The following is a 255168-nucleotide window of genomic DNA, read 5'->3' as shown; positions in this document are numbered from 1 at the left end:
AGACAGACCCCAAGGTACAGGAGTGTTTCCTCTGATGGCAGATGTTGCATGCTAACTGAACAGAAGCAACACGTCAATATTTATGCAAATTATTCGAGAAAATTAGGCAACTCTTTCACGCTTTCTTGTTAAACAGTTTGTAGTTTGTCACAGTGAGATGATTGAAGATCAATGATGTTGGAGAACTTTAAGACCATCCATCTCTCAACATGTTTTTGTGTTAGCAACGGAAACAAAGACAAATCTAACTCATCATTCTCTGTTCTGAAAACATGAAATTAGATATAAAGATAATCTGTGTGTACTTTTAATGATGAACAGTATATCTTCCCAGTGTGTCTTAAACTACTGACAGTATGGTCCTGTCCAGTTAAAAGTGGCCAACTGAATTCATTCATAAATATAAATATATATTTGTAAAGCCCTGTTTCAAGTGAGTTCAGAAAATGTACGTTTGTTTGGTATATATCTTTGTGTTTTTTTCTCAACAACCTCGTCTTCTCATCAATGTGACGATGTCTCTATGGGCTTTATTTCTTTATTTCAGCTCTATGTTGAAGTGACCATTTCTGAAAGAGAAGGAGCTGATCAGACAAAATGACTATCCTACATGAAACATCACGTGTGATTTCATTTTTAGAAGAAAAAAAGGCTGTTAAAATGTTGGGTGGGCAATTTAATTCCATAAATAACATCCCTGAAGCCTGCCTACGTACAAAGTGTTTGCTGTTTAAACTTAGTCCAGTCTCACCTGAATTGATCCCTGAACTACTTCATGCTTCAAAAAATACCAAACTATGGAATCAAATGTCATCTATTTAAGATATCTGACAACATGCATGTAAATCTGTGTGCATGTTTGTGTGTTAGCCCGCCTGCCTCGCCTCCACCAGGCAGCAAAAGCCCTTGTGGTTTGAGACGGTGAAGGGAGGTGAGACGTGAGTAATAACAGTGGCTGATGATGTCACGGACAGCATCCCACCGCCTCAGCTGCCCCCCTGACCCGGCTTTAGGACGGCGGCGGCGGCAGCACACAAGCACCCGTGGGTAACACACGCCAAAGCATATTAGAGGCAGGGAGATGGAGGGAGGCGGGGATGGAACACACAGAACAGAGCTCAAGGGGACAGAGACAGAGACGGAGGGACAAAGAGAGAAGGAGAGAGGAGGGGAGGCTGTCACATGAAAGAGGAGAGAGAAGAAGAAAAGATGTGAGACCTGGCGATGTTTGCCTCTCCACGCTTTTTTTTTTCTTGAGCAGAGTGTCTGGTTGGAGATGATGTTGAACATCACTGCCTCAGGTATCTCTCTCTCTGTCCCTCTCGCGCTCTGTCTTTCTGTCTCTCGCTCTGTCTGTCTGTTTTGAATCCCCTATCATTCAAGTTAAGTTACAAAGCGCGAGTCGGCATGAAAAGTAGAGACGCTCTCTCATCCAATTCTTATTTCCTAATCCTTAGTGAAGATCCCATAAAAGTTCCTAAAAAATGGAACAGTTGGACACAAGTAACCCTTTTTATCTCGTATGACAGTCAGGAAAAACTGTTAATAAACATATATGTACATTATTAACTATTCTTTATAAAGATCTCTTAACAGAAATATTCTAAAAATCAAAACATTTGCCTTGCAACTAAACAAAAAGTCCCATCTAACATCAGTGGCTGCAGCCTCTCTGGTTCTCTTGGAAGCCGAAGCGTCAGAAAAACTCTGATCTGAGATGTGAAACATAGAGCAGCTCTGATCAACATCACATTCTCTGCACTTCACCTAAAGCTTATCAAAATGTTTGATACTTCTTTTTTTTTCATTTTTTTTTTTCAAAACAATACCATACTCTTTTTTTTTATTGATGATGGATATTATCAGTATCAAGTTATATTTATATTATATTTTTCCCGGTAGCTGCTGTTTTAAAAGAAAGAGAGCACTGACTTATTAAGACAGTCTGCAGGAGTTTGCCTGATTTTTTTTTTGCGTAATTTGAAAGAAGAACTAACCAAATAGCGGGTGCCTAGGATTTTTATTTATGTTTCCATGTTATTCAAAAAGGTATCGATATTGTTTGAATATGACTATAATAGTGATAAGTTTAAAAATCTGGTATCAGGAAACCCTACTTCCCATCACTGTTTAGGAGCAGTGGAAAAATTTCATCCGAGCCGTTTTGCACATTTGGTCAGACAAAACAAGTACGTTTCACATTTCATCAGCACCGTCCGTCTCTCTTTATCTCGTCTGTATCAGTGGTCACTCTCTCTCAACTTCACTCACTGTGCTAAATTGCCAAAGGTGAAAACGGCGGTGTGAGTTCAACAAGTGGGAAATGAGCGACAGCGATGTCGTTGGGAACGATTGAGTTCTCTGCTTAAGACTTTATTCTCAGCACAAGTCAGATAAATCATCTCAGGAGGCAGCCGCGACTCCTCTCACCCTGTACGTCCTTTACTCCACTGAGTCCATGATGACTCATTGGATGTGACAGAAGGGTTCATGTGGCACACAGGAATAAAATGGAAACATAACATGATGTATGATCTGCTGGTAGAGAAAATCCACATAGTAAAATGTTATTTACACAGCATACATCCAGATTGTATGACTAAAGATTGAAAATTGATCTCAAACATTTAATTTATCTGTTATTTTATTACATTTAGAAGCAAAAAAAAAGAACAAAAATAAAGATAGTCTGGCCATTAAAAAAAAATCAGTAATCCATGTAGTTCATCATCCAAAACGCTCAAAAATGTTTTGAGTTTTTCTACCAACCCTTCACACGTACGTCAGCTATTTCACAACATCTATACAAATTTTCAGTGCAGCCATATTCTCAAACAGATTGGTAAACGTGTCAGCATGTATTGTGCACACAGGGTCTTTAATTGTTCTTACTGGAAATGATACATGTAAAGTAACTGGATCTTTGTATACCAGGTGAAAGGCAGATAGCTCTTCAACTTAACCCCATTACTTCCAATTATGGAACATGTGCATATGATCATTTCCATCCTTTCAATGTGGTGTACACTTCAGTTCACTGTCTTTTCAATACCCAGTGTTGAATCATGGGGAATCCATAGTCATAGGTATGCTTTTTCAATTCAACATTATTGCTTACAGCCCACAGTATTTTCTCTAAGGCATCACATATCGCACTCGAAGTATCCAAAGCATTCATCATTGAAATCCATCTCAAGAGGGGAGGAACCTTGAGCTGGAGGTGGAGAGTGCCCGTTCACGAGCACTCAGCACACACGTGTTTGTTTTTGCCACTATCACTTCAAAGTCTCTTCAATTCCCACTCCCAAATGGCTCTTGGTTGTTTGATCTCACCGCCGAGAGATGAGCAGATACTCCAAGCCCCGCAATTCTGTTTACAATTTCAAGGGGATACTCCGAGGCAAAAGAATCTCAAATATTTTTTGAGCACAGGCAGAACGTACTGCTCTGGTGTGATACATTTATCAGCAACAAAAAGTTTCTGATTCTCATAATGAATGATGGAATGTAAAGTCAGCAAAACTTGTGGAGCCCCTCGAGGTCCACTTTTACTCATGGTAGAGTCAGTAGCGTTCGTTGCAGCTTGTAAACGCAACATTCAAACTAGGCCCTTCTTTCTGGGAGCAGCGCACCCAAAAGCACACACTCACTGCAGGACGTAGTGCGTACTTTTATTGCTTGTACCTACATGGTAAGCTAGCATAAACTAACGGCCGGTTTCTGGCACCTGCCTGTCCAACAGAAAGCAGGCCAACTCTGCGTCCACGGATAAAAGTTTGCAACTTTTTTGTTTTTGGAAGGAGATTTATCTGCTCGCTGTTTCACCTCCCCATGATGATATTTTCCCCTTTAAACTACGTCCACATCCGTCATATTTACCTGTTTTAATCACATATTATATATGGAGGCCCTTAAGTCATGATTAGTGGCATTACTTTTGTATAAATCTATATAGTATTTTTAAGAAAAAGCTACTGACTCTCTAAAGTAAAAGCTTTAAGAAGCAGCTCATATCCACATGAGGCTTTATTGAAAAGGTAACATCTCCTAGCTGCTACTAAGCCTTTACACTTAGCTAACAAGTGTCCATCTTTCTGCTTTCTTTGTCCAGATCACTTAATAAGTACTTTATCCTGTCAAAACCTTGCTTAAAAATTGACTGCAATTCACAAAATTGTTTTGACCTTTATTCAAAACGTTGTCTGTAATGCTCTTTCTTTCTTTGACCAGTGATCGTGGGCAAGTTTGGACTCTTTTTTTTTTGTCCTGTGTCAGAACACTAAAGTGCTTGTGGGCAGGTACAGTTTAAGAGGAAAATTACAAATAAATTAAAACCAAAACGTACTTTTTGACAATCCTCAATGTAAAACGCTCAGGAGGAGGATATCTTTAATATACATAATACTGCTGCAGTCCATTCTTAGTGCATGTGTAGTTCAATCTCCAAATAATGTTCTCATGTTACTTAAATCTTTTGGGATTTCTCTCCCAGTCTGAATACACGACAGCACAATCTGACAGGATGCAGGCAAACACATGAGCATCACAAATCTTTTTTCAGTTCTGAGGTTTTTTTTCCAACGCGAACCTTCAACCAGAAGCTACCAATTAGAACTGAGACAATAAATGCATTCATCCAACATTTTATTGAATGCAGCTACAACTGCATCGACGATTTGACATTCAAAGTTTCTCTCTCTCTTTCTTGTGTTTGAGATTTTTAAATGTGATTATTTATTCGTTTTTTTTTTTGTTTGGATGATTTTAAAACTCAAAATCTTTTAATGATACACTTTGCAGCAACAAGAGTGTCATCTGGAGCTCACAGTCATTAAAGAAGCTCTTCTTCTGGCCCATTGGCAATCTGAACACGTCGGGTCCTTACAGATTTGGCTGCAAATGTCACCCTTTGACTGGGAGTTGAAGTTGAAAGGTCAGAATTAAAAATCCTCCCCCTCCTGAGATTTCTCATCTTATCATGCTTTGTGACAAGTTGATGTGTTATTTAGCCATTTACTAGGAAAGGCTCATCACTCCCTGTGGCTGTTGCGTGCCCACAGTGGTGGTTGTTTCTGTTGTGAGCTCTGACATCAAGGTTTATTTATTTCCTGTCATGACCCTGTCACCTCTGACATCAGCAGGTTAACTCTCAAACAAAACAGAGAGCCTCCCGTTTGTCAAGAGTGGATTTTTTTTAATATTGTCGGCTCAAATAGATTTACGAGAATGAAAATGAGAGAATGAGGAAGTTTTTCTCTTTGCCACATTTGAAAGAACATTTTGAAGGTCTTCTTTAACGAAATAGAGTCATACATTTCTTCAACCTGTAAAGGCTCTGACGAAGGGTGAAATATTGATACAAGCAGGGGAAAAAAATAGTCTAATTTCATTCCGGCTGTCGAGTAAAACCAGCAGTGATGCAAGAATGCCTCTTTGTCACTGCTGCTCTCCTCTCTCTCTCTCTCTCTGTTCTCTGTCTACCTTGCTTAACCATCCATTTTAACCGTCAATGACCTCAAAGCGCTAAGGTTGGAGCTGTAGAAATGAGTGGTCCTTCCCAAGTGTACAGTTAGTCGCTGTGCTGCTGGTAACACATCATCCTTCAAACCACTACCTCCACCCCTCCTCCTCCTCCTCCTCCTCCTCCTCCTCCTCCTCCTCCTCCTCCTCCTCCTTGCTGTGGTGCGTCACCCCACTCACTCGCTTTCAGTCTCTCCTTCTCTGCTTGGCTTAATATTGATCTGAATTCATTTGTTTCCTATTGATCTGCCACTCCACCCTCTGCCGCATTGAACAAACACAAGGACATACTCACACCCAAACAGACGCAGCACATGCGCGCTTTGCACAGGCCTGTCACAAAAGTACCAAAAAAAAAAAGTAACTTTAAAATTCAACACGTGATTTCAGGGTTAATATGCTAACACTGCAGACGACCACACCTGCTCTTTGTCTCCGAGATTTCAGGAAAACATGGAGGTGTGCAGATGTTTGAGCTCAAGTCCCAGACAAAGCTAACGACATACAAAGAAACCTGGATTCCATATTGATCAGACGCCTCAGTGAGGCGAAAACACGTGTCGTCTGGGGTCGCTACCATCAGGCGACACAATCTCAGCTGCAGCTTATTGCTCGGGTTTGCTGAATTGTACTCAGAGAGTCCTTACTGCAACAGATGAGAGGAAGTCGGAGCTGCTCAGGGATGTGTTTGATCCAAGGTGTTTCGGCTTCCTCTTCTGTAATTGTGTGCATTTTAAAAACTGTTATGATCATCAGTCTGAGTGATCAAACAGGAGTCTGTTATTTTATGGCTACAAGATATAAAGAAGAAAGAGAGATGCTGAAAACCTCTCATGTAATCTGTAGACATGCATTACGCAGAAAGATGTTGCTAAAAATGATTATTCATTTTTAATCAATGCAACAGGATGTGTCGGTAAGAGGGTGGAACTTATTGTACCAGAAAGCAATAAAAAATAATCACAGATCTGTGAATGGATCTGACACTCAAACACTGAACACTCGACAATATATGGAGTGTTGGACAAATGATCAGCGCTCCATTTATTACGTATTTAGTTAGAACAGTTCAAACCTACAGGAGTAGGAATATGGCCACAAGCACTTACATGAATCTTTACCTGTTTTCCTGTAGTGAGGTATCACAGTTAAGGCCAATTATATTTGAATATCTTTATATAATGAGATATAAGATGAATTCAGGAATCCTTCCAATGAAAGAAAATATAGTCATGATGTTATTTGTGGGCTCGCTCTAAAGACGGGTTGTTCAGGTTCGTCTTTGGTAAGCTGTTACAGGCTGAGAAGAAGAAAAAAAACCTTTTCTGCGGCCCCACCAACCACTCCAAATTTTTGGTTTGGTGGCATCAAGTTGCCATGACGCCAGACGGTTTTCCCTGCCCTCTGACCTCTTCCCAGGACATGCTGTGCTCAGTCAGACTGCAGCTCCAGCAGCGGCGTCAGTTCAAAGAGCTTGCGGGGGGGGGGGGGGGGGGGTAAAGAGACGAGGGGGAGATGCTGCGCTTCCTCTCTGTAATATTAGATAAGATACACCACAGGCTACACTCGCTCCTCCTAAGTGGATGCAGGCAGGAACACACGGATCCATACATACGCACATGTGGGAATTAATGAGCGCAACACAGAACACAAAAGCTGCTCCTCAGTGTCTGTTGTCTTTCATTGTGTTGCAGTGTCATAATTATTGCATTTGTTTGGCTGACTGCTGTTTAATTTATGATGGAGGATTGTATTTTCCAGCATTGTTAATGTATTATTCATCACCATTGACTTTAAACTTCTCCGCCGTACATCGTCTTGTTGCTCGCTTTTTTGATTGCACAGTGTTCATTCTCCCCACTTTGTTGATCCGTTTCATTCTCCGTACACAATGTTTTTATGCCTTTCTATTATGCTCTTTGTGCTGATGAGTGCTTCATCTGCACTTAGGGATTGGACCTCTATGATTTAATTATCTGAGTATTCTTTCATGATGGTGTTTTTTGTTGTTGTTGATAAGGGCACGACGAGACTGGTTTGGATATAAGCCCAGATAAGGTTGTGTCTGGGTGGCTGACTTTATTTATTTACGTATCCCAACTTCATGGCTCAATGTGTTTATTGATGTTTCCCTTCCTATCCTGTGGTATGCTAATAATCTGCACGATGCTCTGCTGATTTCAGGAATGCCGTGGTCAACCGTGGACGCTCCCCAGAGAGATGAGAGCCATGGGAAAAACCTCAAGCTAGATCTCAGTTGTGAGGTAAATGCTTTGGCAACATCTTTTTTTTTTTTTCTTTTCTTCCAGCTTATAGTGACAAAGACTCTTTGAATCTGTGTGAAATGAAAGAGAGAGCAAACAGCTTGAGAGATCACAGCTAGAGCTGGAGGACACCAGCTCCAAGTATATAGACAGAGACTTTTTCTTTCTTTTTTTTGTGGCCTTTCTGCTTCTGCTTCCACCTGTTTGTTTTTTAGATTCTCCCATCATGAACTGAATCTAAAATTACAAGATGTTCTGGAGCAAGCTTGTTGTATCTGTATCAATCAAAGAGAGAAGAAGACTAAATCAGAGGCCATCTTTGTTGTTATTCAACATGATTACATATAGAACCTCATGTAACTGCCTTCATGATTGTGTTCCCTTTTCTCTTTGACGAACACATATCAGATAACCATTACCCCCCTTCAGAGTTAAACCATCCATAACGCACAGCTTTATATTATCCAAGATCAGTACATCTTGTTTGTATTGAATTGCAGAACACTTATTGCAGAACAGGATTATTTTTCAAACTTTTTGCTTATTTGTGAATCTGCTCCTTTCTCTTCTTCCTCATTGACACATGTATGCAAGACACACACACACACACACACACACACACACGCTGGCCGACACTACCCAATAGCCATTGACAACAGTGCCCTAGCAACCATTGGGCATCATGCCAAGCCACTGAGGTTGCCTGGTAGTGTGTTCCCATGGTAACGTTTTCTGCCTTTGTAAATAAGGTACGAGGAGAGCAGGAAAAAAAGGGGGGGGGAATGGCACCACAGAATCTCATTCTATCTTAAGAGAGCTAATAATTTCTGGTTTTGTCGAGTAGCAGATACTTATCCTGGCCCTGCACCAAGCAGCCACCCCGGTGAAGTGGTGCATTAGCATCAATGGGGATGTTGGGTCCGAGTCCTCCATACTCAGTGTTGGATGCAGATTTGAGGAGGACAAAGGAGAAGCACTTAATTTCAGTTTTCTTCCCACGTCTCAAAATGAGCAAGGATCCCTCTGCTGCAGCTTGAGGGAAGTTAAACAGGGATGTTGTCATGTCTCTTTTCTTTGCATTTTGTTTATCCAAATACTGTCAAGTTTATTTAGTCTTCATTCTTAATCATTCTCTTTAAAACATGTTAATTAAGAGGCAATATTGTTTACCTGTTATTTCATTAAAGCCTCTGTAGAATCCAGAGGACAAACAGCGGCTTTTGGATGGGAATGTGAGGGCCGCTGTCTGAGGTCTGCATTCCTCTCGTGCTGGCTTTTGCCAGACGATTCATGGCTGCGGCTAACAGTTTATTTGCTGTCACCGGGCAGATTTCGCTCCTCCGTGCCCCTTCATTGTTTGGGTGGTGCCAAAGCCTCCTTGCGTCACTTCTCAAAGACGAGTGGTGAAGAGTCACCTGGAATTTGTCTTTGCTCTTTGTTTTTATCGTCTGCAACAGAGCCTTGTGTTTGTTTGTTCTTTTTAGTTGTAAAGAAAAGGTTTTTGTTTAATTCGAAGATATGTCTTGTTGCAGGGCAGATGTGAGCCAGGCGTCAGCATCCTTTCTCATTACTTATCTCTCCAGGTAGTCGATCTTATCAGGTTTCTTTCATGGTCGCAAACAAATATCGAGATTAACTCACACAATTGTGTTCTTTTTATGTCACATATTCTTCAAATCCTAACATATACCACAGCAAATAAAATCTCAATTTCTTGTAATCTAGAGTTTTGATCCAAATTTGGATATTCTACTCAACACTTCTAAGAATATTGAAAGAACCTAAACATTTATAGAGAGTTTGTTTTAACCAATGAGTCACATTCAGACAGAACCTCAACCTTCTGCTGTGGATATTCTCTCAAAAATCAGAGCTTGATTATTTCAGCACTTATGACTAACAATATGTTATCTCTCAATATTGTCTCAGCTGTTGTTAGGAAAGATTAACACATGCAGATGATCGTGTGTTTTGATAATCCATGCACCCAGAATCATTATGGCATGTGATGATAACAACAGTTTAGATTAAATTAACAAACGGAATTACCGTAAATTCCGTACTATTGAGCGCACCTGGATATAAGCCGCACCGGCTAAAAATAAGTAAATAAATGTATTTGTACATATATAAGCCGCACTTGATTATAAGCCGCAGGTGTCCACGCTATAACAAGAGCTATTTACACAGACGTAGGCTACCGGTAACATCCGCAAATACTGTAGCGTCCGTACGGACGTTAAAGGACGACCAGAGCGTTCAAATAATAACTTTTAATAACCCGATCACTGTCGGCCGTGACCACGCCGTTTACAGCAGAGAGCAAAACCATAACTTGCCGTAACAATCCAACTCTCTCCCCCAGCGTTCTCTCATACAGCCACTCAACACGTTCTCGCTGGTGCATTCACTGACTCTCCACATAATCGGAATTATGAACACATTATCAACTACTGACTTTACAACATGAACCGTTACAATACGAAGCCTAGCCGACGGTGTCTGTAACACGGCTGATGAAAAAGATGACCGTAATATATTTCACAAGAAAAAGTCCATCCATTCACTGCCTCAGAATGACTTCATTACTCACTTCCTCAGTCTCTGTTGTCGCTGTCAGTGTCATCTTAACGTGCAGCAGCTCTGTTAGCTTCTTTGACAGCCAGGTCGATCGCCTTTAACTTGAAAGCTACATCATATGTATTTCTCCGTGTGTTTTCCATCATGAGGGTGCGTGCATGAAGCGCAAAATGACTGATATTAAGATCCGACGTGACGAAGTCAAATGTTTTTGCGGCAGAAGCTCATTGTCCCCCAAGAAAAATCCATGCATTAGCCGCACCGGAGTAGAAGCCGCAGTGCTCGAAGTGTGAGAAAAAAGTAGCGGCTTATAGTCCGGAATTTACGGTACTGCGTCATGTAATTGGAGAGGATAACACAGTGAACAGAAAGTGGCTGTAATGAAATTGTTTAGGACCTAAGCCACTTGTTACTCTTTAAAAAGACACTTTTTTTTTTTTTTTTTTTCACTTCTTGTCCTTCACGTCACGTTTTGTCATAACGTTTGTTCTCACGCTGTTTTCATACGAGAGGAAGTTGTCGTGTAAATGTCTGCTGGTACATTTTCATGCACTGGTGGCATCGCCTGTTTTTCACCACTTTCAGGTCCATTATTATTATGGTAATGTTTCGCCAACCAAAAAAAAAAAAACAACACTTTGGCTGAATATGTTTCATTTGTTTTTTTCACTCCCTCAAGAGGCCGAACTCTAATCACAAAGCTTCACCTGACCCCACACCAGCCGGGGTTCGGGCTCCAGTGCAGGGGGCTTCCCACCAGACTCACATTGGCACACAAACACGCCCAGGCAGATTGGCAAAGAGCTGGCTTTGGCACAACCATGCCGCATTCATGCGTGATCAGACTGCGAATGAGACGGTGAGAGAGGTTTAAAAAGGGGAGGAGCAGAATGAAGGGGATCGAGGAGGGAGACTTAGTTAGAACGAGCAGAGAGGTTGTCTGGAAGAGAAAGTTGTAAAAAAAAGATTTTGAGGTCTGTAATGTTCAACGATGAAGGACAAATAAGAGGCGCGTTGAGAGGCGGGAGGACGGCCAAAGAAAGAAAATGAAGGGTAGGCAGAGGGTGGGCTTTTAACATGGCAGAGGGCAATGGAGAGAGGCGAGGTGAATGGGTTTTGCATTTGGAAGCTGGCCAGTTAAAAAAAAAAAAAAAGAATCTACGTCTCTATTAGACATATGGTGCAACTGAACCTTTGAAGTGAACATGCAGTCAGCTCATTTTTCATATGATGGCGGTTAAATGCCAAACCTGTAGCACAGTATCAAGTTGAGACTGCTGTCAAACGGCTTTAATCCCATTAATGTTTTTAAACAAGCTATTTATCAATGTATCTGCACAATGTAAGTCCCATGAACATGCAGTTATGTTTCTGCCGTGGCTGCATGTTACCTCCTGTGTTTGAACCCTGCCTCGTCAGTGAGACCAGCGTTCGTCTCAGACGTTGAGGTTGTGTTTTTTTGGTGCATTGACCAAGTTGAATCGGAGGCCTGGCAACTCAGCAGCTCTCAAGTAATCAATGAGTCCTTGAGGCACACGGGAGGAGTGTCAAAACACAGCCATTGACTGTTAACAACAGCCAATTTGATGCTTTTGCAGGAGATCACCTCAGCTACATGTCGAATGTGTGGGTGCACGCTGTTATTTACTGAGTATGAGAGACATCGACTGGATAGTGCTGTTACTCTAAATTGTCATCCAATTACTCCCCCATTACATCCTGTTTGTTAAAATGAAACTGCTCTACTTTGCACCATTTTCTACATTAAGTCCCTGATTTAACGGTGTAAATTAGCTTATAATGTTTATAGTGTCCAGGTGTCAGACAACAGATTCTGCTGAAGGGGAAAGTAAAGAAACGCACACAAGCATGACTTTCTGAAGTCTTGTGTGTGTGTGTGTGTGTGTGAGTGTTTTTTTTTTTTCAAGCAGAAAAACTGAAAATTAGTTTGAAACATTAGTTCTTTCTTCATTCATACTTTTCGATATATTCAGCCTGTCCATGACTCAAAGGCATCTACTCAGCTTCTGTCTTTGCCGCTCAGATGAACTCTGTAGGGTGCTACAGATCTGCGGCACTGTTGGCCTTTGTTGACATGGCGACCTGCGTGGAGTGACGTGCTTCTAACTATTGTGACTTTCCTGTTCGCAGCACTTCATAGTATTCAGCCCCCAGACTTTCAGTGTGCCCTGTTAAGCACAAATGATTGTGATTGTTTAATTGTTTGAAAGGAAATTGTTTTTTTTTTTTTTGTTTCTGTTTTTTTCATAAACGAAGTGCAGTTGATATTTCTGTCTTAACACAAGTTGTGTAGAACATCAAAGCAGGAGAGGAGTGTTCGACTTGAACCGTCAGAAGGACGCTGAAGTGAGCTCAGTCGTGCTGAATCGAGTCTTTGAGGAGAAGCAAGACTCCACCGGCTCCACTTGCAGAAATAGGTCAGGCAGACGCCTACAGTGAGCAACTGCAGGTTAACTGCTCGTCTTTGTATTCAGAGACAGTGAAGAGCTGCCTTGGCCTCTGGCGAGGGGGGGGGGGGGCATGGGGGGGGAGGGGGTCTTTTCACTGTGCATATCCACAAGAGGGAGACAAGTCCACCAAAAAAAAATCACTAAGCCAGATCACACCTTCATCGTCAGACTTTACCTCCAGTTTTGTGTCCTCTTTATTTATGTGATTGACTTCTGTTTCAAATATTTGAATCCCTCCGTCTGTATCATGAGATAAGGATTCTGTTTTTAAAAGTTCATTTCAAACATCGCCGTAAAACCAAACGATTGTGTGCGCACGAAACACATCTTCACCCCATACACAGAAATGTGATCTAAAGGAAAATGAGAAGGCAGACAGGCAGACAGGCAGACGTAGACCGCGTGTTGAAGAAGAGGAGGAGACTCCGACGCTGACCCAGCTCCAGTGCTCTGCAGTGTGAGGTAGTTGGTTGTATGGTTTCGCATAATAAACAGCCTGGAGATAACTGTACAACCTTCTAGCTTTCCCTGCGGTGTCACCCAAACTTCCTGCTGGTGCCACCGCCTCTTCGAGAGGTAAGTATGTAAGACCGACCTGAGGGAGGAGTTTTATTCATCAGTTTGAACTCCCTTTATATTCAATATGACAGAGCGACCAGTGCATAGATGTGAGCAAGGTCTTCTCCTTAAAGGGAATTTATACAAGTGAGGGCTCCTTTTTTGGTTCATGTTTCATTCATTCTTTTTTTAAACTCGAACATTTTCAAGCTCCTTTAGATTAAAGGTTAAGTGGACGTCTGCACCAGCGATGGGAAAAGTCACCACAGAGTTCACATCCATTGTTCAGTCTTCAGTAATTTAACATTTCTCCTTCAAATGTAATTTCTGGCCCATAATGAAAATAACAAAGCCACACAAGTGTTTCTTCTGTGTCTTTAAATCCGATAGATCTGAAAGACTAATCAGGTTCGGCTGTCTAGGTCCTGCTAATCCAGGCGTCAATATGCCCACCTTGCTCTGCAGTGCTCTTTGATTTGTTATTTGGTGCAGTCCAATGGGGTATAGAGCCAACTATCAATAGCTGTTTGTATGGCTGCTCGCTTTGCATGCTGGGCACAAAATCACAGAACGGCTTTTCAGACCGTTTCTGCTGGAATAGGAACATCAAACTCGAGAAACAAATATGTTGACGGCTTATATTGTAAATTATTACAAAGCTGCGTCAACGTGTTTAGGTTAAAAATTCATCCGTGTTCTGGGGTTTTCTGCCTGCAGTGCTCCAGCCTCCGATTTTTTGGGGGATATTTTTTTTTCACCGATGCTTCACTTTCTAACAAATCATTTCGTTACATTTTCAAAGCAGCGCCGCATTTGCGTTCATTTCGTTGTCATTAACAGCGCCGTAACACTCTGAGCTCACGCTGGCTGCTCTCTGTAGTCATGGTAGATAATGACAGTGTGCCCAGACGTCAGGATCGCTGTGTCCTGAAGCACACGGCTCTATGTGAACTTGCTTACCGCCTCCTCCTCCCTTTCCTCCTTCTCCTCCCTGCACCCCCACCCCCACCCCATCCCCCCTTGTTTCCCCCCACCCCCCACCCCCCTCTGTCCCCCAGTGTGTCTGGCTAGTGGCTCAGACACTCAGTATCCGCATTGCGTTGCAGTGCTCCAGCAAGGAGGGGAAAAAAAAGAGCATATATCAGCAATCTGCGCCGAGCATTGCTCTTTTCTGGAGGCACACAAAGAAACGACTGCCTGGCTCGTTGCAACTCAAGAGAAAATGCAACCTTCACAATGGAGCCGCTTGTCTGATGATATGTCATGAAACATGGCTGCTTTCTTTATCTCAGTGTGCTTCATACGTTCATACATTTTTGTTTTTCAAAACTGAGAAGCTATTTTCCCACTGATGTCTCCTGAACTCTTTCTTTACGTGATGTTTTATTGCTTCATACCTGCACGTATTTAAAAACGCCTCTTCTTCACTGGAAATGTGTCACAACCCATTTTGAAATCATGTGCGCATGCAGTGTCACATATCGAGTTTGTGTGAAAGTTCAGCTCTGGGATTTCACAACATTTGATTCAGAGGGGCGACAAAGGCGGCCGGATTGATGCGTGATGATGAATCGTGCAGATTGCAGACACTTGTGTTAATGAAATATGAAAGACCGGCGGCAGTGTTGTGGTCAGAACGGCTGGAAGGTTAATCATCTTTACGCTGGCTGTGGTTTTGATCCTCACGCTGTGTAGAATCCACAGCCTCTCTGTGAGTTCCCTTCAAACCCCCCCCCCCCCCCACCCCCACCCCTTCACACACACACACACACACACACACACGCGCACACAGCGGTGAACAGGGACATGCACACCTCGCACACATGCGCCCGCCCTCCCTCCCAAACACAGCGACTCTCTCTTCGCTTCCAGATGCACGAGCTTTAGCAGCACAAGTTCAAACACACGAAATCAAACGTAAGAGTAACAGACACCCGTTTAGAAACACGGCATCGTGTGAACGCAGACTGCAAGACGGGCAAGACAAGACGTCACGCCTGGAAAAATTGTACGGGGTTAGAGAGGGGGAGAGAGAGAGAGAGGGAGAAGGGGAGAGGGAGAGACGAGGAGGGGAGGCTGAAAATGTGAGGAAGAGCTGAGACAGAGCGGGGGGGGGGGGGGGGGGGGGGCGGGGACAGAGATATAGAGAGTGTTCTGGCAAGAGAAGAAGAAAGAGCGATAGCTGGAGATACTGCATGCTTGCATAAGTGTCTCGGTGTGTGTGTGTGTGTGTGTGATGTATGTAGGTGACACAGATTTATAAGAGGAGGGGGTCAGAGATGGAGGCGTTGTTGGTGGTTGTTGGGGGTTGGGGGAAGTAGGGGTGTTGGGTGTTGGTACAGCACTAGATAATGGAATCAATGCAATCCGTGTGCGTATCCACTGTCTGTGTGTGTGTGTGTTTGTGTGTGTGCGTGTGCGTGTATGTGTGTGTGTGTAGCGTACCTGCCTCATAGACACTGTCTGCCCGGACTCTAATCGCCTGGAGAATTAGTGATGTGACTTGGCAGAGGGAAACAGGCACAAAACAGAGCCAGGGACAGCGCCAGAGAGAGGGATAGAAGAAGAGGAGAGACAAAAAAAAAAAAAGAAGAAAAAAAAGAAAAGGGGAGCGAGACATGGAGGGGTAGCGAGAGGGGAATAGCTTTTCTGTTTTCACCGCCACGTACAGCGCTCAGAGAAAGAGGAAGCCTGTGAAGATGGGGCAGGATAGGTTTTATCAAGCGTTATTTTTTTTCATCTTTGGATTAATTGGTGCTTTTTTTTTTTTCCTCCTCCTCCCATTCAAGGGAAATGGATCAATAACTCATCGAAAGAGTGTGTTTTGTGATGTGTGTGTGTGTACGTGTTTTATGTGCATGCACTTGTTGTATGCGTGTGCACATGGACATGAGTACAAACCCGTGTGTGTTCATTTAAGGGAACACCAGGCAGAGACAAATGGTGAGTTCAGAAAGACTTAAACAGGCCGGCTAACAAGCAATTTTGACTGACCACGTCCGCCGCCATCTTCCCTTCATTTTGTGTCCGCCTTCATGTTCATTCTTTCTGACATAGGTTGTTGTTGTTTTTTTTTCACACAAATATATTTCACCTCATCCTGCCTCCGGTTTTTTCGTTCTCCGGTCTTTGTCTCTGGTGCTTTAAAGAGCAGCAGAGGAGCTCATAAAACTGGGACGGAGGTAAATATCTCAAAGCACAGAGACAAAGAGGAAACAAAGAGAGGCAGGCTCATTTCTCACACTTGCAGCAAAAAGACTTCATGTTCTGTGTGCCTTTGTGGAGTCGCATGTTTGTCTTTATGAGCGTGCACCTGGCCTCAGACAGATTGTGATACTTACAGACTGTTTCTGGGTTGCTGGCAGACGATGAAACTGTCGTCTGCACAGACTTACATGTGATGCAGGCAGAGCTTCTCAGCTGTGCACCAGTTTTTTTTTTTCTTCTCATATTCTTCCTGTGTCATCTGCATTGTCAGATTTGTGTGGCATTTATTTAGTCTAGGGAAGAGTAAATCAGAGTTACTCCCCCCCCCCCCCCCCCCCCAGGGCTGAGCATCTTTATCACGGGGGACAGATTGCGTAATCCTACGAGATCACAGGGCCTGTCGGACACATAAGAACACAGTGTAGTCTGCTGCTGCATGCACAGCTGTCTGAATGTTTCATGCATGTACACAAGCAAAGAGTGAAAGTGTGTGTGTGTCTGTGTGTGTGTTAATGAACTCAATGACTGCTCAGTTGGGGCTTAATTCATCTTACAGGAAAAATCTAACTCACACATTCATTTTAAAGAATTTCTTCTGGGTTTGTGCGTCTGTCTTCGAATGCTTTGTCTATCTGTCTGCCAGCAGGGGGCAGATCATTTTTTTAAGTCTTGCTGCACAGACCCGCACTGAAAACAGGCGCTGGCTATGTCAGGAGGATCGACAGAAAAAAGGCGACTTACTCATGAAAGAAATGGATAAGTATCGCGACAAGAGTCGATGACTGCGTGTTGAAGAATGTAACTGTAACTGAACCTTTGTCTTTCTGCAGGATGCGATCCAGACTGTTTGGTGCAGACGTGTCAAGACGCGAGGTTCATTTCGGGCTTCATCCGCAGCGATAAAAAACGACGGTAACCACCCAATATGACACAGGAACTGTCAGACTTTAGAGTCCAAGCCTGCTTCAAATGATAGACTTTGTTTATCAATAAACTTGTACATAAATGAAGATTTAATGTGGACATTTACTCGCATTCCTAACTCGCTTATTTTACAGGTCTACCTGACATTCGTCACAGAAAGATGTCATGGCTTACTGTCATATAAAACATGTTTTTGAGTATTTATTTGTGGAAGAGGCTGACTGACCACAGCTTGCCATCATCAGATGAGCAGTCTCCGTCCGTGTGCTTCATTGTCCCTGAGACCCTTAACCTGTGATGACATAAAGGTCACAGGTGAGGTCCTTGGGAACAAAGTCGTACGCAGCTGCATCTAGAGGACGACCACAAAGAAGCCAATCACAAAACTTTTTTTTTTTTTAACTTTTTTTTTTAAATCACAGATTAACAGATCATTGTGGACCAAAAGGTCTTTTTGGACCGCATGAACTCATCTGCAGAAAATTTCCCCAAACTTTCCGGACTTGATGGAAAGCCAAGAAAAGAGGCCTTGCTTCTATAAAAGGGGGCAGAGCCTTTTGGCCGGCTTTGTGTGCTAAACACTTAACACAGTTCAATAAAAAGACAGCCAAGGTTCATGACCCCGACGTTTGATTCACATGTGTTCACAGACACTGAAAAGACTCGAAATGTGACGCGAAACACACGTTGATGCCTCTTCATCTCTGTATATATTACTCACAGCAACTGAAAACGATTTGATGAGCCTTGATAACACATTTCTTTTGCATTTTCTTTTCTGAACTTATATAATAACTATGAATAAAATGTCAAAAGATAAAACAGTCCTGTTATTTTGTTCCACTGACGACCCTTGTACAAAACCACGTTTTGTTTAATATCTGATTAAAAAGAAAAGCACAATATAGATGCTGAAAACCGATCATATTTGAAAATCAACTTTGAGTATTAATGGTGAGAAAAGATGCTGCTTGTGAATCCATGTGTTCATAAATTATATTCATTTGCATGCAATATGTACGCCTTGTTCTAGATTGACCCAAAATACGGCAATAAAATTTAAAATGGTGAAAAACCTGTTGTGTTTCTTCAGGTTTATAAAATGTAGATGTAGTTACTTAGAAAGACCTCTTTAGTGTGATTATTTTATGAGAAGTGGATATCTTTATGTGCACCAACTCTGAGGTTTTAATGTTAGCGTTAATATAATAATCAACACAATATTAAAGGTCTTCACTGTTGAACTTTACTTTTGAGCATGTTTCAGGAGCATTCAAAGGATGACGTGGTGATTCTCTGACTCTCTATGCTTCTGTCGCTTGGCCGGGCTGTCTCAGTGCTCCCTGGCTCTCGGCCGCGCCGTGTTTGTGCATCCCAGGACAGTTGACATTGATTGTGCAGGAGACAGACTGAGACACATTAGTACCCAGCTCGCTCCTGCCGCTGAAAAACACATTAACTGGCTGCATTGGGAGCCCTGTCTGGTAACCATGGCAAAGCACACAGAGAGAGGGGGTGGGGGGTGGGGGGGGATTTAGACGGGGCAGTGGGTTCAGCAAGCAGTCTCTCGGGTTGTCTTTCTCAAACGCTCCTTTCCTTTCCTCCGGCCATGTCTGTCATTTTCTTTCAGTCTCTCTCTCTCTTTGAACTGACAGCCTCTCTCTCTCTCTCTCTCTCTCTCTCTCTCTCTCTCTCTCTCTCTCTCCGTCTTAAACACTTATGAATGCAATTTGCACTTGTCTTTTTCTTCTTTTGTATTCTTATTCTTATTGATCCTGACCTCATCAATCTACCCTTGTCTCTTACTCCACCCCCTGATCCAACTATCTGTGCAATGTCCTCTGCCTCCGTCTTTATTTCTTTATTCCGCCTTTTTTCTTGCCTTTCCTCTGCAGTTCTTTTCTTCATTGTCAGTAAGGTACTCCTCTGCAAAGCTAAAACAAGGCAAAACATGTTTAAAAAATCAGCTCATACAGATGAATTAGGACAGAGAGACTTTTATAATATTATATTGCTCAAAGTGTATTTTTCTTACAACCCTTTCAGGGTTTGTGTTTTGTGAAAACTGAGATCATCCTGTCGAGCAAGTTTTGTACATTTGTGGATGAAAATAGCTTTTGCTTTTGCTTGGGCTTTGTTCTGAAGTACAAGTCAAAATTTCATGTAATTAAGCATTCTCCCCTGAAAGTTATCTGAAATTGAAATCAGCATTTTCTCAATACTTCTTGTTTTGCTTTTGAAATTTAAAATAAACTATAAGAGGTTTAGCTACATCACTTACCTGTAAATGAAGTCACTGTGGCCTCTAGTGGAAATAACAAGACCATGTTGTACAAAGTGTAGGCCATCAATAGAAGAAGCGGAGAATATGGGACCGTAGAGACTCAATGTTGCCTGCACATTCATACACATTTATTAAGTGTTGAAGAGTTGGTCAATATCACTTGACTTATGAACCAAAATGTTTCTTTTCTTTGAAGTGTGACAGTCTGAGGTAAAACCTTTGGTTTCTCATAGCTTATCATCATCTACACTATTCTTCTCATATGTATGGATATTAGACAGTTTGTGAATTATTTATAGTTGTGGAATAACTTTTCTTTTTCTTTAAATAAGTGTATATGGTATATTTAAATCTCTCTTTGTTCTATTGACTTATAATGTTACTTTTGCTTTGAGTGGCGGGACATCAGTGTCAAGAGTTTTAACAGAATATTTCTAAATGTATTTTTTCTGATCAATAAATTATACATCTTTGATATACTTTGACCCCAGTAAACCGTCACAATGTACTTATTAACACCTCGTAAATTAGTCTGTGGGGGGCGCTGCAGAGCCACTACAGAAAAGCCACACAAATGCCAATAGATTTGAGACTCTTTTAAAAGTAAAATTAAAATATATTTTTATAATTATAAAAATTATAATGTTATGAATTATTTTATAAGAAATAACGTGAATGATTGTATAAACCTTGTGTTGGCATTTTCTACATTACTGTGCATATTAAGAGTGGCAAATGTATTGTTTTTAACCCCGAAAGTTTAAATAATTGAAGTTAAAGTTAATAAACGCGCAATCGACATATGTTAATATTTGACCCATGACTAAAGTTATAATTGTAATAACTAATTATAAAGCAATTTTAATGACAGTAATATGCATGACAAATTAAACAATTTACTTCAACAAGTTTTTTTTAGGACACAATCTTACTTTATATGAGAAGTATATTTGATATATTTGAATATTTGATTGTTACAAGGGTAACAATCAAATATTAGATTACATGGATTACAGATTTGATTACATGAAAAAAAGGATTATCATTCAGCCCAACACATCTAATGGCATTAAAGTTTATTCAACATAACGAGAAGACAATTATCCAGGACAACGTGTAAATTACTCATAAGTGTAAATTAACTCCAGCTGTGTCAAGTATAACCTCTTTCAAAAAAAAATTATAAACATAATATACGATTTAAAAAAGCACATGTTGTATCTACAGACAAAGCTGACGCGCACAATGTGGATTTAAGTAATACATATAAAAATGGTGTGGCTTCACCGTTTGTGTTAGACTTTAAATAAATGAACGGCAGACGGAACCTTAAAAAAAGTAGGCAGCAGTTTCTTTCAGAGCCTCAGAAATGTCACGGACACCCGGATGTGGTCGAAATTTAAACCGCCATCACAACAGCACTTTCCTCACAGCGGTGTGTTTGAAGGATCAACGACATCGGGAACATTTTTGATTAAATAGCCCTAAAAGGCTTCTTCAAGGTGAGCAGAGAAACGTGTTCGTAGCTTTATTAATTCTCCGCTGATAGCTTCCCTTGTCAGCGCCATCGAGCTCGGATATGACTATTACCTGGAAAACAACATGATCCATATTCTGCATTATATATAATCTGTGTGGTGTTCAAATGAGGGAATAAAGAGTTTAGGGTTGTATGCAGTATTTTTAATTATATTTTAGTGTATAGCTAAGAAATAAAAGTAAAGCATGTTAGGATCGGTTTAGTCTTTAGCTTTTTAAAAGACATTTCTTCCCGCGCGGCAACATTTGAATCCAGAACATAGACAGAGCCCTACATTGCCCATCCCATTAATTATAACAAACGTTATGTAAATGTGATTAAAATTATATTTAAATAATGATGAAGAAAATAATGAAAATCACATTTTAAATAATGATAAAAAAAACACCACCTAAACATTGTTTCTTGCTGTTGTTTAAATATTTACTTAAAGTTTAAAACGTTTTTAAATTGCTTTTTAAGGTCAATAAAATAATAATTGATCAGGTGGTATAAATTGGATTACTCAGTAAAGAACAAAAAATAGTGTTTTTGTCGGCCAACCAGACAAACAAACATTTTGTCATCAATAAATAAAAAAACTTTCTTGGATTTATTTGTCATTAAATTTGTAAGACAGGATACAGAAGGACTTTAGAGAAGTGGGGAAGGAGCCTCGGATTGGATTTGAACCTGGTCCGCCCACGTCGAGGACCACAGACTCTTATAGAGGAGCATGAAGCGGCCACGAGGCTACGAGTCTTAATTTTTTATTTATTTTTTTAACACTTTTTAAAAACTCACACAAGACTAGACATCACCAACACATTAGTTTTTAACCGATGAGTGCGTAGTTGCAGATTAATCTATAATAACTACATTATTTTCAAATATTTACAGCTGTCTATGAAACTGTCACTTTGTAAAACATTAATTTTGATCCTCATCCGTTATTTTATAGGAGCAAACCTAACCGAAGCAGTCAGAGTTGATGGGTACAGTATGGAAGAAGAGATAATCAGCGCTGATGCAGAACAAGGAGAAGCTCGGAGCAATGAGGAAGAGTCAGGAACGGACAGATCTGGATTGGAGGAGACTGAAGTGAAGGAGGATGAAGCTGATGAGCCTGAAGCGGAGGATTGTGAGGTGGAGCCTGAAGCAGAGGATCGTGAGGTAGAGCCTGAAGCAGAGGATCGTGAGGTGGAGCCTGAAGCAGAGGATCCTGAAGTGTTGCAAGCAGAAGGAGAGGCTGGAGGTGAATTGTCAAACAGCAGCCCTGCTAAAAGAGGGAGGGGGAAGTCCCAGGGGTCAAAGAAGCTGAAGGTCTCTGTTACAGATGTTACCTTAACAAACCTGGTGTCAGGCATTTCCAATGGTGGGTCCCCACAGCCAAAGAGGGGAAGAGGGCGTCCAAGACTCTCAGACACGAAACAAGCAGAGCTGCAAGAATCAGAAGGTGACCAGACTGATGATCCTGCTACAACCTCTAAGAGTCCAGGGAGGCCGAAAGGATCCAAAAACAAGACGAGTAATGGAAACAGTAATATAACGGACGACTCCCCTAAGAAAAGAGGCAGGCCTAAAAAGAATTTTATCCCTGAGACCACTGCTGGTGAAGTTTTACCCAATGGTGGCTCTAATGTGCCAAAAAAGGGAAGGGGTCGTCCTAAAGGATCCTTTAAACGCAAATTAGAAAATTCGACAGAATGTGAAAAGAATGAAGGGCATTCTGGAGAACCCAGAAAAAGAGGACGACCAAAAGGCTCTCCTAATAAGAAACCCAGACTGAGGTCACTGTTGGGCATGGAGGAAGAGGCTGAAGGAAGCCTGAGCTCTGGCAGAGAGGCAGACGGGAATGACAGTGATTATTCAACACAGGATTTATCTAATGGCAGCGTAAACACTCCTGGTAGAGGGAGGGCAAGACCAAGAAGAAAAAAAGTTCAGGAAAATGGCAGTCAGCTGGTCAAGAGGGGAAGGGGTCGACCTCGAGGCTCTTTAAACAAGAAAGTTAATTGTAAGGTGGGCCGGCCTCCAAAAATACAACTCCTCCCTCCATCACGCAAACCCAAACGCGGTAGACCTAGAAATGGACCAGTGAAAAGGGGACGGCCCAGAAAGTACCCGCTACCGTCACCAGACGAGCAGAAAAAGCCAAAAGTGTGGAAGGTGCTGGGAAGGCCGAGGAAATACCCACGTGTAGATCCTCCCGAGGGGGCTCCACTTAGTCCGAAAAGAAGCCGTGGTCGGCCTCGCAAGTCGGAGTCAAAGAAAGCCGCCCACCTACGCATGAAACCTCCTGCCACTCCTTCAACGCCTCGCAACCCCAAAGACGAAGCTCCAAGAAAAAGGGGCCGCCCGCCGAGCAGTGCAAAGAGTGAAGCTGGGACCCCAAAGAAAAGGGGCCGTCCTAAAAGTTCAATAGTCAACAATGAAACGGTGCTCGACAGTGAACTCCCCAACTGTTTGACAGAAGCAACTTATTCGGCTGCTGTTGAGGAAAAAGAGACAAATGAAAACCTGGAGATTTTGCCCACTGGGAACTCGAGCAGCACAGAAAGTGAAGTTGTAACGGTGAAGAAAAGGGGACGCCCTAAAGGTTCGGGCAAAACGAAAATCAGGAGGGAAACGCAGCTTGACAGCGAGACCCAGAACCTTTCAATAGATGCAGCGGATTCAACTGCTTCCGAGGAAAAGGAGGCGAATGAAAACGCGGAGATGTCGTCCACCGAGGGCGACGCAAAGTCTTCTAGCGCTCCGACGACGCCTGGCAAACCCGTTGACGAAACGCCAAGAAAACGAGGCCGCCCATCGAGCAGTGTGAAAAGGGAAGTTAACCCCGAGAGGAAAAGGGGCCGTCCGAAAGCCTCAGCTAGCAAAAACAAAATAGGAAGTGAAGGTGATTCATCTGCTGTCGGAGAAAAAGAGGTGGATCTAAACATTGAGTTGATGCCGATTGAAGGGGACGATGCTGAAGAAACGCTCGTTGACCAGGACACAGGTGTGGAAGTTAGCAGCCAGGCTTGATGGATCTCGTTTCTTTCTTCTTCTGTTTTTTAAACCTCCGACCAAGACAGCTGGTGTTAGTAGTTACTGTTGAAACATTGCACACGATCCTTCTTAAAATGTTGTCAGTCGGGTCGGCTCGATATCCTGTAGCTCTCCTGTTTTCCTCACTAACTAGTCCATGCAGTTTTGCATTTCAGTTCTTGATCCTTTTTTTTATTCCTAATGTCATCTTGAGTAAGCAGTAATACTAAACTAGCCTGTATAGTTTCTTCAGGTGTAATGTTTGTTTGTTGACCTGTGAAAGTGAAAAGTGAGCCGGAGGAGGACTTGAACATGGGAGAAAAATGAGAGCATTAAAAGAGCAGTGAAACTATGTAGAGCTGAAGTGCTGACATCACTTCTGGCTAGCTTCTGTCCCACCAGCCTTTGTGACACTTTAATTTATCATTTTTGAAGTCTAATTTTCTGAAGATCATCTTGGTTATGAACCTACGACAAATTATAAGCATTGTTTAGCTGTGCGTCTACAACTTAGCTGTTTTAGTTTTTTCCCTTCACATCAAATCTGTAAACAGAGCCTTAAAGGTATTCACTAAAATAAACCAGTAATGCTTATTAACTAAATGGTTTCATTCAAAGGATACCTGTACAACAAGGGGAAAAATACCAAGCCAATCATCGTAAGCATTCTTCAATTTAACGTGACTGTACTATTGCTGAACTTGTGTTGGAGCACTCGTTTGTTTAGGTTGATATTTCCCAGTGGATCATATCTTCATATTTCTTTGAATGTCTCATCAGCTAGTAAAACTCAGCTCACTAAGTCATGCGGCACAGACGGAGCTGAACTTCTGTATCAGATGCCTTCCCGATGCTCACAGTGGCCCTGAAGATTTTCTCCTCCTTTTATCTTTTCTTTGGAGGTACCAGCCGTTTTTTTGTTTTGTTTTGTTTTTAAATGTTTGTGTAGCCGTGAAGCCTTTTATAGGTTTAAACAATTTGGGATTGTGTTACGGTAAAATCAAGGGATTGACTTCATATCCTAAACATTCATGTTCTTGTTTTTTTTTGAGTACCTTGTAAATAAATGTGACTTGTACATCATTATTTCCTTGTTTTTTTAAAGGCTCCTCTGTGTCAAGTCATAAACGAATGTGAAAAGGAAAGTTACGGTTTTGAAATTGTCTGGCTTTTTAAGGTTGTTTTGTTTGATGTGGAACAGGTTGGATGTTGTGTGTTTTGAACAAGAAGTCTATTTGTGAGAAAATTCTCTTGAATTAAAACGTTGATCTTGCTGTTTTATTATCCAGCGTCATTTGATTGAATGTTCCTGAGTCTCCTGAGTTTTTGTTTTTGTTGTATTTTTGAAGGTTTACACGATGTAGGCAAATACACAGACTGTAGCAGCTCCACCCTCGCCCGTCCTGTTTGAGGACTTCTATATTAACACTATGCAACTATTCTATGGCCAAGTCTGTGTTTTGTGACAGATGGATCACCACAGTGCAGGTCTCGATGCAAGGCATGACTTTATTCCAATCTCAAAATACCACTCCAAAATGACTGGCATTTAAAAGGCGTCATATGTATATACATATCCAGTTTTATTCCAGAAGCCAAGAAATTATAAGTGTTACTTCCTATGAAAGCTCCTTTGAAATCATCCTTTGTCATTCTGGAGAATGGAGATTGTACCTTAGATTTGATATTGGGACTTGAACGATTACACATTGGGTAGTGTATGAGAGAGTTAAGATCATATACTAGCATCAGTCATTCAAAACATGGGTTTTAATTATTAAATACGGAATATTAGCTCTTCAGCACAAACACTATTTTAGTTATTTGTTTAGTATAAATCGCATTATAGCTTACATGTGCTATTCATGTTCTAGAAAGGCCTAGTTAGAAAACTTAAAGACGTCAAGGTTGTGCTGAAGTTATGAGAACAACGTAATGAAGTCAAATTGGTCTTAATGCAATGTTTAATATCAGTTCTCATATATTTTCCATTATAGCACTACAGTCGCTTTATTCTTTCAGTATTCATTTTTGTTTACAGCTCGAGTATAGTCGTGTTCTATTATGTGCCATTCAGTATCACTTTATTTAGTATCTGCCTACATAGCTGTATATTTGACATTTACTGCATTATAATTCTGTTTATATATTCAGTCCCATCACTGTCCACTTATACCTTCTTTTGTATCTAACTTTGTCATTTTGTATTTTAATTTTGTACTTACATCTTAGCACTTTATTCTTTTGTTGACACTTTATCTTTGGTTAAACGTTTAGTATAGCTGTACTGTCGTGTATTTACTGCTCTGTGTGCCTTTGAATTGTCGATTTGGCGACAAATAAAGAGTTTTTAATTGTTTCTGATAAAGCTTCCTGTCCTTCGAAATAGTATCAGAGTGATACCTCTTCGTTTTTCCAATGCTCTGTTGCTAAAGAAAGAATTGAGCACCTGGTCATACCTGCCAGGTAGCTTCTGACTCAACCAGCGAGCACTAACTAAACCAGGCCAGTGGTCGCTACTTGTCGGTCATAAAGGACGGGATATCTTTACTGTGATGTGACCGGAATTACACCAACAGGTAGGACATTTGTACCATTAAGACCCCATATGTTTTGTTTCGATGGATAAGCTGAATTTAGCCGTAGACTTCACATACCTCCGAAGTTGTTTAACCAGTAAGTGCGAGTTTCAGCGTCTATCCACATTCCTCCTTCCTGCTGTGAAACAGGCCCAGTCTTCACAAGAACAACTCTGATCATAACAACGAGCTGCTTTAATGAAGTGAACATTGAACAGAAGGCTTTGACTCTTTACCGTTTAGACTAAGCAGGAAGCTGAAAGTTTGTTTTTAACAGTAACTCTAACTAGTTGTGCGGTCTTTAAATACCTGAGGACTGACAGGATGTAAATGAAGGCTGTGTAGACAGAGGAGCAGACTGTTTGTAAACCTGAACATATCTCTCTAAAACTTTAAATTGTTCCGAGTTTCGGGGATTAAAAATATTAAATCTGAATGTTAGGCTACTACTCAAAATTTTACAAAAGGTTAAAGGATACTCAAATCAAGTCATGGTTTATAAGCCTACCTTCCTCCTTTATCACATCTAAACATGAACTTTATTTTGAAGGTGCAGTGGTCATAGACTAGATTTAGGCTCTCTGTAGTTTGAGGCTGCAGGCAAAGTCCAGCCTGTGTTAGGTGTCTTCACAGATCAGGAATGCAGCCATGTTTATATAACTTGTTATTCACTTTCTAGCTGAAATCTATCCTTGTTTTCTGTTAATGATTAGCCTTACAGGTATCACCAGTCAAAGCTTTACTCCGGTTGTCTCTTCTGTCAAAGACGGTTAGTTTTAATAGTTTGTGTAGCCTGGTAGAAAGGGGAGACATTATGAATAAGCATTTCTCGTATCACCTCTGGAGAGTCAAATGATGCCTGATTGGCAGCATATTTATGTTCAAAGACCGTTCAGTCACTGGTTTGAGCATCAGTCATTGTTTAATTACATTTCATTTGTGTACGTCCCAACATGTGAATATCTGTTTTTTCAGTGGAAGATAATGTGTCTTTTAGTCAACTTATTGAGAGACTTACTTACAAAAAAAAAACTGAGGGTGAAATTGAGTATCTTCTTTTGAAACAGAGGCTGCGGATACATTTTTGACTATGGTGATATTCTTTATGCCGAGCGATTTGTCTGGTCCGTGTTTCCACAAACACTATTGAGTCTTGTTTGAGAAACTGAGTTTGTCTTCCTAACAGAATGATGGAGGCCATACTGCATGAACTGCCTTCTCATGGATGTTATTTACTGACTCCTAAACTTATTTGGTCCGAGGGGCAAATCATGTATGAAGTCAACAAACTATCTTTGTCTTCGGGAAAAGGGCTCTGAATGATTTTGCTACATTGTTTTAGTCTGAGCCACGGGGTCATGTTTTTATTTATTTTAATAAGTAATCTATTTATCATTAACTGATCCATCTTTGAGTTTATGAAGTATATACGTAAGTTCATTATTAAACCCAAATACTCAAATTAAACAACATAAAGAACTTCTTTATTCACATGTTTTAAGTGCAGTGTGGCGGATTTTCTTAGAAACACTCGTACAGGACCAACACCCGAACAGACTCAGGCTCTATCTTTACAACATGTCAGCATGTGCACGCCCTGATAAACACTGAGCTTTGATTTATTTTGAGGCTGATTGTTTAAACAAGGTCACAATTTTTTTCCCCCTCTCAGGCCGAGATCGACAAACGCGTCCAAAAATGACTTTAAACTACTGGAAGGAGCTTTGTTAACAGACAGACTCTTGACAGTGCAAACGGTGTTTCCTGAAGAGAGACGGGATTACAATCCAGAATGTCTGGTCAAGGTGGATTGGGCTCAGATTTACCTGAAGAGGGGACACTTACACTGGCTGATCTACAAACAGCAGGCAGTAAAAATCTGCAGGAGAACGGAATTATCAGTGAAAAAAGGGAAATAGATGAGGAAGACGACGACTCAAAGCACGAGGAAGACGAAGATGAAGATGAAGAGATGACCAGCTCTGCTCACCTGGAGCCCAGTACTCTGCCGTGGCCCGGAGACAAAGACAAGTGGCCTCAGACGGATAATGGGGAAGGTGGGTCAGAAAAGAGAGCGTCTGAGCCTGAAGAGAGGGACACGGGGATCAGCAGAGGGAGTCAGGATCTGTCAGAGGAGCACAGTCAGTCAGAGAGCGACGGAAAGAGTAAATCAAAGTGGAGGGAGAGCATGCCGGAGGGAGACAGGTGGAGGGACGAGGAGATTCTGGTGCAGAGGGACGATAAAGGGGACGGCTCTCTGGCGGATGATGAACATGAGGAGGAGGAGGAGGAGGAAGAAGACGACGATGATACAAACTGGAGTCCAGAGAAAGCCGCTCTGGGTTTCACTCCTCATGTCACCATAGTGCGCCCGTCCAGCAAAGAGCTCCCAGAGGAGAGCCGACTCCTCATAGAGAGGGACGAAAAGTACGAGCCACAGATGGATACAGAATCGACCGTGCAGTTTGATCCGGAGTGGACACAACAGGACGACAAGTACTGTGAGTACTTTTGTACTTTTGTTTACAGCAGGACTCCTCATGTCAATGATGCAGATGTACAAATAAACATTTTCTTTTCACAATTAAAAAAAATCACTTTCACTAAGAGTGAAGTGAAGAGGTAACTCCTTAAGAGCCAAGCAGAGACTTTTTATTAACTTTGCACCAGCACGTTCATTATTCTTTAAACTATGAATCAACCTCATCATTTTCTTTCTGGAATCTTTAAAATAGCTATGATCTGTTTGTAACATAAAACCTTCAAACTAATAGTTAGAACGTAGTTTTTATAAGTTGGATGTTACTTCAGGTCACGCGTGTGAATGATACATCATGTTGTAATGGAGCTGGAGTAAGGACGGTTCATGGTGCCTTCATGTGCTCGTTCAAAATGCACCGCTGAAGAGTTTGGACAACAGACTTTTTTTTTTCTTCCAAGAGAACAGTCTGTATGTATTTAAACTCCTGAACACGCACAGCTCTGTATCTGAATGATCAGAAAAATAACTTTATTTGGCTAAATTGATCATAAATGTGATTGGTGTGTGCCATTAACCACATGTTTACTGCAGCACATTTTCACTAAGTAAAGTTAGTCATTTCTTTCACACTTTTCTTTAGACCTGTGTGAGCGCCTGTGCAGTGAGAAACTGAGGCTGGCTCTGGCGACCACAGCTGCTGCCGTACTTTTCCCTCTGCTGGTGTGGGGGGGTTACGCCCTCCTTCCCTTTGACCCCCCGCTGATTGGTAGCCCCCCCCTCAGAGTGGTGTACACCCTGCGCTGCTCCTTCTTCGCCACCATCCCCATCCTGCTCGGTAAGATCTCAGGATGTTCGTGTGTTGAAGTTACTCGTGCGTTGGAACAAATGTTGCAAAAACTCAAATGTGTTACTATGAGCACAATAATCCACAATAATCCACAATAATCCCCGTCACGTCTCTGCAGGTGTGCTGGTGCAGGGTGCGGCCCGGCTGCGATACAGCGCCATGAAGCCCCTCCATCAAAACAAACTGCTGAACAAAGAAGTGGCGGTGCACTGGCACTACGTCAACGAATCCCTTGCACTCTTCTTATTCTTCTTCCTGCAGCTCGCTGTCATGGCAACCTACATCAGCCAAGACCTGGTCAAGTTGATTCCGTTGCTCACCATCATATTTGCTTTTGGAAGGTTTGTGCACTTGTTACGAAAAAGAAGATAATTCAAATAAAGGTTAAAGAGAGAGATGGGTGATTCGGTGGGGTAGAAACCTGACAGATTTATTCATTTGCAGATGTCACACTCTGCAGACGTGACAGAATAGATAAAAACAACAACACAACAGCCGGAGGCCGACAGGAAAATCCCAAAAATCATAGCCTACAACTTCAACAATATTGTCTCTTTCCCTTTAATGCAAAGAAGCATGATTTGATATGAGGTTAAAACAGGAAGAACCTTTGGAACAATACGTTTTGAACTACTGTGGATAATCTGCAAGGCAGAAAAAACAAAAAGAGTTTCCAGTAAACCGTCAACGCAGGTACATCAATGCTTTGAGCCTGACACTTAAACTGTTTACTACTATGCTAACATCTGCTAATCAACGCTAATACAAAGTGCAGCTGAGCTGAACGGCACTTGTGTTATTTATGTGCCTTTAAAAAATGTTAAAGTCCACTTTAGTTAAGTTTCTGCCATGGCTCAACTTGACGCCATCAGTTCTGCTTTTGGTTGCACTTCTGCTCGTCGAGGAAATTAACTGTGGGGGACAACATCCTGTTAACACTTGCTTTCTTTGATGTGAGCGAAACAAACGTGCCAAGAGAACAAACAAGTCGATGTCAGAGTTGAATGTTGCATGTGCAGACAGCACCTGTTGACTTTCTCCATCCTCACTTTCACTTATGATGAGACGAGGACAGAATAGCCGGGCGGAGCGTTTACTTCTAGATAATTGACTTGTTGACGTTTTTTAATTTACATAATATTCTGTGCATGAGTTACTCGCTTCTGTCTCTGTGGTGTTGTCTTTACTTCGGCCTACATTGAAAGTTGCTGAACAAGTGTCCCAGTGAGTTTTTGAATGCAGCCACTTTTTCCTCTTCCAAATAAACTGGTTGAACTGGAAACTGTACCTGTCAGACCAGAAATAGGGTTACCTAACCAAGAGGGCCATTTAAAGCTGTTAAAGACTGAACTAAGACAAGGATGTATTACTTTCTATTTCCTCCTCTTTCCTCTTGTTTTTCTATTTCATTGTTTTTTCCTTTCTATTTCTGTTCTTGTCATTTATTGCCCTTTGTTTGTTTTCTTTGCTGTTCTGTTATCTGTTACCGCTCGAGTTACACAGGATTATAGATTAAGCAAAAACTGAGTAAGGAGCAGGGATGGACACAACAACACAACTGAATTAAACTCTGTTTTTACTGTAGATTTTTAGTTTAGCTTGATGACTGGGGTTACAGTTTCATGTGAATATATTCATATTAACTTGAATGCATACTATTCAAAGGTAATATTATTCACGTTTTTAGATTTACTGAAACAAAGACAGTTCAGGTCTGATATGTTCTATAAATCAGACTTCAGAATGAAGTTTCTGCTATGACTCCTGTTGGCTCTGAATAAACATTTAACAGTCAAACAAGTGATGCATATTATTCAAGAAAAAAAAATCTATTAAACTGATGAGGGTTCAGTGATCTCATTTTTTGTTGAAACATGATGGGGTATAGAACAAGAGATCATGTTGTCATTATTGATACAAAAGAAGATGACTTTAAATCCTCAAAGACTAAAGAGGTCTGAGTTAATCCCTCTTATTTGCTTTTTTCTGCTCTAATGTTATGTTTCCTGTTCTCTGTGCTGCAGGCTTATCTACTGGCTCTGCCTCTCTCTGGGCAGCACCATCCGAGGCCTCGGCTTCGGCTTCTCCTTCTTCCCCATACTGGTCATGTTGGGAGCCAACCTCTACTACGTCTGCTCGTCAGTGGGACAGGGGGCAGTGTTTGATGTAGCCCCGCCCACCACAGCTCCACCTCCCAGGCAGCGGTTTTGGGGTTGAAGGTGACATCAAATGTCGCAAATGTGTTTCAGATCATTACTTAAAAACACTAAGACTGTAGACAACTCCTTTTTTTTTTTTTTTTTTTTTTTGAGTCCTTTTAAGTTATCGCTCAGACGTCAGCTCTTTAACACAACAGCAAAAACTCCTTGAGCAGCTGTTCTGTCTTTATTACAAACTAAGTACAACATCTGTAAGCTTGCCTTGACTGCTGTTTTCGTGTTCTGTTGCAGCTTGGTCATTAATTATAATGACATGCGGCAAAAAAACCAACATATTTTTACAAGCAGTTGCAATCCCCTTGCACGTGTCATAATAAGGAATACTGCATACTTATGTGGAAACTTGTAATTTAAAAGATAAGATCTCTCTTTTTCAGCGCTGTATTATATTAGTAATGTCGAAGGTATCACTCTCCTAGGTGTCCCCAATGTTGAACTGCAGGAAAGCATTTTTTTTTATTTCGCTGCACAAGAGATCAAATTATTATGGACAGTTTGTGTTCTTTGAACATTCCATTTTTTTCTCTTTCTCTAGATGTTTTTTTAATTTCTATTTTATTTAGATTTTATTTTATTTTTTAAGTTTTTATGTTTCATGTTCTTCTGTTTGTTTGGCGGAAGTAATGGTTTGCCACATGTTTTGCAGATCAACCAGTTCTAGGGGAAGCTAGTCACTGCTTATTTTTTTTCCCCTGGGTAAATCAAACTTAAAGATTTTAACGAGGGTTGCTCCTACTGACTTATTTCCCTGTCCATTAAACTGAGATTTAATTTCAGACTTTGTGTGTTTACTCTGCAAATTGTAATGTCGAGTGTGGCTGACATGAGCAGTGCCAGCACCCCCAGCCTTCAGCCCTCCTTACAGGGTAGGGAGTAGAGACACTGTCTGCTCGAGTGGTTGTATGCCAGTTGACCTGTGCTGCTCCTCAAAGAGATGCCACCTGTCCACAGTGCAGGTTTACATCCAGGCAGTAGAGTGGGAGAGCAGGCCCATTTACCAGGGCTTCAGCCTTTGCTATTGGATGTGGGCTGTGTAACAGCCTGGACTTGAAAAGTAACTGCTTCTACGAAGTATGAAGTGCACAGTAAACAGTGACTGTTATCTGTATGATACATTAAATTGAACAGTCTGCATGTGAATCTCCTGGTTTTTTCTTCATATTGAAACCAGCAGAGAGGTCATTACTGTAGAGGAAATGCATGGCAAAACAGTGCAGATTAAAGTGCATAAAGGTTGATTTATATTTTACAAATAATTTATTTGACATTTTTTTTAAGTAAATAATCAAACATAAAAGAGGTTGTGGGTAAATGGTCGAGCTTTAATCTTCCTCTTTGGAAATGATCAGTGAAAAAATAAAGTTTAAAAAGTTTCGAAATGCCAGCAAAGGCTCTTGTCTTCATGTCAACAGAAAAAAATTGTGTGATTGTGGAATCGATTGCGTGTGCTTGAATTATTAAGTTAAGTTATTTTATTTTGAGCTGATCAAATTCAGTTTTGAGTTTCTGTTCAAGGGACCTTTTGTTTGGATGTGATGCAGCAAAATAAAGGCATGACATTTTAAAACTGTCAGAGTGGAGCTCAGGATCCAGTGAGTTGGAAATAAAAACGTTTTAATGTAAACAATCACACATTTTGTTCATGTTGAAAATAGTTTTCTCCTCTTTTTCACATATCAAGAACATTCAAATATATTTTATAACCTGTTGAATGTAGTACTGTTTTTATCTATGATTTAACAGCTGCATCAGTTCCTTTTGTAGTCGCTGTTTCTTTTTACGTTTTGTTTTTTGTGAATGAGCATTTAAAAGCTGTTTAATAAAGATTGGTTGACACATGTACAGTATGGTGTGCAAACTTATGTTTCAGATCCAAATGAAGTGTTGAGAATGCGTTACCCTTATGTTCATTGATTATCTGTCCAGCCAATAAGAATCTTGATAACAGTTCATTTGTCACACAGCTGCCTTCTTTAAGGGCATATTTCATGTTAAAACTAAAATATTCGATGACTTAAGAAGTACCCTTCTTCTTCTTCTTCTCTTTGTTACAGCAGTAAATGCTGCTTTCAAATAACTGTAGTAGGAAACAAAATAATCCATGGCTCTTCGACTTCCGCAATAATGTTGCTTTTTTTAAGGAAAGAAAATGTCTTCAACATTCCCTCAACACTGTTGCGGAACAGGAACAAGACATTCTCCTTGAATGTCCCACTCCCTATGTTCTCGCCTGGTCTTGCATTCACTCGTCACTTGATATCAAACCTTTACATATCTTTATAAACATGTTTCAGCCTGTGCAAGAATTCCAGTAAACCCCTCTGAATGAGCGCTTCACTCCTATAAAAACATGAAGAAACTCAAATGTTTCTGCATCTGTGGTGGGCTTTTCCAGTCACACGATAAACATTCCAACTACAGATAATATGATTATTCTAATCAAAATGAGATTTTAGTAACAAATATTTTCAGGATCTGAACGATGGAAAGCAGTTTTGACACTTGAGAAACATTAAGCCCACAACATTAAATCACTGAAACTTGTTATTTTAACTCCAAAATTCCAAAAGAAAAACAGGACATGGACTTAACTCTCAGTCCAGAATCCAAAACATCATATCTAACTTCTAGAGTGACAACACCGGACCAGTGTGTTTGAGCATTAAGGTGAAGAAGATGGGATTTGGTTGCTATGGTAATAAACTTTTTTACATCTCTTGTTTTTGTTGATTGGCTCACACAGTTGCTTCCTTCTAAGAGATCATCTATATTTAGCCGTCTTATTATCACCAGGAGTGTGAAATGAAGCTTCATTGCACTTGTTTGTAACCGTGACAACCCAGTAGAAGAAGACAAGAAAATCCTTCCAACACCAATCAATGATTTAATTAAATGTTGATGTTTTAAGTGTAGGAATCTAGCTAGAGGCAGATGTTTTTTTTCTCCTTTCTCTTTTTTATATCATGTGACAGGAAAGAAAATAAACAGACTCAAGTTCATTTCACTCAGTTTGTCTATTTAATATATAAAATACGGTAAAACATACGCAAAAAGGGTAAGGTCTCAAGGGACTTGGATACTTTGGTACAACAAACACTTTTTTTGTAAAAGCGGTATAGAATTTTAATAACATATCAGTGCATACTTTGTATATGAAAATATACACAAACTGTATATCATTCTCAAAAAAACAACAAAAAGAAATATTTTCTTTACAACAAAAACCCAAAGCAGACTAGCTCAACACAATATATTAGCTATAAATTTCATCTTTAGTATTTCATATGCTACATTATTCGGAGTTGTTGTCAAACTCACTTGTGATGCATGTCCTTTATCGTTACTGTGTGTAACACAGGTTTTCTTGTTACATGTATCCCATGCATTTACGTGATTCAAATTATTCATGAATAACTAATTTCAGTTGTTTCCCGTTTTTATAAATATATTCTATATCTTAATTAAAATTGCAGCATTTAACTGGTATTTCCTTCATTGCATTTGCTAATACCACAAGAACTGATCGTGCAATTTTCAGCATGTTGTTTAAAAAAAGGAAACCAGTACTATATGTTTATGATAAGGATGAAAATATAACAGAGAGAGAGAGAGAGAGAGAGAGAGAGAGAGAGAGAGAGAGAGAGAGAGAGAGAGAGAGAGAAATCAAAACAGTTAACTAATCTACACAAAATAGCAATAAAATAAAAGCTCCATAATAATATCATCATCATAGTAATAATAGACAATGGAACTGTCACCAGCACAAATTAATCCAAAAATAGTGAGATTCTAAAAAACATTGTACACAACGAGTAACAGGGGTGCAGGTTTCATTTCTCATATAGATTGTCGTGGGACTACACTGCCAGAGAGGACAGAGAATCTTTTTGTACATGAACAAACCTCAATCGGTGTGGTGTCACATTTCAGTCCACCATCAGCGCCAACAAACACAAACACTTTACAAACTAAAGGATTCTTTTGGATAACTTCAATGGAACTGTGTGTGAGGTAAAACAGATCAGCAGCTCTGTCTGAAGGTGGGAACTTTATATGGCTAGATGTTGAAAACAAAATGTTCAACACTGAGTTTTCTTTAAGGACGTTGGAGATAGCTGATACCACTCTTATGACTCGACGGTAGTTTAAGCTAGAGCCAGCAGCCTGTTAGCATAGCTTAGCATCAAAAATGGGAGAAAAAGATTGGAATACCTGTCAAGTAGAAATGGACAATATCTTTGTATGCGTTTTCATTCAGATGCTTTGATGCATGTTTTCAATTTTTCACAAGAAAAACCTGAGACAAAATAGAACATTACATAAAAAACTCATCAAATTATTGCCAGACAGATTTTGCTTCTGGAGAAAACGGAGAAATGTTTGTATATTTCTAAACAGGAACCACCAATAAGTATGATGGTAAATGTATATCATTAATGTGTGACCTTTCACCCTGAAAGATGTGGAATAGAAGTCATGAAAACAACAGATTCTCAATGTTTGCATAACATCACTGGATGGAATAAAATCTTTTAAAATGGACTGAAAGATGACCTGGTAGGTTTAGTTACATTAGGAACAGGCTGACTGGAAAACGCATGTCTTGCTAAGCTAACTTGTATCTGGCTGCATCTTCAAAATCACCGTCAGAAATTAAAGACACGATCCTTTCACTCCATTTCTCTAAAATGTTTCTCAAAACGTTTGTTTACTATTCTTTTATCGGCACGAGAGTCAAATGTTCTCCGACGCGATAAGTGAGAGTGAATGTTCAAATGTTTGCTGGGGATGATCGGCAGAAGGAAAAAACCTGAAGTCCTCCGAGTGAAAAGCTTCCACACTGTCCAAAGAGGGACGGAAAAATGACCTGATCATGAAAAACATCAACACCGCTGTGAAAATATCACACTGAGGTTCTTCGACAGATCTGTGGTGTTGGTGCGAACGCTGGTTTGACTCTGCTGTGACCAATCAGGAGCAACAGGTCAGCTGTGTCCACTTCCTTTACATCACCTTCACTGACTTAAAAGTGAAGGACAGTTTAAGCAGATCGTAAACAGTCTTTCGCGCCATTCTGCACTTTGAGCAGCGTCTCACTGGATTTAAAGGTCAAGCAATCAGGAGAAACGTTTCTATTTGTAGGCTAAAACAACCCGTGTACACACACTCACACACTAACCTGAAATGGTTCCGACAGTTTTTACTAAAGAAACTTACGATTAAACAACAAACACAGCACTTGGTAGCCAATCTCTTGACTTCATTTCTATGTGAAAAAAGGCAAAAATCTGTGTCTGCTTAATGTGAAAAGATCTAACATGATTCTTTAAGCGTCAAAGAAGTGATTCATCTCTTAACTACACTACAAGTGAATGGCAGTGTCCTAATCATTCCATGTTCTCGTGGTTATGGACGACTTGACTTTGATCGTGGGTTTATTATTATTTTTTTTTTAAAAAGTGTGGTACAGTAGGAGAATATGATGACACCACAACCAAGCAGGCCTCCGTGTGTGAGGGACAGAAAGTGCACACACCATCAACACGAGCATAAAATAGGTTTACTGAAACAAGTTCGATCCACTAGCACAGCCTAGTGTGGCGTTTACCCCTGCACATATCAATTTCACACTCATATATGCAAACAGATCCACTGAGAATCAACACATTGCTTGTTTTTAGGGATACCTAGCAAAGTCTATGCAAATATATTCATATGTACATACACGTGGTTTGAAGCTGAAAAGCTATTTTTACTCTGTCGCCAACTGAAGCGGTAGAAATATAGAAAATGTCTTTTTCCTTACACTTTTTCCAAACACGGCAAAGAGCTAAGGAGAGCTAGAGAGAGCTAAAGAGGACATCAAAGCTTTTGTATAAGGAGTGATTTTTATACAAAGTCAGAATTCCTACTTCTGGACAGCTAACAGACCTTCAAAACATTTTTTTTTTTTTAAATACCAACAGATAAAGAACACTTGGACTGAAAAAAACCAAATACGTCCCTACCTCAAAAACAGCCACCAAAGGCTCAAAAAACTCTCGCTATGCATTTCACTGGATGGCATCTACTCCTCTATAATAAGCTGAGTGCTGATTGGCTGGATTTCTGCTGCAACAAATACCAACCCAACTTCCAGAGGAGATGAGAAGAGGACGGGAGGAGGAGCCTCCAGTCTAAAGGAGATAGTGCTGAAGAATTCAAAGAATCAGTTCCTGGTTCTTGTAGTTTTTGAGACAGTGTGAGTGATAATCCGTCTGAGTCCCTGCACACTTCGCAAGAGGCATTTGGCATTTTTTCTTGTTGCAGAGAGGTCGAAATTGGCACTCTGGCAGGGTCCCTCAGATGACCCTGTGTGAGTCTGTTCGCTCAGTGCCAGATTTATCTATGCTCAGCCCTCAGACGTGTCCAGATTAAGTTTAATCCAAAAGTGCAGTTTGGAAGTGACTTAATGGAAGAATGAACGGCACACAATCCAAGCGGCGCTGGGTTTAAAGAGTGAGTCATACAGCAAAAGTCCCATAATGACAACAAGCCACCAATCACACTGCGAACAATGTAGCACAGCTGCGTGTAAATACATGAAGGTTATGCAGAAACCATGTGAAAGATAAGTGTTCTAACAATAAAAATGACTATAAGGGGGGGGGGGGGGGGGGGGGGGAGTCCATTCAATCAACAAGGCTTTAAAAATCTACTGTTCAAGGGATGACCCAGGAAAAAAAAATCCAGCTAAGCATAAAGCTGTCGTCCCTCTCAGAGCGCGATCCCCACAACATTTGTAATTCTTTTCTGTTATTTGGCAAAGCCTTGTAAGTCTGGGTGACGCAGCTGAGCTGTATAATTTGGGACAGAGGCAGATGTGTGATGATAGTGTCACATGGCAGTGGGTGAGGGGGGGGGGGATTGGGCAGTGGGCTTTTAAGGATGAGTGTGGGTGTGTGTGTGTTTGTGGGTGTTTTGAGTGTCACCAAAACCTCAATGAGGGTGCAGAGCCTCTATGTTACCCAGGCGTCCAGTCTCATGCGCTTGATGTTTCCTCCCTCCTGCTCCTGCTCGTTTGACGCCCTGAGGAGCTCGGCTGAGGGGCTAAAGTCGGGCGGGACAGTACGGCTGGCAGGTCCAAGGCTTCCTGAAGCTCCTCCCCCTCCCCCTCCTCCCCCTGCGCTGCCTCCGCCTCCTCCAGTTGCGCCGCTGTCGTCGCGATCGCTCCCTTCGAAGGAGCTGGCGTTGCTGCTCACGCTGTCTGCAGGTGAGCGGCCTGTCGGTGGCTCCAGGCACAGAAGGGAGCCTGGGTACTGCGGCGGTGCGGTCAGGATGGATCCAGCTGTGGTTGAGGACGGCGTGGAGGAAGATGGAGGAGGGCAGGGAGTACTGCGATCCCGACCGGGCGAGACAGGCTCTGACTTGATGCTCACGCTTGAGTTGTTGCTGACGATCGGCATGGCGCCTTGAGATATGTGAGTCACAGGCCTGAGAACGGGGTTACAGAGGACAGAGAGAGGAAGGCAATGAGGGACAGAACGAAGAGGAAAGGCCAGAGACAAACAGACGGATGATTAGCGACTTGACAACAGGCTCATGAGAAGCATTACAAGGCACAGCAACGACAGAAAGCCACACTCCTTTGTTCAAGAATTTAATTCGGAGCCTTCAAAGCAGAAAATGTGTCCCCAAAAGGTCAACAGAACAGCCCAGGAAGCGTGAAATGATTGGTGTGACAAAGTGGCTCGCAGTGAGGCAGCTACCATGTGATGTGTGAACAGAAAATCAACAGAAAAATAATGTCTGGTTAGAGATCGTAGTGGAAACCCGGACTAAGTCTCTTTCCTGTTTGACTGCAGACAGCAGCAGACATGCTTGGGGGGGAGGGGGGGGGGGCAGCCAAAAGCACACAGACACACAGGAAACAGGAAGTGTGATACAGTACCGGCCCAACCACTCATCTCTACCCAAGAGCAGGTTGGACGGAGAGCCAACACTGTGGGGAGAAAACAAAACGTTGGAGCCCAAACCAAAGAGAAGAGGTGGGTCAGAAGGCATGTGTGGAGAAAAGGGTGAAACATTATTGCGAGCAAAGTCTCTCCGACAACAGCAATAATGTTAGTATGTCTCCGTATCAGGAACACAAAGACCCCAATCTGCTGAATATGTGTGTATGGTGTCAGAGTGTGTATGGTGGCCATTAAGGATAAAAGAAGCATGCAGGAGTGAGTGAATGCAAACCGTGTCAAAAGTAGCCGATGATGCTTTCATGGTTTAATTTCTTTCTTTCTATGGCCGCCCTCAGAAGCAAGTGATGAACTCTAGTGAACTCTACTAATATTTTTATGACCAAACGACTAAATTTAATAATGATCTCGCCAGAAAAAACTTTTACGTATTAAAAAAGAAAACTGCGCCAGAATACAAAAAAAAAAAACAGCAATAGAGTAAAGTAAATATGAGTTTTCATTCAGGGGGCAAAGGAAACACACAGCTGTGTGCTTCATCCATGTGTTACATACATGTGACAGAAACAAGTGTAGGTGACTTCAACTAACTAACACTATGTGCAGTCGATGACTTCAACTGATCAGGATGAAATGATCCAAAAATATATTCATCATTCCTCATCAGTAAAATGTCAAAGGTTGATCCAGTTAATCCCTCATCTAATATTTTATCCAATCAATGTTTGCCTCTTAGTTTAGTAACATGTGTTTCATGTAGTTAAATGCAAAGTGGACTACAAACCCCCCCTACAGACAAGGTCAGGACATGTCACACACGCACACACTAGCAGTGGCTGTTCACCTCAGATTTGCAGCCATACTGGACACCTGGCTAGACAGCTCGCTGTTCTGTTTGTCCATGCCCCACATGCTGTGGACGAAAGGAGAGAACACACTTAAAAGATCTGTGTTCATGCTACCAAATACCAAAAAAAAAGAAAAGAAGCTAAAACACGGCAGCCCTGCAAGATCCAGCTCCCACAGCAGCGCTCACTCTGAAACAGTCCACTAATCTGACACAGACGCTTCACTTGAACCTCAAACCAAAAATAAGAACAACATGAACATTTCTGCAAATGGTGTGAACAAAACTCGTGTGATTTTTTGTTTTCGTCATCTATGATTGAGTCAAATCAAGTGAAAACAACGGACGCCACTCTGAGAATCCGCCTCTTTTTCTTTGAGGAAATGTTTTCTTGAATTCTGTCTTTAAAGCTAAATATCATGAATGTCTATGAAGGGTTCGGGCTTCAGTAAGTAGGACAGCACTGAGACACAAAACCAGTGTGTGTGTGTGTGTGTGTGTGTGTGTGTGTGTGTGTGTGTGTTTCTCACAAATGTGAATCGACTTGTAATTTTCATGTATTGTCAAATCTGGGCCTCTTGAGATGTGGCTTCACATGATGTGATGCAGGCTGCAACTTAAAGAGCAACATATCTCTCAGTGGATTGAACATTACTAAGCTTCTTTTTTTTTTTTTTTTTTTAATTTACAGTGTGATTACATACTTACCTTTCACAATAAAAATCCAGCATCATTTCAGAGGTTCTATTGTTTTAGGTCTTTGTACACATTATAGCTTCTAAAACGTTCCCGCCCTTACAGCCACAGTTTGACACTGTCTTTATATCAATGCAGAAAATAAGAGCAGATGATTGTAGCTGAACACTGCAGTGTTCTTAGTTTAGTCTTAGCCATGACACCAGCTCACAGAGACACTAAATAAGGCGGACCTTTAAAAAAAATGATAATTCAGATATTGCAGATTGGTAATTGTAACTAAAAATAGATTTAGATTTTTGTCATGAAACTTTTTCCCTGGTATTGATTTTTTAGTTTTTGAACTAGGCTCCCTCTCTTCTGTTTAAAGAAAGGTTCATGGAGAACTCCTATGGTTTACTGATGCTTGTTATATGAGCAGATGTGATAGATTGTCACCTTGAACAGATCTCTTGCCTTAATAAAAGGCCTTTGAGTAGCCATCAGTACAGCAGCTATTATCAATAGAGGATCTTTGAGGCAGCAGAATTGTTGTTAAAGAGCTTCGGCTCCAGATACAGCAGAAAATATTCAGGTTGATGTTATGAAGCGGCAGAGATGGAGAGATGCTGTGAGAGACCAATTCACCGAAACAAATGTGAATTGCTTGTCGAGAAAGTCATGGTATGGATATCATGCATTCAGACTGGAAGTTTGCCAGTTAAAAAAAGGGTCATCAGTGGACAGATAGTTTTGACACCAGCCTGTTTAGCAGAAATATGTCAGCTGCACCGACACCATCTCCCCCGACACCTGACGTGAGAGGCCGAGATCTTCAGTCAAAAAAGAAGAGACGCAGCGCTGCTTTGAAGATCGATAAAGACTTACACCAAGTTGCTGAGTAATGAAGGATTAAGTTGTTGTTGTTGCTGGGCCTGCTGCTGCTGTTGCTGTGGTTGCTGGGAAACAGCCTGCTGCTGTTGCCATGGGGACACACTGGTTGGCAACAAACCGCCAGGTGACGCCAGAGCGTGGAGAGCAGTGATGTCTGCACTTGTCAGCTGGTACTCTGAGAGGGGACAAAGGAGAGGAATTCCAAAAGTGAATGCTCAAAGTTTCAAGATTTCATCACCTGGAAGATATTTGTTGGTGTTGTTTAAAACCATCTGTTTCAATAAAAGATCTTTGGTGTTCGGTTTACCTGTGTTGTACACTGTGGGCATGGCGGAGAAGGGCAGTCCTTGTGCCAGGAGGCTTGGTGTTGTCACAGAGACCACTGGTGTGGTGAGGCTCTGAGCCACTTGAGCTCCTGCTGCAAGCCGCTGAGCGTTCTGCAGTCAGAGGAACATTGACGGGTTAGTCAGAGCAGAAACATGGGCGCAAACTGCCAGCTCTGCCCTGAAGCTAAGTGACTTATTACATTAACGTGAGATCGTTTCTGACATGCTGGGAATGACGATATGGTTTGATTCATAATGAGGTTCAGAGTGGAGTAAATCTCAGCGACATGTGGATTTACTGTCAGGAGGATTTTGATGACATGCATCAACACAGTTGTTTTTTAAGTGTGTGCTGTATTCAGACGTATTACATTAAAGGCAGATAAATCAGCAGTTAGCTGTATAGACGGGGTTGGAATGCATTTTGTCCTGCAGTTTGTCTTAATTAAAAAAGGAAGAGAGAAGAGATGAAGGGTTGTTAGAGATATTGCAGTTCTTTGCTCAGGACTTTACACTCCAGGGATGTGGATTTATTCTTTCTATTACAACTTCAACATAAATCATTTAATCACAATGTGACCTAATGTAGTGAAAGGCTGCTTTTACTAATTCAGTTTGTATTTGAAAAGCAAAGTCTGTTCTGCTTTTCTCTTCTTAAACCTCGACAGTATTTTCAAATATAAGATCCTCGATCCCAATCATATAGACTGTAGAACAATATTTAGTGCTATTCATTATTTCAGAAATGAATCTGCTCCTAATGACCTTGATTCATTGACTCGAGATTAAAAAATTATAGAAAATGCCATCTCTTATAGACTCAGATCGTCTGAGTACGAGTGCAAATGAATGAAAAAAAAAACCAACACTCCCTTTAAGGTACATTTTGTATTATCCAGATTAAATGTTTGGACATGTGAAAGGACTGTTTGATTTATCATATCCGTGCACAGTTTATTCCTTTTTCAACACTTAACCCTCAGAGGGAACAACAAAGGGTTATTAAAGTCTTTAAACAGTCTCCCATAAAGGAGATCCATTAAGGTTTTTTTACACCAGTTGAAGGTTTACAGCATTTCAGAACAACATGACAAATCCCTGGCTGAGTTGTTCCTGTAGATCTACACGAACACTTGAAGCTATCTGGAACTCTTTCAGATCTTGTTTTGAATTTGACTGGCTGATCTCGTGTTTCTCCAGCGGATGTCACTAAAGGTCTCACAGTGTGATACCTGTGCGCCATATTTTAATGTTTCCATTAGTCATTTTATATTTAAGGCTTAGGGTGCAAACCTGCTGCTTTCTCAGTGTTTGGACATTAAGTCAGACATTCACAAGACAAATATTCAGTGTTTCTCCAACACAGGTGCAGTAAACACACTGTGAGATCTGTGAACTGCTCCAATGAGGTTTGGTTATTATGAAGCCGCTCTGACAGACACAAATCTGTGTCGTAAAACAACACTTTGTAGTCTGGTACAGCTGAATTATATTGCAGATAAAAACAAGCTGACGTCATTTGTTACAGAGGAATAATAAAAAGTCTGCATAAAGAAGCCAATAATTCAGGTCTGGAATTACACTCATGAATTGTGAGACCTTGTGAATGCAGATCATCCAGAGAGGAAACATTGTGCCTGAGTTATGACTGTAGTGTTGAATTTACAGAGAGAGAGAGAGAGAGAGAGAACGAGAGGAGACAGACCGCAGAGACGGCCAGATTCAATTAACTGCCTTTGTGAAGAAGTGAGGCGGGGCGGCCGGGTGAGGGTGATGAAAATGAATCACTCGTCTCTGGAAAATGAGATTCCTGCCCATCAACTTTGAGAGGAAGTGTAAAGAAGGGACTGACAGTGTGCAGCAGAAATCAGCAGCTGTCCCCCCTCTCTCTCTCTCTCTGTCAGAACGTTCAGCCTCGATAAGGAGAGATTTAACAGGATAAAACACTTTCTCAATCTGTTTAATACACCTGCACCTTTTTCCAATTATTTGGGGGAATATCAAAATTTCATATATTATTCCTAATAAATAACCTAAGGACAACTTATTGCTGCAACTGTTACATATTTTTATTGCTGGTTGATTTGCCCAATATTTCAGGGAGTATGGAAGGATTGATTTGTGTTTAGAAAATAGGGATACATACTCTAATTATTTCTTCGAGGCCCCATCGACATATTGAAATAGCTTTTTGGTTCTGACTTACAGCCCAAGTCAAATGTCAAATGACTAAAAGTTGAAAATTAAGTTACTGATCCACACAGTTGTGGCCGAGGGTTAGGGGTTAGGGATTAGAGGTTAGGGTTTAGGGTTTAGGGTTTAGGGGTTAGGGGTTAGGTTTTAGGGGTGAGGGATAGGCAACTAAAGATCCAGGGCCAATTGATTCTCAAATGTTGAATGTTGTATATTTTTGTTGTAAACGTCAGTCATAGCAAATGTGACCCAAATGCCTTTAATGTAATTCCAGTGAGCTTTATATCAACTGTACTTTATTATTTGGTGGAAGGTAACAATGAACCTTTGTGTGAGTGTGAGTGAACAGGGAACATGCTCTGCAGCGCTTCGCACCACAACCTCGTGTGAAAAAAACAAACACCCATGCTCTAAGTGGCATCAAATGATGAAGTTAATGGGCCTGCTGTAAAACTGACAGGATAACTGGTCAATTCCACTGAAACACAGAGCACTTAGTACAGTGAAGGTTATTCTACGTTATCAATGAGAAGAAGATGATTCTATCACTGCAAAAATGCTGCAACAACACAACCATGAGTCCTGAACCACATGCAGTCAGGTTGGGAACCACAGGCTGAATCTCAAGTTATGTCAGTGGAGCAAAACCAAAACAATGACGGGTCTAATGTACAGTGTTGCAACCATGCTAACAATGTCACACAGTTGATAGCTAGCTACCGACTCATGCGAGTGACTGACATGAGGAAAAATCACCTCGTTTACCAACTCCAGCTCATCGTCTGTCTGTGAAGGGCGGTAACAAAGACAATTAAATTCAACTGTCAACTACTGTCAAAGAAAATAGAGTCATTTAAAGTACATCCATGTCGGTCAAAATGTTCTGCTCTTCTCAGACTCATTAGTAGCTGTTAAGTTACTGTTGATAAAACGTCCCTGAACCTGCTTTTTGTTTTCTCTTCAAGCTGTTGACCCGACTCTAATAAAGAGGATACAGAGAGCTTCCAGCAGATATATGCCTCTTTATTCAGTAAGCAGACACAGTTATTAGGGTCAACATCAGCTTCCTGTTGGCGTTGTGTTTCTGGTTATTTGATGACTGTGAGGCCAATGTTCACTTCTTCTTTGAACTTTGTATTGGACTCCACTAACTCCTGAAGAAAACATCAGACTGTTTTTGCTTCATAATGTCCTCCTACTAAAAGCTTCTTTCACAAAGCCAGGCCTAACTCTTCACTTTAAATCTTTGAAAATGCTACAACAAGATCTGGCTAAAACCCATTATCATTCTGCCATGCACACTGTATAATACTTTGAATCAAATCAAATTATTATGAGCCACATTAAGCCAAAGATGCTATATCAGCACCCATTATTTTTTCAGGTATTGGAACAAGTCTTGGTGCACCACTTGTGTACCTTTAAAATACCCTGAAAATGGTCATCTGACCATCTAAAGGATCTATGACAAGCAGACAAACATTATCTGCCAAGGAAGCCAGCGTGGTATGATCAAGAGCTCCAGAACAGCTAACCTGTGGTGACGTCAATGTTTGATTCAAGTCTTTCAGGTCCAACAGGAAATAATGATCTATTGGTTGTGGTTTGCCTACTTTGTCAGACAAGCTAACAAGCTAGCAAGCTAACAAGCTGGGTGCATGTTTAGTTCAAAGGGTAACTAGAAATCTCATCAGTATGTCAGTGGGAGATGGCTGATTTATCCAGGACTTTACGGAGTCTGCCAGAGTCAATAATGAGAAGTAGAACATTGAGAGGAGAGCACAAATCTTGGCTCCAAGGTTTTTTACTAAAAACACAGAAAAGATGCCAGCCTCTCAAAGACTGTTTATCATCATTTCATTCTTGGATTTCATTTGATACATCAATATAAACTCCCAGTGTTTTTGTATAATTTCCATCTCATTCACTGGGCATTGAAGGCTGACTTTGAGATCAAATGAAAATAATTTCTATCTCCTTGCGTCTCCTCACAAAACTTCTGGGTTTCAGGGTCTTGCTTTAGCTAAGATCTTTGTTTTTGTATGTAATCATAGGAATTAAAGCACCACCTTTTTCAATGCTGATGGTTCAAAATGTGAACTTAAAGCACCCAGCGCAGGTTCTGCCTGGTTAAGCTCACCATCTGCCTGAGGCTCTTTCCGCCCTGTGAGGTGATGACTCGGAGGTCTGGCTTGCGGCTGTTGACCATCTGGGGGCTCGGAGGTGGGGGTGGAGACTTGGCCGGAACTACTTTCCCCAGACTGTTGCCGTTGGAAACAGTGAGGAGACCTGGGGAGGCCCTGGCACTGGTGTATCCATTAGCTGCGGGATGACAGAGGTGCGAATGCACAGAAATCGATCAGAAAATCAAACAGGTGAATGCAGACAGCAGGGAACAGAGAGTGTGTGCACTTTAAAGTTGTGTTAAAATAATCCTACAAAAGCTTTCTTTTATCCTATTTTTAGAGGCTCTAATTTAAAGATTTGTCAGCGAAGAAAGAAGAAAGCTTTCAACATCTTGTCATTGAAGACAAATCCATTCCAATAACAGCTAAGACGATGATTTTTGGGTTAGTGATGATTGGACATGATGTCTACAAAAACATGTTCCTTCGTTTTCAAATCTTTCAACGTTTTCTTTGAAATGTCAACATTTGCTCAAATAATAAATCCCACTTTAGAGCCAAAGACTTCAAAATGTCCTACACGCTTTTTACACTTTATATCAAATAAAATGAAGTCTACCACGTCAGCGCAACTTCACAATGATCACAATGTTCAATGCTTTAAATCTGACCACACGTCCATGAGGTAGTGCTGGACATTTGGGTTAATATGTAACATGATAGAGAGAAGAAAAGAGGAAGAAAGCTAATTTCAGGCAAATACTCTACTAATGACACAGAGCATCTTAAAAAGAAGCAACAGGCCAAAACTCAGGAACAGCTATCAGAGTACTCACGGACTGGACTTGGACATCCTCCGTTTGAGTTATTCAGATCGCCTCCGAGGAGAGCACCTTTAAGGAAAAGGATCACATGGACACAACAACGTCAATGGAGAACAAAACAGACAATACAAGCTTCCTGAAAACAAAGAAACCAACTGTACACCTTTTTCTTTTAAATCCGCCAAAATCTGAAAAAAAGGGAGCAATTGAAGTGTTGGAAATTATTGAGAAAAGAAAAACTGATGATAAAATAAAAAGTCCAAAAACCTACAAATAGACGCTGGAGTGTGTTTTTTCCACTGCGAAACAGAAGGTCAACAACACAAGCTTTCAAACTTCTGAATATTTTACTACGACTCATCAGCAGAAGTCCAAAATAGCATTTAGCTTCATCATTTCTACTACTATCATTACTCTGCATACCTGAGTCTTTTTAGTACAGACAAGAGCATGCCATCCTGCATGTGCACCTGTGAGTCTTTCATCTTGAAACATGAGTCCGAAAAGGAAACTGAGACTTTATTTACACTTCATGCAGGCTGAGCAGATCAAATAGCTATCAATGCACAAGAAGCCAAATGTAAATACATCTAAAAAAGGTGCAAATCTGCTCAAACATCCACCGGTGAGAGCAGTTTCAGTTAAACACCATCTTCACTTCAACAGTAAGCTGAAATACTCTCATACACAGGTCTGTGCTCCTAACGCTAACTATACTAGCATCATTGTGGCGAACTTCAGTGGACCGATGAGTTTCATCTTCTCGTAATAAACAGCTTCAAGTGCATAACCAACGCTTCCACCGAGGGTTTTTTGGGGGACTTTTTATTAGCTGTAGTTACATACAGTATAAAGCTGCATTTGAGCTAAAAGTGAAATAAGAGTTACATTAACCTCTAACATGTAACATGAACATTTTCACACACCTCAGATTAGCTCAGTGCAAAAGAATGCACACTACTAAGTCTCTGATCGCAGATTAAGCGCGCGTTTCTGTTTCTGATGATATCTTGTAACGCTCACCTGCACTGGCTGGTCGCTGTGGCAACCCAGGTGACACTGCATTTCTCTGAAGAGTCGGTTGCTGCTGTGGCGACAGGAGGTGGGTATCTGTGAGCGTCGAAGATGTAACATAGGAGGTAGTTACCAGTGCGTTGCCAGGGTTACTGAATTGCAGTGTGCTTTGATTGGACGACTGGACTGTGACAGGCATGGAGAAAGTCTGGGGCTGAGCTGCCGTTTGCTGCAAGGACACAAAATGATTGTTAATATCCATCGTACAGAAAAGAAACAAAAATGCGTCTCTGCTGAATCAAAGACTTGACATGGTTTGTTTTAGATTTTTCTACACTTTTAAATGTGCTTCACTTGTATTCACTTTTTATAAAGCCTGTCTGGTTTTTATTCACTCTGAAGTGTTGTGTGTTTCTGACGTGCACTTTCCCAGGAAGGTGAATACCTTTACTACTCCAAACATTCTTTTCTGAATCTTTCATTTTAAATGATCTAGTGTTCGAGGACACTTTTATGTTTCTTGTCATGTACTAAGAAGTGTAAAGAAGTGTTTATTTATCCCCTGGGATGAACTAACATTTCTTCTTGTCTGTGTGAAAGAAAAAAAAAAAAAAAGTGTGAAACGGGGAGTTCACACCAGAAGCTGTTTCCTGTGAGCCATTTGACAAACAACTCTACAGTCAAAACAGAAGCAGATAAACCCTCATTTAAAATAAAGTCTGTATAAAAAAAAGAAAAGAAGTTATTGTTCTGCAGCTTAGCTGACTTACTCCGTAGCGTTTGAAGAGAACGTCCAGGTCCTCTGTAGTCTTGCGGTACTTGTCATCATTAAGGGGACTTTGGTCGATGGAGTCCTCACCGTCCGGCTCTGGACTGTCACAACCGTTGAAGCCTTTCTTTCTCAAAGTCTGTACAAGAGAATGGAGATGAGTAGGAGGAATCTTTAGGTGATCAAATGTGTGTTTTACCCGAATCCCAATCCATGCCCTGAGATAGATACTGACCTAACACTTAAATTAACATGAATGTTAATAAATGATATACAACTGTAGACTTCTAAACCTGGCAAAACTTAGGATTAACGATGAAGTGAACGAGTGGCTTTTCTTTATCTGTTGTCTACATCATAGGAAGGTGCAGCTTCTGTGACAGAGGCGTCACAATCTGTTAGAGACAAGGTACACGAGGCTTTAAGGGGGCTTGCTGGGATGGATTTACCTCGATGATGTCTGCGTTGGTTCGGCTCTCGTGCGGCTCGTTGTACTCTGTGTATTTGAGCAGAACCTTGTCCATGTCGGTGCTGGCGTACTGAAACAGCTTGTTTGCATGATTAAAGATGATCAGCGCGATCTCGCAGTCGCACAAAACACTCAGCTCGTAGGCTTTCTTCATCAGGCCAAACTTTCTCTTTGTGAACGTCACCTGAGAGAGGACAGGGAGCGGGAGGGGATGGATTGAATAAAAGTGAGCTAACAAACTTTGTATGAGTTTTGCTACACACAAAATAAGGTTCCTGTAGGTCAAACACGTTTTTCCTGTGTAAAACTTCCTCATATCAGTGTTTCTCTTACCTCTCCTTCTTAGGATTAAAACACTTATTTAGATAACAAATAAATAATGAAGATTAAAAATCATGACTCGGGAAAAAAAACAAACAGATGATGGCCTGACATATTCTGAGTGACGCAGAGATGACGTCACATGGACCAAAAACATTTTCAGAAAGTTTTTTCGGTTTGCCGATCTCAGGCTGACAGAACAATGAGAGACAATCAGTGGAGTCAGTTTTTAGCTTCAGTAGTGAAGCCTCATTGTTTTATGACTCATAACTATTTGCACTACAAAGGTTTCACGGTGTCAATCAGTGGGCCTCTGTTGTTGTGCTGAATATCTTAATGTGAACACAATCAAACATTAAAGATTCATTTTCATTATCTAAGTTCTCTGAATGCTGAAGTCAGCACGAAGAGCACACTGTGAAAACAACGACTCTGGTCGGTGTGAATAGTTCTGCGTAGTCAGAGCTGCAGGAGATGGACTTGGTATTCAAACCAAATCAAAAACATCCTCGTGGTTCACATAAACAGAGATAAGAGAGGAAAAACCCTGAATAATATAAATGCACGTTTTTGTCCGACGACTCATCCGACCCAACCAAGAAAACAGAAAGACCTTGGTCCTGGAGGAGAGCATCAGTCCCTGTGAAGGAGCGGCAGAGCTGTGATTATAGATGTATCGCAGATACAAACAGCCAAGTGAAACATTTGACGCGTCTGAGCAAAAGGAAAGTCACTCAGAGAAAAGTTACAACACCATGTCGACTGAAGAAAAAAAAAAACATGGAGGACTGAGAGCTTCAGGCAAATGTCTCTGCAGTGTGATGAAACCAGAATTGAACTTTTCAGTCGTGATACAAAGCGCTTTGTTTGACAGAAGTCACCTCATCCATCCAACAGCTCCACTGCTGTGAAGTGTGGTGGCAGCCTCACACAGCGAGGGCTTGTGAAGAGAAAAAGAAACGACGATTGCAGCTGAAAAAGGCAAATTCCCGTCAACAGCCGGCTTTTGAGTATTTGACACCGCTCACTGCAGAAAATGTGCGTATTTGAACGGTACAGTGAAACAAGGAATTCAACGATGGAGCGCAGAAGAATGAGCAAGAACAAAACCTGAGAGTGATTTCAGTCCATCTTCAATCTGCCTGATGCTGCCAGTGAATAATGAAGATAGTGAACAACGTGAAAATCAAGAGTAAGTCTCTGAGCATTTCATGAGCATGGGGACAATATTTAAAAATCATATCAGTGCTCTCACTCTATGAGTTCTTAGATCGAACTTTATTAAAAAGGTAAAAACCCTTTACTGTGATTTTTATATGAGAGAAATAGGAAAAGGATGATTGGCACATCTCACTGTGCAGACTGTGCAGGTCATTTCTCCATGGAGACATACTTCCTCGTGTTGCTGCATTCAGCGAACAGTTTGCTTTTGGAAATAACACGATGTTCTGTGGGTGCAGAAATCACACACACATTATAAGAAAATCCATCATTAAGGTCACAAACAAATCCCAGAACAGGTGAACTCTTTCTGCAGAGGAAGATCATGTGATCAACCACAGGATGTGATCACACATCCAGAGCGTCGAAAAAAGCAGCTGGTAAGCTCGCTCGTCAACTGCTACACAACAGTTTCTGAAGTTTTTTTTTTTTTTTCTAATTCATCTCAACACAACAGTAAGATAACTTATTTTATTTGATTGACTCTGATTTATTCTTCTTTAAATTTCTTTTAATAGGTTTATAGAATTTAAAATGTTAACCTGAAGCAGAGTGAAAAAACTCGTCAATAAAATAAAAACAAAGAAATGAAAAATGTTTCACGTGTCGAAATCACTTCAAAATAAAGACAACAAAAGACGAAGGCAAAGCATGAAGTTAAGACAGAATGAAAAGATAAGTGGAAACCACAAGAGGTCTATTTATTCCATAGATGTAACTCGTTTGTCTCGTTTCACTTTTTAAAAAACTCTCTCAGACAGCTCGGCTGACGAGTCCAAAGGAATATCAACCTCATGACATCAAACAGTTTGTTACCGTTCCTTTGAGTTGTTTGACTTTGTGTCAACAGTGACGAGTTCCTTTTTCTGTGGTTAAGTTAATGTCGTAACCGTCTATGTGCCAGAAGCTCCTTGCTTCATTTCAAAATAAAAGCAGGTTTGAATTCAAAGGGAAAGTAGATGGCTCTCAGCATAAGACAATACAAACATTCAAAATAAGAGCCTAATAATTTATTTAAAGAGCGAAATAAAATAAATTTAAAATGTGAATAAAAATGTGATTAATCTAAGTCTACACCAATGTTTTCAGTTTTGTGGCAGCCAGCCCTGACCTAAAAAAAAACACATAAAAAGACTCACCTGCTTGTTCCTTTCGTCCGTGATACGCTGAATCTGAATCTTTTTCCTACCCATAATGCTTTGCGGTTGTGGACACAAATGTTGTAGTCAGTCAAGTGTAGAAGCCCCTCTCTGAGGGTGAGAGAGGAAGTGCCGCCTGTGACCTCTTACTTCAGCAACAAAAAAAAAAAAACAGTCACACACAATCCAGCATCCGAGGAAACACGCACACACGCATTTCTCTGACCAGGTGTGTCGAGGTAACTTTTTCCAATCCTCCGACTGACGAATGCAGAGAGCGAAGAGGAGGCGCTGCAGAGATGTGTGAAGAGGAGAAGACCTCAGTTCATGGTTTGTTCCACAGGGACCAAAGTGACAAACTTCCCTGCAGCTGCTGCGCTGGAGGAGGACGTCGCTCCTTTCCTGTGTGAGACACACACACACGTGCACACACACACACGCACACACACACACACACACACACACACACACACACACACACACAACACGCAGGAAACTTGTCAGAGCAGTAAATCAATTAAGATATCTCAAATGAGATTGAAGTACTATAATCCTGTCGTGTAAGAGAATAGAAGTCATCCTCAGATGAACCTAAGACAGAGTGTGACTGTGAGAGAAGGAGGCTGAGGTGAACTTATACATCCAGGAGCACTCTGTACCTGAAAGACGCTCTGTGACGTTCAAAACCAGTCAAAGCGGTTTTTTTTGCTTTTGTTTTTTTTTTTATCACGTCAAGCGCAGAAAGTCTAGCATCAGACGAGCACCAAAAGATGGGCGTTCTGCTTTGATCTCGTGCTCTGAGACTCTTGTTCAGCCGTCACCGAGACCATCAGAGGAAGGGTTTGTCTCGCCTCTTAAATCCTGCTCAAATGCACTTTAGCAGGTCAAGATTCTTTTTTTTTTTTTAGGATATACAGAGTTAAAAAGAACTTGTGAAAATACACACTTTAAAGAAAAAACACTAAATCTTAATAATTTAATTAAAACCACACAATAGACGTAGCTGCTTAAAGTTGAGGTAAATACTTTTTTTTCTATAGAAATTTTAATTTCTAAATCTGGAAATCTTGATGTTGATTCAATGATTTTTTTTGGGGGGGGGGTGGCATTGACAGAATGAGGACACGTTTCAGATAGAAGGTATGTTGGTGTGATTAAAACAACAACAAACATTTGCCGTCTCTGTACAGCAGTTCAGCAGCCATCTTCGTGTGTCAGCCACACTGATCTCCTCCTCGACGTGAGAGGCCCAGAGTAATGAATAAGAAATGACAAATAAAAAGGCTCGGGATGAACGAGAAAGCCTTCAGAGCTGTGCGGCCTCGACACGAGCTCCAGCTACACGTTTACCACTCTCTCTCTCTCTTTATAATGCCAGTGTGCTTTCTCTTCTTCTGCTTGTTTTCAGCAGTTCACACACTTCGCTGTAAACAACGCTCTTAATTAATCAAAACCAACGTATTCTCATTTAATAGTCAAGAGCATTTTCAAGGCACTGTAAGCGGAGACGTGGATTGATAATTAAACGTCTTTATGCCATTCAAAGAAGCTGAAGGTAATGAATACAACACACGCCGTATTCTTCCAGAGGTACAGCTTTAAACAACAACTGTTTAAATCACAACTCTGACTTCAACTCTGAATGAAACCTGCTCAGGTGTGATGCTGATTCTTTTGATTTGGGAGGGCTGCTTTGTAGCATTTAATCAGCACTAAGCCTTTACTTTGACATGGTGTGATAGTCAATCGACCAAAACAGTGCAGAGGGGATTTTAAACGCTTCTATGCTTAACGTCATTTCATATCGAGATCGGATGATACACTCCTGATTTGAAGAGACCACTTTGGGTCTCCGTGAGATTAAAGCAAACATTTCAACTCCTTTCTGCCATTTGATTGAGTCAACAATCCAACAATAAATCAAAAATACATCTGATCGACTGATGATGATGAATTAATGGTTAGCTACAGCCTTGTTCAACTCAGATTTCAGAACAGTGCTGATCAACCAGCCATTCTCACACAGCATACTGCTTTTCCTGTTCGGGGTCACGGGGGGGAGGTGGAGCCCATCCCAGCTGTCGTTGGATGAGAGGCGGGGTTAAACCCTTGACTGTTCACTGGTCTGACACGTAGAGACAGATTTAGGGTCACCATTGGACCGAACATGCATGTGATTGGACGTTAGGAGGAAGCCGGAGAACCCACGAATGCACGAGGAGAACATGTACACGCACAGAGAGGATCTTCTCCGACAGGGATTCGAACCAGGGACCTCCTTTGCTGAGAGGCAACAGAGCTCAACCCGGAGTATCAAGAACTCCTCCTGTCTGAGCAACACCACAAAAAGACTCCTGATATACTGTGATAAGAGTCAAAGGGGAAACCTTACAGTGACACATTCTGAACGTGTTCATCTTTCACATTGTTCAGCTCTATTGGAGTTTTACAATTTAACTGAATGACACATGGCATAATAGGGTTGATTTTATTGGTTTCAGTGTGATTTTTCAATTCCTTAATAATAAGCGAGGAAATGTGAGCAGCTTTCAAAATGAAAACAGCACATTTGGAAGTGAAAATGACACGGTGCTAAGATTGTTCCCGAAGGATAATTCTTCATAGCCTCAAAGCTGCAGTGAACACTGGCAATAAAACACGTGAATAATGAAGCTCGGAGAGAAACTGACAACTAAATAGTTGCAACTATCACAACACGTTCGGTATCTTCAGCTCTGAAACTATTTTTCTTCCCTCCCGGTCTCATACTGAGGCTCAGCCCTGTTGTGTGAAGTTTTCCCTGCAGTCTTGACCCCGTGTGTCCGTGCTTTCCTGTGGGATTGTTGTGAGGCCAGACGGAAAATATGAAAATGCCAGTGGAGAGCACATAGGGGCCTCCACAAACGACATTTCAACACTTCAGAGTGTCCAGCTTGAGAATTAATCAGAAGCTGTAACAAAATCCAGCATATTAAGTTCTTCATTTCATGGCACAGTTAAATGGCGACTTCAGCGTTCAGGCTCTCTGCTGCTTATGAGCGGCGTACACATCGGATAAACGGATAGATATCAGCCCTGACACTGAGCTCAGAGAGGGCGTCGGGTGTTTGACAAATTCACTTTTTTTTTTTTTTTAAATCTTAAATATGAGTGAAAGTTAAAGTGTTTGCACTGTGACCAGTCCAGCTTGGCAGATTGTTTGATTAGCTTTACAAGTAAACTTACTTTACTGGACTTTTGCACAACATGATCCATTCTGAGACGTAACTTTTGATTTATTCATTTTGCATTTTTCAGTGTTTGAAGAAAAAAAGAAAAAGTGTGACAAACGCAGATCACATTTTACTGGAGCAGGTCTTTAAGGTAAGCCTCTTACAATCAACTAACTGTTTAAGCTGTGTGTTACAGCTTCAATTAGCTCTAATTAGGTATGACACAATTTCTCCATATACCTCTTCAAACTGTGGAAATACCCCCTTAACACAAGTGTGTTTGGTTGGGAAACGCTGATTTAGAAGTGGCTCATCATCACTTTATTATTTCACCAATGAAAAGGTTCATTTAGAATCAAAAAAGGCGGAGGTTATTCATACGCCTGTTAGGAGACACTTATCTGTCAACCTGCGATATTTTCTTTGATTAGCCGAGAAATGACCAAAACTGGGCTTCACTTGGAGGCTTCCATCAAGCCTCCATCTCCCTGACTGCCCTCTGCATGGCTGCTCCCTCATTACTGTAATTGACACGTTCATCCCTCCTCGTCCCCCCCCCCCCAAGGCGCTGATGGCTCAATTAGGTGCTGGCCTGAGGACTGATTGGATGCCAAGATAATGAGTTCGCCGCTTGGCTTAAACAACATCCAGCCAAATCACGCTCGTTTTGTGACATACGCCTGGCAAAGACGATGAAAATACCATTTTTAGAGCAAGTCTACAGACACACGTCGATTAAAGTGGTGAAAACGAGTGACTTAACTCATTATCTTCCTTTGGTGATTCGGGTGAGCCACAAACATGTCATTGGAATCGTCCAAGTGAGGGTTATGCAACCCTTGAATATTGTTCTGATGAAGGACAGGGCAATCAAGCTCAGGGTAGGCATCTGTCCGTTTTGGAGTAGTGTAATTAGTGGCTGTGACCTTTAGCGGATCATGCACTAACCAATGTAATGTGCCAAAGCCCTGAGATAAATGGTCCGAGACTCAAACGTGACTTGCAGTGGGGTCTGCTCCTCTGAAGCTCTCTGTTGGAGCTTTGGGACGGTCTTAATGGCTCAATCTCAGCCCCCCATGGACAGCACTGATTTGCACTCATATAGACGTGTGACTCTGCATCAACATTTCACCTGACATTGACCAGGAAAGGTGGGGCGATGACAAATTTATGGATTCGGGTCACGGGCAAGCACTAAAAGCTGTTAATGCTTAATGCTAATTTTCTATTGTTTTTATTGATTATGTTTTGTCACACATTTGTCCGAGGCGCCTTCATACTCCTTTTTTTATCAAACCATCCATGAAAACACAAAGAAAATACTCTTTTACTCATAAGCTATAATCTCATAAACATGCATGATGTATTAATTAGTCATTAATGACTTCATTGGTAGAAATGTAATCAACCATTTAAATTGTGTAATCATCTATCCAACTGTAGAAAATGGAAAAAGGTGCCACTTGTCACCTGAATCACTCGGTGAAAGGTGATTGGTCATTTGTAATATTGTAGCATTGCAATGTAGCATTGCTAATTATGTAGGTCACTGAATACTTACTGCTCTCAAACACTAAATTGAAGGCTTCTTGAATGCAGCATTAAATTATTTCATTTTGTTGAAAATAAAATCGACAATAAAGCAGAGTATGCTTAAGGGTAACATGGCAACATGTCAACCCGAATAAAGACATAGTTAAGCAAAAACCACTTCCTGTACCAATATGGTCACTACTTGGCAGACTTCAGGTTCCCATGCACCAAATGATGCTAAAGATGAAAAACCTGAATGCTGTTGTCACGAGTTTTTGCTGGGGACTTGTAGGAACTATTTCTCAGTTTCATTTTGTTCATCAACCACTCCCAGCTTTGAAGGCTCAAAGTCCTTCTCATAGGAACTGCAAGTTTCAACAACATTGTTGTTTTAAACATCTTCATTAAATACATGTCTATAATAGCAGCCAATACGTGGATTCAAAGGGAAAACAAGTAAAGACAGGAGGAATCTATGTGGAACTACTCGGCCCCAATAATACACCTTAAAGATAAAGGATTTAAACCATATATAGATATATATATATATCTATATATATATATATCACTTTGCAATGACCAGCATGATGCTATGAGAGGTGGTTGATGGAATGTGTCATGTGCGCTTTCAAGAGTGCATACAGATGTTGACATTAATCCATCTGCAGAGATGGATGGTACACATGTTGGTGGTATCGCTCTGTCAACCTGGCCTACTTCTAGCCCAGCAGCTTTGGTATACTGGGATGGCATAGATAGAAAATCATGGATGCACGGGCCAATCTTGAACACATATAGCCACACTAATTAAACCACAGTCAGTGCTTTGAATTGATTGAGTCTTGGAGGGTTGATGTCAAAGAAAAGTAAAGAAGTAGTAGTAAATCAGGCGGTGAAAATGTGCTTTATCTCTCTACAGCCTTGTCGTTTTGAATCCTGCATTAGTATGTATGTCTTTTGTTCAAACACCACGCTACTCCATGACTAAAATCTACCGTAAACCCATGCAAAATGCTATATTTTTTTCTTGAGGCGCTTGCTTGGTAAGGAAAAAGCAGCTGCATGAACAGCTTGGAACAATAGGTCACTTCTGTGTAGTTTTTCCTGTTTTCACATTGATCTCATTAAACCACCAACCATGTAAAATGTGGTATGCGGAGTCCACGTGAGGGTAAAACCACCTCTTTTTTAAAACCAAAGCATGAGCAGCACTCGGAGCTGTAATATCCTCGAAACAGTGTGACAGATGGGAGTCTGAAGAGCGAGTAGGCCCGCTGACGGCAGACAGGTACCCGACAGGATCTAATCTGACAGGTCGGAAGCTAACACTGCAACATTGTGTCCTTTGATATGTTTACAAAAAACAATCCGCCTGCTTTCAGGCGTTGAACAAGGGACTGGTTTACATAAGGAAAAGACGAGCCACTCTAGACAGGCCATTTCACAATTTTCAAGTTACGAGTCGACCGACAGCCATTACCTTCCTTACCCTCTCCATTTAACTGCGAGCTGGAGCGCACACGCACTACTTTACATCAAAATACGGACATTTTAGTATTCAATTAAAGGCCATTTCTTTATCATGTACACCATTACACACTTCCATGCCACTTTAATCAATTTTAAAATTATAAAGCGAGCAGGTTTGTCCTCTTGTGCGAGGAAAAAGACGCAGGAAGGAAATGTATCACTCCACTTACCCTTAAATATTGTTGATAAAAAACGAAAACAGGCCTGCTGACACCCGCTCCAGAATCGACCCGTCTTCTTTGCGAAGCATTAATTAGGAACGCTTAATCAATGTCTCTGTTTACATGAATCCGCGGCATTTTATTCCATTTAATGTTGAAGTAACTATACTGTCCACCCAGGCGATACAGTGTACCCAGTGTACGATCAACGTCATTGACATTAGCCCATGATTGACCCATCGGGAATCCAATGAGATCCTACCGCGAGGGCCTTCAGCCCAATCAGAGCGCATTGTCACTGAAGTAGGCCGGCCCGCAAGAGAGGACATGACGGAGGTGACGGCCATGTTCTGCAATAGTGTTTGTATCCCTCCGCTTCAGTATTTACCTTTGCATGATTTTGCATGTGGGGAAAATGTCACTGTCGCCCCTCTGTACCCTGCCTGCTTTCCATAAGGAGAACCCGCTAGGCCATTTGTTTTTCTCACGCCAGTATTCACCACATACCGACAAACTTCGAATAGGCTAACCGTAAAGCCTGTTACGCATATTTTAAGAGAAATGCTGAGTGTTATGAAGCGTCGTAATTTGTTTCCACTGCCCTTATTTTTAACATGCTATCCGATGTGAAGGCATTCGGCTAATATGTAGACGGATTTTGAGTCACCTTGTGGAAAAAAAAAAACACATTATAAAGTAAATATAGGGACATATTAACAGTAGGATCGCCATAAAATTTCTAAATTGGTAACATAAATCTGAAAATCGTTGAACTGCAGGCTATTGTAGTCCACTAATGTGCAGTCATGTAGAACATTTCCCTTGTATGCCATATGTATGCCGAATCTTTTAAAAAATAATATTAAGTAGCCTACCAATAAAACAACCCCAGTATGCATCTTAATTTAGTTTTTATTGTGTCAGATTACAGGGTTGGAATAAAACACTGTGGGCCAGATTATTTTAAAATCCATTCATATTCCAAATCTCCCACCCAATTTATTTTACCAAATTATTTTTTTATAGTTTACAAACTAGTCTTGTGAATTGATTGTCAATTGATAATTTGAAAGTTTCTCTCAAGCAGACGAGGCATTCAAGGTCACTCAAACGCAAATACAGAAGCACACTCAAGAAGTGTAATAACATATTTTTGTATGTCTTAGAAGGTGCAGTTTTCTCAACATTTCAGCGTTGAGATAGAGCTTTACATTGTGCTAATAGGCTACTATCAAACAAAAACCATGAAGGCCTCCAAAGTGAAATAGATCAGAGAGTAAGTACAACTCAAGCAAGGATCTAGAAAAACAGGAAACAACGTCAGTAAGTGCAAACGTACAGCCTTCAGATGAATGGACACAGGTGCTGACAGGCAGTGCATGCACAACCTCGACAGCTGTTCTTGACATTTAAAAAAAAACACTGGGACTTTGTCTCAGAGAAATATAAGAACACAGTTCTTCCTGCCAGATAACCAACATGTATCAATAACAGTTTGTGTTAATTGAGGAGTTTTAAGTTTTGGGCAGTGACTCTTTTCATTTAACTCTGTTAGAAAACAAAAAAGTGTATTTTCAAAAATGTGAAAGTATTCCTTCACTTTGCAATCAGTGGTTACAAGATAAGACATAAACAATGCATGAAGGATGGATGAGGGGAAGTAACTCATCAAGGCAGTCAAAAAGATAGATTGTAAATGTCCTGCATTTATATTATTGTGCTGCCGGCATTGTTCTTTTCACCTCTGGGTTTCCAGGCAGACTTGTGTCCTAGTTTAAAAACAATTGCTGTATCAGACCTGGTGCTGCGGACTGCTGGGAATACAGGGGCCGACAGAGATAAAACACATGACACCTTGGAAAACTGCCTCATCAGGGACGTCTTGGATAAGAAACACAGTATCAAAGACTGGCTTGATTTGTTGCATTCAAGCCCACAAGCTACAAATAGGCATGAAGATGAGTCACAGACAGATCTTACAAAACTAAACTCATGGACATCACTGTTGACCAGAATAAGCAACAGAGCAGAAGAATAACCAGGTCTGCTCGTGTGCACAGAGGAAATAAACCATGTTAAAGGGACCAAAACTCCCTCGAGAAAAGCAGAGTGCAAGAATCCTGTGATGACCTGAAAGTTTCGAGAAGTTCACAGAAGTCGTTTGAATGGAGTCCAGCAGTAAGTAGAAACTCGAAGTGTGTAGCATCATAGTGTCCAGAGGCAGATATAAGAAATGAAAAGCAGGTTGCAAAGTGCAGAGATCAGGCGGCAAAGAAAGGGAAAGTTCAGCAAAAAGAAACTCCTGAAAGAACTGGCCTGAGGCTCCTGAGAAGAGAACAGAGTGGGCATCTGTTAAATGGTCACACCAGCTGAAGAAAGAGTTGCAGTTAAATTGCTTGAACTATTCAGTGTCGTGGCTGCAGATCAGTTGGCAGAGTAGGTTAATTGGTTGGTCCTTTAATAACGGAGCTTTTTTGTGTCCCTGAAAACGAAGCCTCACGTTATAGCTAATACACAGCGGTGATCTATCTACTGTATATGGTCTGAAACTAGCTGGAGTGTAAACTGTAACTGCAAGTATTGAAATCAAGGATACCTTTAGCAGTGAAACATGGGAGGACACACATTCTGATTAAAAACTATACATTTGGACAAATTATGCTTAATTTGTCTTATACACACAACACTTCAGAAAACAGTAAAACCACCGAAGTCCTGATTTCCCCTCACCTCTTTGCAACAGAGAGCGATTAGTGAAGATGCAATCAAAGTTTCTCTCAAAGAAACTTTGTTCAGGGATAGTTTACCTGGGGCCAATCGTGTTCGATGACCCTGTTCACATGTTTTTGTTACCATAGAAATAATCTGCTCAAACATGCAAAGAGGACTGAACTGCAGAACTGCTTGTATTTCATAATATGTTCTTAAAAATGTATGTTCTGCTTTGTTTTAATATGCTTGGCCACTTCCAGGTGTCAAACCTGGAAGTGGGATCCCCTACTTTGTTGCAGCTCCTGACATTTCTTGGAATTATGCCAACCATACCTTCAACAAATGAGATGTTCTGTGTGCCCATAAGTATAAACTGAACAGAGGGCAGCACAACAAACCTTAGAGGCTGTCGGTTCCTGTCTAAAAATGTGCTTTACCCTCACTGGTAATTACAAAAACAAGCCAGAGTGCTTTCCATGCAAGTCTTCCCCTCTCTGCTGCCCACACACACTCCACACTGCCTCCCACACACACTCCACTCTGTCATCATGATAGTCTTTTAGGACCTAGTTTAATTGTGAAGACCAAAGGGTACTTGTCACTCTGATCATCCGTGCAGCTGCTCAATGGCCATTTTTTCAAATTCAATTTCTGGAATAAAAAAAGTAGGTCAGTCCGATTATAGAAAAGTACTTTATATAATAGTTTGATTTAATGATGGCATGATGTGACAATGTCATTTCAGAAAATAACAAATATTAAGAAAAAAAAGCCTAATGCAAAACTTCATATCCCTTTTTTGTAACTTATACATTTACTCATGCATTATCTTCAAAAAATTTGAATTTATTGTGACAATTGACCCTCAAATAGGTTACATACATTTAATTGATCCTTTTAATTTCCAAAAATTGCCATCAGTCCAACTATATAGTCATTTATTTGTTTACAAAACTTTGACCAAATGAAATAGAAATCAGCCATAGCTGATGTTTATATCTATATATTAAAACTAGTTTACATAAGCAGTGGCTATAAGATTTGAGGCTAATAATGCTAATTGACGACTAATAAGCATTAACAAAAATCTGCTGAATTCTGTCTGTTAAAATGTTTTAAAGCAATAATACTATTTTAGCAGGAAACTTAAACAAGAACCTATCAATTTGTTGATAGCTTTAGATTATTCTTGAAAAAGTGCATTTTGATTGAAGACCTGCATCTGCAGAATGGACACATCATCTTCTCACAGGACATGTTGCGAACAAGTTTTTAACCAAGATGAAAAGTGAAAGAAGTCTTCTTTCAATCAGTGGTTAATGCTCAAAGATTTTTTTTATTTCATTTTTTGATGTTAATGTCTTGCCAGTGTGGATGGTGGTAGTTGTCAAGACTGCGCTGAAGACTGAAGTCGAGCCTGTTAGTCGGACTCTCCCGACTCCACAGACTCAACCTCCATGTCTAAAGGCAGATTTTGAGGGACAGTTAACTTGGCCGTGTTAGAAATCCCGGTCACCACGCAGCAGCTTACAGCACTGCGGAAAATGTCCATGTCAGCTGCCTCAGACCACACGTTTGTTGATGCGTCGTAGAATTCCACGTTATATGATGTAGTGAAGCCGTTGAAGCCTCCGACAGCAAAGAGTTTGTCGTCAATCACTTCAATTCCAAAGTTGCTCCGAGGAATCAACATAGAGGCCACTTCGTGCCAGGTGTTGGTTTGAGGGTTGTAGGCCTCAGCGGTGTGCAGACGGGTGTTGCCATCAAAGCCACCAACCTGCAGGAGTAAAGTTTTTGTGTGTCAAAATACAGACTGAATATATCACAAATCCAAACAGAGAAAATGATCATTCATTGCATATAAAGAAAAATATATTGTATTAAAGTTTATAGCAACATGGCAAATGTAAGTCAATTGGTAAGTCTCTGACCAATGTGTCCAGATTATGAGTCTTAGAAGACCTATTCCTGTCTTTGTGATGCCAAAATATATCAATATATGTTCATGAATTGGCATGATGTTTGACAAATAATGTCAGGCTTGAGAATGAATGTGATGACTGTTGCTTTTGTTGGCATGCTAATGAGCATGTTGGCATTGTGAGTATGTAAGTGTTTTTATAAGAAATCCATTGATAGCACCAGTAACATAAATATCATTATAACATGAGAAGATAAACTTGTAATAATTAAATATTTCTCTTAAAATGGCATCAAAGTGATTATCCCTACAATGTCCATGTTGGGATACGTATACTGACCAATACTCTTCACATGGTATGATTTATAGGTAGGGGGTAATAATATGAACTTACTGCATAGACATATCCTCCATATGCAATGACCCCAATTCCACTGCGCCGGCTGATCATGGGGCTGATCACTGTCCACTGGTTGGTCTCAGGGATGTAACATTCACATGTTGGCAGACACTCGTTTCCACTGAAGCCACCACAAATGTAAACCTGTGTAGAACATGAGGGCTATAACTTTATCCAATGACTCTCTCATGACATAAAACAAATGTATCCACGTGTTAAATAATTTTAGGTGTGACCAAGGGTAGAAGAGATGCAAAGGGTTAGCGGCGGCTGATGTTCTTCTTTTATACAACAGTATGCAATTTTGCAACACTTAACAGTTCACTGCACAGAACATTATACATTCTTTACCTATTGAAAGTGCTGCTAGTGTAACATGAGACTAAAAGTCTCATCTCAAGTCGTTCACTTAACAAATTAACAATGTTTCAGTCTCTGTCATACTCCCCTTTTAGTCCCAGCTCCTCTTTTTTTCTGCTTTACCCACCTTGTTGTCGAGTGAAGTGCAGCTGGCATCGCTCCTCTGCTCATTCATGGGTGCAATAAGACTCCACTGGTTGGTCTCGGGCTTGTAGCGTTCAGCAGTGTTGAGTCGAACATGCCCATTGTAGCCTCCCAGGGCATAAATGTATCCGTTAAGCACAGTAACACTGACATAGCAGCGACGGTAGTACATTGGCGCTGCTTCTTGCCAGGTGTATGTGCTCAGGTCCAACCGGCACACGCTGTTGAAATGCTCCACACGATCAAAGCCACCAACACAGTACACATACCCATCGAGGAAGGCAGTGCCGTGGTAGGCTCGGGGACGCTCCAGATTGTTTGTCAAGTTGATCCAATTGTCCGTTCGAACATCATACGCCTCAATGCCATTAGTTGGATCACCACCACTCCAGCCTCCAAGTGCCAGCAGGATGACAGGAGGCAGGCGAGGGCGGACAAAAGGGTGAAGGAGATCAGACGGCGGTGGCCTGGTCATGATGTGTTCGTACAAAGCTTTAAGGGCCTCATTGCACGAAAGGTCATGTCTCACCATCTCATTGGACAGGACATGGATCCTGATGTACTCTAGACTCGTCATAGCCAGCCGGATCTAGACAGTGAAAACAGGACATCTTTGAATCTAACCTAATTGACTTTAGTTCAGTGTTTAGACCACAGCTGAATCTCATAATGGTTTGATCAGACTTCATGGAGAGAGGCAAGGAAAACATCTCTGAGAATTAAGAGCTTTGTGATGGCCTGTAAAATTGTCACATCTGGAACAAGTTCAGATGCAAGGGAGAATTAAGGAGCAAGGAAACATCAATTAAGAAAATTGAGCTGTAAGAGTCTTAAGAGTGTGTAAATATTCCATGTATTTGATTGAGAGGGAACGGTCAGAAAATCTTAAGTGTGAACAGGATGAGGACCAGACACATCTACCACACCAAAACAAGTTTAAATGATTGAACCACCATTTGTAAAAATCCCTAAAACCTATTGGACTGATCTTGTTGACTTGAATTTGTCTTACTGCAGGGATGTCTGTTGCAATCTTTAGAACACAGCTAGCTAAATGTAAAGAACGAAATCTCCCAACAATCAAGTGTGGAAAAAATGATCTTACCTTAGACAAGAGAACGCTGGTGTGTCTACTTCGTTCCTTAGGTTTGTGGCCAATCCAGTGAGTAACAGCATCAAACACAGATCTTTCATTTCTCACATTGAGGTCGTCTCGTCCAAGGAATTCAGCTAGTTCCTCTGCAGAGAGTTGTAAGAACTCCTCACGGGCAACTATCTCCTCGAAGTGATCAGTGATGTAGCGGTACGCTTTGTGCTGCAGTTCCAGGGAGAAGACAATCTTGGTGAACTGCCAGATACCAATGCAGTTTTTTGGGCAGAGCTGCTCACCGAGGAAGTCACAGCAGGTATTGACGATGTCCATAACATTGAACTGATCAGCAGCTAGCAGCAGCTCCTGCACATTTCCCTCTGTTATAGAAACAGAGCCAGTGTAGGCAAACTCAATAATGAGCTGCATGATGTGTGGCGACAGGCCCCGTATGTCGTAAACACTTTTGTCAGTGGTTGACCAGCGTTGGAACAAATCTCTGTGGATCATTTAAAGACACAACGTCAAATTGAAAATAAAATAAACCATGTAGAACTTTTTCTTCTTGTTGTTCTTATTTAGTAAGGGGATTTTCCTTGAACTTTTCACCGCCTTTCACAAATAATTGTAGACACAAGATAGTCAACTGCATCTTTGTTTCTTGGTGAATAAATCCTTTAAAGGTGCACTTTGTAGATTTGGTAGTGTATTTGAAAGTTGGAGAAGTAATATTATGCATATCATGCTGATATCATTTCTATACTACATTTTCTGAACTAAATACACCAACTTTATAAAAAAAAAAAAAAAAGTTATGAACATATACAGTGCCACCGAATCTGTACATTTCTCCAACTTTCACATTTCACTACCAAAATAGTGCACCTTTAAAGTAAGGTGGCATGGAAATGAGATATTGGTGTTAACTTACAATCAAACTGAGTGAAACATACATGCAAATACATTTTATTTCTTAACACAACCTTAAATCTGAACTGAGAGCCTACCATGACTTTTAACTGATGAAATATCCTTGAACACGTGTTGTAAATATCAGGTGTCCATCAGGTTTGTTTGTTTTTTGTTTAAATGATAAACCCATTTTATCCCAAATACTCCATGAATCGAGGCGTCTTTTGATTTTGTGCCTTCAGACTTAAATCATGAGCTGATCATAACATTGATTCTATTAATAAAGTTGATCTTTTTTTAAGGACATAAAAATTAATCAGCTGATTCGAACAACACACTCACCTAAAGTAAGCGCTGCAGTTACTGAGGATAATCTTGTGGATTTGAAACTTTGCATCCTCAACTTTGATGACTGCATCGCAAAATTTTCCCTCCAGACGGAGATCATTAAAGTAGGATGATTTACTTCTGTCACTCATCTTGATGTCTTTTTTTAAAGATACCTTTCTCTCAGTCTCCCAGTATCCTTGTGTTTGGATTGCTGGTTCAAACTCAAATGTCTCTGCTTTGTCAGATGTTCGGTAAGATAGAATGAGAACACTCAGGCCTTATGACAAAACTGACAGAATCTAGAACATAACATTGTGACATCACAATGACCGTTTAAACTGCAACAGAATCTAAACAATTTGTTTGTTTTTGAGAAGTGTTAATTCATTTAGTATATTGTTATTGAGTATTTACTTTATTTCATTAAAATGCTCTTATATTAAAAGTTATCAGACATTTTTTTTAAATAAATTAGCAGACAGCATTTTGTAGTAACTACAAAACATTCATGATAATATCGACACGTTCAAAATTAAAATTGCATTTATAAACAATTTATGTGATGTCTTGAAAAACACTCAAACTGGAAATTGAGCAGTCCTGCTGTCTTTAAACAGTCCGATATGTATGTAAGTACAGTACTTGAATAACTGGAACAGATAGTTACTTTCTACCACTTAGCCTATGTGAGTCAGTGCGTATCATAAACAGAGGCTAAGAATGACCTTATTCCTTTAGGAAATTTCGAGATATGTTGTTTTTTTAGTGTTTGTATAACAGCACTTCCTCAACTGTTGAATGATTGGCCACTTGGGGCAGCAGATAATAGGGGTTCAAAAATCAAAAGTGTTGCTGATGTAATACATAAAAAGTCCACACGATGGCAGCAGCAGAACAGACAAATAATCCCGGTGCCTTTGTATCCCGTAGAGTCTCTCTGAAGCTCTCAAAAACAGCTTTAAAACCATGTAGATACACCCACGAGACCAACTATCCCAATACATACATATACATATGGAGACGAATAGTGTTGCTTCGCTGAATTAAGTCTTATAAAAGCATCTGATATTTCTTACAGAGGATCTTCAAACAAATCATAGCCTACAGTGACGGAGGATTAAACCCATCTACCTTTTTGTTTCATTGAAATTAGCTATGCAATATGATTTCTCTTTCTAAGCGACATTGCTCAGCGACTAAGAAGCTCTGAGCTGTAGCTTACATCCCAGTTTATTTACACATGATCTTAAACCTATAAACCTATAGCCTATGCCTGAAAAATTATTTTCATCTGCAGCTGAGATTTGAGCCTATCTCACAGGACCTGCGCTGTAAAACTACTCTAATATCAAAAATAATAGGCCTAGTCTTGATTCCTCATGTAGGACCAATAAACAGACGCTTTATTTTAGCATCGACACGGTCAACATATTCTTAATAACCGCAAACAGGCTACATTATTATCTGTGATATTTGAATGGCAACTTAGTCTTCGATCGAAACTGGTGATTTTTTTTTAAAGTCGTTTTTGTGAGTATTGCGCCTGAAAACAGGACATATTTAACCATCATGAGTTCAGAAACATTAAAGCCACGCATTTCAGCCAAGAGTATCAAAAAATAAAACCTCTGTCTATACAAACTGTCCATTGCAATGAACATGGGAACCCACTAATAAAACAGTTTTGATTGTCTAATATGCTAATTAGACATTTCTAACGAACAGGTACCTTTTAATTTGTTTAATTGCCAAATGCTTTGATTTGTGTGCCATGTCCTCTTGTATGTTATTTTTCTTTTCCCTTTCTCTATAGGCCTAAATCTGGTGGGACAACAAACAGCTGGTAGTGTTACTGTGGATACATAATTAGGCAACGTTTGGCCCTCTTTTAGTTGAAACTCCATTCAAAATTAAAAAGTAACAACTTTCATATTCTGTTGCAAAAATAATAGAAAAAATGCGTTATTCAAAACGGGGGGAAACTGTATGAAACAAGTGTTCAACGAGAAGTGAAGATTTAGGATAAAAAGAAAGAAATGTAAACTTGAAAATAAAAGCTGGACAGTTTGCTTATGGTTTATTTTATAATTAGAAAGGTTATAGGGTAACACATAAAAAATCATGGAGAACTGTGCCAGAGACCTTAAACCTTCGACGTCTATATGGTTACATGTTATTTCTCATAAAACTTGTAATCCGAAATCGCTCTCTTGAATGTTTGATGGCTACAGACTTTAAATCTTTGGGTTGTTTTTGTTTTTCTCATTTCAAATGTTGTCCTGTGTAGTTTACCTGTTGGTCCAGTGAAGAGAGACGGGTTAAAAACGTTGCCTTTACTTAAAACGGTTTTTTTTCCTTCCTTATGTCACTCACTGTTATTTAAAACAAAAAGCCACTCACTACGTGTACATTCAATTACTTTAGCGTCTTCTATGTGAAGTAAGTATACACTTATTATTGAATTATTTATTTTGTTGTAATTGTAATTTTGGGAAATTACTGTACAGGTGTCGTTTCAAAAGACTATATTCATTATAGATCAAATATTTCATAGACACAATCTCAAGGCTTTTTAATATCATTGTTCTGCTAAAAAAAAAAAAAAAAAAAAAAAAAACCCACAAACAATGGGCTCATAACAACAACCTCCACAAATTAACTAATTATTTTTATTCAGTTTTTATATCCAGGACGAGGGTTGGACATAAAGTAAACTTTATTATTGTATTGTCATTTCCACTGTTACCAACATGTGGTTGAAATACAAAAAGACACCTTTATCAGACTAATTGATAAAGGTCTGTCTCAGGAGTTATAAATTGACACAAGTCGACTCAAACCCCACAGAAATGTTCAAGCCTTCTTCTTAGAGCTTAAACACATCCATCACTTTCACTCAGGAGATTTTTGTTGACGTTTTATGACAGTTTTTGTGAAAATATTGTTTTGGTCATGTCAGTTGAATTTATATTTTATTTGAATATACCAAAATTAAACTAAAGAATAGTTTCTAACATATGCTGAAGATATAAAAGATCTCTTATAAACAAAGAAACAATAAGTAGTGCACTCTGCTCATGTTGTACTGTTTCCACTGTATTTACTATATGTTGTATAACATTTCTTTTTTCACCATTTTGGGTTAATTCTCAGGCACAGTGTTCATAGGTTTGTACTTTCCCATAACAACATGCTTTCGAAATAATAACATGGTACAATGGTTCTAAGGCACCTTGACAATATACTTCCAAACTTTGGTGAAACTTTCACTGCTCAATTGAGTTTCCATGTCATTTGGCTGTTTTTAATTGTCTTTTTTTTTAAGCAGCTTGAGGAACCAAGTAATCAAATATTCAAAGTGATTTTTTTTTCTTTTTATTAAAAAAAACTAAAATAATCTACAATACACATGCAGAAATACTCTCTTAAGTGGAGAATTAACAAGACAGGACATGGTTTAAAAAAGTTTGATGTCCTGTATCACAAGCAACTCTTGACAGTTTAATCAATACCTGGGGAAAATCCTCACTTTTCCCTCAACAAGGAAATCAGAGAATAACCCTCTGATTTAATATAGATTCATAATGAGAAGCTATGGACCCCCTAAGTTTGCAGAGAACTTAGTTTATTTTAAGAAGCAGTAGAAAAATCATTTTAAGTATTTGAAAAGGTTTCATATCAGACAAATAAACAAAGAGGTTTGCATCAATCGGCTGTAACCCTAATTATCTCATTCTTTCGTTTTATCAATTTTCACTTTTACTTTCCCACGATAGCAAACACTGATCTGCAACTGTTTTCAATATGCAAATTATTCCAACACATCAGACAAAAGAGGTCCAGAAAGTGACGCAAAGCCTGCTGGTGGTCCTTCTCATAGACCACCAGTTGACTGCATGCAAACTACAGAGGACCTGAAAATAAGTAAGATGGAATATATAATATTAGATATATATATTTCAACAGTCAACTCTAAGTACTTTTTCTTGTCTTACAACTGAGTTTAAAGGCTCTATTCACAGGCTTTATTGAGCATTTCTTTTACAAAGCTTTTTTTTTTTTAACATGCAAATGTCCATTCCTAAAAAGGCATGCACATTGCTGAAACAACTCTGGAAAATCTGCAGCATGCCTTCATCTAACAAGAGTGCCCCCTCTTTCATTTATTATACACCACCATGTCTAATTAAGCAGCTATTCAAATCAGAGCTGCACCATTTGAATATTGGCGCGACGTGGGGGTGAACGGGTGCCAGGTCTGAGTTCTCCTGCATGCAGGGGCACAAACACATACACTGAATGATGATGGTAAGGCTAAAACATTACAGCTCATACATTTACAGTAATAGCTGGTCATATGTGTACGTGTCAGCTACATCGACATGTTGCTCGTAAACGTGCATAATAGTTAGGGTTTGAGGCACTACCCACCGCCTGTGTGCGCAGTGCAGCCTGCATGTTGTCTGGCCTGGCAGCAGTAAAACAATGGAGGGATGTGAGGGTGCTTTACTGCTGTCGGAGGGTCTGAGACAAACTGTGACCCAGCAGCCAAAAGACTGTCTGCTTCTCACGGCCTAAGTAATGCGGTATAAAAGTAAGGGGCACCTATAGGGATTGTTTTGCACGCTTAATCTTGACTTTGAACGCACCACATTAAGTGGAATAAACGGTGGTTTTATGATGTTGTAAATACGAGAACAAGTCGTTATATTAAATTTTTAGTCCTGAAATCAAAATAAAGTGGAATAATTAAGTTAAATATACAGTATGTGTGGTAGATCATTGATGATCTATTTGAGTTTTAAAAGTACATGATTTAATTTTCTTTTTTAAGGACTTTGTATAGGTTTATGTTTGTACAGAATATTTTAAATATGGATTACAATATGTTGTTCTGGAACATATGAAGTGAAGTAGCCGGGGCATATTTATTCTCTGTATGGGTCTTTAACCCATACAGGCACGGACTTTATAGACTAATCTGTTTTTATTAGCTTTACAGACCTAAATCTTTTGTCTTGTAATATTGCACATATATACGAAATTTGTTTTCTGTTTAAAGTGTGTTACTTTGCAGTTCTTTTATATAGGCTAGTTTTCTCTTCATTCTATGAGGTTTACTCATTTTATGATCTGCAGCTTGAGTGACCATTCTCTTTTGCCTTTGTGATTTTCTTTTGCTGATATAGATATTTGGGTGAAGGTTATCTTTACATTTATGATGATTATAAGGTTCTGTAAAATACACATTTGATCAAGCCTTTACATAAGTCTGGCCTCACAGGTTAACACATTATATAATTCCCGGATTAAACAATAGCCAATCAGAAAGCACATGGCTATTCTGTATTCTTGATGAACTCAGTTGTGATCAAATATTTTAAAGGCCAACATGATGCATACATCTTTTTGGATTTCAAGTATACTGAATCAAGCCGTTTCATGTTTTGAAGTTATTTATGGTCTCTTGTAGAGGTTTCAGGTCACGAGGCGCGAACAGTATCTTTGGAGTTGGGGCGCGCGCTCACAGCTCCTCTTGGATCTTTTGGGAGGTTTTGTGTCGAGGAGGAACTTCAATTGTCGCAGGACAGTAAACAAGTCTGTGCTTTTTGTTCACATGGTGCAACACTGATATAGATTGCAGCTGTTTCTAATAAAGTTAACATGAGTGACGATGTCCAGTAACAGGTGACAGAGCAGGTATAGCCTTTTATTCCAAAAGATACGCTTTACTCCAGAGCCTGCATTTGGTTTTATTTCCCCACTTATTAACAATACAGGCTACTGATGGAGTATTTGTCGCAGCAGGCTATTGTTTTTATTAATGATGTCTAGGCTATAAGGTAAAGATTCAGGCTGATAAAAACAGGAAAACTTCATGTCAGCGTTGATGTCAAATAGGTCTCTGTGTGCTCTTAAAAGTTTTTAATAAGTGGAATTTGGTACAGAACGCTTTTCCTGACAGGTGTCAAACAGGTTGAAATGGTCAAAGTTATATCTCTCAAACTAGCATGTTATTTTCAATGTTTTACAACATGCCATTAATATTCTTTTTTATACTGTTAATAAAGCCATAATTAAAACACGTAAGCCATTTATAAAGAATGTCTAAAGTTATTATAGTTACATATTTGTAATTTAAAGTAAGCTACATTTCTCTCTCTCTCTCTCTCTCTGTGTGTGTGTGTGTGTGTGTGTGTGTGTGTGTGTGTGTGTGTGTGTGTGTGTGTGTGTGTGTGTGTGTGTGTGCGCGCAGCAGAGATGCGGCTCTGCGGCCTGCGCGTGAAGGCATCTCCACTCTGTGAAGACGCACATCAACATGGCTGAGTTCACTTTATTTCATGCAAATGACGAGCACGTCTAGTCTGTGCACATACAAGACAGACAGGACATGAGATCCCATACCATAAGGTTTCGAGAGGATTCGTCTGTCATTCATTCTAAAGATTTCTGCTGCGATTATCATGATAATCAGCTGAGCTCAGAGCACCTCTCGTGTTTCTCTTTTAAAGTTTGATCTGAGACAACTTCTTTGAGATCCGTCAATTCTGGGTGAGAGGACAAATACAATAGGCGAGACTTCTCCTATTAAACCTTATGAAAATGATGGTAACTTTTCTCTGTCACGGTATGCACTATGCATATGTGAAATAATCCACGTAGCCTATTTTATCTCACAATAAATATTAAAAGACATGATCAGGATGTAACAAAAATGAAGGCCTAGAAATAGCTTAACAGTTTAATGATGCTGTAGCATGGCAGCATTTAAACAGAACAGAAGATCTACATCTAACAAAGGTTTTAAGCCCTATACGTCTTGGTGTGTTTAAGAAACTTTTACTTTAGTCTTAAAATCACATAGTAGTGCACATTGAAGACACACACTTTGTCTGAATTCCCCTCCAGGATTCAGATCTGTTTGCAGCATGACTGAATGATGGAGACGCCGTGCACTTCTGCATGCGTCTGTTGGGGGGCGTGAGAGCTGCTGCCATAGGTCCTTATTACAATCACAGCGGCCGTCTTGCATAATATGAAAAATCTCAGAGGGTGGGAACAGTTTTACCTCACTGACTCACGAGGGGCGGGACTTGGACGGCGTATATGGTTTTGGACAAATGAGACGTAAACGCATTTGGAGAGACAGCGGTGGGGAAGATGTAGCTCCTCGAACTCTCCCCTGCGTGGTGAGGGGAGGATGGGGGCTGAGGATGTAGATCCAAAGGAGGGAGAAAAAAAAAAAAAACATCAGAAGAGGACTCGTTAGATTCAAGAAAAAAAATGGACGGTGACGGCGGAACGTCACGATGCGCCGTCGCCACAATAAAACCCAATACGTCGGTCGTGAACGCGCGCACTTGGCTCCCAGCATGCTGCACGTCCGGAGGGAGCAGAGCTTACCAGGAACTCATCCAAATCCGGTGCAACCCACCGTGCTTCATCTGAGAAGGACACAGTAAGAACCCTTTAATTTATTTCTAGTGATTTCTTGCATTTTGAGTCTGAGTCCGTCCTAAACGGAACAGAGAGGCGCCAAATGGGGCAAAATCGGCACGTCTTGGCTGTAGCTCATTTTATTCTGTAATTATCTTCCATAATACCGTAATCTCAAACACTAAACGTATGATTCCTCTGCTCTAAAACCAGTTTAAGGTGTGCATGTATCGTGCACAGCAACACAATGTGAGATAAAGGCTGAACATCCTCAGATGGCTGCATCAGCATCTCAGACGTGTAGTTTCACTTGTGGCTGCTTGTATCCACTTTTGTTTGGTACAGGATAAAAAATACAAAATGAGTTAGGTGAAATCTGTATGTTATATTATGCAGTCAATTAACCTATTTAACAGAGTTTAGTGGCCTTTCCCTTTGACAACAGTCTCCAGAAGGCATTTCATTACTTTCAGGGACCTTGATTTGCATTTGAGTCATTGGCAATTGAGGACTTAGATGTATCCCTAATCTCATCCATCTGCATTTAACCTACATCTGGAATAAAATATGATTCACAGAAAATGTTCATCATACAAAAGGGTGTTTTTTTTTTAGGTTAATTCTTTGCAGCCAACAAAGCCAATTGTTTCCCCCATTAATAATGAACCTGCCAGCCTTATTTATTCTTTATCCCCTTCTATTGTATAATGTTGCTCAATTCCAAAGCAGTTAAGTCCATAAACTGGAGGCATGGTAAACCCTTTGGCTGTAAAGCTCCTCATCTATAATTACTGGGTTCCAGTGGGTCCATTAAACGCCTCAGGCCGCTGTGTTGGTGGTGCCACTGTGGCCTCGGGCGGTGCAACCTGCCGCAGCCCGCTGTTGTGTTTGGCATGTTTGCTGTCAACAGATTACGAGTTGAAGGGGCTAAACAGTAGGGAAAAACATGCAAAAAAACAGAAAGGGTGATTATTGTTGCCTACATAGAAGCAAGCAGCGTGGCTTCGTGCAGCCTGGGATTATACATCACGGTACCAGCACGGAGAGCTCTTACATAAGGCCTTGTTAATCTGTGTTGAAAGCCAGATTTTCATCTCACGCATGTTTTATTTGGTGTGAATATTACTTCTGTTACAATAATCAATTACTTCTGCGTCAAGTGGTCAAACCCGGGAAAAGTGCAATTCATGCAATTCTGGACTTTCCTTTATTTTAGATTTTTTTTTTTTTTTTTTTTTTTGGGGGGGGGGGGGGGGGTGTACACGTGCAATGGACTATAGAGTCTAACATAGAGGCCCTAAACTGCTTAACTAACCAGATTATGCGAAATCACAACTTGCTCCAAAAGAGGTCATGACTCAGGACTATGTCATGTACAGTTAACATGACTCTGCATTTACACTGAACAGGTGTATCCAGGTAGAACGAGAAGAGGGGGGGGGGGGGGGGGGGTGGTGAGGGGGTGCGAAGAGTTTAAAGACAGCAGCCCCCTTAGAGCCTCTGCTGCAGATTCAGGCAAGCTGCAGGTGCAAAGCTCTGACTCAAGCCTGCTGCTGAGCAACACCCACTGGCTTGGTCTGGGGCATTTACTGACCTAGTGGGCACGTTTCCCCATCTTTACAGTCTATGGTTTCCCCACGCAGTGCGTTTTCCACGGACTTGAGAGAGCGAGAGAGACTGTGTTTGTGGAACTCTCATTTAATTAAGGTGTTTTCGGGGATATTTCAACACACTCTTTTTTTTTTTTTACTATCACTGAGTCAGGTTTTTTTTTTTCCAATTTCCCCTTCAGAAATATGCTCCCAGAGGCAACAGACAACAAGATGAGGACATCCTCTAACTTCCAGGTAGGCTAAATATTAAAATATGAGTACATTACAGAAAACAACCAGCCCTGTTGTCTCTGCACGTGACTGAAACTGGTTTTGCCGAAAAAAACCCAAGTTAAATCCATCCTGTAAAAAATCTTTCTAACACACACACACACACACACACACACACACACACACACACACACACACACACACACACAGAGCCACAGTAGCAGCACGCTGTGTGGAACTAATCGATTACTCGTGGAAATCATTTTTAAATCCTTTCTGGATCCTTTATACGAAAATGAATGTTCCGCTCAGATTTTGCAGCATTACCAGCAGCTTTTTGTGCTCCGGACAATCTATTAAAGTAGAACATTTCTCTGTGTAATGCAGTTGATGTGTATTTAACAGAAACGTGTGCGTCTCTGCAGGAACATGAGAGTCAGCTGTGTACCTGTAAATGTGGATGTGTACCTATAATCTTAATTTTTTATAGCTCATCTGGGAGTACGGACATTTATATTGGAAGAGCACCTTCCAAAACCTAGGTTTGCATGAGCAAAACTATGAATTATTTCAACCGAAAAACGAGAAACACACAAGCAGTTAAACGTTTTTAAAAAAGTGTTTTCGGCTACAAATGTATTGTATCACTGCTTTTCTTGACTGGTATTTGAAATGTTTGTATACAATGATATTTATATACGAATATAGATTTATTGAACGATAAAATGTTTGCACACTTAATTTAGTCAGAAGTAAATTTAACATTCTCTCTAAATCACGAAAGTTAAAATAACCACCGGTGGCAGATAACGTTAATAAAAAGGAAAATAAAGAAAATAAACGTTTGCAATTACTACCATAATGTTCATCTTCTTTTTACTGAATTTTGGAGGACAGAAAATACACACGCATTGGAATATAAACGATTATTAATCTACATGACAATTATTTGAGCCAGAATAACAGCCACCAATATCCCATATAAATTCAATGCAATTCAACAATTAGAGTCTTAGGTGATAATTTTAAATTCCCATAACACACATACAGCTCCTCACACACCAGCAGGTTTGATTAGGACAAAGTTAGGGAGCCAAAGAATTGGATACAGCTGTATTTCTCCTTGCAGAGCATCGTAGGCAGTAGCTCCGCTCTCAGATCTGAAGATACAAGGCTAAATAGAGTAAAACATAAAAGGCCTACGATGTCAAAAACTGTTATTATAGAATTATATAGGATTGTAAGCTTGAATTCAATATTTTAATAAGAGTAAATCTGCCACTATGGGAGTGTGAGATCTTGATCTCGTGTGTGTCACGGCCTGAAAACAGCAAACTAATCTGCAAATGCATGTTTCTTCTTGGCTAAAATCCAAAATGCTAAAGCCTGCAACCCAAGAAAACGAGTGTTACAGATTTCTAAAGCGAGCGATTAAAGTGATTTATATTTCATCAGCATGAAAAAAAACCCATTTTATAATAAAAAAAATAGAGGTTTTAACCTTTCTCTTTGTTCAGCAGTGCGTTTTGGCCTATTTTTGCGTTCTCCCCATAATTGCGCGCGATAATGTGTGTGCGTGTGTGTGTGTGTGCCTGTGTGTGTGTTAATTAGACATCACATCTCGCTGCTAACGCTTTAATTGAAAGCCAGAGATGCATATGACGTCACTCCCCACTCTATCACTCTCTCTCCCAAAGCCAATAAAAAAAAGTAGTGTATTAGAAAGAGAAAAAAGAAAACCAAATGCTTCTTTATATGTTCATGATGAAACAATCACAGTGTCTTGTGTATTATGTATTTTGAAGGCTGAATGAAAAAAACAACAACCTATGCTTCATATATTATGTTTACATCAGCTAGGCCACAATAAAATCCTTGTAATGTAAAAAAAAGACCTGCTAAGTTGAACCTGATTGTGAAACCTGCATCCAAATATAATAAAATATGATGGTAATATAAGTCCATTACATTTGAAACACTCTTACACAAATCCTCGTGTATTTAAATATTAATTAAATATGGCCTGGTATGTAAATATTAGTTCATTAATCATTTCATTGTAGCTTCTTATGAGTCCTTTGTCACTTCCCCCTCTCACCCTTTAAGAAACTGACATATAAACTTACTGTACTGGTTTTATAACCGTTTTTGCTGGTAAATGTTTAATGTTGATGTTGTGTAAATTCAGCTAATACTAAAGATAATATCACGCTATAAAAACTCATCATTATGAATGATAAGCACATTGTCCCTGTCTGTACAGTAAACATTACCCAGACTGGACCTTTAAAACAGACTGAATACCTTTAGATAGTGATAGAGTATTTATCCACACTATAAAAACCAGTGTACGTGTTACATTTCAGGGGATTTCCTCTTTGCATTCAGCTGTAATATTTTCTATTTACAATGTTTGTGTAAATTATTCCCTGCAGTGCTGTTTCACCCCCTCATAAAGATCTTTATTGTTGTTGTCTTTAGTTCACTGGATACTCAGCTTTAATGCTTTGTTTTGAATTCCTATAAGAGCCCGTTCACATTTCAGCAGTATAAAAAACACTTAATAGCTTAGAAAATGTGTTTTCCCAGCAGTATCCCCTTTGAATCTTTAGTCATGCTTGTTTTTCATCTCATTTCACTGAGGCGTTCTTAACACCATGTGATAAATCATCTGCAGATCAACACTGCAGATTTATGACTATTATTGTCATTATTTCCACCTATGTGGAAAACACAAAATTAGCTCTGCTTTTAAGCTTTTTTCCCCGTGTCATTGTTTGTCCTTACAGGTGTGTTGGGAGCTGTGTGTGTGTGCGTGTTGTTGGCATAGAGGAGTGTGTGCAGGCCCGAGGGGTTGTCTGTTATCTTTGGTTATCTAGCTGTATGAGTGACGTACATTCTTCATAAAGCTAGATAACCGAAAGTAACAAGAATCCCATTACACGCCTGCACACCGAGAAGAAAACTAAAGCAACAAACACATCTAAAAAAAAGAAGAAGCGAGGAGTGAGCTTGGGACGATGGACGCTTCCCGTGGATGACGTGAAGGTATGATGCTGCTGTGTTGCATAAGGGAAGGGGAGGGAGGGGGAGTTCTCATGAAAGTACTAATGTGCAGCAGTTGACAAATGTCATACATGTAGTCTAATTAGACAATTAGCTTTATATAGAACAATCAGATTTCATGTTTCTGTTGTTAAAATCAAAGCTTCAGTTTTGCTGGCTTGGCCAGGGCAATTGCAGTTTATGAGGATTACTAATTGCACTGGTTGGCATAGTGATACTGTAAATTAGTGTGTGTGTGTGTGTGTGTGTGTAAATGTTTCCCCATGCTACCGTTTTTAAATCAAAGAAAAATAACACTGTAATTTCAAAACATCCATTGAAATTTAATTTGGTCTTAAAGTAAAATTGCACTGTAAAATCCCAAACCTAGCTCAGGATGTACACCTGCTATTCATACAAAACATGTGAATATCATATACCTTTATAATATTATATAACCTAACCTTTATAATATAGGTTTATCTATCATTGCAGCGGCTATATTTTCTTCTTAGAAATATACCAACCAATATTATTGACAGAGATAGGAGACATTATGCTGCCCTCAAACTTCCACGTTCAGTGAAACTGCCTTTTTGATTCGAGGTTTGACTTAAATTTTCAAGATTTGCTGACTTTGATCAGAATCAACAGAAATGTGTTTGTCCCACGAGTAAATCTGCTAATTCTGCCAGATTAAACTCAACCGTGCAGACAAATTAGTTTACAAAATACAACAAAATTTGATTAGTTTATTTTCTGTGCACTTCACCTGCCTTTAGCCTGTATTTTGACTTCACAAGATGAAAGACCTCTCCACCTCATCACAGATGAAATCAAACCAGGTTGCTCTTACACGCTCACAAAGTCTTCACCTGCTTGATGTTGTAATTTGTACCAAGAAAATAAATCTAGAGGGTAAAGAGTTGAACAGCCTGTTTGCATGAGATACATTTTTTTTCATGAAATTAGAAGAATAGATATAATCCTATCCCCCCCCCACAGCGCCTCTTTATCATGCACAGACACACACTATTACATACAAACTACACACTCAGGAATTTCTTTGTTTGATTGCACTCAAACAAAATTGTGTTTTGGGCACAATTTGTCCCCAATCGGTTTCTAATGAGCCTTTTTTGCTATTTCATCAGTGCTAGATAATTTTCCTAATCTTGGTTTTAGCTCAGTTGTCTCGACTGAATTGTTTTATTAAGAAGGAATAACACTTTGTTGTTGCCATCTTTAGACTTGGTGTAAACTACTCACGGTGGAGTTGCACATTCAGCCCCCTGCCAGATGTAAACATCTGTAACTGAAAAGACTTTTGTCCATGTACAGTCAGGCCTCCAGTCTTACACTTCTTTTTTTTCTGAAGTGAAAAAAAACAGAGCCATGGCTTGTATATTTGGTGAGTTTCGGGGCTCCGGTGATTCATTAAGAACAGTGATGTGCATGCATTTTGTCCCATAGAGGGAGTGTTGGCGAGAGAGGTGAAACAAAACAAAGAAGCACCTCGAGAAGCAATTAGCAGCACTTTGCCGCCATTTGAAGAGTCTCCACTCCAACTGATGCTCTTCTGCAGCCGATTTTTGCCTTTTTTCTGCTAATTGATTTGAAAGACGTTTTCACAAACAGACCTACAGGGCCACATTTGTTAAGGATCCAAATACCATTCATAAATCTACAGATAGATTACTACATTTTAAGGAAAAGAGGGTAATCATTTTTTTTAAACATTTTGTATCCCAAAGACACACTGTACTGTACCCCCCCCCCCCCCCCCCCCCACCACACACACACACACATTCACACACATTCCCAACATGCCACTTCTTTCTTTTCTCTGACCCCCCCCCCCTCCCCCCATTCATTTAATTTTATTCTCTTGCTTTTTTTCCCAGCTTGGATTCTCAGATGGTTGGTTCTGATTTGTATGCATTTGCATAATGAATGTCATTTGCATGCTCAGGGGCAGACCATACCATGAGAACAGCTGTGTTGGTTGTTTGTGTGTGTGTGTGTGTGTGTGTGTGTGTGTGTGTGTGTGTGTGTGTTCATGCATGGACACATGTGTGTTTGTATGTGTGCGGCGTATATTAAGCACATGTAAATTACACTTTCTTTACACAAACAGACCCTCAGTTGTGTTTTGAGCCCACACTGTACAAACACTTTGTTCTTCCTCTCTGACATCAGAGTGTTTGAGTGTGTGTGTGTGTGTGCGTGTGTGTGTGTGTGTGTCCTCTATGTGTGTATGTGGGGCAAATATCTGACGATCATGCCTCTTTCTGTATCCACGCCTCTCTTGGTAACCCATTCAGCTATGTACAGACATGAAGAACGAAAATAAGAGACTGCCTCCTCAATCCCACAATCCTCCTCTTCTCCGACCCCTCCCTTGCCAGTTTGTCCTCCGCTCCCACACAGCAAGTCACAGTCCTGCCACCATCTTAGGTGTTGAGACTGGCACAAAATGGCAGCTGTAAAAGTAGAACGTGGATAGCCTTTGCTCGCTGCACCTTCCCCCACTTCATGTTGGCCCCTGATCGTTTCCGCGCAATTGGCTGCCTCGAGACATTGTTAATTACTGCCAGTGTGTTAATTGTACAGATCGCCCCAAGAGACGTGCGGGAAGGGAAGAGATAGGAGGGAAACCGTGGTAGCTTTTTAGCGTTGGCAAAGTGGCATTTTTAAGGGCAGCTGCGTCGCTTTCGATGTGCCCGCCGTCGCGCTGCAGACGCAGGATGAGCCACCATTTTGTGAAAATCAATCGGGAAAACCCCCCCCCCCCCAAAAGAAAAAAAAAACATTTCACTGCTGCGTTTCTTCAGCATTAATTACATTATTTCAAAAGGCTTTGATTACAAAGAGTTCAAATCTGCTCTACTGGCATTATTTCTGGATGTGAAGTATACACAGGATATTTACGCTGCAGGCGTGTGCACACTGCTTTGTTTGATGATGCGAAAAAGAGGAGCGAAAGAAAAAAAAAAAAAAACACCTACACGCTCCCAGACACCCACATGGAGCTGTAATTAGCAACATAGTGGTCTTCATAAATCTCCGCTTGTTATTTCACTTGGATTACACATTTGCAATATGCTTTATTTCCGGCTTGAACAAGACTACTGTTGGCAATATGGATCGTTTGGAAATCACAACTCCCCTGCTGAAGTGCAGGAATGTCTGAACTTCCATATTTAACTGGAAATATCATTTAAATAATCTTCTTAATGTATACCATCACTTTGCCCAATGTTTCTGTTTCTGTTGAACGGAAACAAAAATCTCTTCAATGAAATGTCACGGTAATATTTAGAGTTTTCTCAAATGGTGTTTAGTTGTGTAGAAAGGCTTCCAGCTCAATGACTACTTGACATTTGGAGACGTGTGCAGTCTATAAGAAAAAACGTCTGAATTTAAGTACGCTTAAGATTTAAACATAACTAACACAACTCTAGATTCAGTTTCTTCCTGGTTTGCTGTAAAAACAAAACAAAAACAAACCTAGCATGAAAACCTTTTAACTTTTGTTACTCTGAGGGTTATATGTATTTTGTGGTTGTGACGTCTTCAGTTTACAAGTCCAAGAAAAGTGGAAGAGTTAAGAGCTTTTAAAGCTTTTCACAGTGTATTTGATCAATTTTTCGGACAGAAGTGAGAGAGGTCACCTCCTTTGGTGGAACCACAGCTCTCACCAGGACGACCAGGAACCCACCTTGGATTTGATAGAGGAGTGTAGTAAGTGAATGAGTGAGGAGGACAGGGGGGGAGGAAGGAGGCTGGGGGGGCAGACGGACCAGGAGAGGCAGCCTGCGACAGTGAGATCTCAATAGTGAGAGGACTTCTTTGTGTTTCTGTGTGAGGTTTATTTTGGGGGGCGCAGGGGTCCACTAAGAAAGGAGGGGAAGAGGAGAGGGTGGGGATCCTCTCCCGGCCCCTCAGACAAGCAGCACATTGTCCTCCCCGATGTGTGGCGGCACTTGTGGCGTAACGCCATTATTTAGGCCAGTGGAGGGACCGGGGGTCTGCAGACCAGCTTAACCAAAACTCCAATTAGACCCGGATCGTCCTGATTAATGGACGAGGGAGATTGGTAAACAATGACGGCCATTGTTAACGTAACCCCCCCAATTCCACTGCTCCTCAAACACACACACACACCCCTTCACCCCCCCCCCCCCCCCCCAGTTCTTTCACACAGGAGACCCTCCATCCCTTCTGCCTCTCTCACACGCAAACACATACACCATTTGTCTGTCATGCCAGCGCTCAGAGGCCTGCCTTTAGCTACTGGTCTGATTTTCTACTTTCACAGACTCAGTGTTAAGTTTGAGAAGATACTCTTTTGGCTTTATTTAAAAGTTATTTCTGTAGTTACATTTAATTGAAGTTGATTTTTCTGAACTCTAACTAACTATAAATCCTTGAAACACCACTCATGAATGACTAGTAAAAAAAAATGCCTTGTTTCAAATTTTATGACGAACTGTTCACATTCCATTAAATTAGCAAAATTAATGAATTGTTTTGAGTCAAAAAGCATTGAAGTTGAAGCGGCGAGAATGAAGCGGTTTTCTTCAAAAAGCCGCGCTGGTCTCGTATGTTAATCACTCACTGTGCCAAGCTCGGCTCTGCATTTCAATACGTCCTACTTTATTGTTTTTTTTAAGCATATGCGCTGAATAATTAGCCACCACATAGTCCAATCAGCGGCATGCCAATGTGGGGTTGCCATGGCGACCTCATCAGTTCTTACCCCCACTCCCATGCTTCTCTCCCCCACCTCCTCCTCCTCCTGCCTGGCTGCAAACAGGACGGAGAAAAATAAAGCGTGGGAAAAAACACTTTGGAGGCTCAGACAATGATAGAGAGGGGGGACACGGAGGAGGAGGGGGGGGAGAGGAAGAGGAGGAGAAGGAGGTGTGATGTTGGTGATTGGGAGAGCAGCTTGTGTCTAGACTGGAAAATATGGTTGTTTTGGAGTTTGGTGGTCTTTGGGGGGGTTGGGGGCTGATTTCACCTCACCCGTTTGGATTAATTGTGAGTTTGTTCGCTCTATAGTCAGCGGATGGCAGCTTCCATTAAAGTGTTAAAAATGGCAGCATTCGAGTCAATACAGTGAACAGTACGCTTTGTGAGAAATGATTCCTGGCTTAGTCAAACGAATGACAGTGCACGAGGTCCAAAACTGAAATATTTCCGTCTTTAACAGCTTTCAGCTTAAACAAAATGAAAACGGCCTTCATATTAACACGAGTTTCACTGATTAGCTTTGTTCAAAAAGACTGATTGTTCTCCAGAAATACTGGAAATGTGCCAAACTAAGAAAAAAGAAAGTGAATTATAAATTGCATCAGAAGATTAGGCACTATTGAGCTGTATTGTTTATTGTTGCAATAAGTTGCAACACGATGGAAAAGTGGGAGGAAAACTGGTTCACAAATAGAATTTGATTGAAGAACTGAATCGCAGTATATCCTGTTGCTCCATAAACTGTGTATAATAAGTAAAACACTTCTTTAACTTTCAGAATTGTTTTTAGTGAAATATTGTATAACGTCATATTTTAGCTTACAAATGCAAAGTTGAGAAGAGTGGAGGTTGCTTCATCTTCTACCTCAATAATAAACAGTTTTCTCTGTTTCTTCTTTTAAGGTTTCTGACTGGTCTGAACTCAGGATCAAGATTAACCCTGCGTCCCTGCTCTTTGGACTTTGAGTACATCGATGTACTTGCTTCAATTAGCTGCCTGCAGTATTGATATTGGAGGAAATACACAGATTCTGTGGCCAAAGCCGTCTCTTTCAGGTTGACAGTGGACAGAGTCAAAGCTGGTCCTGAAAGTAGTGGAGGATACAAAAGTGACTGTCTCTTTTACAAGCGAACATTTTCATCCCAACGAGGAGAGGAACCAATGAGAACCCTTCAACACAAGTGGACAAACTAACATTTGGCCATTGCAAGGCCGAAAAGGTGGAGAAGTAGACTCCTGTGTCTGTGTGTATAATTTGGTGTGTCTGCTTCTTGTACACTGCGCTCTTAGGGATGGCTTTGCACAGCTGTTCAGGAAACATCTGCACTAGATACCCATGAAGGTCGGCGCTTGGATCTCTCATCTAAATCTCTCTGTCACACAAACAGACATTCTTTTTAGATCTTAATGAGATAGATAACAACAATAGTTGATATAGCATTTGAATTCTTCTTTTTTTCCTTCTTTTTAATGATACATCTTAATGTCAAGATTTTAAATGTGTTTTTTACGTAATCATCTTTCTTCTTATGTATTTTTAGAATCTTAGTTTCTTTTAATTTTTTTACAAGCAGCTCTATTTTTTTCTTCTTTTTGTCATGTGTAAAAATTAGTTTCAATCAAATTGTTGACAATCTGTAAATGAACTACTTAAAATCATATATATATATATACACACACACACACACACATGAAAATCAATCAAGTATTAATTTTAAATTTCTTACATTTAATTTTATTTTGTTCTTTTATTTTTATTTGACCACTGTTGCTCTCCAAGAAACTTCAAATATAAATTATAGGTTGGGTTAATAAGGATGCCTGTTTCTTTTAACAGCTATCATCTACATCACATTTATCACCTTTATTCAATCTGTGAACAATAGTTTATTACATTAAGAGCAAAGTCAATCGACTCCCCTGTATTTTTATTTTTTGTTCAAAGGTGCACTGCAGGAAGTATTTGATGCAATCAAAACTCTAAAATGTTTACTTTGGATCTATGCAAGAGAAATGACTACAAGTGTGTATGAAGTTTATACTTGTGTCAGTGTTTGCACATGAACTGTGAAGTTTGCACATTAGAAGCTAAATGTATACGGGTTCAGTTTGTGTGGACATTCAGAGAGAAGATAGATATATTGTGTTGTTTGACTTATGTGCACTATATGAGCACAGGTGCAATGTGTGTGTGTGAGGCTCCTGCTGGCGTGTTTTTAGCAGGTTTGATTAGATACAGTTGAGGAATCATTTCTCTTTTAATTTAATCAATGTTTGCACAGTCAGTCTCAGAGACTCAAATCTGGATTATTTGATGTTTTATTTGTTAAATCTTGTGCGATGACAATGTATGTTTGAATCATTGTGATAAGAATGAGAATATTTACAATGAAGTACTCCATACATTATACTATAATGCACTATGAAAAACTCTTTCAGGAGTCTTGTAAGCAGTTTTTTGCACATGGGCTGCTTTTTATATGCTCAGTTTTTGTACTATGCAACTGTTTGTACAGCAGGTTCATCAATAAAAGTACTAATGTTTACAATGAGACAAATCTGTCAGTGTGGATTTACTCCTATGTGTCTGTCTTAAAGTCAGTTAATAAGTGATTTAAAATCAACCTGAATCATTATTTTACCTTTAAATTACATGAATATTTACAGCACATCAATGACCAACAGTGACAAATCTAATCAATGAGAAATTGGGCCTGCGAGCACTAATTTAACCATTGAGCCACTCGTAGTTTAAGTTTCAACTATTTAAAAATTAAAGATCTGAATTAAAATGAGTTCAAAAGACAGTATTAGCAGGATTTGTTACTTACCGTCTGTAAATGGAGCACTCAAAGATGGCCCCTCCTCTCTGCTCATGTAGCGTTAGAGCAGCGTTGGCTGAGCAGGGTGAATGAGGGAGGGAGCAGTGTTGGCATGAACAACGCAGTGAAGCGGACAGTCAACGTAATCGGTTGTTTCAAGATTTTAACTTTCTAACACAGGACTAAAGATTTGAAATCTGCAACACTGTCTGAAACAAAGTTTGCTTTGTTAGAGGCCCAAAGAAAAAAAAAAATACAGAATAGATGCATAAATAAAAAACAGCAAGAGGTCGCTGTGCAGAGAGACACCCCCATAAATTCCCAAAGGGCCGTCATGACTGAGAAGGACATTTCTTAACAAGTCTATGCGTTGATTTGCATCCTTAAAAACAGCAGCAACGCATTACTGTATGACTTTTTTATGGCTCGACTCGCCGCACTACACAATAGAACATTTGGCATCGTTTGAATATGGTGGATACTGTTAGTTAAACCCTTGTTTTCAAACATAAGGTCAGTGAAAGGGTCCTCCAGTAATCTTTACTGTAACCGTCAGCTCGTTAGAAGCCAAACTGCCACAGACGTGCTGCCTTAAAGACAGCCAACCTGCTCCCAGATTCTGCTCTTACTCACATGATTTTAACTCATTAAACACGTACAATTAGCAATCCCTGGGAGATATCACTCTGATGTGTAAATACGAGATGAATCATAAAAAAATCAAACATGTTGTCATTAAAAAAAATGATGCCAGAAAGCGAGTGTCAAAAAATGAATTCATTTTTGCTAGCTTACCTTGTGAAGATTTATAGTTTAAGAAACAATTAAATTGAATTATTTATTATTTTATTATTTTATCTAGCATGTTGATAAGTGAATAGAATTTGAGCAGTCTCCATTTTCTTTTTGTGTGTTTGAATCGCTAAGAAAGTACTATGACATACATGGATTTAACTGAGCAACTTATTGCACAGAATGCTCATAGAGGTGGAAATGTCCCTCAGCTAGCAGACAACAACATGCTCTCATGAACCCTAAACTCATCCACTGATCAATGTTTACACACACTGTAAGTTTGCAGAGTCACATCTGGGTGATGTGTGTGTGGACGGTGTCACAGCTGCTCTTAAGGAGGCTCAGGTCAGTGAATCCAGCTGCTTCCGAGCTGAACGCACAACGTCTGGACACATCTGGAGGGACACTCACGTCGATGACGCTCAGACATCTTTCTGAATATTTGTCTCACAGCAACAAAGATATAAAGGGTCGATTATAAGAGGATGTTATCAGAGCATACTTTGTGTCAAACTCACTTTGTAAATGAGAGCAATGATTGGGGTTAGGAGTAAATTTGATGTTTTAGAAAGTTTCATATTTCCTGTATTGACGACGATACGTACATATTTGCGTCACTGATCACGTCGATCAACAAAGTCCAAAATATAGTCAGTGAAAGCACCAAGAACTAAACTACACAGATTTTTTTTTAAATAAAATGAAAGAGAGTTCTCAGCCATCTTTATAGTTTCAAATTAAAACACAAAGACTTTGGCAACAACATTTAAGATAGAAAGGGGTTATATGTAACAACTAAACTATCTGAATTATAAGAGTGACTAAAGTGAAGTCTCAGACAGGTTTTGATCACTCTAAATATTGACTTACCGGTGTCAACATTTAAAATGTACATTTTTGTTATTCCTCATCTCTTAAAGGCCATAACAAATGTTACCTTCCGGTTATTTCTCTTGAAAACACAGTGTTATAGTTCATGAGTACAGAATGAGCAAAGAGGATTTTTTTGAGTCAATTTAAAAATCTTACTTCATGGTATTCAAACAAAATGGGCAAACTTTTAAGGTTTCCAAACCTGTGTGACTGGCGTGGTTTGAACTGCACTTGTATCATCTGAACTACTGCAGATCTTGTAAACATGGGAATTTGCCTTTTTTTAGTTAAACATGAATCTTTATAAATGCGAGGGGCCATATGACAGGTAGACCTTCTGCGGCAGTCAAAGCTGCAGGCCGGCCCTCCAGACAGCAGCAAAGTTACGAGAAGCGTCTGATAATAATGGATTCAGTAACAAAACAAAAGCTCATGTCGGGGAGGAAAATCGTGGGAAGTGTCGCTGAAAGTCTGATTAGCATTCTGTATTGCAAGTCCCTGTGGGCTGGTCGCCTGGAGCCCCAAAAACCAGGAGTAAAGAATGGCTGAGCGGGACGGGAGGGGGGCAGAGATGGAAGAGAGGTTGCAGAGGGCCAGACAGGGGATGCGGAAAGTCAAGGAAGACAGCTTCACAAAGACAGACACAGTGCTACGGAGGGGGCAGAAGATGGGGGAGGGGCAGGAGGGCTCGAGGCTGCCACCGTGAAATCAGGCGGGATGAGGGTACTGGGTTCAAGTTCAATGGCAAAATCTCGTCTGCTCGATGAGGTAATGAAGACAAAACGTCAGTGAAAGAATCCTGTCTGACTTCAACTGTGCTTGGATTCACCTGCAGAGAAACCCACACAAAACCAAACTTCGATAAAACTATGTAACATCTAAAACAAAAATATGATAGAAAAATGTGTATTTTCTTAAGATGCATCATTGAAATAAAAGTAAGTGGTGTTCACAAACAGTCAACAGGAATGCTGAAACTGTGTGAGCGAGGGTCAAATTTGATTTAAACTTCTATAAATGTTTAAACTATTCCCATTATCATCCATCTGAAAAAAAAATATCCCCAAAGTAATATGTTGGAACTATTGTAGGGAAGCTGTGTGATATTTCCTGCTCAAAAAATATTACTAAGAAATACAAATAGTCAATTCTCCAGCGCACTGGCTTTAACAACAATCCTTTGGTTTTGTCAGCTCTAAAAAAAGGTCAAAGAAATCAAAAGACGAACAGACTGAAGCCAAACTGTAAGGTTGAATGAACTTGACGTTTGTCCAACACTTAGAGTGCTCTGTATTAATAATGGGTTTTGTAAATATTTGGATTTTCAGGCTGAATTGAATCTCGACTCACCACAATACAGGTTTTTACTAAAGGTCAACAAGTCTGTAAAGCAGTAAGAGTCTCTCCTCAGGTTAACGCTCACATTTGGACTACTGAAAATCTAATTTACAAATACCTATTGACAAAGTGTGGGGGGGGGGGCAGTAGCTCAGCCTGTAGGGACTTGGGTTGGCAACCGGAGCGTCACCGACTAAAGTCCCAGTGCGGACCAAAATACAAATGTTGTTCTGCTAGCTGTAGAGGTAACAGGGCACTTCCTTAGCACTGCCAATCACATTTTTGATCCAAACTGCATTTATCATTTATTCCTTTAAAGCATATATTACAGGAAAAAGATTTTGGATGGATTTGGATTAAAATTCTTTGTGAATTTTTTTTTTTAACCAAAACTTGTGGTTTGTGTTTTTATCCAAGCTTAAAAACCTTAAACAATATAATGTGAATGTGTACTTATGACAAGGAGTGAACACAAACATACAGTACATGACAAACTGTTAATCAAAGTCAACCGCATTACTGTAAATTTTCTGTAAATCAAATAAAAAAAATCCCAAAAAAATCATATGAATTTGACTAATTCTTAATCACTCAGTCGGATCCCCAACAGACAACATCCTCTTATTTTGGGTTAAATATCTGTATAAATAATACAACATCAACGTTACATAATAGGAGATGCGAACCCTGAACAAACGATCGTCCCTCAGCCTGTTAAAGGTCAGAAATTAAGTGTGACATGAAGAGGTGTGACCTCGGGGCAGACGCACAATGGTCACTTCCTCCCTAATTCACCGGCTCTCTACACACTTATTGATGGTTTGAATCAGTGTGTGTGTGTGTGTGTGTGTGTGCTTGCATGTGGAGGAGGAGGTCACTCTGTGTAACCTTGACGACCTTTTAAATCCACAAGTTGCTGGACCTTTAACCCCTTTGATTGCTGGCGGGCCTTTGGGATTTCCCATAAAATTAAAAAAAAAAAAAAAAAACACCTGTGACACCATGCTGGCTGTTTTAAAGATTCCCTCCCTCTTCGTGTGAGACCATTAATTCTAATCCGAATAGAATATCAGAGGAGAAAGAGTTCTCAGATTATTTACGTAAATTAAAATACCAAAACTGAGATGTACAAAAAAAGTGTCCCGCTCTTTATTTTCCTTATATGAGATTCATCATAATGCACCAATAAGCACACTTAACTGTTGTAGCTGATTGAGGTAAAAGTATTTATTTCCTTCTCATATACTAAAAAATATAACGGAGAAGTCGGAAACTACTAAAGGGTCAGCAGACAAAGACTGTTTTCTAATTTTTAGGGACTCATTTAGACTATTTTCTTAATTGTGAAGTATTCATTTGTTCCTCCTCAGCTCACTTTTAACTTAGAAGTCAAATTTGTAGATATGTCATTAGTGAATCTGCCAACAATTTATGAACAACACTTCTAACAGTGACACTTTTAAAGAACATTATTTTTTTTTCACATTCATGTCAGTGATTTTACACCTTTTTTTCTGTTGCTGTAGTTTGTAAGTCTTCCCCCTGGGGTTAATGAAGTTTATTTCTACCATGTAAAATTTTTACATTTTAGCTGTCGGTGCCTTCCAAAGAATCTGAAGTTTGATGAGGCAGAATATACTGGTGGACAGTAAAAACTAAAAATGTCTAAATTGTTCGGGAAATGTTAAGTCTGGTGATGTCTGGTGTCCCTCTCAGCGGCGGTAGAGGTCAACTGTGGGATAAAAGAGCTGTTGACCTGCTGGTTTTCTCAGTTTAACCTTTTGGCTTCCTTTTTGATGAGAACACAGGGGTCGTGGATCAGGCAGGAGGGGTCAAGGGGGAAATCTTCCACGGACAGCCACGGAGGAGGATAAAGTGTGTCGTGCATCTGCAGCGGGAAGACAAAATGTATTTTTCTGCATGTCTTCATCAGTGGCCACATATCTGAACTTGACTAAAGGTTCATAAAAAAAAAACACATACTGCTGCAAAACAAAAAAAAAATCATGTTGTCAAAGCTCTTTGTAGTATGATAATGTATTGTTGAGCTCTAAAATGCATCCTTTACACAAATGAACATTGTCTGACTCCCCCCCCTCTGTTGAAAAGACATCGTCTTGCTGGTTTCCAACAAAACAGTCTAGTGGGTGCTTTGGAGCGTTTTGAGAATCATCCTTCAACTCTCCCACACCATTGACAGTTGGGGCGGCGAGCTGGATGAGGAAAACAATATCTTATAGATGACAATATAAAACCAATCAGTCCAGACGAAAACACAGGCACAAAACATGGCTAGAAATCAGCCATGAGTGTGTCATGGCACGCTGGAGGGTCTGACTTCTTAATTAGACGTTTAAAAAGGCCGGGTCAGACGGAGCAGACAGCCAAAGAAAGGCGGGCGAGATGAGGCCCTTCAAACTGTCTGCGTCACAGTGTGTGTGTGTGTGTGTGTGTGTGTGTGTGTGTGGTGAATAGAGCTGTGAGAAAGTGTGTACCATGTAGTTTGCATGTCTGAGTCTCAGTGCGTGTCGGAATGCGTCTGTCTGGCACATGTGTGTGTTCTTGCAACCATGTGAGCGTGTTTGAGGCGGACAGTGAAGCAGTTGTGCGGCAGAGACTCAAATCTGATCCTCGGTAAAGACCAGGGAAACATGTTAACCTAAAGCTGTACATGTAACCAAGAATCAGGCTGTTGATTTTTCTTCATATTTTAATCATCCGAACAAAAATGTGTCTCTTCACTTCATCTGAATCAATTAAAATACAACGAAGCGGCAGCCATGTTTGAGAGTTTATACGTTAAAAAGGGCCAATCATAAATAATAGGTTCACATAACTCGAGCTACGTTCAATATTTTGTTGATTTCATAACTCGGACAAGTCTGTAAATTAATTCCAGATGAAGTATGTTCCACCTGGTCGTCTGTCTTCTCAGGTAATACTAGTCACTGAGCAACAAAGTGTGCTAACATAGTGTTGTTACGCTAACGTTGCAGGAAGCTGGAAGAGTCAAGTCTGATGACTTCCATCAGCAACAGTGGTTGTGTTTGTTAAAAAAAAATGAACACAACAATTCCCAGTTCCCAAACAACTTCAATACGTCATTAAACGACACCTTTAGTTTTGATGTATGTATCCCCAGAGGAAGGTCATTGTATACTGCTTACAGTGTTTAAAGGACTCATATTACTAACTAGTTTACCTGCTCTTTTGTAGCACTTGTTATGGACTGACGCTGATTGATTGATTGTCTGGTGATTATAAATTATGATACTAATGTAAAGTGATGGAATTACTTTTCCTCTGGTACTATGGCTGATTCATAGAAATAAATCTTTAGAGTAGAGCTGCCGTTGAGCTCTGAACTACACCAATAAAATCCTCTTTACACTAAAATTGGCCCCTGAACTGCTTCGACTCATGATTTGAATCTTGGGGCCGCTGAACGCCCAGATCATTATACACATGTTTTTCTTTTAACAAATTAAGAAAAAGAATTGACCAACCTTTAATGATAAGAAGAGGTAGAAGACTGTCATCATAGTGAACCAGACACCATGTTTTTCTTGTATTCATGTTCTTTTCTTATTTTGTCGTGGTTTGCTCTTCAGGTTAGTTGGACAAGACAGACGTACAAGGAGGAGAGAGAGAGAGTGGGCAGGGAGGTCAAACCAACCAAGCTAAATCAGCACCACATAGATTTGTTTCAACTGGAAACGAGCTATTTAGTGTCGGAAACATTTTGTATTGAAAAATCATACACAGGTGGAAAAGGAGCTTTTGTGTGGACTTGGGGTACCTAGTTAGAGTGTCTGGATGAACATGTTGATGAACAGACTAAGAATGCAGAAAACACTTGTGTGCAGGATTGAATAACATGCCGTATGCTTTGTAAGACCGGCAGCTTAATGAACAGCTTCTCCTCTGACAATAATTCATACAGGTGCTCAAAATGTGATTAAAACAAAAACATTATACATACATACAATGTGAAACCAAAGTGACTAACAGCTGAATACAGAGCACAGAAATCCTCCAGTGGGGTGCAGGTGGTGCAGTGTTAGGGCCCCGTGTATGGAGGCTATAGTCCTCCAAGCAGGTGGTCCAGGTTCAAATCCGGCCTGCATGTCATTTCCCACTCTCTCTCTCTCTCTCTCTCCCTCTTCTGATTTCTGACTCTATCCACGGTCCTATCGCTCCAAAAAAGCCCAGAGGGTTAATGACTCAACAATACTAAACTAGTGCTGATAACCTGCTAAACTCCTGTGGTTGGATTATTTGAATAGAAACGGCTTCTCCATACTCTAAATAGATCTTGACATTGACAATATTATTTATGAGGAGGATTTGCAAGCTTTGGCCTGACTGTTAAAAGCTGAAATGACTGAAGCGTGCCCAGGCTCATTTTTTTCTAACAAGCCAATGTGATGTGCTTGGTTCTTTCTCACTCTTTTCATTTTTATCTCTCGTCATTTTTGTCTCTAATTTCAACACAGCACCCCCTGCAGGTTGTAAAATATTCCGTAATGGCTTCCCTTGTCTTCATATTTTTCATGCGTCTGGCCTGCAGTATGTTTAAGCCGTGTTAAGAGGGTATGTGGGAGGGTGAAGAATGTGTCTCAATAAGTCATTAACGGTGAAAACAAGTCAAAGCCACTTATAATAATCACTTCTTCTAACTCACTCATTGTCGCCTCTGAGCAGACAGGTCCCGCTCGATCTGAACTGTGGGTGAGAACCAAACTGGGAGCCGTCCATCGCAGCTGCAGCTATTTGTTGTCTGTGAGACATAGAGGGAGAGGTCAGAGGTCAAATAAGTTCACAGGAACTCGGGGCTTTCACATGTTAATGATTCAGATCAGCACAAGAAAACACATGCATAATATAGAGGTGATTATAACGTTGTCAGGACGCTGGTTGGTTGTACGAGTCATGATTTCACATTTGATTGACATGACCAGTGGACATGAAGGCCGTCGTGTGTTTGAATATTGGGGATGTGAGCATGAAAGAATTTAAAGACAAAATTATAGAGAATAAATGTTGTCCAAATGTCACCAGAGCACTGGAGGAGACTTTTTCACATTGATGATGAACAGGCCTATTTTACTCATTAAATGACAGATAAACTATCCAGTAAGAAAGATTTGCTCCAGGATTAAAAGGCTGCTTACAAATAGCCACACCAGCATCAACAATCCTCCATTAAAATGAGGAAAGTCCCTTTACTTTCAACGGCCTATTTTGCAGGTTTCCTTTAAAGCTCCTGTGAGGTACATGTAGGTATGTGTCAATTTTGGCGCCCCGAAAGCAAAATCTTCACTTCTGTTCGTTTTTCATAAAAGAAGGAAAAAAAATCCTTGTCGAATGTGTCAGTATCAAGAATATATGCTGTAAAAAAACAAAAAAACCCCCAGCAGTTTCTGCATCATGCTGTGACTTACTTTTTAGGGTTTTTATTTTGGGGATTTTATTTCAGAGACAGGAGTGACATGTGGGAAGGAGCCACAGGTTGCCTTGAACCCGGGCCGCACGCTTGGAAGTCTCCAGCCTCTGTAAGCTGAGCGCACTGAGCCCTGGGCTACCGGCGCCCGAGTGGTTTTATTACATTAAAAAAAAAAAAAATTATTCAGTTCTGAAAGAATCAATCTTTATTCTGACGGTCTTGTTTTTCTTTGAGAGTCCAATGGAGGCCTCAGTACTGATTTCAGTCCGTCTCATAATCAGTTAAAAGGGAAGTTTGGAATGATTTGAATCTCACCCTGACTGTAAACTGACAAGTTCTCATTCATTGACTATTTTTCCTTTTAAATGAACCTTCTATGATATTTATTCATTTACAGGTTTTAAAGAGGAACACACACACACACACACACACACACACACACACACACACACACACACACACACACACACACACACACACACACACACACACACACACACACACACACACACACACACACACACACACACACACACACGGCCTAATGTCAACGACTGAAACAAGACACTGTATATTACAAAGAGGGTTCTTTTTGTTATGAACTACTTCAGTTCAGAGCGCCCCCAGCTGGAAATAAGCAGTACTGCAGTAACTGAAGGTCTGACAGGAGCAAGTTCAACATCACGAAATCTTCTTTTGAGCAGTTTTTCCTCAGCACAGAGTGTGAATGAGTCTTTACCTTAAATAGATGAAAGGAATAGTTTAGCTCACAGTTATCAGAAGGAGAACAATTTAATTTGTTTGAGAAAGTTATCAAATAAGCTATTTTAAAATATTACTTATTTGAATACAGTAAAAACCTGTCATGATGAAAAACTCTGCTGTATCGTTTTGTTTGAACAATTGTATCTGTAGTCGAGGTGAATCTGAGAAGAAGTTTCAGGATTAAAGGTAAAAAACGAGGAAGAAAAAAAGCTTTGCACAAAATGATGAAACATTTAGAGACGTCTTTTTCAGTGTTACTCCTTCATTTGGATAATGCAGTTTTATCTCCTCAAGTCTTTAAAATAAATTTATATGAATCAAAGATTGAAATAAAAAAATCAGTCGTCTCTTTCAGACTCAAAATCTCTGTGGCTAATAGCTCGTAAAGATATAAAGCAGCTATTGTTTTAAGGGACAAAAATACAAGACGATAGCTGTAAACAATGCTTTCTCTTTAATAAATGTGCAGGTTCATTTTGATTCCCAGAAAGGTCCTCATGGTTCATGATTTTTTTTTAACATATTGATCTATTCTGAAGTGAGAAAACCCCTCAGTGAGTGATCCCACAAAGTGTTTCCCATGCAGGCCGCGTCCTTCATCTTCCCTCTCTGTGGGTTCAAATTAGAACCTATTTGGTGTCTCTGTTTTCACACGGCTGCCTGTCAATCAGTCCTCCCACCCCCAGCGTAAATTGGTGCAGTGTGAAAACAGCCACTCCCTGTGCCCTGTGGCTCTAATTGGCACAGATTAAAGCAGCCATTATACGAGTGGAGCTGATCTGAAAGCTGAGCCGCTGACTGCAGCCAGGCAGCACGCACTTTTTTATCATGCTGGGAAACCGATACACACACATACGCTCGCTTAAAACACACAGAGCAGCGCTCCTGATGGTACGAACAGTGTTGATATGAAACTGATACAATGGACTCTGGAAATAGTCTGCATCGCTTTAACATGAGATATCTGTCATGGTGTTGTTCAGCAGAATGGTGCAATAAGAGAGTCCTTGAAATGTCATCTTCCCTCAGCAAACAGGTCGGATTCATCGATTCAGTTGGACTACTGGACTGTATCAGTTTCATGCAAAAAGAAGAAAACAAAAGAGATGTGCAGTTTATCATTATACAACATGTATGTTGCGTTCAGTGTCAAATACGGTCTCCATTTTTAAAAGGACTTCAATGAATTCTAAACATAACACTTGATAAAGATCACATCTGCTTCACCACAGTGGTCCTGGTGAATTGTGACGCTTTTGTTGAAGGAAAAAAAAGGAAAGTGAGTGTCAAACATTAACCCCCCCCCCCAAAAAAAAAAAAAAGATTAGAGCGAAAAATGCAGGAAACGTGTCTTTCTGGTTTCATACGTGAGGCAAAATTTATTGATCTAATGCTTCACTTTTTGAACGAACTGAAGCTGCACTAACTAACACAGTGGTTTAAAAATAAATGTTCAGTGTTTCCCTTCACAATGTAATGTTGTACATTTTGGACTAAACATCACTCCTTACGCTGCATCTCCAGCTCTCTGTAAAACATTGTGATAAATTTCATCACATTCATAAGAAGAACCCAATTAGAATCTGCTTGTATTATTTCCGTTAATAAAAAATTCTAGTGATCATTATTTTTTACTCTATTTAATGTAAGAGCTCCAAAGCTGTTACTCAAAGATGGTTTGGGAGAGAAATGAAAGATAATGTATCAGGTCCATAAAAGCGGTCTGAAAGCAAACACTAAACCCGTCAACTTCTTCAATAAGTCTCTGTGTATTGTGAAATAATGACCAGAGGAAGAAGCGGATGCTGCTCGGATCACTGACAAACACAAAACCCTCGGCTAGATTCGACTTCATGAGAGAAAGAAACCACAAAGGTTTCTTGTATCCTGGCGAGCAGCACAGCGGGGTGAAGGGTTGTGGGGAAATCTCAATGCTGAGGTTCCCAGACCATTTGGAGCGATGCCTTTTCAACTTCTCTCCAGCCTTCTGCCTTTTCTTCACACCGGCTCACAGATCTTACCCAAGGCACACAATGTTGTCCCATTATTAGCAATTTATTCTTTCGAAAATCTATTTCCGTTTCCATTTAAAATCGGTTCAGGTCGCCTTGCACTGATTTAAACTGCGACACAAAACTGTAATTCTTCAGCTGGTTAGAGATGAATGTGGGCCATGAATATAAGAAACATATTGATGAGGCTGCAGGTTCAGTTTAGAAACCATCAATATATCTTTACTGACAGAACATTAAAGATCAAAAACTCTGACGACAAATCCTTTTTTTTTTTTTTTGTCCTTAGTTGAAAAAAACAAATTAATCTAAAGGTGGACTTTGCCGAAATTCTTTTTCACTGCCCTAGCAACGCATTCATATTGATAATAACGCACTCCTTTTCACTCCCCTACTCCTCCCTTCTCTTCCGGTGGTTAACACCAGCGGTCATTTTCGGGTGTCAAGCACCTCGCACTTGGGGTTTGGGGAGGTGGGCCCTCAATTAGCGAGCCACGCGTCCTGCAGAAGAAAGAGGAACTCCACAAGGAGTCCTTAACGACTGGCCTATGTTCACTCTGCTCTGACCTTGTGACCTTCGGGGTCACAGGCCACAATACGCCCCCATCTGGAGCTGTGTTATCGGCTCTATGACGGAGGGGACGGACAGCAGATCTGTGCATTCAGGCTGAGCTGCGTGACGCCATTGAAGGCCTGAGAACAGGGGTAGGGACACGTCTCTGAACACCGCACTGCTCTATGAATTCAACCTATGATCAGGTCTGATAATGATGATCCACCTTTGTTGATTGTGCCCAGCCAGAGGGGCCTAAGGTTGCATGAAAGTGCAGCACACCAGGGGAGCAGCTTGTATTTTTATCAACTCAGCTGAAATAATGTGGATCTGTTTTAGGGGTTACACATTGCTTATTGACAAGATGCTGAGAGAAAATAGATCTACATTCACCTTCACATGAAAAAGCCCTTGCATGTTTTTAAATTTAAATTAATGTTGAAAATGTAAAAAACTATTGAATTTTATTTTGCATAGCCTATCATTCTATGTTTTTTAGTTTCCTTCAAGTTCCTGTTTGCTCATTTTCTAAATCTTTTACTCTGCTATGTAATTCACTTATTATAGTCTCTGCTTCTCTCTAATAGTTGTCTGATGATATAACATCATAATGCATTCATGTATAGTTGCATTGGTGCAGGAGATTCAACTGGAACATCTTTAGGGTCAACTCCTGTTGATACAAATAATTTACTTTGTTTGTTTATTTTCTAAATAAAGAATGAATAAACACAAATTAAGTAATTGTTTTTTGGGGGAGAATCGGTTAATGGGTTTAGCACAAATACAACAGCTAGATAAATTAAAGGTTCATTGACTGCATAATGCAAAAACCATCAAATAGGTGATACATTTCTGCTCCTGGTGTTGCATCAACTTTGACGTTGTTGACCGATGTGCAATGTTTATAAATCTTTGAAGTTAAGAAGAAATTAAAGGGATTCAAAGTCGTTGATGACAAAATGATAAATACAGTAGACAGAGAGGTTTTTCTTTTTTTTTTGCTATCTGCCTTCATAGTTATCAGCAGGTTTAACAAAAAGGTGTTAAACCGTTTCTAAAATGCACAGCTATCTCAGGTATATGGGGTTATTAAGGTGGACAGAGTAAAGGGCGAGTTGACATCTCACCATCCTCTTTCCATCACATGTTCGCTGCCGATCAGACGCATTACGGCTCAATGATGCCATCTGGTGGTAGAATATGTTGACTATTGTCATAACAAACTGCAAGCAAAATAAAATCCTCAAAGTTTCATTAGAAAATTATATTAATTTTAAAAAGAGTCAAATAAACAAGTGGTAGTTACCGTTGCTCTATGAATTAAAGGACGCTATTTAATTAAGAGCTCATTCATGAGTTAAATAAATGATTTGAAGGTGGGAGGCTGCAACGATTCAGGTGTTTCTGCACCTTATCTATCTTATGTAGACTACACACCTACGACTACTGGCTCACGTGAAGGGAACTCATTGACACAATATTTCCACATTACACGTTTCTTCTTCGTTTCTTAAAAATGTAAGGTTTAAGCAGTAGGAACATTAAACAACTTCCAAAGCACATATGAAATCATAAACAAACTTACTTTTGTGTTCACGGTTCTTCTTGCTTTCCCTCAATTTCCTGAATGACGAAACCGTGACGTAATATTGCTGTCGCTTTTAACTGCCGCATGCGCAAGTGACGTGTCTGTCACCTGGCCTTATTTTACCTGTATTAAATTTATCATCTGATTAAACTCGACACAAAAATCAGGTAATCTTTAAAACGACCAAAATAAGTCTAGTTAATAACCAATGTGCGTGTGTGTGTTTTTACTCCAATTAAACATGCAGGCTTTACAGTTTATTGCCATATATGGGCTATTTACATAGGATTATTTCTTAATTTACTTGTGCCATCGACACAATCTATATAAGTGTTGTCAATAACTCCTCTGTTCTAGAAAGGTTTTCAATTTCTGTTGATCAAAACTGTAATAACCAAAAAAGGTTTCTCTTTTGTTGCCTGTCTGTGAGTGAGTCTATGTCCACTGAAACATGAAATGATGAACAGACACGGTGCTTGGGGTAAAATAAGAGAACAATTTATTCTTCGCTCTGTTCTACAAAACTTTATTACAACATAAAGCTGACGAACAAAACTGTGTCTGCTGGAAATAAAAGGTTTCTCCTAGGAATATGTAGACAGCTATCAGATGTGTAAAAGCAAATACAGCAATCATTGAAATTGTGCTTTGGAGTCCTTAAATTCTTTGACTTTTTTTTTTTAAACAACAGGGACTTTTGTCTACACCTCAATCACAAAAAAAGATTACAAATATTTGCTGGGTAGAAAAGATCTTGAAAACTTTAGCACCATAGTAAGAAGGAACTGACACAGTAAGGAGAATCACTCGTTACAGTATTTCTTTTCATGAAAAGGACTCACTTAATTTTTTTTTAAGGCTGATAGACACTACATCAAACTCGTACAGTCCCAAGACCAAAACACAGTGGAAAATATTCTAAAGGAAAACTCGGATGCTTTACACTTCCACAAAAGAAAAAAAGCCTGTCTGTGCACTCAGGCTTCTTCAGTTTGTCTCTCTCATATGGTTCACGTTGTCCTGTTTGTTCATTGATAAAAGCCTAAATTCTTCACACCATGTCAAGTTACAACAGCAGAGATTAAAAAATGAAGACAAGGAAAACGTGGCTGTGATTTAGAACCTGATGTCCCAGTACTGTGGTGCCTCTTTAACAGCTTCATGATGGTCATCAAGGGCAGCAAAGTCTCTGCTGGGCTGAGACGTCATCTCATGGTGCTGTGTTGGACCCCTGGCCTCTAAAATATTATTTGAAAACAGTATTAAAGATTGTATTGAAGGACAAAGGTGCATTAAGGTGTAAATATTTTAGGTTTTGTATGCATAGACTTGTATGTAGGATAAATATTAGTTGTCTTGATTTTTTTATATGGGGGTTTTGACAATGAGAAACATGAAATCCAGAATCACAACTACCAGAAATTGTTAATGGATAAAGTAAAACATGTTTTACACATCTCGTTTAAATGTGACACACAGTACCCTAAATACAATTCAAAATTATTTGAATAAAGGTTTATTTATCGCATATCTTACCAGGGATGCAGAGGATCTGGGGCCTCTCCCACCTGCCTGCAGACAGACACCTGATCACAGGGTTCAGTCTCTGCTGGAAACCCTGAGCGCAGTGATAACGCACGACTGCATTGGTCTCATATCTTTGTCGAACTTTTCCAAAAATGGAGGCGTTTCGAAGCTTTGGTGGTGGACCACAAGAGGCTGTTAGAAAAGAGAAGACATTTCAGCTCAAGTAGTATTCAGTGATGTAAAGAGGAGTTGAAACCCTGATAGAGAATCTGTAAATGTCCAATCTATACTCCTCACAGGTGCTTTTCTTGCAAGTGTATGCAAGGTGATAGTTGCAGGGAACGTCACTCCAGCGTCCGTCATCGTGCCACACCATCACTACACAGTCTTCTCCAGATAGAAAATAACTGTCTGGCTGCCCTTTGTACCAGTTCTCATACAGCTGAATGGACAGGGGAGACAAAGATTGCATTGATAAAAGTAACTTCTTTGATATGGAATTACAAAATGTGCTTATTTTCCCAAATCTTTGACTGTCAAAATAGTACATGACCTAGCTGAAGAAGCGATCTTCACTTTTACTACCTAGTGTGGGTCAGGTTTAGGGATCTTAGCCTTCACACAACTTCATAAAGTCTAAATAAAGCTAAAGCCCTCTCTAATCCTTGGAGTTTTTTCTCTACTATGGTTTGGGTTTTTTTTGCAATAATTTCACAAATAGTTAACTAATCTTGTGATAAAAGTGTGAACATTATTTCAGTTTTCCAGCACATTCTTTGTAAAGTTATGTTAAAGTCTTGTTTTATAATATTCCTTACCAGTGGATTCCCATCAGACCAGCGGAAATCATCCTCAATGGTTTTATCATTTAAACCCGTCCATTGGTATTCTTTGTAGTTGCCTGATAAGAAACATAAGTACAATTGATTCTGTGATCAAGAGCCTTTCCCTACATTTATCACTCATAGTGGAGGATGAATCATCATGGTGATCAGAACCCACTGTTTATGTAACTCTGTTCCTCAGGGGTCATGATGGACACCAGGTGAGCTCCCAGCATGCGACAGTGCTGCTCCGCCACCTCCCAGCTCAGACGCTGGCTGAAGTGTCGGTAACAGAAACCATGGAACTTATCCCAACCTGGTTCACACTGCTCCTCATCTGTAAAACATCATAATGTAGGGAAGGGACAAGGCATTAACGTATCTTCTAAAGGTTTAGAGTCATTTTGTTTATGCTGCAGCCCTTTGGTACTTTACTGAACCCTTTATTTATTTGCACAAAATGAACCCAGCTTCCATACTAGTTTGACAAAAATGACAATAGAAAGAAAGCTTACCAGTCTGACAGAAGTCTCCTCCATATGATGGCAAACAGAGACACTGAATCTGCCCATCTCGCTCAGTGCAGGTTCCTCCATTGAGACAGGGGTCTCCCACGCAGGCATCTGAAATCAAAGAAAGGTCAGCTCAGATTATCCTGCTGCCTGAATTACTTGAGAGGGGACAGTCTGTGTGTATAATTAATCAAGTATGTTAACTTTTTTTTTTCAAAGCTTGTAATTGATGCAGATAATATATTATTTGTGACATATTGCAGTATACATCCTGTTGAAGCTGCAGTATGCATGTCAACCAACAGAGGGCGGCAGACGACAAAAGCAGAGCCCAAACTCAGCAGGACATCTTCTGTCTTCTTCTTGTCCACTTTGACTCCACATTTTCTTTCTTGTTTGTTTTCTGTATTCTTCTTTCTTTTCTTCTTCTTCTTTTTTTTTTTTTTTTACTATAAAGTATAACTGTCCTGTCATGGGATCAATCCCAAGTCTACCGCATGGCAGGCGGAGATACTGTCTACTATACCAACAAGACCACAACATAGATGTCTACACTCCAACCATGTAGTTTTAGTTCAATTTGCAGAAGTTTGGGGCTGTGTTTAAGTCAACTCTGCTGAATAAAATTTACAGTAAATGAAACTCTGTAATTTGTGTTAGCAATATTAGAACATTTTACTGAGGGAAAAGAATGATTTGCTGTGACTCCGCTCCTGTAAACCATCTCTGCGATGGTCATTAGACAAAAAATCATCAGCATATCTAAGAGTGTGTAACAGCTCAGCTGTAGTTTAAGTCATCTTCCATCAAAGTTGTTTATTACTTCTACTAGGCTACTACAATGTAGTTTTCACCTGAGCATAGAAGCAAAAATAGTCCCAGTAACCTTGTCAGGGAGTTGACATTCAGAGATTGTTGTTTCAGTAGATTTTTTTCAAAACTTGAAGAGGGGGGAAAAAAGTAAAAGGAGACACATGTGTCCAAACTAAAATTAAACATTTACAATGTGATTTGGTTTATTTGTTCCCCTTTGACACCCTATAAACAAGAACGTTGTGGTGTCTGTCATTACACTGCACACTCACATACCTCTCCTTAAGAGATTTTTGTTTGTATCAGAGAGTGTGTAAGAGAGGTAATCACTGCGTTAGAAAGACAGTCAAAAGAGAATTAGATGTACAATTGTAAAAAAAAATCACTATTTTGGTTTGGGATCTTTACAATAATAACAAACGTTGACCCCCTTATTCTACCTTATATTAATGTTTGTATTTTGTCTCTAAAAGCGCACAACCATATCTTGCCTGGACACTGGAGCTTTTTTAAGAAGTAGGTGCCTTATGTATACAGTATATATTTATATTCAGTTCAAGTCCATGCACATTTGTTGTTGTTGCGCTGTATTTTTAAATTGACGTCTTGTGCACATTGTATTTGTATTTTGCACATCTTAATTTGTATTTTCTATTTTTATTTTTTTTGTATACTATGGTACAAACCAAACTATTACAGTTTGCCCCATTGTTTGTAGAGAAACGATTTTTTGATTTTTCTGTACGTCTAGTATGTATGGAAAAAGTTGACAATAAAGATGACTTTGACTTGCCCTGTAGGTTACAATGGGTGGTTAGTCATTGAGAGTACTCATTGATTGTTTGCTTTCCAGATGTCTTCTCTGCCTTTCTCTGCAGCTGCTTAGTCTCCATCCCATTAACATGAACAGAATATATACACATTGCTGCTCACAAAAATTGAGGCTAAAACAACAAATAAATCTGAAAAGAGTAACTGCATGCTCCAATTTGTGCAATATTCTTATACTTAAATAAATAAATAAATGAGAATGTTTGTTTTAAAAAAAAAAAAAAAAAAGTACTACCAGTAGAGAATAAATCTGTTTTGTGATGCGGCGTCATTTGAACTAATCATTTAAAAATTTGACTTTTTTTAAAATCAAGTCTAATTTTGATTTTTTAATAGATAAAAATCTGTCTCCCATACCTCTCTTTGCAGCTGCCATTTATTTAGCTAAACTACAACATTTCATAATAAAATAGAACCAAACAACAAAGTCATCAACTGTGATGAGACAAAACACATTAGACTTTATCATTCCTCTTAAAACACAGAATGGTACAAACCTTGCGAGATTATGATTAAAACAATAGAACATGACTGAAGTATGAAACATTTATATCCTATGAAAAACATTTAAAAGTTATTTCCAAATGCTTCCATTAACACTAAATCAATACTGAACAACATTTGTGCTGATAAACATAAAAAAACTGTGCTTCTGGTGCTAAAAGATTTAACTCTTGGCAACCTGACATTTGTAGACTAATTATACAACGGTTAGTTCTGACCAAGTTATCTGATTGGACAAGAGGCATTCCATTTCTAACCTAATGTTTTGCTCCACTATGTGTACTCAATGCTAGTAAAGCAAAACAGCTGTTGCAATCAATATTTTATCCGTAAATCAACTAGCGGTATGTTTAAATAAGGTTTCTCCTACGTTTCTTTAAAAGACATAGTGGGGAAAAAATGTGCACTTGTTGGTGCCGAAATTAGCTGATAATGAGTTTGCCAAACCATTACTCTCACAGAAAATGACCAAATTCACACACTCATTCATAAACATACGAGTATGTAACAGTACTTCACAGAAGTCAGTCTTTGGATGAGGAAGAAAACATAATGCATAACAAAAGTGGGCTGTAGACAAATGTCAAATGGGAGCTGTCTCTGTATGAGTATCTTGAGGGGGAGGTGGAGTCACAAGGAGAGAAGTGAGGAAGGGGGAGCGAGAGAAGTCAGAAGTGTGAGTGGGCTTTCTGAGACAACAAGTGAAACAAACATGGGAAGTCATTTGAAAAGGAGGGGAGGTGTTTAAAAGAAAATGGAGCAGAGCAGGTTGGGGCAGAGGACAGACCAGGGAATTTAGTGCACTGTCGCATCAAGTAGCAGGAGGACAGTTAGGCTGATAAAAGTGGCTTTAACATTACCTGAAGCTTTCCCTGTGCCGCCTACAGCTGCCCTCTCATTGGGCAATATAAGCAGGGTGGGTGGCTGGGTGAGACTAAACTCAACATCGACCAGACCTTGATCCACTGGTGGCATGAAGGCCGTCGCCATTGGGGGCTCGGTCGTCCTGTGGAAATCACTCTGTCTTGAGGTGGTCGGGCTCCAGGAGCGGATGGACCAGTGTGTAGTGGTCTTAATTGTGGTAGGACTCTTTGTGCTAGCAGAAGTGAGTGTTGTACTTGAGGAGGAACTTGGAGAAGTTGTTGAGGTCAGGGTGGGGGATTTTGTGCTGTACTCTAGATCATTCATTCTCTCTTGGGGTCCAGTTGTGGTTATCCCCAAAGCCCAGTTTGATGTTTGTGAATCAAGAGTAAAAACAGTAAAGTCCTCTTCAAATGGTGGGGTAATGCTAGCTTCTTCTTCAAGAGTTGGGACAATGTTATCTCCTTCTTCAGTTTGGGCACTGTTGGCTTCGCCTTCAGTTGGTTTGGCAAAGTTAGATTCCTCTTCAGGACTTGTGGTACCATGAGCTTCTCCGTCAATTACTTGAGTAAAATTAGCTTCTTCTTCAAGAGCTGGAGGAATGTTAGCTTCCTCACCAAAGTTTTTAGCTATTGTAATTTCATCTTCAGGGCTTGTAGCTTCTCCTTCAGGGACAAGGGTAGGGAACAATTCACCTTCCTCTTCAGGGGTCGGGGCAATGCTAGCTTCTCCTACATAGGCAAGAGTTGGGGACACTTCATCTTTCCCCTCAAGTGTCGGGGCAATGATACTTTCCTCCTCAAGTGTTAGGGTGATGTTAGCTTCTTCAATGATTTGGGTAACATTACTTTCTTTGTCTAGTACAGAGAAGACTTCAGCTTTCTCTTCAAGAGTTGGAACAACCTTTGCTTCGTCGTCTTCAAGATTTGGACTTCCTGTAACATCCTCTTCCTTCATTGGAGAAATTCTAATGTCTTCTCCAAGGATTGAAGTGATTATACTAGGTTCATTCCCACTTGCCTCTTCGAACCTGTTGATCATATCTAAAAACACTCTGTAGCCTGATGTTTGATACAGCGCTGTGGGTTGTTCAGTCGGCAACTGAGAAGTATTTGAGCTCTCTATGGTCTCAATAGTTGACAAAATGACTCCAGAGAGGAGGCTGTCTTCAGATTTTGTTGGGTGCAGTTTTTCTTCACTTTCCACAGTAACTGCATCTTGATTTTCTAAGCTTGTACTTCCTTCCTGCCTAAAAATAGAGGACTCCCAGAGTGGTGATGCTGTGGAGAGGCCCATTTTATCTGAAGGATGTGACCCAGGTGAGACTGTTGGATCAGACAGTGCTGTACGAGGCTCTGAAGAATCACCGCTTGAAGATACAGAGCTTGTCAAATCAGCTGTTGAGCCAGAAGTGGATGTGGGACTTAAGCGGACTGCTTCCATGTCAACGTCACTCTCTATAAAACACATAAAATATGATTATTAGAATTTGGGAATTGTTAAATAATGTATAAAAGTTTAAAAAAAAGTGTTGTGAAATATGCGCTAGAAGTTGGATCAGCACACTGTTACACTCCAATCTTGCATTTTGAGAGACTGCTAACTGGACTTTGATAGCTCGAGGACTATCATAAGGAAATAAAACAACAGCTAACCAAAAAACAACTTAGGTTTTTTTATCCTTTTTATCAGTACCAGATGAGAAAAGCTTAATGAGCATTTTCATATAACATTTCCTTCTGGTGTCAAACCCCTGATGGATGGCTAAAATGTTGTAATTATGTGGTACTGCTGTGTTCCAGGTTGTCACTTATAGAAATTAAAGTAATCTGACAGTTGATCATGATTGATTACCAACTAAAAAGACAATGATAAGAGACAAGCGGGGGAGAAATATGTTGATATTTCATGATAAACAAGATTGTTGACAGCCCTAAGATAGCGGTGTTACATATATCACACATTTCAATTGCTCATTATTTAAGAAGAGAAATGCAAGTGATTGTCAGATGAGCTTAGATTATACTAGCTACAAATTGAAACACAGCAGTGCCACATCATAACATCATTAGGCCTCATGCACTGAGCCTGATGTGAGAGGATAATGGGCATCCATGTGAACATGGTAAATGCTCTGGACAATTTCTGGCCAGCAGTCTCCACTGTTTGCTCTTCAACTTTTCAGTGATGACTACCCAGAGTCCCTACTCCCAGCTAAGAAGTTATTGCCACAAAGCACACCATTTAGTTATACCATAATCTTTTTTTTTAGCAAACAAAATCTGACATCTTACTCATTAAGCTAAAACTGTGCTAGTGGAGACAGTGTCAGGCTTAACCCGTTCTTTTTCTTTCTGATAAGCAACGTGAATCTAACCATCTGCTGGTTACAGTGTTGAATGAATCATTCTTCACAAGACTACGGTAAATAATAATAAAGTTGAATACATTTTTAAAGAAATTAATGTTTGTTCTTTTGCATATTTAAATATATGCTTTCCATACCTTCAGAAATATCTCCTGACCCTTCCAGGTTCACCCACAACGAAGAGAAGTCCTGCATGGATGATGGTGTTGTTTGTGCTGTGCTGGTAACAAGCTCTTCTTCTCCTCTTGAGGCCTGAGTTGAGACAGATAACTGCACAGCATCTTCTACGTCTGCCTCCTGCAGCTCCACCTGAACCATGGGCTCAAGGGTCATAAGAGTCACCTCCCAGAGACTCTGCTCATTAGTATGGTTGCTGTCTGTGTCACTGTAATTGGCATGTGTTTTGTCAAAGTTCAAGTCGGTATCACGTATTTCTGGGGAATCTAGTCGTCTCTCAAATAGTGTTGCGTTCTCTTCAGAAGCCGTGACTGTCTGGTTTTGTTCAAATGATAGTACAGGGATGCCTGTGGCGTTTTCTGGCTCAGGTTGGTTGAAGGTAAAATTGAAGTTGTTTTTAGAATCTGTCTCATTGAAAGCACTAGGTAGTAATGATGTGTTTTGTGCAGAATCATAGGTTTCTGTTGTGCTGATAGTGATGTTCATTGGTGCTGTAGGATGCTGGAAGTCATGGCTCATCTCAGTAGGAAATACAGTTTCATTGAATCTCTGAAGGAGGTCCATTGTAGGTGTGTTGTCAAAGGGAGTCTCTGTTGTGTCTAACATTTCTGTTGGTTGAGTGTGGATAAGATTGTCCTCGGTGGAAGAACTGGAGAAAAGGGGAGAAGATTCAAGCACTCCTTGTGCTTTAAGTTCCACCTGTTCAGCGTGATTGTTCAGTTTGAGCTCTTGATCTGTTTCCAATAATATAACAACATCTTGGCTGATGTCTTCTGGCTCTGTGGCCTCATAGTCCCGGGGAGAGTCGGTATGATCATTTCTGCTGTCTGCAGAGGACAGATTAATTTAGGTAAGAAATACGTAAAGCCCAGCTCTATGTCTTTCTCTTTCTTTATATTCTTGAACTACCTCCTCAAGGTTGAATTGAATACACATTGATATATTTTAACTAACACATATGTTTCTAAAGCTCTACCTTTTTTTCTGAAGAACAGTGTGATGTCCTAACAGGTATCAGTTTGCATTCAAACACTCACCTCTGAAACAATAAACATCATGAAGGCTGGAAGGCTCCGGGAAGCCAGTTTGGTTGATAAAGCGATACAGAGTTTTGACGCCTGCTAATGGGCCTCCACAGCGCTCTCTCGGGGTCAATATGGGGTAACGAACACTGCCATCTGACAGCCAGCCTGGGCTGCAGTAATCCAGACCTTTACTCCAAGCAGAATACAGCTGTGCAGTTGTAGCCAGCTGTGCACCTGCTGCTTTGCAGAAAGATTGTGCTTCGGCAAATGACAACTGTTGTGGGATGGGGTCATGAAACACCTCCCCTAAAAACAGAAAATATTTTAGCTTTTAGTTAAGATGTGAATATCGTCCAATCTATAGATTAGCTTTGATTTGAAGCGCTTAGTTCTGTTTTTTTTTTACCTGAACGCTACAAAAGGAAGAACTTCAGAAAGTCATTATTGTTCTCACCGTCAATGTCTTCTACATAACAGTAAACATCATATAAATCATCTGGATCCATTGTCCCATAGTTTCTCACTCCTGGTTGGCCATCCATGTCTCCATAGCAACCCTCACGCGGAACTTGGATTGGATACCTGAAAAAACAGAAACAAAATTCTTGAATATTTCACCTGTTTATAAACTTTTTAACCCCAGAGTTAAAATGTATGGCAATACCTTCTTTTTCAGAGCTACAATTTAGGCTAAAATGTGCCTAAAGGGTTAAAAAATAGATCCCGCATTATTTTATTAGACACAGATAAAACTATTAAAACAAAGAATAGAATTTTTCCTAATTTACAGCTGGACTGACTCTTTTAGAGTTTTAGCGCCCAAGGCGAGGTTTTTATCATTCATAAGCATCCTCCTGACTTCAATGTGAGAAAGAAAGGACATTCAAACTACGCAGGGACAGTCCCCTGCCGGGATTCAAACCCTGGTCTTCATTGTGAGTGGGAAAGTTTAACCACCACACCACTGGCCTGCCTTTCACTTAGGATTTCACACTTTACCATCAGTGTGGCAATTCAAAAGCCTGGTCCAGATAACAAAGGGAAAAGAGACAGGCCATCCAAGCTTCACAAAGAAAGGCTCTGCCAGAGATGAGAACCTTGAACCTTCTTACTGGGAGATTGCAGTTCTAACAACCACACCACTGACCTTCCTTGCAGTGCTTGCCTGTTTAGTTTTTTCCACTTTCCCTTCAGAATGACAATTCAAAAGCACCATCTCAATAACAGTGAGAAGCATCAAACTGTAAATGACAAGATGTTTATAGAAAAGAAACTACAATAGTGGGAGTTTTTCTTATACTGTGGAGTGATTTTCACAAGACTGCAGTGAATGTGTTGGGAGCAAAGCAGAGAAGTTTTCCATCCAACTGTGCTTAAATTTACCATTAGGCTACATACAGGACTACATTCAGAATGTCAAGGTTTAAGATGGCAACCCTCCAGAAAGTGGCACCTGGAGCTATCGCCTACAAAATATAGCTTATGCATTGAGGCAGACCTAAATACAATAGCGTTAACTTAAAACAAGGTGATACAGGAAGGATGAGATACCTGACGGACTGGTCTGCCAGCCAGCCTGCATCACACTGCTCGTAGCCATCATAATAGGCCGCCAGTAGCTGGTCAGGAGAGGCGATTTGAGCCCCAATGGATTCACAAGCACTCTGGGCCTGCTGAAAGGAGAATGCATAGCGGCCCAGAGCATCTCTATAGTGGAACACAACACCTAGACAAACAAATATGCACAAAAATACATGTAAGCATAAATGTATATTTATATCATAAAAACGCTCCTGTCACACAAGAACAGAACAATTATGATTGCCATCTTTAATTTGGTTACCTTTGACCTTGAGTTGTACAAGGTCGCTGGCATCCTCCAGGCCCTGCTGCACCTCGCAGCGATAGTGACCCGTGTCACTGGAGCGTACATCTCCCAACCAAAGAGACAGATCATCAGGGGAGGAGGTGTAGTTAAGCCAGGCGGCGCGATCTCTGTACGCCTCGTTGACTTTTATCCTTTGACCTCGCGCAACCAGGATCTGTGTCTCCACCCCTCCAATGACCACTGTCCACTTCACCCGCGGTTCAACAGGGGCAGAAGAGGAGGAGGAGGTGGTGGGAGTGGAGGACAGGGACACCAGGCAGGGGATGGAGATGGAGCTTCCCAGTGGGGCAGAAATCGGACCTGAGTGGGGAATTGTCACCTGGAGCTGCTGCACATCGTCTGCAGGAAACAAAGAATACAGAGCGAGAAGAAGAGAGAGGAAATTTTCTTTATAATAGTGAATCATGGCCTTACTTCAAATGCACCTTTCTGGCCTTTACTCAAAACTGAATGTAAATTAATACTGAAAGAGAGTGAAAACACTGACATACCAAATGCAGATGGAGTTTGGGTGGGGAAAGCCAAAGTGAGGCGACAGACTGCTATGAGAAATGGAAGTATTTGGACCTGTCTGTGGAGATAAAAAGAAAAAGATGAATAAAGCCTTCCTAATGTTAAGTCAAGGGAAAGAAAGGTCACAGGTTATTTCATGTCCTAAAAAATGATTTCACACATGTTTAACCTTCAATAGGCAGTGCAACTTCTGTTACTGGAGGTCATGTATTGTGTTGGCTCAGCTGGTCATGTGAGAAGTTTCAATGACTGCACAACACTGATTTATCTTTGTAATAAAGGTCCCAATCAGAACACCTTTGTGATACAACATTCAGCCCATGGTTACAGTTTTTGTGGTACAGACATTACCAGCATTGCTCTGACTTTTAGGCACCTAAATTTGCCACTGATATGATCTTCATTCCTTAAAATACAGGTTGTACTTTTCAGAGCTGACGTTACAACAAACACATTTTAAATTCGCTGTATGAGCTTTTGCACACATTGAAACATCAAGATTGAAAAAAACAAATGGATTCCAACCTGAAGAAGGGGAAGAACGACACGCCTTGTAGGAAAGAGCAAACAAGTTTACCAAAAAAATGCATGTGGGAGAAGATATTATTAGAACACGATAAGAGTCCACAGCCATGCAGTCACAGCCGTGCTTTGAAATAAATCCTAACCATCTTAGACTAGAAGGCACAGAAATGCTAGTTCAAATTGAGCAACAGATGAGTGTCTGTACCAAATGTAAAGGCAATCCATTCAAAAGTGGTTGAGGTAGACATATTTTGAGGATCTCCAAAGTGTCAAGAATTTATCTTTTTGAGAGCATGAAAGCCTGTTCAAAATGTCATTGCAGACCATCCAACACAGTAAGTTTCACGTTTTAGACAGAGCCTTGTTTTTTAGAAAACAGAATTTGAATCACAAGTGTTTTATATTTAGAGTGATGCCTCTGTAAAGTGCTATTCATTTTATTGTACATTTGACAAGGAAAAAATCTCATTCATCAAGAAAAAAAAAAGAACACAAACGAGCCAAAATTAGTACATCAAGTTTTCTGATGTCAAAATGTCAACCTTGTAACAGATCAAACAAACACATCAGGATTAAAAAGCCTACCAAAATACCAATACTCCAATCATGATCTTTTAAAATGCAACATCACGAGGAAGTAAACCCTCTGAAGAGAAAAAAAAGTAAAACATGTATAACACTACACACAAGTCCCACGAGACACTGAAAATGTATCTAAAAGCTCGAGAGTGAAAGCATAAAAGAGCAGCTTCTCTGGTTTTTCGGAGGGAAGCAGGGCGCATAGACTCCTGACCACAAACCATTCATCACCTCCGGGAGCTAATGACACAGCGTCTCAGACCCACGGCGTCCTGCCAGCTCCCCATCACCAGCCTGGCCCTGTCATTAACCCAGCAGGCATGGCAGCGCTCACAGTGACCTCACACAACCTCCTGACGAGGCCATGATGAAGCTGCAAATGTTCATTCATTATTCAAAAGCAGTGCTACAGATCCTAATTACTTTTCAGGACTGATGAAGTGCCTGTAGAATTTTATATTTTTTACATAACTTTAACGTTTATTCAACGACTTTTATAGTTTCCAAAAAAAGCAATATGAATGTCATTTTTAAAACAATCGCAGCCTTGTACAGTTTGACAGTTTTTTTTATAGTTTTACACATAAGCTCCCTCCTTATGGTGACCAATAAAACTTTCTTCCATTTCTTCTACCACTAAATGTCAATGCATTAGCAGTTTTAGTGTTGATTAATTCATTGAAGGATTCAAGCCATATAAAGGAAAAACATTGTTTTGGGACATCTTCAATCAAGATCTAAAAATAGTAATAATAAGAGAGAATACCATATGACTGATTAAAAGAAAATGTTCTTGCATTGAAATGTGAGCTTTATTTAAGGCACAAACATGTCCCTTAAGTTACTGTACTAAAGCATTATATTGATAATAATATTTTAACAGTAACATAATGAGCACCTCTTGTTTCATTATGATCAAGTGGAACATAAATATTTTTAAAATGTTCATATAAAATGGTCAAATTTTTAGTATGTAAAATATGAATCTGAGAAGCCACATTATCTGTCGACTGTTAATGATTGCTAAAGTCATCAAAGCTCCTACAATAAAGCCCTGAGCTCCTGAATGCCTCTTTATGGACAAATGTTAAGAAAAATGAAGAAACAGAAGTTAATACAAGGATGGAAATGTGTTGGCCTAATTTGTTTCTGTCTAGATGATGCTTTATATTAAAAGACCTTGATACTTAGCTACAGTACATGTAAAAAAATATGGTACAGTGTGAATAAGTAAAAACAATAGATTAACAGGGTCAGTACCAAAAGTAAGCCCTGAGTGAAGCCAGCAAATTCTGAAATGTTATATCAAACACATCCTTGGTATGAGTCGGCACAATTGCAGCTCACTAACTTGTTTCAAATTAAAAAAGGGCCTTGTCTGACGGCAGAATAAAACTGTTGTCTGTTTCCTCGCCAGCTGGGTGGACTCCACACGGGCTGCTATCACTATTAGTATTCTTGACAAGAAAACGCCTCACAGAAAGCGAGCAGTGGGCCAGGAGGACAGCTGCACACTGTGCTTTCACTTCATACCAACTCCCTTCACAAAGGGCCTCGAGGGAAAATTAAAGGACGGGACACTGGCACACTTGCTCTGCTTTTTCTCTTTCCTTTTCTCTGGCTCTTTTCATGGGTGGAAGTTTTTTTAACCACTAAGAATCGTTCTGGAGCAGCTCTTTGTACAAACAGAGCAGCATTAAGACACTGAACACTGTATGAAATGTTATAGAAGTGTGCTTATATGCGACTTTGTGCATTTAGATGGATGACTAGTGAGAAAATCTGCGTTCTGACTTTGTAAGATCTGACTTTCATTGATGTCTTTTGCCTCATTGTCGCCAGGGACTCTGCAGCAGTTCTGCTCTTTTAATAAGAGTAACAAGGAGGGCAAGCCAAGATAAAAATCAATGCTACCCACAGCATTTACAGATCTACAAACTGCAGCTAATACATTATCCACTAATCCAGACTGCACCTGCTGACTGCAGCTAACATTATGGTCATCATGCTGATTTAAAGGTTTCATGTAAGAACCATTGTAAACATGGCACAACTGCAGAGGTCTGCACTGGTGACTAAAAAGCTTGCTCACTTCATGGTGCGATGAGCCTCTGCAGTTCTCTGCACCAAGGTCAATTCAGGCAAACCTCATCTCCTCAAAACTCAGGAAAATAACTCCTAATCCCATATTAGCCAGGTTGAATATGCAAACACTCTGGTTTGACTGATGTAAGGTTAATGTACTGCTGAACTTGAACTGGATTTGGCAGTGATGGTGAGTCTGATGATATATGACAGGGATTTTCTAGAATACACAGTCATTTTCTTTTCTCAAGGGGATGGGGATGAACTCTTGTCCAAGTCTATGTCTACATGTGTCTTTAGGCTCCATCCCTATGCTCTCAACTCCAAACACTGACTTATGGATACAAATAGCTTCAAGAAAATGTGCAATGAAGGAATGAAGCACATGAGGTACAACTTTCTGCAAGAGAGGACTGAATTGAAATAAATTGTTTGCTTTTTCAGAACTGTAATGACACATTTGGTTTAAATAGATTAAGAGTTTGAGTGGTACTTTGGTACATTTTACCCATTTACCATACTGTGTTCATGATGCAACTGTTGGTAGGCTGTTAAACACATGTCATGGTCCAAACTGTCAGTGGTTTAATTCATGCCAGTCATATTTCATTGTTATCTTCTGCTCTTATGACTTTTTTTGGTGATCTATAACAAGAACAGTATTGAATCACTGCAGCATATCCCTCTTTCATATAAATCTATTAGCATTACGCAGATTCAGAGATGGCTAAACAAATGAAGCATTTTGAAAACTGGGCTCATCTGTGGAACCATGTTAATAGCCAAGCTGCTAAAACTGTGTTCATGTAAGACGCTATAAAAAGAAAGTTCATAATTTGAAAACTTATGAATTTTGTGTGTCTATCACACATAATAGCAATAATTACAACTTTCATAAAGTTTCCTTGTTTTTAAGAACAAGAAAAAGCTAAAAAAAAAAAAAAAAGTGTTAGAGGTGTAATTCAACATCCATCATTATGCTTTTAATGTGAGTTGTGTTTTTATGTATGTATATGTTCCTGTGCGGTTTATATGATGTACATCGATGATTTATATTTCCTGTATTGACCTCTGTTGCAAGCCAAATTGCCTTTCAGGGTATACAAAGACTAACCCTATTCTAATGTTAATCAACAGACACACCACATTTTATGACTTCTGCATAACTAAAACATGGACCAGATCCTACTTATTCTTATATGCTGATGACACTCTCCTTGTATCCTAAAAACGAAAAAGGCCAATCAGAAAGAAATGTCTTATAAAAGTTGTACCAACAGGAATCTCAATTTAACACATCTTATATGAATCTATCCAAACATAACAGCCTCCAAGGGTGACTGAGTGTCACTTATTATAGGACTTATCTTTAAAACTGTGCTGAAACCAACTACCCCCAATCTGTCTCAAAACAAGATGATCTATTTGGAAAAGCCACCCACCAGATGAGTCATCAACCAGGACCACCAATGATCCTGGGAAAGAGTTTATTTCAAACAAATCCCAGATCTCAGACCTGACTCAGAAAGTCTGTGTCCTGACCACAGATTGTGCACGCAAACCATTTTTTTTAACCATGCATGGATACTTTGTTGTGAATTTTCTCTGTGCTGCCTCCGGAAAACAAAGAGACAGTTCATTTATCTATTCCTGGCGTCTGACCGTGTTCAGGTGTGCTCCACTTCCAAAGACTCATCATATTCACAACTCCCAGAAAACGGGTCTGGAAGTCTCAGCACTTTTCTGTATCAGTGATGATACAATCATGAATATAAGAGAAACTAAGTTGTTTTCAGCAATAACTATTCAATTTGAGATTTTAATTCTCAAAATTTAAAACATTTTCAAAACTCTTCTTGATCCATAGATCCAGGGGGTTGTTTCAGGATTTAGCTCTGACTTTTCTAGTTACACTGTAGCCATCATTCTATAATATAATATGATACTTAGTACCACACATTATCGACAACAGCTTTATTTGACAATTAGGAAGGGAATAAACAACCAGACTTTAGAACATTTACTGCTATTCTAAACATTTTACAGCCAGTATTCATCATGGTCATGAACTCAAAAGCTTCATGGACTTGTTCATTTCTGACATGCTCCGGAAACTACAAGTCCAATTCTATCTTAAAGCTCTATAAACGTAAGGATTGTACTTCTAATTAAACTGTCATATACAGTCAATCAATAAATGTTTACATTTTTGTTTAGTACCAATGCATAACAGATGTTACCTCAAGACACTTGAGAAAGCAGACACAAAGACTCAAAAAGAGCAGGTCTAGACCATAATGACAATAAGACCCAACATTAAACCACACTAAGCACAGCACTTGGCAACAATTAGCAAAGTTACAGTGGTGGCAAGTTGAAAAACAGCCTTTTAAGAGGCAGAAACCTCAAGCAGAACCAGGCTCACATTGAACAGCCATCAGCCATAACTGTGTTGGGCTGGGAAAGTGGGATAGATGGAGATGCATAAAGAAATGTGGTTCCTGAACATTATTGGGGCAAAATCTAATGAGTTATGCAACAGATTTTCTAACAGAAGAAGAACACTTCCCCCCAACCCCCAACCCCATTGTTCCATATCTACAAGCCCAATAATCAGAAAGAATTGCAACAATATAACATATAGCATCTGATATTTACCAGGCAATATATTTACAAAAATATATATTTGCTCTTTAGACATCCATTGTCAATAGAGGAGCTGAGGATTTTTTTTTTTCTATAGGAATTAAGCAAAATGTCAACAGAAAAGTCTTAATGATCATGATGAAAGCAGACAAGGTAACCTAATTTTGTCTATTATTCAGACAGGAATGGCCAGAGAATCATTGCTTTGGGTTTCATTTGCTCCATGGCTGTTATCAGACCACAGAGCCAGTAGACCATGACATTCAAGTGTGCTATCTCCTTTACCCTCTCTCTACCTGTCCATTAATGGAGTCTACCTGAGCCCTGAGGAGGATCAAATGAAGAGAAGAGGCCAAATGTGCACTTCACTTATTAAGTAGCTCTTTAAGTGTCCTGCAAGGGCACAAGAACAAAGTCTGTGATCTTAAATTAAGCCTTGCTTTATTACCAGAAAAAAAGAAACTTTAATTTAAAAAATTTGTTTCTTTGTTATTAAAATCACATAGGAATTTTGGTCAAGTGTCTGTCCTGTTTTTCATTCACGTTTAGGTCAATTCTCATGCCAACCTGAGTGGAAAAAAATAATCAGCCAACAGCCTACGTTACTATCGTTGCACAATAATGAGCACTTACGGTAAGAGAAACTATCTAATTATCTAAAAGCTTTGCTGTTGAAACACAGTGGGGGGTCTCAGAAAACCAAGAGGCAGACTCTAAAAGCCAGTTAGAAAAAGTTATGCTTAACTTAGTGCGTCAGTCCCTTTCAGTGTTGTTTTCTGGGTAGAAAATAAACTGCCGGCTACAATTTCAGGACCTCCCCTGAGGAAAGCAACTACTCTAGTGCAATTAACTGGTAGCTTAAATACGGTCATTTTTTAAAATTACATCGTGACTTGAAATCCAAAATAACTTCAACATGAAAATACGCAATAGACCTCGTGTGTCTCATTAACACAAAACAAAAAAAAAAACCTTACCGGGTTCCTGTGAGCAGCATCTTTCAGCTGATGCTGGTTGGTTTGACTTCTTGGCAGTAAAAAGTATTTTTCCGTCAGCTGCTCTCTGGATGCTGCAGTGCGTCTGTCCCGTCAGAGGGGAAATCAGCCCTGGATCCTGTGTGCAGGTATGAGGGAGCTGGAGACTGTTGTCCGACACACTCCCAGGCTCCGAGGGAAAGGAGGGAGTTCAGAGAAAGTGAAGTCACACATAAAAAAAAAAAAAAATCTTGAACTGCCCACTTTTTCAGCCAACAATCGGGATGGAGATGGCGCATGTCTGTCAGGGGGGATTGGGAGGGATGGTATCTAAAATAAGCGTTTTTATAGGCTACGAGCACTCATGAGATGACCTATATGTTTTTATCTGCAGGGTAACGACTAATGCATGGAGAGTCATTGAGGCAGGGTGAGTTGAGTCAGCTGCTGCTGCAGGTAATATTGCAGTACAGTCACCTACAGTGGATAAATAGGAGGGTGAGTGAGCTGACGGTCCTTTAAATCTGGGCCGTTGGTGCTCTTAAGTCACATTGCTTTAATTTGCTTGTATCAACACCATGGGGGGTAATGAACAGTTTGCAGCATCCTGCGGAGGAGCTGCAGCAGCTCAGAGATCTACAGCTTTAATTCATAGATTATTTGTGGAAAAAAAAATAGTATCACAATAGTCGACATTAAGAGCTTCTTATCAACAAAAATCCTGAAATTGTCATCAATTTAAAAAAAACAGCAGGGACAACTTTTTTTTAAAGGTTGATAATATACAGTTGGAGACCATCCCAGCATGCATTTATGGTCATGTCCACAACCACTTCAACATGCATAGTTGGACCAGTGCAAAAGTTGGTTATGGGCTCCTTTGACCACACCTAACCCCATAAATGTAAATTTCTTTAAGATTAAAAAAACCCCTTCACATTCTTCTTTTTATTCCTTCCTTTTAAAAACATGCCTGAGACAGACAGGAAGAAAGATAAAAACCAAAAATAAGAGAAAAATCTAAATAAAACCTGTCTTATCTCTGCACAACTGGAAACATGCTGAAGGAAATTAAATTTGAGAAACTGTTTAGTAGCACTTGATTGAAAGTGTATTGACATCTTCACCCTGTCTGTTAGGGCTTTGGAGCACTTATTCTCCTTGCCTTGTAAATCACCACCAGTTAGTCATTTATAAGATTTATAGCCATGCTGAAACTGCAATCACAAGTTACATGTAGTATCTTCAGGGCTCTTCTTGGCTGAGTACTGTATCTTGGCATCAGTTAATACTGTAACAGAGATGAATAAGGTCTAGTGAAGTGTGGACGTGTGCCCTCTGCAGACAGGGTGAATGGGGCTTTGTAGCGGTCGTCCTGTGACTGGACAGCAATGGTTGACGCTGCGCACCCTGAGGAATCTCACATCCAGGTACCAGCAGGACTGTCTGAGAAGGGAATGTCAAAGCTCAGACAGAAAGCAGAGGTGAACTGGAGTCTCGCTACACTTTAGAGCTTTGATGGACTGTCATAGTGATCCCGATAGATTCAGGACAAGTCAGCATTAATGGCAATGCTTTCACTCACTGAATCTTCGTTTCAGCAAATGTAAAGGATTTTTTGGAAGAATAATGCAAGTCCTCTTGTCTGACACATACCTTGTGGCAGTGTTTAAAGACCTTAAAAATTACAATACAGTAATAATTAATCTGCTCGTTGTAGGTCTTGTTTGCTTCTGAAGCTCATGAAGAGACATCAGTACAGTACTCTTTTCAGTCTGTTTCATAACCATATAAAAACCCTCATAGGAGCTTTAACTTTAGTACCCAGCTCATAATTGTAACATGCCCGAGAATCCATGGAGAGAGGCTTAGATACAGTAGACCAAATAAGCTGTAGTTTAACATGCATGCAAGCTATGCCTCAAACCTGTATGCAAGCTAACGTAACATTTTCCAGCATCCTTCAAACAACCAGCCTATAATTATAGGCACTATCATTATAATGTAGCTGAGCTTAGATCATCAAGTGAAAGAGGACAAATTTAGTTTTTATGTGTCTTCAGATGTTTGAGAGATTTTGAGAGATCACAATCTTTATGATTTTAAAATTGAGATTAGAATACCACTTCGGCTGTATCAGGCATTCATATCTGAAATTATTGCTTTTTTATTGCTATTGTCCATAGCTGAGCTTAAGATATCTGTCATAAAAAGAAACCATTAATGAAATGCATTTATTTAAGACTAATTATATAACACATTGACCAAAGATCTACCATTACTCAACATGTGCAATCCTCGCAACCAGGTGGGATTCATTAGTTTATGTGGCTGAGAAGCAAAAATGACTCAGCTAAAATACAGAGCACAAAGCCTGCAGTTTATTTTATGTAAACTTCATTCTGCTTGAGTCATGTTCACTGGTTTCATTTAACTGGGTAACCAGAACTGCTGTAAATTTACCACAAGGTAGAAATTACAAGATGAGCATTCTTAAATCTCTGTCCACCCTGCGCGTTCAGACTGACATAAATCTCTGCGCTGTCAATGGAAACTAAAGACAAATGAAACTACACAAAGGTTCCACTTCAAGACTGTTACACATCACCTTGCTGTAATCCCAGACTGAAAACCCCATCCAATGACAGAAAAGACAAGCAGCCTTTGAATCATTTTTCCTCCCATAAAAACAAAACCTCAAAACCCTGTTTCCGCTGACAGCGCCTTTTATTCCCTTTTGGATGCAAAGTGGCAGAGAGGCAAACTGGTTCAGGAGGGACGAGTCTGGGAAATGTGCCTCTCTCATCTAAGCAGCCAAACCAACCACTAGCCATGCTTTCTGCATGATGTTACTTCAATGACCAGAAATTAGGGTATGAAGAGCCACTGTGAAATTGTGAGGCTGTTATATTATCTGTGACACATCGTTTTTTTGTGTCCACACCTGGCTTCAAAGTTAGTTGCTTCTCCAGCTGTAGACTTGGCAACGAGTAAAACTGTCTTTGTGGTAAATCAACACAAGTTGGTAACCAGTAAAAAAAGAGACAGTAAAGGAAATGGAAGTAATGTATCAAATAAAAAAAACTAAAACTCAGGATGAGACTGATCAAACTGGGTGTTTAATGTGCAGTTTATGTGAAATGGGTTTTCTGTGTGCTGTGTCAGATCTTTAAAAAAAAGAAAACTAGATTTAAATCAGGGCCATAGACAAGAATTTACTAATGTTTAAGTAAAACCAGGTCCAGGTTCTGTATCGTCAACTGCACCGTCATTGTTAAAAAAAGAGAAAGCGTTTTCAGTTGATTTTGATCTTCTGACAAGATGCTTTTCCACTCTCTAATGGAAACCACACAGCCACACTCGTCCAATTGTTGACTGAAATGTGTAGTGGGGCCAACTCGAGAGTATTTTTCTAGATGAAAAATTGAGAAATCATAATGGGGGACTTCTTATTAGACGACATGTAAGAGGAGCTGCCCCTGTTTAAATATAAAAATATTTTAATGCAACATTAGTTATTTTTAGTCATGAAAAATGTAATGTCTTTTTCCATCATCAGAAAACTTGCTTAAACAGTAGTGTCATGTGTCTTACAACTTCTTTTTTTGTTACATTTAGACACCAGAGGATCCTTTTTGGTTTGTGCAAAGTTCTTTTTAAGTCTACAAAAGCTTTATATCATTAAGTCTCCACTGTCCACTATTGAGAGTTTGAATGTATTAACCAGCTGTCAGACATCACAGTAACAACACGAAGGGCCAGTTTACAGAGAGTCGTATGGGGTGACTGAGAACTTGGTTAAAGCCATCCAGTGTGTGTAGTCTCCTCTCAGACCGTTTCCTTCAACACATGGTTTCCCAGACTCCGTGGAAAGACAGGCTCATTTGTCTGAAGGCTTTTATTTTTTGGAGAGCAGCACGTCTGGCCTTCTGTAAAATAATATGACTATTTCAAGCCGTATAAATAATCCAAACGGGCTGAAGTGATTATAACCATTATTATCCATGCCAATAACCAGGATCATTTTCCAATCATGCAGACTACACAGTATGTTTGAATCATTGTACAACATATACTTAGTCTTTAACTCTGGAGGACAGAAGCCCCTGCTCTCTGAATGTTACACCATTATACAAGTTAACTACACTGCTATCTTTGCTGAAATGCTGGTTTACTTCACGTCTTATTCTTGCTGAATAAATGACAGTACGTGCATGGTTTATAGAAAACCTTTTCATCATTATTGTGTGTAGATCAAAACCTGATCTTTCAGATTGGGCAAACCTAAAACTTAATTAATTCTTCTTAACAATAATAAGAAACTAAAAATGTGTTGGTTTAAGAATAGAAGTTCATGAAGTCCCCAGTAAAATAACCCATCATACTTGTATACTTCTGACATTTATTCACAAAATTAAAAAGAAAGAAACAAAGAATAACTACAGCTGGAGCCATTAAGGAAACAATGTCGAGGTTTGTTATTAGCCGTCTTCTTCTCACATGTACACAAAGCTGTTCTTTTCTTAACATGTAGCACTGCTTTAAGTCCAGGGGTCTTTCTCAAATCCTCAGTCTCTTTTTCATGTTTTAGTTCCAATCAAAACAACATCCTCCAAGGTCCTGTGGAAACTCCACAGCTGTCTCTGATTTCTCTATTCAGTACCAGTAGGACCTTTGGTGGCGCCTGTTCTCCTGGATGCCCAGTTTCTCCATGACTTCCTCCTCCAGGGTCTTCAGAGATGGTACGTATGTCTTTTCTAAAGTGTCTTCTGGACTCGTGTCTTTGGGACCATCTGTGTGAGCAGAAAGAAAAGCCAGTGACATACCTAAAACATTTACTGCTGGAACAGCCTCGTTCAAACAAAACACACCTTGTCTTTACACTGTTAAAAAGGACGGTGTATAAATGTTCACTCAAATACTTACATGGACATGGACGGGATACAAGTCATGTACCTTTCAAAGGGAAACTATATTCCTGTTAAACTTCAGTTAATGGTCATTATTGACTTCAGTCTATGAAGTTACTCTGCCTTTATTTGTCAAAATTTGCAGTAATAGCAGGCTAGTAAAAGTGACTGGCCTTAAATTGGGATGGGCTTTTATTAACGTCATGCAACAATTGACCAGATGTGAAAATTTGTAAAAAAAATAAAACAAACAAAAAAACTAAACATTTTCATCTTTCTTTTATTCTTCAAAAAAAATAAATAAATCAGTAAATGTTCAGAAATAAAATTCAAAAGGAATAATGCCTTTGAAGGGAAACCATCCTATTCAAACACTTCATTTGTAGGAGAATGTTTGAAAATCAGAAAAAAAAAGTGTTTCCAACACTTTTAAAATCTGCATCAATCAGAAACTAAGTTTAGAGTTTATGTCTGCACTGGGTGGAAAAATTAAGCGACAGCCAGTTTTTGGTGCTGACTCGTCACTAACAAAGGGAACAAAACGGTGACCGAACAGAAAGTCCCTCCAATCCCAACACACATAAACACTCACCTTTCCACTGCTGCAGCACGATGCCGTCTCGTCGCTCTACTACAGGTTTGGGGATGATCCGACCGGTCCTGAGAGACACTCGGACTCTCTCGCCTTCCTCTGTAAATTTCCACTCCACATCAGTGGGCTTTCTGGAGAATCAATATCAGCACATCGCAAATGAGTTTGTCTATTATCACTAGTCAATGACACTTGCCTCTTCCCTTTATATTTTGAAAAGGTTGAAGATTGTTATGATTCAGCATTTCTCTTTCTGACACTGTAAAAGAATATCATGCTTACCATACCACTAGGACCATACAAAAAACATTTTTATTACATTTTTTCAATCTATATTTCTCCATTTTATGATCATTTCTTGCCAGAATAATAGTGTAGTGTAGCAAGGTTTACTGTACCTGTCTGAGGGGTCAATGAGGGCCACATTACGAAGGAGGAGGGGAGCCTCGCTGGACACATAGGTCCCCCGATAATCACCAGTTTTACCAACATACCTGTGATGCTGAAACAGATAATAGTTCATTGTTTGAAACTTAACAGGTGGCGGCCAAATGGCTTTTATACAGAGTTTTAGGGCCTTGACATCCTGACTCCAGACATGTGGCTCCATCTGGTGGAGTTGAAACATGGTGTTTTATACAGGCACATTCATTAACAACTGAACTGTTCCATTCAGCTTCACAGTTCAAGGGGACTTAGTTGGTGTCATTTCTGCATGTTTAAGGTTTAAGTGTTTGTTGAAGTGTCAATATTCTGAGACATGTTAATAGATATAATCTAGTGACAACAGTTTAAACCGTGTCTGATCTTCTTGTTAGACAAATGTGAGTAGATCAAGAAGGAACAGAGATAGGTGTGGGATTTACGACACATAATGCCCTTTAAGTAAACCATAACGTCCGTTTCCTTTGAGAGAACTATCACTTTCTTACCGTGTTCAGTCCCTCCAAAATGACCCAGTTTCTTTTTCTGAAGACTTGAGTCACTTTTCCATGCTTTCCTTTGTCCTTTCCTGCAAGGATCTCAACCTGATAAACAAATGAGACATTGAACATTACATAACATACAATGAAGAATAAGATTTACTGGGGAGCTGAGGATCGAACCTTTGACCTTCCGATAGAGAGACCACGACCCCACTGAGTCACAGCCACCCCCTATGACTTCTTGTCTTTTTCATTGGCAATGCATGTTTGACCAAAACATTGTTAAGTAGTAAAACCCCTCCCCCAAAAGAGTCTTATAAGTGAAATGTTGGTGTATTAATAACGGCACACTTAAACTACCATGTATTATATGGTGGCTACACTAAGTTTTATGTTTGTGTAAAATCTATAACTCTCAATGTAGATAGTTTAATTTATCTTTTAGAAGAGTCCTCTGAAGATAATTTGTAATTAAAAAGGTAGACGTTACATTTTTCTGTTTTGACAGACAAGTAAATATAAAGTAAATATATCAGAGTTGATCTTTTGACACAAAACTAAGGTGGACAGAATAGTTATTTTAAGGATGCAGACCTAAGTGACTGAAGGAGACTTTTAATTGAGTTTACTGTGATTTGTAAGTCCACTCACCTGGTCGCCTCTAAACAAAGACCAGTCGTCTTTATCTATCGGCTCAACAAACACCTTTCTCCTCTTCTTGCCTGCAGGATTGAGCCTCTTAGCTGGAACAGTCCATGGTCTGTTTGTGCCGTAGCGGTAATCTTTGGGCACAACAACCCTGGCTGCCATCGACAGGAGAGCAGTCAGCCTCATTGTGCTGCAGGAGCAAAACAAAAAAAGGAGAGAAAGTTAGCTTTCAACTAAAAACGCTGCTTGAAAACACTCACACTACTTGAATAGAAGCAATGCTAACATTAGCTTCCAGAGAAGCTATTATGAACGCAGGGTTACAACATATTTTTAAGCATATCAACATCCTAAGCAGGATTTCTACATGTCTTAAACCTTAAAATAAACATTGTGCTAGGGCATTTTTTTTAAATGATAAACACAGGCTGGCAACATAACTCGTAGACTTATCTTACCCTCTGTTGATGCCAATGTCACATGTAGCAGCAGGCAGCTCACTGACACAATCAGCAACAGACAGCGCCACGTCGTGGACTGGATGTTTAGACCAGACTGCACGCATGCGCAGTGGACAGCCAATGCATCTTAAGTAGACCGCCGAAATAAAAATAAAAAAACCGGATGTTAAGGAGGGATAGATGCCACTGACTACAAGATGACCTTCATGATTCTTAAAGCTTTACCTGTCATACTAAATGTTGTATGTAAAAGACAAGAAAATATTGGTTTTCATTGCAAATTAAATTAAAATGTGTGATTTAAAACAAAAAAAAGTATATGACATTTAAATCAATTTTGAAACATGATTTTTGTTCAAATATGCAATTTTAGAAAAACTGGTTAGACATTTTTAGCTCTTAAGTTTGGTCATCTGTAAGTTGACTTTCATTGGTGGGAGCCTTCATATGGGTCGTTTAATCAAGCTTCACTGTGTTTTTACTGCAAAGAGAGTGGATGATATTTCTAGCTCACAATGTGAGGAGAGGCTACAGTTTTGAGAATAACTGCCACTGAACATGTAGGCATGCTGAGGAAGTCATAAATCTTGTGAAACGTGGCCAGCTGCCAGAGAGGATGGACATAAATCAATACTTGTAAGGCAGGGCAGCATCTCATGGATATTATGTACGAAGGGAACATAAATGTGGAATAAAAACATTTAGTTTCCAAACAGTCTATTTAATGAGCTCATAAGAAACATGTGGGACCATGTTACATAAACACAACCAGTTCAGCCATAAAGCCTCAAGCTGTTCTGTGTGGTACTCTCGTGATCAAATGATTTGTAAGTGCACAAAAAGGTGCAACTGTAGTTTGATAATTTTATAACAAGCATGAGAAACAAAGATTACTTGTTACAATCTTAATGGTTCATAAGAACAGAGGATATTTGTTTTTGTGTGTTTCTAACAGTTAAGTTTAACTTGTAACAAAAACTACAAATCATCATAAATGACAAGAAATATTTTTCTGTAATTGACAAGTTTATTAAATGGACTGGCAGCTACAACAGTAAACTAAGCAGCAGATTAAGATGAAAGACAGCTTCCAAAAAATAACAGTGAAATCCAAATCAAGAATTACACCGTGAAAACTCCAGATTTTAACGGGCCACTTTGTTCGTGTATCAGCAGTCAGGATTATTTTCACTTTTCAAAGCTGAGATTTCACTGAGGTTCATCATTTTATTTACCGTGGGCTCACTTTGCCAAATACACAAAAATGCACACTCAAGCAATGAACTCCTGGTAACAACGATGAGTGGGGGAGAGCATTTAGAAAACGTTCCTTGAACAAAAACATCACACCATGTTTTCTACACAAATCAAGAAATAAAACACATCTGTAAAACATCACAACTTTTTGTTCACACCAAAAACGATTATCAGACCATCGAAGTGAATAGCCTCATATTCCAGTCAAGAGGGCTTAGAAACAAATATTACAGATAGAAAAGAAGGTTGGATTACTCTCGTCATTTCTCAATGTGTGTTAGATTAATTGGTATTGTCAAAGCTGGAAAAAAAAAAGTGGAAAATATTTGGTACAATCAATTACTGAACGCAATTCTTCACATGTACATGTCCAATATCAGTCAATGGCAGCATTCGCATGAGCTGAATAATAAGTCACCGTGACATGAAATTGAAAAATGATTAATGGACTTCAAGAATTTGACTGAGAAAATGTTTCCGTAAACGTAGTGATGGATTTGAACTTTTGACCACCAACAGACGGCACAACTCGACTTTGAAACGTCAAAGAGCCAGCAACAATCAGGAATGTCTTTCAGCTTTCTATCAACACGTCAGCAAACAAAGGGGCTTTACAAAGGGACTGTCTCAATCCTAGAATAGTATCTCCATTTATGGGCGTGGCATGTTTCTACTCTGGTTTAATGAAGCACATTATTTGGTCACCTGCTTGAAGCACAAACTACACCATATCGATAAAACTTGTGTCGCAGAAAATACAGAGAACTAGATCATGATAAACGGGGTATGGTCGGTGGGGGGGGGGGGGGGGGGGGGACTTCTTAAGGTGCAACTCATCATGAATCCACTGTCTGAATATATGATTGAAGATGAAGCGGAGAAGCTAGGCTAAGGAGATGAAAGTTATTTTTATTGTAAATCTAGGAACTAAAGCTCAGAAGATGTGTGACAATTTGTTCTTATACAATATCTAAGATTTAAAACCATCAAATTGGAGCTTATTTCTTTTTTTTGTGGCTAAAATGTTCTTTTTTTTTTTTTTTTTTTTTCAAATCATATATTCAGTTGTTTTCCCTCGTAAGTGAAACATGTTTTTGACACCGAGCATTCAGTCTTTGTAATTTTTGTAATTGCACTTAGAAATAAAAAAAATATATACACACAAAAATCCCGTTTATAAATGAGCCTCAATGTGCTCCTTGTAATTGTTTTAAATCAGATTAGCAAACTTTGTTTTTTGTTGTTTTTTGTTTCTGGGATATATGATATCCCAAAAATGGCATATGAGGATTTGTTGATGTCTCAATATAAACACTCAGGTTATTTTTTTTTTTAAATTCTCTTAATAATTAAACAACTGAAACCTGGTACCCCGCAGGTAATCACGTTGGTGCTCAAATTCCAGAGAAAAGCGTAGAAGGTTCTTGGTGTTCTCCTGTGGGTTTTGACGTTAAGCACTGTCTGTCACAGGCTGCAGAGAGAACAATGGAGAGCAATGATCAAACCATTTCTCTCACAATATGCTTACAATATATCATTTTCTGGGTAAATAAATGAAACAAAGTAAAAAAAAAATGCTGGTTATCTTGACCTGTAATAAAGTCCCCACAACTTGCTGATTCCAGGTTTGATAAAACAACAATGCCCATGTGTATGTCTCACCTTCTCATCTGTGAGCTTGTCTCCGTCTGCAGCATTCTCCTGGTTCTCTGTTTTGGACTCGCTCTGAGAGGAGGGAGCCATTGCCTTAGGAGCTGCCACATCATTGAGCTTTGGCTCAGTGTTCAACTTGTTGCCGTCTAGTTTAGAGTCACCTCCTGCCTCTGGATCTTTCGGCCGCTTGGAAGAAGCCTTAAAAAGAAAGAGAAGGTTTTACAGACATCAAAGTGCTCAACAATCAGGCCCTGTAGTTGGTTTCTGATAGGCTGAAAGACTAAATCTTACCTCTGTGGACTCCTCTGCTTTTCGCTTGGCTCCTCCCCTCTCGTTCTTCTCGTCGATGACCAGGGCCCCTTCATCCTCGTCACTGCTGCCTTCAGCCTCAGCTTTCTCTGAACCACCGGTCTCCCCTGCTGATTCTGATGCATTCTCTTTCTTTGATGACTGAGGGGGAGACATGCAAATGTAAAGGGAACTATATTTTAAGAGTTAAACCCTAACAGAGCACTACACAAAACCTTGATGTTTTTTTGTGTTTGTGGAACATTGAAATCTTCTGTCACTAAACCCAAATACTCTGCTGTACTAATAGTTCATGCAAATAAAGAAAGGTATAGAGGACAAATGGCTTTAAGTTATTTTGGTTAGCTGGTTCAACAAGCCATAAATACACAATGCACAGTTGGCTGATTAGTTGTGCTTCTCTGTATTGTGTAGAAAAGCAACACAGCAACAGAAAATGAGGTGAAATTAAGAACAGGGTTTTCTGTTTTTACTTCTTTGCAATTCAATCTTTCTGCTCCCCGTTTCTTATACAGCCACCAGAATCAAACCAAAATCTACTCCTACCTTGCAAAGGACACAGAAATGAAACGATTTGTGCACACATGGTCACTGTCGTGTACACACACACACACCTTGTAACCTTCATGTGTGACAGTCGGGTTGTTCTCTATCTCCCAGAGTCCCTCAGAGAAGCCTTTCCTCTTGTTTGGTTTTCCAAGCTTTTCTTTATTCTCATCATACGGTAACAAGTCTTTAGCCCCGAGGAACGCCCTGTGATGGTCAAACAGAAGAATATTCACATCACCTAAATAAATTATATACACACACTGACAATGACAGAAATACATTTTTGAAGTTGTGTGCCACACAGTTTAGAAAAATTATTTCTAAAATTCTAGCTTTGATAGACAGATTGTATTAAAATTATTATTTCGAAACGCATCGTCTCAAATAAAGACCAGTCATTTAATACGATCGTATATCACTGTTGCAGTTGTATAGGCCACACAAACAACAAACAGCTGACTCTAATATTTCAGAAAGATACCAGCAGTCGCAATAGAAACTTGTTTTCATCAGACTTGGATGTTTCTTGGAAGGATGATGATATATTTGTGTTATATCGGACAAAACCAAATGCAAAAAAAACAAACTAGATTTGATTTCATGTCTTCAGATAATTTTCCAATATGTCCATGTTCATCATCTGGAGAGAAATAGTATAAAATAAATAGATAAAGACCATGACACAGACTTTACTCACGTCTCATGCGTTCCAAAGAAGAAGACCTGGTACTTGTTTGAGGGAGACTTCACAGCTCCTTCAGGTAACTCGTCAATCTGTAAATGGAAAAAAACAAACAAAAAAAAGAAAAAAAACAAACACTTAATGCTTTATTCGGCCCGCTAAACGATAAATATCAAAATAGGTCAGCTTCATGAGTTGCTATTAGCAACTGTAAGAACACACTTGCTGCTCGGTTTCTCATGTTCAACATCGTTACAGTTCACAGCTTGGCTGCAAAACTCTGGCAATGTTTAATCATGTTTTAAATAAAGTGTACAGTAATCCACTGACCCACAGGAAAGCGCCGTTATGTTAGCTAAGTGTGACGTCTGTTTGCCCCTGTCTGACAGGCCTTTTGGCAAAGTGTCCACAGTTTGAGTAGGTGGTAGGTGGGGCAGGGCCTGTGGCTTACTGACACGGACCATATCTGATACAAGTGAGAAAAAAGGAGGGAAGAGGCCAAGATCAATTCTAAAACCTGACTTTACCTTTATGGATGATTCTACGGCTTTTATCCACATACGTTTTATTTAATCTAATAGCACCAATGATTTCTGTCTATCAACTGTATTACTTGATCCAACATAATAAAGCTTTTAGTTTTCAGTGTGCATCACACTCAAGTAGTACAAATAATTGTCTTTTTAAATCATTAGTTTAATTTTTGAGTTTAAAAGAATAATTCTTCATTTCAGAGAGGGAAACAAACTGTGACCTTATTAGATTTATAGAAAACACTGGCAGTAAGGTCAGGTGTATTTGTATGGCGTGTAGACATTACGTTATGCTGCTGTTTACAGAAGTTCATGAGCTATTTCTCAATGAAGTAATTAAATGTTAGGAAAAAGAATAAAAGAGCTACTTTAATGCAACAAGTGAGAGCAGACAGGCGTGTTTACATAGAGCACCATGTGTAGTCTGTCCTGCAACTGGAGGAAACCTTACTCAACACTAACTTCACACAGTGACAGTGATGCTTCGTGTTAATGTTCAGATATTTAAACTCTCACAAAGAAATAAACTTTCTTACTGAGATGTTTACTTGTGTATTACATGCTTGTTAATTAGCCTAAAAGGCCCCCCCCCCTCTCCTCCTCCGACAGCGGTAAATGGAAAGAGCAGACTTAGTGGAAGACACAAGCCAAATAAATGAATAAATAACACATTCATCTGACCAAACTGGGGAGATGAGATGTCTCTGTCTGCACGATGAATCACCCCAAAGAAATGTGCCGCCGTCCTACAGATGGATGCTAGGCAAAAGTTAGCCGACACGACCGAGCTAGGCTAACTCATGGTAGCTACTATTAGGCCTCTCTGGGGCAAACAGGTGATAGGAACATGCAGGAGAGAAGAGAAACTGAAATCAACTGCAAGACAAGATATTAAAGGCTGGGTTGCTTACCCTCGCAGGCCAGTGTGGATACCCCTTCATTTTAGCAAACACAAGATCTCCAGGTTTGTATTCTCGTTGCCTGTTGGACCTCGGCATGTTCCTTGCAGGAAAAAAGGATTTTAATGTCGTGGGTAGGTTGAATTAATTTAAACTGTACGGTATCCGGAGCGGTTTGCACCCTGCAGGACACAATCCTAGTCTCAGTTTAACATCCAAAATAATAATAATTTAAAAAAAAAACCAGGCGCGAAAAACTGGAGCGATGACGCCGCGGGTCACTTCTTCAGTTGAAGTGAAGCTCGGACAGGTGAGAGCGGCAGTGCACGTCACGTTGAAAATGTAACGACTGAATGGTTTGAATTGTTTGGTTGTCACGTTAATGCACGAGCCACTTGCTCTTCCCTCGCACTGTTTGGGTTGTTGTTTGAAACCGAAACCCGCTTCCCCCCCCACTTTGCAGACGCGCCCCCCAGCACCCAGGTGAAGCTGTGCAGTTAGCGCCGCTGCTGGCCAAAATCATGTACTGCAGGTACAACAACGTCAGAATCAGCTTTATTGGCCTTGTGTGCTTACCTTAACACTCAAGGTGAACTGTGTTCTCAATGTACAAAAGTACAACATTAACACATCAACACTAAACACAAATAAGCAAAGACTAATATGTACAAGACTTAATAAGATAAGAGTGACGTGGTGAGTAATGTAAATTTCGACCTGCAATTTCTTCCCCTCAGCTGTCAGCCTCATGAGCCTCCCTGTCCCAGGCTCAAACTGTTTCTTTATGTGTTACATTAACGCCCACTGGACTTAAAATGTATTCTCTCTCGTTGTAATGTTTTTTTTTATAATTCTTTATATTTGACTTTTTTTTTGTTAATTCTATTGTATATGTTGGTAATTTCTCTTATTTTTTATTTAATTAAGTAATTGTTTTTTTTTAAATTTAAGTATTTTTTATTTTAGCTTTGTTTATTCTTTTGTACCAATACAGTAAGACAAATTCCTTGTATATGTAAATGTACTTGGCAATGAAAAAAATAATCTGTCAACCTATATGAACTATATGCACAAAGGAAATGTGGTATATGATAAATTTGAACCAAGTTAATTAAATCAAGATAATCAGAAGTTTTTTTCATACAGGATGGTAGTACTTCAATCATACTGAAATTAAAGGTTTTTTTTAAATGAGTGCTCTGCTATAAAGGCTTTTAAGGGGAGTCTCATAATACACATTAGTGGTTAATTTAAACCTGCCCCACGTTAATTAAAACACATTTTATAATACACATTTATCTGATGTAACCAAAGAATTAACAAGATTTTATTTTTAGATTTTGTGAACTAATGTAGTTACACACTCAGTCCTTTTGGGGGCGCATCTTCCACGGAGTTGCAGATACCAAACAGCAGAAGAAGAAGAAAAATGTGCGCAGAAAGATGCGCTGTTGTCGTTTCTTCACTCAATGATGGAGGCGAATGTTTTGATGAAGTAAAAGGGGGACTAGACCACGATCGCTTTATGTTAAAAAATATATAGATACAGCATTAACCGCTGTTGTGTTATTTGCATTTACACAACGTAGGTGAATTAAATTAAATGAAAGAGGATAGGACTTGTTAGTTAGCATCACTTGCAGCGAAGGCCTGGCTAACATTAGCTTGCGTTGGGATCATTTACTAAAGCCCTCTTTAACCTTGCTCTGTTTTACATTAAACTACAGCTCATCCTCGCTATTTTGATAAACCAGTGTCTTACCTTTAATTGAAGTAATCTGGTCGGAAAGTGTGATCAGGGCTTCTTAACACCAAACCAAGGGGAAGTTGTAATCCATGTCCACGAGTGACTGCAGATCAGTGATCTCCAATAACATTATAAAAACATGGCTTTAGTGGCATATGGCAGCAGTGATGACAGTGATTCAGAGGAAACTTCAACATCAGTCGGCGCAGGTGGGCTCTTCTCTCTCCTGCCTGCTCCCAAAAAAACGAACTCGGCAAGAGGAAGCTATGGACACAGTAGAGAGACAAAAGTGAAGTCCTCTGTGGAGGAAAAAACTGCAATCGATGACCTAGATCCTCAGCCATCGAGAGGAGGGTTATTTGCTAGTCTGCCTAAGCCGAGGAAACGAACTGAACCGGTCAAGATCACTGTACCACAGATCCAGAGACGAGATGTGAGTACTGAGACAGTTTGCAGATTTACTTTCTTTAGCTCCTGTGGTAGATGATCAGAAATGTATAATCTGTGTACCTCTTGCTCATAGTCGGACTCGGATGATGATGAACCTGCAAAGAAAAAACCTCAACCCCAGGTAGGCGTTGTTCAGTGTATCTGTGAGTAGTTAGTTTCATGCTAGAAGGTATAATGAACAGGCAGAGTTTTTATTGGAACCTGATCAGCATGGAGATCCCACACATACCCATTCTTAACCACAATATGGATTTAAACTGTCTTGAGTTAACTTTAATAACTGAATCACTGAAGTGATTTGTATGTGAACACTGTAGTTTTTGTCTTAGTTAAGATAACATCTGTCCTCTTATGTTCTGATGTCTTGGCTTTTATTGTAAACGTGCCTACAGTTAGAAAATAATGCATACAGATAAAGAGAGAGGCAATGATAACAAATATTTCAATCTCAATTTTTTTTGCCCCTTGAATTCCACCTCTTTCTTCTCCTAGGGTGGAGGTTCAGGCCTGTCCTCACTACTACCGCAACCTAAAAACCTGACGGTGAAGGAGATGGATAGAATCCTGATTCCTCACACACTCACCAAGCGCCAAGAACCCAAAGCAACCAAGCCTGGAATGCCTGCCCAGGGTGGGCTCGGTTCTAGTGCGTCCCCCTCTGCGATCAAAGCTGCAGCAAAGTCAGCCGCTCTGCAGCTTGCTCGACAAATAGCCGCAGACGAACAGGATAATGAGGAGGACATAACCCCACAAAACTACTTTTCTCTGGGAGAGAGCACCCCGTCCATCCCTGCAGTGGCCCCAAGCTTAGACCCTGAGCCACAGGAGCCTGAAGAACCTCTTCCCTGTGCTCCTGAAGATGAGCCCGGTCAGTCAGATGCCCCTCTCGACTTCGGTGGGAGTCATGAGGGTTCATGGGGGGCTCAGTATCCTGAGTATCAACAGCCCATGGCAGGCCCCGAATCTTTCCCTGAGGTAATTTGTTTGCTAAGTATTCTACACTTTATTTATATCAACATAACGGTGTTACACCAATTGATGAGTTCAAATTTGTTTGAATTTGAGAATAAGTTGTGGCCAATCCTGTTCAAGATGAATTCTCTTTGTAAGTGCCAGATCATTTTATTAACAGCCCGAGATGTGTGCGCTTGCTTACTTTTAACAGTTTCATTGATTTACAGTTTGGAGGCTGATGTGACCATGAGATCAAGAGCTCCTAAACCTTTATCACCTATACTACATACCACTCATTATAGCCACACATTTGTTGAGTATTTCCAGTAACCCTGCATTCTTTCCATCTTTTCTATAATTCCCTTGATTAACTCTTGATATTTAAGAGAAATAAATCAATGAAAATCACACATACAACGATGTGACATCCCAATCATTTCTCTTTCAACAGGGTTATTATAATGAGCCATACTACCAAGGACCTAACCCTGAGCTGACAGAAGCCGAAGAGCCGGGTCAGTCTGCCCTGTTTGATGATGAAGCGGTAAGACGTCGGCTGTTTCTTCTATCTGGATATCTTAATAAGACTTAACCAATGTATGACTTTGTAGTCACATTGTTCAACTCACACACACACAACAATCTTTTTTTTTTTTTTAATGTACCTCAGTTCATGCGTCTGCAAGGGAAGAGGAACAGAGGTAAAGAGGAGGTGAAGTTTCTAGAGATCAAAGGAGACGACCAGCTGAGTGGAAACCAGCAGTGGATGACCAAGAGCGTGTCGGAGGAGAAGCAGAACCGGCAGTCCTTCAGCAAGGTGACCTGATTAGAATAGATCTGTCATTGTGAAAACAAAAACACGCTTTGAGAGCACTGTGGAATAACATCATTACAACCTGACTTGTCAGAAGAATCTTTGTCAATTTTTTCTTCTGATTTTGCAGAAAAAAGGAGAGCAGCCTACAGGACAACAGCGACGCAAGCATCAGATTACATATCTCATTCACCAGGTGAGATCAACTTAATGTTGGGTCAATAATGTTTTAATTTGACATTTGCACCAATTTTATTTCCAAATTTCTTTTTATTGGGTCCCAAAAGTCATCTAGAGTTGTTAAAGGGATACTTCACCCATTTGCATGAAGCTGTATATCATTAGAAACATGGTAGTAGTGTTGAATGGTCATGAATCCAACCCTCATTTTGCCCTGAGATGAGAAAAATATGTTTTTCTTTGCCTGGAAGTTTTCTTCATGTGATGCAATATGACGCTTTTTGCATCACATGAAGAAAACTTTCAAGCAAAGAAAAACACATTTTTCTCATCTCAGGGCAAAATGAGGGTTGGATTCACGACCATTCAACACTACTACCATGTTTCTAATGATACACAGCTTCATGTAAATGGGTGAGGTATCCCTTTAACCTTAATGTCGAAACGGTTCGCCAGAGATGCTTATAGGCAGCATTTCCCTAACAGTCAGTGCAATCCTGCTACATTAGATTTCTTTTGACACCAGAAAAGGGTGCGACACAAAGAGGAAGGGAGCCATGGATGAAACTAAAAGCAATCAAAACAGCCAAGAGCTTTGAGTGTAAGCCTGGCTTCAGAGCTTTTTATTCAGAAGGTGATTTAAAGTAGGATGGACTCAGGGTTTCTCTACCAGCTTACCGTGTGACACGCCCACACACATTTAGCTCCAAGTTGCAGACCGCCATGCTGATGTCTGCACTCTGCAAACCTAAACTTTTTTTGTTGATTATTTTATGTCTAGTGGGGTTATACAGTCAGCTGAAAGAAAAGAGCTGAACAATGAGCCAACAGAAGATGTTCTAACGAGTGAAGAATCTTCTATAGCTACTTTTCTTCCTGTGGTTTCTTAGTTATGTTGCTTTTATTTTTTAGTTATGTTGCAGAGCTACTGACTGTTTTATCGTGTCCGGTGTTTTTCTGTCACCGATCAGGCTTTGATTTTTTACCTGCCACAGATGGTATTCAAAGTAGGGATAAGGACAGAGGGCGTGCATTTATTTGCATGAAGCTGGATGTAGTTCCAAGCTTTCATTTTTCCTCCTACTCCCTCTGACTTTTGCCATCTCAAAACCAAACATTGTGAAATGTGTCACCCTCGAAATGTGATGAAAATAGATCTGGCCCGTAGATGTCATATTTTCCTTTTTAAAATGTGTTTATAAAATGTCCTCTACTATGTCCGTTCAGTCACATTTTGTCTATAACAAGTTTACCAGCAGTTCTACCAGATGTTGTTTTTTTTTCTCTCACAGGCGAAGGAGCGTGAGTTGGAACTGAAGAATAACTGGGCGGATAACAAGCTAACCCGCCGGCAGACGCAGGCAAAATATGGTTTCTAAGTGTCAAACTGTGAACTCTTACAGACATGATGAAACCCCACTCCAAACTTAGAGTAGAGCTGTCCAGATTTCCCCAAACAGCTGGAAAATGTGTTTAGAGAGAAACTATAAGAGCCTTCATTCAGACCCCTCTTTGCCCTCTCTCCTCTGTATTTGTGTTAAAATGTTCTTTTGGTCGGCTGTTTTATAAGGTGTTATACTTCCTCTTGGATAGAGGTGCTGTACCTACATTACAATGTCATACCGTGTTTTAAGGTACCTCTGGACAGAGATGTCACGTGACCCTGAAGTGGCCAATAGAAATGCTCTTCTTTGAATGCATATGCTTTCTTTTCATACAGTAAACTTTGATGTATGAATCTTTTTTTTAATCTTTTGATAAATGACTCAACAAAAGCATGTTTGGTTCTTCAGCAATTATACGAGTGCAAGTCAAATACTCTTGAATGAAATAAACTGGAAGAACCCGAACTACTTTAAGTTAAAAATATAGAGAATATTTTACATCTATGTTGCAAATGTTTTTCAATTCAGATTTTTTTGTCATGTTTCACCTTCGCAATTTCAGCTCTGTCGAGGGGGAAAAGTTAAATAAATTGCAAGGAACCAAACATGTATTTCTTGTATTTTAAAGTCTGATAGTTCTAAAGCTACACTCTAATTTTTAAAATCAGTTTTAACTGGGCTGCATTCACTTCACATCTGAAAAATCCTTTGAGTCCCAATTCTGATTTTCACTTTGTTTCAAATTGTGCAACAAAATGCTGCTACACATCCGACTATTAAGAGAATTTCAGAACAAAGCTTTCTCATGTAAGCTTATCGACATTAATCTTGTTTTAGCTTTTTCTTTATAAAAGAAAATCTGAGCATATTTAACGGCCGTTATTTAATCACAGACACTTCTCCTTCCAGTCTTAAGTAGTCAACAGAACATCAATGTGTACTCATGAGCCGGGATGTCTGTTTGTACTATACAATGTCATCAGTACATATGAGCTAAGAGGGGGCTCTATTGGTAAAATAAATGGTTACAAGTAGAGATAAGTCTGTAACTTCATAAAAAAAAACTTGGATACATCTGATATTTGGTGAACACACCAGCAGGGGATTGAATGACTGTTTTGTTTTTATTTTGAAAATTAGTCAGACATTGTCAACACTCAATTACTTTTTCTTTTAGTTGCCATGTAATCAAAAGCATCCTCCCTGAATATTTCTAAAAAAAAAAAAAAAGTAATTCAACAACACTGGGCTCTTTTTTTTTTTTTTTTTACATGTATAATGTGTTTTACAGACAAACAAAACGTAGTTCTGTAGCGATCTCCTCGTGTAGTCCTTTACTCTTTTTTCGGACTGTCACTTGGTGGTGCTGTTGTGTCTTGGCCCGTCGGTGTATTTGCAGCTGCTGAGGCTGAATCTTCACTCACTTGACTCTCAGAGTCGTTAACTGCTTCAGCTTCCACTGCAGCGCCAGAAACAAACTGTGCCGTAGCTTCCTCCTCACCAGCAGGCTTTGAGACTTCTTCGGCTTCCAGCTGCAGCTTTTGAGCTTTCACTTGTTTTTTGTATATTGCAGACTGGTCTTCAAATGGAACCACTGACAAAGGGATGCGAACTGTGTCCATCCCGTTCACCTGAGAGATTAAAAAATATGCAGTTAGGTCTTCGGAAGAGCAGCAGCAAAAGTGCACTTGGGATATAGTGGAGAGAAATGAAGGCTCAAGTGAAACAGCAGAAGAAATTGTTTCAATTTGTTAAATGCATGTACCTCAGAGATTGTTCTCCCCAAAAACAGCATATCTACAAGTTCAAACAAAACTATTTCTAGTTGTTTGGAATTGATTTCTACTAACTTTTAAATAAGGCGCCTACAGCATGGGTATTTATTTGCATGAAAACAGAAAACTCTTACCGTTACTTCACACCAGTAGTCACCCACTTCCTTGACTGAATCGAATGGAAGACTCAACGCATGAGGTGGAACAACAACTCCCAGCTGAGGAAAACATTGAGAAAGGTCAATTACACTATTACTCTATGTTTAGCAGACACTTTAATTACCTAAAGTTAAATTAGCCATTGTTTAAGCATGACAACATTTAAAGAGGGGGAGGGGGGAAATCCACCTTCTTGAGGAACTGTCGGCACACAACTTCTTTATTGACCTGGAACTCATCGGAGGGCATTTGGTTTATCTTCAGATGGGTGGTTTTAAGAAACTCCACTGTCTGTGAAGAGAACAAAACACCCTAATGTTTCTCTTCTCGTGTATCGATGACTATCACTCAGGTTCGTCACTTCAGAAGGGGAAAGAATTTAGAAACGTTCATTTTGCTTCGAAGGAAACTCACCAACTGTCCAGTACGGGTCTGCACTCTTTCTTCTGGTTTTCCTTCATGTAGAAGCTGTTTGTGAAAAAGGTCACAGAGTGAAAAACTACTTATTGTGTTTTATGTTTAAGAGTATTCAGTAAATAGATGACAGTTATAGAAAGCAATACACACTCTCAACTCCTCAGCAAACATCTGCTTGTTCTCTGGTGATGGATACACTGCGAGGCCTTGCGGCAGCAGCTTATTTCTGCCGATAGCCTTTTTCACAAACACCGTGTCTCCTCGTCCACCAAGCTCTGACAGAACAAACACGTTTCTTATCATACAAAGAGTTCCATTAATGCACTGAATACTCATAAACCATCGGCTGTTGATGCTCACTGGGAACGGTCTGCGTCAGGATGAGCTCCATCTTTTCCTGCGGAAGGTGTTTGGTGTCTTCAACCAGCTTGTAGATTCTGTGTCTTCGGGGATGAAGTCTGGGAGGACTGCCAACTTTAGATAAAGGCACCTGCCACCAGCGCTCCACCACGACTGTGTTCTGAGGAGAAATACAGAACACACTTAACATGTGTTGTCATGTCCTTAAAAAACAAAAGCAGGGTTTCAGACACCTTCAGCGAGTTTAAATGTACGTAACACACTGTCTTTGTGTTTGTAACTCATCTTTAAAAAGGTTGTATGTACGTTTATTTACAAAGAACAATTCATACATAAATCAACGTAAAGGTCACAAACAACATTGAGATCTTCAATAAGCAAAAACTAAACATGAAAATACAAAATATATTAAAATGTCATCTAAAGTGGACCACTGTGTCTGAGGGCCCAGTTCTTTTTCTTTTTTTTATGCCACATTTAATGACCACTACTTGTGACAGCATGTATAACAAATTATCTGTTTGGAAGGCATATACAAAAAAGTTTCATACGTGCATATTTTAAATTGGCATTTTTTGTTTATTGACTATTTAGGTCTGTTAGAAAAACAAGTAATTATTAGCATTTGTTTCTTTTCTTTTGACACTGGATGAAAACTTGTTTTAGTAGATGAAAAGTAAATAATGGGGTCGGGAAACATTTACATTTTGTGTGTTTTTTAATAATCATTTCCATATTAAATAATTAATCATTTTATGTATTTTATAATAAAAAAACATGTTCGGGATAAAGTTATAATAATAATAATAATAATTTGCATTGCTTAAAGAAAAGAACAATTTAGGTTGAGAGAATAAATGTTTGGATTTCTTGTGACTGTCAGTTTTACATGACATTACTGTCTCTACAGTTTATTATTTTTACTATATATAGCACTCTCTTAGTATACAGTAGGTTTTTTCTTCTTCTTCATACTATCATTATTTATTAAGGGCTTTTATTGAATGTTCATCCACATAATCTAAAGAAACAATAACTGACACAATAAACTGAGACTGAGAATAATTTCTGGGATAACGCAGCAGGCTTTAAAGCAGTATTGATGATGAACATTTTACAGACTGACCTGAGCTGCAGTCAGGGAGAAACTCCTGACAGCTGCAGGAAGAAGCAGCAGATCCTGAAGGACGCGGCGGCCGGAGCTCCACATGTTCCTGTTTTCACTGAACGAAGCAGCTTTAACTCGACTTTATTATCCACATATAAATACAACGTAAACAAAAAAAATCAATGCAGCTTTACTGACCTCCTCTGCAAAATAAACCAGCTGTAATCTATCAGAGGAGCGCAGCATGTATTTTAGCCAGAAGCTAACTATCGGCGTATAAGGACCCAGCAAGCTGGGATAGGTGTCCTCAAAGAAGCCTGAGAGGAAGCTGTCTGTCTGTGCCTGAACTGTGGCCACACTTTGAAGAGTAGCCTTCTGAATCAGAGTGTAATTTTAAACTTTTCGGCAGAATACATGTTTTTATTCTGTATACATATATTTTTTTGTTTAATTTTGTGTGTGCAAACGTCACAATGTTTGTTGCTGCCCCCTGTCAAAGCAGAAGATAGGGACAAGAATCGGAGTCAGATTTTCTTTATTCAAAGTAGCAAAAAATCAAGTATTAGCAAACATTAAATAAGGCTATCCTCCAAACACTGTTTGATTTGGGTGTAAACAGGAAGTACATGATGAAAAATAAAAAGTTATTTTTTAGCAGACTAACCCTCTTGTGATCTGTTGATAATAACTATAGTCTAGTTAAAATGGACAGAGCTGATATACAGAAAAAAAGAGAAATACAGAAAATGAATAAAATGTTACAAAACTAAAACTCAAGTCTTGAGTGACACATGACACCTTTTTTAAAGTGTTAACAGGAAACATTCAGAGATTATGATCTTGTAGCAGTTTACATCTATGTGCACACAATACTATGACATTAAGAAAACCAACATTAATGCAACTAAGAAAAAGTTGGCGTTAGGAGCAGAATCAGTAAAATAGGTCCACTCTTTTCAAATTCTTTGTTAAGATGATTTTTTTTAACATTTGAAAAAAAAAAAAAAGCTTTAATTCACACATCACCAGCAGCAGGATCTTGAGAAGAACCCCTCATTGAACCATAGAAACTAATGCGGGTGGGTATTAATCTGCGTCTGATTGTAACAGTCCCACAGCATGTCAGAAGAACGAAGCAACAACCACAGATGAATGTACAAGCTAACGTGACCCATACTATGGTGGTGAAAACGAAGGCAAGCTGGTAGACTGCCTTGTTGCAGTACTTAACTCCTTCAGGTGTGTAGTTGGGTGGGTATATAGGATAAACCCAGTAGGTACCTGCAGGGGGAACATTTAAGAACATTTTCATTTATTCTGAATAATAACTACGCAAAACAACAAAACATTTAAAACTTTATTAAATGCTACTTTCAGAGGTCATCTAACCTGCAATGAACCAGGCGAAATTGAAGAGGTGCAGGAGGGTCATGCAGGACGATATCAGGTTGTAGGTGTAGCTGTTCTTCTCCCATCTCTTGATGGAGGAGGTCAGAGTTAGAGAGAGGATGCTGGTCACTCCGAACACAATAAGGTAGATGGGGATGTTGGGCTGAAGTGGACAACTGTGCAGATGTGTAGCCCCTATCGTGAATGGCATCAGGAACCACAACAATTTAGAAGTGGAATAAATGGAAAACTTAGTAAAATTAAGTTATGAAAGATCATAGTGATCAAAAGATATAAACCCACCAAGAGCAATGGCGGCTATCATAACCGCCCACCACAAAATGTTGATCACAACTACAAAAAAATAGAAGAAAGACAGAATCAATGACTGGTGTAGAGTTTAAAAAAGGAACACTTAAGTTTAATGTTGAACAGACTTCTTACCTACTGTTGAAATCAGAACAGCGCTCTGAGGCCTGAATTCAACCTGTGGAGACTCATCCATCTCTGCAGTGAATAAAATAAGACTTGTCATAATTATACACAGAAATTCACATAAGGAGCACCTGCAGCACAAGTCTGATACCGTACCTGTATATCTTTGATCCGAGACACTTTGACACCTTTTTCTTCTTCCAGAATTCGCCAAGTGAGCGTACTATGCATGAGTTGTCAGCTATCTTACAGTCTCTCAACTCTAACATCCTTTGCTGTGCAGGATGTTGACACATTTTGTCACAACCTCAAATTACAACAACCATTTCGCAGTACTCCATGCATGCAGGAGGAAGTCATGATGAAAATCAAATTCTTTTATCTGACTGATCATTTTGCATGCAAAGTGTGTTATTTCAGGACACAACTGGTCACATGATCTCACCTGTCAGCAATGGCAAACCGTGCTTTTTATTTTAAATGTAACATTTTGCAATTTGTTGAATTAAATCAAAAATGATACTACTCAGTCCTGGCATTATGGTAGTTGTGGATTGTGTCATCTTGAGCCGCTAGCCTCAAGCAGAAGTGAGATGGGGGTTTTTTTTATCCAAAAAGCACAAACAGTAAAGAGATCACTTGGGGCAGTGTTTGAGTCTGACAGAAGAAACTCAACACTTGTAATAGATAGTGAAAGACCCTTTAATACTGAATACTAATATTTTATAATTTATCAATGCTTAATGTTACCTACCATGCAAAGATAGAGTTGAGGGGGGAAATGTTTTTCTGATAGGTTAAGAATGAAGCAGGCAACTGGAGACTTAAATGATGTTACATCTGAAGGGAGTTTGTGATGCAAATGTTGACAATTGTTTGCTCCCAGGCAGCTGTTGGCAACATCACACCAACAGCAAACACACCCAAGAAGTTGCACTGCCACCCTGTGTCACAGAAACACGACTACTTCCATCCATTCAAAGAACCAAAAAGCTTTGCAAAGTCAGCGAGCACTGCCAAAATTATTGTGGTTTTACCTTATCAATCCACTCCACTAAAGTTTCCTCATGCTCTCTCTGATGATGTTGATTGTCAAAATGTGTCAAAGCAGCAATCAAAACACACTTTTAAAGTTTAAACAGCAGTTTATTACTGCACTAAACTTTATTCATTATGTTCACAGTATCTTTGGTTGCATCTTTCATTCAGTGATTTTATCTCAGATGTTAACAGCTTTATTTTTCATCATCTTCTTTTTTAGTGATGAAATTGTATACTTTAAACTTAACTTGTTGTGGACTGAGTCAAAGGCCAGTCGTCTCTTTATGACTTCTTTTAGCTGGAAATCGATGATCAATTGAATCATAGGAGATGCAGGAAAGTCCATGCAAATGATTCCAAGCCTTTGGTTCAGATCCGTCTTGGCCCTCAGGTAGTCGTACAGCTGTGGGTTTACGCGCTGAGCAACGGCTCTGGGGTATGCAAACACACCAGCTCCGCTGCTAAAGGTGAGAAAAATCTGGCCTTTGTTTCCTGTGGGTGCAACTTCCAGGTGATCATAGACACTTTGCCATTTCTCCTCCACATGCAGGAGTGTGGGAACCTACAAGGAAAAGTGCAATCACTCAAAAGATGGTTTTTAGTTCTGAACAAATGTAAGTTATGAAGTCTTCTGAGGGCACCCACTTTTATTTGTTTAGGTCCTTTTTAATAAGGTGAAGGAGGCACCACAAACTCATCAGCTAAATCCTCCTACATATGTCCCTACCAGTACATTTTGTAACATCTGGAAACGTTTCTGCTTCTTTCCTTCTTTCACGTCAGCACACGTTTTTTAATGCAAGGCTTAACCAAAATATGCTTAATTTTCATACCTTCCAGTCATCAGCAATGTCCAGAGAACCATAGCGCATCCCCAGATCTGGTCCAGAAAAGTCTTGCAAGATGATGAGCTTCCCTCGGGCCTCTGCCATGGTGGGCACAAGCCGGCTGTGCCACAGCAGGTCCCAGTGGGCGTAGCGGTGGATGTAGTCGACCACAGCTCCGTAGATGTCATACGTCTCGCTGAACTCCTCCTTCACCCTCATCAGCACTGTCTCACTTTGGAACTCTTGAAGGAATTCAGCCACACCCTCCAGCACGTGTCCGAAGTGTGCCCGCTGATAGGACACCCCGTGGTGGATGGTGAGGTTCCCTTTGACATGTCGGACACGGACGTCCAGGAAGCGGACTCCTGCTCTGAGCTGGGAGGCCAGGCTCCAGGTCTGACACTCAGCGTACACGCCGCCGTACAGGGCCATGGTGTTGTGTGTCCCCAGCATGGTGACCTCAGACAGCGGCTGATCATCAGGGATGCTTGCCATCCAGGACGGATTAAGGAACTCTGGTTTTGGAGTGTCATCATAGTCTGGTCTCTGAATGGCACTGTGACTCAGACCAAAGACTCTAAAACATAGCAGAGACTGGGTCAAACATGTGGTTTTCATTGGGTATTTTTCTTTGTCAAAAAGGGTGGGAGTCTTATTGTTGATGACGTGGGTGTTTTTAAGCCCGCTGATACATCACTGTCACTAAAGACAAGAATACAAACACCTGCCATTTAATTATGCTCAGTCTGTTCACAGTGTGCATTATCAATCTGAGGCTTACTGACAGAAAAGTGAAAATAATTACCAGTCCTTTTGGCCTCCTGCAGGCATTGTTTTTAATTATTCAGGTGGATTTTAAAAGTTTGTTTTAAAGAGTTTTTTGGATCATTTCACTTATGTACCTTTTGTGTGTTCATTAAAGTTTTTTTATATATATATAACACTTAAAAGTGCACTATGTAGATTTGGTTGTGAAATTTGGAGAAATTCAAAACTTCATTTTCTGAACTAAATACGCAGCATGTATTCAAAGGAAAAAATGGGTCCCTGGAACATAGTTTGGAGTTAAAACCGATAAAAAACTGATTTATCGGTTAAAAACTGATGCAGGCCCATCACCATAACTTGTGTTACAGGGACCACATTTTTCTCTGACGACAGTTCAGAAGTCGAAGTCAAAGTCATCTTTATTGTACTTTTTTCGACATGTGCTAAACATATAGAAGAAATGAAAAAAAAAAAACAGTTTTCCCTGAACCTTGGTGTAAACTAACTGTAAAAAATGATTTTTAAAACATACCAGATATAAATGATAAAACTAAAAAATACAGATATATAACAGTATATACAGTTAGTGTAGAGTTATGAATATATACAACAGTTATGAATATATATCACAGAATCAGTATGTTTCTCAAACTTTTACATTTCTCCATAAAAACACCACAGTGCATCTTTAACATAAGATCTTTTTTTTTTTTTTTTAAACAAAGGTATGCACGTGCCTCAGTCTGTTCCAATGATCACTCACCCCACCAACACCAGAAGCTCTATGAACATCTTCTGTTCTTTCACTGGACCTCCTGTGATGTATTTCATCATGCCTGATCAATCAGAGGTGATGACAGGATCTATGATCAGCAGAGAAAAGACAAGAACATGAAGTCAAAGTTTAATAAACCTGGTAACCTGCCACCTGTTTAGAATGATTTTACAGATCCTTCAAATATTTCTCAACATGAAATAGACACAATGTATTTTCCAGTATTTGCAGAATAAAAAACTCTGCTCTTTGTAATGACTTCAACAATTACTATAAAAAAACTCACTTGTTTGTTAAAGTTATATAGCTTACACATAAAACACTACTTTCTCAGTTGAGGTATGTATTAATAATATATACTGTGCTGTGGCTGCTGTCACTGCTTGGACACCTCCCTCATAACTGCAGTAGATGCTCAGTCAACAAAAAAAATGCCTAAAAATTTCAAGTATGTAGTACACTAGACTCAAACTTTGGCCAAATCAAAACTTCTTGACAGAGCAAAATGAAACAAATTGTCCTCAGCTCTCATGCATTAAGGTGTACAAACTTAATAAGAAACCAAACAATCGATCTCTAAGCCCAGGCAGATGTCGACCTCAGCTCAGCATGCAGGCTTCAACAAATGGTTAAACATTGAAAAACACCAAAATGCTCTGCTGGGTTAAAGCTGCTCATGTCTATACCATGTTTCATACCTGACACCAGAAAGTGTTCGCCCTTGGTCTGGACCTGGCAGCTAGAGACAGAAAGAGGGAGAGAGGGAGGGGAGAGTGGAGGGGTCAGAGGCAAAATGACAGCGTCAGTGTGTTCGACCTGGGATGTTATTGTGGGAAATACCATGGAGCAGGGTGGGGCGGGGCCGGTTTGGGGGGGGGGGGGTGTGTAAGAGGGGTACTCAACAAATAATGTTCGTCTCTTATTGTGGCTCAGAAGAACAAAATAAATCAAAAAAGTAAGGGGGTCAAACATTTTTAAGATTTATGAGTGAAGTGTTGAGCTTGAGTCAGTGTCAGCAGGAGGATCTTCTTCTCCCTGTAACATTCCCAAAATAGTGTCTTTTAATTGTTTTATGAATAGCGTTTAATGTGAAGGGTCACAGGCTAAAAGGACAGAAGTTTTGTCATTTTAAAAACTTTGAAATAATGAATTCTAGTCACCGCTGCATTAAGGGGTTTGACTTTGTGCACATACCCTACAGCTGGATGTTTTCCCATAGATTATCAGTGAGGGAATCCTTAAAATAGAACAAGTATTGATAAAGTATCACTACAAAAGTAAGAATGTCAATAGAAAAATGTATTGTGCAAATACACAAAAACAATATGGTAAAGTAAACACAAATACTTAAACTGACAAGTGAATATTTGAAGAATTAATGAAGAATATGTTTTGCTATTTCAGTTTTATTCGATCTGCAGTTTATTTTAAAAAATTTTTTTGCTGCTTAACAATATCATTAATAAGTATCTACGATGTAACCTTTGGACTGTTGTTATGACAATGGCTCTTCTTCTCCCTGCAGCAAAAGATAATGACCAAAAAGCATGACCCATGAAAAATGAGGAACTTCTTTGGTCTTTTTCCTTAAACATTCTAAATCAAAGATTTGTCGAACCAAGAAGCATCGTCGTACTTTTCACTCTAATGTCAGACAAGTTCTGGTATGTTTTCACAAAACTTGACATCACAAACAGCTCACCGAATTCACCTTAAGGCTGCTGGTTAAAAACCGTGCTACAGAATACTTCGTCAGAGCTTCGACGAGGGGAATCATTATGAGTACTTTAGAATGAGCATCACACAGAGTAATTCAACTCAGCAGAGCTCGTCAGGTGCAAGCTATAGAGGCCTCAGCTCAGAGGGGTCAGGGGTCAGGGAGTGTGTGTGTTTTGTTTGCATGTGTGAAGTACATGGAAAAGTCAGCAGATGTTTTCCCATCTCGTCTCATATCACTATGAGGTAGGTCAAATTTTATGTAACAGACTTGTCCTCGTCCTGCTGAGGAATATTTGGTTAGCTGTTAACACAGATTTTAGACCCATGATGTATTCGTTGTTTTGAACAGGAATTTTGAATACAGGTGAATGTTAACATCACATTTCTTGATTTTTAAACATTCAGTATCTTAGAAAAAATATATCATAAAACCGATGGAGTCATGTGAGTTTCAGTATACTTGAAGGTAATTACTGTATGGTGCTATCTGCTTTTTATTCTTATGCACATTCATTTTACATTTACAAATCTTCCTACATTTTCAGAAACCTTTAGACTTAATGTGTTGCTTTAAAATAAGGGACCCGGCTGCAGGAAACTGAGTGGGGTGGTTTGGAGGGCGGGAGCTCTTTAACAGCAGCAAAATTGGTGTCTTTACATTCCTCCGCACGCGGCAGTGTAATCCTTTATTCTACCACTAGAGGACAACAAAGTTCAAGACAGGTATAAAACCTGACTTAATCGTCACGTTTATCTTCCTGCACGTATGAAAGGCAATGAGACACACGCACACCTATTCTCCAGAAAAAAAAAATCTTGAATATCAGGGTTAACTTGTCAGTTTCGAGTTCAGCATTCCTTTTGCACTTTGATTGTCTTCCTTAATCAGACTGAAGTTTCATGTCTCTTTATGACAGACAAACATAAATGACAGAACTGACAACATCATTGTTCTTTGAGTTGATCAACTCTCAAACACTTATGAAATTGCATATATTGATACCAATTTCAGATCATGTACACTACAAATATTCAAATCTTAGCATTAATTTCGACCCATAAATATCTAATTTCACTCATTATACATTCAGCTGAAAAAGTACTTTTTAGGGGCCTTAAAATTAGATATTCTAATTGGTTTAGATAGAACTTCTCATATGAACACACCTATATATTTTGCTTGCTGCTTTGGCACATTTTTACTTATTACAAGAAATTCAGGCCTAATATCTTTTCATTTTAAATGTCTATCTGGTCACCCATACTTGTAAAGAAGGTGTGGGGACCTACAATCTAACAATACAAAAGGAAACAGTGTGTATGCAGCCTGTTCAGCAGCCAACCGTTGGAACCGAGGACGCAATGAAACTGGAAGAACTCCCCTCAGCCAATCAGAGCTGGGCATGCATGAGTCACTTCCTCGTGTTAACACCCCTTTCAGACAGGAGGGGGCTGTTCTTATTTAAGTAGGGAGGAAAATGGTGGAGAGGGAAGTCAGACGGCTGCTGTAGAAAGAAGAACAAAACAGATTCATTTGTGGTGAGCGAACATTTATGTTTCAGTGTGCTTGAATCTAGGATCTGAAGGATGTGTACAGTCTGTGAGAAAGCTGAGTCAGCCAGGGTTGAGGAAATAAAGAAGGGTGAGTCTTGAGTGTGTGTTGGGAATCAGGAAATGGGAAAGACAGGCTTAAAAACATCATGTCAGATCACAGCTAAAGGTCTAAAAGGCTCCTAGAAGTTAGCTTAACTATTGAGGATGATGCATTAGAGGTCATCAACTGTAATGTCTGTGTTTGATTCCAGTCTTTCTTGTGTTACTACAAAGACACACCCACTGTTGTCCCGTAGTTATTTTTTCCAGCAGGACAACATTGAGGATGATGATCAATGTCAAAACTATGACAAGAATGAGTCAACCCTAACCCTAACCCTAGTCTGTGGTTTTCAATACCAGTGCTACTTTTGACAGTTATCCATATCCATGCATGCTGAAAGACTCACTCCCAGAAACATAGTAAATTTATGCCAAATTGTTCAAATAAATTCTCCATTTTGTGCAACAATGTAGCTTTGAAAAAAACAAAAAATGTCAATTTAAATTAAAACCATTACTTGATCTATTTCATTGAAAAAACTGATTGAGTCATTTTTTTTAAGCCGATATAACAAACAAGAACAGTTTTCATCCTCTCAAGTTTGAACTCTCACTAGTCTTCTGAGTTCTTTGTCAAATTAAACAAAATATTTATCCAACACTTCCTTAATTTTCTTGCATATTAAAGACCATAGAGTTTATCATATTATCAAAAAAAAGTGTTTGACAAATCACTCAATAATGAAATGATTGATTGCTTCTGGCCTTTTCTTTTGCCCACATGTTTAGGCTCATTAGCTAAACAGGAGCCCTTGTTGTTGCAACCTGTTGTCAGAAATATTGGAGTGTAATGTGACTCCTTCTGCAATATGGCAGCACGCAGCAGCTGGTGACATACTGTATGTGCCAAACTATCAGCAACCTGAGAGTTAGCCATGAGCTTAATAATCAGGGTAATGCAAGAGGAAGAAGCAATGTTTGACACTTGAGACCCTGTGTGGCCAATGCTTTAGTCAAAGATATTAGCTTTTGTTCAGACAGGAATGCAAGCAAAATGACAACTGACTCAAACACTTACTCAAACACTGACTTAAACAAATGTGGTTCTATATATATATATATATATATATATATATTTTTTTTTAATCTTTGCAGCCTCGTGACTCTTTCTGTGAACCTTACTGTGGGACTGGAGCAGCAGCAGTGATGGCTGACTCAGAAAAGATCAAGAAAACTGCAGCGAAGGTGCTGGGTTGCGTGGAGAAAGTGTCCTCCTTCGCCTCCTCCATCGACCCCATATTCGGCATCGTCTCCTCCTTGGTTGGGGTGGCTCGCAAAGGACTGATAGACGAAGAGAGCCATGCTTTAGAAAAGGACTTCCAGGAAATTAACTCTAAACTGGAGACCATCTCCAAAAAGAATCAGCAATGCCTGAGGCAGATCCGCATCGACGAGGTGAATGAGACCTACGGAAAGTACGAGGAGTACATCAAGCACCAGTATGCCGCCTTCAACGACATGGTGGCTCAGGTGAAGAAAGAGCCAGAGAAAACCAAGCGCTTCTTTGAGAATTATGAGAAGATTTACGAGAGGGATAAGAGTGATCTGAGTCTGGATGTGTACTACCGCGGTGTGGTGGGCACCAACCTGCTGTTTGGGAGAACCCTGCTGAAGGTGTACCTGGACAACTGCGGCGGCGACTTTGAGACCATGGAACGCCGCTGTTCACACATCGCCCACCTGTTCCACATAGGCCTCATCGCCCTGATGGCCTACACAGCTGTTACTGAGGATGATGAAGACGAGGTGCGGGAGAAGTGGGCCAAGAGGGTGGTGGAAATCCAGGACAAGATGCAGGAGGTGCTGAGTCAGTGCAAACCCAAGTCTTCCTGAACACGGAGCAGCAGAGAGAGGAGCTCCTCCGAGTTGGCTGGGAACGCTCTGAACTGTCAGCTGTGGACCAATGACAAAACTATAAATTATGTTATAATATATAAAACCAAAGCAATGTTTTCTTTTTTTTAAAGCTGCCTGTGACACTGTTATATCAGCGTTTTAGTTATTGTATGAACATGTTGTGTTGTTTTTTGTTAAAGAGACCACTATTGCAGCTATTATTGTGTTACTATAAATGCATATAGGAGCTTTTATACATATACAAATTAAAATATACAAGCAAATTGTTGCTCATGTTGTATTTAAAAAAACAAAAAAGTTTCATTTACCCCAAAAACAATTGTTTGTACACTGAAAATGAGATGATTAGTTAGGATAACTAACTGTCCGATTTTTGACACAGTGAAGTTCAGAACACACCAGACGATTACACAAGACAGTGGCGAACATTTCAGAATTATACAATCACAACATAATGAACTAGTTTCTGAAGAAGGATGGTAAACTCACAGTACTTTTATTTTACAAGCCAGAGTGCAAGTACAAGTACAAGCCAGATACTGGTTACAAAACAAACCCAGAGTATACAGCAACAAATACTTAATATTAAACCATTTGATTTTCACAAAAGCCCTATGATGAATATACATGACTAATTTTTGCAGACTTGGCAGTGTTATTTGGGGTTAAAAGTAGGGGGGAAATACATGCATTGTGCATTCATGAAAACGGAGATTGATCTAACTAGTTTTGAAACAATGAAAGACACAGCTGTGAGTAGGCTTAAGTCCCCCTCACCACCAGAGGCCTCTGTTTCCAACCACAGCTGCTGAAATTAAACGTAACTCGACTCCTCTGTTTGTCTCTGCTCCAAGAAACAGGCAGGCCCACTACTTTAACCAAAATACTCCTGACTGAGAGTTTACCTCCAGTGGATCTATCGGTTGTTGACATGTTCCTTTTTACAAAATGAACCTCCGTTAGAGCTGAGAGAAGCAGTGTCAGGTGTGTTGGAGGGAAAGTCACGTCGCTCTCGGTAAGTTTCAGCCGCTCACCGAGCGGAAAAGTCGGGGTGTAGATAATGACTTTAGCATCCCGACTACTGCTGCTGATTCTTTCTAACAAAGTTGGTCCCTATTTGATGTTGACAGCAAATAATGTCAAAGACTATTTGTTTCCAGCAGCACAACATGTCGTCTAAGAAGTAACACAGTGTGTAATGTTCAAACTCTTCAAAGACATCCGACAGTTTGGTTTCCGGTGCGGAACAATGTCTCAACTCAACAAGTTTATATCTAAAGTTACAGTAGGCCTGATATTTAACACAGGAAAAGAAAAAAATCCGGGTCTTTTTCCTTTATAACATGTTTACTGCGTTATTATTTTGGTTTTATTACAACACAGTGACGTGTGTTTTTGACGTGTACGTAAAACGTGCAACCTACTCGAACCCGGCGAAATACATATTAATATTATTTACTAAATAATAATAATTACTAAAAGTCTCTCTCATTTAAGCTACTGTGAGGAGGTTTTAGATATTTATCAAATGCATTTATATTGATGCCTATTTATTTCCTACGAATGCAAAATCAACATTTTCTAATGAGAAGTTTCCTTTTTGTCTTTTTTCTATACTAGTTCTGAATGTCCAGAAATGTAGTGAACTACACACGGCCTAAACAGGCTTTTATTTATTTATATAATTTGGCAAAGATTCTATTTGACAATTAACCATAAACAGGATTTTATTAGTTTCTTGTAATGTAAGGTCAGCCAATATATTTCATAATAATTAAATGGATATCATTTTCTTCACATAGCGGCTGGCTGTGGTTATTGTGTAGCTTTGACTTTGCTGTAATTAAGCTGGATGTGATGTCTGATCAGCACACAGTAACTTCCCTGAACCACGATGATAACCCGACTCCCCCTGTGGTGATCTGTTTCAGGGATGCCTCTCCACAGCATTTGGCCCTTGTGTAGCATGATTTGTCAGGACTGAGGGAAAGTCGGCAGCATGGGCAACGAGGACAGCCTGGAGGATGTGTTTGTCGCTGTCATTCGACCAAAGAGCCAGGTCAGCCTGAGCTCGAAGGAGTACAGAGCCAAAGCCTATGAAGTAAGTGTGCTGGGTGTGACAAACAATTACATGCTGCCCCCCCCCCCCCCCCCACACACAAAAAAAGTGTATTTAATTAGCTCCATGTTTCCTGTGTATACAGATCCTGCTGATTGAAGTGCCTCTGGAAGGAAAGGAGAAGAAAAGAAAGAAAGTCCTGCTGGCTACAAAGATCCAAACGGGAGGAGACAGATCCAAATCTATATTGGATTATGTTGATGAAAAAATCAGACCTTTATCCAATAACCAAGGCTTTATAGGTCAGTGTTCGACAGTTCTGACACTCACACTCTCGTGACTGACTGACCTCTGGAGGAGCTCATGCACCTTGTTACAGACAGCACATGACCTTGAGTTGACCTATACGTTTGAAAACCACTCCTCTTGACTTGACTCCTTTTTTTTTTCCTTTCAGGAAAGCGTGTGGTGCATATGAAGAAATTCCCTCTTGATGGAGACAATGAAGGCAAAGAGGCGTCTCTTTTTGTTGTGCCAGTCAGTGTTAAAGGTGAGACAAAATAAGAATCCAACTTTATGAAATGAAGGCTTAGATATGGGGCGGGTGGAAATGGCATAATCTAAACATGCTGTGTATCAAATCTTTCTTAACAGACAACAGCAAACCTGTCCACACTCCTGGCAGCCCGAGCTTCTACTGCTTCCAGGACATCATGCGTGTGTGCAGTGAGACCAGCGCTCACTTCTGCTCCATCACCTCTAAGATGCTCCTCGCCTTAGACAAGTGAGGATAGATTAAAACAATGTGGTCATGGATGAGGCTTTTTATGGAGACCTATAACTCTGTCTTTTTTTATCTTCAACAGATGGTTGGCAGAGCAGCACACAGTGCCTCACGCCATCCCTGCTCTGTTCAGACCAGCACCTGTGGAGCGGGTGAAGACCAATGTCAGTAACCCGGCCTATGGCAGCGAGGGCAAACTGAGCGACGAGGGTCTGCACATGGGCTACACAGCTCTGGAGATCAAGAGCAAGATGATGTCGCTGGAGAAGGCAGACATGTGCATCCTCAACCCGCTTTACGGCTCTGATCTGCAGTACACCAACCGAGTGAGCGAGCTCCTCTCAGCCCCAGATCATAATTTTTGATGCACTAATTCATTGGAGATTGTTTGTCGAGTTCTTAATTGGAATTTTCTACCCATGCGATCTTTTGTTTCCAGGTGGACAAAGTTATCATCAACCCATACTTTGGACTTGGGGCGCCCGACTACTCCAAGATCCAGATCCCAAAGAGAGAGAAGTGGCAACATGGTCCCAACTGTGTGACAGAGGACAAGTGAGGAGTGACACTAGCATGCCGAGCGTTGTTTTGCTCCATTCATCAGAGTATTTAAAAGATTCAGTAATAATCCAAGTCTCTGCAGGGAGCGGCAGTGGGTCGATGACTTCCCCCTCCACCGCAGTGCCTGTGAGGGAGACGTGGAGCTGCTCTCCAAGCTTCTGGACAGCGGTTTCTCTGTCAAGCAGTTGGACAGTGACCACTGGGCTCCTGTTCACTATGCCTGCTGGTGAGACCAGGAAATGTCTTCTTTTCTTCTCATAGTTTACTCTGTTTTGTGTATATTGAGTTGTGGTTGGGTTTTTGTGTGGTTCCTTCCAGGCATGGTAAAGTTGAGGCGACCAAACTGTTGCTGGAGAAAGGAAACTGTAACCCCAACCTGCTGAACGGACAGCTCAGCTCCCCTCTGCACTTTGCAGCCAGAGGAGGACACGCAGAGATAGTACAGCTCCTGCTGCATCACCCCGAGATCGACCGGGTAAGAAACATAATGAGGTCTTAAAGGCAGGGTAGGTAATATTTGAGAGCTGAAGTGGACGATTTACTTACTTAATAACCATTATGATGATAACATTAACATCAATTTTTAAACGGTTAAAGCTGATGTTTAAAGTTACGTCTGTTCAAGAGTTACAGAAAAACTCGAACATAAAGCAACACAGGGACTGTCTCCCTTAAAAATATGAGGAAGTCACTTTTGCTTGAACTGGATCTGAATGAGTCATTTTTTCCGAGTGCATGTAGCCAAATCATGACTAACAATGAGGATTTTACATCTCCACTAATAGAATATATTTCACACCTGATTGTTTCCCCAAGTTACTAAACAGTAGTGTTGTTAATGTGACTCAGTTAGGAGCTGCGTTATGTTCCAGACGTAGAAAGACTATTTTACCAGTTGTGACGGACTGCAGCACATTTAGCAATATCATACAGTAAATGTTGAACAATAACTGGTGGATATGGACGACGTGTTTCCCTCTTGCAGCACATAGAAGACCAACAAAAGAGATCCCCTCTGCAAGTGTGTGAGGAGAACAAACAGAATGAATGGGAGGAGGCCATGAAGCTTTTGCAACAAGCAAACACGAAACCTGTGAGTTCCACACAAAACACCGCGACCAGTTTAACAGGAGCTTTGTGCCTCTGGCTTAAAGTGCTGTATAAATAAACATTTTTAAAAATAAGACCTTAATGGAGGATAAGCAAAATTAGTACATGACGGCAACAACGCAGCTTGTCACTAGATGGTGCTATTTCCTTGACTACATCCAAAGTTGTCTTGAGGATAACTTTTTTTTTTTTTTTTCTCCATAATAAAGCGTCTACACTTTATTTATTTTCACTGTGCATGTTGTGTTTGTGTCTATTACAGTATGAGAAGGTGCGTATCTACCGCATGGACGGCTCATATCGCTCAGTGGAGCTGAAGCACGGCAACAACACGACAGTGCAGCAGATCATGGAAGGCATGCGCCTATCACAGGACACCCAGCAGTATTTCACCATCTGGATCTGCTCCGAGAACCTCCGTGAGTTCACCTACAATAAACCCTCTCTGCAAAAGTATCCTGCCAACATACTCCATTTGACTTCTAAGGGGAGACATTTGACCAGACTTTAGTTTCCTACCAGAAAAGTAACACCGATGTTGGTTTTGTATTTCAGACCTGCAGCTGAAGCCGTATCACAAACCCCTGCAGCACCTGCGGATCTGGACAGAGATCGTGACGGACCTCACGGTTCTGGACCCTCAGAGGGAATCACCCCAGCTCTTCCTCCGAAGAGACGTCAGGCTCCCTCTCGATGTTGAGAAGAAGGTAGCTCAATTTATCCTTCAGGAGGACATTCCTTGTTCACAGTTTAAGAAACAGTCGGGAACTACGTGATGGTTGATTAACTTGCCAGATGCTGCTCTCTGTTTTGTTCCAGGTGGAGGATCCTCTGGCCATCCTCATCCTTTTCGACGAGGCCCGTCACTGCCTCCTCAAAGGATTCTTCCCCGCTCCAGACAGCAAACTGATCACACTCGCCAGCCTCCTGCTGCAGATCATCTACGGCAGCTATGAGAGCAAGAAACATAAACAAGGATTCCTCAAGTACAGCACGGTTTATAAATACATTGACATATGAGCAATCCTTTCTGTGTGAAGCTAATGCATAGTTGAAAAATATGGAATTGTGTGTGAAATAAAAGACTACATTTCTCCTTTTTTTTTTTCTTAATAGTGAGGAAAACCTCAAATCAATTGTGCCGATATCCAAGGTGAAAAGTAAAGCGTACCACTGGACCAACAGGATCCTGCATGAATACAAAGTACGCTTGAAGAGTTAAAAAAAGGAATCGGACAGTGTCTCACTGCAATCCATTTGCTTGCTTGATTGACAGGTTTTCTCCTTTCTGACAGGCTCTGAGCACCAGCGAGGGTGTCAGTAAAGAGATGCACCACCTGCAGCGACTCTTCCTGCAGAACTGCTGGGACATCCCCACCTATGGAGCAGCCTTCTTCACGGGCCAGGTCTACACCAAAGCTAGCGCAAGCAACCACAAGGTCATCCGAGTCTACGTTGGGGTCAACACAAAGGGGCTGCACCTCATGAATATGGAGACTAAGGTATAGTCCATCTTTAATTCTGTGGAAATAGATAGGGCAGACCTCCTGAAGACCAAGCATTCCTTTTACTTTTCAATAAAAGTTCAGTGTTTCCTCGCCCTCATATACAAAAGGTACATTGACATTTTATGTAGGCAGTGTTGTTAGAAAATATGAACGCTGACTTCTGCTGCACAAATGCTCAGCAGTTTAATATGTTTAAAACTGTAAACAGAAAAACATGTTTAATCTTACAGATGTACTCATGCAGGGTGAAAAAAAAAGTATTTTAGACACTTTTTTCATCCCCAGAATTTCATAATATTTTTTAAATGATATATAGGTATTATATTCAGGGTAGATGTGTACATTTTCCATTTAATGTTTTGAGTCTTCTTTTAGAACAATATTTCATATTTTTTAAACCTTCTTTAGCTGCAGTTAAAAGTTGAGATACTTTGTGATATTCAGTTTTTGGAGTGGAGTAAACGGCTTCGTTTTAACTCAATGTATGAAGTATAATAATGTGTAACTTCTCTGCACTCGCAGGTCCTTCTCATCAGTTTAGAGTACAGCACGTTCATGTGGCAGCTCGGCCATGCTGACCAGTACTTCCAGATTCACAGCGGTGACAATAAAATGAACTTCATTGTGCACACAAAACAGGTAACTGTGCCAGGATGTTTAAGAAAACGTTTTATAGGCTGCTCTTTAAACTAGTTTAAGTTATTATTTAAATGTGAAGTTTAAAGGAGCACAATCAGGAACTGTAACTTGTCCAGTGTACTGTACACATGATGACTCAAAATGAGTATCGTAGAGTATCAGTGTTCACACACAGCCTCTCTTGTGCTCTTACTTTCCCGACAGGCTGGCCTCATTGTGAAGCTGTTGATGAAGCTGAGCGGACAGATGACTCCAAACGATAAAGGCATAATGGACAAATATGCATACGGCTGACAAACTGTTGAATTAAACCACCGCTGCCAACGATCCAAGTGCAGGTCCTTCTTACTGATTCTCAGCTGACTGCAATCAGTCTGGATCAAGGGCAAACATTGCCCTCTCAAAAACACCTCCATTTTATAAAAGGTCTTACAGATTTCTTTCACATACAGTATATTTTGAGTGCATGTAAATATTGTTTATTTAATGTTTTGTTTTAATAAACTGAATGCAACCTTGCCTTTCCATCAGAGATTTATTGTGAGATTTCAAACCACATTTTCTTTTCTTTTAATTAATTAAAAAAAAAACCCTTTAGGTGATTTAAAGGATTCAGTTTAGTGACCAAATGTTTTTTTAAATGGGCTGAGTCATTTGTCATTCAAGATTATTACTAGAAATTGAATTTATATGTAAGAAATTATGCATTACTGACCACAGAGGTCACACAGTACAACAATGCTCCTTTATGTTTTGGTCAGTCGAGCTGCTTCTCAACAGACAAGGCAGGCAACTCCTTGGGGCCCCAGACCAATAGGGGGGCCCTGACTGATCAGAGTTAAACCAAAGCAGATGCACAATTTACTTCACTTAAAAGCAATATATAGCCAATACAATCATTTAGCTTCTTTATTTTCTATAATATGGCACATTTTTATGGGTATTCAGTGAAACGCAAATATTTTGACATTTCAGGCACTCTGATAAAAATTAAAATGTTTAAATTCAAACAGAATGTGAGATTTCACCTTGATGAAAATGTTTCATTTACATACTGAATTTATCACTTTACAAAATATGTAGATTTTTTTGACCTGCAACTAAAGATGCAACTTACATTTACACTACAGTAATACTTTTTTTAGTCTTTATTTCCTTGCCACATTAATCAAGGCATTGTAAACCTTTATTCTACATCTCATGATCTGCTCAAGCCTCCACCAAAGAGCTACATATGTTTTGTCCTAAGAAGCTCTCCTGTTCCTCGACATTTTTAAATGATTCTTGCTTTTAGTTCTCATTAATTATTCCTTACCTCTCTGTAATGCTGTACGAGTAATATTTATTGACATAAAGTAATGTGGTGTCAGGGAGATAAATGAGTAGGACTTCAATAAAACAGTATTGATATCAAAACTCAAACACCATCAAAAGTCCAGCTCAAGCAATCTTTGGTCCTCCTGAAATGACATCATATAGTCAGACATGGGTTCAGGAACAAGTGACCAATCAGAACGTCGGCTTGTTGATGGACACGTGGTGAATAGCCAATAGGAAGCCTGCATTGGTCAGGCGGGGGCAGGACGAGTATTGACAAGTAGAGCTGTCGAGGAAATACAAACCGACCTCCTCTAATATTAACATCAGATGGACTGCTGTTCGGATGGACGTGTGAAAGTGTGAACATTCATCTAACAGCTATTGAGCGGATTTCCTCAAGACCTAAGTTGTTCCTGTGATTTGGTTTTTTGCGGAGAGGAAGCAAAAATGTCTCCGCATCTGTACGACCTGAGCAGCAAACTGCTCGGAGACACTGTTGGGAAAGTGAGCGACAACCTGACCTCGGTGGTGCTGGCTGCCTCCGTCATCACTCTCACCTTTGGTTATATTACTAAACTTCTGCTCAAACAGTCCACTGACACGGATCTGGTAAGTAAGAGCAAAACGTCGGTTGTTTGATTGAACACATTTGATTTGCATCATCATTTTATAACATGTTATGTTTCTCTCTTGCAGAAATACCCACCTTACATTCCTTCCAGCATCCCGTTCCTTGGCCATGCCATTGCTTTTGGGAAAAGTCCAATTGAATTTCTTGAAAATGCATATGAAAAAGTAAGTATTAGAGTGAACTATGATAAAACATTCTCCTTTCCCCCCTTGAATCAGTTACATAACTTCTTCAAAGAAAGTAAAAATGTCTGCTCACCATTTAAAATTTTGTTTTAGCTGGTTTTCTTAATAGTCTTCTTTTGCATAAGATCAGTTTTTGACTTTAAGCAAGACCGAAAAGGCATTTGTATTATTCCCAGAGTATAACAATTACACAAAGGGAACAGATTATTTCAGAGCTGACAACAGTAATAGCAGTGAGGTATGTTGTTATTTGCAGTTTTTTCACTAATGGGGAGGTTCGATTCATTTTCACTAAACCCCTCTGATTTTTTTCTGTAATGTCATTTTTAACCCGTGTGCCTCTGCAGTACGGCCCTGTGTTCAGTTTCACCATGGTGGGGAGCACGTTCACCTACCTGCTTGGCAGCGAGGCAGCAACGCTCATGTTCAACAGCAAGAATGATGACCTGAACGCCGAGGATGTCTACTCCAGACTGACCACTCCTGTGTTTGGCAAAGGAGTCGCCTATGATGTCCCCAACCATGTGAGTCCACCTGTGAAATCAAATTTATTAACGACTGCACATCAGGAAGAAACAAAGTCCAATCGGGGAAAGAGATAAGACAAAAAAACATCATTTAACTATAAAAATAGGTAATTTAACAGTCTTTTATTTTGTTTCGGTTGCAGATCTTTCTGGAACAGAAGAAGATGTTGAAGACCGGACTAAACATCGCTCATTTTAAGGAACATGTGAAAATTATTGAAGCAGAGACTATCGAGTATTTCCAGAGATGGGGAGACAGCGGGGAGAGAAGTAAGATCCTTTTTAAATCAATAAACTGAAAGAATTCACTTCAATCCGGAAGGTTTGCAGAAGCACGCACAGTTTATAAGCAGGGACGTTTCCCCTCTTTCAGATCTGTTCGAGGCTCTGTCTGAGTTGATCATCCTGACTGCCAGCAGCTGCCTTCATGGCAAAGAGATCCGCAGCATGCTGAATGAGCGAGTGGCTCAGCTTTACGCCGACCTGGACGGAGGATTCAGTCACGCTGCCTGGCTGCTTCCCGGCTGGCTGCCGCTGCCCAGCTTCAGGTAAGACATTCAGTTCCAACGTACACGGTTTACTGCATTATAAGGGAGGTTAAAAACACTAACACACATATGTATTAACTTTTTGTTTTATGGGAAAAAAATGACTAAACAAATGTTTTTTCTTTTAGAAAACGGGACAGAGCGCACATAGAAATCAAAAACATCTTCTTCAAGGTGATTCAAAAGCGCAGACAATCTGGAGAGAAAGTAGACGATATCCTTCAGACCCTCATCGACGCAACCTACAAGTAAGTTTACTTCACTGGACCCATGCGGCTTTATGTTTAACAGATTGTACAACAATTGAAATGTGCCCATTTTTAGTTCAGTTATTAAGTTGATGCGTTTTACCCCTTAGAAACGGACAGCCCCTAAATGATAACGAGATTTCGGGGATGCTGATTGGTCTCCTCCTGGCGGGCCAGCACACGTCCTCCACCACCAGCGCTTGGATGGGTTTCTTCCTTGCCCGAGACAGAGACCTGCAGGAGCGCTGCTACGCTGAGCAGAGAGCCGTGTGTGGAGAGGACCTGCCTGCACTCGACTTTGACCAGGTGAGGCTCGCTGACATGTCGGCCTATGTTAGATCATATAATCACCTTTAAGGGAATAATGTTCTTAGTGTTTCTTGTATGCACGTCTCTGTGGAGCTCAGCAAATTGCTTTTGTTAAATTGAAGTCACAGATTTGCTGTTAATGTTGTCTTAATGTCGTCCTCAGCTGAAGGATCTCAGCTTGTTGGAGCGCTGTTTGAAGGAGACTCTTCGCCTCCGCCCGCCCATCATGACCATGATGAGGATGGCTCGCTCTCCTCAGGTAAGAACGCCTCACATAATCTAACCGGGCTGCGTCACATGCACAAGTCCTGATGGATTTCTAAAAGTTGATCACATCTGTTTTCTTCTTCTTATTAGTCATCATTATAGCTCTGTTTCACTTTTCGCTCCTCTTTCTTCCTGTTCTGTTAGACTGCAGCAGGATACACCATCCCTGTGGGACATCAGGTCTGTGTCTCCCCGACTGTTAACCACCGTCTGCACGACACGTGGGAGGAAAGGATGGAGTTCAACCCTGACCGCTACCTCAATGACAACCCGGCTGCAGGGGAGAAGTTTGCCTACGTGCCCTTCGGAGCTGGTAAGAGTTTTATTCTTCTTTTTCTAACTAAATGAGCTTATTGGTTTTCTATTTAATCTAAGTCTCTTTCAGACAGACCTTGTGATATCAGGCTATAGGAAAGTTGATGTTTTGTAAACACAGGTTTGACTGGGCTGAGGTTATTATAAAGTGTCTTTCTTGTAGCTGTCGTTTGTCCAAAGTCATGTCGTGCAGGACAAAATGTTCAGTACAAACCAATTAACCAAAAGTTGAATTATGAGTCAGTACAGTACAAGAAGTGATACATTTTTGAAAAAAAATTATCTGTATGAATTCATATAGCGTCTCCTTTTTAACTGAACACCTGATCAGATAGCCTGTTCTCAAAGAATTAAAAATCATTGAAATGTATATTCTGTTGTCTGGTCATCAGGCCGCCATCGCTGCATCGGGGAGAACTTTGCCTACGTCCAGATCAAAACCATCTGGTCTACTTTAGTGCGCATGTACGACTTTGAGCTGGTGGACGGATACTTCCCGACAATCAACTACACCACAATGATTCACACGCCTCACAAGCCCGTCATCAGATACAAGAGGAGGAAACAGTGACGGGGGAAACTGGAGGAGCAAAGACACAAACAAACATCAACGGTTTGGAGAGAAGCTCAGAGGTCCTGGGACTTGAATTGAGAAACATTTATGTGAATGCACTTTGCTGTGTTTGAATGTCTTCAAACTTTTCCTCGTTTGTCTCAGAATGTCGACATTATTCAGCGTTAGAGAGGAAATTAGATCCTTCATTGCTGAAAACTCACTAAGGAAGCTAGAACGACACGTGAAGAGCACAGATCTCTGACAAGGCAAACGGTCCAGACTTCTTTGGTATGAATATATGCAACCACTTTATATGTCCTCTTATTAGGGCTGGGCGATACAGCCTAAAAATAAAAATCTCAAGATTGTTCACACACAAGCAGAAAAATCTGTTTTACTTCTGCATGGCAGGCAGACAAAATCAACAGCCAGGGTGCAGACGTCTCCGTTTAAACAGAAATTCATTAAAACAGAAAAAAAACAGCTTTCTTCCCAGCCCTCTCAAAGATGCCAACACATCCACCAGCCTGCTGTTGTCACACTCATTAAATATCCTGTTACCTGTCGTCTTGGGCCAATCAGAGAGAAGCTCTGTAATCAGTGCCAGATTGACTGCAGGTGTAGTCAGTCCAACCTCCTCCTGGATTTAATAAGATTTAAGCACGAATGAACAAATGGCAAAAAGTGTCCAAACTTTCCAAACAAAGCGCACATAACATCCACGATACATGACGTAAACATCCTGTTTTCTTTCACTTTTAATAGAAAACAAACAGGTTTAATTCATGAATTAGTTGTAGTCGCGTAAAAGTCATTAAACATACTTTTGGAGAATACAATTATTTACACATTTCTATATAAACATTAACTATTGAGAGAAAAGAACCGTCTTCTCCACATCAACAGTTATCAAAAGAATATACATGCTTCATTCGTTACCCATTTTTTCCTAAAAAACAAAGTAAAAATGGCAAAGGAATGACTTCAAACAAGTTTAGCTTTTACTTGATTGCCAACCTGTAACAAAAGTAAAACTACATTTCCCTAAAAGAATTCTTAAAGTAACCAGAGTTTCTCTTTAGGCGTTAAAGGTTAAAGTATGAGCTGTGAACTCACCTGTAAAAGTCCACTATGCAACAAAAGTGCAGGTGAGGCAGAGCAACATCAGCTAATAGCATGCGGCTGGTGAACACGTACCCGGAGCCTCCAACCTCTCTGAGAGGGGAGGATGTGAACTTCAGGAACCCAAGGGGAGCAGAGCAGTAAGCTGAAGATTTCACTCACACCAGATTTATTGATCAAATTGATTTATCGTCCAGCCCTACTATATTAGATGAATTTTGATTGCTTGTATGCAAGTTCGATGAAAAACATTTTGGAAGGAAGTTATCAAAAACAAAAACAGCATGTACAGGATAAGCCCACGGTGCAGCTGAGCTTCATTGTGGTGGGATGTTACATCTCATAAAAGATCTCAGTAAAACTGAACGAACAGAAGGTCACTGCGATCCAGAACAATGGCTATTTGAGGTGGATCAGGATTGCTTGTTTTTGTGAAAAATATAAATGAGGAGCTTCAGACTTGATCCTTAATGAATTAAAGATCATTGATCTCTCAATCCATAGGCTTCTTATTTTTTTTTGTTTTACTGGAGATATGTAAAAATATCTTTTGTTCTGATGTTCTGGTGAAGACTTTATGTTAAACATTTTTCAATAGTTATTCCTTCTTTCAATAAAAAAAAACATCTTTGTCATACATTTACTCAAGTATTGCAAGTAGAGTTTTTAAGGCTTGTGTATTTTACTTGTGTTCTACGTGTATCTGTAACAGAAGTGGTGACCGGAGACAGTCTATCACCAACATATAACCCAGTTTACAATTCTCTATCCCTACAGTAAAACTGGAGCCTCTGTGGATGTCACACATCAGTCATTAGCTCAGTTGTTGACCTATAGTCTCTAGAGTCGCTGCCACCCCCAGATCGCGTCATAATAAATACTAAATGATTAGTAAACAGTTTACAACATACATTCAGAGAAAACAATGAAAATGTGCAAACTGGTTCGCAGATAAGGTGCCGAGTCGTGATCACAACTACTCATTTACCTGATGCTACACTTTCTGTAAGGTATGCACTTATCAATGCATTAATAAGTAGGAACCAATCAAATAGTCTGAAATATACCGTTCTTCATATTGGGTCAAATTTGAAGACTAACTTCTTTGCAATTTTTAAGCAGGCCATTTGTTTATACTTAATTAAGTTTAAGATCTCAATGCTTTTTGTAACATTTGATCTACTGCTTTTGGATTTTAGGTTTGGATCACAATATATTTTAGGGACCTTAATGTCTCCTGAACTGGAGATTATAAATTGGGAAGTTATTTAGAACTGCCTCTTACTCTTTCCATAGCTTTTTGTGATGTACAGTATGTGATCTCAACTGGGTTTGTTTGTTTGTTGATTCAGAGCTGACTTCATCAAAATGATTGGTTGCAGGCTTCCTATTAAAGATGTCCAGCTCATTTCAACAAACAGTGTGCCTGATGAAGGTCTTGTACCGAAATGTTGCCGATAAATGTTTGCAAGTTAGACAGTGTGCGGGAATCAGAAATAAAAACAAAAATATCTTTCAAATAAGTAGTCCTCTTTAATTCAGTTTTTGACAAAATACCCAGAAAATTCAAAGCTCCTACACTTTACAAAAATACGTTCTCTACAAATGTCCTCTGTAGTCTGTCTGGCCTAAACAAAACACAGTGTAGTGTAGAACATCCAGTAGCAGCCTCCTTAACAAGAAACCCAAACATTCTCTACATAACGCTCCACCCATACGACACAAACATAAATTAATCACAAGGTCTTAAATTAGCATTAAACAAATATACATGATTGAAGCTCATCCACGACAGAGAGGCAGATTCAAATACAAACATAGCTGTTTTTCAAGTGCTGGCGACATATAGCCTGAATACAACATGTCGTACACGAATAAAAAAATGGGTTTTGGTCCACATGGAGAGAAACAGTCCACAGCTGACTGATAGAAAACAGCAGAGCGCTCAGCACGAGAAAAGGCAACTGAGTTTCTTCAAGCCAAAATATCTTGACGGCATCTATCTTCTCAAGCCAAAGTGCAATTGAGCATAAGAAGAAGCACCTGTGGAGAAAACAGAGGTCGAGTTGATTTTGAAATGATAAACCCACCATGAAAACATGTCAATAAAGATCATGAAGGAAATTCCTAATTTTCAGGGTCAGTGCCTCGCTCTTGTTATGATACATCTATATTACAGTACAGCTCAAAAATACTCTGAACTTCTATTTCAATTGCAGTACCAATTTTAAACACTAGGTGTCAGAGTTACATATTGTTCATTTGACATTTTTGAAGTATTTGGAAAAAAACCCCATTCATTCAATTGTCTTTTTTGTCGTCAAATTAGTTTAACACCAGATGAATAAAAAAAATGTTTTGTTTAATATCAAACACTGACATGTATCAGTTTAAAATAAAACATGTAAAGGGAACCATAAATCATCTCTTTTGCGAACAAGGTCTCAAAGTGCTCTACTGAGGAAAAGACAAAAAGTAACATACGTTCATATCACATGAGAGAGAGATGATGAGTCAGGGGCGGATATCAAATCTAAGTGGAGTTAAGATATTAAATATGTCTTACAGAATAAGTTTAATCAACCTTTAAAAGAAGCTATAGATGTTACATATGAGGTTAAATACTCTCTCACAGTATATTCATAATTACTCGGTGATGTTTAGTAAACAGGACTAAGCTGTAATAGAGAGTCTTGACCGAGCGCTCTGTCGAGTGTTACCTGATGTCACGCTCCCCAGCCTCCTCTGCAGCGCCTCCAGCCTGGAGATGTAGTCAGTGAGCGCTCGGTCGGGGTCGTAGCTCTGCAGGTGGGAACAGGTGAGAGCTCCGGGGTCTCCAGCCGTGTGAAACCTGCACAACACATGCATGACAACCCCTCAGTAACGCAACAAACACAGCATCTCACCGCGAGAGGCCCATATTAGGCTTATATGAGAACTTTATAAAAACTGTTTCATACAAACTTTATCTGTTCCTATGTTTGATTGTAAAAATAATAAAACAATACACAAGATGATTAACGGGAGTAACAGTAACTGTAGGTTGCACCTGTGGTGAGTGGAAGAGACAGCTGAAGCCGATCTGGGTGATTCACGTCCACTCCGCCCCCTGCTGCTGGAGACTCCTCCTCCTCCTCCTCCACTCCCTCTGTCTCTGTACATCTCCACACTGCCCGGGTGAAGATAGTCTCTCACCTCTGGACCTGAGAGAAAGGCATCAAGAATTAATTCAGCACATCACATCTAATTTACTTTCCTGAGGACGTGAGCAAAAACAAATGCTGGTGTTACCTAATGATTGACCTCCTCCGTTCTTGTTGATGCTGCAGGAGGTTGGTGAGCTCATCCCTGTTGCTTTGTGCCATCGCTTGACCAGGAAGCGCATTCTGAAGAGAAAGCATGGGAGTTGCAGTAACCATTTTTGATTTGAATGGATTTCTTTATGTCGTTTCGATGTGATCCAGCTGCCTACCTGGAGAGGGCGATGGAGACTCTAACAGCAGAGCGGAAGCGCATCAGCCCCCTGCGGCGCTGGTTGAGAGAGTCCAGGCTGGTGATGGACGGCCGGCCTCCCATCCTGGAGAGGAGAGACAGCGTGGCCTCCTCACACTCCTGGAAGCCGCCCAGCAGTAACAGCAGATACTTCTTCTGGTAGATGAGAGCTTTGCGGAAGCTTTCTGACCTCAAGTATTTCCCATACATCCTCTGGAGACAAAGGAAAGACATTCACGAGTGGTTTTCACAACAGAACTGTGGACAGACTCATTCAAGTGATCTTTGCAATGTTGTTTGAGCTGACCTTCAGTGCAGCATTATCAGCCTCAGGTCCAGTTATTTCTCTCAGGGTTTCAGTCCTGATTTCTCCCCTGAGTCGAGCCACATGGGCCTGGGACTGATGTAAAGCTTTCTCCAAGCGGACCTTCTCTCTGGTCCAAGCCTCCCGCTCCTGAGAAAGCAGCAAACCCGCCGAATCCGCCTTCGACACTCCTCTCCTGCTGCTGAACTGCAGTTACAAATTAAACAACGCAGGTAAGTCACAGCCTACCGCCTTGAAAAGACATGATGTCAAACGGGAGATCTCTACTCACACTATCCCCCGAGCCCAGTCCGGCCTGTCGGTATCTTCGTAGCTCCTCCTCCAGGCGGAGCGTGTGGTTCCTCAGGTCGTTCTTCTCTTCGGTCAGACGGCTGACAAATCCCGTCAGCTCGGCGTTTTGTCTCAGCAGCCGCTCAGTCAGGGAATTTGAGGAGCTGGAGGAGCCTACGGCCAGCAGGGAAGCACTCTGCTCGGGTAGAAATAAACAAAGTCATCACGACCATGTGTTGTTATGTTGGAGCTCGACAGCCTACAGACGTTTATGAAAGGAAACAGCTGATTTCAGCTCATCACAATTCCTCTCCTGACAGGATTTGGCAAAGCTTACAAGCTTATTAATGATATTTTTGTTTCTCTCTGGTTTATCTTCACCAGACGCAGCCACAAAATCACAGTAGGAATAGAAACAATAAAACTAAAACAGTTTGCTAACCTCAGGCACGAAGAGGGGGCCTGCAGACTGTTGCAGCATCGTGATGACCTCATCAACGTGAGACTGAACCCAGGATAACTCTTCAGCGTCCACCTCTGCAGTCATCCTGTTCACACAGCACGTGTACACACAAACCAGTTAGTCCAGATAAAACACGTCTTACAAATGTACATCACGTTTATGGACCCTGAAACAGTTTATTCATCCAATTACATTATTTGTGTTAATGTTCGAACTTAAACTCTGTTCAGGCAGTTGTGGGGACACCTTAACATGCTGAAAATAGGATGTGATGACAACCTTCAAAACATCTGATTAGTCATTCATTTTGAGTTTTCTTTTGTCCTTTTCACAAAATCATTGTCTTTTTTTTTTTTTTTTTGAGGTTTCAGTCACTATTTTAATGACAGGCGAGCTGTGTCAGTTGTTTCTAATGATGAGGGGATCTGATAAAGATAGATGCTCAAAGACACTGATGATGACGGTGAACTTTTAAAGCTGCTGGCTCAGAAACCAAAACCATCTGACTGACCCTACATCAGATCTCGCTGTGTTTCTTACCGGCCGGTGTTCTTGCTCGCCATGCTGCGGATCTTCGAGGAAATCAGCTGGAGTTTCCCGAGGAGCTTGTGGCCGGCTGGAGAGACCTCCAGGGGGTTAGATGTGCTGGATCCTGCTGCCTGAACATTTCCACTCTTCTGCTGGAACACCCAGTCTTTGGTGCGGTCGGTGGACTCGCCGTGCAAGGCTGCCTGCTGATCAGACAACTCGGATTCAGAAATGAAACACGACACAAAGAACGAACAGACAGGATTCTGACGACTTAATAAATACTCACGCTGTGGCCATCAGCTCCTCTCTGACCTCCAAACTGGTTCAGCCTCTCCTCCAGTCTCTCCCTCTCCTCCTCCAGACTCTTCCTCCTCTCCGTCTCTCTCTCCAGCTGCTCCTGGGTTTCACACATTTGTGCTTCGAGTCTTTTCAGTTTGGTTTGAGCTTCCTGAAGAACCTCCTGCTCCCGTCTCGACCTCTGAGTCCCTAAAGTCAGCTGCTCCTCCTTTCGAACCACCTCCAGCTTCTGGGTCTCCACCTGACTGAGGAGATGTACCACCTGGGGACGGCCGTTGACATTCGTCAGAGATCTCGCGGTTAAAACAAAGCAGTATTTATTAAATATCTTTCCATTCTGAGCAGATTGAAATCAAGCACGACAACAAACCTGTGCATGTTTGTCATCCAGCTCCTTCTGCAGCCTCTCCAGCAGACTCTCCTCCTCCGGCCCTTCTCTCTCCTCCGCAGCCTCACAGGAGGGCCCGCTGTCTGAGGAGACACCGGTCCGCCGCACCTTCTCCCTCCCCAGTGCGGCGCTCATCTCCAGAGCCTTGGCTCGCTCGGTCTCCAGCTGCACCTGGAGCTCCTGGATGCTTCTGTGGAGGCTCAGACGCTCCTGTTCAGCCTGCTGGGAGATCTGAGAGGAGGCCTGACGCTCCTGATCCAGGGTCAGAGTCAGCTCGGCCACGCGGCTCTTCTGCTCCTCCAGACTGAGATGCAGGTCCTTCATTGAAAAGAGATGATAGTTGTTACTCTTACAAATGCCGAATCACTTTGTGACTAACATGACAAACCCTCAACTTATGTATTATAACAGTTTTTAAACGGGACAAGATCGATCTTCTGCCTGAGCCCTTGAAGCCTCGTGTAGAAATCCTCTTACCTCCACTTCTTCTCGTTTGCTGTCCTTGTTCCTCTCTGTTCGACACTTCTCCTTCTCCATGGCCCACAGAAGATCTCTGCTCCTCTTCCTCTCCTCCGTCAGCTGGTCGTTCAGAGCGTCCACCTCAGCGGCCTTCTGCGATACCTCCGCCCTGTTCACAGACACAAGAATGGATGTTTCTACTTTTAAACTGGTACGGGCGTCTTACAAAAGGAAAAAGCAATAAATACAGTAAAAGCAATTATTCTGAGCTTTGTTTTTCAGTCTTCACAAAACTGTTGTAACCAAAGAGATATTCATATGAGGGGCATCATTAGGACATGGTCATCAAAAAAGACAAGTGATCGAATTCAATTCTCTCCTGGGAACTTTGTTGGATGTTTCATCCTCTCTGACTTCTATGATTATTCAAATGAATAACACACAGAAAGGCTCTAATTGTAACCTTTAAACTCAAGAATATGGAAAGCACATCCATCCTGGTTAAGTATTTGGACTGACTAAGTTGCTAAAATGTTTCAAGGTGTTTCATTCAAACGTGTCTGACCTGAGTGTGTCCAGCTCTCTGAGGTGTTTGTGCTGAGCCTTCAGCGTCGTCTCCAGCTCCAGTTTCGTTTGGGACAGTTCAGCCTTCAGCTCCTCCAGCAGCAGCCTGTTGGCCCCCGCTGCTCCGTGAGCAGCTCCCCCCTCCCTCTGCTCCTTCACGCTGCAGTCCACACCACCCGGTGACGATGCTGCAGGCTGGGAACCTGGAAGAGAACGATCAGAGAAAAAACGTTCAAATCAGCAGGACGCGTCACGTCAGAGCAGGTAAACGTCATTATTACGGTCATGTGAAATTATTTAAAAAAAATCACCAACAGCCAGAGAGCAAAGGTAAGTTTTTAAGGTTGTTTTTTTTTGAGAAGCAAGTTCACCTTGGGGAAGTCGCTCTAGTTGACTACGGAGCTGCTGAAGCTCAGAGATGAGACTGGACCGGTCAGCAGTGTGGAGCGAGCCCATCGCCTCTCTGTGCTGGGCATCCTGGACAACAATCAAAAAGACAACACTGTTGTTTGTCACCAAAACACAACAAGTGGTAATCAAAGGAGAGGGGACCAGAGATGGTTGTTTATAATCCAAAAATGCAGTTTAGTCATCTATTTGGTGAAATGAGACCCTGATGTAATGTCTCTCTCAGTCATTGGTTGAGGTTAGTAAGATGAAGTCACACTGATAACAACTGTAAAAAAAACCTGCCTGAAGTCATCTTTAATAAACCATTCAGTAAAACTTCTGACTGTTAATGAATCAACTGAATCTGTATAAATTGTATTTTCAGGTTTTTCCTTTTGTCACTACCCTCCTCTTTGATATTTACGATTTTAGTGAAAAGCTTTTAGCAGATAGATTTTCCCTCCTAAATGACTTACCTACAGTACTTAAAGGGTAACTAGAGGAGACGACAGCATGATAATAATATCTATCTGTGTATTTAACTGTATATAAAGGATTGAATTGTTGAAGCGAAAACCTTAATATAAAATGTCCTGCTGTCTAATGTCTGACCAAATTCGAGCCTTCTTGTTTTTTTCTGACCTGTTCAGCCAGTCTGTGCTCCAGCTGGTTGAGATGGATGATGGCGTCGTTGGTGTCCAGCAGGTCCAGTTGGCTGTAGAGGGCGCTCTTGAGCACACTGCGCTCCCTCGTGAACACCTGCTGCACTGCATCCAACAACTGACCTCGCCAGTCCGCACCTCCTGACGTCTGCGACAAGACAAGAGGCCCGGCTCAGTTAAACAACAAGAAGACGTTCAAAAGAAGACTGTGGACCTTCAGTCTGCTCGAGCTCTGACACATAGTTTAAATACACTCCTTTGTCAGGTTTCCTCCTACCTGTGTATCTCTGCTTGTTTGCATCTGTGTGATGAGGCCTTTCAGAGACTCCACAGTAGCCAGTAAGGCGTCTCTTTCCTTCACCCACCCCTGGATGTTAAACTGGCCGCCCGCTTCGCTTTCAGAGAGAGGGATCTCTGACAGAGAGAGCACCTGCATGCCCTCCTGGTGCACCTCACGGAGCAGCGTCTACACAGAAACAAGGCACACAAATGTTTGTTCCCTTCTAGTTAGAAAAAAAAAAAAAAAGCTAGTAGGGTCAAATAAGGAATAAAGCAGAAACTCAGTATTTGACACTAGTTTAGGAGATAAAGCACAAACTGAGCGCTGAGAGAACACAGGAAAGTTGTACCTTGATTCGGTCGGGCAGTGGATCATCAGTCTCTCTCCTCGCACCCTCTGGAGTTGTCCTAAACTCCTGCTGTAAGTTCGGCACGTCAAATCCAGTCCGCTGGCTGTAGTCTGAGCTGCTGTCTGCAAGGGGACAAAAACAACACTTTAGACATGTACTACGAGGAATAAGGTTGGGTTTTTTTAGGAGTCTGTAATAACAAATGCTCATGAAACAAGCGTTAATGTGAAGTACAATAAAGTCCTTTGTTTAGCTTCGGCTTGTGTAAAGAGCTACATAAAGATAAGAGTGAAATAAGAAATGTGCATCTTACCGCTTGTGTAGCCATCTTTGAACTGGTGTGTGGGGCGCTCCTGTCTCGATGAAGGGGCCTAGAAAAGATGAAACACGTATTTTATCAATCAAAAATAATCAGCAACCCTCGACGTCCCTGAGGGAAGTTTTGGGGCTTTTGATTTACAAAAGCAGCGATTTGAACATGAAAAAAAGATCCAAGTCTAAAGAATGAAGTCCGTCCTATTTCTAACAACTGAGGCAACTTAAATAATAATCCAATAAGCCATGTTACGTTCGTAATATAGAAGTTTCCAGACTGAATGAACAGCACGAAGAATAAGTACATAATAGGTCACGAGACTTTCTGTAAATATAACACGAATGAGTAGAAAACACCTTTAGTCTTGTTTTGGACTTTAAAAGCATTTTCATTATTCTTATCCTACAAGCAGGATGAACAATGACAGTGTCCCAGATCCACTTGACAACTGTGATCACCAAGTTTAACATAACTACTTAGAAAAAGATAAAACATTCAAAACAGTTTTGAGTCTGCAGTTTACGAAGAAATAAAGAAATACATTTGAATTGTATCATTATGTGAAAGTCTAGGATGAAATTGATCTAGTTTCAACCTGGTAAAACAGTAGACTATGATGAGAAGTATTTTTTTTTTACTGTTTAAAGAATAAGTGTATAGTTTGGATTTTAGATATCATTTCCTGTCCTCACCTCAGCAGAACGCAGTTTTTCGATGGCAGCTTTGAGGGCTTTACACTCGTCCTCCACAGCTTGCGTGTCCCTGCGAAGACTCTCGCTCTCTGAAATGTGCCGAGCCTCCATGTCCAGGATCTCCGCCGCGTGGAGCTCCTGCATCTGTACAATCTTGTCCTGGAACTCTCCAATCACCTCTTCTACCTCGTCTTTGGTCATGGGTTTATCCCCCGAACTGAAATCAACAACTTGTTCGGTCTGCGTGGACGAGTGTGTCACATCCACCTGCTGCTCTGAGCTGCTGTTCAGACGAGCGCTGTGAGATTTGCTGGCGGACTGGCTGGAGTTGGCCGAGGTCTTCCTGGAGAGGGCTTGTTTATCTTTAGTGCTGCTTCCCTTTCCTGGTGGCTGTTTGCCTCCTTTCCTTTTAGGCTGGGTGGTGGAGGAGGAAGAGGAGGACGTCGAGAGGAGGGGCAGAGGAGACGAAGGACTCGACTCCGCTGTTTTCAGCAGGGCTGTTCGCACCTCCTGCAGCTCCTCTCTGAGCTTCGAGATCGAAGCTTCACTGACTTTGAGTTCGTCCTGTAGCTTCTCGTTGTGCCGCCTGTAGCTGCTCAGTTCTTCTTTGGTGGTATCCACATTCTTACTCGCCTCCTGAAGCGCCTCTTTGAGGTCAGAAATGACAAGTTCCCGGGCTTGGTGGTCCTCCTCAAGTTTCTCGTTACGCTGCCTGAAGATGTTCAGTTCTTCTTTGGTGGAAACAGCATCCTTTCTCACCACCTCCAGCTCCTGGTGCAGCTCTGCCATGTCAGCTCTGTCTTCGTCAGCCTTTACCTTGAAAATGATGGAGCAGGTGATCAAACACTAAATGAGCAGGTATCATAACAGTGTTCAAAGTGACGCACTGATGAAACTGTTCAACATATTTCAACATGAAAGAATTCAAACATTTCTGACTTACTTGGAAGAGTTCTGCTTTCAGTTGGGCAATGGTCATTTCCCGCTCCTTCAAAATAAAAGCATGTGATCAAAATGTGAGTAAGTGAAATCCTAAATGACTAATCATGACAATGAGCTGGTACACTCAATTTAACATTAACACAATGAAGTCACTAATTCACTAACACTTCAACACTTTATAACTCGTTTAATCATTGATACAAATTAAAGTATGAGTGTGTCACATTGTTGTTTGGTTTGGTCATCTTTGGGGGGACAGGAATTTAACTCTGGAGAGTGGTAGGCTAGCTGTTTGGATTATGCTAAGCTAACCTGCTGCTGCCTTTAGCTTCATAGTCACCAAACGGATAAGAGTATTGACTTTGAATACATTTTAAAGACACTATAGTTACAGATAAGAGGAAAAAGGCTTAAGATATGACTCTGTCCAGATGACAGAGGTCTGAGTCTGTACCTGCAGCAGCTCCTGCAGCTTCTCGATGCTCTCTCTGCAGCTGTTCAGCTCCTCTTTGGTGGCAGCCGCCTCATTCTGAGCCTCTGTTAATTCCCGTTTAAACATCTGGGTCTCCTGTTTGTCTCCAGATGACAGCTAGAGTGACAACGTTTAAGTATTAGACCAGAGAGTGGGCTTTTCATAAACAAGTTACCTGGGTAGTGTATTTTTTTTGTGCTCACGTTTTGCAGTTGCTCCTGCAGTCTCTCTACTGTAATCGCTTTCTCCTGGAAAAAAGAAAAAGCATGTGTCGGTCAACCCAAAGCATTCATGAAATTAAATCAATGAATGAGAAGGATGGATAGGCCACGTACTGTGAGCTCCCCCTGCAGTCTGCTGCAGCTCTCCTTGTAACTGTTGAGCTGCTCGTTGGCGGCTGAAGCCTCGTCTCGGACCTCCTGCAGCTCCTGAAGAACTGCAGACACAGACGGCTGCTCACCAGCAGAGGAAGCCTGGACAGAAAAATGTCACAAAGGTTATAACTTGATAACATTTTATAAACAATTAAAGGAGAAAAAGAAAGAAGCTCCAATAAAGGGTTAAAGAGTGTATTTACTTTTTGTTAATGTTTACCTGAAAGTATCTACTGACTTATATTTTGGATCTTTTTTACTGTTGGGTGGATACAATCGTTTACGTTTTCTGTGATTCTGATGATGTGAACACTTAAGAATTTGTGACAATTTAAAGTGACTTATTGAAAAATAAGTTATAATGTCGGATCCAAATTAAATTCACATTTCAATGACAGTTTTTTGAAATTGATTAATTGAACCTTTGACAATTACTCATTGTTGTTAGTATTATACTTGAATCAAAAAATACCTACCGGTAGTCTCTTTTTATATTTGCAAAAATAAAACCAAATCTACCAATAAACAGGAAAATCTTTTTTTTGACAGTTATTTGCTGAAAACATGAGGCAACAACTGGCAGATGGTTAGCTTAGCTTAGCTTGACGAATGTAAACAGGGGGAAACAGCTAGCTTTGCTCTGTTGATATTTATCTAAATCTATCATCTCTACAGTCCATAAGTAAGGATATGTATTCTTGTTTGTTTTTTTTAAATTCAAACAAAAATCTAACTCTCAAAAATACACTTTGTGGTTTTGCAGGGATTTTTTGGCGGATTTTAATGTTGGAAAAGTTCAAAATGTTGAACGAGGTCTCTTGTAGAACAACTCTTACCCCATCAGCGGCTGAAGTCCTCTGTGGTGTCTTGACCTTCATCTGACTGAGCAGCTCCATGAGCACAGAAAGCCTCTTCTCGTACTCCAGCACCTCCTCCTCAGAGCTGGACAGCAGCTGCTTCTGGAGCTCCTGGTCCTTCTGCATCCCGCTCAGTCCCACCTCCAGCTCCCGCAGCCTCTGGGTCAGATGGACCACCTTCCCTGTGGGGACCTGTCTCACTTGACCAATTCCACTGAAATCCATTTTGGGAATGCCAAAGTCGCCAAAGTCATAGACATGAGACTCTGCTTGTTGTCTGATCTGCTCCTGGTTTTCTTTGGACTCGTCTGACTGCTGTTGCTGGAAGGCCTCCAGTGTGGCCTGGCTGACCAGCGCTGCAGCCATCTTTTCTCTCAGGTTCTTCTCCAGGTTTGAGACCTTCTCCTGGAGAGCGTCCGCATGGCTTTGCGTCTGCTGCACAAGAAGGCGACAACGGCTCAACTCACTGTCCTTTTCATCAACTACGATCTCAAGCTCGCGGATACGCAAGTCCAACTCTTCCACTCTGGATGTTGCGCTCTGCTCTAAAGCTTGAACCTGAGCCTGAAACACTACAAGGCTCGCTGTTTTCTCCCTGAGAGCTTCTTCAAGCTCCAGCTCGGAGCTCTCCTGTGTTTTGCTCTCAGCTAAAGCTTCTGCGTTCTCTTTCAAGCGCAGGTATGTCTCCAGCAGCTTTCTGTGCTCTGATTTGAGTGTATGGAGCTCTTTGGTGGCCAGGTCCGTTCTCTGCTTCATTTCATCAAACTCCTCTTTGCTGGGCCCACATGGGATGTTTTCTGGCTCAGCATTTAGGTCCTCATCTTCCTCTGTGTTCTGCTTCTGCTCGATATTGGCCAGTTCCTGCTGAAGTTTGTCTATGACTGCATTCAGTTGGTCGAGCTCCTCCTCGTTGTTCCTCTTCAAGCGCTCTTGTTCACTTCGCAGGCACTCGACCTGGGACTCCAGGTCTTTGATCAGCTCATCTCTCTGATCAATTTCCTGAAGATAAAAAAATAAGCTCATTAATGAAAAAACAAAAAAAGTCAGATTTGAGGAGCCCAGACCTTTTCCGTTATAAACCTCTGAGTCCCTTCTCGTTTGGAAAGATTCTTTGTTTTTAGGCTTTTCTCTTTAAATATCTCTGCAGATGATCCAAATGTTAAAAACAAAAATATTTAGAGACTCAGAGCTTTAATTTTCACCTCGTATGAGCAGATGATCACCTCACAAAAAGACGATGGTGTTGTGGAACTACTTACCGAGACAAAACAACCAAAAACCACCCAACAAAAAAAACAAAACACAAAAAAATGGAGCAAAAAAAATAAATACATGAAAAGTGTACATGGAACCAGAAAAGAAAAAAAACACACACACTGATGCAATACCAGGGAGCTATGCTTATGCGAAATAGACTTGGACACTATTTCGTATATGCATATTGTGTTACCTTGTTATCAGAGGCTGTTTCCATGTGTTGGAGCTTAGAGATCTGTTCATTAAGAAGAGCTATTTCCCTGTCCTTCTTCTCCATCACCTTCAAAAGTCAGAGATTATAATGCGATGGCTATTAATAAACACGCCAAAGTCCACCCAGAGTCAGCCTTGTGGCCGACTGCTGAAAGTACATTTATGGAGTGAAATAAAAAGAAATGTGGAGGCAGCCGCAGTGAGTCTCAAATGGGAAGAAAATGTGAAATGTAAAAACCTGAAGAATATGTAAATTAAAATTAGCAACAAAGAGCAATTTTTATTTTATTTTTTTTAAGAGGAAAAAGAGCAGCTGAAAGAGAGCAGTAACGTGGGCAGAGATTCAAAATAACTATTTCAAAATTTGCAACAGATGAGGGCCGTTCTGGGTGGCGTTAGACGTCAGTCCTCTGGTTTTTACTGGAGTTAAAGTTTATCTGAAATATTACAACCAGCAGTTTGACGTTTTCTCTTCATAACAACAGTTATGATCAATACAGATTTTTATCAAACACAAAGTAAGATGAAATATTAAGAAAACTTTTTTTTTTAAATATCTTCAGCGTCTGTGAGTGCAATAAGAAAAACTACGAGCCAGCAATGTGCAACAAGCGACACTGAACTTATTCTGCACTCTGTATTCTCTGATAGAGACACTGTATGAACGCTCTTCGGCTGTTTACCTGGAGCATGCTATCCCTTGTTTCCAGGTATTCCTGCTGGCTGATGATCTCTTTTCTCTGGATCTCCAGCTGCATGTTTAGCTGCTGCACCTCCTCGCTCTTGTTCTCCAGCTCCTCTCTGAACTGCTCCAGCTGCTCCTCCAGGTTGCAGATCTGAGAGCACAGACAAACACGACAAACACCTTCCATGAGACACCACGAGACGCTGACAGCAAGAGCACACTTCTTCATTTTCAGGATGCTGAGCTCATATTTGGAACGAATCTGAAGCACTGAGACGTCTACGGACTGACAGAACTTTAGTGTCAGTCTGAAATTTGTCCGCGTGAATAAATATTTCTTTTAGAGTGAGGGAGAAGGCATCATCAATCAATCAATGAAAGAAAAACCTTTACAGATTGATCAAGCAGCACACTACCTCCTTCTCTTTCCGCTCCAGAGCTTCTTTCTCCGTCTGAAGCTGAGCCTCCAGAGTGGACTGTCTTGCCTCTGTGATGGATGCATGCTGCTTCTTTTGTTCAACCTGCGACACACACACACACACACACACACACGAAAGAAACTATTTAGCACAGCAGTTATTTACAATCCGCAGAAAGGCGTGAAGTAGCAACTCCTTTGAGCCAAAAGATTTACAAGGATGCACGTTGGTCATGTTGGATCCTTCTTTTTGCAAATGCAGTTTTGCTAATTCTTTCATTTCTCTTTCGCTTGACTCAGCACAGCCCTGCACAAACACAGGGGGAGCAATCTGACAGTTGCTAGCATAGATTGGTGGCATCCAAAACAGCAAATTGCCAAAGTAGACCCACCCACACATTGTTCTCCCTCTCTTCACCTCCTCCTCTATCTGTCACAACTCCACACACACACACACACACACACACACACACACACGCACACACACTCTGCCATGCTCTACAGCTATTGTTCACACTGCCTTTTCTCTCTGACTCACTCCCGATCTTTACATCCTTCAATCCTTCATCATCTCCCTCCCTCCCTCCTCCTACCCCCCTCCCCCTCCTAACCTTCTCTAGGGAGTCAGCGCTGGCCAGCAGGGCCTGCTCCAGCTCGCGGATGCGGCTCTCCAGCTTGTCAATCTCTTCGTCCCGCTCTCCTAACTCACGACGCAGCTGCTCGGAGCTGAGCAGCAGCTCACTGCACCAATCCGCCTTCTCCTTCAGCTGGGAGGTCAGCTGCTCCACCTGGTAGAGAGAGAGAGAGAGAGAGAGAGAGAGAAAGAGAGAGAGAGAGAGAGAGAGAGAGAGAGAGAGAGAGAGAGAGAGAGAGAGGAGCGGCAGAAAGAGATAGAGAGAGAGGGGGGGGTCGTTTAATGAGATTCACTCTGATAAAACCACTCGCCACAGCGTAGCTGGTACATGTGCAGCTAGCTGGGAGGTCAGCTGATCCACCTGAGAAAGGGGGGGGCTGAGAGTGAGAAGAGGTGCAGGGACAGAGGGGAGAGAGAGACTTCATTCAGGGAGACACGACGCAACATTAAGCAAGGAGGACCGCTGGCAGGTAACGGATCCATCTGTGAGACGGGGAAAACATCAGCAGATCAATGAAGGGGAGGAAGAGCGGTCAACAGGAGGGAGGTTTGTTTGGGATTAACTCAGAAAACGATCCTGCGGTGACGGACTGATAAGTGAATATGTTTACTTTAAAAAAAAAAAAGACTTTCTGATTGTTTTTACTGTGCGTTGTCTGCGTTTTTAAAATAGCATGTTAAAAGGAGGATGTGACACAAAAACTGTGTTTATGCTTACAGCAAAATGACACCATAGTAAGACAGATGAAATACACCCCCTCAGCTGAAGCCTTTCATTAAATATTGATGTGACTGGATTGTGAGATGGACTCCATTTAATAACAGGAAATGCTGCTTTACTTCACCAGAAGATCCCTTTTGGTTTATTTGTGGATGTAACTGAAGCTTAGTCTGGTGTATTTTTTAAAATCATATTGTTCACTTGTAGTTTATTGCTAATGATCCATCCGTCGGGAGCTGATCCAAGCTGTTATGGGGCGAGAGGCGGGGCTACACACTGCACTGTTCGCCTGTCAATCACAGGGCAGAGATACAGAGAGAGACAACCGGCCACACCCACATTCATGACTTTTTAGAGCCGCCAGTAACCGAACAGGCAGGAGGGGCTCCATGCGTGCACGGGAAGAAGATGCAAACTGTAGTGAGAGAGGCTCTGCCTGATGTGAGTTTCGAACCAGGAACCTTTCTCACTGTGAGGAAATAGGTGCAGCCTATTCGTAAAGATGCACATTTTAAACATTATAAAAGGTCTTCTTCTTGTAACTACGGATTGCAAATTAACTTTTTAATGACAAATTCACACTGACATACAGTAAGAAGGTATGTTTTAAGGCTTCACGGAAAGAAAAGGAAAACTTCTGTGTGAACGTAAAATGAGACTTTTTTTTTTAAGAAAATCCCTTTTAAAGAGGACACTTTTCAGATGCTCTTCTGAAGTCACATTTTCAATTAACCGTAACTTGTTTGAAATATTTCTTTGGAGTTTTGAACTGGGCCAAGGGGAAGGAGTCACGAGAAAGAGGACAACGTTTTGAAGTGTCTTCAAAGGGAAGACAAACTGTTAACAGCAGAGATGGATCAAACGGGAGGGAGGACGAGAGACAAGGACGGGGGTTTGAACTGCTACAGGGAATACTAATGCACTAAATGCTTTCTGGGGGGGGAGACTTGGTTTCTACATGTAGCTAGAAGCAATACCTTAAAGGTTACTCCATCCACCTGTAATAGTCACGAGAGAGAGAGAGAGAGAGAAGGCGTGAAGGATCGAAGGGGGGAGAGTTCGAGGGCAAAAGGAGGAAGAGAAAAGCACTTAGTGATTGAAATGAGGCAGGAGTCTGTGGAAACTGAAAGTCATCTTTGGGCACTTAGTGAGAGTTTAAAGAAGTTAGACTGACACGTGACAAAAACAACAAGGTTAACAACAATCACAGTTTATCATTTCAATATTGTATTTAAGGAGGGAACAAACGTTTTAACAACCAGCTGAGGCATGAACCTCTTCTTCCCCAGGTTGAATAACAGATCATGTAAATCATGTTTGATAATAAGCGAGTGAAATGCAATGAGGGACTACTGTTGTCTTATATAATAAAAAGGCAGATTAGACTAAATGAAGCTTGATGAGTGTATCACAATAAGCAGAGTGTCATTCTTTCCTGCTACAACTTATTTGTTTTTGTTTTTTTTGTGGTATTCAATTGATTGTTTTGAGGCAATCATTAGATGTGCATGTGCTGCAGAACGAGGACAACAGTGTTGATCCAAATGAAACATCTCCTCGCCTGAAGTGAACTGGAGGCTGGATTGTGATTGGATGAAAAACGACAGTTAATGACAGAGTCATTACCGTACAGAGACACATAAAGAACTTTTCAGGTCAAACAGAGAGCAGCTGATGTTGAGATGAACAACAGTGATGCATGCAGACAACTATCATGCTTTTTTTTCCTGCTATGTGTCGGGATGAGGACGAATAAAAACTGATCTCTCACTGTCAGTCAATGTCATCATCACCTATCAAAGTATCACTGCTGTATTGAAAAATGTAAATTAAACTGGGGTAAAGGTGACCACCAAAATTCATCAAACTATTCAGAAACAGAAAGTTAAAGGTAACTGACTTGTCAGCAGTGGACTGAAAGATATTGTGCTGCTCATTCTGTCTGTTACACTCCCCCCTATATGAGATGGTTACTATACGAACATTAAACAGAGCAATCCTGCAGATACCACTCACTATTATATAACTTACTAAGACTAAATATTACAAACATTAACTCTCTCTGCACTTACACTACACTGTTTGGTATCCATTTCCAAAATAAAATCATGTAATTCTAGCAGCTCTGTTGTTCCTCTGTGACTCTCAGTGTTATGTTAGTAAGCGTCTAAATCAATACCGTGTCCTCTGGCAGAGAACACAGCTCGCTTCCTGTTACCTCTGAGTGTCTTTGCTCGGAGCCGCTCTGAAGCTTCTGTGGATTCTTCAGCTGTTGTTCCAGTTTGTGGATCTCCTGCTGGAAGAAATCTCTCTCGTGTTCGCGGTCCACGGCTTGTTCCTGAACACGAAAATACGGACAAGAGGACGAAGGGAACGTAAATGAACGAATGCAAAAAAATGTATAAAAATGGTTTTGTTTTTATATTAATTTTTTAAGGGTAATACAGGGAAGCATAAAGGGTTGAAATCTTATGAGGTTTTGTGGGTATGGTATTTGTAATTTTGTACACACTTATAACACAGCTGGGATTTTGCATGCTGAAATATTTTACAGAAACTCAGGGACAAAAACTGAGACAATCTGCTGTTCAAAAATGACAAATGCTGTCCTCCCAATAACAGCAAAAAGGGCTTTTAATGAACAGGATAGACGAGAGCAGGAATCTGCACTCAAACAAGCGTCAAGGCAACCTCGTGCCAGCTCCTGGACGAGTGGCCCAATTACCATGACTGGAACACAACTCATTAGAGCGCGTGCACAATATGAGGTGAATTCCTTCCCCCAGAATCCTTTTAAAACCACCAGGTTAGCTCTTAAGTGGAATTTAAACAACTAATAAACTAAATCCTTTTCTGATAATGTTTTTTTTTTTTTTTTTTTATCTCTAAGGAGAAACTGCAGTAACATTTCATTCATGATTTAAAGCTGCCAAAAAAGAAAAAACGAGAATAAAATCCTATTTCACTGTGGTTGAAATGTACATTCATTCGAATTCCGGAGAAACTTTCCCCGGACAAATTGTTCAAGTGATTTTCTCTGTCACTTACGTCGAGGAACTTCCTGTTCTTGTCCAGCTGTTTCTCCAGAGCCTGGATCTGCTGTTGGAGGTCTCCGTTCTCCGTCCTCTGAGCGTGCTCCAGCTCGATCACCTTGTTGACCTGCTCCTCCAGCTCCGCCTCCAGCAGCTTCACCTGCTTCAGGAGGTCGGCGTTCTCCTTCTCCGCCTGACGCTGGACCTCCACCTTCTCTTTCATCAGCTTCTCGGTCTCCTCCAGCAGGTCTGCAGGACACAGCGCAGGGATGAAGTGAGATGTCGCACGCTTGCTAACTGGCGAAGGCTGAATGGAGTTGATTTTCATTCAGGTTTGATTTAGGTGAAGCTGAGATGAAGAGTCCTGAAGAGTCTGAAGTATCTGAGCCATCAGATTATTTTAAATACTGAATTCTTGTAACGGCTTTCTTTTTTGAAATGTTCTAATTTTGTTTGTTGGATTGCTTTCACGGCTTGCTCTGACTAACTTCAGACTCTTCCAACATCTCAGTCGACCTCCCGACATAATGCCCCATCACCAGACATGACTCCCCACCATGACGCCTCTTTGCTCTGTGACCACCAGTAACCAACCAATTACCAGTCCAACCCTGGATCAAACCCCCGCAGGATTAGTGCAAAAGTAAAAAGGTGAGAGAGTGCAGATGAGAGAACAAACATGTGGACAGCCCAGACATCCATGCCCAATAAGCAATTACAGGCAGGGGGGAGGGACTTCCTGAACAGCCAATCATCTCACTCCTTCACAGAAACGCTGTAAACAAAGCGTCTGCTGATCTTAGAAGTAAACAGAGTGTAGATGATTGATGATTAGGAAAATTATTCAGTTTAAAGGACTAAAGAAAACTTTAATTTGATCATGCTAAAATGATGCTGACACTGACTCCAAGACATAAAATGACAAACCAGGACAGAAATCAGTCAAAATGAAAAGCTGGAGCAAAGGTTAGTGGCTGGTCTGAGTGAGTTTGTGGACCATAGCAAGCAAGCTCTAAGCGTTGTTGGTGAGTTGCTGGATTTAGGGTTAGAGAGATAAATCAGCTACAATCAAAGGAACATATAAGAGATATGACTGAGCCATGCTCAAAGTGGACACACCTGCTTCAGGTGCTGCAACCATTGCAGCTTCAACTAGGCCTACAGGAGAATAAGAAAAGCAGAGGAATGTAACATGCTCTTTTTGTGTGGAACACTGTCAGATAGAAAAGACTGAAGGAAAGAACAGCGGTGCTTTTCTGGCTGTTTCACAGCAGGAGGTTATAGCTGGTGAAAGGATGCTGTGTAAAGAATAATGTTTCACAGAAAGCCCTCCTGGTTCATACCCGTACACATCATTTACTCACCGTCACACTGGATATGAACTCATGGAAGACCTTTCTCGATAATACAAGGGGGGGGGGGGTTATGCATGATCAACAGATACAGTTTACAACCCTCTGCAAATACCTGTAAATGCCTGACTCGTGGCAGAAACTGTTTAAGAAATATTGATAAGCCAAAGGACATTTCTCTGCAGTTTTACAGCAGAGCAGCAGATTTGACAACATTTCATTTGGGGTGCAAGTCAGAGTCAAGTCTGTCTACAACAGTAAAACTAAATATATTTGATCATTGCTTGTAAATGTTGTTGCTCAAAACTCAGCCGAATCACAAATAATATGTTTTTGTCATTACATGGCTGTGTTAAACACTTGATTCTGATTGGCCGATTGCAACAGCAACTGTCATATTTGTCAGTGAAAAGTTCGACTCTGCTTTGTTTGATGTGATTGATGTGAGCTAGTTTGACTTAACAGAGTTAGCAGTTGCTATGGATGCAGCTCTAACAGATTAAAACTGAGTCCTTGTTTAGTGGAAGAATTAATCATTTTTATATTAATGAAACCATTTCCTAAACGATATTTTGTTTCAATTGGTTCATTTTCCTAACTATGTTTCTGTGTCAGAAGGGAGATAATGTATAGTGAGCATCTGGATCCTGCTCGCCGTGTTTCCATATACGTTAATTGTTGAGTTGACATTTTGCATTTTTTTAAAAACTTGAGTCTGATTTTTTTTCATTTTCCTTCAAGCTGAAAGCATGAGGATCTTTTATGAGCAGGTTGTGACATATTCTGTTTGTTTTTCCCCTTCAGGGATACGTACGGAGCTCGCGGGGCCCAGCTTGTTCCTTCATGGCATCTTGTTGCCGTGACAGCAGCTCTCGCTCCTCCTGCATCGCAAGCCTCTCCTGCTCCAGTTCGTGCAGCCGGCTGCTTGTCACCTGCAAGAGGAAACACAAGTCAGTTGAAATGTAAATGCATGCTGTCAACTAAACGACAAGGCTGATGATGTTTTACACAGTCATGTTTGTAAAGCTTTCTTTGCATTTGGCTTAAAAGATTGTAAGCGTTTAATTTTGGGTATTAATGAGATTTGTCGAAGTTAAACCATCGAATAACGCTAACCTCACCCTTTTATTGTTACAGCCTGGATATGTTCATGATGATACATGAACAAGAATCCTGACTAATTAACCTTTTTTACTACGTCTCTTCCTCTGCCAGAGAACTCAACCTTAAGTAACTGCTCGTGAGTCAACTGTGCCCGAAGCAAACAATTAATGAATCTATCTTTAAACCCTGTCAGATCATGTAGCTTCTCCCAGTCAGGTCATTATCGTTTCTCCTCTCTGTGGCTGGAATGTCTCACCTGAAGCTCTTGCTCGAGGCTCAGCTGGAGCTCATCCTTCTGACGCAACTGCTCGTCCAAGGCGACCCTCTCGCCCGTGTAGCCATCAATCAGACCTGCGTGTGGAACAAACACAAGACAGCGGTTAGAAAAGGTGCTGAAATAGAAGCCTTTTTTATCATGTTTTCATAAGTTTGCACACCTTTTTTTTTTACCCTCACATTCCTGTGATTACTCAACTGAATAATTGAGATAAATTATTTAGAGCACGCACACACACACACACACACACACACACACACACACACACACACACGGCAGCCATCCAGTTGAGCGAGTGCTTAACAAAGGCACTCAAACTCCAAGGTTACCGACAACACAACCGCAAAAAACAATGGCATCCAAACTTACATGCCAAGTCACACAAACATGTATGTGAGCGTGGAGGAGAACATTAACCAGCACGTCTGACCCATTTTGCTTGACATGAAGCACAAAGTCGGAACAGTAAACACAAAAGAGATTCTCCATCATTACTGTACGGCTCTGTCACAGGTCAGCAAGCATGAAACACCCGGACGCCTTTCAGTTTGGAGTTACAGGAGAGGACTGACGCACAGACATGATGGTGTGAAAACAGTGATTCTTCTCTTATTCTGGAGTTTAGAAGTAGGTATTTATTTCTTCTTTGTATTTGTCTTCAGCTCATCCAGGCTCCATAAGCTCTGTGTGTTTTAAAAACAGAGTAAGCCAGATGGTAAATGTCACCTGTGCTGTCAGGTGATTACTATTATTGCAGCTACCTGAGCTGAGTGTAACGTTTGCTTAAGGAGGGAACCCGCCTTGATACACAGCCGTCACATGCACATGATCAGTGGCTTAAAAAAAAAAAAAAAAAAAAAAAACTCCACAGGGCTATCGGCATTTTCAAAATTTCACTTGAACACAACAACGTCAGTCCATTTTAGTTTGTCCGATGTTAACAAAACAAAAGGAAGACATTCAACCCTGTGTGGTGTTTTCACTGACACGTAATATGTCACATGAAAAAGGGAAGAGGATGTTTTGTCCAGGTCGAGTCTGTCTCTTGGGTTCATTCAAACCAGTTTAAAAAAAAAAAAAAAAAAAGGCCGCACCCTGAGTGATACCTGCGTGGCTTCACCTGCACAATAGGAGGAGAAGTCACTCTTGCTCTCTCTCTCTCTCCCTTCAGAAGCATTTTTGTACAAATAGATAATCACAAGCAAACATTTCAAACACTCCCTGACGAGCTCATCGAGAAGACGCATGACACACGAGCAGACACACATATCTGCTATGTAAGTGTACAAGATGACACTTAAGGGTGACGGTTCAGCATGATGCATTCATTCTCTATAAGAGCCGCAATAAAAAAAAAAAAATTAACTGGCCAACTGTTAAACAGAAAATCAATTTTTAAAAATGTTCTAATACATTTGTAACCTATCAAATGTTCTTTAATTCTATCTTCTTAAATCAAACGTTTTTCAATTTTCTGCTCTTTTATTTTGCTAATTTTCATATACTGATGGTCAGGAAAAGGGAAATAGAAAAAGGAAGAAATCAATTATTTAGTCATTAAACTAATCAGCAGATTAAACATATCATGTAGTCTTGTTCTTTTATTTACCATAGATCAACACATGGTCCTTCCATCTAATCTCTCACCCTTTAAACTTTAAATACTCTTCACAAGAGCAAATATTTGCTGATCTTCAGCACCTCTGTACGATTACAGAAAACAAACAACAGAACAGGATACGACTCCAGATGAAGACAGTCTGAGATAAGGAAAAAAAAAAGAAAGACGTGAACTCACCATCGATCAGTGTGTACACACGGGAAGAAAAGAAACTCTTGTTGTACGTTTGCCGAGCTGTTAGAGGGACCTGAAGCTAGCCGAGTCGACAGGTCGGGTTTGTTGTGAGAGAGAGAGCGAGTGTGAAGTCACAGTTGGCCCTCACGGAGCAGCTGTCTCTGACATGGATGGGCCACCGATCATCACAGAACACGCCGAGCGAGGTGTGTGGCAGCTCTTTAAATCTGCTCTAAAAACGGACTTTCTGATGAACTCAGATTGATAGATTTTGTGTTGGTCTACCTCAAATGACTCAATCCTTCATAATTAAGACGTCACACCTGTTCAGACACAAATCACTGACGGGCTGACGAACAGAAATCCCCATTTGTGCATTTCTCACCACAGATGGTGTCACACACTTTTACTCTCCCTTTCTAGCAGCTGATCCCATCGCTCCACAGCACAACCCCCCCCCCCCCCCAAACACATGCACACATGCATTTTCACTACAGCACCTTCTGCTCCCAGTTTCCTGTCCTCAGTCTGACATGTAGAAACATACTGTCAAATCATCCGATTCAGGGTATTTTCTTCATTTCTTCTTACCGAGAGGTGTTTTTCTTTTCTCGAGTAAGAAGATAAACCCCGGGAAGAACTCACCCTCGGCCTTGTGGAGCTCGAGCGCGAGCTGCTCTCGTGCTCGGGCCTCCTCGGACAGCCTCTCCTGCAGCTCTTCCTGCTTCTGCAGCAGCTCGTTCATCTCCTGGTTGCGGCGGAAGGACTCGCGCATCAGCTCCGTCTGGGTCAACCGGGCATGTTCGAGCTGAGAGAGGAAGAGGACAGAAACACTGAATGTTAAGAGAGGGCTGGACTTTGTAGTTAATAATGGTGGAAGAAAAGAAAAAAAAACACAAAATGAAATCATGTTTTACGTTCACAGGGATTACAACCTGAAGGTCAGTTAAAGAAAAGGCATTCTTTAGTCCATGGAGGATCCAAAGACAGATTCTGATCCACACTTCATAAAAAGACAATTCATGGAAGACCTTTATGCTTTTCACCAATTTAAAATATGAATCATAAACTCATTATGATGTTGGAAAAAGATACAGTATCTAACTTCTCTGTCAAAAACAACAACAACAACATACAGTCAGACACTTTGTGTTAATGTTTATAGTAAAACAGATCTTTCTTACTTTTAGTTTGGTCAACTGTTTTCATTCAGCACAGGTTAATTACATTGTCTCAGTTAATTGCATAACTGATTGACATATCTCTTCATGTTAGAAGTGAAAGTTGTTCAGTACCAAATCATAAACATAAATCAAATGTTTCCTTTGACATGATGTTTTCATCTTACATCAATACACTGATGTTTTTTTATGTTACGGGGAATGAGCAGTATGCCTCAGTGAGAGTATAGAAGTGTGTAAACTCTGTAATAAGTACGGTCCAGTCCAATGTGAATCTGCAGGCTGAAGTTCAGAACAAACGTCCTCACAGGGACATGAAGCCGCATCACATTACATTACATTTAAAAAAACATTGTGCACACTCAACGCCCCCACACACAAACACACTCTCATTCAGTGACGGATACTCATATCATATTAAGCCCATTTAGATAACACAAACTACACGTATACATGTTTTGATCACACACTTCATTGGTAAGGTGCATTATGTTAAAAAAGTCTAACACACTGAGGCTTTGTGTCGATGTGATTGTCAACTGGCCAGAAGATCAGTGTGAACATGATGTCATTACCTTTGCATTTCTGATCAGCCAACAGCCGCACATTTATGTCAGTGACTTTCCATAGATTACTGTATCTCCCAGAGCAAAGGTCTCATTGTAACATGATGAGAACCAGGAAGTGGTAAAGTGACCCTGCCACATAGAAGCCTTTCACTGGCTGTTTCAAAGGCAGCACAGGCAGAGCTGCCGCGCTGCCTTTGTGAAATCACATTAAACATGCATCACGTCTGCATGTGCAGGCCCGACGCAGGCTGAGAAAATGTACCTTTAAAATATTCATCGACAGCCCAGCTTTCTTTATTTACAGTACAGACTGTTTGAAACCACACTAAACTATTGGTGTGCAGCACCGTTATGTGTTAGCAGGTGGGGACTTACTGTATAAGGAGGAGTGGGCAGGGAGATTTTGGAGATAACCTTAAGAAGGTGACCGTTAGTCCTGTGATTGACGTGAGAGATATGGGTCTGCACCACCACAGCATTTTTCTCGTTTAAAGTGCTGCAAAGCGGGAACGGTCGGGGAAGTGGGACGCGGGATTCCACCTCGTAGACATCCTGGTCCTCCCCCTCCATCCACGTGGTGCTCTGCAGGCTCGAGTTCCAGTACGAGCGGTAGGAATCCATGGTAAAAGGTGGATGGATGAATGAAAGAACTTTGGTTTGTTACGTCCGAGCTGATTTTCTGGATTCATCAAAGGGAGCTTTCGATTTTCTCTGCAGGCTGATCGAGTGCAAATGAGCATGAAGTCCGGTGGGGAATGAAGCAGGAAGGCAACGTCGTTGATAGCTCCAAGCAACAGTTTCTATGTGTTTTCCACACACACACACAGGGAGAGTAAACAACATTTGAAGAGGGTGACGTTCACGTCATCTCAATCAATTCGCTCATTGTGGAGGCAGAAGAACTTCCAGGTAGATATTGAGAGAGAAAAAAACCATCCAGAAAAAAAAAAGAAGAAGGTCCGAGCAGAAAGTGTCATCCTCGGCAGCAGGTGGGAGTCCCCTCTTGGTGTGACAGATTAAAAGACATTCCTGTACATGAGCGCGGCAGGTATGTAAACACAAAGGCAGACATTTCTTCTTCTCCTGTTTCGTAGATCACCAACGCTCTGTGTCTCTCGATCGCTGCTCTCACTGACCTTCTTTCCTCAGAGTGAAACCGTATCATCCCGCTCGGTGGAGCTCACACCCCCACGTCTGTTCTGGCTCGCTCTCTCTCTCTCTCTCTCTCTACTCTTCTTGCGCTCGCTCTCTTTCTCTCTGGAGATTCATTAACAACAGTACGATGCCGTAGCAACCCCCCCGACCTGCAGAGAAGCCCCCCCCCAGGGGCCCCTTTCAATTGTTTGGTCCAAGTCGCAGCAGTCTGCAGTAAATAAAATGACAGGGCTTGGATCTTGAGTCATTCACTTTTTCCGCTTTACTTCCTTCTTGTACTTCTGTCATTCCTTCTCCACGCATGCTCCCAGGCTGGCTCCATAATATTGCTCCCTGAAGTCAGATCTCTTCTTTCATAGGGAGGTGTTCTTATCCCAGGCTGCCAACTGTCACTCTGTTACACTTTACCAAAGTGCTTAAGGGGGAAAAAAAAGGAAAAAAAGACAAAAATCCTGAACTTCCGAGGCAGTTTTCCACAGACGGGACGATTACTCTTTCACTTCCTACATCGATCGCTCAGAGCAGGATACAGCAGAAGTGGGAGGGCAGCAGGTGTGGCTCTAATCATAAGCCAGTGAGCCAGGTAGGTTTGTGAATAGATCACACGCTCGGCCTATACACACAAATAACCCACAGACAACAAACGCCCCACCCACAGAAAGTTGTCAAACCAGATTAGCTCTCTACGCAACCACAACAGGAAGACAAAAAAAAAAAAGCAATTAAGGTGTTATAACTTTAGTCAGTGTTTGGCATGTCAGCTGTCACACTGACTGCACACCAACAACTTCGACCTCTCACCGTTAGAAAATGAAGAGTGAGCGAGCAACGTGTGAGAAAAGACCTTCAGCGGGCAAATGATTTACAGCAGCAGGTTTCTAAAAGACACTTAACATTCCTGACCGGCTCGTTACATCAATCTCTGTTGACCACACCGCTTCACAGACAAGACTAATGGATAACAGATCAATAGCAGCAAGACGATCATTGAAGAAACCATTAGTAGCTTCGTTGATTGAGAATTTACTGGGTTGTTAATTTTGCCCGCATTGAGGGAATGTAAAATGTGTAACATGTAAATCTGCTTGTAAACCCCGAGAAAGAGTCTGTAACGACTACGACTAACAGTAACTCAGATTTTTGAGCATCCTTTTTTTAAAAATTTTTTTATCCTGATCCATAAAATGTCAGATATTAAGTGTCAACATTTCATAATGATATATTTGTTGTCCCACCTGGAGTCAAAAATGACTTTTCTTCCAGAGCACATTAATGGTATAATTTGATTTTTATTTTTTTATTTTTTATAATACCAGAGCTGGACTGAGAGGATTTCAAAGGTTTTAATTTGGGCATTGAACAGTAGTTTAACCCATTATAACTTCAAGAATGTTGCCACATTGTAGATGTATCATCTACAATGTATCATCTACAATGTCAGCTCCAAGTTTTCCATTTTATCGTGACTCTGTGGTCATTAAATGTTCAAAGGAAAATAACTAATTTTGTTTTAAAAATCCAAAATTGAGAAAAAGAGAAACCAAATAAGTTGGATTATTCTCTTTTTTATGAAATGAAAAAAAAAAAAAAAGAATGAGTGAAGAAAAATGTGACGGATGAAAGAGGCAAACATTTCAAAGGAGGAAAACATAATGTTAATACGACATGCACTCCCTGACAGAGATATTTCTTTAAATCTATTTTTAGATTGCCAAGATAAAATCCATCTGAGCGTGAGTAACGCATGAATTTCAGCCGAGGGGAAGATGTGCTGTGCAGTGAGTTACTGTAACACACTCGCTGGCCTACTTAAACTGGCCCCGTCTCTGCGTGCTGACACCGGACACAGCGGGCGCTCTACATGCACAGCCTCCCGGGGGTTGGGGGGGGCTGGAGCTGGACTGGACTCTGATAGGCCGATGGAGCAAACAAAAGCTCAGTGTAAATACTGCTCGTATCTATAGGCAACCAGTGGGAATGAGGCAGCTCTTTTGTGTGTGAATTCTAGACAGGCCAACTTTGTTGCCGGCCACATTCTGCAGTCTCATCCCCATTATGTCTCCATGAACAGGCGTAGAAACCCACAGAGGGCCTTTACAGTGTCAAGTGTGGCTATTTAAATGTTTTGACAAAGCCTAAATGTGTCATTACCAGAGTGTTCTGTTTAGTTGTAACTTTTAGACACGCACATTCAGAGAGGTCTGTTCATGAACAACTCTACAGACATTAAGTCTTTAACAAAAATCAGCCGTCACTTTCTATTCGCTGTCCGCACATTTTCGAAAGCACCTTGTTTTAAAAGTGCCTTACTGATTAAATTATTTGAAATATCTCACTGCTTTGAAGCTGAACGGACTATTAACGCGAGATAAAGGCATCAGTTATTTAAAATGGTTCTTTACTGAAATTATTTTCAGTAGTTACGTGTTATTAATAAAAGTAAAACCAAACATGATCTTAAGGACTGAAGAAAAGAGGCAGACTGACGCCAAGCTGCTTTTTTAAAATACTATTCAGCTTTTACCTCGTTGCTTGTATCTGTGATCGCCATCAACATCTTCTTCAGAGCCGTCTGGAGTCGACTGCTGATGCCCATCAGGTATTCCTCGTTCTCCAGCTGTGTTCCCGCCCCCAACAGCAGGCTGTCAATCATCTGCTGGGACAGCTTCAGACCCTCTTCAGTCTCCGTCTCCCCGGACCACAAACTCACATCCTCTGCGCCGGTCACAGAACTTCCTGATGAGTGACCTGGTATGACCAGAGGAACAGAGAGGCAGAAACACATGACAACCAAAGTTAAGATTACATTGGTGTCATTTTATTTTTAATCACCAGTCTCCTATAATCTTCTTGACTAACAGGCAGTTTATCGGGTTAAATATCTGCTCTCATTTAGAGAGATGCTGCGAGAACAGTAAATATTTAGCTCCTCTAAACTATTCAATCGTCACACAAAGAATGAGTTTAGCAGCTTGGTGGAGGCCAACCTTCAAAGAAATGCTTTTTGTGTGGTTACTTTGATGCATTTAGATTCCAGACTAAACAGAATGAGCGCTTAAACACAAACCCATGGTGACAGTGCGTGCTCATGCATCGTCCGGATCAGATGAGTCCACGCTCACAGGACTCAGCCTTCAGGCTAGTTTACGTGACGTCATCTGAATATAACATGTATCATCACATTCTCACTGTCGGAGGATTATCATGACAGCAGGAAGCTGCAGTATAAGTCTATTGTGTAGCAGTTGTGAAAACAACATGAATATTTAAAGCGCTTTAAAACATGACAGCGGGTTCAGTTATTCTGTTTGCAAAACAAATTCTATGGAGCATAATAACCACAATGTTTTTGTTTGTTTATAAAATATTGTCAAAGATTTTTTTTTTTTAAATCAGGAAAACTGTGCATGTGCAATCTAAACTAAAGTGGCCTATCCGTTTACTGGACAATTCTTTTGAAACATGAGAATTTAGCAGCACGAAAATGAACTCTTTAAACACCTACTGTCCGTGATTCTCTTCATGAGCTTCACAGTTCTGGACATACACTGAATATCTGCTGCCATGCTATCACTGTATTTAGTGTGTTTTACTCTCATATAACTGCTTCATGTGCTGTGCAGCTAAAAGATGTGCTGGTCTTTATTTCGTGTGAAGAGTTAAGGTTACTGAGTTTTAAACTCAACTTCAGAAACAGAACAAATAAAAAGCCCGATGTCGTATTTGCCCGTTGATCCACAACCCTCCAAGATAGCACCACTTCGGTCCAGTTCAGTTTAGTTACTGGTGGAGGTTGCCATGGTTTCACAAGTGACTACAATCAACTTGTGAACGTGAAACTTTGTCGTGTTCAGCTCGCGTGGATTTCTCGTCTTAACGAAGCATCAAGGGAGAACACAAGTCTGAATGGAAGAGGAGCCTGTTTGCATGTGATCATGTTTCATTCCTGCATGACAACTACACTAAACTGTGTTTATACACTCAAGATAAAAAACTTTTAATCTACCTAGCAGCAGAGCCTTATATTGTAAGGACAGCCGGTTAGTTGTGTGTTGTTTTGTAAGAGTCCAAACAAAACTGGGATGCATGTGTATAAAATAAAAGTGTTCATCAACTAGAATAAATGCAAACTTATTCTCTATTCTTGAAAAATAAAAATTAGGATGACATTCTGATAATGGCACCAAAAACTGTAAGTCACAGTTTAGGTTGAACGTCTGTCTCTCTCCCCCACTAACCTACAACATCTGGGCTGAAACTGTCGCTGAGACCTCCCTCACCTGCAGACTGAGGTCTGATCGCTCTCTGCGGGGATGAGAGCGGCGGTGAGTCCTGCTGCCCTCCGATGGACGCATCTCGCAGACTTTTCATGTGCAGGCCGATCGTTTCTTCGGCGGCGGCCGTAGTTTTCAGGACGTCAACAAGGACCTGACTGAGTGTCTCGTTTGCCTTGCACAAGACGCTCCTGAGCGCAGCAGGTAAAGGAAGTGAAAGAGAAATTACAGCGAGGACACGTTTCTTCAGTCAGATATGTGTGCTGTAATTCAAATCACAATATTTGCATAAGGGAATAAAACAGTTAAAACAAAGTTTCTGTTGATACCTTTCAGTTTCTTTGTCGGTGTACTCGACATCCTTCCAGGTGGACAAACTGCTTCCAGCAGGATGCTTTCCTCTCGCTCCCCCTGGATCTTCCTCTTCAACTTCTTCTTCTTCTCGCCCGTCGACTCGGGTCCTCAAGGTCTGAACGGGCAGCAGAGAGAACACAGACAGAAGCCCCGTCATTGCAAAGAAGAAGTCGGGTAAAAGACTCTAAACGGGAGACGACAGAGAGGGCTGAAAGTGTGAGCACGAGAAAAAGTGAATTCAAATAAGGCGCAGCGTTAAAAACACACCACAGCTCGTTTGGGAGCGCACCCAGACACCCAGACACACACACACACACACACACACACACACAAACAAACACAAAGACACACTCCCTCAGAGACCAGAGGAACACTACTATCATTGTGCTGCTATGGCAACAGGTGCACCTGAGGCACATCGACATGCGCTGGCAACAGCTCCCTCTGCTGGACGATGAGCAGAAACGCAGGTCTGGTCACTGACAGACAGAGCAGCAGACTGAAGAGCATTTTAAATCAACAATATTAGAGTTCAAAACATTTAAGATTTGTGTGCACACTGAGCTGACTACCTATGATTCTCGTTTGTTATAAAGACTTAGACTTCCTTTATTGTCATTCAGATTTGAACTTTGCAGTACAGATAAGAATGAAATTTCGTTGCATTAGCTCGATGTAGTGCAGGATAAAAGAGAGCAAAGAGTATTTACATAAAGAGTGTTGTATAATATACAAAATAAGGTGCAGAATGTTTGCATATCCAAAGAAGGTGCAGATATAAATATAACATAAAAAACAAGAGCTGTTGTAAGATTACTGTACAGATAAATATATTGCACGTTTATTTGTCAGTTTAATTGTCTTTATAGTCCAGAGAGGTAAACCAGTTTTGGGGGTTGACGGGGAATGAGGGGTAATCCGGAGATAAACAGACCCAACACGATTTTAAGAACCTATACATCAGTCTGAATAAGCAACACTGGATTTTTTGAATGTATCTTTTCTTTCCTCTGTCATGGTCCTTTTCATGTCTTGTGTAAAGCACTTTGAATTGTCGTGTTGTTGAAATGTGCTCTATAAATACACTAAAATAAATGTCTTCTGCCAGGTGTCGTAAATTAACAACCGCTTCGCAACTTTTCGTACTGAATCACCTCTGAGTGATTGTTGGAGAAATTCATCCTACATCCTCCACCACCATCACACGCCTCAAGCTTAATCATGCAGTAAACGGTTAGTGAAAGCAGAGCAGGCTCCGGGATTACCTCTTCAACACACTACGAGTGATATAAGACTAAAGAAACGATCCTGAATCAATGTGAGGGAAACAGTTCATGCAGAGGGGACAGATGATGAAAGATCAACGTGTTCCCTGTGAAATCACACTGACAAACTCCAAAATAGTGAGTGGTTGAGTTTGATCACCGAAAGTGTCGTTTCCTTCACATGAGGATTTTGAGTTAAATACTGGCTACGTGATGGGTGAAGTGCTAAAGTCTAACGAGAATAAAAGTCTAATAACATGACATAGTGTCTCTGCAATCACACAACTTTGAGTTTTTGAACACATTACAAAACAGCTTAATGGAAGAGCGTCGACGCCGTTTAGCTTAGTTTATTTAGAACGTGTAAAAAAAGAAAAAGAAAAGAAAAAAGCGAAATGTAAAAAAAGTCATATGGACAAACAATGAATGAGATCAAACAAGAGCTCTTAAATACTTTCTATATAAATGTAATATACAGGTCTGAAAAGGAGTTAATTCATTCATGAATTCATACATTTTCTATTAATCTAAGTTTTTAAAATGGTGCTGTAGAAAAAAATTCTTACTATCTTAAACGTACACAATGCAGCCTGCACTGCGACAAGGTGAATCTTAAAATGTATGACACAGCAGAGATGAATTATCTCAGAAGATATAGATGTACTGAGTGGTGAAAAGAGAGAGACCAAGCGAGAGAGAGAGAGAAACACCGACCTGCCGGGGTCCCGGTTGGTTGTTTTGCAGCTCCTCTTTTAACTTTCTGATCTCAGCGTTCTTCTCCATCAGCTCTCTCTCCAGCCTCTCCCTCTCCAGCTCGTGCAGCCAGCCAGGAGAACAAATGGGAGTCTGCTCGTCATTGTCCTGGTCCTCCTCGACCTCTTCTTCATCCAACTGGGTCTGCATGGACGTGTTGGTCTGACAGGCACTCTTGTTGATTCGGGCCATCTCGGTCTGCTGCGCAAACTCCACAGACATCTGCACTATGACCTGTAAGAAGAAGACGTGGATCGAAAGAGAAGAGACAGTTAGTGCTCGAATGATCATGGGACGCAAATGTCTTCCACATTAGATAAATACAAGTCAGTAGGTAGGGATGTATCTCAGGAGTTTTTTTTTTTTTAATATATAAAATCTGCTGCTTTTTTTCCAAGTGAATTGTGTGTTGAGTTTTAAAACAGCTGACAAATAGGATGACTAACATCCAGCCCTGGAAACATTTTAAAACATCTTTTTTTGTCCATCCTTCAGGCAACAACCAGAGAATATTCCTTTTATGATCACACAGGACTGATATAACAGACGGTCATGTTAATAAGCTCCAAAGGGCCTCCAATCATTTCTTGTTGGACTAGATTCTCCAGCCAATCAGAAACTAAAGCTGCTGTATGCCATCAGTTCCCAGTTTTACTGATAAGGATTACACACATCAATAACAGGCACATGACCACCTACCTTGGCGACTTCTTCCTCCACTCTCTCCCAGTCCTGTTTCTCTTCCAGCAGAGCTGCCCCGGCGCTCTCGATGGAGCTCCCTGCTCCGTTCACACCATGAACGCCCTGCTCCTTCTCTCCTCTCTCTCCCGGACTCTCCTCTCTTTTCGGCTCCTCTTCCTTCTCTTCTCTCAGTCTGCTCAGCTCCCGGCTGTGCTGCTCTTTGAGAGCGGCTACTTCCTGGATGTACTTGTGGTAGAGAGCTTTCCTCAGCGCCTGTAGCTGCGCTGTCAGGCCTGCAGGCTGACCAGGCCGGCGTAACTCCGCACCACCCTGTGAGAAATCCTCCTCGGCCCGCTCCTGCGAAAGGGCGAGAGAAAGAAAGGAAGAAAGGTGAGTGAGAAATTTAAAACGGTATGAACCAGGCAGCAGCAGCTTCAGTCGGTTAAAGTAAGGCAGCTAACATGTGAAGTTATGCAAAAAAAAAAAAAAAGACTGTTCCTGAAATAATCCTGCTGTATTTATCCGTACTACCCTTCAGCCACAATCAAATACACAGTTTTTGTTCTCTTCAGCCTCCCCAGGGATGACAAAGTGATAAAGGATCTCTTGCATTGCAGTAAAGCAACATTTTCTCCGAGCACACTACCACTCTGTCTTGTGATGAATCCCTGTCTTGTCTGCTTCACGGATACTCAGCTGCTTCAGTACCACTCGCCTCAAGCTTTAAATTTCCAAACCAAACATGCCCAGTTTTTTTTGTTTTTTTTTAAAGTCTCCCTCCCGTTTTTGCTCTTCTTGTCAATCTTGGTCCCTCTTATCTTCCTCTCTCATCTCTGCATGAGGGTTTGAGAGTCACAACCGCACGGGCTCAGGGAACTTTGAGGTCGGAGGGAGAGATAGACTGAGACATGATGGAAGTCGGAGTGACGTGAGTGAGAGAAAGCTTAAATGGAGTGCAGCTCATTCATGCAAGATTGAGTCCTCTTTTTAATGCAGCAGCAAAACACAGGAGCACGCCCACTAGTTACAAGTTAAAAAGGCAGGTTACGTAACGTCCGACCCCTTTTTAATCGTTAAGATATAAGAGAGTTCATGATGCCGCTGGTGGAGCAAAGCTGAGGGGATTTAGGGCACGTTTTAGCCTAAAGGCTGCAACTGTCCCCCCCCCCCCACACACACACCCCCCTCCCACCCACTCTCCCTGCCACAGAGTCTTAATGCATGTACGCGTTTCAGCTCGTAGTAAGATGTGATGCATGTGACACGGACGACTTAGAGGGTAAAATGTAGCAGCCAAACCTTTGCCGGCTCCTCCCTGTGTCCCTCCATCCTCTGCGAGCTCGACTCGGGGGCGCTGGAGAGGCAGAGAGAGAGAAAATGAGACGAGTCAAGATGTATCGTTTTACAACGTCAAATGAGAGGAAGAGCTTCATGCAGCTCTTTATTGTTTTTACTCTTACACTTTAAGAATGATTAAATGGTAGGACAAACTTTCTTATTACTATTTTACAATATATTTATATGACTAATCATGAACATATGCTACAATGCAACTGACTCAAAGTTACCTGATGCATTTTGGCTGCACACTGTCTTAATAGTTCACATTGCACATTTTAAAAGCCGTGATGCAGCCAAGAACATTAGCGAGAAAAAGTTAAAATGACCAAAAGTATCGAGGTAACCACGGTAAGAAAACAGTTTCTACAAATATGTATTATGGTTGTCTGTGTTGTCTACCGCTCTACATGTTATAACTAAAACTCGACATACTGAAAATGATTACATGCATTTATACCCGAGATGCTAAAATCAGAGAGTTTTGTTCACTGATGATCGCGGCGTTAAAATAGTGACAGGATATGTTTCTGCAAAGGAAGTTTGACTTCTAGAAATAGCAAAGTCACTGCTCTCGATATATTTATGGCAGACTGGATTTCTTTCTCCATCAATCCGTCCGTTCATCTGCACATCTTCATTCAACATTCAAGTGTTTATGTAATGAAATGATTGCCTTTAACGGAGCCAGACACGGAAATAAAAAAGTTAAAGTGGAGTCCATTGGCATTTGAAAACAACTTCAGTGAACATATTCACTGGATCAAACAGTGGAGGGCAGCAACATCACAGTTTCCATAGCGATGGAAGGACTCGGCTCCATGAACAACATCAGGCCGAGCTCACTTAAAGGGACATTATTCATTCACATCTTCTGCAAGCTAAAACACGTTTCTGTCATTGGGATCTTTGTTCTTTTATTGAGCCTCGTTTGTTCGTCGTGTATCTGCTGGTTTCACAGTGAAATACAGGAACAGTGTGACAGACTTCGTTAAAATCGCTCCTTAAGATCACAGGGGTCAAAGAGATCTGGACTTTTTTTTTTTGCACTAACAAAGTACAACTTAAAAGGCTGTTAAATAGTTGCTTCTTACGGGAATATTTGTGCAATGGAATTGTCTGTGTTGCAAAATGGAAGTTATTTGTTTTAAGGCGGCTGTGAAAGTAAAAACTTTAAATTCTCTGCAGCTTTCCTCCTTCTTGCAGACTGATCCCTTTAGGACTGATCCTTGATCCCTTAATCAAGACTGATCCTTTCATTGGGTTATCCATTGTGTTTATTTTTCAGTCTACCTATTCATCAGTATTAAAGTCTGGATCTAAGTACATACAGTACTTTGGCTGAGTGCTATTTGTTTGCATATCTGTACAAGGCGCTTCAATCCAGAGTGGCGTTCATAAATATGTCGGAATGATCGTCGTATGTTGAGCGATCTCCGAACACGTCATACAGTTCGACGTTATCGACAGAGGTGTGTTCCCCCACGCTCTAATGAATGTCGTCTCGCACTAAAAAAATACTTTTGGTATCAGTCTACATGCTGGTTGACACGTGCTTTAAAAAAGGTCACATGCTTCTCTTTTTCTACTCAGCACTTCAAAGATTAAATGATAATTTCTCTCAAAACGCCACTCGAAATGCTGAACAAAAGGGAGTTTGAAAAAGGTTAGTGGGCTTAACTAAAGGCATGAATTATTCTTTAAATAACCATGTGAATCAGTTATCGGTCGAGGGCTTTGTTGGCGTGCTCACTGAACTGGGCCGAGGGGCTTTTTTCAAGTGCTGCACAGGATGTACAGAGCTGCTTTTATCGGGAGGTTATGTGTGAGATATCACGCAACACAAAGACTCCATCAGCCGATGAAGCTCGTGAAGAGTGACTCTACACAGGAGTGTTGAGGAGGTGAGAAGAGTTCCAGTGCTTATGCTGCTTTAACCAGAGCTGTGACGTCCCTAAAATAAGTGTTACTCATTTTTCTGTCTGACAAAAATTGGCTTCACTGGAGCTTATTTGAGTACATAATGTTTTACTTTATAATGCCATCACATCAGATATTGTTACACTTTCTCTTTAATTAAAAAAGCTTTTATGTTTTTTTATGAAGACCTAGACGTACATTTCCATTGCCAGGACCGGAACACAAAAGGACATCGACAATATGAATAAATATGAGGATGTAGCCTGTCACGTGTTTCCACAGTGTCCACACCTGAAGTGGATGTCAGTCCCCGTGACCTCCTGCAGTCGCTGTTGCAGCACCAAGATCTCAGTGAGGTATCTCTCCTCGGTCTCCGTGGCCTGCTGCTGGTAGTGAGCTCTGAGACGCTCCACCTCCTGTCTGTGACTCTGCTCCAGCTGGAGCTGCTTCTTCTGCTCCTCTGCCTTCAGCCTCTGCACTTCCTGGTTCAGGCTGCTGGATGGGACACCAGCACGCTCCTCCAGGACTGGATGGAGAGATACAGGAGGAGGAATCGGATTACATTCAGCTCAACTGGGCCGTGTTTAAAGTCAGAAACCACTCAGATGGAACTGTTCATTGTTGGGGGGAAATGGATCACTGCAGTAACAAATAACATGAGCAATAAAGAACTGAACTACGAGCCCGCAACAAAGTACAAATTAAACATGTTTTTTTGTTGAGAAGTTAGCAGGTACACGTCCAGTTTACTTTTTATCCTATTATTTGCAGAAACCCATTTCCTAACTTTGCTTTCACATTACACAATGTGCAATGAGACGACTTCCTCACATAGAGATTAATACTGAATAACAAAAATCAAAGTAGAGGACGCATGTGCTTACACTACATAACACACACCAACTGAAAGGTGGATACATAATAATAACTATTGACATATTTATTTGACATACAGTGACACGTGTGCTTACCTTTGCTCGGGGTGCCGAAGCTGGACACTTGCACCCGCAGGTCAGAGATCTCCCTCTCACTGCTGCTCTTCAGTTCCTCAAAAGCTGCCTGCAGCTCCATCATCTAGAAGACCAACAGGTTTCTGATCGTTTGCGCAGACACTCGAAACAAATGCGTGCTCATATTCACAACATTAAGTCGAATTTATACAGCACATAGCATTTGTTACAGCTGCATGCTAACAAAACATCCTCAGCTACGTCTGAGTATTGACTTGACCTTTGTCTTTCTTTGCTGATCAGAAGGTTGTGAGTAAAATAAAACACATTTTTAAAAAAAATGCATTGTGGGAAAATAGAGCATCAGAAATCAAGATTTTCTGAGGTCTTCAAGCATTAGTTGGCTGCATTGTTAAAGTAAAAGAGCAGGTGAAATACAGAACAAGGGTGGTAAAGGAGGTCTCTAATTTATTCTTTCTTTTAGAAACGTTTATTCTAATCTGCTATTCTGGGTTTTTTAAGACTGTTTATCAGGAGGTTTGTCATGAAGAGAGTTTGGCAAGAAGAATGAAAAGAGTACAATGACAACATTCATAAACTGGATTTTGTCCACTCACTGTTTGAGAGGAACAATAAAGCATGTTTCAGGTTAGCAAATGACAAAAAGTATGAGGGTAAAAAAGTCATACGAATGTTCTTCATTTGTAAGAACTCTTAATCTGAAGGTTTTTACCTTGTTTCCGTCGGCTCTGAGCAGAGTCTGGAGCTGCGACAGACGAAGATGTTCCTGCTCAAGCCTTTCATGCACCTGCTGAAGATTTCTGTAGAGCTCTACAAGAGGGAAAGCATTTGAAGAACTTAGATTATATTCAGGTAATGTCACTGAAGATCATGGGCTCTTTTATTTGAGTATGTGAAAAGTGCTGCTAGCTCCATTAGATCATTAATTCATATCATTTAGAGGCCCTTTGGAGGTGCTACTCACAAAGAAAAATGTGTCTGTAATGACGGTTTTATTTCTACAAGAGACAAATGAATTACCTCTGGCCTCCAGTAAAACGGAGGTGGATTCACTAGTTTCTGGTCTTTCCACGGAGGAGGAGGGCCGACTCTCAACGCTCTCCAAAAACTCTTCACCAAAAATCCTCTGAAAACACTAAACGCAGAACAGACAGACGAGGGTTCAATGCTGAGCTCTCTCTGTAACAAATTCATTCAGAAAACAAATTACCTGAATGATTTCACTGCATTCCTCTGAAACAGCTTGTAACATGGTGCGGTATTTGACATTCGGCTCATCTGAAGGAGAAGCAGAAAGTGGAGGGGTTTATTGTCAGGGAGAAGTTTGAATCATTGTGATGTTCCACACAGCCCGAGACAAACACACAAAAACAAGGGTTGATGCATAAGCCAATAATAAAAATAAAAAAAACCCTAAATGCACGGCACGCATGAACCCACCCCTGTCGCCGTGCTCTTTTAGGTTCTCCAGTTTCAGCTGCAGCGAGCTGGTGCGGGCGTCCGTCTCCTCCTGCAGCAGCTCGAGCTGGGCGGCGTGGATCTGAGAGAGGCTGATGCGCTGGGCCTCCATCTGCAGCCTGCACTCGCCCTGAAACACGAGAAGACGAACAGATGGTCACCTTTGTTTCCTCATTAATAAATTGGATTTTAAATAAAGTCATTGTTTATTGTATATCTAAAAATGTCAGGCCAGATAACATCTAATGACACAAACCTTCATTTTGGAAAAGTTGTCATGAGCCTAAAACAGATATCACCTCTAACTCATCCTAAATCAAATGATGCAGCATGGAACATCCATCTGCTAATCCGAGGACATAAATGATTAAATAACATCATGCCACCTCTCCTATTTTAATGGCAGAGGCCCTCTGTGTTCAGGATGAGAGCTCTGATATTATCACTTCTGTAACAGGGAACAAAAGGCCGACAGCGCTCTAATTATGCATTATGCATTAGCACACGTTCATTAGGGCTACGGACAACTCTGAAATTGCTGTTCTGCTAGCTTTGATGTGGGATGTTTGTTAAGTGTACTCTCTACATTTTAATAAGGCTGTATCTAAAACGCTTTGTTATGACACAAATCTCTCCATCAGACAACAGGCGAGCGTGCGGCGAAGCGAGCCCCTTCCAAACGCGTCGCCTCTCAGATGGAGCGGTTTTAAACGAGCACACGAGAGGTCACCGTGGCTGAACAGCAACACAGCAGCTGAGTTATGATGTGCCGCTGCAACACACATACAGTGCTAACAAGACAGACAGCATTACCTGTGAGATGACACAGAGGTCATGTGTCCACATCAAAAGGACTAATAATGAAACTACTGGATTGAATTGAAGAATTCATACAAGGTAAATTATTTTCAAAGGACAAAAAAAAAAAGACTTTTCCAGTAAAGTCTTTTAACTGCTTTTTGGCAAATTAACTCATTTAACGCAATTAATTAATACATAACTTTTATGAATTAGCACAGTACAAATAAAGATTGACTGATTTAGGTGCGTTCAGCACTTTTTACTTCCCTACACTATTATCTTCAGTGTGAATTATGAGACTTCTACAGAATAACCACTGACTTTTTACCACTGACGTATTCTGCTCAGAGTGAATTTTTACTGAGAATTAGAAGAAGTATTTTTTCATATTAAATTCTCACAGTTTGCCACGGGGATTTCTGCACTTCACTAGTAAAATCGTCTCTCGTTTTGACGGCAGCCTCGGGGCGATGCTTTGGATCTTTCTACGTCGCAACAGAGAGTGTGACATTTTGAGGCTGCGTTGCTGTGAGTGAAAAGCTTTTATAATGTTTGTTTCCAAACCATCCTCTCTTCATTTCTCTTACACTGCAGCTGTGCTTTGATACCTGTTAGAGGCAGCTCTTACAGTTCATAGTGTTTTACTCCTTTTTGTGTGTCTGCTGAGAGCACAGCTCAAACATCCCACTTCAAACAGAGCATCTTGGTCATTCATCATGAACATGCCCCAAAGCATGAATACATAATATCTAGCAGGCTGGACAGTGCGAGGTTTAGCATGAGAATACAAAGTTATCCTTACACGCTACTTTCAAATTTCAGCTGTAAGAGCACCTTTTTATTGACCTTTACATCACACAGTATGATGTATCAAAGCATCTACTGACACTGAAAAGCAAAGGGCAGGATGTGCACTTAAGTGACATTTACATGCTCCGTTGTGTCCCGCTCTTCCTCTGCGCCCTGACACCCGGGAGGCTGCGCGCGTTGGCCCGTCCCATGTCTGCTCACCTAGTAAGAGTGTGAAACAAAAATAAAATTAAAAAATGCAGTTGTTTTTATTCCTGCAGACAAATATGATAGTGATTAGCAATTAGAAGAAAAAATAAAATGCAGAAAGCAGGAAGTAGAGATCAGTAGATCTGCTTTAATCAACAAAAAGTGACTTCCTGTTTTTTCTACATATTGGATATTGTTCATTAAGCTCCTCTTTTTTTGACAAAGTTCAAATTAAAAAACTTGATTAAAAAAAATAGACTTCTTTTAAGTTTCCCTTTTCATTGTAGAACTATAAAAGGTAAACATTAAACTTGACATAAATGCACATTAAACGTCATTCTGCAATTTTTTACTTATTTTTTGAAGACTTTTAAAAACATGTTTAGAGTTTTTCTTCAAGTACATGACGTTTTTTTTTTCTCTCTCTCTCTCTCTCTCTCTCTCTCTCTCTCTCTCTCTTTTTTTCTGGAATGTGTAGCTTTTCCTTTAAAACCAGGAGCTGACAACGCATCCTGAGATATGTGAATGAAATGGCAGATAAACAATGTACATCTGGAGCATCTGTCCCGGTGCTCATGGAACTGAGAGACAGCTTGAAGTGACAGAGACGCAGCTGTAACGGTGGTAAAAAAATGACTCTCACTCCCCGCAGCATGGACACGCGACTACACGACAACAACTCAAAGCTATCAGACGAGCTCAGGTGAATATTTTCAGGTTTTGCTCGATCCAAAAAGAAAACAGAAACATTCAAAGACGTGCAGCATCACATGATAAATATTGTACAGCTCGTCTTCTATCCAGATAGAAATGAGCAGAATAGTGATGGGAGTCTTGACTCTGCAACAGGCTGTGATGTGCGGACAAACTTAAAAAAAACACAGACAGATATTTGTTACAAAACAGCCTGCCTGGTGCTGCCTCTGAGAGCAAGCCTTCAGACTCTGAGGCAATCTGCAATCATGACTGTTCATCACAAGAGAGGAAAACATGTCAGTGCCTCCGTTCTTTTTTTTCTTTTCTTGTTTGTGCATTCATTTCAACATGATATTCATGCAATCTCAACTAAGCTGTTTTTTTTTTTTTTTAAGGCACAGTTATTTTTTTTTTAAAGCCCTCTTCTATGACTCAATCAAACATGCCATGATATCAGAAATCTGCAGGAGAAGATGTGAGTGCCAACCTTTTTGTCGATGTAGCCTCTGCCTTCGTCTCCCTGGCTCCCGTCCTCCTTACCGGCCCTCTCCGGTGAGCATGACATAACCTGGCTCTGCATCTGAGGCTGCATCTCCGGCTCTGCAGCACTTGTAGCTCTCTCTTCCTCCGCCGCCGCCACCACTACCACCTCCTCCTCCTCCTCCTCCTCCTCCCTTTGTGTTTCTTCTCTGCAGTCTGCTCGAGCGCTGTCCGCTCTGCGCTCCTGTTTCGACCTCTGCCTTCTCCTGCGCCTGCTTGACCCTGAGGCGGTGGACTTCTGCGGCGAGGATTGTCCTTCAACAGGTCCCTCCCTTGTGGACTTAGTTGTTGTTGCCGCTGCTGCTGGGGATGGATTCTGTGAAAGCCTCTGGAGCTCCAGGCTCTTGTGGACGGCGTCTCTCTCTGATTTCGCTGCCTGTAAGAGGGATTGAAGAGTCTTTATCTCCTCTTGGAAAGATTGAATCTGAAGTTGATGATCCCCAACAGAGCAAACCGGCTCAACAGCTTGCTCATCTTGCTGGACCTTTCTCTGGGCATCCTGCCTCCTCGTCTTCCCGCTCGTAATCTTTTGCTCCTTTTCGAGCTCGTTCCTCAGGCTTTTGTTTTTGGCGACGAGCTCCGCGCTTTCAGCTCTCATTTTCATCCGCTCCTCTTCCAGCTGTTCCACTTTTCTTTCAGTAACAATCAGTTGCTCTGTAACTTCGGAAAGCCTCCCTGCCAAGCTCTCCTTCTCACTCAATGTAACGTTAAGCTTCTCCATTAGCTCAGTAGCATCTTTTTCGGTCGCGGCTCGTTCCGGACCATCTGAATCCGTGTCCCCAGCCTTGATGCTCTCCTCCAGCTCCTGAATCTGCGAATGATAGTTGGCGATTTTAACCTCAAATTCCAGCGTCTGCTTCAGCAGCCGCTCCTCGAGCAGCGTCTTCGCCTCGACGACACACGTGTACTCCTCCTTCAGCTCCTGGTAGTTCACCTCGAAATTCTTCTCTGCAAAAGAGAAAGTCGTCCTCTGCTTTTCTATTTCCTCACCGAGCTCGGCCACTCGCTGCTGCATTTGATTCACGTCTGCCGTGAGTGTCTCGATCTTCAACGTTTTAGAGTCCAGCTCTTCTTTCAAAGTGTTATTAGACGCCATCCACGTCTCCTTTTCCAATTCCCAACTCTGTTCCCTCGTTTTCCAGTCGTTCTCAAGCTCCTCTTTCTTTTCCTGCAACGTCTGAATTTCTTTCTCCAGGCGACCTCGATCTTCTCCTCCCTTTCTCAACTCCTCCAGCTCCGCCTGGAGCTCCTGAAGCTGCTGGACGAGCTCGTCCGCTTTGGAGCTGTGCAACGCCAGCTTCAGATCCTCTTTCAGTCCGTTCATTTGGTGTAAAAGCTCGTCTCGCTCCGTGGCAAAACGTGCACTCTCTCTTTGTAACAACGTCATTTTCTCATTGTAACCGATGCGCAGCTCCTCCAGAGCCCTCTCCTGTTTGACAGCAGCTTCGTTGACGAGGTTCTCTGCGTTCTGGAAATTCTCCCTTTGCAATTCTTCCCTTAGATTGGTCAGCTCTTCTTCGTGGCTGAACAGAAGCTTTGTCCGAAGTCGTTCCAGCTCGGCTTCCTGCGACTCGGCCATGCGATCGAGCACGGCGTCCTTCTCTCTCTCCAGCATCTCCAGCTTGATCTTGTAGTTGGTAATTTCCGACTCGTGCTTTGCCTCTGCCTCCTGCGCCGCTTCCTGGGCTTCCCAGAGCTCCCTTTTTAGATTATCGATAGTCTCCTGAAGGCGCTGCAGTTCACTTTTTTGGCTCTCCTGAGAGATCAGACGGTGGGAGACCTGCTCCACTTCGTCTTTGGCAGAGCGGAGATCCTGGAGAAGGTCCTTAACCTTGGCCTGAAGGCTGACCTTCTCTTGGGCGACTTGGCTGAGCTCGTGTCTGGTTTTATCATGCTTTGTTTTGGATTGCTGTAACATATCTTGAAGCTCTTGAATCCTTGCATTGAGACGGTCCGTCTCCTCAGCGCTAACTTTGGAGCTCTGAGAGAGCTGCTGTGCTTTCAGAGCCTCAAGCTCCACGCGATGCTGCTCGGCAATTTCCTTCTTCTCCGCCGCGTGACGCAAATTAATCTCCTTCTTCATGTGGACGATCTGCTGCCCGTACATCTCGTCCAGCTCTGACCGGAGGACTTCCAGCTTCCTTTCAGTCTCCTCTTGCATCTTTTTGACGGGGTCGCTCTCCGGCAGACCGCCCTGGTGACAACGCTTCTGCAGGTCTTCCACCGTGCCCATGAGCTGCATGACTTCATTCGACGACATTCGCTCTTTCTGTCTGGAGGCTGCGAGCTCACCCTTACAGCTTTCAAACTCCGTCCGCTCCTTCTCCAATTCCAATTTCAAACTTTCAATCTCACTTTTACAGCTTCTTAAGTCGGACTGTGTTGCCGCCAACTCATCCATGCAGCTTTTATTTTCGGATTCCTTCGCGGACATTTGCTGTCGGAGGTCAACCAGGAGTTTCGCTGAGGAATCCAGCTCGTCCTTGAGCGCGGTGAGCGAGCAGTCACGTTCTGAAATAACTCTTTCTCTCTCTGCTATAATCAGATCCTTCTCACCTGACTGGTGTCTCACGCTCTCGTTCATAGCCTGTCCAAAACGAGCGACCTCTTCCCTGAGCTGCGTCACCGACAGCTCGTGTTCTTCGATTGCTGTGGTTTGCTTTACAATCAGCTGATCCTTCTCTTCCAGCGTGTGTGCAAAAGACTCCTCTGCCGTTCTGAAGTCTGCCAGCGACTGCTCCAGACTCGAAATAACCGTTTTTTGTTCGTCAATAAGCAGGTCCTTTTCATGTAGCCGTAGCGTGAGCGATTCTTCTGATCTTCTTCCTGACTACAAATAAAAACAAGTATGAAAAACATGCAGAGGCCACAATGACAACATACCGTTCAGCGTTATCACACGAGGCTTCTTCTTACCAGCTCCGTCTCCCTGAGCTCGCGTTGGAGCCGGCTGATGTGCTCCAGCTGCTCGCCGCTCCTGTCCTGCTGCTCCTTCACCTCCACGTTCATCTCCTCCAGCTGCTGTTGGTACTGAAGGAGCTGCTGCCGGGCCTGCAGGAGGTCTGCCGCTGTGCTGCTGCGGCTCGTGTTCCTTAGCGTCTCCCCCGCCTGCAGCTGTGACACAATTTCATTTCTCGTTAAATTTATGAGTAGCAAGAATTGAGACTAATTAGTAAGAGTGTAAGGGCGTGTAGTAGTGTAGGGAAGAAGAGCTAACATGAGGTCAGAACACCTTGTTAAGACTTGACTTCCCCACCTGCTGAAACTGAATTTGAAGTTTCTGGCTTTGCTCAGTCAGCTCAAGGAACTCTTTCATGATCTCGTCTTTCTCTTCTCGAGCCTGCTGCAGGTTGGATGTGAGCTGGGTGATGATCCCATCTCGCTGTTTCAGAGCTGCCTCGAAGTCCTGCAGCTATAAGAGGAAGAGACACGAACGTAAACTGATTGACAGACAGCTTTTAAAAAAAAAAAAGAAAAACAAGTGAGGGGGCTGAATGATTTCGAGAACCAAAAAAACAGAATGGTAGCAGCCATGCTGGATTGTAGAGTTAGAAAGAAGACAGGCTGCTGGTTGTTCAGGATGGAGGAAAAAATTGCGATCTAATTACTTTATATCTTTAAATAACAATCAAACAAGCCAATGGGTGAAATTGTCATTGCAATCCACAAGTCTTTTTTCTGGAGTTGTAAAGTTATAGAAGACGACAGTGATGAGGAAGAAGAGGCCGCTGAAAGTGTGCAGCACTGAGTCCAAGACAACAAGGCGTATGGTATCATATCGTATCGTTTAGTATTGTGTCGTTTATTTCAGATCGTCGACTGTATCGTATCCTCAGGAAAAGGAAAAGATGGGGACATGCTCAAACGCCCGCTGGCCGGCTTTCACAAAGTCAGGAAATGTTTACCTGTTGCACTCCGTCTTTGCCGAAAGCAGCCCGGATTTCTTCAAGCTCCCGGCTCAGCTCCTCCACTGCCAGGCTCTTGGCAGCGAGTGCATCCTCCATATCCTGCTTCCTGCCTGCCTTTGTCACCTGGTGCAGAGACTCCACCTCCTCCTGAGCAGGAACAGGAGAGCGTTAACGGGGTTTCAGTCAAGCCATGAAGATCAGGTTTTAAGGAATGACATTAGCTGTTAGCCGGCTCTATCATCTAGAGAAGGTCAGCAGTTAGTGACAAGAGCCAGGAGCCGCATGAAATGTGCCGAAAGTTATCAACCAAGATGTCGTCAGAAAGTGATGGTTGTACAAGGTACCAGAACTGTTAAAGAAAACAAAAAAGTTTGAGTTCACGCAAAGTGAAGTCAGTTCTTGGACAAAGAAGGCTAAACAACAGCGCTGTTTTTTTACATTTTTTGATTACTGACACGAGTTAGATCTGATTTTGTATTTAAAAGTACCTCAGATTTGATTTGACATGCTAGTAAGATAACAAGTAAATAAGTAAGTAAGAGAAATAGAAAGAGAAGACTGTCCTGTTGCCTCTCTATCATTACATCTTTGTTCTTTATTGAACATAACTACTCTACGTCACTGATCAATACTTAAGAAAAGAAAAACAGGGGCTGTCAGATCTTTGTTGTTACACTTTCTATCATCTGCGATGTTTTGGAAAGCTGAAAATAATTAACTGTCACCTCGAATAAATGAGGAATTCTATCAAATGTTAAGCGGAATATGTTTTTACGTGAGTCACTATGTCACTGTAAATCAAGCAGCAGTCTTCATGTCACTTCAACACCGTTGCATCTGAGTGAATCTAAAAGGAAGCACGTCCCCCTCCCTTCCTCCGGTCCCTGCCAGCTTTCAGAGCTAATCGACACCTCAAAAATGTCAAAAAGCTCCGGTCAAACTAAACTCCTCAGAAACCCGTGCTTTCAAAATGATCCTTTACAACCTCACAGGGTCTCGCTGGTTTTTTGGGGGGTTTTTTGCCCCAGAAAAACGTTAACATCCTTACAAGTTTGGAGTCAGTAGATTGTAGAGTAAGCGCAGAAATAAACAAGCTTGGTTAGTGGGTTACAGGAAATCTTGCACAACACTTAAGTATTAGCGAGAAGAGAGTTACATCCAGCAGCCAGTAGTGCTTTACCAGCAGAGCCAAAAGCAGAGCCAAAAGAGCTACTTGATCGGATTACTGTACCCAGATAAAATCCTTAGGAGACATCATTAGGCTGTCTGTCATCATCTCATCGTGGCACCCATTTACCTGTTAATTAACAACGCCGTCAGTGAAATGGTAAGATACAGGAATCGTGGCGGAAAAGCTTACACACTAACGTCTGGTCACTTGCATGTTTGGGTGATAAGCGAGACGGCCTTTATTGAATTGCTCGGCTCACAGATGAATAATAATAATCATGACTTTAGAGAGAGGGCGAAGAGAAAACAAACGTGAACAGGAGCCGCAACCAAAACCTTTCTGAATCCAGAACAAAAAAAAGAAAACAAAAAAATCCACAAAAACTTCTTTTTGCAGTTTGTCATTGAACAGTCCAATAAGATTCTCTAAAACAGGCGGTAAGCCTCAGGTGAGACCATAAACACCTTGCATGACTCACACCATCAGCCTCACGTAGAGAACCTGTAAGATGCATTTTTTTTTTTTTTTTTTTTGAGTTAGCATTGCATTTAAATGATGAGAAATCTTAGGTGGCCTCACCTCTGAGGAACAATCCTCAGCTGTTGTGGACACTTCACTCTCCGGCTGCAAGAGAGGAGATCGAAACAATTCATCAACGAAATATGGAGAGAGGTGATTCAATGTAACAGGAGCACAGATTTAACAACATATCAATACACTTCAGTTATCACCTCTGTAACAACACTGACTATTAATAAACATATCAATAGAATAGAATCCCTCCGAGTCAACAGTTAACAGCAAAGAACTCCCAACAGTACACAACATACTATTCACTGCAGCTTCAGAAACATTCTGCTCTTTAGTCCCATTTAAATGTTCATACAAAAGGTCCTATCAGCATTACTGTTAGGGGGGAAAAAAGCCTGCCTTAAGTCCTGTTTCAGTTCCCACTCAGCATTTAAATATGGGTCTAACCTACTTCTGCCACAAAGCGTTTTTCACTCCCACATAACTAATGACCGCCTGCTTTATCCAAGACTATTTTTGTGTTAAACACACACACACACACACACACACACACACACACACACACAGAAATGACATGTCTTGCTTTAATTGTTTGTATAACGTCACTTCAAACTGTTCATCACTCCTCAAACAAAGAAGAACATCTGCAAGACTGTACGGCTTGTTGTTGTCTAAGATGCAGCCGTGGTGAGTCAGCACTCTCTTTCAAACGCCCGGGTTCGACTTCAGAGTGGGAAACTTTGATGCTGTTGTGTTTCCACAGCAACATCTTCCTGTTAACGGAGAGAGGCGTCACGATGAGTTATCAGAGGAGAAATGAGCCCCAGGACGAGTCAGTCCTAATAAGACAGATGGGTGACTAAACGTGCTGGTTTGATTTAATAATTCATGATTACAGTAATAACTGTGATGTCTGTAAACAGTCATGACTTTCATTTGTCTGTGATACACAGCGGCTCTCATCCCTGCAGCAGGAGAACACAGCCAGTCTCTTTACCTTTTGAGACAGACGATGTGCCTCGCAACCAATGAAATACCCACACACACAAAAAAAACCCTGCAGTGCAACATCATTCAGCCAATCAACCTTAAAATCTGCCAAAAAAAAAAAGTGTTGCAAGGTTACAGGACTTGTTGAAGCAAAGCAACGCACAGCAACCTGTTTAAAGACGCAACTGTCTGTTGCCAAGGCAACCTGTAGTTTTGTGGGCATGTGCTTCATCAAATGAACAGTGGGTTCATGGGGGGGAAAAAAGTGTCTGCGTAGTTTTAATTTAAAAAAAAAAAAAAAAAGAGAGTGAGAGGGACAATGAAGAAAAAGGTGGCTGAATATTTAGAGTCAGTTTGGTGCTCCAACATTTCCATTTATATACATTATATTTGATATATATTTATACATTTGATATGTAGAAGTGCATTGCATGTTTTTAGGGCCATGTTTTAGAAAGCAGAGAACATGTCAAATATCTTTGAAAAAAAGATATATATTTTTTTTTAATTAGAAAAAAGGAGTGACACATTGTCTAATTAAAAGGAAGTGATGTGAGCAGAACAGTTGAGTTTGCAAATATATAAAAAGATGAATATAGTGCACAAACATTGTTTATTTTTCTCCTCTATGTTTTTCCTTTTAAAAAAAGCATCACTGGTGAAGACATTCATGTTCCAACAGAAACAATTTGGAGTTCAACCAATCATGCAGCCAAAACCAGAAAACGTCCGAACGGTGGATTGTTTGAAATCTAAACGGAACACAAGGACAGAGAAGGAGCCTGAAGGCAGCACTGCACCGAAGCCTTCCCAGCTGGTCTCCTGAAACACAGCGCAGGATTTTATCATGTCATCAAAGATGACTGTTTTCTTAAAGGATTTTGAGTTCTTCTCACCCTTTTATTCGCTTGTCCTTTGATTGTTTCCAATATAAAGAATAATCAAGCAAATTATCTCAACAAACATGCCGACTACAGCCGATGACTCATCTGAAAAAGTTCAGACATTTTTAAAAGTTCAACTGTACTCGATGAAACCAAAGTCACAGCTACATTTTCTTTCTACAATATTTAAAGAGTCCAGCTGACCAAACCCATTTCAAACAAAAATCCTCCCTCTGAATTGAAGTCATGTGTCAGAGAGATTTGAATGCAGGGTAGGTCATTTTCTCCAGATACTTTTTAAAATTGTGATAGAAATTGTCTTTAGGTCCTGACAGTAACTAATAACTGATTTGCTCTGAAAAAGAAACGAAAAAAATCCTTCATCTGTAGCAGTTGTAAACACGTAAAAACTTTGACCAACATCTGCACTCGGTACACGTTTTATAAACCAATCACGCCTCCCCGTCGCCCTGCTCGCTCTCTAGCCCATACATGCACGAGCCCACACTCGTGCATGCATGCAAGTGAGGGGGCGGGGCTTTTGAGGGAGCACAGAGGGGAGGGGGTGGGTGAAGACGGAGTATGGAGGGAATGCTACTTTCAATGTCATGCTAGTTTTTGAAAAGTACCTAACCTGCCTTTAATCAAGAAATGAGATGGCGTGATTTAAATATAACGTGTCTTATGTCTACCATTTGTACAAAGCAAGTCTTTCTTATACATAAGAGTTAATAAAAATACTTGTATTTAGTGTGCAGTAACACAGAGTAACAGTTACTAACATACTACAGTCCTGAGGAAGTCGAAGCACCTACCTCTATGGTGTAGGTCTGGTCATGCTTGACAGTCTCTCCACTCCGCAGCGTCCGGGCGAAAGTGAATTCTGTAGTGGGCGGGTCTGCATTCCCTTCTTGTGCTCCATCTGGTCTTCCACCTGAGACCTCGTCCCCTGCCTCCGACTGATCCGGCTCGACCTCCAACCTGTCCTGTGAATCTCCCTCCGAGTCCTCTGCCGGCTTCTTTTTCTTCTTCTTCTTCTGTTTCTTTTGGGAGTCCGCGTGAGCTTTCCTCTGGCGGTACTCAGCCAGCTGTCGAGAAAAAGAAGGACAACAACCCTGTGTTAAAGATAAAACCTTCACGTTCTGCTTCACTGATTAAAAAACAACAGCAGCAAACATTTCAGCAGACTTATCGTTGTTGTTCTGGTCAGTGTTTCCAGCCGTAGCGTCCGCTCAGATCTTTCTTTACGTAACCCTAATTCTTAGATTGAAGAGCGAGAACCACCTGCTGTATTCTGCTTTCCAACTACACACCTCAACTATCACAAATACTTCAAGCGTAGGAAAAAAAAAAAAAAAAAGAAGCTTGAACCTACGTTGAGTTGACACAAATTGGCAAAACTCAAACGAAACATCTTGTGTTCCAAAACGGTCTCTCCGTGCTCAGAGTGCGTCCTCCCTCCCGGTGACCCAGCAAACGCATCTTGCTGTGTAAGGTGCTAATCCTGACTAAAGGGATTACATTGTCAAACTATGTCAATGATCTGTCAGACAGCCAAAAACGGCTTTGTTTCCTTTTCTTTGCTTTATTCAGCACAAAACGTTCAGTTTTCTTGTTGTTTTTCTTCACGTTTCAAATTGTTCACATTCTCAGACACGATTGGAAAAAACTTCCTCTGGGTACAACAACCAATCATCTGTTTGCATATGTTAAAAAAAAAAAATGCATGTTTTGGAGACTTAATACAAGTCTTCCCTTATTTTCACATCAGAGACCTCATGCACGTAGTAGAAGATCAAAATCGATTTCCAGGTACTGATTCTCAATTACTCCCTAACCGTAATCCTCCCTGCCACAAACTGCCCTGCCTTGATACTACGTAGAACTGATGATGCGTTATAATGCGAGATACCGCTGACAGCAAAATGACAGCAGGGTCAGCTGACTCCGGGCCGACAGGCTACAGGTGTCACACCGCAGCTGTTGCATGGATTGCTGTAGATTTCGACGGACTGTTGCCAAGGATACCGTGCTAATGCCTGCTTCCCTGTGTCCTGTTGGAAAAGCACATGTAACCCCATGACACAGATCACAACCCTAAACGCACGTTAACACATGACTGTTCTGAATGGAGAGCGGTTAAGAGACGCTTCTGTTCTGTGCGTTTTGAAGGTTCATTAAATGGTCAATATGTTTGGGGAATATTTGTTTGCGTCATATGTATTTTTGTGAGAAGCTGCAGCTCTACTCCAGAGCTCCCTCCAGATAACCTGCGCTCCTTATCCAATCTGTCAGCTGCTTGTATCAGCCACCTCATTCTTTCTATCGAAAACTCAAAACTCCTGAACAAGAGTGAGGGTTTGAACGCAGATTAACTGGTAACTCCAAAGCTCCTCCTTTAATGTTAACTCTTCCTTCACCATAACAGTCCGGTGCAGCAGGCTTTGTTTTGTTTTTTTACATTTTAATCAACAAGATTCAAGACAGAGCCATTTTAATGGAGTCAACACAATGAGCATCTGATTCCCAAACGAGACATTCTCAGCCTTGATTGTAGTCATGTAAAAGTGGCCCTCTCGTTCTTTGGGTAGAACTCTAGTGATCCCCGAACCTTTTGGCATTTCTCACACAAGAGAAATTGCAGCCATTGTGCAGGACTTCTGGTTCAAAAACCAGAGCTTGCCACACACAGCACTGGTTCTGGTTAGTTGAACATAAGGCTGGGCGATATTCATCAAGTTTTTAAAGGGGACATTTGATGAAAATCCACTTTTAGTGTTTTTGAACATACAGTATATGTGGGTGACCTGAGTGTCTATCGGTCTGCCTTTGTCTTCCCACACACAAAAAAATGCTCTGTTTCAAATGTTCTCAGTTTGTGACATCACAAGTTGGATTCTGGTAAGTAAAGCGCCTCCCCTCCCCTCTCCCATCTTCACTCATGGACTACACCCCCAGCCTAGAGCAAAACAGGGGGGGGGGGGTCTTATTGCATTTAAAGAGACACACACCAAAACGGAGCATTCTGAGAGAGCTGGTTTCTACAGGGTCACGAATCTCCTCTGGTGCTTGATTTATGTTATATTTGGACCAAAGTACAGCACAGATGTTTCATTTAGACCACAGGGGGACTGTTTGAAAAGGTGAAAAAATGGGATAATATGTCCCCTTTAAGCTATAATCAATATTTTTTCAAGAGAATCATAGAAAAGAATTATAACATTGTAATTTACAGCATCACTGACAATGGGCAAACACAGCAAAGGTATATAGGATGAAAAGAGATTTTCCATTCCTTTATCACTTTTTTGCCAGAACACAAAGGGGGGGGGGGGGGGTTCTCGTGACAGTCAAAACACTGTCACAAGTTAACTATCAAAGAGGTTTATCAAAAAGAGACAATTAATTGGCACATGCTTCAAAAAAATGACCCCACTCTTGCAGCAGCAAAGTCAGCATTACTACAGGTCCTGTTTGACAGGTCTGATATGGTGTTGCTGTACAAAAGGTTGGAGGCCGACACAACAGAGCTGTGCGTGGGCTTCATGGTCATGTCCCCCTCCTACAACATTCAGCTTAACAGCTCAAAGGGCTACTGATCTGTGCCTATACACCTCCTCACATGCCCAACCCCTCATCCAAATACACCCGCCTATGTGTCTCCATGAGAGCCATGAAATACCAGAGCACACAGTCGATATGAGAAGACTGTCTGGGGATATCTGTTCATGTTTTAACAGTGAGCCTCTGAAAACGCAACTACAATGCTAACCTACAGTAATTCCTACGGTGGTACTGTACAGGGACCAACCAGCAGAAATCTCTCCCTGCCTTTTGGAAAATCTTGGGAACCCCAGCCTTTCATTGAGCTGCTTATCATAGCAGGCTGCCCTATTTGGCTCAGCAGAGCAGAGCATTGGCAGAGCATATGAAGTTCTGCAGCCTGTGTAGTAGCATCACCATCTGGGGAAGCAGCTACAGTACGTAGGTGTAACACCATCTGCTGTCTGAAAACATTTACACAGGCCGTTTTAAACACAGGCTCTTTTTTAATACACGTCTAATAGTAGCTGACTAACACCACAGCTTTAACTGCAGCCTGAAGCTACGAAAGAGATGTTTATGTATCCGTTAGCTTTTCTTAGATGTACTGATATGGCTTTTGACAGAACATTATGTTTTTTATCAGGCTACATTTCAGTTTTTTAAAAACCGTTGTCGGGATTTATAGATTTTTTTTTTTCCTTCGATGTAACTCAATATGTCAGCAATTATTTTGGATGAGGGAGCAAGACTCAAACATTTCAGTCTATCAATTACATTTTCCAGCACAAACAGATGTAAACTCACAACTGTGAATAGCTTTAACAGTAGCTGAGCAAAGGATACTTGTTCTATTTTTTTTTTTTTTTGACATGATCACCACCTAATGGCTTTCTGCCATAATGATCTCCAGGCCTCAAATAGAAATCAGCCCTGGCGTCAAAGCTAAGTATACACCTAATAGTCTAAGAAAAAAATAATAAAATACAGGAGGAACATTTTTATTTCTTTTTTTAAGAAGTGATGCTACATGATTAGCGAGGTGAAATGCTACCCAATCACAGTTGATCACCAGTTTGCAGGAGAAGTCAAAAAACATCTTTTCATAACCCGAAGGGCTGAATGCACGGATCTGTCCGGAGCTGAAACACTCAACTTTTGCTTCAAATCATTGCTTACATATCATCTCGTAAAATAAGTTATGCAGTGATTTTGTGTAGTCAGAAGGATGACCGTGAGACACACGCGGCTAAAAATACTGAAGTGATACTGAAAACGAAGCTCACAGCCTCCAATGTCATGTGTCAACGAGGCTGCCAGCAACACTGCGTTAGTCAACAGCACACAGCTACCTAACGGTTGGGAGCCGTGTGCTTTATGGACACATTCCAGTGTGCCAGCAACAATGAAGAACAGTCCTTGAAACGGAGCAGCGAGAGCAACGCTCTGCAGACCCGTCTGCGTCATCGCGACCAGAGGAAAGACAAGAAGTGTGTTTGCTGATCACTCAAGAGCCTTCAAGAGACTTTTATATGTGTAAGTGAATCTGAAAGACGTGGGACGAAAGCTGAGCTCATCAAGTCTGATGATCTTAAACCAACACACTGTTGACACTAGAGCCCGGATTAATGACTTATTCTGGGAATTTAATTACAAGTTCCTATCTGAAAACTTGCTCTCCCATGTTGACGGTAAAATCCAAACTACCATAAATCCTTTGGTACCCTTACATTCGTTGCATTTCAGATGGATGGATAGATAGATAGATAGATAGATAGATAGATAGATAGATAGATAGATGGATACTTTATTGATCCCGAGGGAAATTCAAATTCAAAGCTGTATATTCAAACAGGACAGGAGGACAAAGACTAAAACATTTGGTCTCCGTAAATTAAACCAATTAATAGGATGAAGGAGTCTAACCATCACACAGGAGGACACATTCACAGTTAGGCTGCTGGAGGATTAAACATTCAAGGCCGATAAGCAAAAGTAGATCAACTTGTTTCTTTCACTGTCCTTAAACGTTCAGCGCTGCCTGACACTGACCTTTTAGACAACAGAACACCTCAGCTGTTAATTAGCAGAGCACGTTCACTACTATGAAGCACTTTGTGTCCACTTTGTATAGATACGTTAGCAGCATCTCAACGAGCGACCGGAAGCTGCTCGAGTTTGACAGATATGGAATTTGATGATGAGCTACAGATATATAGACCAATGTCTTTCTTATAGCTCTATGTTCGATCTATAGAGATAGATATATAGATATAGATACCCAATCCCTCAAATGCAGTGTTGAAAAGACATACAGAGAAATAAAGGGAAGAAGGTCACTCAACTGGAAAGTAATGCAGTGATTCTCAATGAAATGCTAATAGAGAGGTTCATAATGAATCTAGTTCTATCTGCACATATATGTTAATATGAGCCGATACAATCAGCCGGCTGATTAATCAGTCAGGCTCTCACTGAAACAGAATGGCAAGTAAAAAAATTTAGTATCTTTAGAATTGTCCGTCAGATGCTGATACCTCATTTTGCACATGACAGCATGCTCTACATTTCAAAAAGTCTAGCAGTCAGTCATTCACCACCTTGGTCAGGAGGAAAACCAGGTCGATTCACCAGCATACTTTAGATCAGTGACCTGAAGGAATAACATGTTTCCCTCCTGTATAAGCATTGGCTTTTGTTCCCATGTGCAGTCATAAACATTTAATACACAATACAACATCCCCAAAGCATGAACTTGAAAGAACAAGACAAACACATGGTGTTGCCTTCCTCCATCCTTTGGGAGAACTTAAAAATCACTGCAGTTCACTCTCCCCTTGCTGGAAGAGGAAAATGGACAGGGGCATGCCGTTCCCTATAATGTCATTAAAAAATCAATACTGTTCAACATTTTGTGCGATGATGGAATAATGGGCGGACAGAGCAGCACTAATCTTCAGACAGAGAGATTAAACTGGAACAAAGGAAATATCTGCAAGGTGACTGAATCTTAGGAAACGGTCGTTCACAGTGAAACAAACAAACGGAAAAAAAAGACTTTAAAGAAGGAAATGATTCCCCTCTCTCTTCCTTGTTTGGGATGATTGACATTACATCCGTCTGTGAGTGGCACTATAAGATGATTGTACAGAGGCGATGTTGAATCAGCTGCTGAGCGTGGGATTAGATAACCTGACAAAGATGAGATCATGGTAGAACACCGTTACAATCACTCCCCCCTGTGGATTAGAGAAGGTGCCATGTCGGAGTCTGGCAGTTTCTCCGACCTGACACTAAAATCTATCACCTGCAGTGTTGGAGTCATGAAGCGTCCAATACAAACCCTTCTCCTCTGAGTAAGTGAGTAACTTCATCACACTGGTGATGCACTTGACAATATGGCTCTACTTTGCTATAGAGAGAAAATTAAAAGCAGCTATACGTCTGCAGCTAACGGATGGGAAGAGAAGCACAATAACACCAGCCCACAGTGATGCTCCACTCATCGTCTTGTAGGACTCAAAGTGCATGTTGACAGGATGACATCATTTCAAACTGGCTGAACAAAATTGGATTTACATGTTTCTCTTCCCTCCATCATCAATGTAAACTCTGCATCTATCTGTGAAAGAAGAACACATGCATGTGCTCAGTGACAGATCTTTAATAAAATCACTAGTTAATAAGTTTTTTGTGTGTGTGTGTGTGGGGGGGGGGGGGTTAAGGAAATGTAGAATTGCAGTGGTTTACGTCGTGACCTAAACAAGACTATAGCTTGATTCTTGGCTCGGACATAAATCAGCTTTGAATCAATTTAAGCTAACAGGATCCAGTCTGAGTCTGTGAAGCTTTAAGTACAAATAATGAAGTCCCCTTAACCATCATCTATGTTTCTTTCAGTGAATTAACACGTCCAGTTTCTTCACAGCATGTGAGGACATGGTGACGATGTAATGTGCAGTCATATCCTCCTGCAGTACAGAGAGGTCTTTTATAAAGCAGAATGCCAGAGCCATAACCACAGAGATGGCCTTTCTACTGGCCTTTCCCACCAGCCAGAGCAGCAGGTTTTCGTATTAAACCTGGACCCCTCTGCAGTGTAGGTGGAGAATGTTAGGAGTGTCGCACCTTTAAGTCTGCTGATTTCACGACAAAAACTCTCTGTATGTTGTTTATACAAAGACAAAAGTGAATATCACTTTTTTTAGAGTGACAAACAGTTATGAGGCAACTTATTTGTAGATAAAGCTTTTAAGATATTCTTCACACATGCGATTGTACAGATTGTCAACTTGTTTAAATATACATCTTGAATTTCCCTTGGGATCAATAAAGTATCTATCTATCTACATTGCACACACGTTTGATCACATATATGAATTATTTGTTGTGGACAAAGTTCAGGTTGAGACTGATGATCTGATGTTGTGTTAAGGTCATCTTGCAGGTGTGCAAAAAAGTTTGTCTACAAGATTATACAATACTTCATTAATGAAAGCCATAAGACACAAGCTTATCTCTGACATGTGTTTGCTTGTCTTTTCACAAGAAACAACACTCATGTCTCCAACAAAATAATATTAATGATGATGATGCCATAGTTAGAAGTGAAGGTTCATAAGGCAAACAGCAGTCTAGCTTTTTAGTTACTGGACAGAGCGAGGTTGTCCTTGCACAAAAGTTAATGCTGCTGATTGATAAAGCCAATATAGCACAAGTTTGGCATGTGTCTGCAGCTATTGTTGGGGACATGTCCTGTAAATCCAGTTACACCAGCCTGTCAGCCTCACTTAAAGTGGTATTTAAAAACCTCTGATAACGATGTGATAGCTTACCTCATATGCGATTCAAATAGCAAACTTGCATATTCCCACAAAAACAGACAAAAAGGTTTTAGACATGCAGCACTACAAAGGCGTCTGCAGCTGTAGCAGAGGCTATGCTAACTACCCGGCTGTCAGAAAAGGGGGGGGGGGGGGGGGGTGTTTGGTGGGACTGACAGCTGAGAGGAGGAAATGAAGGGGAGGGAGGTAAAATAACAGCTGACGTGCCCAGATGTATGTATATAAGTTACTTTAAACTTTAAAGCAATAACAGCAGTGTAAATGAGAAATGCTAACACCCCCAAAACACAGTGAATCCTACCTTTGCTTTGCCGGCCTCCAGCTTCTTTTGCCTCTCCTCGTCTTCCATCACCGCTGACCCTGTGGCTAAAACAAAAGGGAAACGGCTTCATGCGAAGTATCAGAGAAATAACTCCCAACAAAATATGTCTCGTCAGCTTCCAGTCGCATTCACTAGGTGCTGTCTCCTTGTTGGTAGTCTGCCGCCGCCATGTTTCCACGTAAACACGAGACTCGACTATGATGACGTCGGGTAGGTGCCTTCAACACAGCCACGCCCACTGGCATTCCACGGGTGTTGCCTTCACGTGCTGGTGGAATGTCGTAATTATGACACATCAGAAATATTCTGAAGATTGCTGCTACTGTTTTGTTCCGTCTTAAAGAAGGTATTTGGTCTTTCGTTAAAGTTAAAGAACTTCATAGTTTATAAAAATATGATTTTTGGACTGACAAAAACATATATAAATTGAATTGAGTTAACCTTTATTCCTGAGATCATACAAACAAACATTTACAAGACAGTACACAAGAATAAAAGCATATAAAACACTGGATATATTGGATATGTAGATACCCATATATTTATTGGCAACCGAATGCATTTAAACTATCTGAGTAAAAGTCTTCATAATGCAGCATAGTCAAGGCAGACTTATCCAATATTTAATTAACTCACTATTAGAGGCATATTGATTCACCAGTATGTTAGCAGTAGCCTGGTTTAATAGAAATATAGTAACAAATATAGGCTACTGTTTTCAAGTATTGCAGCATTTTTCAAAGGGTCTTCATCTCTTTTGAGTTTTCATTTTATAAACTTACTATCATTGACCAATTAATAAAGTGTAGTGTAGTGAATGCTTGTATCTGTCAGGAGCGGATCAGAGTAATCTTAAGAAATTTAAAATTATTTGCATAAAGTGCTTAAATAAATGCAATTTGTTGGATGAAGATTTAATTAATTTATTTAAAACTTCTTGAATAAAATTAATGGCTTTGATATTTGCGTATCTTTTGTTTCTCTTTCTCTCTGTTTTATCACTTAGATCTGATAGATAATCTGGATTGTAAGACGAAACTCAGACATAGCAGACTTCTTGAATTTCTTAATGCAGGCCAGTTTTGAGAACAATCATTGATAATCCAATCAACATGTCTGATGTTCTCATAACATCATAAATTTCACTGCTCTGTATGCAGTCTGAATCCTCCTTAAAACGTCTGCTCAGTTGCTATAGTAACGGGAGGAGAGGTTGAAAGAGCTGTCCCAGTTGGAAGGTTTCATTTTTAACACAAATATTTTCATTTCAGTGCAATGTTATTTCAAGTAAAATCTTCAAGGATCACCTCATGTTTTTGCAGCATGACACTGGACTGGACTCATAAACAGGTTTTAAAGAACACTGGTATGAACTACTGTGAAAGGGAAACATCTGAGCTTTCATTGGCTGAATGGGATAACAGGTAACATGAGATATGTGGCATCAGTTTCTAGGACAGATGGAGACTGTAAAGGACGGAATAGCCATTATTTAAGTCTACAAAAAGCTTGTATATTAGAACAGGTCACTCTGTTCTGCAAACACTTCCAGGAGTCAACTTTGAGGTCATTTCATTCAGTCAGTCTTACAAGAATCCCTGAACAAATAAAAGAGGGCTGTGATTCAGAGCTTTTAATGAGAACTTCAGAGATGCTGAAATTCATTTTTTTCTACCCTTATTCAGAGTCCCTGTATTTTTAAATAGGTATAAGGAAATATGTATGATATATAAATTAAGTTTAATATCAAGTGCAATGAAACCCGAAAGTTTTAAATTTCATAGTTCATATTGTCAGGAATATCATTGTTGGTGAGAAGTACTGGTATCTTGTATCAGTTACTCACTTTTAATACATTTCAATTCTACATCTGGAGTCAAAAATATAGAGAGTGCATGTTTAGCATGTGTATAAGCAGGTTTTAAATTAAACATGAGGCAGTGAAAACCTCCAAATTATTCAATCATCAATTCAATCATCAGTTTAAGCCGAACAACTTAAAATTATTATATCAAAGTAAGCCGAAGTTATCTTACCCCATCTCCAAGATGTACACAGAAATGTTTCTGATAGAAAACTTTCTAGATGCACTTTAGTAACCAAAATATTACCAGCAGTAGCAGGAGAGGATGCTCTGTGTCTTCGGCTGACGGGAGCTGAACAACTAATCGTCTGGCAAATTTTGAATTCCACCCATCTTCGTTTGGACATTCTCACCAACTTGATCCCACCTGTTAACACTGGCCTGTTTGTGCACTAACATCTACAGGAAACACAGGAACCCATGCACATTTGAAAGTTCAGCAGTTTTTGAATTATTGATTCACTGGAGGAGTTGTGTGTCAGCATTTACCCAAGCAACTTTATCCCAAACTGGCCACAACAAAAGGAGACAGCAAAGTATCTATTCACTCTCGCAAACACAAAGTCATACTTAGCAAAGCATGAGGTAAAATAACTAACCATTTCCAAAAGGCAAGATATAAGGCAGGCACATTTAGTGAAATAGAAGTAGACAAAAACAAATCAGAGGGAAGATAGCAAGAGAATTTATTGGGTATCAGAGGGACACAAGAGCTACTCGATTCAAAAACAAATATATTTACACTAAAACGGCAGAAATATGATATTTCCAATTGTACACAAGTTGAAGTAAAAGGGGGACAAAACATTGAAGACCCCCCCCCCCAAAAAAAACAAAAAAAAACAACAACAAACAAACAAACAAAAAAAACAGTTAAGCAAGTTGTATTGTGCCTTGATGACCAATGATGTTGAAAGAAGAAAATTACAATTGAACATGTCTCATTTTGAGTGGGAGCAAATTCAGCTACAGACATCCCACTTATGTCTTCCACTTCTGTCTCTCATCATTTGTGTTTTACTTAAAAGGATTTCAGAAACATTGGCCAGAGGAGCTGCTCCCTATCATCATTATTCAAATAGAGACAAAAGTGCTTTGGACAAGTGTGGGGAAAGTGGAGATGATGAAAAACAACTGAGACAAAAAGGGAAATTGTGACCCTGTCATGGTGGGAGCTGTTTGGACAAATGCACATCCCCCATAATAAGCATAGGGTAAAAGCTCATTTGCATACTGAAGATATTACTGTGCTGTAATAAAACATTCATGATTAAATGGAACTCATCAGTACAGAGTTGCTATGAAGTCGTAAGTCTTTCAGAGCCAAGCTGTGAGCCAAACCACATGCCAAATGCTGCCTTGTACCTCATGGGAATACAATGATTGCCAGCTGTTTGTCTAAAATGAATAACCTAATGTTACACACAATCCAATACACTCACCTTGCTATGTGAGAGCATACATCTTTCTAGGATTTAGAATGAAGCAAGCGAAATGGACATAACACTCTGCAAGCTTTGTTGGTGACTGAATAATAATACAGTGATTCCTCAGCAATACATTTATGATAATCTCTACCAGTCATGAGGTCATGTCTCTGAAAGTTGTTGAATCTTCGGGTTCTACTATGTTTGTAGCCTACTATTAATTGTGAACATAGCTTACAGTGTATAGAAAATAATTAACGTCATCTAAAAATGAATACAAATAGGGGAACATAATCCTGACAAAAACAATGCTGCATAGAAACAAGATATATGGATTGTAAAGAATTGCATATGCCTTATTAGAAGATTATTGAAAGTCAGTCCAAACAACTTTTCATGTGGAACCTTTATTTATAATCAATAGTATAAATGTGTTGTTATGTTTGTCTTCTTTAAAGAATATTTATTTTACATTTGCAGGAAATTATACTATAATTGATTGAGGTTTTATAAATGGCTACACTATCTGATCATTGTATCCACCATTAGATTGAAACGTTATTTACCCTTGAAAAACCAGTTTTAGGTCATTTGATTCCATCTAGTGGCCGGACTGAACGGAGAATCCACATGAACTCCAAAACGCGAGATGGCAGTAAAGAACACTAAGTCCATATCAAGCGCTTTGCACAGATGATAAATCTCGCGAGAGTTTGCAAAGTATCAGTTTCGATTTTTAGGAATCGGCTGAAAACATGCCTGTCTCATCAGCTTGTTTCTGGTCATTGTATAACAAAACGTTTGAAAAGGTATGTATTATATTGAATTAAACTTACACTATGAAACTTTTAGGAGGAGTAGTAGTTTGGACAGGGCTTCTCTTTCACTTACCAAATGGAAAATACATTACCTGACGACTTTTTTGTACTTATCAATTCAGCTTTAAACTCAACTGATGTAGTTTTGTTGTACTCTCTGTCATCTTCATGTGTCGTCTTTCTGCATTATTATCCTTGTCGTTGTATTGTGTTATGTCCTCGTCATGACTTCTGTTTGTTTGTTACACTGTCGGCCAGTTGTATTTACTTCCTTATAAATCCACGTAGAGAAGTTCTGGTTGTATGATTCTCGAAATTCCCTTTATTTATATCACAGTTATGTGAGGTGACTTTTCAGCTTAGTGTATGATAACAGCTTTAATGAGATGAGTTTTTTTTTTTAATGTGATATACAGTTTGTAACTGTGTTGCATTTTAATTGTTTATTTTATAATGTATTTTTATTAGATCTTGTGCTCAGGGACCACAGATGTAAAATTAGCTTTATAGTTAACTCTGGCCCAACAGTTGTGTTGTGCACGACAAAATATGTCAAAATAAGCCACTTTACTCCACTCCTCTAACCCTGGATTAAGTATATCTATTTATATATGCACCTTATTTTGTAAATAAGGTGCAGATATACTACATTCTACATTCCTTGATGCTGCTTTTTTATCCTGCTCTACAACGAGCCAATGCAACGAAATTTCGTTCTTATCTGCACTGTAAAGTTCAAATTTAAATGACAATAAAGAAAGTACAAGTTAGAGCTAATCAATCAGATTTCATTATGAACTATATGTTACATATTACAAACATGTCGGTGTGCACTGTGTACAACCAATTGATAATGGTCATTATGATTTGTTTTGTTGACTAGATTTGTAAATAATCGTGTTTATTTTCTTCTTTTAGGTCTACTGACACTAGAGTTCATAGCAGCCCTATTTAGAAAAAAAATGTCCACACTATCTGGAATCAGGGCTCTCTTCAGCCTCCATCGATCGCTGACATTGCAGAGCCACTTCATGCTTGTTGCAGCACAATTGACGTCCACCTACTTTCCCAGATGGCTTTGCAGCTCAACTACAACAAATGGTGAACCGAAGCCGCCAGCTACAGAGAATGAATCTTTGCTGGAGAACCTGAATCTCATGGGAGTTGATGTGAGGAAGGCGCGCCAGAGGCAGCCGGGGGTTTTCCGCAAACTATTTACCAATGAGCAAGGCGTTGATCAATTTCTTCAAGGTAAAGGAGCCAGCCGCAAAGTTATCGCAGGAATCATATCACGTTATCCCCGTGCAATCACCCGCTCGATCGAACACATGGAGCAGCGTTGGAGGCTGTGGAGGAAAATCTTCAAGACGGATGAAGAAATAGTCAACATCCTGGATCGTTCACCCGAGTCTTTCTTCCGCTCCAGTGATAATGGAAACTTGGAGAAGAACATAGCTTTTCTGACCTCACTGGGACTGAGCACCAAAGACCTCCATCGGCTGCTGGCAACAGCACCACGGACATTCTCTAACAGTTTAGAGCTCAACAGGCAGATGGTGGAGTTACTGGAGGACATCTGTGTTGAACTCGGGGGACAGAGTCCAGAGAATTTCGCCAAAAACATAATATCCAGAAATCTTTACATCCTCATTAAAAGCACTAAGAGGGTGAGGACAAACATAGACATGTTGAGAGCTTCTCTCAATCTAAGTGATGCAGAACTGCTTGTTCTTTTTCAGGGCGCAGGGGCAAAAATTCTGGACCTTTCCAATGAATACCTGAAAAGGAATTTCAACCATTTAGAGCAGAAGATGTTTGCACTTGGCTGCCAAAAGGCTGACATAAACAAACTGATAGTCAGTTATCCAATGGTTCTGTATCATGGGCCAGACACACTGAGCTGTAAGCTGGACTGTCTCCTTCAAGGAGGAATAACAATAAATCAGATACTGCAAAAGCCAAAGGTTTTAGACTACAGCACACAGAACATGAAAGGGCGACTAGAGCAGCTGAATAAGTTGGGATACGACTTCCAGAGAAATGACATCAACATCCTGGACTCCAGCAACAAACGCTTTGATGCAAAGATAGAAAAACTTGCAGCCCTACAAGATGAATTTAAGTTATAATGCTGAATGTTGCTTGAACGTAATCATGTTTTTTGTTGTTTTTTTACTGCTCTAGTTTCTTCTCTGATGTCCTACACAATATCAGGCAGGACCACACTTTGTCCTTCTCTTGAATAAATTCTGCTTGACTCATTTTTACATAATACATTTCAGAAAATAGTGGAAATCAACCCTAAACCAAGAGACAAATGCAATCATTGTAAACCAGACAAGGCGAGGGGGATGATGAATTTATAAATTGAAGTTTGTGATTCTATCTTGAAATAAAATTACATTTAAAAAGTATTGACAATTGAGTCCATGTGTCAAAGGTTATATGAAATGAATGTGCTTTCAGGCATTTCTGTTCAAACTAAGACCCGGAACCAAAGATCGTCGGGTTGTACTACACGGACCCTTAGAAACCCGATGCACAGCTCCTTTTTCACGTTGTGGGGTTGTTGCTGTGAAGGTATGCTGTTGAGGCACATGCACGATTTAAGTCAGCATTCCTTTGAATTGTGACAATATTTAGCTTTAAATGGGCTTTACGTTTGTTGGCGAGCAGGCGGCTGTTTATGTTAACCGTTAGCCTGTTAGCCTGTTAGCAGCGTCACTAACATGAGCCTCTGTTTACTGCAACTTAAAAAACTGGTGACATGAAATTTGAATTAAGTCTAATTAAAGAGTCCAGTTTTATGCGTTTATCATTGCATTCTTTCAAGCCAATTTCTACGAATTAATATTTGTTAAATATCCAGTTGAATAATCATCGTTGTTTGTGTGTTATTAATGGTTTATAGACGAGATAAATAGCGTGTCATTCAGATTAGATGGTTAGATTCAACGTGATCAGATGATGTATCGACGTGTTTCAGATTAAAGGAGTGGAGGAACTCTCTAAAGTTGTGATGGAAACCACGGCGGAGGAAAACGATGAAAAGAAGAAAGATGTAGCAGTAAAGGGTGAAGCTGCGATCAGACAAGAGTAAGTAAAAGACATCCGTGGAGGACACAGCCGGAAATTACAGCTTAGCTACTGTATATCGTCAAGAGTTCAAAGTATTTAATTAGAATCAATCTATATTAATACAGATCATGTGACATTTACAACATTGTTATGGAAAGAAGTTAGAAATTCAGCAACACTTGTGATTGAAACTTTGTTTAAAATCGTCAAACAGGCAGTTTTCATTTGCTCCATCTTGTTTTGTTAGACTTTGCCCTTAATATGGCCTCTACTGGAACAGAACAGCATAATCCATCCTCTTTCAGCAGGGCAGACTGGACTCTCTAAAAGCTCCCCACACCCACATAACTGCCTAACACCGATTGCTGCCTTTTCTGCCAACATGAATGCGCAGTCAGCAAAAAAAAAAAAAACTACTTATAAAACTATATTGTAAACACCTAACTTCTTGCAAAGTGTGTCAACTTAGATTTCACACATCATGCAGTGGCTTTACACAATTCCTACTCAGGTTATCGTCTGTGTTGTTGTTGTTGTTGTTGTTGTTATTAAAGCCCATCTTTATAGTTTTCTTCTTGCATTTTCAGATTTCTAACGACCAAAGAAAAGTTTCATGGGTTTGTCGATTCTGAGTGGCAGGTGAGAAACGGAGGCAAAGTTTGCAAGGAAGACAAAGATGAGCAGACAAAGGAGACGTGTGTTGAGGAACCTGAAGTTAAGAAGTTCAAAGTGGAGCCTGAGGATACTAACAAATGGGGGAAACAAGATGGCAAACGACATCGAGGACAGAACAAGTCAAGACCTCGCACTAAAATTACTGCTTACGACGAGAGGCGCCTGTGTCTCTCAGTCATTCAGGTACTGTAGGTTACTCTAACTAACTTTTAAAAAAAAACCCATCCTATTATATACTTAATGCCTTTATCCCCTCTATGCAGGACAACAGGGAATGCCCCTTTGGAGTCAAGTGCCACTTTCACCATGACGTTGCAGAGTACTTGTCCACGAAACCCGCTGACATTGGGGAAAGCTGCTACCTCTATGATACATTCGGAAAGTGTTGTTACGGTCTATCCTGCCGCTTCGCCAAGGCGCACACTACACCTGACTTCAAAAGCATGGAGAACGCAGACCTCATCAAGGCCCATGAGGGCAGAACCGCTGTGAAAAACAGCCTGAGTAAAGACCTCCAGAATAGTCTGAGGAAGCGCTCGGTGGCCTTCAAGAAGTCAGAGGATTACCTGAAAACACTCCCAAACAACAAAGACAAAAGAGAACAGCAAGGGGAGGGTAAGCTGACTGAAGAAGAGCTTTTAGATACACTGTCTTGAGTGAAACTCCCAAATTCATCATTTAAAGGGGGCTGCAATGGCTTAGCAGTGAGGTCGCCTCCCATGTACGGAGGCGCAGGTTCAAGTCCGACCTGTGGCTCCTGTCCAGCATGTTAATCCCACTCTACGTTTTCTTCCTAAGAAGAGCCAAAAGTCCAAAATAAGAAAGAAAAATACAAGATCTTATGGCAGTGAAAATTTACTTTGGGAATATTGTTAGTTTCCTTTCTAAGCATGAATGTGTATTTTTATTTAAAATCTGTTTATTTATCTTTATGAATCTTGATCCTGGATCTTTAAGAACTGCTATTCAGGTGGTGTCGCTGAGAAATTTAAGGCTGGGTTCAGTGTTGACTTTCCATATTTGATTTTTTAAAAGTCTTGTTTTAGAAAGTTGAATTTGAACTTGAGCCGTATTAGTATCACATTTCAGTCTTCTGACACAACCAGGTAACGCTCCTGTCCTTGAAGTATCTGCAGATCCAGCAGAAGGGGATCAGCATCAGTCTACTGAAACAGAAACACAGGTATACATTTATACTTAGACCACTGCCTTCTTATGTATTTATCATATACAGAGCAGAGATTGTTTTTAAGTGTATTTACATGGTTGCTTTGTGAAAAGCCACAGGCCATCCCAGAGAAACAGCCTCCATTGAGGACTGTCGGCCCACTGACTGATGTGGATGTCGTCAAGTTGCGTATATGTGAAAAAAAACAGGTACGATTCCCAGCCAAACTTATTTAGTCTTTAAAGTTTGGTTGTTGTGAGTAGTTTGAGATAATACCAGTAAATTCATGTTATCCCTTTCCTTGCTTAATAATGTACCAAATTATAAAAGGAAAGATTTACTAGTAGACAGAAATCTCTGGGGTAGCGCTGATATCTCTCGTCTGTTTTTAAGGTGGACTTTCAAGACAAGCTCTACCTCGCTCCTCTAACAACTGTAAGTCGCTCCAGGCTGAGCTATATTATTTTTTAAATCTCATTCTGAAGAACAGAACAGAATATAATTGATATTATTGATGGCTCATCAATAAGTTTGTGAACTGAAGTAAAGATTCTCTCTGTGTAGTGTGGAAATCTACCTTTCCGTCGTGTGTGTAAGCGCTTCGGAGCAGACATCACCTGTGGGGAGATGGCCATGTGCACAAACCTGCTGCAGGGGCAGCAGTCAGAGTGGGCCCTCTTGAAACGCCATGAGAGTGAAGATGTTTTTGGTGTCCAGGTGATGACATAAGAGATCTATTCTAGACCCTTCAGAACTCCTCAGTGTGGCTAAATGATCATTTCTCTGGGGTTTTTTTCCCCCAAGAGACTAAAGATGGCCTCTGCTCTGATGTCGTCATTGTTTCTGCAGGTAGAAGGCTGCTTCCCTGACACCATGACGCGCTGTGCAGAGCTCATCAACAACAACACACAAGTTGACTTTGTGGACATAAATTCTGGCTGCCCCATTGACCTCGTCTACAAGAAGGTGAAAACCTCCACATTAAAGTATATTTCTCCAACGTTTGCTGCCCTTTATGTTCGACCTCTCTGCAGTTTACTTTGTAGCAGCTTTGTTTATATAACTAGTTTTGTGATTTATTATTTTTCCAAAATGAGCTTCCTAATTTTTTTGCTAAGCTACATATTATTGCTCAAGAACACGAGGTCAAAGAGAGAGGCCAGTTTAGATTAACTTACGTGGTAGAATCAGGAGTGAGAGCTTAAAAGATGAACTGTCTTTTTGTTCTTTGAGTGAGTGCATAAAACACAGTCTGTGGTATTAACCATGAATATGGCACTCTTATCCAATGGTGTTGAATTACTTTCCCTCTTCAGGGTGGAGGCTGCGGCTTGATGACACGCACCAGAAAGTTTGAACAGATCATCAAGGGCATGAACTATGTAAGTGTTGATCTTTTCACCTGATGCATACACAGCGAGTCTGGAAATAAAAGGAAAGGAAATCTTCAAAGGTTGAATAAGAGTATTTCTTCCCATAGGTCCTTGACGTGCCTTTGACGGTCAAGATCCGCACCGGCGTTCAGGAGAAGTGTAACGTAGCGCACAAGCTCATCCCTGAGATGAAGAAATGGGGCGTCTCAATGATCACAGTAAGTCTTTGAGACACCAAAAGGGATGAATTATCGATAAACTTGTGTCACCCGGATTAGTCTCCCTTTCTTCTTTTCTCTGTCATGAAGTTTTAAATGCATCCGAGATGATTCAGGATTTTAGTGTCGATACTCTTGTTTTGCCTTCTAGTTGCATGGCAGGTCCAGAGAGCAGCGCTACACCAAGTTGGCCGACTGGGATTACATCACCACATGTTCTAAGCTGGCCAGTCCTGTCCCACTTTTTGGTATGTGGATTTAATTGGACTGCAGCTGCATTAACTGCTGAACAGATCCTCATCTTTCGTGGACCAAAAAAGATGCATTATAGTCATTTTTTTGGATTTTATGGTTGTTAAATAATATATATAATGTAGAGGAATTTATTGCAGATGATAATGTGTTTATTCTTCCAGGTAATGGAGACATTCTGTCCTATGAAGACGCCATGAAAGCCAGAGAGACTGGAGTTTCTGGTATTATGATTGCCAGGTCGGTGTCACATCCAGTATACTCAAAATATTGGAAACAAATAAAACGGCCTAGTTTATATGCTGCATCTCTTCAAGCTTACAAGACAGCAGGAACCATGTTTAGAAGCTACAAAACTAATTTAAGGAGCAAATAGAAAATGTAGAATCAGTACGTTACTGCATATTTAACATTGGTTGGGGTTTGCTCTCTTTAGAGGGGCTCTCATTAAGCCATGGATCTTCAGTGAAATAAAGGAGAGCAGGCACTGGGACATCTCATCTGGTGAGCGTCTGGACATCCTCAGGGATTTCAGCAACTTCGGTCTTGAGCACTGGGGCTCCGACACTCGTGGAGTAGAGAAGACCCGCAACTTTATGCTGGAGTGGCTTTCCTTCATGTGCAGGTATGCAACAATACACTTGTCAATATTCTGTAACTCATATATTAAAAGCAGGCATTGCTGTTTGTTCCTTGATTCAGAAATATTGTCGAAAAGCAGATCAACTTGACTGTCCTTCAAAATGTTTCTAATTGTTCTGTAAAAAAACAATTATGTATACAAGGGGCTGCAAATTGCTATAAAATATGGGACTTTTTAAAACTGCAATACTTGTATCTTGGCTGTACAGATGTCGGACCTGGCTGCTGGATTGACATGTGGTGTTTTAGTTCATCAGCTCTAGTGGCTGTATGTTTATAAAATTTACACTTCAACGTCATTTGCACTTTTATCTGTCAAATTGCTCAAGAAATGTACTTCTGCACTTTGCAAATTAGGATTAAAGATTGTACTTCTCTCTCTCTCTCTCTCTCTCTCTCTCTCTCTCTCTCAGGTATATTCCTGTGGGTCTGTTGGAACGAGTGCCTCAGAAGATTAATGAGCGACCTCCGTACTACATGGGTAGAAACTACCTGGAGTCACTCATGGCCAGTCAACATGTTGGAGATTGGGTCAGGATTAGGTGAGCATAACACTGTCTAAACTGTAAAGAAAAGTCAATCAAAGTAAAGCATTAAGTGAATCATTAATATGAATGTATCCCGTCGACTCTCTTTGCCCTTCTCCAGTGAAATGCTGCTTGGACCTGTACCCAAGAACTTCAACTTTTTACCCAAACATAAAGCCAACGCCTACAAGTGAACTTGTCATTGCTTAAAAAAAATATCCTGTTTTTGGAAGTTCCTTTATAATTCTTATCCAATAAAATAATTTGATTTGTTTGTTTGACCTGTGGTGCAGAAGTACAACACTTGCGCATTGGTGTACTTAAAATATGCAATACATTCTTTACCATACTAAGAAATGTCTGTCTTCATTTTTTTCAGATTATTCATATCAAAAAATGATGTGAGGATTTGTATATTCACATATATTGGTAACGTGAATATGCGTTTTCTTTTGAACATTTTTGGGAAAATTATTGCTGAGTTTAAAGAATGTGTCAGAAAAATAAGAAACCAAGTTATAGAAAAAAATCCAATGTCAATCATAAGCCATGCATATATGGCTAGTTCATAAACCCCTGTGGTATTTTTTTCCAACAAATCATGGCTGCCATGTTTTGACGGTTTTCCCAAGTCATTTCCCACTCTCTTCCTGGCTTCCTACTCTATCCACTGTACTGTTAAATAATGATATAAAAGCTTCAAAATAAATCTTTAAAAAAAAGCGAAATCCAGTTTTACTGAACATTATATAACTAAGTCTAAGTAAACTTAAAAATGACAAGATAAGTCATAAAAACAATTTTACAATTACATTTAAAATAATCTTCAGTGAGGCTATATAAGGTGTGTCAGTGAACACAATGTAACTGTTGTGGGACTTTGAACTTTAGAAGCCAAATAAATGTAAAAAAAGAAAAGTAAAGTTTCTACCATGAACTGTCAAAACATGAAACAGCCAGCCAGTCTTCATTCACGCACGTGGGACTCTAATTAAGAACAAATCAGCGACAGCCAGGTGCAACCAATTAACCTCAAGGCGATATTTAAAGCAAGGCAAAGGCGTCAGTTAGATCAGGTGTCTGGCAGCTGTTGGAGGGCTTCACTTGGAGTCAACATGGCACGGTATGGGCTTGAGATTCTGGTGTTTCTGGTTGGGACTCTGCTGCTGTTTACAGTCCAGGGATGGGAGTGGATAAATGAAGAGGAGCATCTCAATGAAGAGGAGCGTCTCCATGAAGAGGAGCGTCTCAATGTGTTTCAGAAGGCTGACTGGGGTCAGCTACCACATGCTATGAGCCCAACAACACCAGGTATGAGACCTAGAGGCCTTTCACAGAGGACTGTCCCACTTAATACATTTTCGGTTGTTAAAAGCAAGAGCATGGCGCTTTGTGGAAAGCCCTAAGGTTTCAAAAGTGCCAATTTGAATGACTGCAATAAAAGCAGCAACCTTGCTAAACTAAGGTTATCACTACAGTCTCACTTGATTTATAACATGCACTGACATTTACTGTAAGGCAGCTTTAATTTAAACTATTTTACCAATTTAGTTTTTGAGTGTTTAACTGTAGCCTTTATTTACAAAGTTTTATAAATATTTTTCTGGACTTTCAACAGGGGGGGGTCTTGAAAAAATTTCTTGCCTGAAAGGGTGCCCTATAGTTTAAAAAAGCATGGCAAATAGACTGCTGTCTCCTGAAACTTCTAACAATTAATTCCTTTTCCAGAAGATGAAAGCAGCAACTCAGACCATGAAGAGTTACTTGAAGATTTCTTTGAAGTTGCTGGTGAGGCTAGCCATGACTACTTGGACCCGCCTGCTCCCCATCAATTTGAGGCAGACGCAGGATATTCTGAGCCACGCAGCTGGGACAGTGGACTCTATAAAGGACACCCGGTGGCTCCTGTACCACTGCCTGCTATGAACCCAACCAGCGGTACGCCTTGTGGAAATCAGATGCCACCTTCCGATCCAGCGAGCTGGCCAGGAAGTAGCACTCCCAGTTCTAGTGGGTTAGTTGTGTTTTGCAGTGACGCTGGCTTCAAAATTACTCTGCCTTGTTCATTGAGGAAAGTGAATGTGAACGTGGATGGTATGTATTAATTCTGTTGACATTGAATTGATGACTTTGTGTTGTCTGCTAACTTGGCAGTCTGTTCCCTCCACAGGCAACAAGTTTATCCCCGTCGTAAAAGTTGAACAGTCATGTGGTTATAAATTGGATTTTCTCACAAATGCCCTTCATGTACCCTTCTCTGGATGCGATGTGAAAAAAGTAGGTTTTTAAGAATTAAATGCATAAACTGAATTGTAACTTACTGGCATGTGGATTTCTTGGCCTAAAGCTGTATTTTTACTTTTCAGGAAAATGATGGATATACCTTGCGTTTGATGCATCATGACAAATCTGGCCTCTCACAAGTTACTACTGCATATTGTCCACCGTCTCCAGTACTGCCCCCTCCTCCCAGTGATCCATCCAAGCCCCCTAAAGCATGCAATAAGCCAAGCATACCACCTGCTATGAACCCAACCAACGGTACACCTGCTGTCCCTCCAATGAGCTGGCCAGGAAGTAGCACTCCCAGTTCTAGTGGGTTAGTTGTATTTTGCAGTGATGCTGGCTTCAAAATTACTCTGCCTTGTTCATTGAGGAAAGTGAACGTGGATGGTATGTATTAATTCTGTTGACATTGAATTGATGGCTTTGTGTTGTCTGCTAACTTGGCAGTATGTTCCCTCCACAGGCAACAAGTTTATCCCTGTTGTAAAAGTTGAAACATCATGTGGTTATAAATTGGATTTTCTCACAAATGCCCTTCATGTACCCTTCTCTGGATGCTATGTGAAAAAAGTAAGTTTTAAAGAATTGAATGCATAAACTGAATTGTGGATTTCTTGGCCTAAAGCTGTATTTTACTTTTTCATTTTCCAGGAAAATGATGGATATACCTTGCGTTTGCTGCATCATGACAAAGCTGGTCGCTCACAAGCTACTACTGCATATTGTCCACCGTCTCCAGTACTGCCCCCTCCTCCCAGTGATCCATCCAAGCCTCCTAAAGCATACAATAAGCCAAGCATACCACCTGCTATGAACCCAACCAGCGGTACACCTGGTGAAAACCAGATGCCACCTTCCCCTCCAACGAGCTGGCCAGGAAGTAGCACTCCCAGTTCTAGTGGGTTAGTTGTGTTTTGCAGTGATGCTGGCTTCAAAATTACTCTGCCTTGTTCATTGAGGAAAGTGAATGTGAACGTGGATGGTATGTATTAATCCTGTGTTGACATTGAATTGATGACTTTGTGTTGTCTGCTAACTTGACGGTCTGTTCCCTCCACAGGCAACAAGTTTATCCCTGTCGTAAAAGTTGAACAGTCATGTGGTTATAAATTGGATTTTCTCACAAATACCGTTCATGTACCCTTCTCTGGATGCAATGTGAAAAAAGTAGGTTTTTTAGAATTAAATGCATGAGCTGAATTGTGGATTTCTTGGCTTAAAGCTGTATTTTTACTTTTCAGGAAAATGATGGATATACCTTGCGTTTGCTGCATCATGACAAATCTGGCCTCTCGCAAGTTACTACTGCATATTGTCCACCGTCTCCAGTACTGCCCCCTCCTCCCAGTGATCCATCCAAGCCCCCTAAAGCATACAATAAGCCAAGCATACCACCTGCTATGAACCCAACCAGCGGTACACCTGCTGTCTCTCCAATGAGCTGGCCAGGAAGTAGCACTCCCAGTTCCAGTGGGTTAGTTGTGTTTTGCAGTAATGCTGGCTTCAAAATTACTCTGCCTTGTTCATTGAGGAAAGTGAAAGTGAACGTGGATGGTATGTATTAATTCTGTGTTGACATTGAATTGATGACTTTGTGTTGTCTGCTAACTTGGCAGTATGTTCCCTCCACAGGCAACAAGTTTATCCCTGTCGCAAAAGTTGAAACGTCATGTGGTTATAAATTGGCTTTTCTCGCAAATACCATTCATGTACCCTTCTCTGGATGCTATGTGAAAAAAGTAAGTTTTTAAGAATTGAATCCATAAACTGAATTGTAATTTACTGGCATGTGGATTTCTTGGCCTAAAGTTGTATTTTACATTTTTCAGGAAAATGATGGATATACCTTGCATTTGCTGCATCATGACAGATCTGGTCGCTCACAAGCTACTACTGCATATTGTCCACCGTCTCCAGTACTGCCCCCTCCTCCCAGTGATCCATCCAAGCCCCCTAAAGCATGCAATAAGCCAAGCATACCACCTGCTATGAACCCAACCAGCGGTACACCTGGTGGAAACCAGATAACAGTTCTTCCCCCTCCAGGAAGTGATCCAACCACTCCCAGTGGGTTAAAATGTGAGTGCCACATTCGAAAGGATACTTGGTATTGAATGTTGGGCATTTTTACATTGGTGCTGATTTAAAATGTTTTAGTTTGTGCCATTCCAACTGGGGAGCAACTGCCCTGTGGTCAGATGGGAATGTCTCCCTCAGCTTGTGAGGAAATGGGATGCTGTTTTTCATCTCCGTCTACCTGCTACTACCCAATGGATGGTATGGCTTCTATTGCTTGTAGTAAATTATCTTCATTAAACATTTTCTTGCAGGAAATGTTTGCTTTCAAGTGACTCCTGTTTTCTATCCAGCATGCACTCGAGATCAAAACTTCGTGTTTGCCATTCGCTACGACTCTGCATCTGCTGCTGTGGACCCCACCAAACTTGTCATTCCTGCCAGTCCAAATTGTAAACCGGTCATTGTCAACAACAAGGTGGCAATCTTTAAGTTCAAAGTTACAGACTGTGGAACTCGGACTTACGTAAGTGTTTAAAACGCGACATCCAAATTGCTGTTGTACTTTATTGTAGTTTTAAGTAAACTTTTCCTATTCAGCATTGCAGCCCTGGGGTTCTATTAAATGGATGACTTAGGAACGGCTAAATAAGCTTGAAAATTTTGCCGCATGGCACCTCAGTTGAAGCTTTAACTGCAAACTTTTCAACAATGGACTTTTTTTGAGACATAATTCTTTTCAAGATGAGGACAGTACCAAGTGGATTTATATCTCCTTTTCTCTGAGATGCAATATGGACAAGTCTAAAACTGCATGTGGTCTGAGATTGTCCCAGGAAGTAACTTGTGTACGATGAAGAGGCTCACACCTAACAAAGTTTGTTCTTCACAGATGGTTGGTGACACAAAGGTCTATTTGGCTGAAGTACACACAATTCTCCCCTCTCTGAACCTCAAGTATGGTGTCATTTCAAGAAGTGATCCACTCAAGTGGGTTTTTTTCTTTTCTCTTTAATGGCATTTTGGATGTAGTACCATGTGTTACAGTTTACATTTCTCTGTAGGTTCCTTGTAGAATGTAGATATGGCAAACCAGATACTGGTACTTTGCATTCACTGGCAAGCATTGGCTATCTGGTCTTAACCCCAAGTTCCAGCTTACCATCAGCTATAGTCTCCAACGGTGTATATGGGGTTCAGCTGAGAATTGCTAGAGGTAAAGTATCCAATTTTCCAACATTGCCATCCCTAAATTTGAATTAAAAACCTTGAACATTTTGGAACTCACTGCACGTTTTGCCTAACCCAACAGATTCAACTTATTCAAGCTTCTTTTCTGCTTGCCATGCACCCCTGCACCTGCTCCTGGGCAAGCCAGTGTATCTTGAACTACGGCTTCAGTCTCCAATACCAAATGCAGTGATTCTGGTCGACTACTGTATAGCTTACTCTCGTTCTTCAAAGACTGCACTGGTGCTGGTCTTTGAAGGGTACGGGTTTCTTAACTCCCTTTTATGTTCATGATTCCATTAAAATGTGTTGGTGTTCATTGACTTTCTGTCTTTGCAGGTGTGCCAACCCATATGATCCACATGTGGCCATCCTTACAGTCAGTGACCTTCCTACAAATCGATACCAGAGGCGGTTTGTAGTAAAGGCGTTCCAGTTTATGGAGCAAAATACAAACCAGTACCTTGATGACGAAGTGAGTTCAAGTATTCAGAAAGTTTGTTTGCTGCAGAATGTTGCCAAAAGGTGTATAAACTTTCATTGTCTTCTGCAGATCCATTTTATGTGCTCTGCGGAAGTTTGTAGGCCCAATGAAAAGATCTGTGAAGAACAATGCTTTGATAGAAAGGTGAGTGTTGCCCTTTTGAAAATTATTAAAACAATCTAACGTCTAACCAAATTCTTCTTTGTTTCTAGGCACCGCCAAGACTTCCTGCAAAACATGTTTCAGGGTAATTTCTGATGTTAAAAATAAAGATTTTTAAAAGGGCAAATCTTGGTTTGTTTAAATTGAATGACACTATGCAAACGTTGCAGGGGTTAAGATCAGTCTGACTCTGTGATGCACTTACTAGTTGATTCAATAAAGTCTCAGAAATTTAGACATCTTCTGAAGAGCCTAAAATATCTTTCATTAAAGTAAAACAAATGCCTACATTGTGCAAACGTCACACACTCAAAGCAGACTGGTTAAGTGTATAAAATGCCTGTATGACATCAATTTACTGAATTTTAAGGTAACTTCACATGTGTTGCTGGAAATGTCAAAAGATTCCCAAAATGTGCAATTAAATTTACTGGGCTTGTGTATAATTCTACGTCACCTTTTGTGATATCAGAACCCAAGCAATAGTTGTAAAGTACCCCTTTATGGAGGTCAGAAAAGGAGTACTTTATCTATCCTTGGACCACTTATGTTCACATTGTATACGTGGTACAATGAATATGAGTGATTAAAATTATTTAATATGCTTTCCTTGTGATTAAATTGGTAAGTTTGCCATATGATACTGCAGCTTTTCAAATTGTAAATATGTAAGCCTCGTCAAGTCTAAAGCCATTGGAAAAAAAATATCACACAGACGAGTCTTGTGACCGTTTGATTCTATTATAATTAGAGCTGTTGAGCAGAGGCGTCATCGCACGTTGAAGCTGTTTGGACAATATCATTCTGTTAAAGACCACAGTATAGCCAGCGTAGATCACACTTTATTCTGGTAAATTAAGATGCAACAGAACAGGTGAAAGTTTAAGTTTCTGTTTCATCTTTCTCCTCTGTGCGTAATGACAAATGACACATTAATCTCGCTCATCTGTCCAAAATCTTTCTCCCTCAATTGCTACTGAAACATTTGCATCAGTTTGGAATAGGTACCAAAATATTCTACAGCCAAAAAAGTTATGTTTGGGCAATGAACCGGTGTTATGATGACATGGCTTTAGAAGGAGGAGACGAGCGCACCGGAGGGGATGACAGAAAATGCCTATTTCAAAATATGTTAGTGAAAAGAGCAAAATAGGAAGACATACATGTCAATGTTGAAATTATTTTGAATGCAGAGGCAGTGATGTTCAGTTTTGTTTATAAAATAAAAAATTCATGACTTTTAAAAAAACATGTTAATGTATTTTGGGAAAAACATGATCTTTATGCCTCCTTTCATTGAGCCTATGTCTCCTCCTGAGCCTGTTATGTGTAACGCCGGTCTCCTGCATTAGCAGTGTTTGTAGTTTGGTCAGGTTTAGTCAATTTATAACTCAAATTCTCAACGAGCGTCATTAAATTTAAAATATGATGAACTTGTGACTGTTGAATTGGTAGTGTATGTGGAAGCCAATGCATAATATTTGGCAGGTTTAAACAGCATGATGCTCGTTGATCCGTGTCAACAATCGTGACTCGTTCGTTCATATTTCATTACACCGCAGCAGGTTGTTAATGTTTGCGTTCACCTTTCTGTTAGTCTCTGTCATAGACTGTAAAAATGTACAGTCAATAAACCGCATCGATGAGCTGATCTTTTATTACGATCTCTGGTTTTAAATACAATTCCAATCACAATAACGATATAACAATATCAAGAAACATGGCAACTCAGTTATTATTTTATTATTTGCTCATGTTAATAATAATAAAAAAACATAAATCATGCCGGATAAGTAACCTAGCTTAGACCACTTATGTGTTAGCTTGCTAGATAACACTTGACACGTAAATCAAACTTTTTTTACTTACCGAAAAAACAGCAAAGATCCCTTAGAATCTGCATGTCAGTTAGAACAGTTTACTGCAGAACAAATCATTTTGACCTTAAAAAAGACGAAAAGCCTGAACTGAAAAGTTAAATGGCTCCTCGGCTTTCATTAACGACGCAACTGATATTCACAAGGAGAGTTACGCAAGATCCGCGGCTGTCAATCATCGTCATGTATGATGTAAAATCCCGTTTTTTAACCTCAAATAACTTATTTAAAACAAACTTCACAGAAAAATGAGCACTTGAACACCATGTAGGGTGATTATAACTAATGATCACAGCAGAGTTTAGGTCTGGAAAAAAATTATGTGACGAGTATTTTAACTGAACAGTTTGACCCGCATCCTGTTTGTTATCATTGAGGAGGCGGGGTTGATGACCTATACTGCAGCCAGTCAGTAGGGGGAGCTCTAAAAATAAAAGCTTCACTCCACAGGGGACCTTGTCCCGTCCATTATTTTTACAGTCTGTGGTCTAGTGTATAAAAAGGTTCAGGGAAAGAAAGTCGGGGCTCAGACTTCGAGAACTGGCCAGGTATCTGTCTGTTGTCAGGGACACGTAGTGTTGAACCCAGAGACTCTGTAACTTGTATTCTTGATTCATCGGGTTAATAAACTCTGTTAACCTGAAAGAGACGTCTTCAGTCATTCCTCTCATCCCATCAAAAGAATGCGCAGAGATTTGAGGTAATTATTTAGAGGAGTCAGATTTCTATTAACAACATTTAGGAAAAGGATTTAATAGCAACTTTTATCCTTCAAGACCTCAATCTCAGTGGGTCCTCCCTGCTAAAATAAAGGACAACACAGATCCCCACAGTGTGGTGGCAGTCTATGGTTGTCACAGACATGGTTTGAAAATCTGTCACAATAAATATATCAGAAATATTTGCTACAGCTTACCATTATGCATTGTCTATTTATAGATTTATCTAGCAATTCTTGTTTCACTTATTCAAGATTTTTCTTTGGTCATGTTCTTGTGTGCTTGACTCAAATTGTTAACTGTAGGGTATGCTATATAAAGACAGTTGATTGAAGTAGAAAAACAAATGTTCAAACTTGTGCAGGCAATGTTAATAAAATGTAACATGCGTGGATTTTCCACGAATCATTTAATCATTTAATTAATCAAAGATTTTTTTTTAGTCATGGTACATTGCCTGATAAAAGTTCAAGTGTAACTTGAAGTCAACATTAGCATTTTTTCTTTTGTGTTTATTCATATTTGATTACAAGGGAAACAAAATGAAAATTCCTGTCTAATTCATGACTTGACATACGAGAAATGTTTTCATCAACTTTCAGGCTACTGTTTCCAGTCCAAGATGTAATGACATATTACGCCATTCTTTTTGGCAACCTTTTGTATCAAATGTCACTGAAACAACAGAGCTGCAGGCGAGGCAGGACAGTTAAAGGAACATGTAGCGAAACTGAGCCAGAATCAGGCGACAGAATCGAAAAAATCGAAAAAAAGTGTAGCATTAGACATCCTTGCAGCAGTCTTGCGTGGTTACAGTCATCAGAGATGGCAAGCTATCACTAGCTTATTTAGTTATGGAAGAAAAACAGCACTGCTTCTTTGGTCGGAGCTCTAGACGGAGACCTGTTTTATTGTCACGCATGCGCACAGACGGCAAAACAAATTTAGTGACATCACAGCATGTATATGTAAATGAACGTGGCTTTGCATCTCATTTCAGATATACTTAACTGAGATACTCTTTGAGCTTTTATCAGCCTTGTTCTTGTGATCACATTAACGTTTGCTACAAAGTCCATCTCACTTACCTCATGGTTCAGGGCTGGGAGGTGTTCTCAGTCATGTCTTATCTGCAGGCCGAGCTGAACACAGTCTGTTGTATTTTAGTGAAACAGTAAACAATCGGCTTCTTAAAAACACCTGGTCTTGAGGGAGGAGTTTAACTTCAGATCACAGATGTTACGCAGACATTTTTCATGTTAAGCTGTATTTTATTTCTAATGTGTTTCTAATGTCTGATATGAGGCGTCATTTACCAGCACTAATAAACCTCGTCAGCTACTTTAAATGCAGTTGTACTTGACAGATGAAGCATTCACAATAAGTTTTCTTATCTGTAATGCTGCATTATTAAGCCACAGGACTTTGATTTTGATGACCTTGTGATTGTACAAAAATGAGGTCAAGGTTTTTTTTTTGCCACTAATACAGAATCTTTGATGTTCTTATGTAACTTCTGGTTGTCACGAACACACAAAGAGACCCAAATGCACGACTCGGTAGGCAAAAACAGTTTCTCAAAAATGTTTAATCCAGGCAGGGTTCGGTACACCGAAGTCAGTCCGAGAAAGCAAAGGTACAGAATTGGCACAGAGCGAGGGGGAGACAGACATTAAATACTGAACAGGGGGTGGAGTTAACAAGACACAGGTGAGACACATCAGGTAATCAGCAGGCTGAGACACACTGGGCGAAGGGCGTGCAGCCAACAGACCTGAAACGAGACACAGGGTGAGTAACGAGTAAACAAGCACAGGACATGATACAAGAGGAAAACAGAAAATAAATAGACACTTAACCCGGGGATGTGACACTGGTGACTGTCAGCTGACTGAAAGTACCATATCCTCTTCCTCTCGTTTCATTCCTTCCTGCTCAGCTCTGATCTGGCTGATGTCGCCACTTTCAAATATTTAGATCCATATTTTCGATAGCAAAATTAAAACATCACTGATGAAGACCTAAAATATACAGAGCTTTAAAAATGAAAATCATCACATAAAACGTCATTCTTTGTTGATTTGGAGACAAAGTTAAAGGAGCATTCCAAGATTGGATCAGCTTTACGCTACATTATTTCACAGCATTGTTTCACGAGGGACTTCATCACATTCTCACACAATCCTGTTTATACTTGAATATTTTCAGATCAACCAAAAACAAAGGTCAGCAGTATAACAAGCTCTCAACAGGGGGATAATCTGAAATCTGAAGTCTTTCTTTTCTTCTTCTAATAAATAAAGGAAACACTTTTAGGCTGCTATAATCCCATTAAGTTCCAGACCTTCAAACTAAACCACAGTTTTGTCACTGCAGGTAAGCTCTATGGAAGAGGCTCCACTGATGACAAGGGTCCAGTGTTGGCCTGGTTCAACTGCATTGAGGCTTACCAGAAGACCCAGCAGGTGAGGTTCGCTCTACAGTTTGGTCTCACACTGCAGACAGAGTCCAATTTGTGTTGCTCCTGTGTCTCGGGTCAGATTTTTTTGTTTTGACTGTGTGGACAGCACAAATCAGATGTTTATGTGTGGAGTCTGATACAGCCCTTTCAAACACAATGTCAACAGACAGGCAAAAGAAATCATATCTGAGTAAACGATCCGACCCTTGCAGCTTGAACTCAGCCTTATAGTATGTTCCTTTACCATTCACTAAGCACTGTGGGTAGAGATTTAAGTTTCAAATATCCCATCTGCTCGTCCATTGGACCTTTTCACTTTCAATTCGACTCCATAATGATCCCTTTGGTGCCCAGCCACACTTTCACAAAGCATACTTCCTCTGATTCTATTTTTGAGGCACATGTTAAATGTGTTATGATGTGGTGTAATTATTTAAGTCAGACTCATCTTTTTCTTTGTTCATTGAAAGAGAAAGTAACTTTGGTGTCACCTTAGAGCTGTTTTTTTTTGTTGTTGAAGAAATCAGTTCAAGCTTTTGGGACTCATTGGTGCATTGGTGTACTTAAAATATGCAATACATTCTTTACCATACTAAGAAATGTCTGTCTTCATTTTTTTCAGATTATTCATATCAAAAAATGATGTGAGGATTTGTATATTCACATATATTGGTAACGTGAATATGCGTTTTCTTTTGAACATTTTTGGGAAAATTATTGCTGAGTTTAAAGAATGTGTCAGAAAAATAAGAAACCAAGTTACAGAAAAAAATCCAATGTCAATCATAAGCCATGCATATATGGCTAGTTCATAAACCCCTGTGGTATTTTTTTCCAACAAATCATGGCTGCGATGTTTTGACGGTTTTCCCAAGTCATTTCCCACTCTCTTCCTGGCTTCCTACTCTATCCACTGTACTGTTAAATAATGATATAAAAGCTTCAAAATAAATCTTCAAAAAAAAAGCGAAATCCAGTTTTACTGAACATTATATAACTAAGTCTAAGTAAATTTAGAAATGACAAGATAAGTCATAAAAGCAATTTTACAATTACATTTAAAATAATCTTCAGTGAGGCTATCTAAGGTGTGTCAGTGAACACAATGTAACTGTTGTGGGACTTTGAACTTTAGAAGCCAAATAAATGTAAAAAAAGAAAAGTAAAGTTTCTACCATGAACTGTCAAAACATGAAACAGCCAGCCAGTCTTCATTCACGCACGTGGGACTCTAATTAAGAACAAATCAGCGGCAGCCAGGTGCAACCAATTAACCTCAAGGCGATATTTAAAGCAAGGCAAAGGCATCAGTTAGATCAGGTGTCTGGCAGCTGTTGGAGGGCTTCACTTGGAGTCAACATGGCACGGTATGGGCTCGAGATTCTGGTGTTTCTGGTTGGGACTCTGCTGCTGTTTACAGTCCAGGGATGGGAGTGGATAAATGAAGAGGAGCGTCTCAATGAAGAGGAGCGTCTCAATGTGTTGCAGAAGGCTGACTGGGGTCAGCTACCATATGCTATGAGCCCAACAACACCAGGTATGAGACCTAGAGGCCTTTCACAGAGGACTGTCCCACTTAATACATTTTTGGTTGTTAAAAGCAAGAGCATGGTGCTTTGTGGAAAGCCCTAAGGTTTCAAAAGTGCCAATTTGAATGACTTTGCAATAAAAGCAGCAACCTTGCTAAACTAAGGTTATCACTACAGTCTCACTTGATTTATAATATGCACTGACATTTAATGTAAGGCAGCTTTAATTTAAACTATTTTACCAATTTAGTTTTTGAGTGTTTAACTGTAGCCTTTATTTACTTTTTTGAAAAAAATTCTTGCCTGAAAGGGTGCCCTATAGTTTAAAAAAGCATGGCAAATAGACTGCTGTCTCCTGAAACTTCTAACAATTAATTCCTTTTCCAGAAGATGAAAGCAGCAACTCAGACCATGAAGAGTTACTTGAAGATTTCTTTGAAGTTGCTGGTGAGGCTAGCCATGACTACTTGGACCCGCCTGCTCCCCATCAATTTGAGGCAGACTCAGGATATTCTGAGCCACGCAGCTGGGACAGTGGACTCTATAAAGGACACCCGGTGGCTCCTGTACCACTGCCTGCTATGAACCCAACCAGCGGTACGCCTTGTGGAAATCAGATGCCACCTTCCGATCCAGCGAGCTGGCCAGGAAGTAGCACTCCCAGTTCTAGTGGGTTAGTTGTGTTTTGCAGTGACGCTGGCTTCAAAATTACTCTGCCTTGTTCATTGAGGAAAGTGAATGTGAACGTGGATGGTATGTATTAATTCTGTTGACATTGAATTGATGACTTTGTGTTGTCTGCTAACTTGGCAGTATGTTCCCTCCACAGGCAACAAGTTTATCCCCGTCGTAAAAGTTGAACCGTCATGTGGTTATAAATTGGATTTTCTCACAAATACCCTTCATGTACCCTTCTCTGGATGCGATGTGAAAAAAGTAGGTTTTTAAGAATTAAATGCATAAACTGAATTGTAACTTACTGGCATGTGGATTTCTTGGCCTAAAGCTGTATTTTTACTTTTCAGGAAAATGATGGATATACCTTGCGTTTGCTGCATCATGACAAATCTGGCCTCTCACAAGTTACTACTGCATATTGTCCACCGTCTCCCGTACTGCCCCCTCCTCCCAGTGATCCATCCAAGCCCCCTAAAGCATGCAATAAGCCAAGCATACCACCTGCTATGAACCCAACCAGCGGTACACCTGCTGTCCCTCCAATGAGCTGGCCAGGAAGTAGCACTCCCAGTTCTAGTGGGTTAGTTGTGTTTTGCAGTGACGCTGGCTTCAAAATTACTCTGCCTTGTTCATTGAGGAAAGTGAATGTGAACGTGGATGGTATGTATTAATTCTGTGTTGACATTGAATTGATGACTTTGTGTTGTCTGCTAACTTGGCAGTATGTTCCCTCCACAGGCAACAAGTTTATCCCTGTCGTAAAAGTTGAAACATCATGTGGTTATAAATTGGATTTTCTCACAAATACCCTTCATGTACCCTTCTCTGGATGCGATGTGAAAAAAGTAAGTTTTTAAGAATTAAATGCATAAACTGAATTGTGGATTTCTTGGCCTAAAGCTATATTTTACTTTTTTTTTTTTTTTTCCAGGAAAATGATGGATATACCTTGCGTTTGCTGCATCATGACCAAGCTGGTCGCTCACAAGCTACTACTGCATATTGTCCACCGTCTCCAGTACTGCCCCCCCCTCCCAGTGATCCATCCAAGCCTCCTAAAGCATACAATAAGCCAAGCATACCACCTGCTATGAACCCAACCAGCGGTACACCTGGTGAAAACCAGATGCCACCTTCCCCTCCAACGAGCTGGCCAGGAAGTAGCACTCCCAGTTCTAGTGGGTTAGTTGTGTTTTGCAGTGATGCTGGCTTCAAAATTACTCTGCCTTGTTCATTGAGGAAAGTGAATGTGAACGTGGATGGTATGTATTAATTCTGTGTTGACATTGAATTGATTACTTTGTGTTGTCTGCTAACTTGACAGTCTGTTCCCTCCACAGGCAACAAGTTTATCCCCGTCGTAAAAGTTGAACCGTCATGTGGTTACAAATTGGATTTTCTCACAAATACCCTTCATGTACCCTTCTCTGGATGCGATGTGAAAAAAGTAGGTTTTTTAGAATTAAATGCATCAACTGAATTGTGGATTTCTTGGCTTAAAGCTGTATTTTTACTTTTCAGGAAAATGATGGATATACCTTGCGTTTGCTGCATCATGACAAATCTGGCCTCTCACAAGTTACTACTGCATATTGTCCACCATCTCCAGTACTGCCCCCTCCTCCCAGTGATCCATCCAAGCCTCCTAAAGCATACAATAAGCCAAGCATACCACCTGCTATGAACCCAACCAGCGGTACACCTGGTGAAAACCAGATGCCACCTTCCCCTCCAACGAGCTGGCCAGGAAGTAGCACTCCCAGTTCTAGTGGGTTAGTTGTGTTTTGCAGTGACGCTGGCTTCAAAATTACTCTGCCTTGTTCATTGAGGAAAGTGAATGTGAACGTGGATGGTATGTATTAATTCTGTGTTGACATTGAATTGATGACTTTGTGTTGTCTGCTAACTTGGCAGTATGTTCCCTCCACAGGCAACGAGTTTATCCCCGTCGTAAAAGTTGAACCATCATGTGGTTATAAATTGGCTTTTCTTACAAATACCCTTCATGTACCCTTCTCTGGATGCTATGTGAAAAAAGTAAGTTTTTAAGAATTAAATGCATAAACTGAATTGTAATTTACTGGCATGTGGATTTCTTGGCCTAAAGCTATATTTTACATTTTTCAGGAAAATGATGGATATACCTTGCGTTTGCTGCATCATGACAAAGCTGGTCGCTCACAAGCTACTACTGCATATTGTCCACCGTCCCCAGTACTGCCCCCTCCTCTCAGTGATCCATCCAAGCCCCCTAAAGCATGCAATAAGCAAAGCATACTACCTGCTATGAACCCAACCAGCGGTACACCTGGTGGAAACCAGATGACAGTTCTTCCCCCTCCAGGAAGTGATCCAACCACTCCCAGTGGGTTAAAATGTGAGTGCCACATTCGAAAGGATACTTGGTATTGAATGTTGGGCATTTTTACATTGGTGCTGATTTAAAATGTTTTAGTTTGTGCCATTCCAACTGGGGAGCAACTGCCTTGTGGTCAGATGGGAATGTCTCCCTCAGCTTGTGAGGAAATGGGATGCTGTTTTTCATCTCCGTCTACCTGCTACTACCCAATGGATGGTATGGCTTCTATTGCTTGTAGTAAATTATCTTCATTAAACATTTTCTTGCAGGAAATGTTTGCTTTCAAGTGACTCCTGTTTTCTATCCAGCATGCACTCGAGATCAAAACTTCGTGTTTGCCATTCGCTACGACTCTGCATCTGCTGCTGTGGACCCCACCAAACTTGTCATTCCTGCCAGTCCAAATTGTAAACCGGTCATTGTCAACAACAAGGTGGCAATCTTTAAGTTCAAAGTTACAGACTGTGGAACTCGGACTTACGTAAGTGTTTAAAACGCGACATCCAAATTGCTGTTGTACTTTATTGTAGTTTTAAGTAAACTTTTCCTATTCAGCATTGCAGCCCTGGGGTTCTATTAAATGGATGACTTGGGAACGGCTAAATAAGTTTGAAAATTGTGCCGCATGGCACCTCAGTTGAAGCTTCAAATGCAAACTTTTCAACAATGGACTTTTTTTGAGACGTAAATCCACTTGGTACTGTCCTCATCTTGAGAACAATTATATCTCTACTTTTCTCTGAGATGCAATATGGACAAGTCTAAAACTGCATGTGGTCTGAGATTGTCCCAGGAAGTAACTTGTGTACGATGAAGAGGCTCACACCTAACAAAGTTTGTTCTTCACAGATGGTTGGTGACACAAAGGTCTATTTGGCTGAAGTACACACAATTCTCCCCTCTCTGAACCTCAAGTATGGTGTCATTTCAAGAAGTGATCCACTCAAGTGGGTTTTTTTCTTTTCTCTTTAATGGCATTTTGGATGTAGTACCATGTGTTACAGTTTACATTTCTCTGTAGGTTCCTTGTAGAATGTAGATATGGCAAACCAGATACTGGTACTTTGCATTCACTGGCAAGCATTGGCTATCTGGTCTTAACACCAAGTTCCAGCTTACCATCAGCTATAGTCTCCAACGGTGTATATGGTGTTCAGCTGAGAATTGCTAGAGGTAAAGTATCCAATTTTCCAACATTGCCATCCCTAAATTTGAATTAAAAACCTTGAACATTTTGGAACTCACTGCACGTTTTGCCTAACCCAACAGATTCAACTTATTCAAGCTTCTTTTCTGCTTGCCATGCACCCCTGCACCTGCTCCTGGGCAAGCCAGTGTATCTTGAACTACGGCTTCAGTCTCCAATACCAAATGCAGTGATTCTGGTCGACTACTGTATAGCTTACTCTCGTTCTTCAAAGACTGCACTGGTGCTGGTCTTTGAAGGGTACGGGTTTCTTAACTCCCTTTTATGTTCATGATTCCATTAAAATGTGTTGGTGTTCATTGACTTTCTGTCTTTGCAGGTGTGCCAACCCATATGATCCACATGTGGCCATCCTTACAGTCAGTGACCTTCCTACAAATCGATACCAGAGGCGGTTTGTAGTAAAGGCGTTCCAGTTTATGGAGCAAAATACAAACCAGTACCTTGATGAAGAAGTGAGTTCAAGTATTCGGAAAGTTTGTTTGCTGCAGAATGTTGCCAAAAGGTGTATAAACTTTCATTGTCTTCTGCAGATCCATTTTATGTGCTCTGCGGAGGTTTGTAGGCCCAATGAAAAGATCTGTGAAGAACAATGCTTTGATAGAAAGGTGAGTGTTGCCCTTTTGAAAATTATTAAAACAATCTAACGTCTAACCAAATTCTTCTTTGTTTCTAGGCACCGCCAAGACTTCCTGCAAAACATGTTTCAGGGTAATTTCTGATGTTAAAAATAAAGATTTTTAAAAGGGCAAATCTTGGTTTGTTTAAATTGAATGATACTATGCAAACGTTGCAGGGGTTAAGGTCAGTCTGACTCTGTGATGCACTTACTAGTTGATTCAATAAAGTCTCAGAAATTTAGACCTCTTCTAAAGAGCCTAAAATATCTTTCATTAAAGTAAAACAAATGCCTACATTGTGCAAACGTCACACACTCAAAGCAGACTGGTTAAGTGTATAAAATGCCTGTATGACATCAATTTACTGAATTTTAAGGTAACTTCACATGTGTTGCTGGAAATGTCAAAAGATTCCCAAAATGTGCAATTAAATTTACTGGGCTTGTGTATAATTCTACTTCACCTTTTGTGATATCAGAACCCAAGCAATAGTTGTAAAGTACCCCTTCATGGAGGTCAGAAAAGGAGTACTTTATCTATCCTTGGACCACTTATGTTCACATTGTATACGTAGTACAATGATGAGTGATTAAAATTATTTAATATGCTTTCCTTGTGATTAAATTGGTAAGTTTGCCATATGATACTGCAGCTTTTCAAATTGTAAAAATGTAAGCCTCGTCAAGTCTAAAGCCATTGGAAAAAAAATATCACACAGACGAGTCTTGTGACCGTTTGATTCTATTATAATTAGAGCTGTCGAGCGGAGGCGTCATCGCACGTTGAAGCTGTTTGGACAATATCATTCTGTTAAAGACCACAGTATAGCCAGCGTAGATCACACTTTATTCTGGTAAATTAAGATGCAACAGAACAGGTGAAAGTTTCTGTTTCATCTTTCTCCTCTGTGCATAATGACTAATGACACATTAATCTCACTCATCTGTCCAAAATCTTTCTCCCTCAATTGCTACTGAAACATTTGCATCAGTTTGGAATAGGTACCAAAATATTCTACAGCCAAAAAAGTTGTTTGGGCAATGAACCGGTGTTATGATGACATGGCTTTAGAAGGAGGAGACGAGCGCACCGGAGGGGACGACAGAAAATGCCTATTTCAAAATATAATGTTAGTGAAAAGAGCAAAATAGGAAGACAGACATGTCAATGTTGAAATTATTTTGAATGCAGAGGCAGTGATGTTCAGTTTTGTTTATAAAATAAAAAATTCATGACTTTTAAAAAAACATGTTAATGTATTTTGGGAAAAACATGATCTTTATGCCTCCTTTCATTGAGCCTATGTCTCCTCCTGAGCCTGTTGTGTAACGCCGGTCTCCTGCAT

The 255168-nt window shown here is 40.6% G+C and overlaps 19 protein-coding genes and 1 long non-coding RNA gene across 32 annotated transcripts; 11 read left to right on the top strand and 9 right to left on the bottom strand.

The window, feature by feature from the left end:
* Positions 1 to 21149: 21149 nt before the first annotated feature.
* LOC306839186 (uncharacterized protein) lies at positions 21150 to 25641 on the top strand. 2 transcript variants are annotated; one of them, XM_079367731.1, is made up of 3 exons: positions 21150 to 21310; positions 21964 to 22173; positions 22292 to 25641. In XM_079367731.1, the coding sequence occupies exons 2-3, from the start codon at positions 22170 to 22172 to the stop codon at positions 24352 to 24354; spliced, it is 2067 nt and encodes a 688-aa protein (XP_079223857.1). In that variant the 5' UTR covers positions 21150 to 21310; positions 21964 to 22169; the 3' UTR covers positions 24355 to 25641. The 2 variants fall into 2 exon arrangements, with proteins under 2 accessions (XP_079223857.1, XP_079223858.1); XM_079367732.1 differs by lacking the exon at positions 21964 to 22173 and having other exon boundaries at positions 22289 to 25641.
* Positions 25642 to 26750: 1109 nt separating this feature from the next.
* LOC306839130 (uncharacterized protein) lies at positions 26751 to 33260 on the top strand. The gene is made up of 5 exons (XM_079367643.1): positions 26751 to 26936; positions 28609 to 29437; positions 30059 to 30253; positions 30384 to 30606; positions 32290 to 33260. The coding sequence occupies exons 2-5, from the start codon at positions 28729 to 28731 to the stop codon at positions 32480 to 32482; spliced, it is 1320 nt and encodes a 439-aa protein (XP_079223769.1). The 5' UTR covers positions 26751 to 26936; positions 28609 to 28728; the 3' UTR covers positions 32483 to 33260.
* Positions 33261 to 35479: 2219 nt separating this feature from the next.
* Positions 35480 to 59950, bottom strand: mef2d (myocyte enhancer factor 2d). Of its 5 annotated transcripts, none has more exons than XM_079367375.1 (14): positions 59700 to 59950; positions 53481 to 53656; positions 53255 to 53403; positions 50554 to 50757; positions 50106 to 50243; positions 49345 to 49564; positions 48334 to 48390; positions 47512 to 47693; positions 46128 to 46157; positions 43160 to 43289; positions 42847 to 43027; positions 41281 to 41349; positions 40415 to 40465; positions 35480 to 39957 (listed from the first exon to the last, which is right to left on the bottom strand). In XM_079367375.1, the coding sequence occupies exons 3-14, from the start codon at positions 53306 to 53308 to the stop codon at positions 39483 to 39485; spliced, it is 1791 nt and encodes a 596-aa protein (XP_079223501.1). In that variant the 5' UTR covers positions 53309 to 53403; positions 53481 to 53656; positions 59700 to 59950; the 3' UTR covers positions 35480 to 39482. The 5 variants fall into 5 exon arrangements, with proteins under 5 accessions (XP_079223501.1, XP_079223502.1, XP_079223504.1 ...); XM_079367376.1 differs by having other exon boundaries at positions 53255 to 53365; XM_079367378.1 differs by lacking the exon at positions 40415 to 40465 and having other exon boundaries at positions 53255 to 53656.
* Positions 59951 to 63738: 3788 nt separating this feature from the next.
* Positions 63739 to 95224, bottom strand: LOC306838947 (kelch-like protein 10). 2 transcript variants are annotated; one of them, XM_079367380.1, is made up of 5 exons: positions 95136 to 95224; positions 66333 to 66816; positions 65211 to 65816; positions 64718 to 64867; positions 63739 to 64179 (listed from the first exon to the last, which is right to left on the bottom strand). In XM_079367380.1, the coding sequence occupies exons 1-5, from the start codon at positions 95207 to 95209 to the stop codon at positions 63823 to 63825; spliced, it is 1671 nt and encodes a 556-aa protein (XP_079223506.1). In that variant the 5' UTR covers positions 95210 to 95224; the 3' UTR covers positions 63739 to 63822. The 2 variants fall into 2 exon arrangements, with proteins under 2 accessions (XP_079223506.1, XP_079223507.1); XM_079367381.1 differs by lacking the exon at positions 95136 to 95224 and adding an exon at positions 67572 to 67801.
* LOC306839129 lies at positions 74555 to 86203 on the top strand. Its single transcript, XR_013781161.1, has 4 exons — positions 74555 to 75018; positions 76789 to 76843; positions 79609 to 79867; positions 85526 to 86203. It is a non-coding gene; the product is annotated as an uncharacterized lncRNA (long non-coding RNA).
* Positions 95225 to 101300: 6076 nt separating the features above from the next.
* LOC306839331 (brevican core protein-like) lies at positions 101301 to 119718 on the bottom strand. The gene is made up of 14 exons (XM_079367958.1): positions 119474 to 119718; positions 112640 to 112719; positions 112104 to 112487; positions 111812 to 111986; positions 110715 to 110842; positions 110273 to 110566; positions 109196 to 110062; positions 106690 to 108147; positions 103685 to 103792; positions 103348 to 103506; positions 103164 to 103246; positions 102643 to 102787; positions 102355 to 102537; positions 101301 to 102056 (listed from the first exon to the last, which is right to left on the bottom strand). The coding sequence occupies exons 1-14, from the start codon at positions 119491 to 119493 to the stop codon at positions 101935 to 101937; spliced, it is 4206 nt and encodes a 1401-aa protein (XP_079224084.1). The 5' UTR covers positions 119494 to 119718; the 3' UTR covers positions 101301 to 101934.
* A 4137-nt stretch (positions 119719 to 123855) lies between these two features.
* Positions 123856 to 127126, bottom strand: mrpl24 (mitochondrial ribosomal protein L24). The gene is made up of 6 exons (XM_079368929.1): positions 127005 to 127126; positions 126550 to 126736; positions 125905 to 126000; positions 125371 to 125474; positions 124973 to 125103; positions 123856 to 124263 (listed from the first exon to the last, which is right to left on the bottom strand). Exons 1-6 carry the CDS (start codon positions 127109 to 127111, stop codon positions 124127 to 124129), a joined length of 762 nt encoding a protein of 253 aa, XP_079225055.1. The 5' UTR covers positions 127112 to 127126; the 3' UTR covers positions 123856 to 124126.
* Positions 127127 to 128014: 888 nt separating this feature from the next.
* On the bottom strand, positions 128015 to 133381 carry LOC306839845 (hepatoma-derived growth factor-like). The gene is made up of 6 exons (XM_079368770.1): positions 132902 to 133381; positions 131473 to 131549; positions 130841 to 130979; positions 130209 to 130367; positions 129927 to 130115; positions 128015 to 129735 (listed from the first exon to the last, which is right to left on the bottom strand). The coding sequence occupies exons 1-6, from the start codon at positions 132986 to 132988 to the stop codon at positions 129715 to 129717; spliced, it is 672 nt and encodes a 223-aa protein (XP_079224896.1). The 5' UTR covers positions 132989 to 133381; the 3' UTR covers positions 128015 to 129714.
* An 801-nt stretch (positions 133382 to 134182) lies between these two features.
* Positions 134183 to 139663, top strand: prcc (proline rich mitotic checkpoint control factor). Its single transcript, XM_079368624.1, has 7 exons — positions 134183 to 135069; positions 135160 to 135207; positions 135579 to 136061; positions 136492 to 136584; positions 136711 to 136857; positions 136985 to 137050; positions 138327 to 139663. Exons 1-7 carry the CDS (start codon positions 134776 to 134778, stop codon positions 138411 to 138413), a joined length of 1218 nt encoding a protein of 405 aa, XP_079224750.1. The 5' UTR covers positions 134183 to 134775; the 3' UTR covers positions 138414 to 139663.
* mrpl9 (mitochondrial ribosomal protein L9) lies at positions 139524 to 142580 on the bottom strand. 2 transcript variants are annotated; one of them, XM_079368626.1, is made up of 8 exons: positions 142437 to 142580; positions 142257 to 142353; positions 141131 to 141290; positions 140921 to 141045; positions 140768 to 140821; positions 140543 to 140644; positions 140329 to 140412; positions 139524 to 140050 (listed from the first exon to the last, which is right to left on the bottom strand). In XM_079368626.1, the coding sequence occupies exons 2-8, from the start codon at positions 142338 to 142340 to the stop codon at positions 139754 to 139756; spliced, it is 906 nt and encodes a 301-aa protein (XP_079224752.1). In that variant the 5' UTR covers positions 142341 to 142353; positions 142437 to 142580; the 3' UTR covers positions 139524 to 139753. The 2 variants fall into 2 exon arrangements, with proteins under 2 accessions (XP_079224752.1, XP_079224751.1); XM_079368625.1 differs by having other exon boundaries at positions 142257 to 142580.
* Positions 142581 to 142695: 115 nt separating this feature from the next.
* LOC306839743 (uncharacterized protein) lies at positions 142696 to 144270 on the bottom strand. Its single transcript, XM_079368627.1, has 5 exons — positions 144219 to 144270; positions 144072 to 144134; positions 143931 to 143981; positions 143628 to 143822; positions 142696 to 143519 (listed from the first exon to the last, which is right to left on the bottom strand). Exons 2-5 carry the CDS (start codon positions 144130 to 144132, stop codon positions 143254 to 143256), a joined length of 573 nt encoding a protein of 190 aa, XP_079224753.1. The 5' UTR covers positions 144133 to 144134; positions 144219 to 144270; the 3' UTR covers positions 142696 to 143253.
* Positions 144271 to 145100: 830 nt separating this feature from the next.
* On the bottom strand, positions 145101 to 148228 carry LOC306839052 (1-phosphatidylinositol phosphodiesterase-like). The gene is made up of 4 exons (XM_079367526.1): positions 148172 to 148228; positions 147462 to 147561; positions 145937 to 146507; positions 145101 to 145665 (listed from the first exon to the last, which is right to left on the bottom strand). The coding sequence occupies exons 2-4, from the start codon at positions 147530 to 147532 to the stop codon at positions 145282 to 145284; spliced, it is 1026 nt and encodes a 341-aa protein (XP_079223652.1). The 5' UTR covers positions 147533 to 147561; positions 148172 to 148228; the 3' UTR covers positions 145101 to 145281.
* Positions 148229 to 150641: 2413 nt separating this feature from the next.
* On the top strand, positions 150642 to 152968 carry rpz2 (rapunzel 2). The gene is made up of 2 exons (XM_079368672.1): positions 150642 to 150731; positions 151944 to 152968. Exon 2 carries the CDS (start codon positions 151995 to 151997, stop codon positions 152679 to 152681), a length of 687 nt encoding a protein of 228 aa, XP_079224798.1. The 5' UTR covers positions 150642 to 150731; positions 151944 to 151994; the 3' UTR covers positions 152682 to 152968.
* Positions 152969 to 153492: 524 nt separating this feature from the next.
* Positions 153493 to 159885, top strand: krit1 (KRIT1 ankyrin repeat containing). Its single transcript, XM_079368811.1, has 17 exons — positions 153493 to 153720; positions 154637 to 154806; positions 154910 to 155066; positions 155222 to 155314; positions 155419 to 155548; positions 155631 to 155874; positions 155988 to 156103; positions 156192 to 156335; positions 156428 to 156584; positions 157095 to 157202; positions 157482 to 157638; positions 157775 to 157926; positions 158039 to 158205; positions 158336 to 158423; positions 158515 to 158721; positions 159250 to 159366; positions 159571 to 159885. The coding sequence occupies exons 2-17, from the start codon at positions 154705 to 154707 to the stop codon at positions 159658 to 159660; spliced, it is 2229 nt and encodes a 742-aa protein (XP_079224937.1). The 5' UTR covers positions 153493 to 153720; positions 154637 to 154704; the 3' UTR covers positions 159661 to 159885.
* Positions 159886 to 160943: 1058 nt separating this feature from the next.
* Positions 160944 to 166037, top strand: cyp51 (cytochrome P450, family 51). Its single transcript, XM_079367734.1, has 10 exons — positions 160944 to 161295; positions 161383 to 161481; positions 161850 to 162026; positions 162173 to 162299; positions 162403 to 162577; positions 162706 to 162825; positions 162936 to 163131; positions 163298 to 163393; positions 163546 to 163714; positions 164109 to 166037. The coding sequence occupies exons 1-10, from the start codon at positions 161134 to 161136 to the stop codon at positions 164285 to 164287; spliced, it is 1500 nt and encodes a 499-aa protein (XP_079223860.1). The 5' UTR covers positions 160944 to 161133; the 3' UTR covers positions 164288 to 166037.
* An 866-nt stretch (positions 166038 to 166903) lies between these two features.
* Positions 166904 to 224373, bottom strand: akap9 (A kinase (PRKA) anchor protein 9). Of its 6 annotated transcripts, none has more exons than XM_079367722.1 (55): positions 224133 to 224373; positions 216260 to 216532; positions 213619 to 213663; positions 213100 to 213165; positions 211866 to 212015; positions 211217 to 211372; positions 210877 to 211074; positions 207908 to 210790; positions 206656 to 206736; positions 204907 to 205054; positions 204677 to 204744; positions 204487 to 204601; positions 204179 to 204276; positions 203467 to 203569; positions 202787 to 203021; positions 200537 to 200591; positions 199256 to 199594; positions 198518 to 198790; positions 196514 to 196653; positions 196191 to 196375; positions 194435 to 194658; positions 189651 to 189813; positions 187190 to 187284; positions 186644 to 186761; positions 185597 to 185635; positions 184494 to 184726; positions 183664 to 183783; positions 180702 to 180878; positions 180089 to 180193; positions 179671 to 179823; positions 178968 to 179054; positions 177497 to 178516; positions 176622 to 176759; positions 176490 to 176534; positions 176269 to 176403; positions 175816 to 175860; positions 174873 to 175688; positions 174178 to 174235; positions 173865 to 173986; positions 173513 to 173701; positions 173216 to 173383; positions 172555 to 172660; positions 172185 to 172386; positions 171638 to 171788; positions 171143 to 171478; positions 170762 to 171034; positions 170485 to 170678; positions 169924 to 170029; positions 169483 to 169677; positions 169194 to 169397; positions 168867 to 169099; positions 168686 to 168780; positions 168444 to 168597; positions 168115 to 168245; positions 166904 to 167437 (listed from the first exon to the last, which is right to left on the bottom strand). In XM_079367722.1, the coding sequence occupies exons 1-55, from the start codon at positions 224178 to 224180 to the stop codon at positions 167394 to 167396; spliced, it is 12333 nt and encodes a 4110-aa protein (XP_079223848.1). In that variant the 5' UTR covers positions 224181 to 224373; the 3' UTR covers positions 166904 to 167393. The 6 variants fall into 6 exon arrangements, with proteins under 6 accessions (XP_079223848.1, XP_079223849.1, XP_079223852.1 ...); XM_079367723.1 differs by having other exon boundaries at positions 170485 to 170675; XM_079367726.1 differs by lacking the exon at positions 178968 to 179054.
* Positions 224374 to 228202: 3829 nt separating this feature from the next.
* Positions 228203 to 230674, top strand: mterf1 (mitochondrial transcription termination factor 1). The gene is made up of 2 exons (XM_079367735.1): positions 228203 to 228253; positions 229181 to 230674. Exon 2 carries the CDS (start codon positions 229225 to 229227, stop codon positions 230389 to 230391), a length of 1167 nt encoding a protein of 388 aa, XP_079223861.1. The 5' UTR covers positions 228203 to 228253; positions 229181 to 229224; the 3' UTR covers positions 230392 to 230674.
* A 55-nt stretch (positions 230675 to 230729) lies between these two features.
* Positions 230730 to 236552, top strand: dus3l (dihydrouridine synthase 3-like). Its single transcript, XM_079367733.1, has 16 exons — positions 230730 to 230842; positions 231249 to 231358; positions 231928 to 232198; positions 232279 to 232630; positions 233122 to 233198; positions 233297 to 233392; positions 233577 to 233618; positions 233748 to 233900; positions 234033 to 234149; positions 234500 to 234565; positions 234664 to 234774; positions 234926 to 235022; positions 235191 to 235266; positions 235463 to 235651; positions 236082 to 236210; positions 236317 to 236552. Exons 2-16 carry the CDS (start codon positions 231282 to 231284, stop codon positions 236387 to 236389), a joined length of 1926 nt encoding a protein of 641 aa, XP_079223859.1. The 5' UTR covers positions 230730 to 230842; positions 231249 to 231281; the 3' UTR covers positions 236390 to 236552.
* Positions 236553 to 237261: 709 nt separating this feature from the next.
* Positions 237262 to 242500, top strand: LOC306839183 (uncharacterized protein). Its single transcript, XM_079367728.1, has 18 exons — positions 237262 to 237506; positions 237924 to 238289; positions 238366 to 238472; positions 238562 to 238868; positions 238945 to 239051; positions 239133 to 239463; positions 239542 to 239648; positions 239723 to 240035; positions 240114 to 240220; positions 240311 to 240560; positions 240639 to 240758; positions 240851 to 241023; positions 241390 to 241487; positions 241562 to 241713; positions 241810 to 241987; positions 242067 to 242202; positions 242281 to 242355; positions 242424 to 242500. The coding sequence occupies exons 1-18, from the start codon at positions 237311 to 237313 to the stop codon at positions 242460 to 242462; spliced, it is 3162 nt and encodes a 1053-aa protein (XP_079223854.1). The 5' UTR covers positions 237262 to 237310; the 3' UTR covers positions 242463 to 242500.
* Positions 242501 to 251918: 9418 nt separating this feature from the next.
* LOC306839190 (zona pellucida sperm-binding protein 4) lies at positions 251919 to 253956 on the top strand. The gene is made up of 9 exons (XM_079367736.1): positions 251919 to 252014; positions 252093 to 252212; positions 252305 to 252477; positions 252846 to 252943; positions 253018 to 253169; positions 253266 to 253443; positions 253523 to 253658; positions 253737 to 253811; positions 253880 to 253956. The coding sequence occupies exons 1-9, from the start codon at positions 251924 to 251926 to the stop codon at positions 253916 to 253918; spliced, it is 1062 nt and encodes a 353-aa protein (XP_079223862.1). The 5' UTR covers positions 251919 to 251923; the 3' UTR covers positions 253919 to 253956.
* Positions 253957 to 255168: the final 1212 nt, after the last annotated feature.

This window comes from Symphodus melops, assembly GCF_947650265.1.
Source record: "Symphodus melops genome assembly, chromosome: 18".
Taxonomy (NCBI): Eukaryota; Metazoa; Chordata; class Actinopteri; order Labriformes; family Labridae; genus Symphodus; species Symphodus melops.
The sequence above is the reverse complement of the archived record's forward strand: the minus strand, read 5'-3'. Positions and strand labels throughout refer to the sequence as shown.

Coding starts and splice junctions, on each gene's coding strand:
- LOC306839190 (XM_079367736.1), top strand. CDS start 251,924: ATGAACCCAACCAGCGGTACACCTGGTGGAAACCAGATGACAGTTCTT. Junction 252,944..253,017: donor TCAAGAAGTGATCCACTCAA/GTGGGTTTTTTT, acceptor ATTTCTCTGTAG/GTTCCTTGTAGAATGTAGAT. Junction 253,812..253,879: donor AACAATGCTTTGATAGAAAG/GTGAGTGTTGCC, acceptor CTTTGTTTCTAG/GCACCGCCAAGACTTCCTGC.
- LOC306839743 (XM_079368627.1), bottom strand. CDS start 144,132: ATGGATGAGTCTCCACAGGTTGAATTCAGGCCTCAGAGCGCTGTTCTG. Junction 143,823..143,930: donor GATAGCCGCCATTGCTCTTG/GTGGGTTTATAT, acceptor CATTCACGATAG/GGGCTACACATCTGCACAGT. Junction 143,520..143,627: donor TTTCGCCTGGTTCATTGCAG/GTTAGATGACCT, acceptor TTCCCCCTGCAG/GTACCTACTGGGTTTATCCT.
- akap9 (XM_079367722.1), bottom strand. CDS start 224,180: ATGGAAGACGAGGAGAGGCAAAAGAAGCTGGAGGCCGGCAAAGCAAAG. Junction 206,737..207,907: donor GAGGCTACATCGACAAAAAG/GTTGGCACTCAC, acceptor CACTCTTACTAG/GTGAGCAGACATGGGACGGG. Junction 196,376..196,513: donor ACCGACAAAGAAACTGAAAG/GTATCAACAGAA, acceptor TGCTGCGCTCAG/GAGCGTCTTGTGCAAGGCAA.
- mef2d (XM_079367375.1), bottom strand. CDS start 53,308: ATGGGTAGGAAAAAGATTCAGATTCAGCGTATCACGGACGAAAGGAAC. Junction 49,565..50,105: donor TTCTCTTCAAACGCTACGGA/GTAAGTCAGCTA, acceptor GTGTCCTTGCAG/CAAACGGCAGCTCAGCCCCA. Junction 48,391..49,344: donor ACAGCGACCAGCCAGTGCAG/GTGAGCGTTACA, acceptor TTTTCCTTAAAG/GTGCTCTCCTCGGAGGCGAT.
- rpz2 (XM_079368672.1), top strand. CDS start 151,995: ATGGCTGACTCAGAAAAGATCAAGAAAACTGCAGCGAAGGTGCTGGGT.
- mterf1 (XM_079367735.1), top strand. CDS start 229,225: ATGTCCACACTATCTGGAATCAGGGCTCTCTTCAGCCTCCATCGATCG.
- prcc (XM_079368624.1), top strand. CDS start 134,776: ATGGCTTTAGTGGCATATGGCAGCAGTGATGACAGTGATTCAGAGGAA. Junction 135,208..135,578: donor AGAAAAAACCTCAACCCCAG/GTAGGCGTTGTT, acceptor TTCTTCTCCTAG/GGTGGAGGTTCAGGCCTGTC. Junction 136,858..136,984: donor ACCGGCAGTCCTTCAGCAAG/GTGACCTGATTA, acceptor CTGATTTTGCAG/AAAAAAGGAGAGCAGCCTAC.
- krit1 (XM_079368811.1), top strand. CDS start 154,705: ATGGGCAACGAGGACAGCCTGGAGGATGTGTTTGTCGCTGTCATTCGA. Junction 154,807..154,909: donor ACAGAGCCAAAGCCTATGAA/GTAAGTGTGCTG, acceptor CTGTGTATACAG/ATCCTGCTGATTGAAGTGCC. Junction 159,367..159,570: donor TCATTGTGCACACAAAACAG/GTAACTGTGCCA, acceptor CTTTCCCGACAG/GCTGGCCTCATTGTGAAGCT.
- cyp51 (XM_079367734.1), top strand. CDS start 161,134: ATGTCTCCGCATCTGTACGACCTGAGCAGCAAACTGCTCGGAGACACT. Junction 162,027..162,172: donor CCTATGATGTCCCCAACCAT/GTGAGTCCACCT, acceptor TTTCGGTTGCAG/ATCTTTCTGGAACAGAAGAA. Junction 162,300..162,402: donor GGGAGACAGCGGGGAGAGAA/GTAAGATCCTTT, acceptor CCCCTCTTTCAG/ATCTGTTCGAGGCTCTGTCT.
- dus3l (XM_079367733.1), top strand. CDS start 231,282: ATGGAAACCACGGCGGAGGAAAACGATGAAAAGAAGAAAGATGTAGCA. Junction 233,199..233,296: donor CTACTGAAACAGAAACACAG/GTATACATTTAT, acceptor CTTTGTGAAAAG/CCACAGGCCATCCCAGAGAA. Junction 235,267..235,462: donor TCTGGTATTATGATTGCCAG/GTCGGTGTCACA, acceptor TGCTCTCTTTAG/AGGGGCTCTCATTAAGCCAT.
- LOC306839130 (XM_079367643.1), top strand. CDS start 28,729: ATGTCTGGTCAAGGTGGATTGGGCTCAGATTTACCTGAAGAGGGGACA. Junction 29,438..30,058: donor ACAACAGGACGACAAGTACT/GTGAGTACTTTT, acceptor ACTTTTCTTTAG/ACCTGTGTGAGCGCCTGTGC. Junction 30,607..32,289: donor ATCATATTTGCTTTTGGAAG/GTTTGTGCACTT, acceptor TCTGTGCTGCAG/GCTTATCTACTGGCTCTGCC.
- LOC306839052 (XM_079367526.1), bottom strand. CDS start 147,532: ATGATGAAATACATCACAGGAGGTCCAGTGAAAGAACAGAAGATGTTC. Junction 146,508..147,461: donor GAGCTTCTGGTGTTGGTGGG/GTGAGTGATCAT, acceptor GCTATGTTTTAG/AGTCTTTGGTCTGAGTCACA. Junction 145,666..145,936: donor ACATTGCTGATGACTGGAAG/GTATGAAAATTA, acceptor TTTTCCTTGTAG/GTTCCCACACTCCTGCATGT.
- LOC306839331 (XM_079367958.1), bottom strand. CDS start 119,493: ATGCTGCTCACAGGAACCCG. Junction 110,567..110,714: donor TTATGTAGAAGACATTGACG/GTGAGAACAATA, acceptor TTCTGTTTTTAG/GGGAGGTGTTTCATGACCCC. Junction 103,507..103,684: donor AGGAGACTTCTGTCAGACTG/GTAAGCTTTCTT, acceptor GATGTTTTACAG/ATGAGGAGCAGTGTGAACCA.
- mrpl24 (XM_079368929.1), bottom strand. CDS start 127,111: ATGCGTGCAGTCTGGTCTAAACATCCAGTCCACGACGTGGCGCTGTCT. Junction 126,737..127,004: donor GACATTGGCATCAACAGAGG/GTAAGATAAGTC, acceptor TTGCTCCTGCAG/CACAATGAGGCTGACTGCTC. Junction 125,104..125,370: donor CTCATTGACCCCTCAGACAG/GTACAGTAAACC, acceptor TTGATTCTCCAG/AAAGCCCACTGATGTGGAGT.
- LOC306839183 (XM_079367728.1), top strand. CDS start 237,311: ATGGCACGGTATGGGCTTGAGATTCTGGTGTTTCTGGTTGGGACTCTG. Junction 238,473..238,561: donor CTGGATGCGATGTGAAAAAA/GTAGGTTTTTAA, acceptor TTTACTTTTCAG/GAAAATGATGGATATACCTT. Junction 239,649..239,722: donor CTGGATGCAATGTGAAAAAA/GTAGGTTTTTTA, acceptor TTTACTTTTCAG/GAAAATGATGGATATACCTT.
- mrpl9 (XM_079368625.1), bottom strand. CDS start 142,340: ATGTGGAGCTCCGGCCGCCGCGTCCTTCAGGATCTGCTGCTTCTTCCT. Junction 140,822..140,920: donor TGTTTGCTGAGGAGTTGAGA/GTGTGTATTGCT, acceptor TTTCACAAACAG/CTTCTACATGAAGGAAAACC. Junction 140,051..140,328: donor ACTACTGGTGTGAAGTAACG/GTAAGAGTTTTC, acceptor TTAATCTCTCAG/GTGAACGGGATGGACACAGT.
- LOC306839845 (XM_079368770.1), bottom strand. CDS start 132,988: ATGCCGAGGTCCAACAGGCAACGAGAATACAAACCTGGAGATCTTGTG. Junction 130,980..131,472: donor TTCTTTGGAACGCATGAGAC/GTGAGTAAAGTC, acceptor TGACCATCACAG/GGCGTTCCTCGGGGCTAAAG. Junction 130,116..130,208: donor AAGCAGAGGAGTCCACAGAG/GTAAGATTTAGT, acceptor TTTCTTTTTAAG/GCTTCTTCCAAGCGGCCGAA.
- LOC306838947 (XM_079367381.1), bottom strand. CDS start 67,708: ATGAGTGACAGAAGTAAATCATCCTACTTTAATGATCTCCGTCTGGAG. Junction 65,817..66,332: donor CCAGCGTTCTCTTGTCTAAG/GTAAGATCATTT, acceptor TTCACTGTCTAG/ATCCGGCTGGCTATGACGAG. Junction 64,868..65,210: donor GCACTTCACTCGACAACAAG/GTGGGTAAAGCA, acceptor TGTTCTACACAG/GTTTACATTTGTGGTGGCTT.